Source organism: Punica granatum, chromosome 8, assembly GCF_007655135.1.
Source record: "Punica granatum isolate Tunisia-2019 chromosome 8, ASM765513v2, whole genome shotgun sequence".
In the NCBI taxonomy this organism is placed as follows: Eukaryota; Viridiplantae; Streptophyta; class Magnoliopsida; order Myrtales; family Lythraceae; genus Punica; species Punica granatum.
Window position 1 is genome coordinate 839,340 of NC_045134.1, and position 244,435 is coordinate 1,083,774.

At 38.7% G+C, this 244,435-nt stretch overlaps 36 protein-coding genes and 2 long non-coding RNA genes across 57 annotated transcripts; 19 read left to right on the top strand and 19 right to left on the bottom strand.

Annotated features, from left to right (window-relative positions):
• Window positions 1–3,051: 3,051 nt before the first annotated feature.
• On the bottom strand, window positions 3,052–6,908 carry LOC116189357 (pentatricopeptide repeat-containing protein At5g04780, mitochondrial). 3 transcript variants are annotated; one of them, XM_031518992.1, is made up of 4 exons: window positions 6,323–6,905; window positions 4,948–6,154; window positions 3,833–4,027; window positions 3,052–3,723 (listed from the first exon to the last, which is right to left on the bottom strand). In XM_031518992.1, the coding sequence occupies exons 1-2, from the start codon at window positions 6,840–6,842 to the stop codon at window positions 4,956–4,958; spliced, it is 1,719 nt and encodes a 572-aa protein (XP_031374852.1). In that variant the 5' UTR covers window positions 6,843–6,905; the 3' UTR covers window positions 3,052–3,723; window positions 3,833–4,027; window positions 4,948–4,955. The 3 variants fall into 3 exon arrangements, with proteins under 3 accessions (XP_031374852.1, XP_031374851.1, XP_031374850.1); XM_031518991.1 differs by having other exon boundaries at window positions 3,833–4,030; window positions 4,948–6,908; XM_031518990.1 differs by having other exon boundaries at window positions 4,948–6,905.
• Window positions 6,909–17,951: 11,043 nt separating this feature from the next.
• On the bottom strand, window positions 17,952–21,986 carry LOC116215831 (cationic amino acid transporter 7, chloroplastic-like). Its single transcript, XM_031551605.1, has 5 exons — window positions 21,511–21,986; window positions 21,209–21,428; window positions 20,693–21,041; window positions 20,282–20,525; window positions 17,952–18,897 (listed from the first exon to the last, which is right to left on the bottom strand). Exons 1-5 carry the CDS (start codon window positions 21,896–21,898, stop codon window positions 18,308–18,310), a joined length of 1,791 nt encoding a protein of 596 aa, XP_031407465.1. The 5' UTR covers window positions 21,899–21,986; the 3' UTR covers window positions 17,952–18,307.
• Window positions 21,987–34,077: 12,091 nt separating this feature from the next.
• On the top strand, window positions 34,078–35,792 carry LOC116188267 (transcription factor DIVARICATA-like). The gene is made up of 2 exons (XM_031517510.1): window positions 34,078–34,588; window positions 35,148–35,792. Exons 1-2 carry the CDS (start codon window positions 34,212–34,214, stop codon window positions 35,473–35,475), a joined length of 705 nt encoding a protein of 234 aa, XP_031373370.1. The 5' UTR covers window positions 34,078–34,211; the 3' UTR covers window positions 35,476–35,792.
• Window positions 35,793–36,881: 1,089 nt separating this feature from the next.
• On the top strand, window positions 36,882–39,284 carry LOC116188268 (multiple myeloma tumor-associated protein 2 homolog). Its single transcript, XM_031517511.1, has 4 exons — window positions 36,882–37,058; window positions 37,644–37,733; window positions 38,242–38,509; window positions 38,732–39,284. The coding sequence occupies exons 1-4, from the start codon at window positions 37,016–37,018 to the stop codon at window positions 38,994–38,996; spliced, it is 666 nt and encodes a 221-aa protein (XP_031373371.1). The 5' UTR covers window positions 36,882–37,015; the 3' UTR covers window positions 38,997–39,284.
• Window positions 39,285–40,390: 1,106 nt separating this feature from the next.
• Window positions 40,391–43,510, top strand: LOC116188421 (uncharacterized protein At2g38710). The gene is made up of 5 exons (XM_031517770.1): window positions 40,391–40,775; window positions 41,645–41,764; window positions 41,892–42,006; window positions 42,260–42,353; window positions 42,992–43,510. The coding sequence occupies exons 1-5, from the start codon at window positions 40,672–40,674 to the stop codon at window positions 43,195–43,197; spliced, it is 639 nt and encodes a 212-aa protein (XP_031373630.1). The 5' UTR covers window positions 40,391–40,671; the 3' UTR covers window positions 43,198–43,510.
• A 3,635-nt stretch (window positions 43,511–47,145) lies between these two features.
• Window positions 47,146–49,750, top strand: LOC116188350 (vesicle-associated membrane protein 727). Of its 2 annotated transcripts, none has more exons than XM_031517641.1 (6): window positions 47,146–47,305; window positions 47,993–48,236; window positions 48,321–48,525; window positions 48,612–48,732; window positions 49,231–49,293; window positions 49,372–49,750. In XM_031517641.1, the coding sequence occupies exons 2-6, from the start codon at window positions 48,047–48,049 to the stop codon at window positions 49,513–49,515; spliced, it is 723 nt and encodes a 240-aa protein (XP_031373501.1). In that variant the 5' UTR covers window positions 47,146–47,305; window positions 47,993–48,046; the 3' UTR covers window positions 49,516–49,750. The 2 variants fall into 2 exon arrangements, with proteins under 2 accessions (XP_031373501.1, XP_031373502.1); XM_031517642.1 differs by lacking the exon at window positions 47,146–47,305 and adding an exon at window positions 47,331–47,540 and having other exon boundaries at window positions 49,372–49,699.
• A 109-nt stretch (window positions 49,751–49,859) lies between these two features.
• Window positions 49,860–51,209, bottom strand: LOC116188349 (putative methyltransferase DDB_G0268948). Its single transcript, XM_031517640.1, has 2 exons — window positions 51,018–51,209; window positions 49,860–50,651 (listed from the first exon to the last, which is right to left on the bottom strand). The coding sequence occupies exons 1-2, from the start codon at window positions 51,162–51,164 to the stop codon at window positions 50,010–50,012; spliced, it is 789 nt and encodes a 262-aa protein (XP_031373500.1). The 5' UTR covers window positions 51,165–51,209; the 3' UTR covers window positions 49,860–50,009.
• Window positions 51,210–57,316: 6,107 nt separating this feature from the next.
• On the bottom strand, window positions 57,317–58,794 carry LOC116188494 (glycine-rich protein 2-like). Its single transcript, XM_031517895.1, has 2 exons — window positions 58,172–58,794; window positions 57,317–57,852 (listed from the first exon to the last, which is right to left on the bottom strand). The coding sequence occupies exons 1-2, from the start codon at window positions 58,263–58,265 to the stop codon at window positions 57,545–57,547; spliced, it is 402 nt and encodes a 133-aa protein (XP_031373755.1). The 5' UTR covers window positions 58,266–58,794; the 3' UTR covers window positions 57,317–57,544.
• Window positions 58,795–62,318: 3,524 nt separating this feature from the next.
• Window positions 62,319–64,042, bottom strand: LOC116188495. Its single transcript, XM_031517896.1, has 2 exons — window positions 63,727–64,042; window positions 62,319–62,922 (listed from the first exon to the last, which is right to left on the bottom strand). Exons 1-2 carry the CDS (start codon window positions 63,806–63,808, stop codon window positions 62,615–62,617), a joined length of 390 nt encoding a protein of 129 aa, XP_031373756.1. The 5' UTR covers window positions 63,809–64,042; the 3' UTR covers window positions 62,319–62,614.
• A 1,074-nt stretch (window positions 64,043–65,116) lies between these two features.
• Window positions 65,117–67,067, bottom strand: LOC116189219 (ferredoxin, root R-B1-like). Of its 2 annotated transcripts, none has more exons than XM_031518786.1 (2): window positions 66,902–67,067; window positions 65,117–65,790 (listed from the first exon to the last, which is right to left on the bottom strand). In XM_031518786.1, the coding sequence occupies exons 1-2, from the start codon at window positions 67,050–67,052 to the stop codon at window positions 65,327–65,329; spliced, it is 615 nt and encodes a 204-aa protein (XP_031374646.1). In that variant the 5' UTR covers window positions 67,053–67,067; the 3' UTR covers window positions 65,117–65,326. The 2 variants fall into 2 exon arrangements, with proteins under 2 accessions (XP_031374646.1, XP_031374647.1); XM_031518787.1 differs by lacking the exon at window positions 66,902–67,067 and adding an exon at window positions 66,772–66,890.
• Window positions 67,068–68,418: 1,351 nt separating this feature from the next.
• On the top strand, window positions 68,419–73,203 carry LOC116188438 (bifunctional 3-dehydroquinate dehydratase/shikimate dehydrogenase, chloroplastic-like). 4 transcript variants are annotated; one of them, XM_031517809.1, is made up of 11 exons: window positions 68,419–68,564; window positions 69,237–69,484; window positions 69,585–69,690; window positions 70,297–70,515; window positions 70,875–71,227; window positions 71,370–71,433; window positions 71,515–71,623; window positions 71,711–71,854; window positions 72,169–72,317; window positions 72,684–72,846; window positions 72,968–73,203. In XM_031517809.1, exons 2-11 carry the CDS (start codon window positions 69,270–69,272, stop codon window positions 73,006–73,008), a joined length of 1,563 nt encoding a protein of 520 aa, XP_031373669.1. In that variant the 5' UTR covers window positions 68,419–68,564; window positions 69,237–69,269; the 3' UTR covers window positions 73,009–73,203. The 4 variants fall into 4 exon arrangements, with proteins under 4 accessions (XP_031373669.1, XP_031373666.1, XP_031373667.1 ...); XM_031517806.1 differs by having other exon boundaries at window positions 68,553–68,600; XM_031517807.1 differs by having other exon boundaries at window positions 68,553–68,600; window positions 70,881–71,227.
• On the bottom strand, window positions 72,997–76,114 carry LOC116188437 (pentatricopeptide repeat-containing protein At4g02750). Its single transcript, XM_031517805.1, has 2 exons — window positions 74,440–76,114; window positions 72,997–74,332 (listed from the first exon to the last, which is right to left on the bottom strand). The coding sequence occupies exons 1-2, from the start codon at window positions 75,979–75,981 to the stop codon at window positions 73,526–73,528; spliced, it is 2,349 nt and encodes a 782-aa protein (XP_031373665.1). The 5' UTR covers window positions 75,982–76,114; the 3' UTR covers window positions 72,997–73,525.
• A 62-nt stretch (window positions 76,115–76,176) lies between these two features.
• On the top strand, window positions 76,177–77,921 carry LOC116188443 (iron-sulfur assembly protein IscA-like 1, mitochondrial). Its single transcript, XM_031517816.1, has 3 exons — window positions 76,177–76,524; window positions 76,974–77,091; window positions 77,539–77,921. Exons 1-3 carry the CDS (start codon window positions 76,326–76,328, stop codon window positions 77,642–77,644), a joined length of 423 nt encoding a protein of 140 aa, XP_031373676.1. The 5' UTR covers window positions 76,177–76,325; the 3' UTR covers window positions 77,645–77,921.
• A 427-nt stretch (window positions 77,922–78,348) lies between these two features.
• Window positions 78,349–79,233, bottom strand: LOC116188444. The gene is made up of 2 exons (XR_004152256.1): window positions 79,092–79,233; window positions 78,349–78,984 (listed from the first exon to the last, which is right to left on the bottom strand). It is a non-coding gene; the product is annotated as an uncharacterized LOC116188444 (long non-coding RNA).
• On the top strand, window positions 78,409–80,345 carry LOC116188441 (L-aminoadipate-semialdehyde dehydrogenase-phosphopantetheinyl transferase-like). 3 transcript variants are annotated; one of them, XM_031517813.1, is made up of 5 exons: window positions 78,409–78,716; window positions 78,805–78,937; window positions 79,114–79,358; window positions 79,455–79,626; window positions 79,912–80,345. In XM_031517813.1, exons 1-5 carry the CDS (start codon window positions 78,601–78,603, stop codon window positions 79,963–79,965), a joined length of 720 nt encoding a protein of 239 aa, XP_031373673.1. In that variant the 5' UTR covers window positions 78,409–78,600; the 3' UTR covers window positions 79,966–80,345. The 3 variants fall into 3 exon arrangements, with proteins under 3 accessions (XP_031373673.1, XP_031373674.1, XP_031373672.1); XM_031517814.1 differs by lacking the exon at window positions 79,912–80,345 and adding an exon at window positions 79,716–79,901; XM_031517812.1 differs by having other exon boundaries at window positions 78,414–78,716; window positions 79,908–80,345.
• Window positions 80,346–80,365: 20 nt separating this feature from the next.
• LOC116188442 (germin-like protein subfamily 3 member 2) lies at window positions 80,366–81,543 on the top strand. Its single transcript, XM_031517815.1, has one exon. The coding sequence runs from the start codon at window positions 80,630–80,632 to the stop codon at window positions 81,272–81,274; it is 645 nt and encodes a 214-aa protein (XP_031373675.1). The 5' UTR covers window positions 80,366–80,629; the 3' UTR covers window positions 81,275–81,543.
• A 350-nt stretch (window positions 81,544–81,893) lies between these two features.
• LOC116188440 (protein trichome birefringence-like 36) lies at window positions 81,894–83,879 on the bottom strand. Its single transcript, XM_031517810.1, has 5 exons — window positions 83,502–83,879; window positions 83,239–83,410; window positions 82,964–83,145; window positions 82,489–82,647; window positions 81,894–82,380 (listed from the first exon to the last, which is right to left on the bottom strand). Exons 1-5 carry the CDS (start codon window positions 83,852–83,854, stop codon window positions 82,077–82,079), a joined length of 1,170 nt encoding a protein of 389 aa, XP_031373670.1. The 5' UTR covers window positions 83,855–83,879; the 3' UTR covers window positions 81,894–82,076.
• Window positions 83,880–89,449: 5,570 nt separating this feature from the next.
• LOC116188253 lies at window positions 89,450–95,953 on the top strand. The gene is made up of 13 exons (XM_031517482.1): window positions 89,450–89,769; window positions 90,781–90,897; window positions 90,996–91,060; window positions 91,456–91,558; window positions 91,723–91,794; window positions 91,870–91,929; window positions 92,041–92,170; window positions 92,252–92,421; window positions 92,527–92,711; window positions 92,808–92,935; window positions 93,005–93,285; window positions 93,447–93,642; window positions 93,807–95,953. The coding sequence occupies exons 1-13, from the start codon at window positions 89,503–89,505 to the stop codon at window positions 94,538–94,540; spliced, it is 2,508 nt and encodes an 835-aa protein (XP_031373342.1). The 5' UTR covers window positions 89,450–89,502; the 3' UTR covers window positions 94,541–95,953.
• Window positions 95,954–101,060: 5,107 nt separating this feature from the next.
• Window positions 101,061–105,790, top strand: LOC116187798 (diphosphomevalonate decarboxylase MVD2, peroxisomal). The gene is made up of 10 exons (XM_031516737.1): window positions 101,061–101,480; window positions 102,253–102,451; window positions 102,760–102,823; window positions 103,253–103,316; window positions 103,410–103,490; window positions 103,805–103,891; window positions 104,235–104,392; window positions 104,519–104,567; window positions 104,752–104,876; window positions 105,380–105,790. The coding sequence occupies exons 1-10, from the start codon at window positions 101,274–101,276 to the stop codon at window positions 105,600–105,602; spliced, it is 1,257 nt and encodes a 418-aa protein (XP_031372597.1). The 5' UTR covers window positions 101,061–101,273; the 3' UTR covers window positions 105,603–105,790.
• A 116-nt stretch (window positions 105,791–105,906) lies between these two features.
• LOC116187797 (probable sodium/metabolite cotransporter BASS4, chloroplastic) lies at window positions 105,907–112,362 on the bottom strand. Its single transcript, XM_031516736.1, has 14 exons — window positions 112,109–112,362; window positions 110,854–110,962; window positions 110,319–110,426; window positions 110,171–110,238; window positions 109,516–109,594; window positions 109,259–109,317; window positions 109,106–109,174; window positions 108,327–108,440; window positions 107,682–107,703; window positions 107,445–107,512; window positions 107,010–107,095; window positions 106,752–106,881; window positions 106,413–106,514; window positions 105,907–106,330 (listed from the first exon to the last, which is right to left on the bottom strand). Exons 1-14 carry the CDS (start codon window positions 112,280–112,282, stop codon window positions 106,256–106,258), a joined length of 1,263 nt encoding a protein of 420 aa, XP_031372596.1. The 5' UTR covers window positions 112,283–112,362; the 3' UTR covers window positions 105,907–106,255.
• Window positions 112,363–113,057: 695 nt separating this feature from the next.
• On the top strand, window positions 113,058–116,264 carry LOC116187643 (probable aspartyl aminopeptidase). The gene is made up of 10 exons (XM_031516502.1): window positions 113,058–113,309; window positions 113,391–113,481; window positions 113,748–113,883; window positions 113,983–114,255; window positions 114,583–114,724; window positions 114,899–115,138; window positions 115,329–115,461; window positions 115,549–115,730; window positions 115,828–115,940; window positions 116,049–116,264. Exons 1-10 carry the CDS (start codon window positions 113,148–113,150, stop codon window positions 116,155–116,157), a joined length of 1,581 nt encoding a protein of 526 aa, XP_031372362.1. The 5' UTR covers window positions 113,058–113,147; the 3' UTR covers window positions 116,158–116,264.
• Window positions 116,248–120,420, bottom strand: LOC116187644 (R3H domain-containing protein 2-like). Of its 2 annotated transcripts, none has more exons than XM_031516503.1 (5): window positions 119,774–120,420; window positions 118,711–119,419; window positions 117,995–118,364; window positions 116,798–117,215; window positions 116,248–116,697 (listed from the first exon to the last, which is right to left on the bottom strand). In XM_031516503.1, exons 1-4 carry the CDS (start codon window positions 120,048–120,050, stop codon window positions 117,177–117,179), a joined length of 1,395 nt encoding a protein of 464 aa, XP_031372363.1. In that variant the 5' UTR covers window positions 120,051–120,420; the 3' UTR covers window positions 116,248–116,697; window positions 116,798–117,176. The 2 variants fall into 2 exon arrangements, with proteins under 2 accessions (XP_031372363.1, XP_031372364.1); XM_031516504.1 differs by having other exon boundaries at window positions 116,307–116,697; window positions 116,809–117,215.
• A 1,421-nt stretch (window positions 120,421–121,841) lies between these two features.
• On the top strand, window positions 121,842–125,747 carry LOC116188610 (hippocampus abundant transcript-like protein 1). 2 transcript variants are annotated; one of them, XR_004152268.1, is made up of 14 exons: window positions 121,842–122,157; window positions 122,305–122,416; window positions 122,636–122,748; window positions 122,835–122,957; window positions 123,043–123,215; window positions 123,405–123,480; window positions 123,720–123,806; window positions 124,085–124,165; window positions 124,254–124,286; window positions 124,423–124,507; window positions 124,589–124,630; window positions 124,867–124,945; window positions 125,063–125,133; window positions 125,256–125,283. XR_004152268.1 is itself a non-coding variant. In XM_031518072.1 (14 exons), the coding sequence occupies exons 1-14, from the start codon at window positions 121,969–121,971 to the stop codon at window positions 125,364–125,366; spliced, it is 1,344 nt and encodes a 447-aa protein (XP_031373932.1). In that variant the 5' UTR covers window positions 121,846–121,968; the 3' UTR covers window positions 125,367–125,747. The 2 variants fall into 2 exon arrangements, 1 of the variants encoding a protein (XP_031373932.1); XM_031518072.1 differs by having other exon boundaries at window positions 121,846–122,157; window positions 124,423–124,476; window positions 125,256–125,747.
• An 11,588-nt stretch (window positions 125,748–137,335) lies between these two features.
• LOC116187592 (copper transport protein ATX1-like) lies at window positions 137,336–139,018 on the top strand. The gene is made up of 3 exons (XM_031516398.1): window positions 137,336–137,524; window positions 138,403–138,478; window positions 138,614–139,018. The coding sequence occupies exons 1-3, from the start codon at window positions 137,516–137,518 to the stop codon at window positions 138,814–138,816; spliced, it is 288 nt and encodes a 95-aa protein (XP_031372258.1). The 5' UTR covers window positions 137,336–137,515; the 3' UTR covers window positions 138,817–139,018.
• Window positions 139,019–139,068: 50 nt separating this feature from the next.
• On the bottom strand, window positions 139,069–142,640 carry LOC116187590 (IQ domain-containing protein IQM3-like). 6 transcript variants are annotated; one of them, XM_031516393.1, is made up of 9 exons: window positions 141,022–141,827; window positions 140,787–140,901; window positions 140,623–140,688; window positions 140,433–140,521; window positions 140,305–140,341; window positions 140,014–140,160; window positions 139,849–139,941; window positions 139,656–139,757; window positions 139,069–139,578 (listed from the first exon to the last, which is right to left on the bottom strand). In XM_031516393.1, exons 1-9 carry the CDS (start codon window positions 141,198–141,200, stop codon window positions 139,171–139,173), a joined length of 1,236 nt encoding a protein of 411 aa, XP_031372253.1. In that variant the 5' UTR covers window positions 141,201–141,827; the 3' UTR covers window positions 139,069–139,170. The 6 variants fall into 6 exon arrangements, with proteins under 6 accessions (XP_031372253.1, XP_031372252.1, XP_031372251.1 ...); XM_031516392.1 differs by having other exon boundaries at window positions 140,254–140,341; window positions 141,022–141,817; XM_031516391.1 differs by having other exon boundaries at window positions 140,014–140,341; window positions 141,022–141,829.
• Window positions 142,641–143,058: 418 nt separating this feature from the next.
• On the bottom strand, window positions 143,059–146,615 carry LOC116187589 (serine/threonine-protein kinase D6PKL1-like). Its single transcript, XM_031516390.1, has 2 exons — window positions 145,937–146,615; window positions 143,059–143,979 (listed from the first exon to the last, which is right to left on the bottom strand). Exons 1-2 carry the CDS (start codon window positions 146,503–146,505, stop codon window positions 143,166–143,168), a joined length of 1,383 nt encoding a protein of 460 aa, XP_031372250.1. The 5' UTR covers window positions 146,506–146,615; the 3' UTR covers window positions 143,059–143,165.
• A 1,900-nt stretch (window positions 146,616–148,515) lies between these two features.
• Window positions 148,516–153,742, bottom strand: LOC116187794. Its single transcript, XM_031516734.1, has 3 exons — window positions 150,942–153,742; window positions 149,642–149,952; window positions 148,516–149,125 (listed from the first exon to the last, which is right to left on the bottom strand). Exons 1-3 carry the CDS (start codon window positions 153,080–153,082, stop codon window positions 148,755–148,757), a joined length of 2,823 nt encoding a protein of 940 aa, XP_031372594.1. The 5' UTR covers window positions 153,083–153,742; the 3' UTR covers window positions 148,516–148,754.
• A 2,196-nt stretch (window positions 153,743–155,938) lies between these two features.
• LOC116187735 lies at window positions 155,939–156,765 on the top strand. The gene is made up of 4 exons (XM_031516651.1): window positions 155,939–156,100; window positions 156,223–156,333; window positions 156,529–156,606; window positions 156,691–156,765. Exons 1-4 carry the CDS (start codon window positions 155,939–155,941, stop codon window positions 156,763–156,765), a joined length of 426 nt encoding a protein of 141 aa, XP_031372511.1.
• A 10-nt stretch (window positions 156,766–156,775) lies between these two features.
• On the bottom strand, window positions 156,776–158,684 carry LOC116187255 (UDP-glucosyltransferase 29-like). Its single transcript, XM_031515912.1, has one exon. The coding sequence runs from the start codon at window positions 158,573–158,575 to the stop codon at window positions 157,097–157,099; it is 1,479 nt and encodes a 492-aa protein (XP_031371772.1). The 5' UTR covers window positions 158,576–158,684; the 3' UTR covers window positions 156,776–157,096.
• A 4,865-nt stretch (window positions 158,685–163,549) lies between these two features.
• Window positions 163,550–166,019, bottom strand: LOC116187019 (UDP-glucosyltransferase 29-like). The gene is made up of 2 exons (XM_031515591.1): window positions 165,323–166,019; window positions 163,550–164,508 (listed from the first exon to the last, which is right to left on the bottom strand). The coding sequence occupies exons 1-2, from the start codon at window positions 165,889–165,891 to the stop codon at window positions 163,731–163,733; spliced, it is 1,347 nt and encodes a 448-aa protein (XP_031371451.1). The 5' UTR covers window positions 165,892–166,019; the 3' UTR covers window positions 163,550–163,730.
• A 6,593-nt stretch (window positions 166,020–172,612) lies between these two features.
• Window positions 172,613–173,392, top strand: LOC116187739. Its single transcript, XM_031516661.1, has one exon. It carries the CDS (start codon window positions 172,613–172,615, stop codon window positions 173,390–173,392), a length of 780 nt encoding a protein of 259 aa, XP_031372521.1.
• A 5,689-nt stretch (window positions 173,393–179,081) lies between these two features.
• On the bottom strand, window positions 179,082–181,425 carry LOC116188585 (cytochrome P450 77A3-like). The gene is made up of 3 exons (XM_031518034.1): window positions 180,428–181,425; window positions 179,728–180,260; window positions 179,082–179,599 (listed from the first exon to the last, which is right to left on the bottom strand). Exons 1-3 carry the CDS (start codon window positions 181,187–181,189, stop codon window positions 179,344–179,346), a joined length of 1,551 nt encoding a protein of 516 aa, XP_031373894.1. The 5' UTR covers window positions 181,190–181,425; the 3' UTR covers window positions 179,082–179,343.
• A 15,737-nt stretch (window positions 181,426–197,162) lies between these two features.
• LOC116186947 (trihelix transcription factor PTL-like) lies at window positions 197,163–200,316 on the bottom strand. Its single transcript, XM_031515504.1, has 2 exons — window positions 199,735–200,316; window positions 197,163–198,669 (listed from the first exon to the last, which is right to left on the bottom strand). Exons 1-2 carry the CDS (start codon window positions 200,190–200,192, stop codon window positions 197,688–197,690), a joined length of 1,440 nt encoding a protein of 479 aa, XP_031371364.1. The 5' UTR covers window positions 200,193–200,316; the 3' UTR covers window positions 197,163–197,687.
• Window positions 200,317–205,146: 4,830 nt separating this feature from the next.
• LOC116188576 lies at window positions 205,147–206,642 on the top strand. Its single transcript, XM_031518024.1, has one exon. The coding sequence runs from the start codon at window positions 205,230–205,232 to the stop codon at window positions 205,719–205,721; it is 492 nt and encodes a 163-aa protein (XP_031373884.1). The 5' UTR covers window positions 205,147–205,229; the 3' UTR covers window positions 205,722–206,642.
• A 997-nt stretch (window positions 206,643–207,639) lies between these two features.
• LOC116188575 (transcriptional activator DEMETER-like) lies at window positions 207,640–218,157 on the bottom strand. Of its 2 annotated transcripts, XM_031518023.1 has the most exons (19): window positions 216,515–218,155; window positions 214,323–216,017; window positions 213,718–214,050; window positions 213,453–213,543; window positions 212,009–213,224; window positions 211,694–211,773; window positions 211,460–211,544; window positions 211,280–211,371; window positions 211,140–211,208; window positions 211,014–211,050; window positions 210,836–210,918; window positions 210,077–210,520; window positions 209,799–209,835; window positions 209,624–209,681; window positions 209,292–209,431; window positions 209,133–209,198; window positions 208,891–209,005; window positions 208,740–208,778; window positions 207,640–208,217 (listed from the first exon to the last, which is right to left on the bottom strand). In XM_031518023.1, the coding sequence occupies exons 1-19, from the start codon at window positions 217,107–217,109 to the stop codon at window positions 208,093–208,095; spliced, it is 5,400 nt and encodes a 1,799-aa protein (XP_031373883.1). In that variant the 5' UTR covers window positions 217,110–218,155; the 3' UTR covers window positions 207,640–208,092. The 2 variants fall into 2 exon arrangements, with proteins under 2 accessions (XP_031373883.1, XP_031373882.1); XM_031518022.1 differs by having other exon boundaries at window positions 208,740–209,005; window positions 216,515–218,157.
• Window positions 218,158–220,422: 2,265 nt separating this feature from the next.
• LOC116187531 lies at window positions 220,423–224,006 on the top strand. The gene is made up of 2 exons (XR_004152086.1): window positions 220,423–220,661; window positions 222,493–224,006. It is a non-coding gene; the product is annotated as an uncharacterized LOC116187531 (long non-coding RNA).
• Window positions 224,007–230,544: 6,538 nt separating this feature from the next.
• On the top strand, window positions 230,545–235,754 carry LOC116187567 (OVARIAN TUMOR DOMAIN-containing deubiquitinating enzyme 4-like). Of its 3 annotated transcripts, none has more exons than XM_031516349.1 (6): window positions 230,545–231,334; window positions 231,879–232,000; window positions 232,125–232,165; window positions 232,253–232,351; window positions 232,758–232,947; window positions 235,155–235,754. In XM_031516349.1, the coding sequence occupies exons 1-5, from the start codon at window positions 230,809–230,811 to the stop codon at window positions 232,930–232,932; spliced, it is 963 nt and encodes a 320-aa protein (XP_031372209.1). In that variant the 5' UTR covers window positions 230,545–230,808; the 3' UTR covers window positions 232,933–232,947; window positions 235,155–235,754. The 3 variants fall into 3 exon arrangements, with proteins under 3 accessions (XP_031372209.1, XP_031372208.1, XP_031372207.1); XM_031516348.1 differs by lacking the exon at window positions 235,155–235,754 and adding an exon at window positions 233,216–233,623 and having other exon boundaries at window positions 230,546–231,334; XM_031516347.1 differs by lacking the exon at window positions 235,155–235,754 and having other exon boundaries at window positions 230,550–231,334; window positions 232,758–233,618.
• A 1,139-nt stretch (window positions 235,755–236,893) lies between these two features.
• Window positions 236,894–239,875, top strand: LOC116187566 (GABA transporter 1-like). Its single transcript, XM_031516346.1, has 7 exons — window positions 236,894–237,323; window positions 237,670–237,900; window positions 238,017–238,114; window positions 238,309–238,495; window positions 238,584–238,714; window positions 238,931–239,173; window positions 239,286–239,875. Exons 1-7 carry the CDS (start codon window positions 237,209–237,211, stop codon window positions 239,664–239,666), a joined length of 1,386 nt encoding a protein of 461 aa, XP_031372206.1. The 5' UTR covers window positions 236,894–237,208; the 3' UTR covers window positions 239,667–239,875.
• Window positions 239,876–244,435: the final 4,560 nt, after the last annotated feature.

Consider the following 244,435-nt stretch of genomic DNA (forward strand, 5'->3'; position numbering starts at 1 on the left):
ATCTTGGTTATCTGTCGTCCCATATCGTATGCATGCCTCTTGATGAGTCCCTTTGATCATATTATATCCTCAAATATGGCCTTGTCATTGACCTTGTTTTCATTTTTATAGTAAAATTGACAGCGACATGTAAATCTTAGTTATCTTCCGGCAAACAAATAATATATGTATATAAAATAAATACAATGTGTTGAAAAGGAGTTATTTGATCAAGAAAGACTTCGATATGTATGTCAATTAAATATGTATATAAGAAGAAGGAAAGGCAAAGGGGGGGGGGGGGGCAAATTTCATGTGAATTATTTATTGAGAGGAACCGTAGAATCACGAGCACACACTTGTCCCTTGCACATGCAATTAATATTTATGAAATAAAATGAAATTGAGACATACTGTGGACCCAATATTTATCTATTATAATTATTAATTTATTCATTATTATTATTATTTGTTAGGGTCAGTAAGGATTGATTACTTTTTTTAAAGGGAAATCGAATAAAAAGTAAAGTTTAGCAATTTTCTTCTTTTGGAGAACTCCTAACCAACGAACATTGTCCCTTCTTTTCTTTATTCTGGCCTTTGATAAAATTGTTATATCATCCATTATAAATAAAAATTTAAAAGGTCAATGGTTTCCCTTCATTAATCCTTCAACAAACACACATTTAATTTGCTGACATATATACACATTTGTTGAGCTTTTAAGCATTTTACCTAAGTATATAATATATATACACCTACAAATATTTAATAAAAAATAAAGAATTGAACTATATATATATATATATACACATGCATATCAGCAGAATTTCTAGTCTATGACAAAAACAAAAAAACAGAGGACTGCAAAAACAAGTGGAGCCAAAAAATTATGTGATGTTGGACACATCAAATTAAATTTTATACCAGATTTGGTGAATCAGAAACCTATGTCCTATGAATCTCCATAGGGCACATTTGCTTGGTCTTGACAAATAAATCCGGCCATGGATGCAGGCCAATCATCATAATTACCACATCTACCTAATTCAAAATATATATATATTTTTCCGGAAGTAATTTTAATATAATTACAAACAGAAAATTGAAGTAAATGTAAGAGGTCCAAAAATATATTTAAAAAATGGTTCCTCATAACTAAAACCGTACGGTGCATAGACTCCATACTCTTGTATGGAATAAATCACTTAGGCGTTGTATCATCATGTCTGTATTATATTATATGACAATCATTCAATTAAAAAATTAAATGCCCTTATCAAAACATAATAATAGTGATAATTAATAACATCACGATGATCAAGTGGCGTGCCGAGTTTTATCCCGAAAGGGACGAAATGAAGGGGCAGGCATAACATAGGTACCAACCCGATGTCCCCAACTAAATTTTTATCTTCTTCTTGTCTTTCATCTTCTGCAGAAATATACACATATAGCTACTCACAGAAACAATATATATGTGATAGGTTAACAGAGAGACTTCAAAGTTATATAACCTATTACCTATTCGCATATATATATATATATATATATATATATATCAGTAAAAAACTCAAAACATACATATTGTATATTTAAAAGAATTTGCAAAGTTCATCTATGCGAGTTCCGATTAGTGATCGTGAGATGTACATCTCTCGGTGCTTGCAAGTCATAGTTTATCTTACGAAAGGAGAGATAAACTGTAGTTGTTTTATATATCCCTATGTGATTGTGCAAGCTAAGCTAAGGGAGAGAGATACGAATGTCGGAATCATTTGTGTAATTGGTTTGAAGAGAAAAACTAATGCATGCGTGGAAGTGAACTGGTTTTGTCTCCTGCCCACCATTGTATTTATATATATTTGTTAATTATATGTATAGATGCATATTTGTATGTGAATAATTCAACGATAAAGGTGTGCGTTGAAGAAATTGCACATGTGCCTCCATTGACCCCTCCATGATTGCCTCGTTACCTTGGTTTTTAATTAGTCCTACTCTCCTAAATGAATCAATATTGTCGTAATTATTCCCCAAACAATTAGTTTATTAATGTCTCATGAAACTTAACCACCGTGCATCAATGGGTCCTAGCTAGAGCTCCATCTCAAGCGCAACACAGGGACATACACACCTAGAATTTGGAGTATGTTCCTCTCAGCTAGCTATAGCTCGGTTTTCGATCTATCTTAGCGACAAGGTTTTGCCTCGTAGTCTCAATCCACAACAAATTTGAGCGGATATTAATACGACCGGTGGTGTTTACAGGTTAAATACGTATTTTTAAGTGGAATTATACAACCAGGGTCGTACAAAGATCCAAATCATATGCATTCAGATCTTCGGTGTTTTTATTGTTTTCCACTTCCACAAAAATCATTAAGAAAATAGATCGATAAAGATGCCAGCAGACATTATGGCTAAGATAAGAAGCACAACAATTATTAGAGAATTGGATGAACAATAGTATATAATTAGGCAAAATTGAAGGCAGGGAAATGGAAAGAACGTGGAAGAATCAAGAGGGCTGTTTGGTGCAAATGCAAGAATCGGTTGTGGGATTATCTGTGTCTGTCGTTTTGATGATCGGGCCTTAATTAGCATCACTTTTAGGTCTTTATTCTTCATCAGAATCATTGATTAGTCTCTCAATTTCCAAGTTTCTTCTGATGAGCCTTTGTTTGATTAGTGAATTCAGATCATTCCTCTTACTTGCAAATTATAAGCCATTAATTAATATTTCCCCTTGTCATCGCCTGGCAGAATTTTCCATGTTTAGTACGACCAAATGAAATACAACCGCTACACAAAAATGTTGACTGTTTTATATCGTGATACCACTCCGCCGTGCCAAATATGCATAATAGATCAGGAACATTCAATTCGCCGACTGTTCATTAGCTATTCCATGTATAAAACAGAGCAAGAAACCAAGATGAAGATCCCAAGCAAATCATGATGAACTCATTGTTCAGATAATCAACACAAGTTCTGCCTGCAACGCAGACTCTTGCCTTTCCTTTCATGTTTCTTCTTCCCGCGATCCATGTAATACCAAAGAAGAAGATATACCAAAGCACAGATCAGTTGATAGAGATGACAAACATCACATTAATTTACTACACTAGATAGATAATTTTCACATATAACTAGCAATAGTTCTGCTGCAACGATCTATCAAAGATACGTTGCAACTCTCTTCTGTCTGAGGTACTCTAGCTATACGAGAAAGCTAAAATACATATGCGAAACTAACAAAGTAAAGCATAAGGCATGGGTGCTGATTACAACGATCTTCTGTTACAGAAGCACATGCTACACCATCTACGACTAGGCCAAGGGAAAACAAGGCAAATGGAGCTAATTTTTTCTCACTCTCTTAGTTGGGCCCTCAGAGAAGTCCCTGACTAACCCATAGCCACCGCAGTTTGGACATCTCAGGGTTATTTTGGTCACCATAGCAAACATATGGCAGCGGGGACACCCCTTCAAGACCATAGTTGGAATCTTGGGTATGCCGAGATCGGAAAGCTCTTCCCCATCAAGACCAAGAGATGCACAGAGATGTGAGGACAATGGAAACATCGACCTCCCAGAAATTAATAAGTCTTCTACCGGACTTGGTATGGGTGGCGATAGTCTAAGAGATAAGTCCAAGTTGGTGCACGAAGTATTCTGCCTTGGTCCAATTCCCGTTGAGCTTCTCTTTTTTGTATTTTTCACAGATAACCCACCTTGAAACTACACTCATTAGACAAAAGAAAAATCATGACCGTGAAAAACAATTTTGTAATGACAGCGAACAATAATATATATCATGTACGAGTGGAAAAGAAAACGAATAATTTACCTCGGTGATGAGCTTGTTTTCCCAAGAGAAGGGGATCTCAGATGGGTCACCCAGTCCACTCATGCTCGGATTCAACACTGGCTTGTTGAGATCAATCGACTGGTGAATTTCTCGACGACCAGTCCTCTCTTCACTGTTGAAACTATCCTTGAAGCCATGCATGAGACCCATTTGTTCAAAGGAGGAGAAAATCCTCTGCTAGTTCAACGAAAGCGAGAGTTCTCAAGAGGTTATTGGATTAACCCAAATTCAAATCACATATATAACTGTGGTGGAGGAAGAGGCTCATGAAAATAGAGCAGGGGAAAGAAACTAACTTCAAACAAGTGTCAAGAGGTGTCAGCATTTATGAACATCTTCGATAACGCCAAAATGGTTAAAGGTGGTAACTGCTTCTTATATGGAATAAGACAATATCTCATCAATTTTGATTTGTATAAACAAAAATCCCGTATTTACATCCGGATTCTCTGAGTAAATGCTAGTAGTATTTCAGATTTTTCTCATTAAGTAAGATGTAATCGAAAATGCAGTTCTTGAACCATCATAGTAATGCAGGCTGCTTAAGATCAAAGTTTGATCTTAAGACAGGTACTTGATGACTCAACACAGTATCAGACAGCATAGGTAAATTTCGAACTCAATAGTCCCTGGTTTTTATCATCTATTCTCTGTATTGTGTTTCACAGACATGTTTTAGGCGTGATGATATTTGTCGTGATGCTAGAAATGTCTCAACTGAAAGATGTATTAAACTCGTTTCTTGTTTTATCATGACTCACAAGGTGTGAAGGACAAGTTACCATTTAAGTCCAAACTAACAAAGAATTGATGAAGAGTCCTTAACCAGCTTGGTTTTTGTTTTCTTCTTTCTTTTATTTTTTCTTACTTGCTAAGCAAAACTCCACTACTCCTACATATCATTTCCAACCGATTCACGACACTGAAGCAACACATGCACAAAGAAAAGACACGTCCCAAGCATTTCCTTAACCAGTCAAAGATTTACTCAGAAAACGGAATTAAATAGAAAATAAACCCTAAAGCAGCAAATAGATTGTTGAAACCAGAAAAAAACGAAATTATTGTCTTAGAGCATAATAAGGCTAACTTACCAGCATTTTCACCAAAAATCTCCACAAGAACAGGATCCATCAGTAAAATGATGGAATCTATTTGTATCCCTGACAATAATTTCTCGTCCTGTGATGCTTGATGCTAACTTCATAAAAGAGTGGCAATCCACACAGATCCTGAGGTTTTTCATAATCCTTAGAGGTGCATTCGGGGATGAGCACATCAAGCCGAAAGCAAGAGCAAGTTTCTCACTGTGGTGCTTTAAGAGTTCCTGTTTTCTACCAGAGTCCACATCGTGAAGGTCATGTTCAGTTTCAGCCCTGTAACCCATTCTTTCCATCTCTTCCATCATTCTATCCAATTTGTCATAGATATCAGCTATTCTTGGATGGTTTCTCTCACCAACCATGAAGGAATGGACTTTATCCTTGATTTCAATCCAACTCCTGCCCTTCTCCTTCTTAGCCTCGCTATCTTTAAGAAACTTCCTCACTCTCGCAACTTCCGCCCATTTCTTATTCGCAGCATACACATTTGATAATAAGACATGATTTCCAGCATTCTCAGGCTCGATTTCAAACAATTTAGAAGCAGCCACCACAGCTAAATCCAGATTCCCATGATTCCTGCAGGAAGACAGGAGAGATCCCCACATGGAAGAGGTAGCATCAAAGGGCATTTGAGCTATCAAATCATATGCTTCATTAACTAGACCGGCCCGACCAAGAATATCGACCATACAGGCATAATGAAGAACATTGGGGGACAAGTTGTACTCCTTAATCATTAGATCAAAATATTTCCGTCCCTTTTGCACTGAACCAACATGACTACATGCATTTAAAACACAGACAAAGGTCACTTCATTCGGGTACATTCCCATTTGCTGCATTTTCTCATAAAGAACCATGGCTTCAGTAGGGCGGGCGTGTTTTGCGAAACCCGATATAATCGAATTCATCAGAACTGTATTTTTCTCTTCAACGCCCAAAAAGACAATGTAAGCCTCACGGATGCTCCCACATTTAGCATACATGTCTATAAGAGAAGAAGCAATGAAGATGTTGGAACCAAACCCAGCTTTCCATAAAATGGCATGAACTTGGTTTCCTTCAATAAGAGCCGCGAGACCCGCACAAGCACAGATGATGGCAGAAATGGAGAACTGGTTGTGCTCAAGTCCAATAACCTGACCTCTCTGAAAGAGCACTAAAGCTTCCTCGTACATCTCATTTCGAACATACCCTGCGATCATCGAACTCCAAGTGACCTCACTTCTATCCCGCATAGATTCAAAAATGGAATTAGCATCATTTATCAGACCACACTTGGCATAAAGATCAAGCAATGCAGTCGCCACAAACACATTCTCATCCATCATGGCCTTAACAGAAAAGGCATGGAGCTGCTTACACTCGAGCAGAGCACACTTAGCAGCACAGGCACAGAGGACACTGGAGAGAGTGAATTCGCTGAAGGGAGCATGAGCACCTTCTTTTCCCCGTCTTAGCATCTGAATGAACAGGGTAAGGGCCTCTTGGTCCTCTCCCACTCGGGCAAGGGTCCCAATCATGGTGTTCCACGAAACTAAGCTCCGGTGAGGCATTCCATCGAATACCTTGCGGGCGTAGTCAAGAAGACCGCATTTTGAGTACATGTTGACGAGGATGTTGGCAGTTAAGGTGTCGGAGTGCAGCCCCAGGTGGATGACCTGAGCGTGGCATGCTTTGCCTTCGATAGCGTCCCCGTTTCGTGCGCATGACTGCAAGATTTGATTAAGTTTCTGTACGTGGGCAGCAACCCCATCTTCTGGAACAGGGCTGTTCTTCAATGGCTGATCCAGTTCTTGAGCTGTGGGAACTGCTGATAGATATCTGGGGCAACATAGGCGAAAAGCACGAATCTTTCCTCTGTGTATACACGAGGAGATCATCTGCTGGGGTCAACGCACCACAACATCATCCAAGAATCTATCTATACATATAGTAAAATAAACTTGAAGCACAATAAATTTGAAAAATCATAAAAAAATAATATGATTAGAAAAATTTAAAATACTAACAAAAAAATACAATATCTTTTATCAAGAGTAAGCAAAAGTAAGCAAAAATGATTAATTAAATTTAATGACAATTTAATATTTTACCAAAAATATATAATATTAAGAAACTAAATCTATGAATAAAATTATATTGGACATTTTCAATTTTATAGTATATTTTGCATGTGTGTTGCACGTGCATTAAAAAATATATATATTTACAAATAGAAGCAATCTTTCCTTGCAATTGGAGAATTTTTTTTCGGTTATAAAAGAGGTCTATGAGCCTAGTATATAACTAGAATTTATTTGGGTGCATAATAAATGAGGTTGAATACATAATAAATGTTTTAAAGAAAATTAATAGAATATGAAAAAAGAAAATGAAAAAATAATTATAATAATTAATAATTTTTTAAAAAATGTAATTAATTATCTAAATCTCCTACTCGGTATATATAATATTTAAAAGAATTTAAAGAATATGGAAAAAAATAAAAACAAAGAATAATAATTAAAAATATTTAATAAATACAATTAATGTACATAAATCTCTTATTAAATACAACTAGTGTCCCATGTGTTGCACGGATTTGTGTTCATATATTTATATTTTTTTACAAATAATAATTATAACAGTATATGATATTAATTTACATATTATTATTATTATTATTATTATTAAAAATAAAAGTTCTCAATAAATTTTTAAAAATAATTTTCAATAGAGTTGCATGAATGCTTTCAATGATACATTTATAATTTTATAATCAACGTTCTTATGATATCTTGTGAATTAATTTAATTTCTTTCACAATGTTAGTTTGTGTTATATATGTTTTTTTATTTTATTTTATATATTTTTATTCTTTTATAATACTTTTCAAATTTATGGAATCTTCATTCTGGATAAAGATTTTTATTATTCTATACAATATCATATTTTCAATTTACATAACCTTCTTTCGTGCTTTTCAATATGCTTGTATGCATAAATGTTTAATTTTTATGGTAAATTATATATATACTTCATTAATTTTTGTTAAACTATCAAAATTTTAAAATCAATTTCTATAAGCTAGACTCAATTTTTATAATGTCGAGTTAAGTAACTGTTTATATACATTTATTTATCACTTGTATATATTAAAAAAATTACAACAAAAATTTTCTCTCAATTATATTTAGTATGATATTTATGTATATTTAATTGCATGTATTAAATACTTTTAATTATTATCTTTATTTTTTAAATTTTTTTCATATTCTTTTAATTTTCTTATAACTATTATATAGTAAGCTCGAGATTTAGATCCAAATAATTGCATTTACTAAAATTATTTAATTATTATCTTTGTTTTTAATTTTCTTCTTCAATATTTTAAAAATTTTACTTTTCAATATGCTAGTACATAGATATGTTTAGTTTTTATGATAAATTATAGGGGTTTTCATGCTAGATATCTCATGATTTCACTCGTTTTTCAAATATATTACATGATTTAAAACTTACCCAAAAAGACCTATGATTTACATCTGATTTCAAATCTATCATGGCGTTAATTTCTCTGTCAATATTTAATGGTGCTGCTGACGTGGAATGTAAGTGGAATCATTCTTGCCACTGGCCCTTTATCCGACATAGATTTGAGAGAAAAATAAAATCATAGGATAGATTTGAGAAAAAATTAAAATTTTGTGATAGGTTTAGGGCGCATTTACGTTTCATTGACAAAAAAATTGACGCCATAATATATTTGGAATAAAATGTAAACCATTGGCCCATGAGATAGATTTGAGAAAATGCTAAAACCATAAGATATGGCGTAAAAATCCATAAATTATATAAGTGCTTCATTAATTTTTGTAAGAATATGAAAGTTTTTATATCAATTTTTATAATGTCGCGTAGAGATTTATGTAGATTTGATTACACTTATTAAATACTTTTAATTATTATCTTTGTTTTTAATTTTTTTTAATATTCTTTAAATTTTATTTTAATTATTATATAATGAGCCGAGATTTAGATAAATTAATTGCATTTATTAAAAATATTTAATTGTTATCTTTGTTCATTAATTTTATTTTTCCATTTTTAAAAATTTTACTTTTCAATATACTTGTACATATATATATATATAGTTTTTATGATAAATTACATATATGTTTCATTAATTTTCATAAGAATATGAAAATTTTTATATTAATTGCTATAAGCTAGGCTCAATTTTTATAATTAAAACCCAAAAGACTTATGGTAATATGTTTTAGTATTTTTTTTGTTTTGAATTGGCTAATAAAGTAAATTTTGTTTCTTTTGTCTTTTTTTATTCATTCAAAAATTGAATAAATTTTTAAAATATAGTAAATAAAATTATTAAAAACAAAGTAAAATACATGTTACAAAATTTGCATCCTTTTTTCCATTTAATGAAGTTTGAATTGGAAAAAAAATAAGAAGATAAATTATTAAAAGTAAAGCAAAACAAATAAAATACTTGTAAATTGCCTAATAAACAAACTTGCTTTCTTCTTTTATTCAATAAAAATTATAATATAATAAAAATAATTATTAAAATAAAGCTAAATTAATACAAATTGAAAGAGTATGGAAGCAAATCAAACTCTCTTTATAAAGGTTCCAAACCCTACAACTTAATAGTATTTAGATTTAGATTTAGATTGATAGATGTGCATATAACATATATACATATTCTTTTTTATCAAAGAATTTATTCTTCCGACTCTCTAGACCAAACTTGAGAAATTATTATATCATCTCCAGTTTCACTAATATCACTAATATTCCTTCGTATGACTCCCCGAGGCACGAGTACGACGGGGCATTGTACAATAATTCATGAGTGTCATACTCTTGTCTTTTTCTTCATATGACGCCCCGAGGCACGTATACGACTGGGCACCGTACAACAATTCATTTGCATCGTGCTCTTGTCTTTTTCCTTCGTACGATGTCCCGAGGCATGAGTAGGACGGGCATCCTACAACAGTTCATTTCAGTCGTACTCTTATCTTTTTCCTTCGTATGACTCCCCGAGACACGAGTATGACTGGGCATCATACAATAGTTCATTTTCCGGTATACTCTTATCATTTTCCTTTGTACAATGCCTCGAGGCACGTGTATGACGGAGTCGGGGGCGGAGCCAAGATTTTTATCTAGGGGGACAAATATATACTTTTTGGACAAAATTTAAAAATTTCAAAATTCAAGAGGGCAAAGTACTAATTTTACATTAAAAGAATGCATATTTTTGAGATAAAATTTAAAAATTTTAAAGTTCGGGGGGGGGGCAATTGCCCCCCTGCTCCTTCATTGGCTCCGCCCCAAGACGGAGCATCGTATAATAGTTCATGACTCAATGGGAACAATCCAGTGGCAGATGGCCAAGCAGGTGGAGAAGCAGGCGGCACTGCTGCATGGCGCCTCTCGTACGAATCTTCGACCTGCGGAGTTGAAATCGGTGAAAGAATGAATGAATGAAGCAAGCACAAAATCAGAGAGCTAACACAAAAAATTAATAAGACGCGCCCAGGAAATCAAGCTCAGAATGATGCTAATCCATATGCCACTGATGAAGAAGATGAACGCATGATCGATCCTGCCTTTCTTCTCAAGCGTCCTGACAGTGTACTGCAGCACCCACATAAAATTTTCAGTGCAGAAAGATTGCGCGTGGTCCAACATGCCGTAGTCCCACCGACCAGTGGCAGAGAATGACGAAGCCAATCCAGAAGGACATGAGAAAAGCGGTGAGGACGCTCTTATAACCGGAGAAGGAGATTCCCAGTTAGTCGGCCACCAGGACACCATATTTCATCAGAAGTTTTGCGACCAACCCACGACAGGTCTCGGGATGCAGAACCTCTGCTTTTGGACCGAAATCATCGCCAGTGCAAGGTAACCAAGAGCTTAAAGAAAGAACGTAAGGATTGCGACAGGAAGGACGTAGGCTACCTCCATCCAATCGATAGCAGCATAGTGCAATACAGGGGTGAGTGCAAATACAAGAAGTGAAGATATAACAGAAAATCAAAATGTGCTGCGCGGGAATTTACTTTTTTATAGTTTTTGTAGTTATTTGTTTTATAAATAAAATCTTAGAAATAAATTGTAATGATGGTTTATTTTATATATATTATATATATGAAATTATATATTAATGAAATTTATTGTCGCCAGAAGGCGCGAATGTGGAACGAACTTTTATATTTATGTTTGTGTTGTATACCGTAATACACGAAAATGAAAAGATGGACAATCAGAAGATCATAAAAAATTTCTGAATTTATGTGGTAGATTTTCTTCACTCAATTGGAGGTCTGTACATTGCAAAACCCGCGAGAGCCTATTTAAAATAGCTACGGTAGAAACATAAAAAATGAATGAGATTATGCATTAATTTTTTTGGAGTAAATCGATATTTGAATTTGTTTGAATTACCGCAACATTTGATGTAAATATTCATATAAGAAACTCTAAGTATGATTGATCTTTTGTATGATTTTATAAAGTAATTGGTTTGAACTTTCACAAAATTTGGTGCGAATATTAAATAGGAAACTTGAATAGATGGGGGTTATCATCTATTAACCCGTCGGAGGACATTGTCGAAGTCTCTAAACCCGGCAGCTTACCACGTTGGAAATGCCACAACATAAACGTGCATATCTCTCGCCCAAACCTCACGCTCTCGGGCTTCAAATTGTGAAGCCGAACCTTCTTCAGTGCCACAATTTTAACCCATCGGGCAACTGAATTTTCATCCTCCCGAAAATAATATGACGAAGTTGATAAATGTTAACTGCTGCGAAATAAGACTATGATGTGGATCAATACCATGGATTGATTATGGGTTCATAAATGTACGTGCACGCATTACATTAAGATATATTACTAAACAATGTATTCCATCATGCAATTTATGAAGCATCCAATTGGGGTTGGGGAGTTAATAAGAAAGACGTGAATTTCAAAATTGGAGTAAATGTCTTGAAAAATCGATTAATATCTATTTTTTGAATGAGCATTCAGTATTTACCTTGGGATTATTTTCATAATTAATTAGAAGGGTGTAAGTGAAAGGTAGCTCAACGATCAGTTGGGAATTTGGGGGTTTCAACTTCCAAATTGTGAAGAAGAGGCACAAGAAAGGTGGCAGTGGCATTATGACATGAAGCATATAAATGCATCCACTTCTTCATTTTCCCGTTGCTTTGCAATGTTTGCATACACATAGAACCATTAGAGATGCCCGTGCAATGCAGGGTGAAACTAATAAATAAAATCATGCACAGTATAAATATGATGAAAAACATATATTATTTACTTCATAGCTAAATTATATTTCAATTTAATACAATCATTATAGAACATCTGAAAATTTTAATAAATCAATATCCTTATTAAAAATACATAATGTATTTTTCGACCGACCTTTATTATGTTATTATATTGATGCATCTTATTCATAATATTTCCATAAGTAACAATCTCTATTTAAATACTTTATGAATCGACCTATAAGATTGAATTAAGAACAATTATATTATATTATTTTATTTTATTTTATTATTAAAATTTATATTATTATTACGTACTTTATGGTTAAGTAATGTTTATATTTACATTAATTTATTCGCATTTTTTAAAAGATAAAATAGAAACTCGAGAATATGAAAAACGAACGTACTCTCCACGATAACTTTCAAAATGCTTCCGGTTTATATATATATATACATATATATATATATATATATATATATATATATATAGATTCGTTAGTAACTTGTACTGTGGGTAGTATATTTCAACAATATCAATTAAATTTAAGTGAAAAATGCATGACTAGGTCTAAGGGTGTCAAAATATGACCCGGCCTGGCCCGGCAATACCGGGCTTGACCTGAGCTATCGCGGCCCGAAGCTTATAGAACAGGGCTGGGCCGACCCGATTCATTTCAGGCCGTCCTGGCCCTATAGGCCATTTCTTTTTTTAAAAGACAAATAGTTAAATATTTTAAAAATGAATATGAAATTGGAACTAGCAAGACAACCCATTCTCTCATCAAGCTCTAATCGAACATGCCATAGTGAATCCTATGTGTTGATTTTGGAGTTTCGCTGCTTTATAAAAGGCGGATGAGTGGAGAGAACCTATCATCAGCCCAATGGACTTTTCTTTGACCTAGTTGAGGTCACATGGTCGAGCCCAACGTCAACGGACCTACCAAGTATATATACATACAAATATATTTTATATGTGGTAAATTGAATTTCCCTTGAATTGTTTGTCTCTCTTATAGCTTTGATTTGATGGGAAAATATATGATATTGATGTGTCAAATCAAGGTGAGGAAACAATGAAGTACAGAAAGTGAGAGCGACAAAATCTCCTACACAAAAATAAAATTAAAAATTATTGGAAGGATATGAGGCAAAACTATACATATACATTAGCTTTGTGTTGGGGCCAAGTTTATGGGACAATTCCGATGTAGATTCGTTTAAAGAGTTTAGTATTTGTTTCCTTTAAGTAGGTTTCATATCCGAAATTTATAAATGAATAAAATTTATGATCGAAAGAGTTTTACTCCTCAATAAATAAACTAAACATGAATTGAATTATTCAAGACTCATTAAATTTTAGAATATCAAAGCGCACATTAAAAAAAAAAAAGAGTACATGGGGGACAATGACCAAACCCTTTGCCATGCATTTCTTGATTATTATATTGACCGCGCTATTCTATTGACAATTTAAGCAGACACACTCACACAACACAAGTGGGCTTCTCTTTTGGATCCGTCCCAATGATCACTATGAGATGTGCAACTAATTAATCTGATTAAAGGTAGAAGCTTAGGGGAGTGATAAAGAGCCAAATATGAAATATCCTTTTCCTCTCTATAGCCTTCTCGTGGCTTATCATGTCCTTTCCCTTTCAAGATACACACCAATCGCCTTTTCCTACTTTATGTTTCTCTAAGATATCGAAATGATCGATAAAGACGAGAACAAACAAGTTTGTATTAAGGAAAAAAAAATCGGTTGACTCAATCAGTATAGTATACTATCATTGAATGGATTATTCCGTAACTTGTCTGGTGCAATGACCATATAGTAGATTAACAAGTCGATTGAGAAAACTTAACGGAAAGGGATATGCTTGTAACGAAGCAAGATTTTGTGCGAATTATTTTTGTCATAGGAAAAATTACGTCATATATCATATAGTTTAACATTTTTTTCAAATCTATCATATATTTTAAAAAGTATTAAATATATCACATAGTTTACATTTTTCTCAAAATCTTCCCGCCGTTATATCTTACATCAATGAAACGTTAGTATACTCCAAATCTATCACATGGTTTTAATTCTTTTCTCAAATCTATTCTATTATTTAATTTTTTTCTCAAATCTATTCTGAATAAAAAGGTCACAGTGGCAAAATCGTTAAACGTTGACGAAGATATAACGGTGGGATAGATTTGGAGAAAAATATAAATCATATGATAGATTTGACACTTTTTAAAGTATATAATAGATTTTAAAAAAATATATTAAATCATAGGATATATGAGGTAAAAATTTTATTATCATATCAAATCTTTATATTGTGGTGCTGATTTTATATATGCACAAAGCGATAGCATTATGTCTTCTCCAAATCTTACTCGAAAGACCCGCGACCATCTAAAGATAGCCGCATGTACATCCATATCAACTTGTGGCAGACAAATATGATATATCAAATAGACATAGGCACGCTGTGGCCCCTTTAATTGCCAATAGGGGTTGACCACAAGATGACTTGGGTAGGTCCTCTCTTTAATTTGTCATGAATCACATGGTTAGGTTACTTCGGGGCCTACCAGAAGATCCAAAGGAATATCAAAAAGCCAATAACGCCTCATTTGCTAAATTTGGGCAAGTATATATACGAATCGCTTACGTGCTCTCCAATAATATGTACGAGCTTGCCTACCCGAGATATCATGATACATCCCCCAATATACTGTAGAATAGGAACATCGTTTTATATATTCCTTGAAGGCAGTCGTTATAGTTTCCGTTAGACTAGACTAGAGTTGAAACCCATATAATGTATGTACACACACATAAAACTAGAGAAACATTTCATATAGCTGATAAGTGACCTATGTGAATCTCCCTTTGAAAACAGATGACTTTCGGTGCGTTTGTGCCATTCAAGTGCAGTACTTGAATGACGCAAACACACCGATTACAAGTACTGCACTTGAATGGCACAAACACACCGAAAGTCATCTATTTTTCAAAGATTCTTATCCGGCAAATGGCATTAAAAATGTTCTTACCCCTAAAAAAAAGAAAAAGGATCGTAAATAAATATATATATATATATAAAAGAGAAGATTGGTCAATTTGTTCATTTATTGTTTTTTTTTTCCTCGAAGTATCAGTGAGGTAATGTTCTTGATTTCTTATCCTGTAAGAATCTTCCTTCGCCTTCCTCGAGTGGGAATCTTTTAACGATATTAATTTTTAAGTTTTGAACCATTCGTATAATGTTCTTGTAAACGGAAAAAAGAAAAAGAATAAATCTTGTTATTACATAGCTTGACGTTTCGAATAATGTCCTATGTAACAAATTGAAGTATTCATTCTTTAAATAATAATCTCTACCTCTTTCGATTATGCGATAACCAATAACAAAGTTCAGTAAAATTCCAAAGAAAATTTTAAACAGCACGACTCACTAGGTCCGAGAATCCTAAAAGGAGAAGAAAGTCTCCAGATTTCCCATCACAGATTTCAACAGATAGTCAAGATTCCAATGGACTCGGGAAAATTTTTCAACTCCTGAAGGAAAATTTGTGTCGAATATATGTCCATTTTCGTTGTCATTTTTGTTCTTAGGGTATCTTGACCAATCCTCATTTAAGTAAAATGCCAGATGCGATAAGATGTTATTGGTGGAATTCTGTTTACATTACCGGAGGTCCCACCAATAATTGATTATTTAACTTAAAAAAAAAAGGCATCGCTTTAATAAAGAAGAAATTCCTTGTGTTCTATTTTCATCATAAAAATATGTAGCTAGGTCGGGAATTTATTAATTTTGACCAATTTTGTTTTCTTTAGGAAAATCTTCTATGGCTCCGGACTATCATCCTAATTCGAACTCAACATATGTCAGTAGATTTAGATCTTTTATTTATAAAGTAGTCATTTCGTGAAGCAAATTGTTTGGACGACGAACGAATATATTTTGTCACATTTTTTAATAAAACTTCATTGATAGTTCAATTTAGTAATTAAGATATATTATGCTGGTGTTTTAAAAATACATGTATGTAAAATGAAAATGATCTGCTAGCGATAGAAGCATAACTTATTTAATTAATTTATCTAAATTAGAAATAAGAACAACATAATATCATACAATGGATGTAGCATCTCCAATGAGGATGAGGAGAGTTTCAATTTTGGTAGGGCTTACTAAATAGGACAACCCAATTTTTGATCCCATTGGAGAGTTTGAGCAAATTGGAAACGGTTCCAATTTAGAGGGATTGGTTTCAATTTTTTTGTGTCAATAATAATTTGGCACTGGATCTAGGGAGACAAAGAGGAGGCCAATGAATCGACACGTGTCTGTCATGTGTGATCCCTTCTATTGGAGAGAAAAATCTTGATTTCGGAAGAATTCCTTTTTTTTTTTTCTTTTTTTTAATGACGCGTTGATTAGATGGGTACCTATGGGGTACAGAATAGGATCGAAATTGGGATCCAAAATGAGATTATCATTAGTGATGCTCGGGACGAGAAAGGTCGCATCTTTTTAGAAAGCTTTGTTTTTTTTTCTCCTTTTTAAACTTTTTTTCTTTTTATGCTGAAATAAGTGACAAGGATTTGGTTGAAGGCAAAACAGAAAACGACGGGCCATGGCGGCAGACAAAGAGGCTTTTCAGTAAGGATTATGAAATGAAAACATGGACCCAACAGCATTGGCCCGTAATCCCTTTGTCCCTATGCTTTATTTTGTCATCGAACATGACATTGCCATCTTTCAGCTGTATCATTGGGCACCTATATGTCTCATAATCTTCACTGCCCCTTTAATAAACTTCATATCTATCTATCTATCTATCTATCTATCTATCTATCTAATCTTTTAATTACAAATACTTCACTGAAATCCTTTCGAGTCTCTCAAACAAGGGCGAATATTTATCATATCATCTCCAGTTTCGCTAATATTTCTTTCATATTCTTGACCCGTGACGATATATAATAAGAGGACAGAAGTTCCTATGAATAAATAAATAATACTAGCTATGGAATTATTCCTTACAGAGAAGATAACAAAAGAATAAGGAAAATAAATGGACCGAAAGTAAAATTGGATGTTGAGATCTAGGAGAAGGCATTTTAGTTAATATGCCCCTTTCAAGAAAAAAGTAGCCAAAAAAAAAAAAAGAAGTTCTGCAGCTTTCCCTTTCATTTCTGATGGAAAGTAACACAGTCATCTCTGTCTGGAATTGGATAGGGATAAAGATAGATATTGGGGGTTTTTTTTTTGCCCTTTATTCATTTATTTATTTTTTAATAATACTTTGCGTTTACTAGTTTCCTTTCTTTGTCCAAATTTGACTGTAAATTGTTGCCTTTAGTCTTTCAAAATTGAATGTAATCTCAGTTCTTAAAAAAAATAGTTGTCAAATGCAATTAAAGACGAAGAAGTACCCATTAGAATATTCTTCGTTAGAGGAAGCGAAAACTGTATCATCTTTTAGTTAGTTAATTTGACATGTTATTCCCCTTAAATTTTCCTTAATGAATGTGATTATGTCATATTCCATGCTAAATAAGAATAACTTTCTTTTTATGCGTTGAGGGAATCTAGTAATCCCACCAAAAATACGAGTCAACTAACTGGAGGAAGAGGTAACTGTGAAAGCCGATACATTAACTATATCATAGAATCATATGCAAACCAATGCCCGAATTAGTAATTGGGTGAGAAAAACTTGTAATCCGACCAACATTAAGTATATGAGTGAAAAAAACTAACCAAGAAGAGAGGGAGAATAAAAACTAGGGAATTAACTAATTTACTTTCAGCATTGCATTGAGAGCTTGCACAAAATTATCCTTTGTGCCCTAAAAACATTTAAAGAAAAAGAAGAGGAGTATGCTAATCTTCTTTACTCTTCTTTCTTTCTTTCTTTCTTTCTTTCTTTCAGCCCTTTTGGAGAACCTCATTGATATAACAAAACAGACACAAAGGGCTCCTCCAAAGGGTCACTGAGCCAAAAAAGGGGCCTAAGCACAGACATTATCTCTACGCTTTGAGGCCAATTGGGTCACCACTTTCTTGATCACCATGAGATTCCGAGCTCTTGATGAAATCACTGCTCTTTTGACCGATCGACCCGTCACCCTCCGCATCAAAGCTAGCATGGACACTGTACAGAACATACACAACCACCAGGATGGCCGAGAAAATCCCGAACCTGGCATAGGATGGACCCTTGAGGGACCCAAGAAGGAAAACGTTGAGGAAGATGGATGCACATGGGACGTGGGGCATCAATGGTACGCCCCAAAACTCAGGCTTCCGGGTCTGGGGCACGGTAAAGTGGAACAGCTGCAGGATACCGATCGCCACAACCCCGCACACGCAAAGAATGAGGATCTTGGGCTTGCCCGGGGGGAACAACTGCCACACGAGGGCGAAGATAACTGAGGTGAGGGAAAAAGAAGCAAGGAAGGAGATGGTTGGCCAGGGGTTCACGGTCGCCGGGGTGAAGACGTAGCGCCGGTAGATGACGGCGTTTGCCACCATATAGAAGACGAAAAGGGTCCCGATCGATACGAGGTCCAGGAGGACATTCAGTTCGGTGAAAAGCGCTATAGCTGCGGTCAGAATTCCTGAAAAATAAGAGTAGCAAAAATATACAAATGTCAAACCTTCACCTCAACCGATCATTATATCAGACTAAGATTGAACAGTACGGTACGAATCCCCCTACCAATCCCTGCTTCAAGCTAGAAAATGAGCTAGAGAGTGCATCGAAAACGTGCACAAGCCATATAAGGGTGCACTACAAAGGTCGCCAAACCTTTCTGGCATTATTTATTATAAGTCCCTGTCGAAATTTTTTTTGGAGGATCATATGTATGGTGTCTTATTGATATTGGATGGACTGGGATAAGAATTGGTTCGACTCAAATGAACAGTGGGGAGTTGGGATGTGGGGGGATGATCCCAAAGATGTCCATTCAGTTCCTTTTTCATCTTATCGATGCTGTGAGGAACTTTCAATGGTAACCTTGTGAGGAGGGGTCACTTTCAACATCAATCTAACTCCAACGATATCCAAGCTATATGAAGGAATCATATATACATACCTACATATATATATATATATATATATTGCAAAAATGAGAAAAAGAAATGGAAAAGGGAAAAAGATACTAATAGTGAAAGATTTTGTTTGGGCAGCTATGGACCACTTGACTTGGACTCTCCCAATATGGTAGGGTTCAGTCGAGATTTTGACATGGGTGAATACATATCTGATATATCCACTTCATACATAAAGACATACAACAGACATACACGAAGTACAACACTACACACACACACCGAGATATATATAGACATATGGTATCTCTCTATGCCACAAACAACACGTGCTCTCCAATTCGTCATCCCACCATTTCCTTTTCCATAATTTATCTCCGACTTATCCTCAAAACAAAATGTTTTTGCTAAGTCCCTAATTAATGACTTCGTGCGCATATAGCACTTTATGTAGCAAACCTTAGTCGGAGTTGACTGCCCGCCTCATTATCAAATATAAGGACGATGATAATCTACCGCGCCATGTTGTCACCTCGGTATATCTTTATGATAATCTCAACCCTACTTTTTCACCAAGAGCATGATCATCCTAAGCCCAAGCAAACCGAAACGGTTTGAAAAGTGGGCCCATAACAACTGCCCAGAGTAAGGGACAGACACGAAACACCACAGCCCATCGAATCCACAAAACATTGACAAGAACAAGAAAACGATTTTAACATAATAAATTAAACAATTAAATAATTTGATAAATGACATAATAATATATAAAATATAATAAACAACTTTAATAAGTCCCACTCTCACGTATCGAGCCCCCATAGATTCCCATCCATCGATGTAAATATTCCCCCTTCATCTATTTTTAATTTTACTAAAATAATAAATAAATATATGAATAGATAAAATATGAGGGAAAATCTACAGGTTGCGGCGACAGTAACGTACCGAGAAAAGCAGAAACGTTGACGGGCGTTGATGTTGCGGGGTGGACCCGGGCGAACCAAGCGGGGACCACTCTGGACCGTCCGATGACGCACATGTAGCGTGACTGCCCCAGCATCGCCACCAACAGTGACGTCAGGATCCCGAAGCTGGCCCCAGCCCCTATTACGTTGGACACCCACCTCCACCGCCGCCCTCCCCCTCCTCCGCCGCTGAACGCCGCGGAGAATGGTGCGTCCTCATCTATCTGCAGCAGAGACCATTCCACGTGAAGATCACGTGCGTAAAGCCACGGCCAAAAAAATAAAAAAGGCGACATTCATCACACCATCATCACATAATAATAATAATTATTATTATTATATATAATATATAATATATAATGCTCACAACTGTACGCCGGTCAAAGCTTACCATATCATAAGGCATGAGCATGGACATAGATGCGGCCATCAAGCAGTAGAGGACCGTGACTAGAATAACTGAGCCCGACACCCCTACCGGGATATCCTTGATCGGGTTCTTGACCTCCTCGGCCATGGTTGAGACGGCATCGTAGCCAATGTAGCTCAGGTACACCATTGCCGCCCCATTGAAGACCCCCGACACGCCATAAGGGGAGAACCCGCCCGGGTGCTTGGGGTCGCCCGGCTCAGTGAAGTTCTTCCAATCCCCTTTAGAGAACCCGATTAGGATCACGAAGGCGATGAACAACAGGTGCAGCGTTGTCAGGACCATGTTCACCACCGAGCTCTTCCGCGTGCTGTCAAAATTCTGTTTTGTAAGAAGCAATGCAACATTCCATGGACATGACATGACCGACCTAACATGATAGTAGTATTTGACCCGAACCGGTAATAAAATGCATGTAATTTCAAGCAGAATTGAAGGCTGTAAAGAATTAAAGGTTTTTTTAAAAAAATTTTAAACCTGTAACAGATGATGAGAGTTACGATCAAGATAACGGCGACGGCGACCAAATCGATTTCATTGAAGCCTTTGGGAAGCCAACCGACTGTGAATCTCCAGTTGGCAGAGGAGACTCCGACGGCGGCGCCCATGTAACCCGTGAAGCTCCTCGCGACAGCGGCGTTAGAAGTCACGTACTCCATTATCAGGTTCCCCCCCGTCAAGAACGCCGCAAACTCGCCTGAAACAGAGGAGAGGGTGAGCTCCAAAAATCGAAACTTTAGAAACAGAGAAGAATGTCGACGGCGAGCACGACAGCTCACCGAAGGTGACGCGGAGGTAGCTGAAGGCACCGCCGGCGACGGGCATGTCAACGGCGAACTCGGTGTAGCAGAAGGCGGAGAGAAGGGCGCAGAGGCCGGCAATGGCGTAGGACACAACCACGGCGGGACCTGCGTAGAACCGTGCGGAGTGCCCTGTCGTCACGAAGACTCCCGCCCCGACCATCCCGCCGAGGCCGAACCCGACAAGGTCGGGCCACCGGAGAGTCTTGGCCATGTCCGAGCCGGAAAAGCACCGGACCCGGCTCATCTCCTCGTAGGAGGAGGAGACGGAGCAAGCCCGTCGGGCGAGCCGGGAAGGAGTCTGAGAGAGGGCGTGGAGGTAAGCTCTGAGACTGGAGAAGGAGGACCCATGTTGGAAGTTCGCCATGGAAAATGGGGGAAAAAAAATCGAAGCTCGGCTCCCACTCTCTCTCTCTCTCGATGGATGTTTGTTCACTGAGGGAGTAAGAGAGAGAAGGAGAGTTGGGGGATTTATAGAGAGAGGAGAGGAGGAAGAAGGAGAGGACTGGTTGGGCGCAAATTTGATTCAATTCGGGGGTTCCAATGCAAAATTTCCACTTTCCAGAGTAAAAAGATCAAGAAAATTATTTTTAGTTTAGTTTTGCCCTTCCAATTAAACAGTAATCTTTTTTTTCTTTTAAGCTCATGAATTACTCACAATCTCATAAAAATATGTATGTGTAATTCTAATGTTCAAATAGACCGATAAATGGTAAGCAATATATATTTCTTCTTCGGTGAAGGGTAAGTAATTATATTATATATATATATTGAAAGTCAAGTACTATTTTGGTGCAATAAATAGACCGTTATAGACAGAAAAGGAAAGCGATAATACAACCAATCAAACTTAAAAAAAGTTGAATCTCGCAATTATCTCATGACTTGTCTAACACATGATATGTATATATTTCCTAATAAAAGCAAATGATAATGTCTTATAAATGAATGGCTTTTCTAAAATGCAAGGACGCTTCTCTTTTTTATCAAATAAACAATAAAATTTGTTTCATTGTCAAATTGATAGACATTTTTATTATATAAGTACACTTTTCATTTCATTCTTTACCCTTTTTCTTTTTTTGGGAAATGGATTTTCATTTTGGTACAAGAGAAACAATGGGGGGTAAAATCCTGAAATCTGCAGATTTCTCTTTCTGTGAAACTATACGACTTCTCTTTCTTTTATAAATCTGACTGTCACCGGCAAGGCCAATGCTCGGTGGGCAGGAAGACAGCAGTAACTTTCTTGACACTCCATGGGGAAGGGGAAGAGATAACTATGGCAGGAGGAAGTGATTGGACAAAGGGTATGACAATGATGGAGAAAGAAAGCTGCAAAATATTTTCGATTGGTATGAATTTGTTAAGCCCGTAACAAAATGAATTCTACGGTGTAATTAATCAAATTGATTGCGTCATATAATTATAAAAATTACTAAAATTTTAAGTAAAAAATATATATAATTTATTAAAAATTAAGTAAAATTCTTTGAAATGTGTGTAAAATGACTTCAAAATATATGTAATTTATCTTAAAATTTATATAATTTACTTTATTTATTAGTAATTTACTAAAAAATTAAAGTAAATTACTATCAATTAAAGTAATTTATTTTGATTTTGAAGTAATTTATTTTAATTGTTCTATGCAACCATAGAACTCCCACATAACAAATCCTTTTCTTTGGCCTTAATAGTTAAATACATAGTCATTATTTGTTTTTATATAAATTATAAAAATGGGGAGAATTTGTTGATTACATATATTTAATAAATAAATAAAAAAGGGTGGACATTTTGAAAGACATTGGTTGGCTCCATTAGGTGGGTGATGCTATCATAATTGGTAACAAAAATAACTATCTCAATTTTTTTTTAGCCGTTAAATTGTCTTTCGTAAGATCCTGACTGTACACATATCTTAAATTTTTAACCTCAAAATTCACCCCTCATAGTTTAACTATCGATATTTTCAACCGCGCATCTTCTCGTGGATACTTAGTCTTACCCATGAATGAGCCAGATCCACTTCGATATTAAATCGAACCCAAATACACCAATTCAAACAAATATAAAATAATTTAATTACTTAAAAAAATGATACATAAACACTAAAAATCATCTTCTTGACACGTTTACTCCCAATTGAACATGAACCGAACCCCCAAATTGAAAGAAAAATCATCGAATCCTTACAAAATTCAATCGACGCTCGGTATTGCCCCGAGAACGCCAGCCCTTCCCCCGACTCTGCCTCTAGGCCCCTCTTAACCCTACTTTTCCCCTTTTCTTCCTTCCATCCCAGCCTTACAGTTAACAAAAATTACTTTGATATTAAGTTTTATATAATTAGAATATTAACTTAAAATATAGTTATTATCCGTGAAATCATCTGCAGTAATGTACGAGCCTTCTTTTTCTAGTTGAACAATATCATCAAATTGAACTTCTCAAGCATGCTATTAGAAACTAATTTCATTAGATATATGGAGGCCTATACACTTCAAATATCGTATAGATTTAGCGCGTTCCTCCACTATACTATTCTAGATTATCTCGGTTCCTTGACGGAGACATGTTTATTGGACAATTCATGCACATCCTAACTAGTAGGCTGCAATATTAGTTCATTTGTCATCCTAGAAGCTCTCTTTATACTCGCGAAGAACACATTGCCTCAATCAGGTAAAAGCTTCAAATTAGACTTTTCGTTGAGAACCATCAAACTTCAGTTTACAAATTTACAAAAGTTAATCGCGTGCGGATATTTTTCAAGTTTCCTTTTGTCTATGAAGAGTCAAATGGATTAAGCTTATGTATGAGTCATTGAAGGACGCAACACATGGCGAGTTTCTCTACATGGATTATTAAATAGTAACAAAATCTATAACCGGAACTTCTCTGACAGTACATAACATATATTCAGTAGAATTTATATTTCTTAATCTTTTCTCTATTTTCAAGGTGGATTCTCATAACTTAAATGTGGCATATGAAATCAGAATTCACAAACTATTACGAGAACATGCAATTATGCTTGCTTTCGTGAACTCGTTAGAATCGGGTAAAAAGATTTATGCTGCGTTTGTTTTATAAATAACATTTTAAAATCAAATTTTGATTTTGAAAAAGAATAGTATAAATTGTTATGTATAAGGCTCACCCTTTGACTTTTTATGAGTTATGTAATTTTGATTTCGAAAAAAAGTGATATAAATGGGACCCACTCTTTGAGTTTTTATGAGTTATTTTGTTTTGTTGTTGGTATAATTTTATTTTATTATGAGTATAATTAAGTTAAAGTAAGATTTTAAAATGAGGCTTTGAATCCAAACGGAGCATTACAATCCCCATAACAAAATCCTCTGTTTCGACCAAGCATGAGTCTTTGACCAATGGCCGGTAGGGAAGGAGGAGGGGTAGGAGTTGGGCTAGAGGCAGAGCCGAGGGAGGGCGGGCGGTCTTGGGGTGGTGCCGAGCGTCAACTGAATTTTTTAGGGATTTGACGATTTTTCTTTCAATTTGGGGGCTTGGTTCTTGTTTAATTTTGAGTAAATGTGACAGGAATATGATTTTTTGTGTTTGTTTATTATTATTTTTTTAATGCAATTAAATTGTTTTTTATTTGCTTGAACATGTGCATTTCAGTTTAGTTTAATATCGAAGCGGATCCGGCTCATTCATAGGCGAGATCGAGCATCGATGAGAAGATGAATGGTTGAAAATATCAATAGTCACACTATGAGGGGTGAATCTTAAGATAAAAAAATCGTGAACACATGTACAATTAAGATCTTACGTAAGAGAATCTAATGATTAGGATAAAAATAACCGTAATTATTATTTTTGCTTGCCAACCGCTATAGCCATTATTTGCATATAATAGTTTTGTTCATCTTATTTCTCTCATTGCATTTGAATTTTTTTAGCACTTTCTCGTAAAGTTGTTTGATTGAGGAGATTTTTATTTTACATTCCAAATCGATAATGAGAGAGAATCCGAAGAGACATGATTGGTTAGAGGTTTTCCCTGACTTTGTCCGTGTCAACAAACAATTCGAAATGCCTCAACTTTTTTAGAACAGGTCCGAGTCAAATAGCAATGATTCGAAGCACTTCTTTTATTTTTACACAATTTCGGAAACTCATGGACTCAATCGTATGGATTTGCAAAATACAAGATTTCCAATCCTAGCAGGAAAGGGAGGGAAACGGATACTCAATTTAAAGTGAGTAAACAGAATTCCATACTCGATCTCATGGATACATATAGAATTCTGTGGAAAGCTGTATTCGATGAAAGTCGTATGTACGATTTGGAGGGAGATCTTTCATTCATATCTTTCAAGATCCACCCTGCAATATGGGATCAAAAAGCTAAAATAAATTATTTTAGCCCTTATAAAAAGAAAATTAATTCTTGAATCCCTTTCACACTTATATCACATCGAGGTACTGCATAAAAAAAAACTGCAAAATCCGATCCAATTTATCGTAATCAATTAGTTAACATGATGGTTTTGTCAAAAGTCAACCCAGTAATATTGGTTTGCGAAAATTCTGGATCAATTAACCAAAAATATTTGAACCACTATGAGACCTTCTTTTTAATGGCAATGATATCAAGAGAGAGTCAAGTGGATCGATGGGTATTAATAGTTGCGTGATTTGTGTCTATAATAAAATTGCCTTGAGATATAATAAAAATCACCTAATAATAATAAATAATCAAAGTTTAAAATTTAGTAATAGGAAATAAAATTTTGTCACAAATGGATTACATAAATTATAAAATTGTGATTGTAAAAATAATTGAAGATATATTGCAATTAAATTTATCAACACATTTGACAGCTATTGAGATTTCAAAGATTACGTGAGAGTACATTGTTAATTTCATAATGATAATCAATATAGAAATTATAAATTGTAAATAAAATAACAAAAAGCAAGCACCTTAAGTAGACAAAATAAGAAAAGCATTAATAAACATAGAGTTTTTATCTTATGTGAATTATGTAAAAGGAAAGTGAAAGTTAAAATAAATGAGGAGTTGGTAAATTTATTGAAATAATTGATCGATCCAATTCAAATTTGAAATAGTGAGAACAAAACCTCTTTTTTCTTTTCAGTGACATAACAAAACTCTTATTATTAAGTTTTTATCTGCATAACTTAAAATTATAAAAAATTATAAATTTGAATAAATATATAAATTTATGATTTTGTATTTCATCTAATCTAATGCAACAAATAAAACTAAGAAAACGAATCTCTGATGACTGAAGGTGTGTGTCTATAGATATTAATAATTCTTTTAATTCTATCATATTAGCAATAAGGAAAAGAATTGATGAAAGTATAACTTTTGAAAAAAAATTATTAATAAAATTTTCGGGAAACAAAAAATTACCTAGAATGGTACACATATTAAAAAAATTCAATCTTATGTAAAAAAAAATCAAATTTATTCAATCAATCCATATTTGAATAGTTAAATTTAAAATTTAATCGTTTTCTTTAACAATTATAAAATACTAAGTATATTGTATAATATAAGAAAAGAAATTCATGCAGCACGCGTATTAAATCAATATTGAAAGTAATTCTATCACGAGTAGGCGCTTTTTAAATTTTCTTTGATGGTAATTATTACTCGGTGAGGATGATAAAACTCATCGAGGTGGCATCCTTTATGTTACGACTAGAGAAGACCGAACCCAAAGTAGTGTGTATTCATTGTTCGAGCATTAATTTGACAGTGCCCTGTTTAAGTAATATCGTAAAGATAGTAAAGGTCTGCGTTGTTTCTAGGTAACGACTCACATTTCTTGAAATTAGGTGATTGTTATTTTAATTTGGTTAAGTTGAGTCATTGCACAATTATGTGGTAATACAACACAGAATTAGAATCAAGACGTGACGCTCTAATTTTGTTGTTTCTTTATTCAAGCTTGGCCCTCTTTACTTACCGAAAAAAAAAACTGGAGTGACAAGGATCATTGAATTGAATTTATCGTGCACGTTAATGGTCACCTAATGTGATAATATCTTACTCCATTTTATGATTTAATTTGTTATGAATTTGTTATGGAGGTTGCAAAAATAGGCCTCTTTTTTCATGCTGAAGCCGACAAACTAAGAAACAAACTCCAATCGTACCCCAATGCCAATGGAAGTTTAATCTTAACGGGAGAGGATAGAGAACTTTGCCAAAAGCCCCACTTGACACGAGTTGCATTGCATGTAGTAGGACGCCATTTACTAATAGTAACCGAATTAGAAGAAGAAAATCATCCCGAAAAGTAGTTAGTTTTACGGTTTAGTTAACCGAACCGAATATATATATTGAATTTTATACTCTTTAGTCTTTACTTCACTTTTTTTTTTTATCTTTTATTGAATTAAAATTTTTAAATTATATATATATATAAAGTATATGGTAACGTTATAAATATATGCACTTGAAATGAAACAGTTAACCGCGATTTTCTAATTTTAAAAATCGTAATCGTTCCGTAACCGATTTTTGTTTTGAAATTCCAAACTGAATATTTTTCGTAACAAATTAATTTGGTTTTTTCGGTTCGGGGTGGAACGGTTTTGTAGAACAGTTTGGTTATCGGGATTTTCTACACGGACCTAATATTGCGGAGCAAAACGAGTTGAACCTGCTCAATCACGTATAAGAGATGGCACATGAATTCAGGTTATCTACTATATAACGATTTTCACTGTAAGCTTAGTGATGAAACCAAGTCCGGATTTACCAACTTTACCAAAAAAAAAAAACTTTATAGAAGTTTGAAGGGACAGAAACGCGAAAAGAACTCACAGTCACTGGTGACACGTATAGAAAGAAATGCGCCGGCTTTCCGGCATGCTCGCCGAACAGCAAATCTCCAAGTCCAACCAAAAGTTATTATTTATTAAATGGGAAGAAGAGCCACTTTCCGGTTTTTTTTACTCCTCAGGTCCCCTCCAAACAAAAATCCCGGCGACTTTTTGCACTCCCTCCGGCCATAATGGCCACCTAATGCGTTTTTAATTTTCTTATCCTCCATTTTCAACATCAATGGTAATTTTTCTGTAATTAAAAAAAAGCAATTATTATTTTTATTAAGACTCAAATAGTTGTTATCCCATGAGGCTCACTCTTTTGACTTTTGAAAGTTAAAATAATGGTGTAGAGAATGAATTATAATGAAATTGTATATAAATTAATATATGGGTCCACTGTTTTGACTTTTGAATATGTGGTTTACTCTTTTGACTTTTGAAAGTTGAAATAATGGTGTAGAAAATTAATTATAATGAAATTGTATGCAGGTTAATATATGTGGTCCACTCTTTTGACTTTTGAGAGTTGATTTTTGTTATATAATGAGTAGAGTTAAAGTTAGAATTAATATCTTAAAATTAGATTGCGAAATCAAACGGGATGTTATATTTTCTTTAGTTATCCGTCCAGACTGCAGTGTATTATTTTGGATAGGACGTGGCCGTCCCCCTCTTGCAGTCGGTTGGGTGAACTGGCTTAGTTCGTCGATCCTAGGAAATTTGTTTAGGCACTTGAACAGTGCCACTGTTCAACTGCGTTATGGACATTGGCTTCTTTCGTATTGATAGGTAAGATAGATAATATTGCCAATAAAATGGAGGTTCATCAATAAGATGAGATGGACATTGGCTTCTGTTCATCACAGAAATAGGAATTGGGACAAACTCTTCGTTGAGGTTCATTATTTGGCACTTCATCTGGAACACAGTGGGAGTCCCAGTCCTCTCAGTGAATGACTCAGAAACCAAACCACACTGTTCACCGTTCCTTTCTTTTTTTTTTTTTTTTTTTAAAAATCCATTTTTTGGTGGACCATTGCCCAAGTACTCCTCCTTTCATATGCCATTGCTTGTTCCATACATGTTTTATATACTGTTCAGAACATGCATTTTTTTTTTAATAACCGATAAAGAACATCATGTCGCATGTCATGCATCGTCGCGACCTTGGATTAATGACCCAATGAAATCTAACCTACACAAGTTGAAAGATATTCACGACAAGTCGGAAAACGTAATATATATTTTATTATAGCAAAGTGTTGATTAACCGGCGACTACTATATACTGGATTAAGACCTGATTGTGGAGCCTAACTCCTGATTTCTAAAATTCGTGTCGTGTCCCGTTTCCGAGCACGAGATCAAGCCACATATATCAGTTAATGGGAGAAAGAGTAATTAACAATTTCCATCTGAAGAAGAGATGGTCTCCCGGTCAAAGAACAGACAAGAAAATATTAATCGGTTTCTGCTCGGAAAGTGGAGAATTAATTATCCCTTCTTCTATATTAATTTATATGTAATTAGTTAATCAGATTAATTACATCCAGTGGAAGGTGAAGGAGGTATACATGGACATCATGTCAGGTAATTAGCTGGGAAATTATCTTACCAATTATTATGTTTAATATTTAATTAATAGCATCATAGACAACAAAGAGAGTAGGCAGTATTGGTCGGTCATCCCTCGCTTTGGGTCAAAGATTTCACATCCAGACAGGCAGACACACAAATATATGTTTCGTTGAAAAGTTTATGAACATTCCTGATTGATCGATTTCCATCGGATTAATTAATTAATTAAATTAAATTATTTCGTAAGTTTAATTCGGCTTCAAAGGACATCCCAATGCTAGCTAGCTAAAGTAGGTATATAAAATTTTCCTTACGGTGAGCCATTCCAATCAGATGTCAATGACTTAATTACTAGCCTGTGTACCGTCACAAATCAAGTAGAACGTGCTCCTCTAACGTCGGATTTAAGTTGCTAATCATGTGAAGTTTCATGCCGCAACGGAACACGGGATAGAATTATAGATAGATAGAATTAGGAACGAAGACAAATTGTTTAGAACAGAACATACAACACAGGGATGATGAATTGAAGAGCCACATCTCTTCTCTTGCGCGATTAAAGTTGACAGTGACCCAATCAATCCAAAGTCCAATTAATTCCCTAACGATTTCTAGGCTTCCTGGGCTAGAAATTCGGCCCAACAGCATTGTTTCCTGTCTTTCCGGCCATAAACAAGAGTTTCGGCCCAAAATCTCAGGCAGCCAGTGTTGGGCATTAATGTGCGATTATTTTTTCGAATTACTTGGCCCTTGGTTTTTCCAACAAATTAACCAACAAATTAACAAATCGTTTTGGGATTGCTTTTGCAGAGAAAGTGAAAATTGACAAAAGGGTGAAGTCGTACATTTTATTGCTTTACTTATACCTATGGAAATTATACACGTGAAACCGATGATTAACATAGAGATTTGATTTCATGACATAAAAGTCTAAGAATTTCGAGGGCGTAATTTTCAGATTACTCGTAACATTAGTCGAGAAATCTGGATGGATTTGTTATTTTGTTATGCGACAAATACGTTGACAATAATAGTTCATTTTGAGTCAACCTGAGAATGACGTGGCAAATCCATCTTATCCACAAAACTTTTGCGGTACCATGCGCAAAGTGCAAGACATGTGTCGACAGGTCTAGTTAGCCACGTAGAACCGTTGAGTCTACAAGTGTAGCGGAGGCTTGGTTTCCGACTGTGAGTCAATAAATAAACAAAATAAATATATTTCTTTTTTCACTTCCAATATTCAAATTTATTATCCATTTGGTACCCAAAGAGAAGAAAGCTTAGAAAAAGTGGGCCCTTTTTTTTCTATGTAATAAAATTAAATTTTTATTTGAGTAAAATGACAAATTAGTCCTCTGAATATGCACGTTAGATTAAATCTGATCTTAGTAAATTTTTTACATCAAATTAAACCTTAAAAGATTAAGTGCACATCAAATCCGACCTCAAGAAATTTTTTACATCAAATTGAACTTTAAAAAATTAAGTGTACATCAAATTAAACCTTAAGAAATTAAATGTCCATCAAATTCATTCTCAATAAATTTTTTACATCAAATTGAACATTAAAAGATTAAGTGTACTTCAAATCCGATATTCCTTTAGAATACCGTCAAAAAATGAATGAAAAAATCCGATCTGACATTCAACAGCTGGTGTGATATTATTTGATTGTTTTCTTTCATTTTTTTATTATTTTCCATTTATGTCCAACTTAAAAAGTATTTCATACAGTTCTCTCACTTTTCAGTCTGATGCGAAAAAAACTTCCTCCTCTCGACGCATCCTCCTCAATTACTGATGCTCTCGACATAGACTTATCAATCACTATCACTGTAATCTCTTCGTCACCCTTTCTCTCATTGCCTTTGCCTCTCTATGTTTTGTCATGCATGATTATATCGTGTGTCCCTACGAGCATAGAGGGTTAGAGGTGTGGCGGAAAAGCGCGAGTGCAAGACACGTGTCGACAAGTCGAGTTAGCCACGTAGAACTGCTGGGTCTATAAGTGTAGAGTAGGCTTGGTTTCTTCCTGTGAGTAAATAAATAAACAAAATAAATATATTTCTTTTTCACTTCAAATACTCAAATTTATCCATTCGGCACCCAAAGAGAAGAAAAGCAGAGAAAAAGTGGGGCCTTTTCTTTTCGATGTAATAAAATTAAATTTTTATTTCGATTGGTTATAGGAAAAGGCGGCAGTGTCTCTGGGTAAAGTGGGACAGCTGGGTGCAAGGAAAGGTCAGCTTCTGCGCGGGCGGCTGCCGACATCATTGCCGGCCCTTCCCCCCTGACTGAACTGCCTCGTTCGCTTACACTGTAATTCTCACTAAACGACAAATCTCCTGTCAGCCATCAGATTCATATAAAGGAAAGGGGGACGGATGTTCCATTTCACCTGTGATTATTATATACCATCAATAACAGTATCTAATCTAATATTGGTTCTTGCTTGGATATTTTCCAGAATTTGGTTTCCTACCTTTCCCATTAATACCTTTTTTCCCCATCCCCTCCCTTTCTATATATATATATATATATATATTTAATCCGGAGTGTTCAGGTTTCGTTCGATTAATTTTCGGGACTCCGTGAATCTCCGGCGACGCACGGAGTGGGTAATCACGCCAAAAACGCTCCAATAACTTCAAAAGATTTCGAATCCGAAATCGAATGGATACTAAAACTCCTTCTTAATCACTATACCTCTCTCTGTAATTGTCCTAATGGATAACTATGACTACTGTCGTAACTATTATTAGCGGATGAAGGTGGGTAGAAAAGGAAAAGTAGCAAACAGTAATTACACAAGAATTTACTCAAAAAGGTAATAATTGCATGAATTTATTTTTTATTTGGATAATTATTAGAAAATCGTTTTCCTGCCTAGTCGGTTATACATATATTTTATTTCAAGGAAATAAAATTTCGAAGAATAAAATCATATGCGGTTAATCAGATGGTATATTTTGGTTTGTGAATATTCTTTGTACCAGGGGTGAATTGGTATGTGAATATTTGATATACGTACATGTACATGTGCATGTGTCGCTCCTACTAATATATATTTGATAGGTGAATGTTTGAGGATATCCTCTCGTGGATTTACAATGTGCTTAAAATGACCAAATAACCTCTAGCTCGTCGAGAGGTTTTCGACTAACCACCCGTGAAAGAATATTAAAAGTTTCAAATGATTTTCAAGAATATTAAAATTCGTATAGTCAATTATCAGATTTATTATATTTTTCAACATCGTTTCATATAATAATATTCAAAATAATCAAATAAGTATGGGGTGTTCCAAAAGCTAACATCATTTTCTATGAGTAAGATTGATGCATGGCAATTGCTCTATCAAAATGAGATATAGGGCTTACCCGGCCTATATGGTAGTTTATGTTCACGGTCTTGGACTTGCATATTAGTAAGAGATTAAGGGAAGCAACTTACATATTCGTCATCATTATGTAGATAAATTAGATTAGTGCGGTTATAGGAGGATTCGATATACAGCGAGCACCAGCAACATGAATGGAGAAGTGGTAATATTGAATGGCTGAATTTACACAAAATCAGTACAAGCACGAGTTCCACGCGCATACCTCCCGCTATTCTGTTCTATATATTTCTTAAGAGATTAAAAATAGTTGAAGCTAATTGGAAAATTTTGGGCATTCACCATCGGGTTCGCCTGCCGGTGGACTGGCAATTGCTGAAAAGGATAAAATTTAAAAATATTAACAGAAAAAAATATATATATCATCATATACTATTGATTTAGTAAACTGATTGATGATTAATATTTATTTATATAATATAATAATGGGAAGAGGCGCCAATAAAAGCAAAAACGTGTTGGTTCAGAAGACCGAGTTGGTCCACCCAAAAACCCCAACTCACCACTTCACTACCTTCCAAATATTCACTCGTCCCTTCCTGAACTTGCGTGCACCGGGTTCACCACGAGACCTCGCCCTCTATGAATCGGGCTTTCATGATCCCGGCGCACGGAGAAGGATACGGGCGTACAGCTCTTCCTCTCTACTTTCTCTCTCTAGGCAGATTCATCGCCCCAGTTCCAGTTGGGTTGGGGCTATATACAGCCATGGCTTTTGCCATTATAGATAATACAGACAAAAAAAAAACCCTCCCAAAATCTTCCCACCAAACCTTCCCCACGAAATTTCCGAGGGAAACCCAAACACGACATCCATCCCAAATCCAAATCCAAATCCAAATCCAAATCCAATCCCGATGTACAAGGAAACGCCCCCGCCATCATGGCCCGAGTCGAACCGCCCCCGGACAGGCTGGTCCCGGTTTGAGGACAAGCTCTTTGAGCAAGCTCTGGTGGTCTTCCCCGAGGAGCTCCCCGACCGCTGGCGGAGGATCGCCGGAGAGCTTCCCGGTAGGTCGCCCGTGGAGGTGAGGGAGCACTATGAAGCCCTTGTCCATGATGTCTCCGAGATCGACTCCGGCCGGGTCGAGCTGCCCAGCTACGCCGACGAGTCGGCGGAAGGCGGCTTAGCAGAGGGCTGGGACCCCGCGGGTCAGATCTCCTTCGGTTCAAAGCCCAAGCATGGCGATGTTGAGCGGAAGAAGGGGACCCCGTGGACAGAGGAAGAACACAGGTACTTCGTCGTCCAAACATCTAACGTTTGCTCCCGTGATTCTGTTCTCGTTCCTGTTCTGGTTGTTTTGAAATAAGGGGCCATGAACGAAATTCGATACGGTTCGGTTGTTTCCTTTGGTTTGAGTGAATGCCCTGCTGATTTTGACTAAGCTGAAGAAACATAACATTTGAAAATTTACAAATCATAACTTGTAAGCTTTGAGCGCTCTGTATCCTTTCATATTCGAATGTTTGTCCAGGATTACGGCCTTTTCGCCTATTGTTCATTCGGATTCCAGCAGGCTTTTTCAAAAGTTGAAATCTTTCTGTGTTTTGAGCTACATCGGTGTCATTGGGTTAGAACCCTTTGCCTTGTTTCTTTCCTTATTAAAAGTTTGAGACTTTGCCATGTTGTGAGGTCCTTGATGATCACATTCGACATGTCCAATGATGTCTGTCTCTGAAAGGCTCTCTCTCGTGGATGAGAAGAAGGCTTCTGTCTTCAGCTTTGAATTTAGGAATCAGTCCATCATAGCTTTTTTCCAGCAATTGAGTAATCGCATAAACTGTCTTGACAGGTTATTCTTGGTTGGGCTCAAAAAGTACGGTAAGGGTGACTGGAGAAGCATTTCGAGGAATGTGGTTGTTACTAGAACCCCGACTCAGGTTGCTAGTCACGCCCAGAAATACTTCCTCCGGCAAACTTCTGGAAAGAAAGAGAGGAAGCGTTCGAGCATCCATGATATCACCACTGCTGATAGCAACCTAGTCTCTGCACCAGTGGATCAGAACTGGATTTCGGGCATGGGATCTCAAGGTCAGGAGCAGTTTCCCGCCCCGAACCAGCTGCCCGATCAAGGTCTGGGAGGGTCATTAGGGTACCAAAATTTTGGTCATTCCTTGTAAAGTTCAATTAAAAGCGCCATACCCGTTAAACCCGTTTCTTGTACATATAAAAGAAACGAATGGTTAGCTAGGACATGACTTAGAAACCTCATTCATGAATATCTGTCTCATCTATCTGTTCTAGGAAATTATAGTAGATGTTCAGAAAGATTAGGATTTTGGGGCCTGTGGAGTTAGAAATTGGTGTTATTGGTTGTTGTTATAGGAATCTCTTCTTACGGGTTCTAAATATAAGAACATAATTGCTCGGAAGTACAGTTTGGAAGATGTATTCGCGTAGGAACCATTCAATGAAATAGAATATTTATTCAAGTAAATCTGCATTCTTGCATATCGATTTCGACATTTGCTTTCATTTATCATCATATCAGTATGGAGAGGGAACTCGGAGAAACTGTGCGCTTTGCTGCATGTATTGTCGAAGTGCTTTTGCACTGGCAAAGAGCACAGAGGTTGCAGTGACCTTAATAATTCTGATCCAATGGATCTGTATACCTGTGCTTCTCCAGAATGCAAGACAAGTTTTCAATAACAAGTGAAAGCGTCGATCTGTTTGTAACTACATTCTAGTTTAATCTTCTATGAAAGACTGTCAGGAAATGAGAGTTTTTGTGCAATAGCTTGAGGGCAGGTAATGGAGTTTACAGGTGGATTTACTTAGTGGGGGCTCCGTCTGTCGTGAATTTTCCTCTTATTAGTTTCATAAAGTATTAAAAGTTGAAGTCTCATACCGAATGGAACGAGATTCTGATTCAAATTTGAGCGTTTGTACATGGTGTCTGACGTCGACGTCGATATGATGCAGCACCATCATCTGAGCTGTCTTGTTCTAATACAGAGACGATGACCAAACGCTCTATCTGCACGACGATGTTCAGAAATGACAAAGCAAGCACAATCCAAGACATTATTCCGTCGATGTTGGTATCTTCGTGTGTTCTCGAGAAGAAAAGGACCGCTAAGCATGGAAGTTTCTCATAGTTGCTGTAAACGAATTCTGAGCAAGGACTTGCAGGTGAAGACACGCCGACGAATCACATGCAACTCTGATAACAAAAACGCATCGGCCTAACTGCGAAGGGAGAATCAAAATAATTCTTTTAAGAAATCCAATGGGCCGTCATGAATGTTACATAATTTAGATACAAATAGAAAGCGCGCGTAAGAACTTTGGTTTATGACGAGGAGATCGATTCTGGGGCTTGTCGAATGGAATATCCCGAGACCACATCGAGGAAGGGAAGGATATTCATCGACACCGACGTGCGTGGTCGAGCTTTCTGGGCTTGATAGCCCAAGCCCAGTATGGACCCAAAGATACAGAGTTTTGGGCTGATGGGCTTCGTTATTGTTTTAGCACAGCCACGGAACATATAGATCAAATCAATCAGCTGGTAGGATTGGAAGTTGGAACATACATAACCGCGGAAGGGGGGAGAGAGAGAGAGGAGGAGCAGAGTCAGAGAGCATTGATACAATTGGAAGCCGAAGGAAAGCAGAGCTTCGTTTGGATTAGGGAGGAGCTTCCCAACTCTACACGATGTATCATCCGACCAGAGGCGGCGTGCGCGGTGGCCGCGATCGTAAGCTCGCTCTCTCTCTCTCTAGGCTAGAACTTCTTTCTCCATCCGTTGAGCTTAACGTTTTTATTATTCTCGAGGCGTTTTTGTTGGTTCCCAAATTGAGCTGCATCCTCCTCTGCTTCTTAGTTTGAATCTTGTGGTAGGAATTGGCTGCTAATCGTTTTCGTTGCTGAAATTGAAGATTATTATTATTATTATTATTATTATTATTATCTACACTTTCAAATTAGGGCTTCAATTTGTCATTTTGATTCTCTAAGTAATCTTGAGGAATCTGCTCTTTTTAAGTTGTTTTCAATAGAGAAATGTATTTTGGGCATCAGTTGCTTTGTTGAAACAGTGCTGTAAATAGAGAAACCCTAATCAGAGAAACCGAGTTGTCGTTGTTCCACCTGATTATGATGATGTCGATGATCAAGAATTCGCAAGAGGAAGACTTCATCCTTTTTTTCCCTGTTCTATTGAGTAAAAGAAGATACTCATCGTACTACGGCTTGGTATTACTTGAAATCATGCGAAGCATATGGTTATTATATGATTTGATGGCTTTTTTCATCTGACTCGTGATCTACTTTTGATGCTCAGAGTTCAGTTGGGAAGACGTGAAGGTTGACAAGCATAGGGAGAATTATCTCGGTCACAGTATCAGGGCCCCTGTTGGAAGATGGCAGAAAGGTAGGTCATGGAAATATATCATGTTCTCCGAGTCACAGTAATAGTGTCACTGCGATGGCCTTGTTCTTGTATCATCTGTAGGTTTTACAATGCCTGAACTATAAATTGCGCATGGTTATGGCTGAACTCTAAATTGAAGGAGTTAAAATGTATCTATAGTTTCTCGGACTGCCTGTTATATCTTTCTTTGTATTCATTCACAAGATAAAAATCTTTTTTTTTTCCCCAATGAAGCAGAAACATTTAAAGTTAATAAATAGAGATGACTGGACTGCAGTGATACCCCTGATGCATGATACTCTCTGGGGTAACTTGTGATCTATTTGGCTATGCCCCTATTAGAGCCAGTTACTGCTGAAATATCTGGAGTGGCTGTGAGAAGATAGTGCAGCTGTAATGTAACTGAAAACATGTGTTATTACTGTTTAGTCTTTAAAACAAAGACTGGTTCTTCTTGTGCTATCTGATATTGTCTGATGGGCGGTGTTGATCTTGTTAATATGAGCAGGAAAGGATTTGCACTGGTATGCCCGTGATAAAAGTGGTAATAGCTCAGATGCAGAGGCTGTAAAAGAAGAGATACGAAGAGTCAAGGAGCAAGAAGAGCAGGCTATGAGGGAGGCTCTCGGGTTAGCTCCTAAGCGTGCTCCCCGGCCTCAAGGCAATCGGCTGGATAAGCATGAGTTCAAGGAACTTGTGAAGCGAGGCTCAACTGCAGAGGATTTGGGTGGAGGACATGCTGAAGCAGCACATGTTCTTGGTCTTGGCCACTCGAGGTATCAATTACTCACAAATGACTAAATAAATAAATATTGAAAAGGCATGTGAGATTTTTATCTTGAGCAAAATTGTTTGCTTCATTCAACTTGTATGCAATTACCTGTTATGAGGTTCAAGAACATTTGTTTTGCTTTTTAACTGCTGAGTTTCTTGTCTTTTCCGACGTGTATGATTACTTTTAAATGGTGAGATGACATGAAATCCTTGCTTTGCTGCAGGCTCCCTCAACCTTGGGAAGAATCGAGTGCACTTGAATCCAGTGAGAAGGAAGCTTCATTTGACATGGCTAGCGTGGCAGCTCCTGAGGCATCAGGGAGAAAATCCGAGTCGGATGAGTCAGAGGATGAACGGGGCAGTAAGAAAAGGAGGCGAGAAGAGAAGAAAAGGGACAAGCATGAGAAGCGAGAAAAGAGGCATTCCCGAGATGCAGAAGACAAGAGGCAACGGAAACACAAAGAGAAGAGGAGACATGATTCAGACTGAAGACTTGTCCAATGCTACTGTGACGGTCACGTAGTATCGCAATTTCTTTGATGCAACGTTGTGATGCTGACTTTAGCTAAACTAGAAGGCTGCAAAGAGATGTCTTGAGCTTTCGTTTCATTCGATTTTATAAAATATGATCTGATGTGTATTCTAACTTCTTTATTGGTGGTGGTCGCTGCCGTGATCTATCATCAAAGAAGAATATTGCACTTTGATTGCGTACAAGTAATACCTCTCCTTATATATATATACTGCTCCCTAGATTGACTGTCCTTGAATTCTTAATGGAGCAGTGGGTGTTCTTCCATTATTGCGCGATCATATTCGTCTTTCTTGAAAGAATTTGGTGCGAACTGAACGAAGTTTCAATCAACCGAGGAAGAGCTAAACCCGAATGGGCTGGTTATGTCAGCCGGGAAATTCTGATTTAAAAAAAAAATCTAGGGGAAAATTGGAAATTTTTATCCTTCCTTTCATTTTGTTTTTCAGTTGTAAAGGAGATGCGGGATTTTTTTCCCTAAATAATAAGATGTATTGAAGTGAGAATCAAATTAATTTGAGTAAATTGATAAATTGGTCCTCAAAAAATACATGTTACATCAAATGTAATATTAAATTTTTTTTTACATTAAATTGAACCTTAAGAGATTCAGTATATATCAAATCCGACCTCAAGAAATTTTTTACATCAAATTGAACGTTGAGAGATTAAATGTACATTAAATCCGACATTCCTTCAGAATGTCGTTAAAAAATGGACGGAAAAATCTGATCTAGCATTCAACCGCTGATGTGGCATTGTTGATTGTTTTCATTCACTTTTTTTTATCATTCTCCACTTCTATATGACTTAAAAAAGTATTTCCTATAATTCCCTCACTTTTTAGTCGGAGGCGGGAAAAATTTCATCATCCCAGCGCGTCCTCCTCAATTGCTGGTGCTCTCGGAGAGAGTGGCGGAGAGATTATGGCGACTGCGATTGGCGAGTCTACGCTGATGGCACCATCGATTGAGAAGGACACGCCGAGAAGAAAAAGTTTTTTCCGCTTCCGACTGAAAAGTGAGGGAATTGTAGGAAATACTAAACCAGATAGAAATGAAAAAAAAAAAATCAAGTATTGCCACATAAGCTATTGAATATTGATCAGATTTTTCCATTCACTTTTAGACAATATTTTGATGGAAGGTCGGATTTAATAAACACGTAATTTCTCAATTTGATATAAAAAATTTAATATCCCAATGTCAGATTACATGCATTTTTAGAGGATCAATTTGTCAATTAATTTTCTGACCTCACCTCTGATAACGTAGGCTTTTGCTTGAACATGATGACAGAGGGAGGAGAAAGGCTTCTCTCTCTTTCTCTTGTCTTCCTAAGGAGGCTCCTCTCTCTCTCTCTTCCTTAGTAAACCCAACAAAAAAAAAGCAGTCTCAATTATTTCTGTCCCAAAGGAAAAAAAAAAGGGAAAGAAAAGAAAACACGACAGAAGGAAGAAGAATCCCTAGAAAAATCAGCCGATCATACTCCCGATCATCTCTGCGAGCGGCGGCCGCTGTTGAATTGGACGATCGGGTGTTGAAATCCGGAGCGGGTGTTCGCCTCCCATTCTCTCCGCTCGATTTGACTGGGTTGGAAGACAACGTCAGCTGAGCTTTAACTGTTGCGAGAATGGTGGCGGCAAATCGGGAGATGGTGGTCTACTGCTTCGACACTCTGGTCTCCCACTACAACAGCGAGGAAGCTCCGCCTCCCGCCTTCGATGCCGGCCAACAGTATCTCTCTCTCTCTCCACCCTCCCTGGGCCCTTCTCTATGTTTCCTGCATGCGAATGTGATGCTCTTGCTTCTGTAGTGTGTGTGGGTGCTGTAAAGTTTTGATTTTTCGAATGTGTTTAGATTGAGATGTGTCATCCCACGTGACCCAGATTTTATTTTGAAGCTAATTGCTTCAATTTGTGGAGCCGGACCCCGTGGTTCTTTGAGCTGGGTGGTGTTTGGTTTTTCAGCTTTGTGCCCTTTATTCTGTCAAATGGTACTACTTTCCGGGCTTAATTCAGTAGAATATTAATGCTTTGGAGCTATGAAAAGACTTTTCCAGTACGGTGTGTACACAATATGTTTCACTCGTTTCCACATGCGCTTTCTTGTAGAAGATTTCCTCATCGAATGTTGAGGGTCAGATGTTAGCAATAACCATGACATAAATTCTGGCATTGATTCGAATGAATTTCTTCCTTGAATTATGCTGACTTTACTGTTGGAAAGTTACTTTTTCATTTTCCCCATTTTCCGATATTCAACCAATCAAACTTCAATCGAACCACAGACAAGCATGTATGTTTCAAGGGATTATGGCGATCCCATTGTGTTCTGTCGATAGGGGGAAAGGGGGTAAAGAAAATGAAGTAATTGCAAGTTGGGAGCTTTTTTATTAAATGCTTGAAGTTGGATGTTGTTGAAAACCACTTGAGAGCGTTTTCATTGACTTTTCATGCTTCATAATTAATTGTCTGAATGTACCATACATTCCGCCAAGTTTCATGGGGAATTCTTGCATCTTTCTTCACACTAAGCTGGAAAGAGGTATCCCTGCCTTCAAGCATTTGTATTTTTATGGTGCTGAACCACAATGCATTCTTCAGCCCTCTGTTTGTGACTTGGAAGAAAGTGGTTAATGGTGGAGAGCCTCGCTTGCGTGGATGTATCGGAACTCTTGAAGCCCGCTGCTTAATAAATGGGTTCAGGGACTATGCTCTAACCAGGTAAACTTAAAGAAGGCTTCATGTTCTTTGAAATTATACCATTTTCCTGTACTCAATTTCTTTCACCGATCGATGGTTTTCTATGACCTTACATCTTGCACGTCATTGTGTGTTCCTGATCTTGCAGTGCTTTAAGGGACCGAAGATTTCCTCCCATACAGGCTAGGGAGCTGCCTACCCTAGAATGTACAGTATCCATTTTAACTGACTATGAAACTGCTAACAACTATCTCGATTGGGAGGTATGCTGCCACCTCTTTCCTTCTGTTGTGCTTATTAGAAATGGTGCTATGTAGTGCCGTTGTCATCCTCTGCAGTTATACTGTGGTCATATTATTTGTTGGTTTAAGGAACTTAAGAATGGAGAGTGCTTCATCACTTGATTTCCAATATGACATGGAATCATAGAATCAGTTCTGGAGCGTGTCCCTCATTCTTTGCGGTAGATTCTGTAAGTATATGTCCTCTTGATTTGTTTGAGTTTTCTTTCTTCAGGTAGGAAAGCACGGTATTATAATTGAGTTCACTGATCCTGACTATAGTACAAGGCGTAGTGCCACCTACTTACCTGAGGTGGCTGCTAATGAAGGTTCATCTCTGAATTATCCTCTACTGGCTTTAACCTATCTCACAGACAGAAAAATCTGCTTGAGCCTGTAATGAGGACATGATTAAATGAGGAGAATCATTTGTACGGTTTATATGCTCTGTCTACTCTGCCCAGGCACGTGCTCATAGTCTGTTGTGTGTGTGTTTTGGTTATGATTAATCACTTTTCCTGTGACTTGACTCAGGTGGTCAAATTGCCCACTCTTATGGTGGGCATCCAGTCACAGTCTCTTCCAGAGACCTTTTGTCATTTGAAGAGATGGATATCTTGATTGATAATATCTTTCCGTGCATTGCCCTCTATTATAAACTAACTTGTACATTGCTCATAGCTTTCACGTATCTCTCTCTTGCAATTTTTGTGAAAATAACCCATAGATAAGGAAGATCTTTCACATTATTGAAACCCTATTTACTGATCTTTTCCACCTCTCTCAGAAAAGAAATGAGCGTTGATTTTGATTCAAAGTTATTTAACTTACTGAAAATCCATTCAAAAGTCCGCTTAAATCTGCAGTGGGTAAGAATTGTACCAAAACAAAAGGGTTTGGCGTAGTTTTTCTTCTCAGTTCATCGAGCAGACTGATCACTCCTCATATGATTCGACTTTGTTTATAGGTTGGACTAAAGTGGAGGCTATTGACTCCCTGATGCGCAAAGCTGGCTATAATGGGACCATCACTGAGTTGCTCAGGAAGCGCATAAGACTGACCCGTTACCAGAGCACGATTTTCAGCATGCACTATAGTGAATACATCTCATATGTGAAGACCACCCGAGGCGCTGCCCCTTCTATTGCTGGGGCCAAGCCCGGGGCCCATTGATTTCGGCCCAAGCACCGCATGCATGCTAGCTCTGCGAAAAATCTGCAGCAGAGCTAAAGCTTGGTCCAAACCAAACATTTATTTAAACCAAGAAACAATTCATTTCGGCTGTTGTGACCTGTCCATATAATTCTTCAAATTCATCTGATTTTGAAGAAAATGAACCGCTCGAAACATTTCGTGTAGGCTGCAATTGGGCAATTGGAACATTGGTGGACAGTTGGGCCAGTGTTCTCTTTGAAGCTGTGCCACTGTATGACTCCTCTTCCATCACTCTTTAATTTTAAGTACTCGGTGGTGTGCTTGATTTACTTGGTGAATCGTCTCCCCTTCATTTCCTTAGTGACGTGGTTGGTTTTCAATCTCGAGCATCCTCAGGTTGCCACTCATGATTTTCGGGTGTATAACAATTTAGGGAGCTATGGAATCGTGTTAGTTTTCTTTCAGAATCATATGTTCTGTGGAAAATTAACTTTTCACATATCAAAAAGGAGGAAGAGCTTGCACATGAGATTATGATATGAGATTTTAAATGTAGTATAGATATGAAATTATGAGAATAATCGGGCATATATTTGAAGAATGTTCATTTAAATTTTTTTTTTGAATACGTAAGAATATAAATAATGAGAAACATTTAATTGTGGTTCATATAGTTTGGGAATGATGAGAAATATTTCTGGGTCTCGCAAGTTCCCTTTTCTAAAACAGCCCAGCGGTAGAAAACCACAGATGCCAATGGTGAATATCACGTGAACTTGACGAAAATGTGGCCCAAAAAAAGAAAAAGAAAAAAAAAAGACTTAGACGAATAATAGAGAGTTAATTATCCATATTTAAACTAATTATATTTTTTTAAGATCCAATTAATTACAAATAATAAAATATGCAAGTTTTTGTTGTGAATAATTACTTTGTGTAATGCGTGAGTGAAATGACTAGGGTAACGAGTTAATTCATCCGAGCCACAACTGCCTCATGTACAAGATACACTTATGTACTAATAGAGAGTCAAAATATGGACATTAACACTACTACTACCACTACCTGTCAATACTGTTAGATCACCTAACAAATTGTCTGAATGATGGATGTGACCATATTAGCGTGACCAACAACATTTGGCCAAAGAAAAGAAGGTCGGGTGTCGGGTTGAGTTATATCTTTGTGTTCCGAGCATGCAATGCGCTTTATCGTCACCCCCTTATTCCCTCGAATCACAGGGCAACTACCTGAGAAATAATTTAACATAACATGGCTTTAATTAGAATGCTCATAACTAACGATTAAGCCAGGTACTGGCCGGCGTAGATCAAGAGCAAGGTATGCACAGCTATTATTAGCTCACCATGCAGACTTTAGGGGTCAGGAGTAGCATCAGGCCTCATGCTCCAGAATACAAGTGCATCAACCCTTTCTCGGTTTGATTGATAGTCCTGGCTGATTCCCGCACTCGGATAATTCGTTCCAAGCTTGCCATGCAACTGAAGTTTCCCTTGGCCATAGGAAATATGGTCTCACCTCCTTCTTCGACATCCCATCTGCACAAGTGGCATGGCAGCTTAAATGATCATAAGGCTGAGGGGATATAAATGTGCCCAGTAGTTAATTTGGGATAAAAAGGTGTTTTGACAAGAGAGAAAGAGAGAGAGAGAAATCCATCGAATAATTTTTTTTCGAAAAATACGAGACATCTAAGTCATACAAGTAAAGAAATTTATTCATTGATAAGAAAAAGAAACAATTCCGACCTAGGATAATAAGCTCATGAGCTTGGTCTTACTTCACCGTCGAGAAAAGTCGATCCTCACAGAAGCATAATCATAGTTGCGACCCTCCGTCTACCGTTCATCGCATTGGAGACGTCGAGGAAGTAATCGTGATGAGATTCCTGCACCCCGTCTCCAGCTTCATATCGGACAACTTGGAGGCTTTCTCCATGTTCTGTAAATTGGCAAAATTGCTAATAATTAGGTAAACAGACATCCCAAGTATATGATCAAGCGGACATATATATATACACTCAGTGAAGGCATTTCTTTAACACGTATGATCAGCGTTGGTAGCACACCCATCCATGATATCCAGAATCACCCACACCACCGACCACTCAGAAACTCGAGCACCAAATTAAGAATTACTGTCTTAATTTATAGCATATGAACTAGCTGATTGACAAGCGATCGAGTTGCTTGACTTATGATGCCATTCAGCAGTACTTCAGCGGTTCTAGACGGCTGGTAGTGAAACGCCGCTAGCTAGGGAACGTGGCTTACCCACTGGAATGGAGGTAACTTTTGCAAAATTCTATTCTCGATCTCGCGGCTGATCATCATGATTTCCTTTGGTGTTTCGTTGGGGAGAGACCATATTATTTCTATGTAATGATATATATCTGAGTTTATTAAAAAATTAAAAGTTTTGTCGTAATTGAAAAAACTCCTCGATATATGCGGTCAAACTGTTCCAGTTCAATATACCCCATGCCTATAAATACAAGCCACAAAAACTTGGATGTCCACCGATGAAGTTGCTTTCTTTAACCATCGAGCCAAGCGATGAATGCCGAGATGAGGAACATCCGAAAGACAAGCCAAGGGATACCAGTTCCATATCAACCTATCGGACTCATATTACGAGATTATTGTTATTTGCATTTCTATGATTCTAGATTATATGTATTGTTTGCCCTTTGATTTCCATTATTAGGTGGTACTATTGATAAAATATGTAGTTTTTTAGCATACTTTTTTTTTCATATCTATATTTATTTGTATTCACATGTGTTAATTATCTATATTCGAACTGATAGAAACTGACGAAAAGCTATCACGCAACCCGCGGGTATCGAACAGTTATATTGATTGACAAGGCACGACAACTGAATGAATTGGTTTTTGGTTTAATTAATGTTTGGTTTGGCCCACTTAACCAAACAAATTCTTGGGCTGAAATCAATAAGCCCTGGGTTTGGGCTTGGGCTTGGGCTTGGGCTTGGGCTCCCTCCATTTCCTCTTGTCTCTGTGTGTGTGTGTCTGTGTTAGTTTTTCGAATTATTACTGGGAAATTTCTTTTTCCCGGTTCATGCGTAAATTTATTGTTGCTTGACTGGAAAGGTATGTATATGCCTTTGTGAAAATTGTCATCCTTTTGTCAACTTGATGATGAGTTGGATCAAAATTTTGTTACGTAAGATAAGATTTGCATGTTTTCATGGTGTTGAGATAAAAATGATATGCGTTGCCTATTTTGGATTTCTTTTAAACAGGAAAAAAATTAACTCCCTAAACTATAAATATTTTTTTTTTGTTGACAGGCAAAGCAGAAACATGAAAAGGCAAAATTCTAAAATATATATAAAAAAAAGAGAGATTATTTATGTGGTATTGACTATGATATACACATACTTGATAAATCCCGGCCTATATGAGTTGAGTTTATCCTTACTTTGCATATGTTCGCGATCCACAAAAAAAGCATATCGTATTTGTGAATAAATTGAACCTCGTGCTATAATAATTAATTTAAATTTTATTTTTACCAAAAAAATAAATTAATTTGATTAAAAGTATTCCGTGATCTCGTTAAAACTATTTTTATTATTCTACATAACATAACAAGCAAGAATATATTTATTATTTTACTCTCTTTTTTTCAATTTAACAACACAAGCATTACTTTTTTTCATAATTTTTTAAAGCTTAATTACTATTCATTTCAATTTTCAATATTAAATTTTATCAACTATTCATTACTTTTTTCACAATTTAACAATACAATATAATCATTATTTTTTTTATCTCTCCCAACACTATTATTATACCCCAAATTTATATATATATATATATAAATATATAATTTTTTACTAATATACTTATTTATTTTTTACTCATTTTTTCAATAAAAATGGAGTTAAATTTGGAAATTTATAAAGGGACAGTAAACCATCGGACTTCACGTTCTGCAACTCGTCGCAACCCAAACAGAGACGTTGATCGTCGAAACTTCCTCCATCGCTATAATCCCCCACTAGAAGCAAATCTCTCTCTCTCTCTCTCTCTCTCTCTCCGAATCCTCCGCCACCTTATCTCTCTCCGTGGAATTTCCGGTGAGTTTCCATATTCAATCTTCGAATTGAATTCACTTCCCTAGTGATCCTCTCTCATCGGACGGATCATGAAATTAGGTCATATTTGCTAATTTTTGCCCCCAAAATTTCGACACGCTGCACCATTGTGTAGATTCTGGCGATGACCATCGGATTTTCGGGGATCTCTTTATCTGATCCACCGTTCTGAGCTGTAGAATCTTAATTTTGATGAGATAAGCTTCTGGCTTGAATTGTGAGCTGACCTTTCTCTCAATTAGTTGCTACTGCTGTTATTGGATATGCAAAACTCGATGCCTTTGCTTGCGGGCTCGAGAAGAGCTTGTATAGCTTTCGAACTGTTTGCCGAAGCAGAAGCATTGCTCGGCATGTGTGATTAAGCTTTGGCGTTTTAAGTATTCGTAAATCGAAAAGTGAATTTACAGAGTTCAAAGCTTCTACATTACCAATTCCTGCAAGCTGCTATATCCACCCATATAGGATGTAAAACTTGTTTTCTTCTCTGGAATCTTCAGCTAAAGAAGAACTTAACTAATTCACATTTTTCTGTAACCTAGTTGCTTGTTGCCCGAGTAGTTTTTTTTTTTCTTTTTCCACAAGGAAGAATTTACTGTTTTTCCGCTCTTTGATTTCAAGTGAGGTCCGAATCGATCAATAACCTCAATCTTATTGGCTTATTGTAAACAGGCTACTGTTTGGAGTTTCTCGTAGGTTGTCAAACCTGCAGCTTCTACTAGATCAATGAGTCAGAAAGGTCTCATATATAGCTTTGCCGCCAAAGGGACTGTAGTGCTAGCGGAGCACACCTCATACTCGGGAAACTTCAGTACCATTGCAGTTCAATGCTTGCAGAAGCTGCCTTCTAACAGCGGCAAGTATACATACTCTTGCGATGGGCATACCTTCAACTTCCTCATCGACAGTGGATTTGGTATGGCTCCGTTCTACTAGTTACAAGCATCTCGGAATCTGATCGAGACAGTGACGTTGATTACTATCTGTTTGTGGTATGTAGTTTTTCTAGTCGTTGCTGATGAATCAGTTGGGAGGAGTGTACCGCTTGTCTTCCTTGAACGAGTGAAAGAAGATTTCAAAAAGCGGTATGGTGCTAGTATTGCCAATGCAGAGAAGGAGACAGATCCCCTCGCTGATGATGATGAGATTGATGATCTATTTGAAGATCGGTTTAGCATCGCGTACAAACTTGACAGAGAATTTGGGTAGCATTTAATGATTGTCCTTTCCTTCAGTTATATTCTCTGTGAATTATCTTGTCAGTATCTTAATATCTTCCATCATTTACCAGGCCAGTACTTAAGGAGCACATGCAATATTGCATGACCCATCCGGAAGAGATCAGTAAGCTATCCAAGTTGAAGGCTCAAATATCAGAGGTCAAGGGTGTTATGATCGACAATATTGAGAAGGTATGGGTTTCGATGTGGAAATTGATTTGAGTCATTAACATAATGTCATGCAAAGAGAGCATCACAACATAGAGAGGTAGGGTGAAGTGAGCACCTTTAATATCTCTGTTGCTTGGAGTACGTTTTCTGAAATGTTTAGAGTAATAATGGTGGCTGAGTCATGTTTGAACATTGTCTATTCATGTCCTCGATTGTTCTTAGTTTTGTTATGGGTTCAAAGGTGAACCAGTCACGACAAACAAGTGATGGGGCTTACTCTAAGGCCATCCCAAGCGACCTTAGAGGAGTCTTGAGTATATTCAAGGGATTTAAGTCTGTCATTGGACTGTAATTGTTAGTCTGATATTTGCAAGCATCAGCATCACTGATTTGTGCCCTGCCAGTGTCATTCAGTCCCTCTCACGTTTTACTGCATCGCCTAAAGATGCATATCTAGTTTACCTTTGTAAAGTTCTAAACAGGATCTTTACCATACATGCTGTCTACTTCCTTTTGTAGGTCTTGGACCGTGGAGAAAGGATTGAACTCCTAGTTGACAAAACCGAAAATTTACAATTCCAGGTATGTTTTTCAGTCTACAGGACTTTTAAGGGGCATAGTTACTATATATAACCATGGGAACATATCTTTTGCCCTCAGGCTGACATTTTCCAGAGGCAAGGGAGGCAACTGCGAAGAAAGATGTGGCTTCAGAATCTACAGATGAAGCTTATGGTGGGTGGAGCAATCCTGGTGGTAATTATATTGCTGTGGCTCTTCGTTTGTGGAGGTTTTAAATGTTGATGCAATCAGAAACCGTTATGCAGTATGGAGAAAGAGCTGGGATGTTTCTTTCTTTCTTACTAGGATTGTGTACAAAGAATGTCGCGTTTTGTGTACTCCTTGAATTTAAGGATCCTCTGCCTGTAAGACGATCTTCTTGTAGTTAGATGCATATCTGTTTACAGCCATGACTTCTTTGTAGTGCTTCCTGTCTGTTACTATTTCGAAATATATGGATTACCAGTTTTCTGTCCAATGAGTTAATGGCTTGCATGGATACCAACTATCTTTGTTTTTCATTTTGTTGAATAACTTGGGAAATGGAATAAAGACAGACAAAAATGAATTAAGTTTAGAACCGAATCGAATCAAAGTCTATGCTCTTAACATATCTTTCATCTTTCATCTTTCATCAAACATGGGGACGAGATGATACATGCCATTATTGAAGCGTGTAAAGATTGATGGCCAAATTACATTATGTCTACTAGAAGTTGCAGACTGAATCCAAACAATCATTCTTTCAGTTTCCCTGCAATCATAAACACATTGTAGGTAACAGCTCTGACCATATCGGGCGCTGGCGCACCCCAAGCTTTCTTGAACTCTTGGACAACTTCCTCGGTCAGTAAGTTCACGCCCTTCTCTTTAGCCGCACCAACTGCCGATGAACTCCTCATCACGTCCAGGAACCTTTCGAAATTCATCTCTCTTTTCATGCTCAGCTTCAGAGGCTGTCCCTCTTCGCCCAACCCGACACTCTTGAATGGGAAGGGAAGATTCCTATACTCCTCGAATATGTACTTCACTCCCGGCCTCCAGTATGGCATCGCGGACTCACGGTATCGGATCTGAAGGGCATCCAATTCCGGGTTTACTCCTATGATGTCGCTGTATCCCCATATGGCAATTAACCCTCCAGGCTTCCGCAGGACTCGGTTCACCACGGAGTAGAACTTTGGGATATCGAACCAGTGGATTGCTGTGGCCACGACCACCAGGTCGACTGAGTTCTCTCCACCAACCATGGCAACGAGTTCTTCTTCGGAGAGTGAGTCTGGTGTGTGAAGGTACCGGATCTGAGGGTGCGGGATCCCGTGCTCAAGTTGGCCCTCGCTGATGTCCGTTGCAATCACACTATCATAGTGCTCTGCGATCTGGAAGAGGGTAAAGATATTATTCCATAAGCATTTGATCATAAACCTGCGGGTATCCTCTCGGACCCAACAATGGCTTCGTACAAAAGAAATCTCCATCACAAAGGATCGCTGCCAGGGCCGATCGCGACACTACGAATAGAATGATACAATCCGCGATGGATATTCATATCAGCAATGCTTGTGCGGAGGATTCTGGTTCTATCGAGCTAAGCTTTAACCAGTCACTTTTTTAATACTTTCTCATTTATGAGGACCCATTTCAGTATGGCCCTCTCGGTGCTAATTTATTGTCTTAAAACTCCATGATAACGAGTCTGGGTCATGAATAAGACAGATTAGGGAGGGCAGAGAGAGTATAGTAACCCCAACGGCGGCTTGGCCATTTCCAGTGCCGACGTCCCAGGCCAAGGCTCGGCGAGGAGTCAAGGCGGATAGCATCGAGTACCACTCGCTTGGGTACTGCGGCCTGACGTCGAAGTAGATCTGCCCGTCATATGGACCACCAGCCATTGGTTCTCACTTCTCCTTTTCTGAACTCTTGTCTCTCTTTTCCGTCTGCTGCTGATTTTATAAAAAGAGCTAAGATGAAGCAAACTCTGACCCGCAAATGGCGATTGTGACGTTTCTCTTTACTGTGCAGCTTAACAGAGTAATGCATGACGTCAACTATCCATACCATTAACTCCAAGGAGTTTGGCTTAATGATAAGGAGGAGATTAGTATTCACCCAATCCCGAGTTCGAAAACCCTTGGAACCACCGGAGCACCTTTGGAGTGATTATCCGTTCCGTGCGCTGCCGAGGGTTCATGGAGCCTCGGGAATTAGTCAGGCGAAACCCAAACACCCCGGATTAGGAAAAAAAAAAACTATCCATACCATTAGACCAGTCAAGTGCCGCTTCACAGGACCTAATCTGAGTAATCACACAATACCCTTAGATTGTTGTGTTTGATTTTAGAGTTGAATAGAGTTGAGTTTTTATTTTAAGTGATTTGTAACGATTATACTATTGAATTATGAGAAAAAGTATGAAAAAATAATGAATAGTTGAGAGAAAGTAATGATTGTGTTGTTGAATTGTGAAAAAAATAATGAATAATTAGGAGAATTTAGTATTAAAAATTGAATTGAATGGTTAAAATAATTGAAAAAAAAGAGAAAAATAATAATTATATTGTTAAATTGAAGATAAGTAGAGTTAAAAAAGAATTGTAAAACTAAACCGGCTTACAGTCTCATGAGCTGTGTTTAAAGTTGTTTGAGTCAGTTGGGTCAAGTCCTATTTTCTAGGGATTTATTAGCTGTTACTGTTATCTTGTTTATCGGATAGAATCTGATCCGATTCTGTTGCTAGATTTTAGGTCAAGGCAATAAGCGGGGAACGTGCCTTAGTGGCAAAATGTGCTGAGTTTTTTTTAGCGTTTAGCGGTTGTGGAGTCTGTATATGTATCTGGTTGTTACGTTTGATTGAAATAGAACTTTCCTTCCCCATATTTTCAGTTTTCTTGCTACAATGTTTTCCTTCTTGTCCTTTGAACAACAACATTGATAGAAGAACATTGAACAACGGTCGTCTTAAAGCCGTATGTGAGTAGAATCAATTAACCATGTGAAAATAACATCTTATATTAGCTGAATATCGAACATCCTAGCAGCAAACCTACTCATCTTCGTCCTATGTTGTGTTCAAGTATCTAGACATTTATAACCAAGTGCCCTGACTCGGCCCCCTGACTGCCTCTGCTGCAGTGGGCACCTCGGGCATGACCACCTCCTGTGAAGAGGAAACATGAACTCTGCCTCGCTTGCCGTGTTTATCATTGAAGCTGTACTGAAGAACTCATGGAAAGATCAATCATTTCCATGCCCATTGTTTGTCCTTTTTCCTGTTCCCACCACGAATGCCTCCGAGTTGGGAAAACTTTCTGAACGTCTCATTGAATTCCTAGGAACTGTAGATTTTCATTCTTAATTTCACATCATTCCTTTTGGTTACAAAAGAAAACGGCGAAGAAGACTATACTGCTACCATACGAGGCAAGATATATTTGCCTTCAGTCTCTGTGAAGATTACAGAACCGAGAAAATCTAAATAGCCGTGACCAGGGGCCATGCTCCAACATGGTTTCGGACTCCATCATTGCGGCATTTCTGACCATTCCCATGGCTATGGGACTGTGTTGCCACAATGAAGGTGGGCGATACATGAGCTCCACCACGACCTCCACCAGCATGGGCTCCTCCAGCACAGGCTCTTGCATGGGCTCCGGCCGCCACCATGAGCTATACGAGTGACAGTGTACCCATGCTGACTCCCTCGCGGCTTCTAACATCACCACATCGAACCTTCTCATCATTGACGAGTTTGTCTGGTAAATTCTCGAGGGACACTGCAGACAATTCTCCTTAAAATTAGAAACTAAATATGTACCTGTCTACCTGTAAGAACTAAGTTTAGGCACAACATGGGTTAGCCATTTATCAACATATAGGCTACGGAAATTCACGTGGTGTCTTGATGAAGTAATAAAAGACTCACGAGCTGCTTCAGATGATCTCTTCTGAGGATTTAAGGACACGAACATGCAGAGGTAGAAGATCATCGGAAGCAATAATTGTTGGATGCAAATTGTCTCAGAGCTGCTGTCCTTTACGTTTTCCATGTGGTTGTGCTAGTCTGGTAGTTAGTTAACTGTTTCTTAGAAGACAAGACAGACAGTTGTTTATGTTGTTATGTTTCAATTTTTAAATTTCAGTGTAGGAGGTAGTTATTTCTCTTGCAGTTATCTGATGTATTTTGGTTATAAAGGGCAGTAACTGACCATTAGTATACATATGAAGATTGCCATCTTTCTCTCTCACTCTCTCTGTGTATTTGCTCTCTTGTACTGTCCAATACTGCAATTCTGCAGATCTCACGGCATAATGCTTGTGAGTGTTTGATCAGTTTGAGTGAGTGTGAGGAATAACAATAATTTCCTCGTTCTGCTTTTTCACTTTTAGTTTCCTTTGCTGCTCGTCGAGACCTTAGAGAAGGTATGATGGTTTATTCCTGACTTTGAATGAGTTGAATCTCTGCACGATTTATTCCTCCCCCGATATCAGTGAATATATATATATATATATATATGAGGTTGAAAAGGCTGCACAGTTAGGATTTCTGTTAAGAGATCCAACTCCAGCACCTCTTCAGTTGAGAAGCAACAAGAGTTTGTTCTTCTGATACGTAGGAAACTGCCTCGTCATTGGATGCCAGTCCATATTCCTATGTTAGTTTTGAAGTTCACCAGATCACGAATTAATTTCTGGCAATACACCTAATGTCAAATCACATGACGTGAATTCATTCTTGAGGTCGGTATTGATGGACTAAACATTCACAAATGAACCTGTAAAAGGGGAAAAATGGTTGTTTCACTTTCCTATTCTTAAACAAATGCGCACGAGGAGATATGAACGGCTGAGACCGCATTCCTGACTTGGCCACCAGTTGCTGCCAGCATGGTGGATGCCCCATTGCTGGCTCTGGCGTTTCCTCCCTTCAACCAACAGATTCCTCTGGGATCTCTTTGATGCCAGGGTTGTAATTGACCGATAATAAGTCTGTTAGTGGGGACAACGACATTGTTGGCAACTTTAGTACCTTATAAAACTTATGGGACGAATTTGCACACCAGATCCTTCATCGTCACCACCACCACCACCACCATGTTCTACAGCATCAACGTATCTGCCACCATATCGGCTCACACGAGCTGCTCTGCCACCTCCAAGGCATCCAACTAAAGCCATGACCATGCTGCTTTCATCGTCGACTTTACTCGGCGAGTGATATTTCTGAGAAGAGCCTGCAAAGTTTTTTACATTCTCTCAACCGTTTCATCAAGATCTGAAACCAGGCATAGAACAGAAAGCACGCAACATAATGCCAGGGAAAGCTCCGGTTTTTTTGTTTGGAGTCATTCCATATGGTTCGTACTGAACCATTGCAAGAAAAGTACACGATATTTTCGATGAAACGACATCCCAACTTTGGGATGACAATCAAACGACAGTACCTGAATGCTTTAGAAGACCAAATGCATCAAATTAAAATCAAGATTCTCACGAGAGAAGTGTTGTACTCATCGAAAGAAGATGCTGTTCCAAATACCTTCCACGGCATAAACCAAAGGAAAAAGAAACAGAATTACTTTCTGCTGAAAGTAATGCAAATTCATGGAGGTAGAAAGAAGAAGAACAGCTCCAAGTAACACAAATTCATGGAAGTTCCAAGTTTCCCGTCCTCTTACCCTGTGAACAGGTTGGTTTGCATGGTGTAGTCCAGTTCGTATTCTAAAACAAGTTCGTGGAAATATCATGTCAGGAATAACTAAACATAAACTCTTGATTCAGCCCGGTCAAAGTCCTCATTTCGCTCTTCTATTCACCATATGATACCAGGGGATGAACTTGCTCTGGTCCAGTTTCCAGAAAAGTCTCGAGAAAGTCGAACTAATTCGAGATACGGAGTAATTTTCCAGAACTATTTTTTTTGCTTTCTTTGTTATTTACTTTGGAGGGATTTAACTGCTCCATGGTTCCATCGCTACATATCAATTGCATCTTACCGCATCAAGAAAAAAAATAAAACCATGACAAAAGGTTCAGTTTGCAAAAGCAAATCCTAATGGCTGCAGCGAAAGTCCCAGCCTTGTCACAATCGGCATTCGGGGGCATTGCTGCTTAATCAGTAATCTACTGCGGGCTTCCTATAATGTATTCAGTGCTAACTTCGTCCAGCAACCTTAAATTCTCCAGAGAGCCGGCAGCACCAATTTAAACAACATATAACAAAGAGTCATGCAAGCTGACTCAGAGGAGGGGGAGATTGTTTCTCTCACGTTAATTTGTTTACTATGTCATTGATTCAGTAACAGAAGAGCTTCTGATAATGTCGATCTTCTATTCTCGAACTAATTTACAATTGAATCGAAAGGAAACCGACACTGAAACTCGTATCCTACTTGAAAATGTTGGCTAAACAGCACTATGGCTAAAGTCCTAGAAACCGAACACCCGAAGAGCACATCATGTCCTGCTGAATCATCTTCAGTTCAAGGCATTCATAGGAGCAAGCATGCATAGGGAGACTAGAACCGCTGCAGTCAGAGTCCCGACTCTGCCACTGATTCGGCCACAGCTGCTACTGTTGTGGTGGTGGTGAAGAATATCTCCACCTGAGCTGGGTGATGAGTGACTGCCACCACTACCACTACGTCCCCAACCACCGCCACCAAACCCTCCAGTGCCGCCACGTGCCCTGCCACTGACACTAGATCCTCCACCACCATGTGAGCCGCAGCCACCACTAAATCCGTTGACGCGGGCTCCACTGCCATCTCCAAGGCGGCGTCCAATGAAATCCACAACTGTGCTGTTTTCACTGTCGACTTTATCCGGAAAGTGAAACTTGCAAGAAGAGCCTGCAAGGTTTTTAAATACTATTTGATCGGTGACAATAAGTATGCACGAGTCTTTCAAGTATGTATCCAGAAAAGCATAAACTCTCGGTAAGAGAAAAATTTAGGATGGCCAATTTTTTTTCCCTCGATATGGCGACCAAGAACCAAGAAAATCATTCCATTATACAATTTCTTTTTCGGTAACAAGGAGGCCAAAGGCCTAGAGCGTACAACTCTCGGCAAGACTACCAAACGACAAGAAGTGCCGGAATGCAGCTCGGAGGGTGCTGTTAGAACCGTGAGTCCACCCATAGCTGCAAGGACCATGCCACTGTACAAATTCATAGCCTACCTATGTGATAGAACTGCTCGGACGGTGCTTCCTCACGCCATGTGATAACATAAAATCACCTAAGAATACCACAATACGGTCCCGTCAAAGTTCCTATTAATGATTAGAATGATGATTTTCCCGGACAAGTTTTTTTTTTTTTTTGGGTTATAAACTTTGGAGGAATTTAAGGAGCTCAACCACTCATCGGTTCCATCGCTATACATTGATTGCTTCCTACAGTTTGTGAAAAATACAGCATTAAGAAAAAAAAATTGAATAACATTACAAAAAGTTTAGTATGCACGAGCATATCCAAATGGCTATAACCAAAGTTGCCGCCTTCGTAGCAATTGGGCACGCGGCTGCTTAACCAGTAATCTGCTGCCACACGTCCTATAAAATATTTAGTGCCAACCCTAAAGCCAAATTCTCTAGAGAGCCTGCAACACCAATTTAAACGATGAGAAAACTGAGAGCCGAACTGCCACATTATTGAAGAGACGATCTTAAAAGTACAATGAAATTTTTACTTGATGCTGCTGCAAATGATCTCTGAGGATTTAAATAGCAGAAGACATGAAGGGAGAAAGAAGAAGACCATGAGAACTCCTGACTTTCTCATTTTGCTTCTTTCCATCAGTGTTTTCTTTTTCTGATGCAGAAAATGATTCAGAAGAGGTTCTGAGTGAGCCTCGAACTCTAAGCTCGGGACAATATTTGGTTTTTTTTTTTTTCCCGGGCAGTGTATATATATTTATTTGAAGTTCAGATATCTGAGGCTGTGAACGGGGTAGGCTGTTAGTCCCGTTATCAGTTGAGGAGCGACAACTAACAAATAGTTTGTTCTGTTATCTCAATTTGCGGACGGTTCGAAGTAGGAGGAGGAGGAGAATGTTTTTCGCATCTTTGTTTACTATATCACCAACCTTTTATTTACAAGTGAATTGAAAGGAAACCCTACAATAGGACCAAGTCACGTTTGTTGACACTGAAACTTTGTAACATACTCGTAAAAATATCCCCGAATCATTACTATGCTAAATTCCTAGACACCATGGACCTGAAAATATATTCTGCGACCCTACTGCATCACATTCACTCCTAGGCCTTATCACCAATTAAGCATCCACAGGGAGATCAGAACTGCTGCAATCAGAGTCCCGACTCCACCACCATTCCGAGCACAGCTGCCACTCTGTCCATTTCCACCAGAGCCAATTGGATAAGATCTGCCTGACTGGGTGGATGAGCGACTGCCTGTGCCTGCAGTGCTGCTGCCACCACCACGTGCCCCGCCGCCGCCACCACCGCCACGTCCACCACCACCTCCACCTCCAGAACCAAGGCGTCCAACAAACGCCACGACCTTGCTGTTTTCACTGTCAACGTTTTCCAGCAAGTAAAATTTCCGAGAAGAGCCTGCAAGGTTTTTAGTTTATCTGATCAACATCGTCACCAAGGTGAGAAACACAGAATAGAATTCGCAGTGAGCTTTTCTTGCTCATTATTCATTATACAGCAAGTATGAGCTAAAGAAAGAGCAGAACATATAATACCAGGGGATACCCCAGAATTGTGGCCCGGCGTCATTCCATCCAACAAGGTGATGGTTCGATCAGGACCACTAGAATCAAGACTAATTCTCCCAAGAGAACAGTTCTACTCATTGAAAGAAGAACCCGTTGCAATTGTAAAAACCTTCCATGACATTTCACAAAGGAAAAAGAAACAGAATCACCTTCTGCTGCTAGTACTGCAAATCCATGGAGATAGATGAAGAACAACAGCAGCAGCAGAGGAAGCAGCTTCCTCATAATTTCTCCTCTTCTCATGTTTTTGCCCTGTCCTTCCAGTTTCTTCCTTCACTTCACTTTGACTCAGGTAGACTTGCATTTATATAGAGAAGCTAAAACTTGCAGAGTCCTTCATTATTATTATCTGGAAGAGTAAAAAAAACTTCTTTATAGGAAATTCATAGTCCCAAGTTATATGGCTTTTATGGCCAAAGTCACCATCGTGATTTGAATATCGTGTGCAGATTGGCTCGCATGGTGTAGTCCAGTTCATATTCTAAAAAAAGTCTTAATTAATAAGGAACGATCATAAATTCTCGGTTTGTTGTTCTCTTTTCTTTTCTCGGTGAACAACTTCGCTCCCTTTTCTTTGTCCCAGTTCTGTTTTTGTAAGGGCCTCGAAAAGGCCATTATGGTCAGAATTTGAGATGGGAATAATTTCTTTTTGGTTACAAGAGAAGCTAATTGCCTAATACAATGAAATATAAATCTTAATAACTAATAAAGGGGCACAAGTAGTTCCGCAAGAAGTATCAAACCTCCTCATGGTTACCATGCGAAGGCATGAGCCATTGCACTATACCTTTTTTTATCGAGATAGGAATAATTTCCCCAGGAACACTTCTGTATTCCAGTTGTTGTTTTTAGAAACTTAGGAGGAATCCAAAGAGCTCAACAGATCAGCAGCTCCATCACTGTACAATAATTGCATCCCACAGCTTGTAAAAATTTCAAGAAAAAAGAGAATGAAAACGTTACAAAAAGTTCGGTATGCAGAAGCAAATCCAAATGGCTGTAACCAAAGTCCCGGTTTCGCCGTTTAACCAGTAATTTATCGCGTCATGCCCTACAATATATTTAGCACCAACCTTGTCCAGCAAATCTTAAATTCTCTAGAGGGCTTGCAGCACCTATTTAAACAATGCGTTATGACAAGCCGAACGTCAATAAGTCACAATCTTAATAGTAAAATGAAATTATACCTGCTGCTTCTGCAAATGCTTTCTGAGGATTTAAATACCAGAAGAAATGAAAGGAAGAAGAAGACCATGAGAACTCCCGACTATCTCATTTTGATTATTTCTCTGCGTTTCCTTTTCTGATTCGGAAGTGGTTTAAGAGTATGATTCGAATTCTAATCTCGGCAATGTATATAAATGTTTGAGATTCACATTTAGAGGCTGTAAACAATTGGTGTCAGTTGAGGAGTAACAGCTAACAAATAGTTTGTTTTGTTCTCTCAACGGCCCAGATTCATCTAAGTGCCCTAACGTACCAATTAGGGAAGAAAATATAATATCAGATTATCCATGGCAACGAAGCTACTATACCTATCAGGGAGAAGAATTTATTGAGCAATCTGCTCAAAACATACCGAAACTGCGTATCGGACTTGAATATGTATCTGAAAGAGAGCTATGCTGAAGTCATAGACACCAAAGCTGAAAGTATATTTTGTGTCCTACTGCATGCACAGGGAGACCAGAACCGCCACCATTCCAGGTGACATCACTCTGTCCATTACTGTTAGCTCCACCCTATCTGTAATGAGGGATGCGACGAGCGCCATTTGTGTAAGATCTGCCCAACAGGGGGGGATGAACGACCGCTTGTGCCTCCACTATGTGACCCAACAATGCCACCACCACGTGCGCCCCTGCCACCTCCAAGGTGTCCAACTAAAGCCACGGCCTAGCTATTTTCCCTGGCGACGTTTTCTGGCAAGTAAAATTTCTGAGAAGCGCCTGCAAGGGCAGCGGGCTTTTATTGCTCATTAATCTGCAATTTTGAGCTAAAGAAAGAATAGAAAGCACAGAGCGTAATACCGAGGGAAACCCAGAATTCTAGTTTGGAGCCATTCCATATGGCTCGACGTGGACCATTAGCAAGAAAGTACACGATATCATGTACTTTGCCATATATGCGATGCCCCAACTAATTTGCGATGGGAGTCACACGTCACTCGTCAGCACACAAATGATCAAATGTTTTGGATGATTCAGCACCTGAGCTTCTGATTAGGACCAAATCAAAGTTCGCTGACACCGGAACTGCATATGCTACATGAAAATATATCTGGAAGAGTGCTTATTCTGAAGTTATAGAGACACCAACGTTGAAATTACGTATATCCACCCGTGTCTCACTGCATCATATTTAGTCCAAGCCATTATGGACCAAAAGCATGCATAGAGAGAACAGAACCGCCACAATCAGAGTTCGGACTCAGCCACCACTATGGGCACAGCTGCCACTTCAGTGATAAGGTATGCGGCGAGCGCCATTTGAATGAGATCTGCCTGAGAGGGGGACTGAATGACTGCCGGTGCCTCCACCACTTGCCTCACCAACGCCGCTGCACCTCCAAAGCGTCCAACTAAAGCCACGACCTTGCTGTTTTGACATCACTGTTTTCCGGCTGGTGAGATTTCCGAGAAGAATCCGCAAGGTTTTTTGCTTCTCTCAACAGTGTCATCAAGGTCTAAAACAGGACATGTCACGCAGATTTTCAACAATGGGCGGTGAGTTTACTTGCTCATATTAATCGGAAACTTTGAGCCAAAGAAAGAACAGAAATCCCACTACATAATACCAGGGGAAACCTGGCCATTATGGCTTGGAGTCATTCCATAATGTTCGACTTGGACCATTAGCCAAAAAGTACATGATATCGTGTACTTTGCTATATAAGCTATGGCCGACTTTGCAATGAGAGTCACACAGGCAGCACCTGAAAGATCAAATGTTTAAGAGGATTCAGAGCTGTTTGTGATAGAGTATTACATCAAATTTAGAATCAAGATTCTCCCGAGATGACTGTTGCACTCATCGAAAGAAGAAGCCATTCTAGAGACATTCCATGAAATAAAGTAACGTAAAGAAAGAAAATGAACATATAGAATCACCTTCTGCTGCAAGTAAAGCAAACCCATGGTGGTAGAAGAAGACCAACAACAGCAGAAGCAGCAGTATCCTCATTCCTCATCTTTTCTCCACTTCTCATGATTCTGTCGTGTCCAGCTACCAGTTTCTTTTTCAACTTCCTCACCTTCCTTCACTTCACCTGAGTACCTTCCTTCACTTCACTTTGACTCAGGTGGACTTGCACACTCACACACATATAATATATACATACACATATATACGTATGAACAAGCTAAAGCACGTGGAGTCCTTTAGTATTTTTTCATCCGGAAGAAGGAAGAAATGTGTGGATCACAGATTCAGAGTGCCATGTTATTTGTCTTTTTTTTTTATGGTAACTGCGTGCAAGCTATACTAATTCCATATGTGATGCCAAAATTTGCCACTTTTGTGCATTGTTGGTGGGTTGGTTGTCCATGTGATATGCGGGATAAATTTGTCCGGCCAGTTCAGTTTTCAGAAAGGGCCTCGAAAAGTCCGAAATGATTAGAACTCGAGAGATATGGAAGGAATAATTCTTCCAGGAGGACTTCTGTTCTATTTTTGTGTTGTCTTTGTTATAAACAGCTCAGCGGCTCCGTCGTTAGACATTAGCAGCATACTATAGCTTGTAAAAACTACAGCAACAAAGAAAAAGAAAAAAAATTCCAAAACATTACAAGAAGTTCAGTATGCAGAACCATATCCAAATGGCTGCAACCAAAGTTCCGGCTTCGTCACAACTGGGGACACTACCACTTAACCAGTAATCTACTGTGACGCGTCCCATAACGTATTCAGTGCCAACTTCGTCCGACAACGTTAAATTTTACAGAGAGCCTGCAGCGCCAATTTAGACAATGTCTTAATAAGAGTCGAGTCGCTAAGAAAATCGTAAAAAGTAGATCTAGCTTACCCATGAGACAAAAAATGGCAACGTAATGAGAATTGACGTGAAATTTTACCTCCTGGTGCTGCTGCTGCAAATGCTCTCTGAGGACTTAAACACCAGAACACGTACAGGTAGAATAAGACCACGAGAACTCCTGACTTTCTCATTTTCATTTCTGATTCGGAAAAGAGTCGGATGTGGTTTCGAAGTACAATTGCTCTTGATGAATATTTCATTTTGTTTCTCGATCAGTGGACATAAATATTGAAGGTTCAGATATCAGAGGCTCTAAACAGTTTGGCCGTTGATCCCATTTTCAGTTGAGGAGTAACAGATAACAGAGAGTCTGTTCTGTTCTCTCAACGGCCCAGATTCATCTCAGGCTATGTACAGATGCCTAGGAAAATGCCACATCATCGAGAGTCAGTATATACAGCTTTGTACATTACATAGGGGGCAACAGAATTGTCGTGTTTTCGGGTAAAGCTCACACATTCGTAGCAAATCTGCAGAAATCCACGGCGAGGCTGGTATATGCACAGCTTTTACACAAATACGTATACCGAAAATAAGAAACCAGTCTACTGATATTCTAGATCTGTATTATGCAGAAGGAGATCAAAACGGTCGTGACCAGGATCCTGACTCCACTGCAGCTCCACCGGTCACAGCCGCCTCCACTGTGGTGGACTCCCCGGTGGTGGTTTCTGGCCCCGGCTGTGTATACGGGAATTAAGGCGCCACCACCTCGAGCTGTGCTGTGCAAGCTGTGAGATTTACTGCCGGTCGGGGCACGTCCACAGCTGGTCCCCTGGGAAATGTTGATAGTGTGTTTCAGGTCATAAGTTCTCCCATTGTCACCGTCAGTTTTCTCTAAAGAGTCTGGTTTCTCGGGAAAACCTGCATTGCAAGAACATATAGCTGAAACAGATAGAAGGAAGGCACATACATTCTAAATTGATCATAACCCTTGGTGGTAATCTTAACCTGTATAATGTGATAGCAAAATGTTCTCAGCTCGATATTTTGCAGAAAATGTGATTGTACTAACATGACGCTTTGTGCTTCCTATCCCTTCATTCACAATTTGACATAAACCAACCAAATTTCGCGTTAAGATATTCTGTTTTACGCCACCAAATACCGAAGATCTTGAGAAAATCTTCTACCACTATGGAAGATTCAAAGTTCCACCTAAGTTCCTCCAGTATTTGAAAGAATCAATGCCCCTTTTGATTGATCTTACAGCTTTTATCTGAGATCCTCCTTTCATATTGGAGACAAGAATGAGTTCCCTTCTGGTGGAAATAAGGTAAAACGAACTGGCCATGTAAAGATATTCCAACCTCATCTAAGGCAGAGCTAGGATTCAGACTGGGTGATGGCGAACCTCATACGGCCAAACTAGAGTGATGATTTTGCTAGGTTGCTGTGCTATATCCCCAGATGCAGACAACTGACAAAGACTGTAATAATTACCCTCAAAGTTTAAAGAGCTAAGATCCTTGAGGAGCAGAAACTTTCTGGACACAAACGTCGACCGTATTGACAAGAACAAAGAATTTCCGGATGATGAAGCCTTCGTAAAAATCGGGAGAGTCAGACAAAGCAGAAATGCCCTCAGAATCAGATTTTTTTTTTAAGGAAAAAGGTGGCTCGTGCAGAGGATACTAAGACATGAAATGGAGGAAATCAGTTATCTACCTGCTAGGACAGATCTCCCCTCGGGATGTCGAGACGCAGGCATATGTAGGTAGAGCACGAACATCAGAAGCAATTTCCTCATCGTGTTTGTCTAGCTGTGAAGGAGGATGAGCTTCTGCTAGTTTTCCTTCACCTCTAGCATGCAAGAGAATCTATATAATACCCACGCCTTTAGAAAGAAAAAGCAAAGAGAGTTCAAGCTCAACTCGAATTCTCATCCAAAAGATTAAAGAAAGACTTTGACGTATGGTTGTGATTTCATAGAACTGAAAATCACAGGTCAGGTCAGGTCAGGACATTCCCCTTTATCTTGTGGCTTTCTTTTTCTTTCTTTTCCCTCCCCTTTCATTGTAGGTATACTTATCAACAAAGCTAGTGGAATCATGCACTTAGTAGATTTATTTCTATGTTCCTTTTAGGTAGGAACGATCGGTTCCGAGTACTCTATATTTTTCATGATATTCGGACTTTACTATGTAAGGGACAGGTTTCAAGATTTTGAAACCGAACCCTATCATGTCGAATCCCAGAACCGGAACCTACCCGGAACCTGTATTATACTACAGGTTCCGGGTATCCTATTGGAACCTGTAAATTTTTTTTTTCTGACTAAATAAAATCGAAAATTTCACATACATAATCAGTAATTATGCCAAATAGAATATTAACAAAGATTTAGATTAATCCATAACAAAAAAAATATGTCTCATCAATTCATCGATAAAATTAAACATTCATAATACGATCCCACACAACGAAGTGCCTCTGTTCTGATTCATTAAAAAAGACAGTCACTTTACTCCTTCCTTTTTCTTTTAATAAATAACCGGTTTCGAATACCCTGTAGGTAGGAACCGGAACTGGAATCGATTTTCACCGATTCCTGATTTTAATAACCGGAACCTATCCTATTTTCAATACGAGCTATCCGAACCCTATCCTAACCGGTAGGTTTCGATCGGTTTTGGATATACCCGATACCTGTACACACCCCTACTTTTAGGTGTACTTATCAACAAAACAAAGCAAGGGGTATCATCCACTTAGAAGATTTCTATGGGCCACCAAATCAAGAGGCAGGGAAGCTCTCCCAGTGCCATTTGCTTTGTGTGAGAAACCGTCCGTCTTCACATAGAGAAGGTCCGATGAGAGACACAGCTACCAACAAGCATGTGTCGTAGTATCACAGCCAATCAATTATTGGATGGACTCAGATTGCCTCAGCTCTCACCTCTCATCAGATATTCTTCTCCTATGCGCCACAGGACGAGCCCCGTCATCTGCACATGAAGTGTTGCCAAGTTGCACGGGCATAGCGTAAGTCCGCAGAAAAAATAAGCCAAACATCTATCCTTGGAATAACCCATAGCAGGGTTCCAACATGTTCGTCTTGGGTCCAATTCGTGTCCTTCCATTTCAGCTCTAGATGACAAAGGAAAGACGAGAGCCGCCCAAATACAATTGTATGCAAAAACCGCCAATGTTAAATATATAGTTCCTAGATTGATAAGCAATCCGAACACAAACACAGCACACAAACAAAGAACACTTTTCCGATACTTCTAACAGTCCCTAATTCTGCAAAAGCATACTAGTGGCCCTAGTAGAGATCCTCTTCCTTGTGGGTGTGAATCACGCAATCGGCCTTCGGGTATGAGACACAGGTGAGGACATAGCCCTTCTCCATCTGCTTGTCGTCGAGGAATGAGCCGTCTGATTGGTCCACGCAACCTGACACCATCTGGCCTGCACAGGTCGAGCATGCTCCAGCACGGCATGAGTAGGGGAGCTCAACACCCGCATTCTCGGCCGAGTCAAGGATGTATTGATCCTCTGGGGCGTCAATCTCGTTCTCCTCCCCGTTAGGCCCGATCAGCTTCACCTTGTAGACTCCTGCCATTGCTGTGACTCTGAAGGAGGAGGATTTTAGCCTGAGTGCCTTGGGGGTGCTTCTCACAGAGCCTGAGGAGAGTGGGCGCCCCTTGATGAAGGCTCGGGATTTCTCTGCAAGAGCGTGCTGAGGCACGCAGGGTGCCAAGAATTTCACAGTCGACATGTCTACACCTGAAGAGTCACACGAGTTTTGAGAATAATATGGTAACAGATAATGTCTTATAGTACGAGAAATAAAATTTTAAGCATCGACAGCAAGCCTAGTCAATTTAGAGCACCCGAAGAAAAAGCTTACTAATGATAACAAGACAAAGCCCAGAAGCTGGATTTCCAATCATTCGATTACTGGTGAGGCATTAGCTTTATACTTTGTCATATCAAATGTGACGTTAACATTATAAATGGAGTCTCAGCCAACACTCATGTTCATGAAAAGAAAGCATCATCCCCAACCCAAATATACTAACACGAGGAAAAGAAAATTCATGTATAGTGATTAATTTCCAGGCATGAAGTACTTTGTTTGTCGAAATTTTCTTTTTTGCTAACCCGGGATGTCCAGGCTTCGCCCGAGTAATCTCCAATGCTCCGTGAATCCTTGGCGGAGCAAGAATGGGTAATCACGCCAAAGGCGATCCGGTGACTCCAAGGGGTTTCGAACCCGGGATCGGGTGAATGATTAAGCTCCTCCTTACCACTAGGCCAAACTCTTGGAGTGCTTTGTTTGTCGACATGTTAACACACAGATGAGTCATTATTCCTTATCACCGACTATGAGAAAATCGCAAGTTAAAGCGGCGGAAATCACAGACATTAAGCAGCAAATATTTGCTAATACTACGCAAGGGAACGCCTCGTGTGATGACACAATAACCCAAAAAGTGAAATTGCGATGTCATTTTCCGACGGCGATACTGAGTGGGAGATAAGCTTCGAAACATTTGGAGAAAATGGTCAAAATTGAATCTTCTTTGTCCTGCTAAGAAGCTCCGAGATCATCAGAAGTGGTTCAATCACGATCGACCAAATCAAGAACTAAGGAACATGTCACTCTCTAAGAAATAAGCCGGGCAATCGAATTGAACAAACCCGACATTAACATCGTAAAGAATCAAATGCATCAAATAAGAAAAGAACAAAACAGGAGATCACGTCGCATAGACACCTCGTCGGCAGGGCAGGAGCAGAACATGAATCAGCGTGATCGGGTAAATAGATCCCTCTTACAATTATAGGAGATGAAAGAAATGGGGGGATTGAGTGAGAAAGAAGCTGATCTTACGGAGGAAGGAAAAGCGAGGCGGAGAGTCCGAAGCGACAGCAGCAGCAGCAGCGAGAGAGTGGTAAATGGGAAACGTAGTCACACTAACAAACAGCAGCAGAGAGCGATTCCTCGTTTGTCGTCTGGAGGGAGTAGGATCCAGTTGTCGCATCGGGGTAATTAGTTTTTTGTAATTTCTTTTTCTTTTTTCCCTTTTGATTTGATTATTTTGTACTGATAAAATCTCTCTCCATTTGTTATAGGATGCTTATACAGTGGTTGAGTGAAAAAACAAATTATGATAGTTTTGAAATTTCAATAGACAAAATATGAATAGCATACGTGTCCATTTTGCGTCCTTTTTTTTTTAATGCGAAGAATTTTTGCTTATATTTTTTATATTTTCGATCACGCATCTTTTTTTTTTTTTACGGTGATAGAGAATAAATCGATTATCATTTCTAGATCGAACCAAAAGAAACCCCAACCTCAAAATCAAATCAAGACCAACATGAAGCAAATCAGTAGAAAACCCGATGCGCAAATCCTCAATTTGATCAATGGACCTATAAATTCCCCGCATCCCAAATCACGCACTCGACAAAGAAAGTTGTATTGGCACAAGAGGTGTAGATGCAATTTATTGGTCGTGTTTGTGTTTGATTTATATCAAGTGTTTACAGAAGGTGATTTTTCTCATTAGAAAAATCAGGGTTTAATCAAATCGACTCCCGTGATGCTACTAGTACTACTGTATATTTATTAAGGATTCAATTATATTTGTTTGGATATTTCAATGGGGGTGAATTTCCCTTAACTCGAATGGTTGGAAGTGCTTGTGCGTTTCACATCTTCACTCGAACTTTTTTATTTCTCTGATTAATCGTTTCGCGTTATCAAATTCTCATGGTCATGATAACAAAAATATCGACGTTTAACCCCGAAACAAATGTCATACTTGTTTGTGTATTCCTCTTGTTTGTCGATTGAATGTACATAGGAAATATAATGTCATGAAAGAGAAGATTAGTGTTTTGTTCGGTTTGTTAGTATGATTTTAAAATCACACTTTAATTTAATTCTATTCACAATAAAATAAAATAAAATAAAATAATTCATACAAATTCAAATGGTGGATATCATTTATATCATTTTTTTTCCACAACAAAACAAAACAATTCATACAAAGTCAAAAGGTGGACCACATATATAACCATTTATACAACTTTTTTTCAAAATCAAAATCTAATTTTAAAATGTTACGTACAAACCAAACATAGCATAGATTTTTCTCTCGAGGCAGAAACAAAAGAAATTGAAATAAAAATAGGTACAAGATTTGTCATGCCAGTTGGGCCCTTACGCCCACAACTACAATTAGCAATGAGAAGGAGAAAGTGGGCCGGGCCAGTCTACCCCCGCTTCTTGGGGCTCCGGGAAATTGGGACGCGGGGACCGAGGATAGGATGAGACAGCCCCGGTGGCTAACACGCGCCGCCGTCTGAGCGCGAACTCGGCCCATTTTTATTTTTTTTTTCTGGTTTGGTGCTCGCTTACTCGGCCCATAGCCGTTGTTCTTTCGTACATTATGAAGCTCTTCTTGTTCTATGGAGACTTTATATTCGTCGCGTAGCTCTTTCTCCCTTTCAACAGCTCAGTGCTCTATACAAGCAATAGCTTTCCGGTAATGTCTTCGACCAAACAACTTTCGCTCCTACGTGTACTGTCCTTCTCCTTCTTCCGCAGTTTGGTCTGTCGGATGATTGGATAGAAGAGTTACAGATGTTCATGGATCGTTTTCTATGTTTCTATGCTTCGCTTTTCAGCTTGATTTTGGATTACTTGTGTAAGTTGCAAAGCCAATTTCTGTCCTTACAACTATTAGAAGTTTGATCTTCAATGTTAGAACTGGTTGTTTTTCTGATTTCCCAGATGTTATTGGCAAGTCGACCTATATTCATCTTCGCGTCTTGTTTGTTGCCGGCCAAATGTGTTCGAAGTTGGCATTTGTAGCTGGGATCAACTGATAAATTTGTCTAGCCTAAGCTCATTTCATGTTTATATGACTGAATTGGCTTCAGCTTATGTGCTTTGTGGAGTTACTCGAGTGTGTGGATGAATTGGACAAGAACCTGAGCTGATTACCCTATATTATAAGAATCTCTGAGCTGTGTTTCTTTATCCGTATTTTCAGCAGAGTGACTGTAGTGAGAATTCACCAGAAAGATTGTCCCTACACATTATGATATATTATGTCTTGCGTGCAATCAGGTCGAAAACAATGTATGCGTACTTCTGTTGCTGTTACTTGTGCTTATTATTACATTCTTTTTTCCTTCTTGCTGATGTGATGTAGCCTAAGGTGACGTCCTCTTTCACTTGCTTAAATATGGAGGCTGCAGCAATGAGGCAGAATTCAACGTTAATCTGTGTTCCTATAATGGGGGACTCCATTGATAAGATGGCAATTGATATGGATAGAGCCAAAGCCAGTGGAGCTGATCTTGTGGAGATTAGGCTGGACTGTTTAAAGACATTCAGTCCAAATGAGGATCTCAAGACTATAATGAAGGCTTCTCCTCTGCCGACACTAATTACATACAGGTTCTTAATTCAGTTTCATTCTTGCTGTACTGCTGAATATGTATCTCAGTGGCTTGAATTGTTGATGTAACTGCCACCCCAAATTAATGTGTTTTCATAGACCAAAATGGGAAGGGGGACAGTATGAAGGTGATGAAAACAAGAGACTGGATGTTCTTCGGTTAGCTGTGGAGTTGGGTGCTGACTATGTTGATGTCGAGCTTCAGGTTGCCTTCTCTTCAATTAACACTTTAAACCATCGAAATAGGGGGAAATGAGCTTTAGTTCCTTCAAAATCCAATATTTCACAATTGTTAGCCCATTTTTTGTATCCTCTGTTATCTAAAGCATACACGTCACCGTGAGAAGTCTTATCTGTTTAACTCTTGGGAATTCAGTTCTTGGTGGAAGCAGATGCAATAGATTTCTGCAAGCAAGTCATTCTATGTGATACATAAGAGTTAAGTACTTGAGTTCATAATTTAGCGGTAATTGATGAATTAATATATCAGATGAATATTTTGACCAACGTCCCTTTTGCATTCCCCATACTAAAGAACTTTCAAGAAACCATCTTTGTCTTATCAATTTGATTAGAGTGATAACAGCTCGGAGTTCCGGTGAAAATGCAAGTTTTTCACCTCTTTATAGATGGGGTAAATTGAGCCTCTGTTTTTGTTACATTTAATCTGTTTGCATTCAACATATGGAACTGCATATACTCGTCAGAATTTGCTTCAAACTTCAGATCAGATTACAATGGGCATCAACAAGCTTCCAAATTTTCATTATCATGACTTCGCCCTCTAACCTTCTTTTATCTGTGTGCGAAGGTTGCTCGTGAGTTTAATGATTCCATAAGTGGCAAGAAACCTCAGAATTGCAAGGTCATAGTTTCTTCTCACAATTATGAGTCCACTCCATCTATTGAGGATCTTGGCAATCTTGTTGCAAGAATACAAGCTGCTGGCGCTGATATAGTGAAAATTGCAACTACTGCCTTAGATATTACTGATGTTGCACGAATCTTTCAAACAATTGTGCACTCCCAAGTAAGTAGCATATGTCCCTTTCAATATGCTTTATAGGATACACAGCGTCTCTCTCTTCTGGTTATGCTGTTCCAAGTTTAAATAACATTGCTATTACAATGTTATTGAACGATTGTAATGGATGCATCCATCTCGGTTGTCTTTCAAAATGCATTTCCAGTGCCAACCCTTATATTGAACGGTTCTTTACCTAGGAAAATATTGGCCAACATCCATTCTCCACACATTGATGCTAGTAGAAACTACCTGTTTTTATTTTCTTATCCTTGAATTTTAGTTTTGTTGATATCATATTCTTGCAATGAAGTTTAAGTGAAAACACATTGTGACGCATTGAAGCATCTTTTTAATTTTGCAAGTATCAGGTTCCAATTATAGGACTAGTGATGGGAGAAAGGGGTTTGATTTCACGAGTTCTTTGTGCCAAATATGGTGGGTATCTCACTTTTGGTACTCTTGACTCTGGAGTAGTCTCAGCTCCTGGCCAACCTACTGTCAAGGATTTGTTGGATTTATACAACTTCAGGAGCATAAGGCATGACACTAAAGTGTTTGGCATTATTGGGAAGCCAGTCGGGCACAGCAAGTCGCCTTTTTTATACAATGAAGCCTTCAAATCAGCTGGTTTTAATGGGGTCTACTTGCACTTGTTGGTGGATGGCGTAGCAAACTTTCTCCAGACTTACTCATCCACTGATTTTACTGGATTCAGGTACATTCTTTTGGATATCGAAGAATAGCCTTTTTATATTTCAAATCGGTTAACCTGGAGAAAAGATGCTTCTCTTGGGTAGCCATGATTTAGGGATTGCATACTGAATATTAAGTTAACGCGACTTCATGGTGAAAAATAGCTGTACCATTCCCCACAAGGAGGAAGCAGTTAAATGCTGTGATGAGGTTGATCCAGTTGCTAAGGTAACATGATGTACTTAAATTTTACCTTATAATGTCTAGCGGATTATGCCCAGTTCAGCTAATAACATAATATAATAACAGTCGATTGGAGCTGTTAATTGCATAATCAGGAGAGCAAGCGATGGGAAGTTACTTGGGTACAACACCGACTATGTTGGTGCAATTTCTGCTATTGAGGATGGATTGCAAGGTGTTTTCCTTCACTGAACTACAACTCATATAGGATTCAACTCTGGCAAAGTTCTGTTGTGCCAAAGACAGTATTCTATCTTTACAGGTTCTCACGGTGCTAGCAACTCCACTTCTTCACCTTTATATAACAAGCTATTTATTGTGATCGGTGCTGGTGGTGCTGGGAAGGCTCTTGCTTATGGTGCGAAGGAAAAAGGAGCAAGAGTGGTTATTGCAAATCGAACTTTTGGTAAGTTGCTTGGGAATTTTTTGTGCTCGGGCATCAGTGATGCTGGCACTGAATATTTCCATTAATTCCCCACTTTGATTTGTTTCACAATTTAGTAGTTCATTTTACTGAACTATCATGAAGACTTAATAGGGTCCTTTTATTAGTTGGTGGAGATATTGGACATTCATTGAGATAACTCTTATTTGATAATACAGAGAGAAATTATGGTTATACGTATATTATGGTACCTCGTTGAAGATTGATATCTATGTTCTATGTTAATGCAATATCCCTCATCGATGTTTGATGCATGTGTTCCATTTTACGTGAAGAGAGAGCAAAAGAACTTGCGGACACCATTGGAGGAGATGCACTATCTCTTGCTGATTTAGAGAATTTCCACCCTGAGGATGGCATGATTCTTGCAAATACAACATCTATCGGAATGCAACCGAAAGTTGATGAAACACCTGTCCCCAAGGTTTGTTTTGTATACATGTTATTTGCTACCTTCATCTGCATTTATCGTCACAAAAAAAAAAAAAAAAAAACCCAATCCATGTACTTGATTGAGGGTTAGTGATTATCTTTTTATGAACAAAATGGCAAGCTAGTGCTTGGCTTCTTTCCATCTGATTGTAATATCTGTTTATGTTCATACATAAATTGCCTCTAGCTTTTATGGGAATGATAGATCTTTGTTTTACATTGAAAGTTGAAGATGGTATGTCCTTGGAACTGATAATATATTGATACTCGGCTAAGATTCTAGTCACTTGCCTTAAATGCTTAATTATTGAAAATAGTGATCTATGTTTACCAATTTATATTTTCTCTTTCTTACCAGCAAGCTCTGAAGCACTATGCACTAGTCTTTGATGCTGTTTACACCCCAAAAATCACCCGACTTCTGAGGGAAGCTGAAGAATGTGGGGCCACAACTGTATCTGGGATCGAGATGTTCATTGGACAGGCTTATGGACAATACGAGAGGTATACTGGGTTGCCTGGTAAGAAATGACTGACAGTTCCAAAGTTAACAAAATCAAAGCAGCTTCAATATGATCTTTCATCTTTGTTTAGCTGCCTCTCACTTCAATCTTAACTTTGCTTTCCGTTTTCCAATTGCAGCACCAAAGGAACTCTTCAGGAAGCTTATGTCAACAAAATGAGGGATCCGCTTGCTTCATGTAATTGTGATATCTTTACATCTGTATGTTTGAACTTATCCTTTTCCCCTCGAGGGTCATGTAACTTGTTATTCGAGGAAATCACAACACTCATCTATATTGTTTTGAACTCAATACTTTCAAAGCAAGCAAGGAAAGATAAAAATCCTGATGGCTTGATCTTGAGTTTCCTTGCTACTCACTGCCAAATGACGTTCTGAATCTGTTAACTTTTGCCATGGAGAAGTGAGCTCCTTTCCTTGCAGTTTTGTCGAAATAGCCCAACTATTGGCCAGCCTCCATTTTAGAATTCGTTTTATGGGATTTTGGATGCATTTCTTCAAGCGAAAGATTGTATTAGAGGGAGGGAGGATGACTGTGTAGCTCCTTCTCCTCCAAATCCAAACATAGCAGCTCCTCTTCCATCATATTGACTGCATCAGAGAGAGGGAGGATGACTGTGAAACTCCTCCAAATCCAAATACAGCAGCTCCTCTTCCATCAAATTGCCCTCCGTCTGTCACCAATAATCGCCACAGGAACACGAACCCCCTTTAAAGTGGTGGAAGCGGTTATTGTCTCTCAAAATTATCAACCTATCAACGATTTTCGAAACAAATTTGATGGCATTGTGGCAATCTCCGCAGACCCGCAGATTCTTCATCACTCGGATAGGCCTTCCCGCAGGTATGAACAAAATCCCGAATGCGACAGCTAATCTCTCGCTGTGATACTTGAGCATCTGCTCCTTCTCTTCCTCTTCCACATCGTGCAGCACTAGTTTTGTCGACGAAATATAACCCTCTTCCTTCATCTTCAGCTCTAACTCATCCAGGAAAGCGTATATCCTGTCTTTCTCCGGGTGGAAAGGATCTCTGACAGAAAACTTGTGAATCTTGTTTTGAAACTCGATCCAACTGTATCCCGTTATTTTCTTCACGCCTTTATCCCTCATCTTGGATCTCATTCTCCCCACATCGGCCCATCTACCAGACGCAGCGTATAAGTTGGATAGAAGAACGTACATTCCCGAATTCTCAGGCTGCAGCTCAAAGATCATCTCCGCTGCCCTCTCGCCCAGTTCAGTGTTCCCGTGAATCCTGCTTGCGCCTAGTAAAGCACCCCATGTTGCTGGGTCAGGCTCGATTGGCATGTTCTTCATCAGATTCTCAGCTTCATTGAGCCGCCCAGATCGCCCAAGTAGATCGATTATGCAGGTGTAGTGCTTTACATTTGGTTTTATGCCGTAATCCCGCTCCATAGAGTAAAAATACTCCACCCCCCTGTCCACTAAACCATTATGGCTACAAGCAGAAAGCACACCAACCTGAAATATGGGGATAATCATTAATCAAAATTTTACTCTTACTAACGAAAGTATGTGTTATATCTAGATTATTGCTCATGAATGAGGAAGCAAATACTAGTACTCACCATGGTAACATCGTCAGGTCTGATATCCGATGCCTGCATGGACTCATAAACCACCAAAGCTTCTCTCCCAAATCCATGTCTTGCATACCCTACAATCATCGTATTCCACGAGACGACGTCCTTGTCATTTATTTCCTTAAACGAGTTGTAAGCTTCCTCAATGCTGCCACACTTGCAGTACATCGCGAGGAGCGCATTGCCCACAAAGCATCCTGACTCGAACCCTGCCTTCACTAGCCTCCCGTGCAACTGTTTTCCCATTTCCAGTGCCGCGAGATCAGCAGAAGCGCTCAAGGAACATGTAAAAGATGATCGGTTCAGTCTCTCTCCGCATCTCTCCATCTCCACAAACATTCGCAATGCCTCTTCCCAGTGACCTGTTTGGGCATATCCTGCAATGATGGAGGCCCATGAGATGCAATCTCTGCGAGGCATCTGGTCGAACAGATTCCTTGCTCTGGCAATATCTCCATTCTGGGCATAGCACGTGATCATCGTATTCCAAGATCCAATGTTCCCACAGGGCATTGCCTCGAACAACTGCGCTGCACTGTCTATGTCCTTAGACTGTACGTAGCCCGCAATCATAGCATTCCAAGAAACTGCATTCTTCTCAGGCATCTCATCAAAGATCCGCCTTGCCTCATCCAACATCCCGTTCTGAACATACCCAGAGACCATAGCCGTCCATGCGAAGACATCCCTTGTTGGGGCCAATTCGAACAGCCTCCTGGCCTCGTACATGTCTCCATTCTGGGCGTACCCAGTGATCATCGTGTTCCATGAGACCATGTCCCTCTCAGGCATCCTATTGAACAGCTCCCTTGCCTCAACCATCATCTTCTTCTTCACATATCCACCCATCAAGCAGTTCCAAGGTATGAGCTCCCAGTCGGTTTTCGAGTCAAACAGCCTCCTCGCCTCCTCAATCCTCCCATTCTGCACGTAAGCAGCGAGCAAACCATTCCAAGATACCGCGCTCTTGCTCGGCATCCTGTCAAACACCTCCCTAGCCTCGTTCACGTACCCGCTCTGGTAGTACCCCGAGAGCATCGCGTTCCAAGAGACTGTGTCCTTGACTGGCATCTGATCAAACAGGTCGCGGGCGGAGAAGAGATTCCTGTTCCTCACATAGCCTGTAATCATAATGTTCCAGGACTCCAAGTTCCTCTCGGGCATATTTTCGAACACCTCCCGTGCGAGGTCGAACTTGTCGTTCTGGATGTATCCGGAGATCATGGCGTTGTAGGTGACGGGGCTCCTGTAGGGCATGGAGTTGAAGGTCCGAAAGGCGGAGTCGGTGTCCCCTCGCCGCATGTGGGCGGTGATGGCCATGTTCCATTTGATCACGTCAGCTTCCCGGGGAGAGAGAGATTGTCTATGTGAACTCTGTTGGGGTCTGGCTTGACGAGTCTTCCATGGGCTCTCCGAGTAAGAAGAAGACGAAGAAGATGAGGAGGCGGAGGAAGGGACAGTTGAGGTCCGGAGAGATCGTTGAAAGCAGTGAACTTGGTGTCTTCTGTAACGGTAGCTCCCGCGCATTGCTGTGTGTCGGTCCGGCCCGGCGGTGGAGCGCCCGGCAGCAGCAGCTCACAAGAACGAACAGAGCGGACCTGAAAGCTACATTTCATCAAAATGCAGGAGCTTCCACGTAGGCATTTGTGGTCAGCCAATGATTTATTGACACATCACCATCACGGTCGGATTTACTACTCTTTTTTTTTTAAAAAAATTAATCCCTCTGATGTACGACGTAATCAATTCGCATAGCTCCGTCTCCGACGAGATTGGAATTTTGCCTTTCCCCTGTGTTCTCTGAGCTACGGATCGGCGACTTTGTTGTTATCGGTGATTCCTGATAAGGAACGATCCAGCCGAATAAGGATATGGCAGCTTCTTCGTCTTCCTTTCTAGCTGCAGCCGCCCAGAAGATGGGCTCTGCCGTGCGTCGCCAAGCCCTCACGCTCACAGACGCCGCCGCCTCCAGGATACACCACCTCCTGCAGCAGCGCCAGCGCTCTTTTCTCCGCCTCGGTGTCAAGGCTCGAGGCTGTAACGGCCTATCCTACACCCTCAATTACTCAGGTATCTTCCCGAGTTCTGGATCAATTCTGTGCCAGTTCAAGCACCAATCCGCCATTAGGGACATCCGTAGCTGTAGATTTCATATATTGTTATGTTCAATCAGAAATTTTGCGAAAGGGTATATCCTGTATGGTTAATTTCATTCGTTTTTCATGTCAAAAAATCCGAATTTTGTCCGGAATTGTGATGAACAACACGCTCATCCCACTGTGTTGATTTTGTTGTCCATAAGGTTTGGAAACAATATCTACAAGTAAAGTTGAAAAATTGGGTATTCTTAGGGGATCAAATTGGCCTCTTTGGCCGGTTTTTTCACTCTTGCAACAGATGCAAGTTGAACCAGTTTCTGAGCTGATCACGAGCTCTACAGTCATGGCCTACCCTTTCAAGATTAAGATTTTATCATCTATAACAGGTATTGGATTGTTCTTCTATGTTTTGATGTTTAGATGAGAAGGGGAAGTTTGATGAGTTGATCGAAGACAAAGGTGTGAAGATATTGATCGATCCAAAGGCTCTGATGCACGTGATTGGAACCAAGATGGATTTTGTCGATGACAAGCTCAGGTAATCCATTATTTTTCCTTGAATAAGAAGACTGAGTTGTCCGCATTGCATTTGTATGAATCAGAGTTTTCCTTGTTATGCACATGATTTGATTGCCCCCGTGCTTCACTGGTATATTTCCAGTGCTGGACACTCGAAGGTGATTGACATATGAGATGTCACTTGAGCTGACAGAAGGCAATAGTTAAGAACTATTTTTGGTATATGTCAGGATTATAGTGTTTTGGTTTTGCAAATAATCTATAATTAAAGATCGATCTTTGGTTCATGGATGTAGAAGTAACGTTTTTTTTTTCCGGAATTCATCTCATGCAAACCCTCCGACTACAATCTTCTGTTGCACTTCTCACATGCAAGTTCAGTTCTATGTGGCCATTGGCCACCATTTATTTTCCTTGAATCTTCGTCGTTTTCACCCGCTATGTGTGCTCTTGGCATTTTCTGCAGGTCCGAGTTCATCTTTATCAATCCAAATTCTAAAGGGCAATGTGGTTGTGGAGAGTCCTTTATGACAACAAATAGTTCGGGGGCAGCTAAGCGAGGTGGCAGTTGAGAATCGAGATAAATAGTTTGTACAAATATTTTTGATGTATACGCAATGAAGGAGAATTCTCATCCAAGAGAAATTAGAGAATGATCTCAGCTAATCAGTGCTTGTGATCCAAAAGTTGGTTTCTTATAACATGTACTCAATCTTTTGAATAATAAAAGAATTTTATTGGGATGCAACTCTTGTATATTCTGCAAGAATGTGTCATGAACCCACAGAGTTCCTGAATTCATTCGAATAAAACTGCCTTGAGCAACCGTTGGTTCTCTGTATTGTAATACATGGATCTCTGTATTGTAGTACTTAAGGTTTGGCTTAGCCTTGTAAGGCCTGTATCTGAGTTATGTATTATAAAAGAAAAGTTCCAAGACTTTTTTACATGTTCGTTGTGATTGTATAAAGCTTAACTGAATGCACCTACGACTCGGTATTTTGTTATGCCTGAGAGGCTGGAGATGGCACGTTGCTCGGGATCTCTGATAATGTTATCTTAAATTTATCTCCAGGAAACTTCTGGTGAAGATTTTGTTCCGAAATTCTGTTTTGCAAGCACACCTATGTACAATAATTACCTTAAGATGAAAGAGTTGTGAGAAGTTTGATTCAATCACGGTATGACTGTTATAGGCCCTGCTGACGAGAAGAATAACATTCAACTCTATTAAACTCGTGTTGTTAGCCAATGTTTATGACAAGGAGTATGAATATACGTTTGATGAAACCTCCGAGCAAACAACTCATATATAATAAGTCCTTCGACTCTATTCCCCTTCTCTTTCCATTCCACCGTAAGAATGAATGGTACGTAGGACGTATTTCCGTTGTTTTGGTGAATCCATACAAGGATATAGCATTAGCAAGCAGAAGAAGAACTAAGACAAAGTCAACGGTTATTAGCCGGCAGCAGTGGCTCATCATTTGTCGGCTCAGTTTTCTAGAGAGGAGAAGAGGAGTCGACGATGGAGAAGGGAGTTCAGAGATGGTTAGTCGACATCTCAAAGTGGGACCCTTCTCCCCGCGCTTTCTCCTCCGCCCTCTCCCTCCTCCCTCAGCACGACCAGCCCTCTGTCCTCAGGTCCCTCTTTTTGCTCGTTCAGAAGGGAGAGACAATAATGTCGACTCGACTCTTCTTGACCCTTTTCTCTTCTGCTTGCAATTGGCAGGTTCGTGAGGATAGAGGATAGGAAGAGGGCGCTGGTGAGCAGGTTGCTTCAGTATGCTTTAGTGCACGAGGTGCTGGGAATCCCCTTTGAGCAAATCACGATCAGACGCAGTCTTGAAGGAAAGCCATACTTGGTATGATCTCCTCGTCATTCTTGTTCATGTCCTCAGAATCAGAAGGCCTTATTAACGTCACAAAGATGGTTTTTTATTCGGTCCTGATCTGCCTATGCTTTCTGGGAAAGATATTGAACATAAATTACTGTATGATTGTCGTAATTATTCATACCCATGTTGATTTCTTGCCTCAGGAATATGATGGTGACTTCATGGAGTATCCCAACTTCAATTTCAATGCTTCCCACCATGGAGACTATGTGGGAGTAGCATCTGAACCGCTGTGCCTTGTGGGATTAGATATTGTCTCTTACACGCCTCCCCATAAAGAAACCATTCTTGAGTTCATTCAGAACTTCACTTCTTACTTCTCGAGCTTGGAATGGGGTAGAATATTGAGCGCTGGCTCTCCGGATGAAAGTTTAGTTGAATTCTACAGGTATAATATTATCAGTGAGCAGTAAGGATCCATTTTTCCCAGTTAATTTCCAACCTTATGAGAGTATGGGCATGTTTAATCGGCGACTTCTTGCAGATATTGGTCTTTGAAAGAAGCATTTGTCAAGGCAATAGGTAGTGGAGTGGCCTTTGGTTTGGACAGACTGGAGTTCCATCATACTAGCTGGACAAATATACATGTTAAGATTAATGGAAAAATATTGGAGGATTGGAAATTTTGGCTGCATGAATTGGGCGGAAGGCACTGTGTATGTTCTTCTCCATAAACTAGTTAATGAGTTTCATTTCATGAATTTTCTGAATTTCTGCCAACTCATCATGTTTGGGGCTCTTGAAGCTTGATGGTGCACCAGGGGAAAAGCCTTAGGTCCCATTTGATTCATTTGGCTAAAAAGTTCGTGAACCTTCCTGTTTTGGGGAATAAAAGGGAGGTTCACTTGACCTTGAGTTTCTTTCACTATATGCATTAAACAAGTGCTTCTCTACTTTTCTTTTTCCATTCATTTGTTACCCTTGTGTTATATCGCAGGCAGCAATCGCAAGGGGCCACCCAAGGTTGGCTACTGAGAGCTACAAGAAAACATTAAAACAGTTAGAGTTCAATGAAGAAGAATACCTTGCTACTCTCCATCTTCCAAATGAAAGTTTTGTCTTAAAGACCGCAGAAGAGCTTATCGCAATCCTAGAAGTCTCGAAAAGTGGCAGAACTGCCTGATGGAAGGCAGACATTATTAGAGCATGGATATTATAAGGAGCAGGAATTGGTTATTTGATAGAAAAAGTAAATTATTTATTCCATCCTGCGAGATGAAGGAATGTTCTTCTGGTCCGTTCTTGGGGTCCAATGCTCGGACCAAAGCAACTCTTAAATCACCTGTGTCGGCCAAAGTTGCTGGTCCACTGCAACACCATGTAAGGGGTCGTCATTTGACTCTTTTTGTTAATTATAGGAAGCAGTTGGAGACTACTCAGTGTCTTGATTGAAGTGGTTGATAGCATTCTTCAGTCTTAGAATATACTCCTTGGAGCAATGATAGCAGCAGAAGGAACAGCTCATCTCCACTATGAGAAGTATACAAAAGAAAGACACCTAAAAGTTGAAGCAGAGTTGGTGCCTTTTTCAAGCTGACTGATTCTCCTTGTCTTCATTCCAAAGAAAAGTATTTGCCCTATAAATATACTTATGGCGGTGTTCCATTTTGATATGACCCAACTCGTGTGATCCTGCGGTACGACCTGCAGAAAGCAACAATGTCCCAGAAAATTCTGATTATTCTCTTCATCTTCCTCCATTGCCAAGTCATATTAGCCTCTGATCCTGATCCGGTCCAAGACTTCTGCATAGCCCATGAAGCAGAGTCCGGGCTCAACCTCCAGTGCAAGAACTCATCACTTGCCACAGTAGAGGACTTCGTGTTTTCGGGCGTAAAATCCCCTGGAAAGTTCAGTGAGACTGGGCTATCAGCAACATCAGTGAACTCGAAGATCTTTCCAGGTTTGAACACTCTCGGGATGTCCTTTGTTCGAGCGGATCTTGAGCCTGGTGGGATTAATCCACCTCATTTTCACCCGAGGGCCACCGAGATTGTGTTTGTATTGGAGGGGAAGGTGTATTCAGGGTTTGTGGACACGCAGAACCGGGTCTTTTCGAGGGTAATCGAGAAGGGGGAGGTGATGGTCTTTCCTCGAGGTTTGCTTCACTTCCAAATGAATGTTGGTTATGAGCGGGCAACTATTCTGGGGAGCTTCGATAGCCAAAACCCGGGGTTGCAGAGGATTGCTAATGCAGTCTTCGGGTCTGGGATTGAAGAGGGGCTGTTGGAGAAGGCTTTCGGGTTGAGCCCTAAGGAGCTGGCGAAGTTGAGGAGGAAATTTGCTTCCGAGCATAAAGAATAGCCTTTTCTTCTAATTGGCTACGTAACATCCTGTAATGATAAGCAAATAATGTTGAAGGTCATTCTTTCGTTGGTTTCATGGTTTATCAGAGAAACCAATAGCTTTATCCATGGCATAGTTTTCAATCTTTCATCTTCAAGGAGACAGATTGAACTGTTATCATTGCTAGTTGCCACTGTTAAAATCAAGTTACATTCGATTTGTTTTTGTCCGATGTGAAGTTCTTGGGTGGATTCCAAATGTATAATCAAGTTACATTTACGAGAGAAGCGATTTGGAGTTGCCAAATTGGCACCAGTTACTTGAGTTGCTAGCAATACCTCTCTTGCATCAGTTGCAGAGGCATCTTGAAGGAAACTTTACCTGGTCAAGGTGTGTAATGCAAGAATTACAAAAAACCGTTAGATCACATTGAATCCCCTGTTCTGCGCTGTTCTGAAGATCAAATCCTTTATACGTGGACAGACATGATGAATATCCATGATCCTCAACCAGCATGCAGCTCTCTTCTTTTCCCATTCACCACATACGGCATGTCAACCATATCACCATGATGAGGGTCTGCCACTAACCATTCACTTTGCTTTTGTTGCCCTTAAAGTTTTGGTGCTTTCAGCCATGAGAAAAAGACAATGGTGCATAACTTGGTGCATAATGAGCTTCCATTCCATAAGTAGCATACAATGAACAACTCCTCTCAAACCTCCTTTACTGATTATCACATTGGTACTAAGATTGATCTCGTAGAACCCATCATTCTACGTACTCCTATTTTCAAGCACCACACTGTCCAATTCTATTCTCAAAGCAGGGCGCTTAACATCTCGTTCCAGGTATCTGGAACTCCTGGGAGGCACCAGTGGCTGCAGTCTGAGGAATGCCCAGTCGCTGTCGGGTTCTGCCGTTCTTCCTGGTTCATTGCCTTCTTGTAGACCGAGGGATGCCCGTCCCTTCTTAGAGCGGAGAGCGATGTGATGTCCTGTAAATGGACCGGAAACCTCATTTTCCTCAGCACTTCCTGCAGGATCATGAGCTGCTCTGGGATGTGCTGATGGCTGAAAAATAGCAGCGGCTTCTTCTGGTTGTAGCATTTCCATCCATTCTCCCTGCTCAAGAAATAGTGCATAACCATGCTTCTCAGTTCTCATGGCTGTGGAATCTCGGACCTGAAAACACCAATATGAAACTTAAGCTACCGTGTCACGTTGATTTACCTGTTGTGCCTAGGAGACATGCTTCGAAATATGACTCGGGTTCTTCGAGGGTCCAGGTTTAAGTCCACCCACTTGGCCCATGTCGCGAGCCCCTTTTCATAAGCCACCATTGGGTTCATGTTCCTAATCACAGAGTTCCCCTCCATGTAGTAGTCCCATCTGAAAAATCAGCCAATTCCAGATAAAGTCTGACCAATGTCAGTTCACATCTCACACAGTGCGAGAGCAATGAAACAAAGACGATGACATCTGATGATGCTATATTCCATCATAATTTTCATAATAAGATGGTCTAGGATACTCGAAAGTTGGAAGGACTACGACATGCGACATGTCACATTGACCGGTTGATGTGGTCCCTGACATGGCATTGCCATTTATTTGTTCCTGACTTTGATGGAATTAGCGAAAATGGAGACCGTTGCTGTGTCCTGGTAGTAATAGGTGAAAAGAACAGATGAAATAAATGTCTTACGAGCTCCATTTCTCAGAATGAGTCCACCAGTGAGCAGAATCAAACACGAGAACATCAACTCCCCTCCAGTACTTCGCATTCCCCTCAATCATGTCTAAGTGCAGTATCCTCTTGTTGTCGAGCCCTTTCTTCAGTTCCACCAACAATGGAGCCCAAGAAAACTCGATTGATGTCCCAAAATCCTGCAAACACCATTTGATTGTAGCTGATGATGCACATCGAAGCTTCAAATTAAATCTATCAGTGATGGAACCAAGAAAGCCTTCAATCCGTACCAGTGCATGAAAAGCCATGGAAGGACCGTTATAAGACACGGTTTTCCGACCTGTCGGGATGACTCCTTGGACTAAGCAGACGAGAGATTCCCACTGGTTCCTCATTATGGAATCACCCACCAGCATTATTCTTCTGTTCCTCATCTTCCCAAGGAACCTCAAAGCATCAAACCTGCACCATAAAATATGGATATTGGTACTACTTACAGACATCAGAGTAGCACGGAATAGAAGTAAAGGGCAATAATGAGCAACAAATGTACCTTGGAAGAGAGCAACTCTGGGGCATCCACCTCCACTTCTCATAGTTGGAGTCGGGCCGTCCGTTCCTCTGGCATGTGACAGCCGTGCTGAGGTATGGGCAGTTGGAGTCGTAGAGAGGATACGACTGATCGAAGACCCATTTCCCAGTGGACAGGTCACAGCTCTTCTGGGAGTCCCTCCTTGTTTGGACCACGGCAACTTCATCATCTTCGTCAGTGAGCCAGGAGAACTCGTCTCCGAGCTGACTAAGCTGCAGGGCCAGGGAGTAGTCAAGGAAGTGGTTGCAGAGGCAGAGGGCGGCCAGCAATAGAGAGAAGAGGCTTCCCGGTTTCGCCATTAAAGATTTCAACATGAAGCTTTGATCAGGAGCAAGTGAGAAAGATGATATATACTTCAAAAGCGGTTGACTGGAAAGTGTTCCATTGTCAAGGCATGACATGCGGCCCGGTTGGACCCCACCGGTGAGAAACTTTCACCTTTTAACATTTCCATCATCTTCTAATTTCATTCACCGAGAGAATCCAAGGAAGAAATCCCAACAGGCAATAAGGTCGTCTAGTCGTATAATAATCATCTCATCTTTGGGAGAAGCTGCAATGATGAAAAGAGACCGATTAAAGTCTTCGATGGAGGTTTTGTCGGCCTAATTCTCGGACTGGATGAATATCGTTATACCAGCTACCGGCTTTTATAACTTAGATGTCCATATCAGTACGTCCATGATGTTAGTGTTGGATCCCATGCATATGTAATTGCAGTTATTCTTTACCATCGAAGTGCCTGTGATGATTCTTTTTTCTCCTTGGAGATGTACTGGGGAGCATGTGCTAGGGAAAAGCTTCCACTGACAGTTGGTGGTTGAAACAGCTTTCCATGAAGGAAAAAAGAAGCAATTAGAGGAGATGAAACTCAACTTCCCTTTTTACCGTAATTTCCGGGGTTGTACGCCTATGCCCATTATTATGCACCCGATTTATTCATCGATCGCTGTCCTTTTAAGTTTAGAGTTAAAACGTAATACTGAAGTTTGGAACGATGGTCTTGAATCTTAATGTATTCTCGAGAAGTTGTCTACCACGGGTTCGATGTTCGGTTAAAACGATATAGGATCTCCACCTATTGACAATATTCCCTTTGCTAAGCAAGCCAGGGAGTTGGTAACTTGGTATGCGACATGAATCATATACATCTAATCAACTTGGGAAAATTTCAAGTGATTTACTTAGAATTGAAGTAAATTATGTAAAAAAGCAAGTACATTAAAAAATAGAAGTAATTTATGTATATGTGCCATGCATATTATTTCCACTCAATGTATTACAGACCAAGCCATCAATTTGGCTTCATTTTCAGCCAAAACCATTAGCTATTACAAGACATACAACTGATCACAAGCTATACGGGGGAATCTTCCATTTCATCCCACGTACTTTACATGGATAGTAGAATCGCAAGATTCTACCAACCGACGGTAGATGTAGGTAGTAGCACGATGTAGAAAAAGCCCCAAACAATAATTTGAAGCCCATATTTATATTTTGTCATGAAGCCCGTGTGTTGCACCGTGCACGGGATAAAAAAGTGATTTTTTTTCTCTTTGTAAATTGGATTATATATCATATATATGCTTATTTCAAATAATAAAATAAATAAAAATATATGATTATGTATACGGATCGTAATTTACAATCAATGAAAATATATTATATAAGATATATATGAATGTTGTTAACTAAATTTCACCAATAAAATAAGTAAAAATAAATAATTATGCATATATACAAATATATGCTTATTTTAATATTAATGCCGATTTGATTAGATATTAATTTTATCTTAAAAAGAAAATTCAGGATTCCAAATATTATGTAGACGATAAAATCTTCCAAAAAGTTTCAAAAATATTCTATCATATCAACTTCTAATAAAAATATTCTTTCAGTTTAAAAAAATAAAAAAATTAGCCTACATTAGAGATAGTCGCGCGACTATATATTAATACATTTTTATTATAAATAACCATATATTAATATATACTTATTTTGATACTTATATTTATATGATTAGATATTAAATTTTTATCTTAAAAACAAAACATTTATGATAATCAAATATATTATATAGATGATAAAATTTTCTAAAAAATTTCAAAGATATTCCGTTATACCGATATCTTATCAAAAAAATATTCATTTTATTTATTTTAAATTAATAAATCCTATTTTTTAAATTAAATAGTTTGTAATCAACAATAACTTATGTGAAAATTAGAAAAATATTCTATATACTCTGATTTTGTCAAAAATTATCTTTAAAATTTTTAAAAAATAGTTTTTGTATAAATTATTATAAAAATTTTAAAACTCAAAAAAGTAATATAGGATTTTGTCATACCATATCTTTCAAAGATTAAAACAAACAGATTTTATTAGAAAATTAGTATGAAAAAATAAAAAATCTGAAAAAATTATATTTAGAAACCGAGTAATTTTTAGGTCATATGGTCGGACCCGCTACAACTCCGTTGTAGCATCGTATATATCTATAATGAAAATGAAACATATATATATATAGAAACATATATAACATATATATATATATATGACTTCATATATACATATACATAAATACATATATGTTTAGGGAAGTATATATACGTGTGTGAACAAATAGACAGACAGACAACAACGATAATAATGATAATAATTGAATATTAATTGAATAACTCACATTCCGTATAGTGGTAGACGTACCTTTTGAGAACTCATGTCTAGTGATTGGTGTATTAATAATATATTTAATATATATATCTATAATATCTAAAATATCTTTATCTTGTAACAAAAAAAAAGTAAAGATATTTCAGAAGATATCTTATGTAAAGATATTTTAAATTTATGAATGATTTAATAATTAAAAAACTCAAAAATTTAAGAAAATCTCACTAAGAGACTGAGCATTCGGAGGCCATCTGGCCGAGCTCACATCGTCCTTTTATATATATATATATATATATATACATATACTAGTTGTGGAGCATGTGCGTTGCATGGAATAGTTCCACTAACCTAAATAAATATATACGTAATAAAAATTAAAAAAAATTCCTTCGAGAATGATAAGTGAAACATAAGAATAAAATAAACAAACAACATTCACGTTTAGTGGTAGACGAATTTACTCTCTAAGAGCTTGCGAATAAGGGGAGTAATACATTTTGAGAGATGAAACTCGCCTCACCAATCTTGAAAAAGAATATTAGGAAAAAAGTAAAAAATTACAGAAAAATAAAAAATGAAAACTCACAATACAAAAGAGAGAAAAATCATAGTGTAAATCTAATAAACTAACTTGTATTTAGGGATGAACATACATTTCGAGAACTCACATCTAGTTGTAGACGTACTTTGAAACCTGAATAGGCCCGTGTTCGTGTGTATTATATTCACTCTTTATAACTATCGTACAAAATCTGGAAAAAAAAAATGTAATCTGATCTATTTTCCTTTTTTCGCTGAAGAAATCTGATTTATTTTGAAAAGAAAATATAATTTATATATGTATAAAATATTATGTAATCTATTTAAAAAAAAAATCTACAAAAACATATAATTCATATATACTTTTTCTTTCTATATACTAAAGGTTTTACATGTAATCATATATTATTATAATTATATCATGTATGAATATATACTGATGAATACTTATTTTGTGTTAAAATTATGTATGAATATATACTAATGAATACTTATTTTGCTAATAATACATATGTGATGAAATATTAATTTTTATTTTAAAAACTCAATATTATTAAATAATATTTATACATAAATTCAAGATTATTAAATTCAATTGGAGATCGCCACAGTATCCAAAAATTTTTATGATACTTTTAGTTTTTTTAAATGAAATATTATAACCGAAAATAATTTCGGAAGTTTTTGTTGCTAATTTCATAATAAGAAAATAATTCCAAAATTCAAATACTCAAAAAACTGAGAAAATTCCATCCATCTATTAATATATTGATATTATGTAAGAATATAGGGTAAATTACAAAAAAAAACCCAAGTTTTGTAAAATATCTCAATTTTGTCCTAAATTTTATTTTGTAACAAAAAAAACCATAAGTTTTCTAAAATGTCTAAAAAATGACCTCCGTTATAACTTCCGTCAATTTTTCCTTTCAAAAAAAATATATTAATATTACTTATTAAATTTCATTCAGAAACCGAGCATTTTGAGGTCATATATTAATATATATTTATATTATGTATGAATATATATTGATACATACTTATTTAGATTTTATGATATTTTCGAATTTTTTAAATGAAATGTTATAACCGAAAATAATTTCGGAAGATTTTGTTCCTAATTTCACGATAAAAGATAATTTCATATTTCAAATACTCAAAAAACTGAGAAAATTTCATCCATCTATTAATATATTTATATTATGTATGAATATATACATATTTTGAAGTTAATAATTATGTGATGAAGTATTAGTTTTTATTTTAAAAAATCAAGATTATTAAATAATATCTATACATATTATAAATCCTCTCATTTGTTTCAAATACATTATGTTATATAAAATATAAAAAATAAGAAATCAAATTGTATGATGAGATATCTTTAAAAATATATATTTTATTAAAAGTAATTTCGAAAATAAAAATAATAAATAAGAACCTAGAAAATTTCTTTTAGAAAATATATACTAATATTACTTATTAGAATCCATTCAAAATCAGAGCATTCTGATGCCATATATTAATATATTTATATTATGTATGAATATATACTAATATATACTTATTTCTTATGCTAATATTTATGTGATGAAATATAAATTTTTAAATAATATCTATACATATAATAAAATCTTATCATTTGTTTCAATCACATTATATTGTTTAAATTATAAAAATTAAAGAAATCAAGAAATCGTATTTAATATGAGATATCTTTTAAAAAATATTTTTTTATTAAAATAATTCCGAAAATAGAAGATCAAAAACCTAGAAATTTCCATTCAGAAAATTCATATTCCCTTCAATTGGAGATTACCATTGTATCCAAAAGATTTTATGATATTTTCGGTATTTTTAAAATTGAATATTATAACCGAAAATAATTTCATAAGATTTTGTTTCTAATTTCATAATAAAAGATAATTTAAAATTTTAAAAACTAAAAAAAAGAGAAAATTTCATTCAAAAAATGGAGTGTTATAAGACCATTTGATCGGGCTAACCTCGTACCTTGCTTTCGTATATATATATATATATATATTTATTTACCAAGAAGAAGTCTATATTATTTATTTCTTATTTTCTCTACTATTATTATAATTTATAAGCACCAAGACGCGCTTTCATCTCACTTTCAGTTTCTAAAAAGTACTTCTAGTAAAATAAGTTCAACTAACAATAACCATTACATTAGATTATAATATAATTGCAATTTACTTAAAGAATTACCTACTTTAACACTATCTTCTCTCTTTCACTCCCCCATCCACTGCCCCAACCTTTTTCCCCTTTAATTCGTCTATAAATATTGATTTTCATTTTTAAAATTTTCTTTTGTTATACTCCAAATTTATTTTTCCTTGGTAAGTAGTCATCGTTCAAACTTAACTAAAAATTAGTGTTGCGCCACGATTTTTCGAGCTTGGCAAATTGATTTGGGATTTGACAAGGAATAAACTTTATTTTCTTAAACTATGCATATTTTGTTATTTTAATAATTTATAGTCCAATTATTTAGATTAATTACATCGCATTTAATCACGGACATGTGTCGAGTATATATGATTGGTATGGTAACTGAATTCGAAGCCCAATCGCTTTGGCAAAAAGAGAAAGCCCAATCGTCAGTCGTTGTGGCCCAAACCGAAGGCTTAAGAAGGTAAAACCTCCGTTAAACCCTGCTCAGGAGTCAGTACTTAGTGCTCGCTCTCTCTCTCTTCCCCACTCCCTGATTTCCATGGCGGCTTTCGATTGCGCCGGCGACATGTACGACGTCGCCCTAAAGCCGCGGCTGCTCCGGATGCTACTGAGGGATCACCTCCCCGACGAGAAGCGGCCGTTTCGGGACCCCGCGGTGCTATCGAGAATCATTTCGACGGTCAAAACGCACAAGCTTCTGTCTGAATCTTTCGGTGAATCGACGGACAAGAAGCTCGTCAAGGATTGGAGATCCGCAGTTGCTGCTTGGGTCGACAGGGTGTTAATGCTAGCTTCCAGCAATTCGGTAACCATCTAATGTTATTATTGGTCGGGGACTTCGTTAGTTACCCCCGGCTGAGTATCTGACAGTTACCCCTAATTAATTGTTATACTGATGTTGGATGAGCATGCTGTGTTTGTAATTTGCTAACAATGTTGGTGTCGGGCTGTTAGATTGATTGCTTTTGGATACAAGTAACTTCCCGGCTATGGTTATACTTGAAAAGTATACTGACCTACTCCTCTGGATTGAAAATTGCGAATATGGCGGTGCGGGATATATTGGTAATGCGGTCATCAGATTGAGGGGATTAAGCGAGACTTTGCTTGGATTAACTGAAAGTTATAGATTTTAGAATTAGTATTTGGCTCTGAGTCGTATGCTTCAATTAATGTGCACTCTTGCCCTACAACCTGGTGCACCCCAAGCATGTCTGATGCAGGTTTCATTAGAGTGCTGGGATTTTAGAGCATCCTGTAGTGGGTGATGAGTTGAGGGTCTAAGGACGTTTTGGGAACTTCAGCTGTGCTGGGTAATAGGTATCTTGGGTTCCCCGGAGGCGATAAGCTTTCTATGGATCCTAAGGCGGTCTAAGTTGTTCTTGGGTACTGGGAAGTCCAGATTTGTCTGAGGCTGTCAAAGCATTCATGGGATCCCTAGGGTTTGGTTGTAGGAGGTTCAAGACCAACCCGGGGGTCTCAGGATGTTCAGGCGTCTTGGGCAATTCTGGAGATCCTTGATGTGCTTGGGCATCTCAGGCATCCCCCTGGGGGTTGCATGGCATCAAGATGATAGTGTGTATGAGGGATCTCCCATTTAGACTTTACAAGGCTTCCCGTGAATTTCCAGGAGTTCTTATAGGCTAGGGTATCGAGGATATCTGGGATTTTGTGGGGTATCATTAGTTCCGGGGCGTGCATTTTAAGAGCAAATTATGCAATTTAAGAGCAAGGAGACATGTAAAAAGTTTGAATTTCTATACAGTTATTTCAAAACTTGAGTGTTATTTATTTGAGACACATGACTCTGTTCTAGCCAGCTAAATGCTGGGCAGGAGTCTCTTTGCTGGGGTTGACATGTCAAGAGTGCAATTCTGAGCGATTCCTGGAATCTTATCCAACGTGGATTGAAAAACTTCAAGCACACATTGAGGTATCAAATATATAGACGAAGCTTTCATTCTTTTCAGTAGCTTATGCCATTTAGTTGGGAAAAAAATGAAGGTTAATTTGATATCGTCTTTCAAACAGCCAGCAACAGATTCCCATATGGTGAAGGTGGCATCTTGTGCCTCTCTTTCTGACCTACTTCTGAGGTGCGATATTGTTTGTCCTTTGGTACTTCTTGATCATTGCACCATAAATTTTATGCCTCATGGATGCATCTCCAGGGGTTCATTTCAATGCAAGAATTCTTGTTTAGAAGTTCTTTTGCTCTTTCATCAGCATCACTCATTGGCTCAGCAGCGAAGTTATCATTCTTTCTTGCTTGTCTTCTTTCATGTAGCTAGACTGTGACACTTCTATCCAATGGAGCACTTTTTTAGTTTCACTTAATTTCAAATGTCTGATGCTGTAAACTGTGGCTCTAGTTACGCTTATGTCATATGCAACTTCTAATTGGTGCACATTGTATGGTAGTTAGATTTTTCTTAATACAGAGACTGCACTGGGATAGGTATATTAAAGATTCATCTGTTTGCTCTATCAGGTTAGGACAATACCCTTTGAGGCATGGTAAAGGTGGTTTTGCAGAAAAGCTGGTTCAGACATCTCTTAAGCTGTTAAATGAGGACAGTTCAGAGGCTATATGGGTTAGTAGAATACCATTTTTATATTTGCTTTTCCTTTGCCTGTGCTCAGCTGATTTATGCAAAGACTGAATTTGCCACTTTTCCCATATCATTTATCAATATGACTGCTGGGAAGTTTTGCTTGTTCTTTGACTTCATGATTGTAATTTATGTTGGTTTTACAGGATGAGGTGTTACATCTGATAGGTCTCATGGTCACTTTATTTCCATCTGCTATCCAACAGCATTATGACAGTGTAAGTTTCTTATTGTTAGAAAGCTGGGAGATTGAAGCAGTATAGCACCCTAATCCTTATAGAATGTGTGTGCAGGCTGAGGCTACTATTAGTTCAAAAATCTTTTCTGGGAAGTGTAGTAATTTCATGTTGGAGGTAACTATGCTTCCTTTACTAGTTGTTTCTCCTTTGTCCATACAGTAACTTTTGGGATGTAATTTATTTGAAAGTTCTTCTCCTATTGTATAATTGCTATTCAATACACAGAAACTTGCTTGCTGTTTAGCAATGCTCCCGAAATCCAAGGGAGATGAAGGGACATGGTGTTTACTGATGCAGAAGATTCTTTGGTTCATCAACGATTACCTAAAGGATGCCTTTGAAGGCCTAGAAGAAGGTAGAAAAGTTGTACGCTCTTCTTTCCCTGTGTTGCCTTCAAGGCCAGGGAATGAGTTGAAATTTGTACTCTATGTTGCAGAAACCAAGATTCGTGAAGCTAGTAGACTACTGGTCCCACCAGGGAAGAATCCCCCGCCTCCCTTAGCAGATTACAAATCAAAAGCCTCAACTAGGTCCAAGCAAACATCAATTGTGTTGGCAATGATGATTTGCTGTTCTGAGATGCTTAAGAATTCATATCCAGTTCAGGTGACTGAAGATACTATTGATCTGTTAATCGTTTTGACTATATTAGTTTATCATGCTGCTGTTATAAGTGCCCATATATATATGCATTTTTATTTTTCTCTGTAGGTTAGTGTACCCATGCAATCACTGCTACTGCTGATTGAGAGAGTGCTTACAGTGGATGGCTCTATTCCCCAAACCTCATCATTCTTCATAACCGCAATACAACAAGAATTGTTATGTTTAGAACTACCAGCCTTGCACTCTAGTGGTCTAGATCTGCTGATTGCCTTGACAAAGGGAGTGCGAAGGTAATCTCATTGCACGATATTGACATGGTAAAGAATGTTCAGTTTGTGATTTGCTTCTGATAAGGTTCTCTGTGTTGCCTTTCTACCTCTGAGCAGTCAAATATTGCCATGGGCTGCATATATTGTTCGAATCATGACAAGATACTTCAAGAAATGTGCAGTGCCTGAGTTGAGGGTGAAGGCCTACTTAGAGATAAAGACGTTGGTTATGTCCATGGGTGCTGGTAGGACTTACTTTATTAGCTTCTGATTGTTTTCATAGAGAATGGTTCTGATAATCAAGCTGTGGTCAGGAATGGCAAAGAACTTGGAGCATGAAATTCTGAAGAATGCCCTTGTAGATTTGAATCCTCATCACGAGAAGGACATATCCTCCTCCAACCCACAGTCAAATGCGATCAAAGCATCAGTAGAGCAGCCCAAACATAAGAAAAGGAAGCGGCCTTCTACAGCTGAACCTCCAGAACAGCAACACCATGGTGACTTAGAAGCATGTGCAATCAAAAGCCATCTGGTAGAGCATCCTGAGCTTAAGATAGCCGCATTAGAAACATTGGAAGCTCTTTTCACTGTGGTAAGTTTGTCCAGATTTTATGTTCTTCCTATTATATAACAAATTGTTGAGTAGAAAGATCAGGAACACCCCAATTGAAATTTTTTCTTGTCTATTGTGGGCGTTATAGATATATCTGTCTCCTCGTCTTTTAATTTGACCTTCCAATGTGGTGATCTCAGGGTGGTGCTCTGAAGTTTGGCAGATCCGAAGTTGATGATCTTTTGATATCTCTTGCAAAGAATTCATTCAATCGTCAAGGGGCATCTACAGAGGAACTGCAGCTTGCTGCATTACGGGTTCTTTTGGCGAGCATTCTTTCTCAAATACATCAGCGTCCTCCAAATTTAGCCAAAACTCTCGAGCTTTTTCGAAGAGGTAATTCTCGCCAGTAATCCACCAATTTCATTTATTTCCATTCTACTCACAATAATGTATGGTTTTTTTATATTATTTTTAAGCATATCTCTACATTGATTTGCTACATTTTATCATGCTTTCATCCTGATTATAATGTGGTTCTATTGCAATTAACTTTATAGGACGACAAGTAACCGGCAGCAAGGTTTGCGAGTTCTGTGCTCATTCTATACTGGCCCTGGAAGCACTTATTCATCCACGGGCCCTCCCTCTATCAGATTATTCGGCTCCTGCACCTGCTCGATCGCCTGCTGGATTCGACCACAATACCTCTCTACTCTTTCAGTCAAGTGCCCAAAAACTTTCAATTGTGGGATTTGATCTTCCTGATTCAGATGATGACATATCCGGAGCAGCATTAAGGGATGCAGTGAAGAGTACAGATCACGCCCAGGAATCTCCCCCTCCAGAGTTGTTAAAACAAAACCAAAAGAAGTGGCTTTCTAATGATTCTTCGTGTGATAATTCTCTGAGAAACGATGAGATGAGGTCGCCAGTAGTGGTAACTACTGATGAAATCATGCTTGACTCTGAGCAATCCAAACCTTCCACAAGCAAGTCTCGAGAACCATACTCACCTGGTCCCGTCATGATTTCTCACATGAGTGGAAACACTAAAGAAACCAAAGAGGACACAAAGGAAGATGGGGCCTCAGGATTCAATGGGAATGGAGTTATGGCTGAAGCGGATGATGCTCCTTTACCTGCAGGCGGGAGTACTAGTGCTGCAACTCTGGACTCGGACAAGGGCAAGGAGTTAATATGGGACCCAGACGACAGATTGACCGAAGATCTGTTTCCAGATATTATAGATGAAGACCCCGATTCCACTGATGATGATGATGATGAGTACTAACTAGTGGTATTCAACGGAACCAAAGATCGAACGAGGTCTTTCTCTTCCTGGATTAGTGAAAGAAGTTATCTTTGTTCTGTACCGGTGAGATTATAGATTAACATGTTTTTGGTCCTATTTGTTTTCTTCCAAGTAAATTTTCTCGTATTTGAGTTATATCAGTACAGAAGATTAGGAAATCCATTTGGTTCGGGTCAGTATTATATTATGTGATATGGGCTTAGGATAAGGGGCTCATAAAGCTCACGAGTAGTACATCGATAAACCGGGCTACATTAAAGACAATAAGTGAGCTCATAGAGACTAGTACTTGAAAAGGTGCAAACGGTTCTAAGAGAATTCAAATATCTTCCGAGCGATCACCACACAAGGATGAAAGGATGATACAACTTCAGGGATCGAAGGACAATCACAATTGCACACCCCATCTCTGAATCCAATTTCATTGGCGCCATCTGTGGTAACCGAGCAAAAGGCGGTGGCTCTGGCTTTGCCATCGTTGACGTTTTGGCACCACATTGACGAGTTTGGAGCAGAGAGTTCGTTCAAATCATGTTGCCGCATGTACCTATTGGCAAAATGGACGTAGAAAAAGAGAGGCTTCTTCATGTTGGAGACTAGATCGTGTTTTCCCAACGACAGGAACCATCTCCCCTATGTCAGGAAAAGGACAGCAAGAGAAGAAAAGCAGAGGATTCAACAATTTTGTGGCAGGATCTCCGCCACTGGTATAAGCTGATGGCATGCGGCCAAGGATGAACCCCTCAGAATACGATGTCTGATGTCAAGCAGCGGTGAGGAGCAAGGAAACGAATCGGCAACTTCACCTTTGATTGTCTGAAACTGCCCTGAATCCAGATAAGCAATTCCTCGTTTTCGTCCCTATCTATGAACCCTAATAATTACCAAATCATGATAATGATCAATAGTTGAAATCGATCGATTGTCATTAATTGAAATTCCACCTTAAGGAGTTAGTTTCCAGATCTGTTAATAAGAACCTACGATTTCGAGTAAACTTCATTGCCAAACCATGATATGCCGTCAAAAGTGATCATGTGTTGCAAATGGATTTCTCATCCAACCTTTGTTGCCTTCCTGCCCCGCCACTAATGATTCTCTCAAAATTTTCAAAAATTCTCAGACTTCGGCTTGTTTTGACTATATTGCAATATATCTCGTCTTTCTGGCTTGCTTTTTGGTTGGCCTCTTGACGGCGGTAATGATTTGAGTCATGCAACTCCAGAGGTTATTCGTGGCCATTTGATCAACAATAGAGTCCAATCCTGTGTTGATGGGATGTTGAGAATTTTCTGAAGTTTCGATAATATTTTTGCTTTTTTAATATGGAATTCCAGGATGCCTTTGTGGCATGTGAATAATAACATTTTTCTTCATGGTGGAGTTTTGTTTTACGAGATAAGATGAAAGTGAGAATATGCACCGTACAGGTTGTTGTCTCTCCATGCCTTCGACCTCAATGAGTTTTATGGACCTACTTGGGGGTGGCATGGTGGGGTGCCCACGAAAGTATCATATCCATATCTACGAGTCCCGACTGGATGGTAGAGGAGCACTAGTAGATATCGTCTGAAAAAATGTCAGCATGCGATGAAAGTAGATATCGTCTGAAAAACATCATCAAGCAGTCTTTTCAAACGATCAAATTACAGGATGTAATCAGGCCATACATTGAGAATGAATCAGTTATCATAAAAACCTTCCAAGCAAGCAGTTTCATGCATAGACAAGGGTCGAATGCTCAATTTTCAAGATATGCATTCAAAACAAACTTAAAGGAGATCATCTTCTAAATGTAATCCACAAGATGGATCACTTTCATCTTAAATGGTGTATCACTTTCATCCTGTAATTTGATCGTTTCATTAGAAATCATTGTTACCCGGTACGCTTTCTTCGGATGAGCATTTCCGGGACACAATTTCTATCCATCCCTTTTCCTCAAATACCGAGGATAGATTGACACATGTATGAATGGTGAAATTAATTTTTTTTTTTTTAAAAAAAAAACATAAATAGAACATCCCTGCGCCTCCCATGAAAATGGGAGTCAGGGAGCAATCGTGAGTGAGCGTTCTAACGCTAAGGCCTCGCAAAATGACAGTCGCCTAAGACATCGCAATAGAAGCCATCGTGAGTGAGCGGTCCGATGATAAGACTGCATGGAATGAAAATTCCGGATCTTGCGAAATGAAAATTACTTCCCCTCACTTTTGTTGCTACACTACAAGAAATCTATTTTCATAAGTTTGGAAAAAAGTACGAAGAGCGAAAGAGAAGAAATAAGAAAAAATAGCAGAGGAAGAAGAAATATAGAATTGAAAGGCATATTACACAAAATCCTTAGAAGGGGAAACCATTTGAAAAGAAATGAGTGACTTCCCAAGGAGCATAACTCATATGAAGGAAGGAACTGACGTGTGACTAACCAACAATGTAAACCTTAAAAAAAAAAAAGAAAAAAAAAAGTTACGAACCAATCCCGTGCTTTTCATGAAAACACAGGCTTGGGGGGCAAATGATATGGATTTATAGGATAAGGGGCTCATAATGCTCACCAGTATTGTATCAATAAATCGGGCCACATTAAAGACAATAAGAGACCGTTTGGATTCAAAGTTAAAATTTCTTTGATTTTGATTTTAATTTTAATTGTGAAAAAGGACAAATGAGATGTAATTATAAATTTGACTTGGGAAACGTGTGTTTTTGTTGTATAGTGTGTTGAGTTAAAGTTAAAGTTAAAATTTTTGAATTGGAAAATGTGTATTTTTATTGTGTAGTGTGTTGAGTTAAAGTTAAAGTTAAAATCAATTAATTCTGAATCCAAACGGGGCATAAGTGAGCCCACAGAGACTAGTACCTGAAATGGTGCGAACGATTATGAGAGAATTCAAACATTTTCCGAACGATCAACACACATGGATCAAAGGAGGATACAACTTCAGAAATCGAAGGATAATGACAATTATACAGCCCATCTCTGAATCCAATTTCATAGTGGCTAGTTATGTTACCTTACCTAAGCGGGCACGAACCTCTTTTTAGCGGTTACAGGCGGGAACCTCATTTTGCTGTCTAACCCGACAGTTCAGCTCGGGTCGCAAGGTACGGTACTGATCAGGTATCCCTCGGAGCTGATGTCATTCATTCATGGTCAACAGTAGACAAAGGTAGCCTATGTTGACTTGCTACCGTTGGGCTGCTGTAATTTGACCGATAGCAATGTGGGATATCGATTCGTTTTGACTTTGTGCAAATTCTGACTTGGTGGAGTATTATTTCTCTAGTCTGCCAAGTGAGACTTTAGAGTGTGAATTTGGTGAATATTTGCCTAACCTCTGTTTTCTATTCTCATGGTTCATAAAATAATTTAGGAAAAAAAAAAGAGAGGGAAAAATGTCGTAGAAATAATAGTGTCCTTGTCACTGATTCCGACTTTACAATACGAATAAATGGTTGGCCCCATGGAAAATCAATATCCGACATCTTGCTTTTCGGCTGTTTAAATCGGATGTGTAGGAGTACGGTCCGTTTTCATATGTCGAAAGTCTTGATCTTGGAAGAGGAAGGCGCCTGATCGAGTTATTTATGAGATCACAAAGATGGTTGAGTGGGGACTTAATGTGGGAATATCATCCACCGTTGAGCTTTTAATTCCTTCCTATGGTTACATATTTGTATTTCTTCCACCGAGTTTGGGGGATGCGATTGCTGTTCAAGATAGTTTACTTAGACGGACAATAAATTCTTTAAATTTACGTGCATATCGCAGCCTATTATCATATGAGATGTGAGCCTTGTCCTCTAAATTTACGTGCATATCGCAGCCTATTATCATATGGGATGCGAGCTCGAAGCGGAAAGAAACCTTATATAATAGAAATATAAGATAAGATGCCCCAAGTCGCGACTTCATGCTTAGTTCACAAGTTGATACAGTTTTCTTTTCCTCCACTTAACAAAGCAAAATATGGCATTTTCAATTGGCATTGCGTATGGGCATCAGCATCACATGTCTTAGTCATTACATTACTTACTGCTGAATCACATGGTTGAGTCTAACACGCACCTTCTCCTTGGTTTCACGTGCCCCTCAAAATTTCATTCCATCCTGCATTTATTTGGTAAATATCTATCGGTTAATTTTTACGACATATATAGAGTTTTAAGTGCAGCGTGAAACGGTTATTAATATTATCAGAAAAAATTGCTTACTCTATTGCAGGTGACAACTTTGAATGTATAATAAATTTTCCAATGTGCCTCCCATTTCACACTACTCGTGGCTTGGGAAGACAATAAGCATTCATCTTTTGTCACCTGAATCCAATTTCTTTTATTAGTATCTCTCCTGAATGATCCAAAGCACAGCATCATGATCTTATATAATGCTCCAAAATGGAGTATCCGTGTCTATGTCATTTGATTTAAAAAAAAAAAATTCACGTCTCTATCTCAATCATGTGATGCATACTAAATTATTAGTATATTTTAATCAAAAGAGTGTATAGCGTAATGACACACCCCTTCGCCTGATAATCAATATTCGTTGGGAATATTCGTGTCATTTTATTAGTTATATTATTAGAATTTATTTTTTATTGTATTAGACTCATGATCTCCTTATACGATAAAAAATATTTAGTGTTATTTTTCTTTTATTCATTTAATTATTTATTCATTATTCTCCCAATGATCTGTTCCGAATGTGCCTAGCGTTTTTTTAAAAAATTAATTTCCATTGATTTCATTAGTTTTATTGAAGGAAAAAATCAGAGGGGAAAAAGATCTTCTTCTTTTTTTTTTCAGTGAACAGACTTTTTAATTTTTGATATAAATATAAAAGATTCCCTTATCTTTTAGTTTATAAAAGAGAGGACAATCCGTCAAATCGCTTGTGTGATTTGAAAACAAATTTATAAGAAATTCATCTATTTGCTTGCTTTTGGTGTTTATCGACCTGTTTGATTTTAGGATTGATCTCTAATACACAATAAAAGTCAACAACAAATTATTATTTTTTTTCATTTTTTTCAATTTTTTTCACCATTCAATTCAATTTTTAATATTAAATTTTCTTATTTATTCATTACTTTTTCACATTTTTTTCTCATAATTCAATAACACAATCATTACAATCCAATTAAAATCAAAACTCAACTTTACTTAACTCTAAAATTAAACACATTATATATCATTTTTAAAGTTTAGTGCTCCTTTATTTTTATTGTTCTCTTGACATTAATTGCGTGCACGATTGATTGGGTAAGAGAAAAAGGAAGAGGGAGAAAGAGAAAAATGGAGGATTTGTTGTTTTTCTTGGCTTCAACCCCGTCTCTTGGAGCTCTAAAAAGCAGTAGACAGTTGCTCGATCTAGTATCGAGTCCGAATACAGGAGTCTCGCAAATGCCACTGTTGAGATCTTATGACTTCAGTCTCTCATTTTGGAACTCGGGATTTTGCAGCGTCACCCTTCGACACTTTGGTGTGACAATATATCTGCGATATATCTTACGGCGAATCCTATTTTTCATGCTCGAACCAAGCACATTGAGATTGACTATCACTTTGTGCGAGAGCGTTTCATGCGCAAACAATTATCAATTCGCTTCATTAACTCCGATGATCAACTAGTTGATGGATTCACAAAAGGATTACCTTCTTCACACTTTGCTGACATCTGCTCCAAGCTTCACGTGGAAAACTCCCCGTTCGGCTTGCGGGGGAGTAATAGAGAAGATTAGCACCAATATTTGTCATTATTGCTTACCATGTACAGTTAATGTATTTTAGTCATATAAACCGCTATTTATTCTAATGAATTTTACCTCACACAGTATGTGAGGATTCAGCCATTCTGTGCCAACTTAATATGGTATCAAAGTCTAGATTACGCGTATGCGTGCCTATGCGCGTGTGCGCACCCACACCACGCCAGACCCAATATGTCGAGTGCAGCCAATAGTGCGCCTCGTGTTAGTGTCCCCCCTCGCCCGAGAACGAAAGATGAGCTCGACTCGAGGTCAATTGTTGAGGGCGGGTATTTAAGGGCACGTGATAACGTGTAGACAGAAATAGACCACACGTTGCACGTGAGGGCAAGTGTTGAGAAGTAAAATTGGATAAATATCACATCGGAAAAGAGAAGGAAAATTTACGGGTTAATATATGGTTTGGGTACCGCCACTTATCAGCTTGAGCTTTTAAGTAAAAATAGACCCAAATCCGTATAAGTTCAATAAAAATTTTAATAGTTATATTTTTGAAATTACAATTATATTCTTCTATTTTTTTTTTTTGGGTAAGTTAAAATTCTTCTTTCTTATAATAGTACAGATACATATCAGAAAAGAAAAAACTACTTTAGCAACCTATTCAAAACCACGCGGGCCCCACATAGCCCACCCCACCTTCCCTCCCTCGCCTCCTCCGTCTCCTCTCTTTCGCTCTGCGTGCGTGTATATATATATATATATTCACAAGTCTCGGCCTACCAACCCATTCCCTCACTTCCATCTCTCTCTCTCTCTCTCTCTCTCTCTCCCTCTCTCTCTCTCTCTCTCTCCGTCCTTCCTGAGATCTGATTCCTCTCTCTCTCTCTCTCTCTCTCTCTCTCTCTCTCTCGCTTTCCCGCGAAAGCGATTCTGCGATCTCTCGCGATCGTGGTCGGAGCTTGATCTTAGTATAATTCGAGTCCGGTAAAGTAGAAATGGCGGGAGATTGGATCCGTACGGTGACCGCCCAAACGCCGACGAACATTGCGGTGATCAAGTACTGGGGAAAGCGTGACGAAAACCTAATTCTTCCGGTGAACGACAGCATCAGCGTGACCCTGGATCCGGCACACCTTTGCACCACCACCACCGTCGCCGTGAGCCCTGGCTTTGACCAGGATCGCATGTGGCTCAATGGAAAGGTGACGCTCATTTCTATTTACTTTCCAGCTTTGCTGAGAATTCACGGATAGTAAGTGGTGGTATCGGGGAGAACTGCCAGGGGAGGACTTCGTTGTCTTACTTCAGGGATATCAGCTAATGACATTACAAATTTCGATCGCAAACTTTGCCTGAAAATCATTATCTAGAGAAGCATTCAAAGATGATACGAGCTGCTAATTCAGTTTCATTTGATTTTGAGCCGATGAATTATTATTGCATGTACTGTTATGCTTTGGAGCTGATTCTGGCTGAAGGATCTGTTGCAGATATACAGGATCATGGTTTTCGCGAGAGTAAATGCTGTACTCTTCATGTCCATCTATCTGTTGTTAGAAAGAAACGCAGTATGAAATACGAAGTCAAGGACTTAGGAAGACCAAGTTTGTTATTCCACTGGACTAAAGTCACTGGTTGTCCTTGAAATAGTTGCCAAGGGTTCAGTTGGACCTGTAGGGAGTTTTAAGCAATGGGAATGAGATTACTGGGGAATGCTATTCATGATTTGGTGCTGAGGTTGGTGTCTGCTTGCCTTTAAAATGAAATTGTTGAGACGACCTCTTCGAGATGGGTTAAGCACTGAGTTGAGAATTGAGATGGCTTAAAGTAATTGGAGCTATTGATTGACGCTCAAAATAAACTTATCTTTCCATGAATGATGACTGCTACTCTGCGGAAGGATGCTTCATATACATTTCTGTGATTTTTGAGTTCTCTTTTTCTGACCAATGCCATTTCTCGCTTGTTATTCAGGAGATTTCCCTCTCCGGCGGTAGGTACCAAAACTGTTTGAGAGAAATTCGTGCTCGAGCTGCAGAGGTTGAGGACAAGGAAAGGGGCATCAAGATCGCAAAAGATGATTGGCAGAAGTTGCATGTTCATATTGCCTCATATAACAACTTCCCTACTGCGGCTGGATTGGCTTCTTCAGCTGCTGGTTTCGCTTGTTTGGGTAATTTTTGTTCTATTCATGTTTTTCTTCTCGTATCAATGATCCCTGTTATGCTTGATCAGCTGGTGATCACAAGCAAATATCCTGTTTGAACAATAAGGATCGGTGTTAAACTCTAGTATCTAAAGGCGCTGTCAATCTATAGTATAGTTACATTTACCTTGATATCAATCAGTTTTCCCCCATAACATAGGCTTTCTCCCATTTCCACATCATGTGTTGGATTATCATGATCATCCCGTTAGACTACTTTTATTTTGGGTCGGAACCCGTTATGTCAATATCATTTTATTCTGTCTTGTTTGCAGTTTTTGCTCTTGCAAAGTTGATGAATGCAAAAGAAGATCATAGCCAACTTTCTGCAATTGCAAGGTACCTAATCTTAAGAAATCTGCAATTTATTCAGCTCTGATACTCTATGGACATTGCTTTAGCAGGTTTAGGGATGTGGATACCACAGGTGTAGCATGCATTCCTAGAAGATTTTGCTTGATGTCATTTTTTTCTTATTGAACTAAACCAATGTATGAAGAGTCCTGAGTCCAGCAACTTTCTTTGTGAACAATTGATGAACATCAATTTGAAAATTGTGTTAACCTTTGAAATTTCTATTTTAGATTCTAAGAATGGAATTTTTTAGTCAACTGTTTCTGCCTAAAATTGATTTTTGGAATGTGGAAGTGCCTGATGTCATGCTTCGTTTCTTTTTCTATTGTTTTGTGCTTCTTAGATATTGATTATGCTATTTCTTTCTATTCTCTTGGTTAATGGTTGGACGTTGTTAACATTCCGCTTGTTCAGACAAGGTTCAGGTAGTGCTTGTCGCAGCTTATATGGTGGATTTGTGAAGTGGATCATGGGAAAAGTAAGGTCCTATTGATAGATTACATTCTGTATGATTTGATGCCCTATATGTCTCTGCAGTAGTTCTGATTTTCTTCCTTTTATAATTTTTAAGGAGGAGAATGGTAGTGATAGTCTTGCGGTTCAGCTGGTAGATGAAAAGCACTGGGATGATCTTGTCATCATTATTGCTGTGGTATGTATTACATATTGAAGCGGGTTCATCTTTATAAGTTGATTCTCTCATCATATCTCGTGGTATTCCATTTTATAATTTTTCCTCATTGAGTTTTCATCTTCCTTTAGTTATTATTTATCAAGAGGAGGAAAATAGATATCTTAGTTGAGTCATTTCATTCATACATACTGATACATGCATATGCGTTTTTATCTTTTGGAATTTGAAGCCGTGTCTTCAAAATGCGTCGATTTATACAAGCTTCTGTTGACAGAATGGTTTTTATAATGCCTACACTATTGTATTGACCTTGCTCTGTGTCAATTATACAGGTAAGTTCCCGTCAAAAGGAGACAAGTAGTACTACAGGAATGCGTGACACTGTTGAAACTAGTTTGCTTTTGCAGCATAGAGCAAAGGTACCATTCTAATCTTTTATATTTTGCAAAACTCCCAATTTCTCCATTAGCAAGACTATCGGAGTTAGGGATGCTTTCGCTGCTATTCTATAATGTAAAATTCAGGGCAACTAAGGTTATGAGAAGTTATTAGAGGAACTTACAAGATGTGCTTTCCTAGGACATTCAAGGATCAGTAATACCACTAAAACATGTGGTTCATTACTAATATTGCTTGGGGAATCTCACTGCATTTTCTCAATGAGAAAACAAGTTTCAATGCATTACTGTTTGGTGCTAGAAGGCTATGTGATTATCAATAAGACTCGAACTTTGTCGTCTTTAAACTGTCTCCAATGAACAGGAAGTCGTGCCTAAACGCGTAGTGAAAATGGAAGATGCCATCCAAAAGCATGATTTCGCATCATTTGCACAGTTGACCTGTGCAGATAGTAACCAGTTTCATGCCGTCTGCCTCGATACCTGCCCACCGATCTTCTATATGAACGATACATCCCATAGGCAAGTCAGACCCCTTTTTTCCCTATAAATTTCATTTGAGGGGTCATGAATGGCCACTCCATGGCTAAAACTGAAGGTGATTACTGTAGTTTACATTAAGATAATTAAATTGCATCCTTGTTGCAGGATAATTAGCTGTGTTGAAAAGTGGAATCGATCTGAAGAAACACCTCAGGTATTCTGCTGAATCTTTTTATAATTGATTTAATGGGTGTTGTCACTCTCTGGTTCCTTGCGCTGCTGGCGCCATCATGTTTCTTAAGTATTTTAAGTGATGGCAGAAACACTAAATTTTTGTCTAGTACTTCAGACAGCCTTTAAACGGTGAAAAGGTGAATATTAACAAAGGGAAATGGCAGGTCGCATACACTTTTGATGCTGGGCCAAATGCAGTTCTTATAGCACGAAACAGGAAAACAGCAGCTCTTTTGCTCCAGCGGCTGCTTTACTTCTTCCCACCAAGTTCAGATACTGACATGAGCAGGTAAACTTGTTGTAGCCTTTACTTATCTCAATCATCGTACTTTTTCAGAATTTAACCCCGTTTGGTTTTGCTTTTGCAATCAAGTTTTTAAAATTTTAATTCTAATTTTAATTCTACTCACTACACAACAAAAATTAACAATTCAATTATTACTTCTCTCTTTTTCTTCAATTTTTAATCATTTGATTCAATTTTTAATATTAAATTCTTTCAACTATCTATTACTTTTTTTTCACAATTTAACAACACAATTATTATTTTCCATCAACTATTCATTACTTTTTCACATTTTTTCTTATAATTCAACACAATCATTACAACTCAATTAAAATTAAAACTCAATTTTACTTAACTCTAAAATCAAACAATCTCTGAGATTGCATGCGAGGTTTAAACTTTCAGTTCATGGGATAAATATCGGCGTTTCTTTTGTTTTTTTTTTTCCTCAACATAAAGTTAATAGAATATTTTTCAGGGCTCACGCTATATACTTCCTTTTGCAGTTATGTTCTTGGGGACAAGTCCATACTGAAAGATGCTGGGATTCAGGGGATAAACGACGTAGAAGCCCTGCCACCGCCTCCTGAAATCAAAGACAATGTCCCACCTCCGAGGAATAGAGGTGAGGTCAGCTACTTCATCTGCACTAGACCAGGGAGAGGGCCTGTTTTGCTATCCGATGAATCCCTGGCTCTTCTGGACCCATCGACAGGGCTCCCCAAGTAAAAGAAGTCAAGAATGGGCGCTGTTGTAATATACTTGATCGGGTGTCTGTCATATCGTGCTAGCTGATTTTTCTTCATCCATTAATTTCTCTGTCACAACACAATGTCTGAGCGGCATAAGCAGCGTGGTCATTGTACCCATAAACTTCTTTCTTTACCGGTTAATTTAATAATTCCTATGTTCCAACCTTTCCTTCGTGAATGTATGTAAATCAAATTGCCACCAACCGGCCCGTATTGGGAGAACTGGACCAGGATCTAGACAATTGGGCCCAAACCTGTCCTCAAAGTTTCGGTCCATTACGTGACAAACTTGGGCCAATATGGCCAATTTTGAGCTCCATCACATCAGGCCTTTACTGGAACTACAGACATCTTGGGCCATATAAGGCCGAAGGGTGAGGTCAAGCTTTCAACAAGTTAGCCTCATGCCTAGCAAGTCGCAAAGAACGAACAGACAGAACGACAGAGCAGCTCAGGCAGACCCACCAGAAAATAATAATGAAATCATTACTCCCACTTTGTTCCTCGGACTAGTATCAGTGCTCTTCAAATGAAACGCGCTTCCACGTGCTCTCACCCCTGCCTGCCTGATACAATACAACACAACTTCCAAGGGAGACCAAAGAATGGACCCGACCCGAATTATGTTATTTATGCTACCTTTAAGCCATCCGCGGAGAGATCCTTCCGGAGCCAAAAGTTGACGAGAAAGGAGTCCATGATAATCTGCAGTTTAACAACATAGTTAAAATGGAATTTATGTAACAAAAAGCTGGAAGATGCTCGAAGATAATGCAAACATTTCTACCTGGATCAGATGTGCAGCAACACAAGGAAGAACCAGCAGGCCTGATTCACCAAAAGCACCACCTAACTGCTCAACCACCGCAACCATAACAGGCAATGTCTTCTGCAACACACAACCATTCATCTTCAATAGTGCTGGTTTATATTTGAAAAGAAGATCAGTGTCGAGGCACTGTGTGTATGAGCGTGCCAAATAATAAGCCCCATTAACTGGTGCATCTTTTTTCCTGTGAAGAGTTGCAAGTCCTCGTAGCAATTAAGGGGAAAAGGGAACAGATAATTCTAGTTCTGTATTCTTCATGAAAACAGACTTCAGATATAGGGTACTTTGATACATCACCTGACTTGCCACAAGGAGAGCAGCATCGGCATTGTCTTTCTTCGCAAAAACAGATTGATTACCACCCGAGACAGTAGAGAGGCATTTTATAGCAACAGCATTAAATGCTAGTAAAATGAGATGCAAAGCTCTGCAGTGGAAATTAACAAAATGTCTCATTACTAACTCATGTTCATGCTTTTTAAGTCTCTTCGCATATTCCTATCAAAGTAGAATTCAATAACAAAAACAGATAAGACACAAGAGTTAGCGACATACGTTCCCATTGCAATAGCCACCAGAAAAACTGTAGGCTTAACCATTAGGAGGAGTGTGCTGGACCGACTCACCTGTATCCATGGGACCTGCAAAGCAACATGAACACGGTATGAGACCACAAAAAGACACTCAGGTGAAGAAATCACTTTCAAATTACTGATTGAGGAAGGCGCAGAGATTACCAATGATTAGGACACAAGTGTTCCCTAATGAATTCCAAAATCTCAGAGAAATAATGACCAGATAGATTTAAAAAATGTGACAGCATTTACATCCAATGACAAATCAGAGCAGTTATCTAGTCTAGAATCCAAGGCACTCATGGATGCATAAGGCATGGAAAGGTAACTTCTATATAGCATTAATATATCAGTGAAAACCTTGGAATTATTGATAGATAGACACAAATAGAAATAAACTTAGGGGTTGTCTTACTAAACTGAGAAATATTGCACTGATCTTTGAAAAAAGCTTCTTCTTGGCGTCAACAAACTCTGCCAAACCTGTATGTTATATAAATACGCATATATAACTGCAGGAAGTCCTTTAATAATGCAAACAGTCTTCTCAATGTTTAATTAAAGCAACAACTAACTTGAGATCTGTCTACGTTTGAAATTTGCAAGAGACAATAAACCTATTTGAAAAGAATAAAGATCATCGGACTCTAACCTTTGATGGATTCTCTGAGCACCTGCAGATAAAAGGAAATGCACCATCATCCCCAAATATAAAAAGGAATACAATGAAAAAGAATGAAAAGCACGCTACTGTACTTTAGTGAATTGGTTCTACAAGGTAAAAATAATGCTCTTCACTGCTGAGAAAACTCTACCTATTTGATAGAAGTTGTTTAACCAATGCTTGAAACTTAGTAGAGGATTTGTTCAAAGTATGGAAGGAGAAAAAATGAATAGGAGACAGAGAAAAGATATAGGGGATACCAGTACTTTACAAGTGTTTCTGGTACTAATTAAGTAAACAAATCATTTAGTTCACTAAGTTCAGTTTGTTAAAAAGTATGAACTGATATGCACTTAATTTATCTTCTTCTTCTTTGTTTTTTTAATACAACTTAATTTATCAGTACACAAATGCAATCTGTGCATTAAAATAAGTTTTATATGTTTTTTTCAAAAGGAATTGTGAGTTCAAGGTCCTTTCAAAACAGATAATGGCTAGTGAACTGACTGATGGGTTCCCAAAATTCAATGACCTGCTAATCAGTAGTGTAAAGAACATGAATTACTTCATTAAAGACCAACTGAAATGAAAAGCCATTTTCCTCAATAATTTTTCCTGAGATATGATATGTACCTTCCCCAAGATCAAGGGGATTAGAAGTGTCAGAACAAGACTTCTGAGAAGTTGCTCTGTTGGAACTGTCACACCAACTCCATCAGCTATGAATTTGGAGATAGAGAACGGGACCTGCATAGAGATTCAAATATTGGCCATGCTGAGACAATACAAATGAGGCAACCACAGTGCACAAATATATGATCGAGCATATGGATGAAACAAGTGGAAGTCCTTTATTGTGGGTCAGATGGGAAGGGGAAGAGAGAGAGGAAAAGCCAATTTCTAGACATATATCCTCTCTTTGCCAAATTGTGAAAGTGGCATCGACTCTGGTATTGGTACTCAAATAGCACAATCTTTAGAGGGTAGCTTCAATGAGAATATGGTACAAAAACAGGCATCCAGAAATTTTTTTGGATTTTTTAGGATAACAGTAAAGAAAGTGTGCAGTAATAAGCTAACTTTGCCGTCAGAGAATAACTGTATTATTAATAAAAAAAGTTTCAGGGATTAGTTGGAAGCAATGAAATAGCATTTCCAAGACCAAAAAGGGGGGGAAAAAAGAGAAAAAAAATTATATTTAAAAATAAATTTATAACATTTGCAAGGCGTGGATCATTTCAGTCACTGAAAATACCCAAGCATCAACTAAACTACATCGGGATAGTATTGTTCCATCAAATTGATAATTACCGCACTACATCATCATTGACACTTGCAATTGCACGATTCAATGAAATATAAAAGTAATGAACTGTGGTGAAGAACAAAATGACTAATTATAGGGAACTTACAATCAAAATTCCTAAGAGATTGGATATCACGGTCATTGCAAGAGCAAGAGCAGAGTTCCCCCCCGCAAGCTGCTTTAGATGCAAATATTCAGTAAAGAACACTAATTATGTAATATCATCGTAGAAGATACTAAACAGAAGACATGGTTATGCCTGAGTAAGCGCTACACCACTGGATAATGTAGTTGGCATACAGCTAAAGATGGCGAGTCCTGCAAGAAAGGGAAATAATTAAAACTTGATTGCAGGCATTAGTAATAATAAAATGACTTTAAAATTTTCCACAGTATAAACATCCTTTAAAAGCCTTTACATTGAGAAATACAATGTTAGATCATGTTTCTGAGAAGAGTAGTAGCATGAGGTTTCACTAGAGTTAGGATTGAATGCTATAAGAAAAGCAGCCAAACCTGTAACAAATTCTTGAGGGTGGAGTTGAATCTGCAAAATTAGCTTTGAAAAATAGGGTGTCAATAGTAATATTGAGACCTGCAAAGAGAAGATGAATAATACTTCAATGAATAGAGAAATACTGAATATCCAAATCAACAGCATGTCCAGGGTAGCATTACTGCATGCATATTATGAGCTTACTGTGGATTTTAAAATATATAAACCTACCACGTTTCAGTAAATGTTTATATACTTGAAAGCTAAAATGCAGGAGAAGATTTAGACAGGCAATGTACTTCTAGGCTTCTGCACCCTAATCTACTTTGGGGGTGGGGTGGTGGGGAAATAGATATGCACCATGCAAGTGTAATGTGCAGGGTGTGGCAAATAGTATACTAATTAGATTGAATGTTACATCGAGATCCACCGATGTAATACAGTAAAGTATTTATTCGCATTTATTAAATTGAGCTCTATCATTGTCGATACAGTGAATTATCATGTGGCTTCATGAGAGTCGTTAAATAGAGTCCATCTGAACATTTTTTTTTTGTGGCCACAATCTTCTATGCATCGACTATCAAGAAAAGGCAAATACTATTTATACATACAGAAGAATTTTTCGGATGAACCTGCAATATGCACAAGCATTAAAGAAATTTGAAGTCATACAAGCCCAAAAATGCCAACAGGCCATGCTTCTGAAGCTGCGCCAATTTCTCCACTTCGCAATGTCAAACCTAAGCACGGAGAAAACTGTGGATCAATATGGCATCATTAGGAAGCACGATGAACCATAATATCATGGTCGAATTCTAACCTGATATAACGAATATACCAAAGGTGCTAAATTTTGATAAGAAATACTTATCAGCAAGACAGCCAAGGCCAGGATTTGCAAGTCCTAATGCAACTCCACCAATAAGAGCTGAGCATCAAATGAAATTGCATTATTATCAAGCATTACAATAACTAAGGAAGAGTGTCGCATTGTAATATCGATGAAAAAGCGAATTATGAGAGAAACACCACTATTGAGTGAAAGAGCTCATCAGAGCAGGACTTAGGACATACAATTTCCTTCAAATAGAAATTTGGCAAGCATGAAAATACCGAGAATGGAATTCAATCGAAATGGTTTTCCATTGTCATCAATCATATCAAGAAAAGAAGGCTTCAAATACCATCAAAGCTGAAATCATACTGCATCCATTCTATACATAAATTCAAATCACACAAATTTGCAATAGAGGAAATGAATAACATGATAAAAACTTATCCTAAAATAATAATAATAATAATTGTCATCAATTATTATTATAATTATTATTATCATATGATGCATACACAAGTACCTAGTGGTAGAAAATTATTTGATGCAAAACTCAACAGCGGTTTTGACCAAGTCAATGCCCTGGCTGAAGTAGGAGTCCTTGAAGCAGCTTGATATCCATCACCATCAACCTAAACGAGAATTTCAGATCTCTTAACAACAATATGGACCCAATATCTTAACAAAAAGAATATCTTATTATACCACTAAACAGTCAACCAACAGAAGATATTGATGCAATATGTAAGAAAACGTAATTCTGATTAGTTAGAAGATTTAGGTCTCAGTAAGAAGGAAGCACAGGCTATTCTAGGCTCTGTTACTGATATTCAGTTAAAAGATAGTCAAATGAATATGAAACTGTGATTTGCGGGAGCTCTAAATATTATGGAAAAATTGCACTAGAACTTTCAGACAACCCTGGACCTCTATAAAACCCCCGGAGTGAAATTGGATTAGTGGACGAGTATCTGAATCAAGCATGAAGCCCCAAATTCCCTCAGACACCTAGTAGAACGTCAAGGATTACTGAAGTGGAATTGGAGCTCCAAAGCTCTTCACCACAAGCTATGTCCATTGGAACCCTTAGAAGGAATCACTATTACGCCTTAGGTGACAGACAACTCCAGATCCACCAAACTGAGGTACCAAGGGATCTCAAAACCCAAAACATCTTTAATATGATGCTTGAAACTCCCTATACTTCTAGAACGCCCAAAACCAGCACACCTAAAGAAAATTCCTAAAGAACTGCAAAACAACAGGACATCTAAAGTAATCCAGATTCCTAAAGAAAATTGCAAAATCAAAAGCATCTTGTGGAGTTGTGGCCGTCCAGGTTTCCGAAGGGTGTCTCCCCAAGTTCCAGTACACTTCAGTCTCGTTTTTGGTCCTACCAGGGATTCTCAGGTGTTACTTATATCCTATAGGAGGTTGCAATTCTAAAGATTGGTCCACAGGACAGAGGCGCTACAGCAAAGCTGCAAGCGGCAATTCACTTCCATCATTACGAGTTCCATTTACACTAGCATTTAATTAATCGGCCGTCCGATAGCACCTTATTCTACTCCACTTCACAAAACCTGATGAATTGCACAAATGGAGAACAAACAACGTATCTCTATTAGACCTAACCTCGACCGACAACTTACTCATTCTCCTGATCCGTCAAACGAAATGGAAAATTCTCGTATCTGAACCGTCCAGCCACAGCTGCATGCATTTCAGCACTAGCAGAAGAAATCCGATCCGGAGAGGAAGCCGGAAATGAACCTAACCTGGTTGGAAGGTTGACACGCCCGAACTGGTCTTGAAGTCAAGCGACTCTGACCGACCGCAACGGAGCGGCCGGAGAGCACAGGTCGATGAGCTAGTTGCGAGCTCCGGCAACTGAATCGCCTCGTCTGGGAGGGGTTAATGCAGATAAGTAGGTTTTGGAGAGTTCCCGCCATTACAGAGAACGGGAAAAGCTCAAGCTCTCTCTCTCTCGTCAATGTTTGTAGTCAATCAGCTTAGAACTGAGAAGAGTGAATATATGAAGATTAACAAAATATCCTTTTCCGAAGTGTTGGGTTAGACTCCTGGCGAGTGTGATTTTAAAATTATAATTTTAACATAATTTTATCTATAATAAAATAAAATAGAGTGAATCTTATTTATAATATTTTTTTTACAATAAAATAAAATAATTCATACAAAATCAAATTATAAATTACATTTATATCACACTTTTTTAAAATTAAAATTTTATTTTGAAATCAAACGCAACATTAGACCTTCTAATAAGTATTTTCATAATTTGTAACCACCAGTACAGTGATTTAGTGCTTAAGTATCAAGCGTTCCACTTGAACATCACGAATTCGATCCTCGCTGAGAACGTAGAGCTCACCACTATGTGAGTGTATTATGGGATGGCGGTGACCGACTTATAATACTTGATTCAGTGAGTCTTAAACTTAATTTACTAATGTTAATGGGATTACGGTGACCAAGTTGAGCAAAGTCTAAGCGAATTATGACGAAAAAAACATTATGTGGCGGTTAGGTTCTCTCAGTTAGGATAGCTACAGCATACTAATAATCCAACCTAACCTTTTTATTGAGCAAATTTTTTTTCCATAATTTGTAGATTATTTATTTATTATATAATTAAAATTTAAAATAGAAATGTAAAGTAATTATTTCCAGATATATATATCTATATATACATATTGGCTCGGGATAGGAAAACGGCTTAAGTTCAGCGAGTCAGCCGAGCTGAAGAAGATCGCAAGAAGCAGAGTGAGTGCAAACGTTGGAACACAACGAACGGCAATGGCGGCAACCGCTCGCCTGCAACTCCTCCACACTCCCTCCATTATCAGACCTTCGGTTCTCTTCTCGAGGCCTTGCTTTAGCTCCGGTCTCCATTGCTCCCGCCTCCGCAAGATCTCCACCTCCCCTGTCCTTTGCTCCAATTCAGATCAAACACCGCAGGTCCTATCTCCCATTTGATTTCTTAATAATCCCCGTATATGCGTGTTTTATGTATGGCGTGATTGAATGGTGTAAATACAGGCAGCTTCTTCAGCGGGTGCGTCCAGCAAGTCCATAGTCGGGGATCTGCTCGACTATCTGAATGAATCCTGGACTCATTTCCACGCTACGGGTAATGAAAAGATTCTGCCTTTACTCCTCCGTTTCCCCGAGAAAGAGAATCAATAGTAATGAAAGCATGAGTGGAAGTACTACTACATACTTGAATCAAACTCGAAGATAATCGCCATTGAAACGAGTCTTTACTCTGGATATTGTACCTATGGAGATGAAAAAAAGGGGGGGGGGGGGGGGGGGGGGGGGGGGGGGTGGGTTGGGGGGGGGTGGAACAGTTGATTGCTGTCTCCATCCTCATAGGGTCTATCTTGTTCTCTGCAGCTGAAGCAAAAAGACAGTTAATTGCTGCTGGGTTTCATTTGCTAAATGAGAATGATGAATGGGACCTTAAGCCTGGCGGGCGCTACTTCTTCACGAGGAACATGTCTTGTCTGGTTGCTTTTGCTGTAGGAGAAAAGTGAGTGCAGAGCTTCTCTATATTCTCTTCCCTGCTTATTCATCAACTTAATGTTGTGGAATATTAGAAAGTTTCTTACAAGGAGTTATGTCTTTGCAGATATGACGTTGGCAATGGTTTTCACATTATTGCTGCTCATACAGATAGCCCGTGTCTAAAACTAAAACCAAAGTCTGCATCAGCGAAATCTAATTATCTCATGGTCAATGTTCAAACATATGGTGGTGGTCTGTGGCATACTTGGTTTGATCGAGATCTAAGTGTCGCTGGACGAGTCATTGTAAGAGATAGTGATGGCTCATATCTGCACAAGCTTGTGAAAGTGAAAAGGCCTCTGCTCCGAGTCCCCACTCTGGCCATACATCTTGATCGGTTTGTTTCTGGCCCTTTTAACCAATACATGCAGTTATCATTATATAGGTGAATAGACAAATTAATGTCTCCTTTTATGTTTTGGAGATGCCATTGACATTATGCTTTTGATGTTCGTCTTCTAGAAACTCTAAAGAGAACGTATCATAGCTTTTCCTTTTGCCGCTCGATCATATGTTAGATATTCAGGTAGTATTTAGTGGCAGGGTGTGAAACCTGCTTCTTCTGCTTCCTGTTATATATTTTCCATACCTATTGGTTTTTAACTGCCAAATCCGTATACTGCGCTCACAGGCCTTTTATATTTTCATCTTTCTGGGTATTTAGCACAGTGAACAAGGATGGATTTAAACCAAACCTGGAGACTCACCTCATTCCTCTTCTTGCCACAAAACCGGAAGAAACATCAGTTGATTCAAATGACAAAAAGGCAGTCTCAAAAGCTGTTCATCATCCACTGCTTATTCAGGTAGTCTACTGGTACATCAATAGCTGTACATTAAAGTTCTAATATACACCCATGTTTGTTCGATACCACGTTGCTCTCATCTGTGCACTGCAATGATGCCCAGAGGCCAGATACCATAACATTTAAGAACCAATAGCATGTACATCAAACACTTATATTCCTTTCTAATTTCAGGTTTTGTCTGATGAACTTGGTTGCTCTGCCTCTGACATAATGAACATTGAGTTGAATCTTTGTGATACACAACCTAGCTGCCTTGGAGGTGGAAACAACGAGTTTATATTTTCCGGAAGATTGGACAATCTTGCTTCAAGCTATTGTGCACTGAGAGCTCTTGTTGATTCTTGCGGGTCACCGAGTGATTTATCAACTGAGCATGCTGTCAGGATGGTGGCTTTATTTGATAATGAAGAGGTAAATTTTGCTGCATCTGTCCATTCCCCATTCCAGTGATTCGGTTTTTCCCTTTTACTCGTTTCTATAGGCAATTGTAGAAAGCTCTGCTGTTGGAGTTATTCAGAGTAAAAATATGTATAATTATATTTAGCATCATTGTTCTACTGTGCTTATACTTTAATGAAGTTGTTATAGCACTCTTGGTCAGGTAGGTTCAGATTCATATCAAGGAGCTGGAGCCCCGACAATGTTTCAGGCCATAAGGCGCGTCGTTGACTCCCTGTCTCATAAGTATATTGGAGAGAGTGCTTTTGACCGTGCAATTCGGAAATCATTTCTCGGTACGCTTTCTGCGTGGATCTTAACTTCCAAGATGTTCCTTCTTTGGTCTTGTATTATCATGCGTTATAGAGTTGCCTTATCTGCAGTTTCTGCTGACATGGCTCACGGGGTCCACCCAAATTTCATGGACAAACATGAAGACCACCATCGCCCAGAAATGCAGAAGGGCTTGGTGATTAAGCATAATGCTAATCAGCGTTATGCTACAAGCGGAGTGACGGCTTTTCTTTTCAAAGAAGTTGGCAAAGCTCACAATCTTCCTACCCAGGTAAATATCCTCCGCTATTTTCTCAACCTCTGTCAAGATGATTATTCTATAGTGCTGCCGATAGAGAATGTGAAGCTCTGAAAAATCTCTGTTGTAGGAATTCGTTGTTAGAAATGATATGGGATGCGGGTCCACAATCGGTCCCATTTTGGCATCGGGGGTAGGAATCCGAACCGTGGACTGCGGTATTGCTCAACTTTCCATGCACAGGTACCAAATTCGATCTCCTGTCTTGGATTTTCATCAACCCCATAGTTGTCCCTCTTCATTTGTTATATATACACTCCGAGCATTGAGTTATTATTATTTTAACTGCAGCGTGAGAGAGGTATGTGGGAAGGAAGACATAGACATTGCCTACAGACATTTCAAGGCATTCTACCAAAGCTTTTCAAGTATAGATAGCAAGCTCACTGTAGACTACTAGAGCACATTATTCAGGTCTTCTCGTTCAATTCAAATCGAATAAGATTAATTATTCATAACGAAACAGGCACATTCTCAATGAGATTCCTGGAACAAGATTTGTTGTCTCGTTCATCTGTACTTCTATCTAATATCAGCGAAAAGATAGCGTTGATGAAACACAAGATCGTTTTCTTTCATCACTTATAGGCCGGCTTTAGAACACTTTCTGTAAACTACTCCACCATGAACCTGTGAATGACAAAGCATAGGTTTACCATTGCCAGTGGTCATCATAACGGGCCATAAGTCATCTTTCCTAAAGTTGTATTAACAACAAAGACTGCTTAATACAGCAGTTCCTCAGCAAGCAACATTCCATGGAAGCAAGCAATCTGCCGTAGAGCAGAGCATTAGCAAATATCAGTGATTCATGATAAGAAGGCCATGGCCACCGCGTGTATATGCACCAAAAGCTGAATCAACGGCTCGAACAATTTCCACTATCGTTTTCACCAAAAGTTTCCTCCAGAGCTGCCAGCTTTGGCTTTGCCCCACAGCACTGTCAAAGAATAAAACAAGTATATTCAGTATTTGCTCCTGACAATGTATGATCCAATATGGTCAAATAGAGGAAGAGACCAAGAAACAAAAAGAATTACCTTCTTCTCACCAATTAAAGCGTATATCAGTTCTTAATTTCTCCTAGTACTGTTCATCGTCATCAGCAAAATCTTTCATCACCATCATCGGTGACAAAGGGCTCTCAGCAAGCTCCAAATCGAACTGGTAAAACTGCCAGAACTAATGAGCTTCCCATCCTTGAGAACGTAGGAAGCTCCATAAAACACCGAGGCTAGTAGAGCGGAGATACGTCTTGACGGCAACAGTGTAAATGCATCCAACTTCCGCTCTAATCCGCACCTCGGTTGATATGCCTGCACTCCCGCTGCCAGCTATTAAAACAAGCAAACTCTAAGAGCCCGCCACAGTTCAGGCTCAAGTTTTCCGCTGGCGGAGTGCAGGCATGGCCCAAGCCCCTCACCAGGGCCGGGCTAACTCAGAACTCGTGTCAGGTTGCTGTTATGGGGCGTTTCAGTCAGTTAGCAGTAATGATGCATAATTCATCGTTCAAAATTAGTGGCTATTCATACTGAGAAAGATACTATTTGCAAACAATAGTTCCTGTCAAAAAACTATGAATTATCATATGCATTGTTAAATACTTGAGGGAAGTCTCTGGAAGTAGAACATAAGAATGTCTACAACCTAATATCTGTACCTTATTGGAACATGTTATGATAAGATAGATTAACATAAGATTGCATGAAGTTGTCAGGCTAGAAATTGAAAATTTTCCAACCCAATCAGAGCAAATTAGGGGAAAAAGGAGGAAATAACCAATTTCTTAATCTAAAAATAAATGCTTAAAACGTAGATTAGTCCAAAAAATATAGCACCTTGAACAAAGAGAGCCTCATGCTTTTACTGAGACTCTTCTATTGCATTTCTATCCATAAAAGGAACAAAATAGCAACTCACAAAATTCCTAAAAAAATGGATGCTTTATCTGTAACATTAATGCAAAACAAACAATTGAGTCATGGCAAAAACAAAGAAGAAATTTAAGTTGAAAATTGATGCATTGTACAAATAAAATACATTGAAAAATATCAAAACTTCAACATTAAATTGTGAGGGGAAAAAAGCACCATTAAGGAAGAAAATCTCTGGAAGAGAATATCATCAAGTAACACACACAACAGCTGTCACAACATTTAGATCACAGAAGCAGCACCAACTACATAAAATTCACGTCACTTGTGGAAACAGCACAGAGGCATCTGAATTCACAATACCTGCGAAAAGATCGAATGGACATTATCATGCGGATAACTGTAAGCCATCCCCGGCCGCTGACCAGAATATTGAGATGATTGCAGATGAACACCAGATGCCGAGTGCGCACCAGCAGGAGCCGGACTATAAGGTGTCATCAAAGTCTCAGGATGACCATATCCAATTCCCGCAGTGCCCGAAGGAGCAGCCCATAACCCGGAAAGATGTTGATGAAGTGGCAGAGGTTGGTGCTCAGCAGAAAGCTGAGGCCTATGAGGAGATCGAAGCTGTGGAAATTCTGTGTTGTAGTTCATTGACGGGGTAAAACTAGGTTGAATGGCATATGGTCCTCCATTGAATCCAAATCCGGGATCAAATCTTCGAGTATACCTAGAGAAAAACCAGCTTCGTTCAAATTTGAGAACAGAAAATTCCAGCAAATAAAATAGATTTACTGTTTCAAAATTCAGACAAATCCGATATCAAGTCTGCAGCCTGAAGGACCTCCCAAGTCTGGACATAGCAAATACATACAAATGATGAACTTGGGCTTAAATACCCATTCCTACACTCTCTAAGTGGGCAAAGCACCCATGAAATTGAACCAAGTATCACCGCTTCCACAGGTCACTAAAATCAACCATATAAGAAGGCCAGACGAAGAGCATCGTGACACTACTTGAACAATATATAACCACCCAAACAAAAAATATAAAAGCAGGTATGGTCAATGCACCTGTCATAGCTCCTGTCATAATCAGGGTCATTGCGTTCTACCTCGCGATCCCGGAAGATAGCAATTCTACTGTTTGCTCTACTCCTGCTAATTGGTTCTTTCTCTACCCTACCTCTACCTGATCTACTGCTCCCTGGAGCTGAGTCAATTATGCCTCTTCTTGAATTTGCATCAGTAACTCCAGAGATGGGTTTCTCTTCCATCTTAGATAACCCAAAGGAACCATCTTGGGAGCCATCCTGCATCCTAGGTTCAGTTTCAGGCCTTCCGCCGGCTCCACCACTGGGATTATTCGAGTTAAATATTCGTGCCCGAGCACGATTATACTCCTCCTTTCTTTCCTCAACACTTTTGGCACCGCTTGACTTCAAAGATTTCGAATTCCCGCCACCAGCATGTAGTGACTGTTTTTGAGGTCTCTGCTTAATGAAGACTTTGACCGCGCTTTTTTCTTCCGATGGTAGATTAACAGGGATGTCTGCTAAGCGAATTGCAGGAAGCCTACACTCGGACGTCTTCCGGACAATAATCCGAGAGCCAGAGCCATCGAGGGAGTTGCTGTCCAGTAGAACCATGGACTGGAGTGAATAATGCTGGGCAACGCGGTGCGCAGCCAATCTCAGATAAGAAGTGGGCAGCTGCTGAAACTCGAACTGCTGTTGAGTGGGATCACGGATGAATTTCTCCATGTCTTGCTCCATTCGCAGGACTGAACAGGAAATCAATACCGTCAACAGCATTATCTAATATTCTCTTGTAAAACAGGGAAGAAGCAAGTTACATAAAAGGGCAGCTCGAGCAACCACCGCCTGTATACTATATCATGTTACAAGGTTCAGATTGTAGTCTGTGGGGTATAAACAAGCTGCAAGGTTAATCGGACATCAAGATAGTAGAGAAAGCAAAGGTCCCAAGGATTATTCTTAAGGGAAACCTCAAAGAAGCACGAGTATCCATCACTAGCAGCTCAGCACCACATCGTTAATCCTGGCAGGCTCCTAATGAACCCCCAGCAAACACACTCAGAAAGTAGAGAAAACTTGTGGGGGGTAAAAGTGCTTACTTGAGAGCCGCTCGCGAGGGTTCTGCAAAGCTTCGCGGAGGAACTGATCGACCTGGTCGATGGCATCCTCAGGTGAATTACCGGAAGCAGGAGCTGAGGGAGCATGGGACGGAGCGGAGAGAGCTGAAGCGGGCCCGTCCTCGAGCAGCTGCTCGTGAGCTTTGGAGTCTTTGTTCTTGTCCTTGTTGGAGGAGAGCGTCAATCTGCTCACGGACTCCTCCAAATCGGCAACCTCCCAGGACTCGGGGGCCCCGAAATCCTCCACAGAGCCCTCCATGGGAATCTATCTCAAGAAAAGGACCGCAGAGGAGGAACAGAAAGGGAGGTAAACTGGGTCAGGGAACGGTCATCGGAAGTTGCTGAGGACTCCGAATTGAAAGGAAACCCTAGGCGGAGCTTGCAGCTTGGAATTCATGTGAGATGGTACGGAGAATTCTAGGGTTTAGTTTGGTCTGGTTTGGTGGGGGGTGGGGCAGAGAGAGAGAGAGGGAAGAAGCAGAGTTTGACGAAGACGATGAAGATGATGCTTAGAGGAGAGGGAGGGGAAGAGGAAGAGGAGAGAAGCCGTGTAAGCGTCCGAGCGATAATTCTATTCTGCTGTCTGTCCGACCTGTCACGGCACCTTCGATGGCTTGCTTCATTAATATTCCCTCTGCTCTTCGGACATCGGCTTTTCTTAATGCCGCGGGATAGGAATAATAGGATCTTCTTCACGCGCCACTCGGTCTATTGGGCCGAGCACTATATGGGCCTGGAGGCCCTCAGGCCCATTAATGGGCGCACAACATTGCCCGAACTCTGGTCTGAAAATTCGCATGCGATATCTCGCTTTATTCAATTCAGTGGTGTTTTTTGAAATGCAAGGTTTTGGTTTAGTTGGCGTGGCGTGGTAGATCATATATCAGAGCATTGTTTGGTGAGTAGAGACGCTTTCCTCTCGTCTACGAAGAAGTGGGAGGCATGTTTCTTGAAGAAACTTTAACGTAGTAGGGGAACGTATAGCGTCGCTTAAGAGAACTGGCAATGATTGTGTAATTAATGATGGAACTTGATGACTAGTGATTGGGTTGGCAGTTGATTAAGATCAACCGATGATTATGAAGGAGGAATTGAGTTTCAATTTTTCTTCTGTTTTTGGTATAAAAAAAATTGAGTTTCAATTATTGAGAATGATTGAACATTGAGTAAACTAGCACTTTCCAATAATAATAAATAAGAAAAAAAAAAGGAGAGTAACATCGAGTATTTTATAATAATGTAGTGAGTGAGCTCATCATGTAGGACTACAATTCTACCATTGGAGGCGAAACAAATTAGACTTTGTTGGGAATTGAGTGGAGTTAGTTATAAATAATTATATTTATTTGGGGTTATATAATTGTATTGTTGAATTATGAGAAAAAGTGGAAAAAAAAAGAGTAATGAATAGTTGAAAAAAAATAATGATTGTATTGTTGAATAGTGGAAAAAGTAATAAATAGTTGAGAGAATTTGATTATAAAAATTAAATTAAATTGTTAAAAAATTGAAGAAAATGAAAAAAAAGTAACAATTATGTTATTGAATTAAAAATAAGCGAAGTTAAATAGACTAAATTTTAAAAAAAATCCAAAACCCAACATCCCCTAACTTACCTAATAGTCAAGTGTGAGTAGTTAAGGAAGAACATCGCGGCAGGGTGCAGGCGGCCCGAGCTGTCCCCACCACGCAAAAGCTATTGGCCGGCACGCACTAGCCACGCTCTCACCACTAGACGCCATGGTCCATGCAACACTCCGTCCAGTCCAGGCGTTGAATCATGCACCCGGCCGCATGCACCTCCCGCTCGATGCACTGGCGGCCTTTCGGGAAAGCAGATATTTAGGGGGGCAGGATTGGGACCCACCGTGCTGACTGGCAATATCAACGGAAGGAAGGTGCATACACCGGGAATACAGTGTCAACCCCCTTGACATCAACGTCAACGCACTGGCTCAACGACCAGCCACCAACCAGTCAAACTTACCTTCAGTCTCTATTCCCCCCCTCTGTTGATCGATCAATCAGTTTGATCGTCACTCTCCTCTGCTTCTCTTCTTGCTTTCCCATTTCCTTCCACCTCCTTCATCCATCCCATCCCCCCGCCATATAAAGTACCGCATTCCTTATCTACATGGGCAGAGAGAGGATGCCCAGCACCCTCAGCAGCTGCAGCAATGGCGGGAAAGTTATTCAGCGGGTTCAGGGAGCTGCGGCCGCTACTCCACCTCCTCGTGCCACTCTGCCTCCACTGGACAGCCGAGGAAATGACAGTCTCTGTCCTCGTCGACGTCGTCACCGATGCCCTCTGTCCCGGAGACACCACCTGCTCTCAAGTCATCTACATCAACGGCCTCCAACAGACGGTCTGTACTCTACTTATCTCCCCTCACCTCCGCCTTGTGCAAATTCTCCGACTGTTAGCAGGGAAAAACAAAATATCACTCTGCAAGCCGTGTCCTTTTTGTTTTGTTTTCTCAATGCATTGCCTTTTGTATCGAATATCGGTTCAGGTTGTTGGAGTTTTCAAGATGGTCGTGCTTCCAATACTGGGTCAGCTTGCCGATGAACACGGACGCAAACCGATGCTCCTTCTCACACTGTCAACATCGATATTCCCCTTTGGTAAGACGGGCAGTTATATAGTTCCTGTTCGTTTGCTCTTGCGACTTAACATCAGATGGAGTAAAACTCTTCGATAAAGGTCTGGCACCAGAGAAGTGAATGAAACTCCCGATGGTCTTATACTTAATATAAATCATCGGTCCAGCAAACTTAGAAATAAGACCGTGAAATTATCCTCAGGACAATGTTCTTAAACATTCTCCTATGGTCTTGTTTCAGCTGTACTTGCATGTGGCCAGTCCAAGGGGTTTGTCTATGCTTATTATGTGCTCCGTACAATTTCGTACATTCTAAGCCAAGGAAGTATATTCTGCATTTCTGTGGCATATGCGGTGAGCTTTCTTCTGCTATGCATGCACTAAACTGTGAGTGAATCGATGCTACATCTTAGCAATCACATGTTGCTTTCCCCTAGTAGGCAGATGTTGTGGAAGAAAGAAAGAGGATCGCGGCATTTAGTTGGATTACCGGTCTTTTTTCTACTTCTCACATCGTGGGAAATTTGCTGGCAAGATTTCTCCCCGAAAGTTGCATATTCTACGTAAGTCGATGCTCTGGCTTGAGCTCAACTCGGCTCATATTTACCCATTTTGCTTTCCATGTGCTGATAAATTTTCCTGCGGCAGGTTTCAATAGCCTTGTTGATCCTTGGGGTGGTCTATCTGCAACTTTTTTTGCGTGAGACGTTCAGAGCAGCTCCAACGAATGAACAAGAATCAGCGTTTGTCACTAGAGTATCTAAGGTTCTATACAATCGATACAAGTCCATGAAAGACGCTGCAACACTGGTTTTGAGCAGGTACTTGTCAGTCATAATGACTAAATGAGATGGTATCGATAATGTTAGTCCTTTGTTGATGTTACATAAAGTAGCCATATACAACGGGCAAAACCTCCTATTATAATGTACACATTTTATCCTCGTTTGCTTTGCCCCATTTTTAAGAAAGTATTCAAAGTCGAGCATATGTTACTCTCTGCCATGCAGTGCAACGCTCAGGGTGATTTCTCTGGTTCTGTTCTTCTATGAGCTGGGGATGTCTGGCATCAGTAACATCTTACTGGTGCGTTTATACAAAACCATATACGATCTTTATGTTGCCAATACTATGATTATAACCTGACGTATCATGATCCATCTTGTGTGTTTTTAGTTGTACTACAATATAATTGATGCTGCGTATTGGTAAATCGTACTTTCGTGGTACCATGGTTCAAATCATTTGACAGACAGTTCTATTCAGGCATTTGGATACAGTTCATTTGAACCATCAAATGCTAATAACCATAGTTCTATGTGCAGTACTATCTCAAAGCAATATTTGGCTTCGACAAGAATCAATTATCGGAAATTCTTATTGTTGTGGAAGCAGGTGCTGTAGTTTCCCAGGTTTGTTTTTTCTCCGGGAGCTTGCACATATATCTGTGCCTCTTAGGAATCTAACATAACACACCGAATAGTTATATGTTGTACTCATAGTCATTGTCTGCTAACCAAAATGACCATGAAATTTTCAGATTAACAATTGAACTGATGCCATATATCTGATATTTGCTGGGATAATGAGAGATACTATTCTGATTCTTCAATCTCCAGCAATTGTTCCAATTCTTCAGTCTCTAGCAATTGTTCTTAGCTGATCCATCTTTCCTTTTTCTGCTTTACAGATGCTGGTGCTCCCTCTTATTAATCCTTATGTCGGAGAGAAAATAATACTTTGTGCAGCCTTACTTGCATCAGTTGCTTATGTAAGCTCCCCGGGTTAGTGCATCATCAATCGGTTTCATGCCAGGAACTGCGATGGATCACTGATCTCTGTTGGTTCTTCCTGTGCAGGGATTGTTCTATGGCTTTGCGTGGGCATCATGGGTATGTAGATTTATGTTGTTCCCCAATTATCTTATGTAATTAGATGACATGGTCTACCGTATCATTAGTTACCTTTCTCGTTTATTTATGAGGCCTGCAACAATTACAAAATAATATGCATATTAATTATCTGCAGGTACCATACCTAAGCGCCTCCTTTGGAGTCATTTACATTCTTGTTAAGCCTTCGGTGGGTACTGTTTCATTCAGGACTTCAACCGGTATGTGGAGAGCGAATTGGCTCTCTCGTATCTTCGTTTGCTGTTATTGGTCTTTCTCACGATCAATGTCTCAATGTGCAGACTTATGCAATCATCTCAAAAGCATCTAGCTCCACCAACCAGGTAACAGAAGAGAAATTGCTTCGCACAGATGTTTGTTTATATGTCCTGCATAACTCCATCCCCGTCGGTCTTTGCCCTTTTTGGTTTCAACAGCTTTCCTAATTGTTTGGTTTCCTAGCTAGAACATGTAACTACAATTATAATGTGTATTAGTTCTGGAGAGAAGTTCGAAACTAATGGAAGGAATCCACCCTATAGTGAAAAGGATTGACAACCTCTTTGTGCTTTCGATGCAGGGCAAGGCACAAGGTTTTATTGCCGGTGTGGAATCAATAGCAAGTTTCCTATCGCCCCTCGCCATGAGTCCCCTGACTTGTGAGTCCTGAATCCCCAGTCTGTCTCCTTATTTTTTTGGACATAGAAAACAGCAGAGTCTTATGATCATCTTTGAGAATCCATCGGTTAAATTTGGATATCTGTTGTCCTTCCCAGCCTTGTTCTTATCCAGCAGTGCCCCTTTCAACTGCAAGGGATTTAGCATCATATGTGCCTCCGTTTGCATGGTGAGAGACTCTTCCCCAATACTAACAGATCCGACTACGTATGGAAGACGGCCTCTAATCTTTGTTGTTCCTGATCATAACTGATCGATCTTGTTATTATCATGTTTTATTCATCCTTTAAGGTCATATCTCTATGCTGTGCCTGCCTGCTAAAACCAGAGAGAAGCACGAGCTCCGACCCTGAGGACTTCGGAGAAGACTCAGAAGCTCCATTACTTGGCAGCAGCAGTTGATATACAGGCCATTGCTTGCAGCAGTATTTTACGTGCAGTAATCTAATTAAACCGTTAGTGAGGATCGATTCACCCTTCCAATTTCATGATGTGGACTAGACATTAGATGGTGATCAGCTGAGGTGTACTGTATGTGCAAAGAATAATAAAGAAGCAGCCAAATGTATGAGAGACCGGCCAGTCGTTAAGGCGGTAGGAAAAGTCGTTAAGGATTGTATAATAAATTAGTAATGTTAACTAGTGAGCATGATGCCACGGGAGGATACTATTGCGAATGTTATAATTTATTTTAAGTACGTTAAATTATATATATGTCATAAATCTATCAGTAAAAAAAATGTAATTAGATATCACGAAATAAAAATAGTCTTTTCAATACAATGTCATCTTTATATTTGATATGCATATATATATATATATATATATGTATGTAACATTTATTTGCTATACTATATCATAAACTGTCGCTATATCAAGAGTATGTAAAAGTTTTTATCGAAGCATTATACGTTCTTGAGTTCAATTCATACTTTTGCTTCTACTGTTTGAGATTTATTTTTTTTCCTTTTCTTAGATATGAAATGATATTGAGAAGATGAAGTGAATGAAAAATATTGTAACACCGTCAAATTAAAAATTAAAAATGCACAATGCACACTGAAAATATGAAAATAGACAATTATATGAGCATTCGTTTATCCATTAAAAAGGAAATATTGGAACTCATATATTAATAAAGTAAACCTTATATATCTTTCAGTTATTTGAATACCTAAATTTACATGTGTATCGTGAAAAAAAAAAGTATTTCCTTCCCTAATTAATATCATATGAGAAAAATGGGGCAAATAAAATTGGGCAATAGTTTGAGGGTTTCTTATAAAATTGACTAAACATAACAGCTTTGTGAATTTTTATTAAAAGTATTTCGCCATCTAAGATTTTTTTAATTGTTAAAAATAAAAAGTAAATTAGAAAAGAAAAGGGGGGCAATAATGTGAATAACACGTCTCGAACATAACACCATGAGGTAAATAAGAAGGCATTGTACCACCCAACTAATCTCCACTTCTGTCTCTTTGCTTTTTTATCTTAATACCTAAGATCACACTAATAAAGACATGATACGTGAGGCTTAAAATTATTTTGGCAGATATAAGAAGAAATCAAAAGAAGGGATGAAACCGAAAAACAATCGAAGTTTAGAGAAAAGTATCTAAATGGATATTTTAATCGAATTTTGCGATGTAACTTGTTTTAGTTGATTTTTTATTTTAATAAGATAAGATATGATATGATATGTTAATTTTGAGATTATGTTGGAGAATATGATTATTTTAAATTAATTTAAAGATAATAAATTTTATATATTATTAAGATAAGATAAGATATGATATGATATGTTAAGCTTGAAATTATTTTGGCAGATATGAGGAAAAATCAGAAGAAGGGATGAAACAAAAAAATAATCAAGGTTTTGAGAAAAATATTGAGAAAAAGGAAAGGAAAGGGTAGAAATGAAGAAAAGGAAAGAAGGGACATGTGTCAATTTCTCCTTCAATTAACCCATAAACAAGAAATTTAGTATTGTTATTATTACTAAGATAAGGGTCCGCACGATGCAACGAATCTCCAAAAAAGTTCTCAATCAATAATATTGTCTTATGATATAAGTGCGAAAAATGATTTTAGTAATAATGAAAAGCAAAAATATTAACATATTAATATCGCGTGACTTATTATAAAATTGATATAACACACTAAATTCAAAATTGTCTTAGTTTAATAAATATATAGACGTGGAAAAAAATGAGAAGCTTAATCAGATGATATGATAAGAAAAGTATAAAAAGGTAAAAGTTTAGTGAAATATTAAAGATAGTGATTAAATAACATCTCAATAAAAATTAAGAGGGAATTATGTATATGTTAGAGATATAATTAATTTTATAAAAATTACAATATTAATTCATATCTATTTGTAATATGTATTAGCATATAATTCTAGCTAATTCCTCTTCATTAAGTATCTCCTAATTTTTTAATATGTTACTATCATAACTTATCCTTACTGCAATATATATACTTTGCAGCAGATGCAATATATTTTTATTGATTTTGATACCGTTTTGATATATAATATCAAGTTGGGATGTACTCAAATATTATGATGATTCTTTTATTTAGTATAAAGGGCAAACAAATATATATGGGGTGCATTATAGTGTTGAAAAGATGCACCATATAATACACCAAATCTATAGATAAAAAAATATTATAATTATTGTAACTTTTACTAAGTATAAATTTAATTGAAAATTTCAATATTAATCTTATCTCGAAAAGCATACTTGAGTGCGGGAAAAAGAACAAAATCCATCTTAATAGTACATGGAATGAATATAAAAAAAAAGGCATAAATGCAGAAATAAATAAAAGTTTAGTTGAAAAAAATCTTAGTTTCAATCAGTTTAAAGTCATCATTGTGAACCCGTTAAAGTGGTATTCGAAATTCATTTAAAATATCTCGCAACTACGACCAGTCCAAGCCATGATTGTCAATAGACTGGAGTAACCTTGCATTTAATCGAAAAAAGAATTATGATGTTTCCAATGTCATGTTTAAAAATCATCGCGGAGAATGGTATTCGAAATTCATTTAAAGCATCTCGCAACCACAACCAACTCAAACTATGATTGTTAATAGGTTAGAGCAATCTTACATTTAACTAAAAAAAAAGAATTAGGATATTTCTAACGTCATGATAAAAACTATTTAAATTGCGATGGCTACTTGAAATAAAACTTTTTATATTTAGGTAAATAAATTATTAAAAATGATATATATATATATATAAAAGCCTTGCATGATATTATAAACTAATATCGAAAAATCAAAATAAAAAGCCAAAGTTTTGATAGTTTGACACAGGGTCATTGTAAACAAGAGATTTAGTATATTAAGATATAATGACACATTCTTTGGTCAATATAACGATATGATTTTTAACTTTCGATCTAACTTAATCAAATGTTGAACGGTTTATATATTAAATGATCCATAGGTAAGTCGTTGGCGTCGCATCAATGCAAATGAAACAAATGAAAAGGATATTTGCTAAGCCTTATTATTCAACGAGTTAGACATTTACCGAAACTAAATAAAATATTTTTAGGTAGGATAAGAGAGTTTCTGACAAGAAGTAGTTATGATTGTGACTTTCGATCTAACTTAATCAAATGTCGAACGGACTCTATCAAGTGATCCATAGATCAGCCGTTCGTTGCATCAATGCAAACGAAACAAATGAAAAAAGAATACGGGTATTTACCTAACATGATTCATGATTTGTCCGTTTTGTCAAATCTACCATATGCTTTTTTTTGTCAAATCTATCATATAGTTTACTTTTTGCATCAAATCTATCACGGCGTTATCTTTTCTGTCGACATCTAACGGTCGTGCTGACATAGCGCCTACGTGGCAAGTGTGGCCCACTATCTCTCCACGTGCCACGTCAGCACGACTGTTAGATGTTGACGAAAAAGATAATGTCGGGATAGATTTGATGCAAAAAGTAAATCATGAGATAGATTTAACAAAAAAAAGTATACGATAGATTTGACAAAACGAACAAATCATGAGTCATTTTAGGTAAAAAAACCGAAAAGAATACTATTGGTTGACTTATTATTCAACCAGTTAGACATCTATCGAAAAATAAATAAAATACTTCTAGACAGGATAAGAGAGTTTCTGAAAGGAAATTACGGTGAATCAACCAAATTTTGGTTGAGCGAGAGAAATATGATATATTTATTATCCAGAAAACGATATATTTGATTTAATTTATTTGCATTTGGGCTACGGCCCCAATTCCACCGAAAAATGTTATGTTTGACATTTGTAATGTATATAAACCATCTATCATCATAACTACAGGGATGAAATTTAACTATAAATTAATGCTCTGATTTTACAATCATATTTTTAAAATTGTAACTCTAATTTTAATTCCATTCACAATACAACAAAAATTAATAACATAATTATTTTTTTTCTTTTTCTTTAATTTTTTAACAATTCATTTCAATTTTTAATATTAAATTCTCTCGACTATTCATTACTTTTTTCACAATTCAACAATACAATCATTATTTTTTTCACACTTTTTCTCATAATTCAACAACACAATCATTACAATACAATTTAAATCAAAACTCAACTCTACTTAACTCTAAAACCAAACACACCATAAGCTTTTAGAATGTGTTTGAATTTAGAGTTGAGTTGAGTTGAATTTTGAATTTTAATTGATTTATAATGATTGTGATGTTGAATTATGAGAAAAAAGTATAAAAAAGTAATGAATAATTGTGATAAAGTAATAATTAAGTAATAATTGTGTTGTTGAATTATGAGAAAAAGTGTGAAAAAGCAATAATTAGTTGAGATAAAATAATGATTAAGTAATAATTATGTTATTGAATTAAAAATAAGTGGAGTGGAGTTGAGTTAAAAAATATTCAAAATCCAAACACACCCTCAGAGATCGGACTTTACGTGTGGTATAGAGATTTGAAATAAAAGCATCTCGTTTTTTTTTTTTGATAAATAAGATAAGAGCTGTATTAATTCATAAAAGGTACATCGATCTTTGGATAACCCTCAAACATACAAAAGGAAGGAAAATTTGACTTATTGCCAAGCTGGCCTAAGTCATGAGCTTGAGAGTTATCAGATCGTGGAATCCAAGTACATTTCCAATCCCAGAAAAGAGCTAATAATCTAACGATGTCGGAGACTAAAGGTTTGATTTCCCAAGGGGAGCGATGCGGAGAAATAATAGCTTCAATTAGCAGCAGGGCATCCGACCTAATCCAGATCTTCTGCCATCCTTGGTCAAGCGCCACGGAGATTGCGAGCAAGACTGCTCGGGCTTCAGCTTGCAGGGGGGAGGCTGTTTCTGCTTTTGAAATCCATGAGTGTGATGTGAGCCTGTTTGGTTGGCTTCTAGTTCCTGCAAGGGTGGCGTTTTCTGAGGTCCATGCGGCATCAGTATGTATGAAGCTCCACTCTGCGGAGAGACTGCTTGCTTCCTCTTCTTGCTGGTCAGATCCCGAAATGGGCTCGAAATGAGGCAGTGGAGCCCGACATGTGCTGTATTCTGTGAAAGCGCGCCCGATGCTGCGAAGGTATTCGGATAGGTCGGCGATTCGCCCTGCAAACAAAACATCATTTCTTAGAGACCAGAGACGGTATAAAATGATGGAGCCATAAAGAGAAAAGTGTAAGCTGTTAGTCAAATGGCGAGAAATGCAAACAGGAGGATTCGCAATGAAGTTGACAATATCAGCAGGCGTAGTGCATGGGATTGCTTCAGCGCATATATCCCATGGTGATTCCCTCCAAGCGACGCGATAAAAGATGCATTCTCGAAAGAGATGCGCAAAGTTATCGGAGCTGGTACGACAAAGCGGACAAGGAGTATCGCTTTGAGAGAACCAGGGGAGGCATTCACTAGCAACTCTCCATAAATGGATTTTCAGGCGGTCATGAATCTTTAAGCTCCAAAGCTTTTTCCAGTTTGTGGTCTGGGACGTGTTGAATCTGTGGTGCTGGTCTAAGAGATAGAAAGATTTGACACTGTGCGATCCTGAAGAGGACGGAGTCCATACAATTGAATCACCATAATCTTCTAGAGGGATATGGATTTTCAAGATATTTCTCACCGTGGCTTGATCGAAGAGATTCAGGAGCAGAGGGGTGTTCCATCTTTTGGGATGGAAGAGCATTAGGTCGCGAACCTTGGTGTCTGGTTCGGCTTGAATACCTATACTCGGGATAGGTTTAAAGGATGGATTACTTGGGATCCAAGGGTCATGCCATGCGGAGGTGGAATTGCCATTTCCAATGGAGAAACACGTACCTGCCTGAAGTGTATTTCTGCACCATAGAAGTCCTTTCCAAATGCTTGAAGTGGAAGCTGGAGTACGTTGGTTTGGGCCTAGGGGACTCCCATACTTTGCCTTCATTACTCGCGAGGCTAGGCTATTTGAATTAGAGGCGAGGGCCCAAGCCGTTTTGGAAAGCATGGCGCGATTGGAGTCTTCAGCCCTTCGAAAGCCCAAGCCTCCGGATGCTTTAGGCTGGCATAGAGCGGCCCAACTTTTTGGAGTGAAGGTATGTCCTATTTCTTTTGAGTTCCCCCACCAGAATCGGCTTGTAGCTCGATCAATTTCATTTAGAGTTGATCTGGGGAGCCGAAATAAGGACATTGTGTATATGGGGATTGAGGAGATAACTGAGTTCACTAATGTAGCTCTTCCCGCCCAAGATAGAGATCTTGCTTTCCAAGAGGATAACTTGTTTTTGATTTTATCAATAATGAATTGGAATGAATCTTTTCGTTTCTTCTTGATAAGGAAGGGGTTACCAAGGTAGCGGGAGTCTTCTTTGAGCTTTTTCATTCCCATTGCATTTTTGATATCTCTGCGAGAAGCGGCTGGAGTGTTCTTTGAGAAGTATACTCCTGATTTTGCGTTGTTGACCTCTTGTCCCGACCATGAGCAAAATTTATCAAGGATATTCTTGACATTATTTGTGTCGGCGGGGGTTGCTCTAGCTAGAATTAGCAGGTCATCGGCGAACATTAGGTGAGAGATTTTGGGCGCGCCTCTGCAGATTTGGATTCCTCTAATGGCACCTTGCTCTTCGGCCCTGTACATGAGACGGGATAATATCTCCATGGAAATGACGAAAAGATAGGGGGAGATTGGATCACCTTGTCTTAAGCCTCTTTTTGGGGAGAAATATCCGTGTGGTGACCCATTTATGAGGATGGACATTGCAGAGGTGGAGATGCACTGGTGTATCCAGGCGATGAATTTTTCATGAAAGCCAAATTGCCTGAGGACTGTAATTATGAAGCTCCACTCTAACTTGTCAAAGGCTTTCATTAGGTCGATCTTCATGGTGACCCAGCCTTTTCGCGCCCTTGATGTCTTCATTGTGTGGATAATTTCTTGCGCGAGAAGTCCATTTTCATTGATCCATCTGCCTTCAATGAAGGCAGTCTGATTTGGCGAGATTAGTTTATGAAGTAGGGGCTTTAGCCTTTCTGCGATGATTTTGGATATAACTTTGTAACAGACATTGCAGAGACTTATAGGCCGGAAGTCCTTAAAGGTGGAAGCCTTTTTGGACTTGGGGACAAGGGTGATGAAGGTGTTGTTCCATTCCTTGAGGATTTTACCGGAGAAGAAGAAGCTTTGGACTACCGATGTGAGTAGTGGCTTGATGATGTTGCCGTAGTGCTTGTAAACTAGTGAAGGGATGCCGTCTGGTCCAGGTGCCTTGAGATTTGGAATGGAATTTAGGGCATGTGTGATCTCTTCACGGGTTGGGATGGAGGTAAGGAGGATGTTCTCTTCATTTGTGATGATAGGTTCCACTAATCCTTCAAGGTCTTCCGGGAAGGTGGGAGAGGTAGAGGTGAATAGGTCCTTGAAGTTTTTAAGGAAATAATCTCCGATGCTCTCAGGGTCTTCTATCCATTGATTCCCTTCTCCCTTTACAGCGGCGATGTGATTTGTCCTCCGTCTGATGATGGTGGAGAGGTGGAAGAATTTGGAGTTTCTGTCACCATTTTTTAACCATAGTTCCCGGGATTTTTGTCGCCAGATTAAGTCCTTCCTTAGCAAAATCTCATCAAGCTCAGCAAGCAGTGAGTCCTCTCTTTGCTTAGTTTCAGGATTGGGAATATCGCACTGAATCTCATCAAGTTCTTCAATGATGCCTGCAATTTTAGTATCACAAAGGCCAAAACAATTTTTGTTCCAGTTTTTCAAGTCTTTTTTCATGATTTTAAGTTTGGAGGAAAATTGGTAAGCCTTTGAGCCATTTATTTCGTAATTCCAGGCATTTTGAATTACTTCATTACTGCTTGGATCGCGGGTCCAAGCTTCTTCAAAACGGAAAGGTTTAGGGCGTTTAGTAGAATCCATCCAAAGCTTGGCTAATATAGGGTTGTGATCGGATTTAATGCTAGGCAGATGCAAAACACCAGCTTTTGGGAACAAGAGACGCCATTCATCATTTGCAATAGCACGATCTAATCTTTGTTTGATGTGAGCAAGCCCGGATCGTTTATTTCTCCAGGTAAAAGGATTTCCACTGAAGCCTAGGTCAATGCAGCCCGAGAGGCTCATAAAATCATCAAGGTAGGGGCGGCTTGAGGAAACAAAGGGTTTTCCGCCCCTCTTATCATTTCTAGAGCAAATTTCATTGAAATCACCAATAAGCATCCAAGGGCGTTTAATATCAGTGGCAATGTTGGCTAGATCAGTCCAGAAATCATGTTTTAGGTGAACATATGGGGGGCCATATACACAAGTAAGACACCAAGAGGCAGGTAAAATAGCATGATCAATGATAGCATGGATATAATGAGGAGAGTGTTGGAGGATTTGTACCTTGAGTTCCGTGTTCCAAAGCAAGCATAGTCCCCCTACTGAATTTGTAGCATCCACCGAGAAAATACCGTCCATCTTGCATCGCCGAGCTAGCTTCTTGCATCGATCAGAATCAATTTTAGTCTCTGATAGGAATATTATGCTGGGCTGGTGCTTATTTTGGAGGAGCCTTAAAGCGCGAACTGTCGGGTCTCCTGCCATTCCCCGACAGTTCCAAGCGAGGATACTCATGGATAAGTTGGGGGCATGCTTGGGCCCGCCTCCTCGGCCATTTGGATGTCATTGGGGGTATCGCTATCTTCCATCTCCTCAACGTAGTAGTGCGGATTTGGCTGCTGCTGCCCCGGGGATATTGCCATTCTGTTGGGGGGGGCGAGTAAGGAGCAGCTCGCTTAACTGGCACTATAGTGGGAAATTCCAATTTTCTTTTCCTGGCGAATGGGTTATAGAAAACGGTGTTGGCTGAAGGACAGTTGAATTCGAGCGAGTAATGGACCGGGTAAATTGGGCCCGTTGGGGAGTCCATTGGGCTGCTAGTGATTCCCAAGTAAAGGGAGTCCATTGGGCTGCTCTGCTGGCCCGTAAAGTCCCAGACTTGGCCCAGCTGAGATGGGCTTCCTTGGGCCTCCTCTTCAGGCCCGTCTTGCTGGGCTTCTCCTTTCAGTCGCGAATTGGGGGGAAAATTGCTATGGTTCCTCTGCTCATCGTCGTACACAGAAGACAGAGGGGATTGAGAGGGGGTTTGAGCAACGGCTCCCTCCTCCGTGTCAGATTGGACGTCAAAGTCAGGGGCTAAAGCTGCAAGATTGTCAGGTATGTTGAAGATTATTTTGAATTTCGGTTTCTTGGGAGCAGTGTCGCCTCTGTGAGTTGGGGGTTTGGGGGAAAGGTAGGGGGTGTGCGGAGAGCCGTTGGGCTCGGTTCCGGTCGAGCCAGAAGGGGTGTTTGGAGGGGGAGAGTCAGGGACGGCAGCTACCTGGGGTGGTGGGAGGTCGTTTTTTGGATCGTATCTGAGCCATGGACCGTATTGGTCGGGGATAATCGGCTGGTCTGAGCTGCAATTTCCCTGTTCGTGGCCTAGGGTTCCACAGTCGTAACAGAAGGTTGCGAGTTTTTCGTACTTGAAGTAAACCCACGAGGCCGAATTGTTTCCTCTGGCAATTAGGTACCCCGGGCACAGAGGCTTAGCTGTGGGAACTTTCACCAGTGCGCGAGGGGTGACGAACCACTTGGGGACACTGCCTTTATTTTTCCAGTCAACTTGAACCACTGAGCCAGCTTGCTTAGCGAGTTGGGTTATGTTCTGGTGCGAGAGGAGCTCTGGAGGAATTCCCCTGAGTTGGATCCAGAAGGCAACAGAGTTGAACTTGATCTCCTCGAACGGGAGGGCTCGGTCCCACCTTTCCAGCATCATGTGGGCGCCTTGGACGTGGTAGGCACCTCCCTTTTCTATTGCAATGAGGTCTCTTTGGTCCCTGAAGAGGCAGACCAGTATTTCTTTATCTCTGTCATCAGGGATTATTGTGACACCCTTTTTCACAGCCCAAATCTGAATGAGGCGTGGGATGATAAGCTTCGGAGGAGGGATTCTGAAACCGAAAGGCTTGACTAGGAGTGTGAGCGGGGCGGGATCAGGTGCCTCTTCATCATTGGCAGGAAGATCGAGCACCTCAGCGGTTGGAGCCATGGACATATGGGCATTAAACATCTCTGCTAGGTTGATGTTGAGGTCAGTAGGGTCCATTGTGATCTTTCTGCTCGGTGGGGGAGTGTCTTGTGGGGTCAGAGGAGGAATGAGAGCAATCTGGGCAGTGAGAGATACTGAAGTCGCAGGAGGATATAGAGGGATAGGATCAGGTTTAGAGAGCTTCATAAATGCCATTTTTGTTCTGAAGTACACAGTTGGTGAGGAATGTTCAGAAAGAAGATCAGAATAGATCTTGGCTTTATGAGTATTGAAAGCTTTGCGTGGGAAAAGGGGGGTGGGTGGCGCCATTGAAGATCCAAGCATCAGTGCAGTAAAGAAGAAGAAGAAAGAAGAAGGGAGCTGAGCTTCCAACGGAGGGAAGAAAGGAGAGCTCTCAACAGAGGAGAGAGACGGCAAATAAAAGCATCTCGTGAAAAATGTAAAATTGACGCACAAATGAAATCAAATATAGACCGTTGGATGAGAATATTCATCGTCTCAAAAAAAAGGAGGAGGAGAGAGAAAAAGAAAATAATGGAAAAGCATATATCTATCCCATCACATATTAGAGTTGGAAATGAAAATGATAAGCAGGGAAAATTTAGGGGAAAAACTAGAGAAGTGTGGAAAACGTTGATACACGAACTGCCAACTATTGAGAAAATATTCTCTACGTATTACATAATCAATTAAAAAGTTTATAGGTGAAAGTTTATGGACTTACTTAGAGATTAATTTTTTACTTTTAAATATCTTAATTAGGTATTACGTAATCAAATGACTGAAGAACACTTGCCAAATATTTACTCATAATTATTTAATCCAACTAAAAAAAAGACCCCAAAGGGAATAAAAAAAAACTTTAGTTTCCCTTTTTTTTTTTGCCACGAAAATTTATCGTACTTTTGGCTGCTATCTCGGGGGTACTGCCAAGCGAATTTCTGTACTGCCCCGAGAGCTCGTACTGCCCCCTGCCCTTTTTCGTCATTTTATACACCACAGGACCACAAGTCATCTACTTCCTTGTCTATTTTAAAGCCGCAATAGTCTCCCATAATGCCGCGTCAACAACCACCAAAAAAAGAAGCGAAAAAAATGAGCGAGTAGACTAAAAAAAAAGGCAATACATCCACCAAAAAAAAAAATAAAAAAAATCAGCGAGTATATTTGCATTTGCGCGTTTGGCATCAGTAGATGAATTCCACGAAGCTATTGCTTGATTTTCGAATAAAAAGCTTTACTTTATCAAACTCAATTACATTTTTTTTTTAATTTAATACTACAATTATTATTATTTTATTCTTTTTCATTTAATAATAATTTATTGTTAACTCTTTTTTTAACTACTTTTATAATTAATTTTTTAATAATAAATTATTCATATACTTTCACATCTATACATATATACATACATATATATATTCTCACTCATTCATATATATATCAACACTTATAATTATCATACAAAATTAAATTGAGCGATTCAACTCAAAAACCAAACGCATCCTAATGTTGTCAGATTTCTGTTTTGCTCCTCGGTTGCAATTACAGGCATGTTTGCCGATTCGACTAATTTTATCAGAAAATTTTACCTATTGGAAATCAGAATGCGAAAGAAAGAAATAAAATAAAAAGGGCACGTTCAGCAAAAAGGAAACGAAATAAAAAAAGAAAAAGAAAAAGAAAAGGTACGAGGAGATGAAAATCATGGGAATGGTAATGCTGCTCGTGTACAATAACTGAATTTACAAGAATAGCCCTGAAACCGGGGGGACAGTCGATTACGCGGCCACGCTACGCGAACCAGCCCCAGCGGTTGACCAACCAGAGTTGGTTGATCCCATTCTTTATTCGACTTTTCCTTTTTGCTTAGTTTAAAAATCACCAGAACCTGAAGCCCATTCAAACCCAAAGCTCTCTTATCAATCTCTTCGCGGATTCATCATCTTCTGTTCTGCTGCCCTGCTATCGAACCGAGTTTTCAGCCATGTCTCAGGTACAATCTTCAATCCTGCGGTCTTTCTCCTCTTCTGGGCTGGTGCTTGATTTTGGTTTTGTCCATATAAGCCTTTGCCTTTTTCGGTAATTGAAAGGTCTTTGCTTTACCCACCTGCCTTTTGTTGCTTGAAATTATTAAATCCTTACTTGCCAATTTGATGATCGTTGCGAGAAATCGAAGAAGGAGAAGAGTTCTAAGTGGTTGATGGTGGATCTATTGCTAGCTCTGGAAATTTTGGAGATAAAGCCATTCTCGCAGTATCCATGCTTTTCTGTTACGATGTGATGGGCTATCCCGACCCCATTTTAGCTGGGCTCGTTATCGTATGAGTTCGACTATGCAAATCATCCTGCTCAGTGCTCACTTGTCCAGAATCAAGTTTAGATACATTGACATTGCTTCCAGCGTCATCGTTGTTTGCTCTAGATGGTCAAAGCTTTGAGAACTGTAACTGCGAGATCTAACTGAGGAGAGCTTTAAACATCAGAGCGGGAGATGTGTATCTTTCCCAAGCATCGGACTTAATACATACCGCTGTTGTTAGCTGCCACCAGCATGATGACGATGGGTTGGAATATTGTGTTCCTACTCAAAGAATGGCCTACCAAAAATTGCCTGCTGAGAATAGTTTTGGAATGTCTCACTTAGATATTGAACTTACTTGCATGATCATATGCAATTTTTTCAGTTGGTAGCATGATTGTGAATTATGTATAGGGCTCCAGCTTTTAAACTTGATCCCTGCACCGTTTATGTCTTAAGTTTTTAAAGGTCATTTCATCCGTCCCTTTTCATGGTTATTGTATTTTGACACCGATGATGAGAAGACTCGCTAATTGTAATTGATGTTTTTTGTTCCATTTGTTCTGTTTCAGACTGTTGTGCTCAAGGTTGGCATGTCGTGCGAAGGTTGTGCTGGAGCCGTGAGGCGGGTGTTGGGAAAGATGGAAGGTTCGTTATAATTTATAGTCCTGTGTCTCCATATGTTTACTCATGTTTGCTTCTCGAGAGGAAAGAAGTGTTGGACTATCAAAGACTGTTCTTTAATCCCTTATATGTTTGTCTTTGGAAATATATAAAACATAGGTGTAGAGTCATTCGATATCGATATGAAGGAACAGAAGGTGACAGTGAAGGGCAACGTGCAGCCCGATGCTGTGCTGCAGACTGTCTCTAAGACAGGAAAGAAGACTGCTCTCTGGGAAGCAGAAGCTGCTGCCCCCACCCCCCCTCCTGAACCCGAGGCAAAGCCCGCTGAATCAGAAACTTCTGTAGTCACAGCTGCTTAAATTTACCGAACTAGTTTGGCCTTTTATATGTAGGCCTGTTAATTGATTGGAGATCAGGAGGCCTATTTACTGAACAAATGGAATAACTGGTGAAATTGGTGTGCTTTACTTGAATGTATGCCGAGACAATCGTTGTACGATTGATTATATGATATCTGTACTGAATTATAGAAAATGTCTCCAATTATCTTTTCTGCAATCAGATATGAACTGGTAAGACAATGTATGTTAAAGGTTTTACAGTATGAAGCGAAAAAATGGAATCCGGAGAGCGGGCAATCCGTTATATGTGCCGGGTTACGTTATGAGGGGCTTTCACTGGGGATTTTATACATGATAGTCAATCTGTTCTGCTCACATGACGGTACAGAGTGCACTAGGTGAAGTAAAACCATCAGGAAAGGCATAATTATTTGCAGGACGAGAATGGTTGCTTGGAGAGAGATGAACGAGCTCCAAGGCAGCAACTCTCAGCTTCTGAGGGTAGTCAGCTACACACCCGATTCTCGGACCAGCCCCGGTCGACCATTCCAATGACAGTTGGTGCCCTAACTGATAGGAACTCGAATCCTTCTTGGACTTGATTCTCTCTACAATCTCTTTCTTCGGCAAGGTCTTCCCTTGCTTCTGAAGGTTGCCTGATAAAGCCCTCTTGTAGCTGTGTGCTCTTCTAGCTAGTGGAGATGTCGAGGTAGAAGATGACTTCAGTGTTTCTTTCTCCTCACGGTGATTCAAGGTATCATCATCCGTTTGGAAAAGAACCTGGCTTAAATACAGAGTGCCTTAGCGGCTCATCTCACTCAGTGGAGTTTTTTGACTCGGGCGTATGAGTTACATACCTGAATCTCATCGACGTTGACTTGATTCTCCTTGAGAAACGCTAAGAAGCTCCCGAGATTCTCATTGGTCGGTCGATAATGCCCGCTGTATGCTGATACTGACTGAAAAATAGCGACATCATAGGATCTGATGAAGATAATTCAGACTCAGTAACTTGATAGTGAATACCATTGTCTTAATAATTCTATGTACCTTGAGTTTTCCGTGTTCTGCCTCAAGCCTTCCAGCAGCTAAGGTGGCCCCTCCCGCAAGGAAGCTCGAATGATGGAATGATCCCTTCTTCTTCTGGAAGGTGAGACACCGACGAAATATCTTAGGCTGTTAAAGCGAGGTCTGAGCAGGAGTAGAAGTTTCTACCTCGCCGACATAGAGTTTCTTGGAGGCACTCATCACGAATATCCATTTCGAAGCTCCACGGTTTTGGGTTGTGTCGAGGAGATCTCCAGTAGTTTTGTGCACTACTGCTCCTTCACATATTATATATTCGTACTCCTTTCTCTCTTGCTTTGATAGTATAGGTTGCCCAAGAAAGAAGTAATTGAAAAGTGAGACTAGAGCTATTGAGAGTCCATAAATGTATGAGTTATAGACGCATACAGGCCCGAGATACTTGATACATTCCTCATGGAGCTTCAATCTCGGGCATACCTTCAAATCAATCTCTTTTCCGTCGCCAATATCCAACCTGCAAACTGGAACTGCCTATTAAAGATTTAAGAGATGAGCAGAGATAGAAAACCCGCGACAGATCAGGGCCAGAAGAACTGCCGCATTACCAGTAGAAAAATGGCTGGTCTGAATCCCCTCTGCACCATTCCTCATAGTACAGGTTCAAATTGTGACCATACCGGTGTCTCGGGTCTATCTATATCCAAGAACATGTCAATTATATCCTAGAAGTGTAACATGACTAGACTTGCAAAGAAAAAAAAATGTTCCCCCCTTTTGTGAATGTTAGCGTCTCACAGCTTCGATCCAATGTTGGAACGCTAATTTCCGTGCCTTTTCATCCTTGCAGAGACCTTTCCCGACCTGCCAAATTAATGATTTCATACGTATCTATGCATCCAAGCATTGGTTTATCTAATCCCTAGTGATGTATCTCGTCACAGATGCAGTCGATTGACAACCTTGGCAGCATTGAGGCGGATCCTGCTCCAACGAGAAGCGGCACTTTCGGGTTTCTTGAAATTGAAGAATGAAACTGTTGTGTGGTTCAGTCTTGCATAATCTATTGCTTGCCACCTCCATGCATTAAAAAGAACAAGATAAATTAAGAAAAAGAAGAGAAAAATAAAATATTCTTGACATGTTTATGTACGAAAGAGATGGATAAATAGGTAAGACTGAGAGGAATGTTTTGACCAAAGCTCTTCGGCAACAACAGCAGAGTCCGCCAATCGGCGGCGAGTTCGATAACTCCGGTAGACTTTCTGCAGTTTTACAGCAGCAGTCGACGAAGTTGATGCGGATGTGTTGCTTTCTTGAAGTAGATCCAGAGAATTGTCACAGGGCCTACCCTTACCCAGAGAAGGATCCGTCATAGTAAAGTATGATCAGATCATTTCATAACCCCGAAAATGAATGAAGTAGAGCCAGGACGCAGAATGGCCGAGCTGCCAATCTCGCCGCCTAGTGCCGGTGGAGTTCCAGCGCCCTGAGAGTTTGATAAAAATTGTACAGAAGTTTCTGCATGCATCATGGTGCAGAATGGAACTCAGTTGAGACGATGTAAACCTAACATCAAATCTGAGACAATCACTGAAATGGAATTGTCTGAAATTACAGTGGTCTCGAGAACTTATTGCATTCAATTGCAATATGTATGTATGTGTGCGTGTATGGAAGGTGTTAGAAGTGGGATTGGTTGCATCATTTAATGGAAGGTACCGATTGCTAATACCAGCAAACGACACTATATAGTTGGAGAAATTAATGAATCGATTGATGAGACAGAAGAGAGGCAGGACAGGAGGGAGAGTGGAGTCCCACTCCGTAAAACACATCGAGTCATGTCATCACCTCTCGCTCACTTCCACTTCTTCCTTCCACTAAAACTAAAAGTGCTCGGAAGACGTTCTTGAATCAACTTCATCCTTTGGACGATACATTTGACTTAATTCACCTCATCGATCCTCCGCTCTTAATTTGCACATACATCGGCGGTATACACTATACGTATACCGGGACCGGGACGTTGACGACGTTTATTCCCTTCCCTAATATTTGGATATGTGTATTGTCACTCATTTGATGAAACCTCATTTTGTTCGCTGAGGGAAATGGGTGGGCAAAGTGACAACAACAGTCGGGGAAATAGTGCATATGTTGCGGTTGCGGACTCTACCTGCAGTGTGAGGTTTCAAAACCCACCAGAAGTATTCCGTAACCATTGCCGTATCAGCACTGAGGCGGGAACTAGTCAGAGCCGAATAGAGAGACGGGGAAGCCTCTCTCTCAGTCCGTGGCCCATTACCGGACCTAAGAAAGCAATTTAGGCAAGAATTTCATGTTGGGCCTTCCCAATCAAAAGTGGCCTTGAAATTGAAGATATATGAGTTGGGAAGGGATTCATCAACCAGCCATTAGACCCAACGTGCCATGGAATAGTCACAGTTGTCATTCAAGTTCAAGGGCTTTGGCCCAACATAGGATTTGAAAATATCCTCAACTTCCTATCCTACCCCACACCATACTCAACTAGAGTGCTTAACTTTAAATGGGCCTTCTTTTAAAATTAAATTCGAAATGAAATGTCCCGAAAAAAGTGCGCATAAATCATTAGCGGATATTATTGCAGAATGATTAAAGGAGACATTGACACGCTCTCGTCATTCGTGGATCTATGCTCATCCACAATGTGCAATTTGACCAAGTACAATAATTCAATATGAGAATAGAAAGAGAAATCGATCTCTTTATCTTTTTTTTTTTGGATGAATTAAAAAAAGGACATGAATATATTCACAAAACTAAACTGCCTAAGATGCTATGAACGAGAGCTAACAATCACATGATCGCATCTATGTGAATGTAAAGCGTCCCAAAATCTAAGTGGTTCTGATGAGACCACCCCATCAAAAGGCCCACTTGGCCCAACAGCTTTTCTTTTTTTTTGGGGGGGGGGGGGGAGAGAGAGAGAGAGAGATTTTAATAAAAAAATTAAAAGAAAAAACAATTACGAAAAATATGACCCGCAAACGCAAGGTCCACGCTACATTACGCCGCTAATTATTGATTATGGCATCCAAAGCAAAATCTTTTCCTACCAAAAGGATTCGATGGAGAATTATGACCCATAGAAAGTGACTAGACCTATCCACCCCAATCAAAAGAATTCCGGTACCCACTCTTATAGAATTACGTTGCGTCGAAGATGATCTCGAGATAAAGATCAGAATATGCAAAAGATTTCAAGCGACGTCCATTTCTTATGAACCCGAATAATTGGAACTCTCCTTTTTTTTTTCTTTTTTTTTTTGAGGTCTTTCTCCGGTTTCCAATGTTTTCTAGTAAAACTCCACTGAGTTGTCGGCACTACTGTCTGCCCGGACCAAGTCCTTGTAATTGACCGGCCGAGGAGTATACGGAGGCTTCGTACACCTTAACAAAGCCCAGTTGACGCCGTCAAAGAAGGGATGGTGCTTCACTGCGGTCGCGCCCATCGTGGACCCCATCCTCTTGGAGGGGTCCTTTGTTAGGAGCCGTCCGATCAAGTCCTTCGCGGCCCCGGGAACCGCCGGATCCTTGGGGAACTCCAACGCCCGGGCCACGATGTTCGCCAGCGTGAGCTCGTTGTCGACCCCCTTGAACGGTGTCTTCCCGTAGAACATCTCGAACATGAATATCCCCAGGGTCCACCAGTCGACTGCGCTGCCATGGCCCTCACCAGAAACGATCTCGGGCGCGAGGTACTCGTGTGTCCCGACGAATGACATGGAACGGACGTCGACTGGCTCCGCAACAATCTCGAGTGAGGCTATCGACCGCCTGTGGCTGGGCTTCTTCCGGCGGCGGCGCTTCGGGCGGAAGCAGGGGACGGCAGGGACAATGCAGTTGGGGAGGATGCAGGAGGAGGTCCCAAAGGGCGGAGGATCAGCCGCTGTGGCATCGGTGGACTGGTCAGAGTTTGGGGGGGCTTGGTCTGAGACGATCTGAGCCATGGTCGAGGCAGGGTTGTCGCTCTTAAGGGATAAATCGAAGTCGGTGAGCATGATGTGACCGTCAGTTCGGACGAGGACGTTCTCCGGTTTCAGATCACGGTATATTACTCCCATCATGTGTAGGTATTCTAAAGCCACTATCACCTCCGATGCATAAAATCTATATTTATCAAAAAATAGAAAAGTCATCAGTCGCGAATGACTTTGCCGAAAATACATTCCTATAAGAAAATCCGAACATGACATTCGAAAAACTACATGGACAAGATGTCATAGTAGCACGACAAAATTACAGATAAAAGCTAATGTTTCTATTTTGGAAATAATGGTATGGAAACAATGACATTTTTCGAAAATGATTTTTTTTTCCAACTATATTAATTAATCGCATTTGTGAGAAGCGTGAAGCATGGCCATGGCAACTGTGAGGCCGAACATCATGACGTAGAAGCAGGCCCAGATTTGCTTTAATTAGCAGCGGGCCCAGTCTTTTTCCCTTTCCTTTTCTTTTTATTTTATTGCTCGTCACTTTCTTGGGAGAAAAGTAGTTTAAAAATAGAAATTGTTTTTTTTGGCCAAATAAAATAGAAATTAGTAATTATAAAAATCATGCGAGACCATAGGAAAAGTAGCAATCCGTGAATGCGACAAAAAAGAAATTTCCATTGGATATCCTGTATAATTATTAAAAATAAAATAGAATAAGCAACTCACTGTTAAGGTTAAACTGCTGTCTCGTCTAAATAACAAATAAATTTTAGTTAAGAGATTGAGAACACTTCGCAGTGTTACAAATAAGAAATAACAGTAGAAAAATCAGTTGATTGGATAGAAGATTGATAGATCAGCAGCAACGAGCCTGTGAATGAAATTGGCACCTCACTCTATATTTAGTTGAAGGTATTTCGCAAGCTGGTAACCATAGAAGGGGACAATAATCTTGCATTTCCTAACTCAATAATCACAAGATTTAACTATATTTGCTAACCCATTAAAGCAGGAAGGAAAGAATCACAAAGAAATCTGGTCATAATCAAACTAAATATTGGAGGGTTAATTATCATTAATTGTTGCTGGATTAAAGTTTGAGGACATATAGATATACAAATATAAATATTATTTGTGGAGATTCAACCGGAAGCTTAATTAGCTTCATGCCTCTAATGATTGCAATATATGGCAACCTGACTTCCTTTACTTCCCTACGAGAAATTATAGTATTCTCCTTTGCAGCCTTTAGAATTAAATATCATATCTTAAAATAAAATAGTGTGATCTTATTCTGTTCGTTACATATATATTATTGCCAAATAATCATTATTATTAAAAAAAAAACTCACTCGAAAAATATGGGGGGAGTGTCTATTAATTATTGCTGCTCTTGTTATTGATTATTATTAATTACTGTGGGCAACGGACAATGACACAAGAGAGAGGAGTAGATTGCATGCCTTTGCCTCGTCATAAGAAAAACTGTCCGCAGACATGTTTTCCCACATATGCACTCTTCACCCACTGAAACGCCTCTCCCCAGTAAAAATTAAAGGACGATCGATGTGTGGACCTCATAATCACCATCATCATCGTCACCGCCATCTATGTATGTATGCATGTATTTATAATCGTCATCATTCATATAGGTATCACCTACCCATATGTAACAACAGCATGGTAATCGCTCGCCAATGCATATGCCCATATAACTATACTTTTGGATCAATATATATATATATATATATATATATACACGCGCGCGCACACAAATAAATATATATATATATATATATATATATATATATGTTTCTGATTGTCGATAACAAATCCTACGACGAGTATTATCCCGATTTACCCGGTTATATCATTGTCGATAACGAATCCTACGATGAGTAATATTCCGATTTACCCGGTTATATCCCAAATACACACACACACATGACATTAGTTGGCCTATTTCCATCACGTCTGCAGACTATCGGGTAACATTAACCGCTAATTTATTGTACATGACTATTCTTGTATATATTTTTCTTTTGTTTCGGTGGACGTACATGACCATTCATTAGATAATTGATCATCCCTAACAATGTGCATATACGGATATGTATGGTTTTACGTACCGGACGGCCGTTTCATGGAACCGACGCTCGGGCTGTCGTTGCCGGAGGACATGGAGGTCCCCACCGGGACAAAACTCAGTCAACAAACAAAACCACCTGGGACATTCCAACGTAGCGTAGAGAGTGGGGAGAAACGGGTGATCAAGCATCTCCAGAATCCCCTTCTCAATCTTAGCCCTCCCCTCTTTGCTCCTCGCTGCCAGCTCCTTCTTGTCCATCACCTTGGCCGCGAAGTTGGCTCCGCCGAAGCCCTTCAGCTCCACCAAGTATACGCTCCCGATGTCCCCACTCCCGAGCCGGTAAATGAACCGGAGGTCCCCAAGCCCCAGCGTGGGTTTGTAGGACTTCGCCTGGCGGATCACCTCCCTCCGAGGGTCGGTGCACCGCACGCGGGGATTGGTTGACGAGGACACGCTAGTTCCTGAGGCGGCCGAGGCGGCAGTCCAGGTGGTGGTTTCCGACCCGGAGCTCGTGCTGCGGTTCACGGTGTCGACCGCTGTGGTGGTCGTGGAGGAGCTAGAGCTGGGGCTTCGGAGGTCCTCCGAGGGGTTGGTCGCAGTTTGTTGCATGGCACCGGAGGTCGGAAGAGGTGGCGCCCCCGGCGGGAAATGGCTGCAGGTAGGGGTGAGGAGAGCTGAGAGACGGACGTGGGGAGAGGCTTATGAAGCGTTGGTATGGGCCGGCAGAATTAAAATAGCCCTGTCGCCTGCTAAGGTACGGTCGGGGGGCCCACTTTGGGCCCAATTGCTCGTTACGGTTTCTGTCTTCATATATGCCAAAGATATTCATTTATAACTAAAACTCTCTTAATATTTGGCGAGCCAATACTGGAGGATCAAATAAAATTTTCCATCATTAAATCCAACATACGCATTCCATTCCGTTACGTCTAACAGGTAAGTCCGACGGTCAAATTTTCTAATGGAAGTCTACCGTGAGATCAAATGGAGTGTATCGCAGTAACATACACAAACTAAAAGATTTCAAATTCGATATTTATTATGAGACTATCAATATCCTTTTATTAATTATTCGAATTTTTATTTGATTGTATTAAATTCATAAATCGCCTTATAAATGAAAAAAATAAATCTATCGTGAACACCTTAGTACTGTCTCGCTAAATCTTCAAGGATGAAGGTGTTAGTTCACTCTTGTTTATGATATCCCGAATTAAATTATATATATATTATTTTGTTACTTTTTTTTTTTATTTATTCTACATACTTAGATTAGCTTTCCCGTGGAAGTTGGACAAGTGGGATGCTCGTGTATACATATATATATATATGTATATATATGGGGATTTAATTATACGGATATTGAGGTATCACTTTCACAGACGGTAGCATATTGTCTAAGATACCGCTGAGTATTTAATGGCTTTAACTGGGAAACATCCTCGTGGCCAGAAATAGAAAAAGAAAAACTATGAAACATCCTTAATCTCCTTCATGTTTGTTAGACACAATTAATTAAGAATTTGATTGCTGTCTGTCATTGATTAGATTCAAGATATAGTCCAGCCAATTCCAGTACATCATATGCATTGACCAACGACCGAGTTGTGTTTCGAAATATGGAGAGGGGCATGAGGAAAACCTAAAAAAAAAAAAAGAGAGATTATTCAACCTTCTACTTTATCAATTGGTTGTCATATCTTGGAGGCCATATAAATAATTTTCTTATACGAAGATAATAACATGGCAGAGAAAGAGGTGCAATCACGTCTTGTAAAAAACTATAAGATTCTAGATTTGATTTTTCACGAGAGGGATTTCGTATGTCCATGATTCATGTGTAATAGTAATAAGTAAATCTAGAATTAATAATAAAATGAACAGTGGTAATGAAGTGCATCAATTGCGATAGGTGAGGGGTCAACAAGAATTCCTGTTAATGTAATCATAAAGTGATTTTAAGATGCAATCATTATTTACATCTTCCACAGAGCGGTAAAGAAGAGAAGAATATGGCTCCCAGTTTAAATCACTTTTTACACCATTCCTGTCCTCCATGATTATTTCCTTTAATTGGACACCATTATTCACCATAGGCTCCACCTCCTCCTTGGCATCACATCAGTAAAAATGAATCTCTCTTTACCATCTCCGAAATCTTTTCGTTTCAGTGAAAGAAATGGAAAGCAGTTAACAAGAAAAATAAAAATAAAAATTGAAGACGACGCAAGAGCTGAGAGCATATCTCGGAGAGACAGAGACGCTAAGGGGAGAAAAACGCTTCGCTAATAAAGCCAACCATAAGCTTACAAATCTGAGCAAGAGTATGACCACAGGAGCAGGTTAACATCGAAGGAGCGTTTTCCCTTTTTGATTATTTAAATTTTTTTTCCTGACTTAAATGAATCACCGGTCTAAATCAAAGACAGATTTTCCAGAGAGATTTTCTGGAAGCATTTACACGGTTATATGAAGTCTGCCTGACAATTTCAACTGGGATTTGAAACACAGAACCAAACACAGAAGGCTCCAACAATCAGATCAATCACAACATCCCAAAAGCAAGGGAAGGACATGGCCATGGCCCCACAAAATGCCCTGCTCATGAACATATATCTATAATAGTCATATAAGCAGCTCCTTCATTCATGGTCTATATTCACAATAACTTAACAGTAAATCACAATGATGTGGATAAGTTTGTGGGGGGGGGGGGGGTTTCAGCTAAAAAGGGGAAGAAGGAAATTTTAAATTAAGCCCAAAAAAAAAAATTCTTTACAGTAAAGTAAGTTCCTGAATACACTAAACAAAATATTACAGTGACATTAGGTGTTGTAATAAAATGTCGGTCTTCAGTTTTAAACAGGATCATTTGCAAAATCCTGTATCTCTTTCTTGCTCTTTATCTCACATATCTTCTTGGTCTTGAAGTCGACGCTGTCCAGGTCCTCCGCTATCCCCATATACCCATACAGGATTAGCTCCGCCTCATCTTCTCCAGTCACTCCCGCTGATGATATTGATGCCCTGGTGCCCATTCCGGCTCCTCCTCCAGTAGAAGTTAACTTCTGATATTCAACCCTCCCATGGTTGTTCTCGGCGAAGAACTGGTGCAGCTTCAGGGCATTTCCGAATCCAGAGAACGTTCCCAAGAACTTCACCACCATAACACTTTGGTCCGCAGGCTTCCCAAGGCAGACCACCATTTTGCCCTCCGCATAACCTTTTCCTGCCATCACATCGACAAAAGTTGGGGGGAGAAAAAGAAACAAGTGGAACAGTTTAGAAGATATTGAACATTTTACCACCAGAACTAATGTGTTTGCTGGAAAACTGGGTTAATTTTCCATTTCAAATTTCTCGGGAAAGATTTTTAAATGATTTTTACATGATCTGAGCTTCGATCAAAGAATAAAATGATTTTCTGAAAAAAAGGGAAAAACAAAGACTCCATAAAATAATTGCATTAAAGCAAAACGGAATAGTGTTCTCTCCATATCACTGTCCAACTGGTTTATCCATAATAAATAGAATAACCTAATTGAATTTACAAAGAGATACAGGCCAGCATAACCCCTATAAGTTCTCATGCCTCAAACCTTTAACAAGTAAGCATTCAACATTTATATGAATCTAAGAAGATTAATATTATTTGATTACCCAATGTAGAATGATTTATCACTCCTAATATATATATATATATATAAGCTGTAAATTATGTCTCCAGTGAATGCATAAAACAAACCTCTAAGAAAGGCCTTCATGCTTTCGATGGGTATAACTTTCTGATCTTCAGGATGGTCAATTGACATGGAGATATTGTGGATAATAATAACTGGCGGCCAGAGGATTAAGTCTTCCTTCAGTGCCAAAGCTTCCTCCTCAGGCAACACTCTTGGAGATATCGTAGGCATGTCTTCTGGTATATGAGTGTCCCATCCCAGCAGAACACAGATTGCCCTCTGAAGACCCAAATGATTAGCTCTCAATTGCACCCTTCGAGCCATGAAGGCATGCTTTACCAAGTTCTCAGTGTTGCGGAATTCCTTGGAGAACCTATAGAGGCACAGATAAACATATGAAATAACTAGAGAATGTACCTGATCAAAACTAAAACCATGCAGATGGTTTGCAAGTACGAGCCTTATGATACAACATGCAGAGGGTGAAAAAAGACAATGCCATACTCAGAATAGATTTGTTTTTAAAGGAGAGCGATATTCTAAATGTAAATGATAAACAGTTGCAACATCTTTATAATTAACTATAACTATATTACATGAAAGACAAACAATACATACCCATGTATCTGTTTTTCATACAATCAAAGCTTCAAAAAAATTAAGCAGCAAGGTTGACGGACTCACAAACTTCTTATACGTCATTAACTTTGACATGCATTCTCAGATGTACACAAATTCCCACTATAATCTACAACATTTTCAACACTAACCAGGAAAAGAGAAAACCCCCTCTTCAACAGCATTACACAATGACCGCCAAAAATAAAAAAGTTATGACCAATTATTATTAGGACATAAATCCAAGTAAATCAACAACGAATAGTGTGTACTACTCTGTCGGACCTGCTTGGATCTACTTTACAAAAGACTTTTGAGGGGTGCAAAAGCAAATAACTGCTTGTCTCAACTAACTATAGAATTGAGTTAAGATAACCCACCTCATAACTTCATTAGACCCACAGTATTATGAACTTCAAGATGGAAGCATCACAAAAACTTCTACCTACACCGTGTCATTTCAAAATATCTCACAAACCAGCCTTGCATTGCGCTAGCTCTTAAAAATTATATGAGAAACCAAAATTATTTGAAATCTAATGCAACGCAAATTAGGTGAAACTGATTAGTTTCAAAAGAGAGTGCATAATTAATGGCAAACCATAGACAATCTAAAACAACAGAACAAACTTGCTTGAAGTGTGATGCAGCATGAATGCATCTGCAAGAGTGTCTAATTCTAAATTCTAACTTCAAAACATCATGCTCCAACTTAATAAATGAATTAGAGGATAGAGAACAAACCTTCTGCTACATACAATGCAGAACAAACTTCCAGCTTTTCCTTGTGCCCTGTATCGCCGTTGAACAGCTGAGTTAATATTGATCCTTTTTGAGTACTTCAAAAAGGCTTCATTTGCCAACTGCTTAAACTCATCTGACTCCTCCGATAGCTCAGGCTCTTCAGAAATATCCTGATCTTCTGAAGGTTCGTATTCACGTGTGAGACTATCCTCAAAATAATCATCATTCCTTTTCCCAAATTTCTGGTTTTTATAGAACCCAGGTTTTTGACCAATATGTTGATTGGGCTTGTACACTTTCATAGCACCAGACTTAGGATTCATGTTCATGCCTCTGCCTCTGTATTTGCCGTATCTGATTGGATGTTCCGGTAAATACTCCAATCTATTTTTAACAGATAAGCGATGATCTGAAGCAATACCTCTCTGACTTGCTTGTCTATGATATGCCATTTCGGCCATTTTGGTTTCATTACCATGTGAACCAGAACCGTATAAATCGTTCATATCCTCTTCATTGATCAAACCTTCACTGTCCTCTAAATCCTCATACTCCACTGTGTTCCATTTCCTTGTCATCATGTCTTTACGATTGTCTCCAAGAAAATCTTCATCGACTCCATACATACTGTTATGCATTTGTTCTGATGGCACATACATGCCATCCTCCTCCACTCTCTGCAATCTTGCAGCAATTCCAGTCCTGCCATATTTGGACATTTCTTCTCTGTGATAGCTCTCCTGTAAAATCCTTGAATCTGCATCTCTTCCAAAACCAAAATTCGGTCTTGAGCGTGAGATATAATCATTTCGAGAGCCAAATTGTTCTGCCTTTCGATTTTGTGGCTGTGTACGCTCATAGTTAGCATGGACACGTGAGGATTCCAAAAATTTACCATGCCGATGTGGGGCATCTGATTCTTCATAGCAGTTTGGAACAGTAGGCTTCCTTGAAGAAGTGTGTTTCCATGTAGTGCCATGACTCGAATTTCCATAATCCTCGATAACTGCTACACCATCAGTGGTTGCATGCCTGCAACATGGTGCAGAAACATCTTCGATGTGGTCTTCTATCTGACAACAATTATAATGTGGTTGAGCATGAGGATGCTTCATTTCATGCAAGTTCTTAGAAGGATATCCACGAAGACTTTCATGAACAAATTTTTGTTGTTTGACATAACGCAACTCCTCCTGATCATCCCCATGGGTGTAATAATCTCTCTGCCGGAAATGCGACTGATGGGGCAAGTGATCATGTGCCTTTCCATGGTTTCTTCCAGAATCAACAGGCAGCCCCTTTGGATATGCACTAGCATTCACAAGTTCTGAAGATCTTATCCCATATATATGTTCATCTGGAGAAGAATATATCTCACCGTCGCCATACGAGTCCAGAATCTTGCGCTTCAAGTTGTTGCCTGGAGGCCTTCTAGAACCATTATTATGAGGATAACCTGAAAATTCCCCAGCATGAGCTGTACGATGGGCTGCAAGAGATCCTTCTCTTGCATAGAATATCCCCTCCCTCTCCTTGTAGGGTGCTGCCAATGAGGATCTAGTCGGATGATCACTGAACCTAATTCTATCATCTTTGCCGTGGCTCATATCCATCCCATGGGATGGCGAGTGTCCATTTGCACAAATTTCACAGTAGGTTTCTGGTATTTCACCTTCTTCCATTGCCATCGATTTCCCTCTAAATGGCGTGACTTTTCCAGTACTTAAGTCTCTTTCGTTGTTCATGACACCGTAAGAGGCATGATCATAACCATGCACATGCTTTGGTCTGCTGCCACCATCAGCATCAGAAACCCTACTAGGCTCACAAAATTCAGCATCCCCGATGCTGGGATTGGCATCAGCAGTCTGAGGCCTCTTTCTTATATCCCCATGAGATACTGGCCCAGGGTGCCGTAGCTCCCCTCTCATGCTGCCTGAACTCCAATACCTCTCACTTCTTTCAGGAGAGCCTCGCCCCGTGTGCGGACTCGAATTCCTCGGGATATGCGGAGACCTATGCGTTGCCTCACGTTGAAATACAACACCCCGATCTCGATCAACTCCCATCTCGATTCTGCCGGGGGGACGTCTCTCTGAAGGCGACAATTTAGTATACTCCTGATGCCTTCTAGGTTGCATCTTCAGTTACTCACGAGATACAGTAACGGAAACAACAAAACAACAACAACGCAGAGCGGAAAAGTCAACGGACAGAGTTCATCACTGAATTCTGCTACAATCAGACAATCCAATCGAATTCAGCGGTGGCGCGAAGGAAACCCTAAAACCCAAGTGACAGAAACAAGTCGCGTAGGCCACCAGGAATCAAGATGAAATTTTGCAAATCGCCACAAAGTTCCGCCGGAACAGAGAACGCAATTAAAGCTAAGAAACGCGGATCTGAGCCAGAATCCAGACCTCGCAGGCTCAAAAAGCGGGAGGCCGATCTTCGATCGATTCGTCAGCGACTTGTCACCAGTTACCGGAAGCTGAGATCGGTTCCGCCGATCAAGGGTGTGCGACTTGTCAGTAACGATCGCTCTTAGGGTTGGAGGGATCAAGGAGCGAGCGAGGAGACCTTTTCGCACAGATCGAAGGAGAGTGCAAGGGATGAAGGGGAAGGGGTCGTCGTCGTCTTCGTCGTCTTCTTCTTCTTGTCTGTCGTCTTTCTCACGGTTGTGGTAGCGGCTTCATCATCATCGTGGAGTGCAGCTGTCCCTCGCTCGCCTATCTTTCAGTGCGCCCTCTTCTCTTCTCTGGCTCTTCTCTCGACCTCTATCTCTATAATAAAAAGGGGAAAGTATTGAGATTACTGTTGTGGTCAACGAGTCAAACCAACGAAGCGTTTCTATAAATTGGTTCGGGCGGGCCCCACGCTCCCGACGGCTTCCTAAGATTGGGGCTCTTGGGAGGCGTTTTGTCTCTCCAGTGAACATTTTTGCTCTAATATTCATTTTATTATTATTTAGGGAATTCAACGGTCATTTCTATTAAACCTGATTTCAACTACTAACATTTAATTTGTATCATTTTGCTCATAATTAATGTCCAAAAGTGTCAGTTTAACCGTGACCAGATCTGTCTAATATCATTATGAACATTTATATTTACTTTTATATCACGTTTGTAATTGATATTTTAAAATTTTGTCAATTTGATTCTTACCACTTGTAACTTCCAATTTACATTGAAATTATTTATAAGATAATCTAGAACTAACTTATTATGAAATAATATTTTTGAAAATTCATAAAACTGAAAAATTTTGAAAAATGAAAAGAAAATATAAAGAGAAATGCAAAGAGTGAGACAAGCTGTGGAAGCCCACGCCGGCAACCTCGCCTAAGCCAATGGTGGTGGTTCAATGCCCACTGCCACTAGGGTTTTCTTCATTTTATCATTTTTTTTCTTTTCACAAATGAAGAAAGAATGTGTTAATTAAGATCTGGCAATGTTGGTCTGGAGTCCTTCACCACCATCCTAATTGAGATTATCAATAACTTACTAAATTTCGTTTGGAATATGTGTAATAACTACAAATTCATCACTCAAAAATGTTAGCGGCTAATAAAATTATTGGAACTCGTATATAAATTTCATATCTATAATTGGTGAGAAACAACTTTCACACGCACACACACACACATATATATATATATGTTGGGTGAATAACTGTCATATATTTCTAATGGGTGACTTTATTTATCGACCAAATTCTTCCCTACTTCTTATATAAAAAAAAAGCATACTTTTATGCCGTGTTTGGTTTTAGAGTTAAGTAAAGTTGAGTTTTAATTTTAATTGGGTTGTAATAATTGTGTTATTGAAATATGAGAAAAAGTGTGAAAAAATAATGAATATTTGAGAAAAAATAATGATTGTATTGTTAAATTTTTAAAAAAGTAATGAATAGTTGAAAAAAAATAATGATTAGTTGAGATAAAGTAATGATTATATTGTTGAATTATAGAAAAAGTAATGAATAGTTGACAAAAATTAATGATTGTATTGTTGAATTGGAGTTAAAGTGAAGTAGAGTTAAATTAAAGTTAAAATTTGTTTGTAAAATCAAATGAACCGTTAAAAATTGCCTTATTTGAATTCGAAACAATCATGTTCTTCTTTTTTTTCCCTCTGTGTTGTTTTGGGTAAACCCCCTTTGTTTTTTTTTGGAAAAAACTTATATGTAACAACATATCACATGATAGTGTTATAAGCCAATAAGAGTTTTCCAATATTGATTAGTTTTTAGAAATATTACAAAAAAAATTATAGTTGATAAAAATGATTTTTTTGACATATCTATTGACACAACGTCAAGTGATATATTCATTATACATGATACATTTGATCCATAAATTGGAAACAAGGAAAGTTTTCTTTTTTATAAGGTTCAAATAAGGCGATTGCTTTTGAGGGGAATAGCCTCAAGAAAATAGAGGTGGGCTACCAACGTGGGTTAATTCAAATTGTACGATATTTGTTCTGCTTAAGTAAAATCAATGATTCAAGTAATTGTAAATGTATAAAATCCATGTCGAGAGAATGTTACCCTTTAGTATGCCATCTCAGCTCGATTGAAATAGTCGGACATAATTGGATTTCCGAATACCGAGATTTACACTGAAAAACAAAGGTCGAGCCTGCTTTTACTTGAAGCAAGTTTGTTACATGAGACTGCAAAGGTTGTTCTCTGATATGTTGGGGATCGACGAGTTGGTTTGCACTATTTTCTAATGGACGTGGAAAAGAACAAATAGTGAGAGACGGACCATTTCATGCTTGGTTTGCCCTATTTTCTAATGGAAGCAATAGCCAACTGTGTGTGTAACCACTTCAGAGAAAGAAGCAGAACATTGAAGCAACAGGAATCAGAAGATCTTCCTACCCGAAATATATAAGAAGAGGTCCGGTAACCCCAAGAGGACGTATGAGATTCAGAACAAGCAGCTCTCTGCAAAAAGCTAAATTAGAGGTGACCATTCACGACCGGAGATGAATATGGAGGATGATGGGGACATCTCGAGGGTGGCATTCTCGAAATTGCAGGCCAAGGAAGAAGAGATCGAGAGGAAGAAGATGGACGTTCGAGGGAAAGTCGAGCTCCAGCTCGGACAATCCAAGGAGCAGATTAGGCGCCTTGCGTACGTCTGGGAGGTAATTAGTTACATGTACAGGGTACTGTCTGCGTATATTGCTCGCACATAATAATAAGTACATCAAGATTTACGTAGGGATGTAATTTCAAAACGATACGGGTACAATATCTGATTTATTAGGAGTTGGAAGAGCTAGTAGACGCCCTCGGGAAGGAAGTCGCCACCGTGAGGAAGAAGATAGACATTACTACTCGAGAGCTAAAGCCACTCGGACTTTGCTGCCAAAAAATGGTCTGCATTATTTACGAATGTAACTAGCTACCTTTTTTTTTTTTTTTTTTCCCTTTCCTTTTTTCTCGACCAGTAATGATGATTTTATTATTACCACTGTGCAGTAACGAACCTTTCTCAGAGTCAGAGATCTTCCATGCATGTACGATCTATCTGTTTACCACACGTATAAGCTGATATATGAAAATGGATCAGGAGAAGTATAAAGAGGCCACGAAGGCCTTCAATGAGAAGAGCAAGGAGAAAGCTCAGCTATCAGCCACACTCATGGAGGTTCAATCCATTCAGTAATGAATTCTTGGTCAATTCCTACTTCTTGCATAAATATATTGACTTGTTTGATGATCTTATTGTTAGCTGCTGGCGAAGAGCGAGCGGCTGAGGATGCAGAAGCTCGCGGATCTGAGCAAATGCATGGAATCTGTACGTTAGCCAGTGACAATGAGCAAATGCATGGAATGCGTTCATTAGCTGGCGAAGCAAACCGAATAACTTCTGACATGCTTTTCTTTTTCTTCGTAATGAAATTCCACTATTATCCAAGTACTGCTATTCATGAAGATATTATCGGCTTATAATCTCTGCTAAAACCAAACTCTCTCTATGGTTTCTGGTCATAACCTTATATATGCTAGTAAGATATCTCGAGAATCAATCAAATGCTTAAAGAGAAGCAGAAATTCGAAGTTATATCTAAATTAAGAAAACTGTAAAGGAGAGCTCCTATACGTTGTTTCCAAGATACAATACAACCATGGAGCAACTAATTTGGCACTAGAAATCTATGATTGATCTCCTGATCTTTTACCAAGTTTGTCTTCCCACAGACATGCAAGAGCTCCTCCACAGCCCCATCGATCTCTTCATCCTCCTTACCTCTCTCCCTCCTCAGCTCCATCACATCCCTCAGCTCCATGGCTCTCTTCCTCACCCTTTCCCCAGCCCTCTCAACCATCACACTCCTCACCGCCCCGGCGACATCCTCCCGCCTGAACCTCCCCTCCTCGTCCCTCTTTACCTCCAACCCGACACCGACTCCCTCCCCCACCAGCCTCGCATTGATCGGCTGGTCCAAGTGCATTGGCATCGCGATGATCGGGACCCCGAACCTCATCGCCTCCATCACGGAGCTCCATCCGCAGTGGCTCAAGAATCTGCCGGTGCTCGGGTGCCTCAGGATCTCAGCCTGTGGAGCCCACCCTTCTATCACACATCCCCTGTCCCTGACCCTTCCTAGGAACCCCTCAGGGAGAGCATCTTGTAGTTGTAATGAGTCCATCAACGGCCCTGTCCTCTGCAGGTCTCCTTCTCTTCCTCCTCCATGGAACCTGATGACCCATATGAAATTCACCCTGCTTTGTTCCAAGCCGTGAGCTATTTCCGTTATCTCCCGTCGCGATAAGAAGTACTCACTACCGAACGAAACGAATACCGTTGAGTTTTTGCCCTTCGAGTCAAGCCACTCTGTCATCTCAACTCTCTTCCCGTCGTCCTCCTGATCATGTTGATGGTCTTCTTCCACTAGAGGGCCCACCGGCACGAACTTCTTTCCCATTTGGATAGTGAGATAGTCGATGTACTTGGTCTCGATCTCCTGGAAACTCTTGATCAAGACGACCCCGACTGACCTCCCAGTGCACCGTTTCCACCTATCCCCGTCCTTGATGCCATTGGCGGTCCTCTCAAACAGTTGCACAAAGCCCGGGAGCTCGTGATCCTGCAGGTGTAACTCCGGGAACGGGGACTCAACTCCAAGATTCATCAGGAACCAGATTGAGAAGGCGCTCATGGCCGCGCCTGTGCAGAAAAACTCGACCACTGGGATGCCTTGGGAAAGGGCGACTACGGGGGCCCAGGGCTGGAGGAAGTCGTATACAACGAGGTCGGGGTGGAGGAGGCCGAGGGTAATGGAGAAGCCCGGGGCAGAGAGGTCGAAGGCCGTCTTGAGGGTGGGCATGAGGCAGGGCGGGAGGTGCTTAGTGGTGTGGAGGTGGGGAGGGAGGTCCGGCAAGTGGGGGAGGTGAAGCTCGACGAGGTGGATCCTCGACGAGTACTTGGTTCTGGCGAGTCTCCGTTTGATGGGACTGAGGTTTACGGGAGTGGAACAGAAGTAGATGGTGATGTTCCTGTCGGAGAGCCTTTTGGATAGCTCAAGGAAGGGAGAGATGTGACCATGGGCTAGCCAGGGAAGCATCAGAATGCTCATCATCCCATTCCTACGTTTACCTGACCTTTCCTCCATCAATGTTGAATTTCTAATTGATCTCTCTTACTCTTATATCATGTATGTATGTATGTATGTATTTCCTTGATCTTAAATATACATGCAACGAGCAAATAAAAGCCGCACATATGATGGATATGGATAATATTTATGACCAACGTATGTGGGCATGCATTTGGGCAGAGGGACAGATAGAGAAGCCTGCTGTGCTCTATGTGTGCATGAGGATGCATGTGTGGAAGGAATTGGAGAAGGCAAGGTGTCGTCAAGGCTGTCTGTATGTCACTTGTTAATCCTCCTCCTCTGCCACTCGTCTTCCAGAGAAGAAGCGGAAAATTCTATTTCCAGCGTGCACCACCTCATCATATCCGGGACCAAACCAGCCTCTGTTCTGGAATGTAAATTATAATATTCGTGCGAATTAAAAAAAATCAACTATCAAAACTAAAAAGTAAGGAAATTAAGCAGGTAAATGTGGGCATGATGGTTCTCTTTGACCTTTTTTAATTATTAATTGGATGGATTGGGTTAAATTGGGTTGTCGCTTCTAGTAATTCAAAAGTCACCTTCTGGTAACCTCTAATTTCCTGCATTACTTGTTTTTGAACTTCCTTATGGGAATGGTCAGATTTGGTTTTGGTATGAACGATGTTGATTATATATAGAATCTTTCCTTCAATAAATACAGATTTTTTTTTTTCAGGTGAATGGAGGAGCCTAAGCTCAAACTCAAAATAAAATATAAAATACAAAAGCATAACATGGAAATCCCTATTATGATAATACTTAAAGACGTTGCATGCTGCGTAAAAATTAGATATATAATATTTTATACATGCTACACATACGATGATAATATATCTTCGAGTAGTATTTTAATTTTAGAAGTTAATTTTTTTTTATTTTTCAATTATATTAATTTAAGAGTATTTATCGAGTAGTATTTATTGCTATTCAAGTAAATTTTACTTATATATATATATATAGATAGATTATTAAGCAAATAATGAACGCTAATCACACACATAGAGGAACGACAGAACCGATAATAATTATTTTGTACCTACGATCTGCCACGGTTCGAGTTGATTTAATTGCCACATAAAAATAAACGAAGAACTAGTCATCGACTATATGTTACTTGACTTGGCTGTGTACATTTTGGCAAAATGAGCGCCCCCCCCTATTTCCCTTTTCTCCTCCCCTTTCTTCCCCCCTCTCTGCTAGAGCTTAGCTATTTCTCTCAAAGGCTAAGATCTCTCTGGAAGCCCGGTGGAGATATGTCCCGTGTTGATCTGGGCTATGGTTTTTTCTTAGTCACCTTCTCCTCCCGGGAAGACCTCGGTAGAGTTATTCGAGATGGAACATGGTTAGTGGGTAGGCAATTCCTGACTATGCGTTATGTGAGAGCCTCTCTTCAAGCCTTCTATATCTACTTTCCCTGCTGCGGCTCTATGGGTCCGGCTGCCAGAGCCACCAGTAGAGTTCTTCTCAGAGAAAATTCTCCAGAAGGTGGGCGGCCAGGTCGGGCTACTGCTTCGGATCGATAGCAGAACAGCCTTGGGAGCAAAGAGTACAGTTTGCTAGGTTGCGCATCCAAGTAGACCTCACAAAGCCCCCATCTTGGGTCATATGGATAGGAGATCATAGGCAATCATCCAATATGAAGGGATAAACCAAATTTGGTTTGACCGCGGAGTTATTGGGCACCCTCACACTAAGTATCCCGAAAAGCTACCGGTGCCTAGCGCGACCTCCGGGAACACCTCAGACACCCTTTCGTCTTCTGATAGCTCGGACAACGAAACCAATAACCCAAGGCCATGGATGCTCGTGTCCAATCGTCAGAGGTCTAAGCTACCCAACCGCCGCACTCAAAATATTTACTCTCCGAGAACACACTGGGTCAGCACGAGCTACAGCAGGTATTCATGAGCTGAACATCGACGACAAAAGGCGGAGCACTGCTGATCAGCACCGCAACCAAACCCAAGAGCAGAAACGAGCAACCAAGGATCTGGGGAAAAGGGATGATGTCAACCCATCACATACCAAATCCATTGGGAAAAAGGCCAACGTCACCGGGACACTTGTCGTCCACAATACCGCAGAGAGGGGGCCCGCTGGTACTATCACTGTGCACTCGAAATTTGCAACGACCACAAGTATGGAGGTGCAAAATACCGTCTGCCTGAAATAAAGGGCCCACCGGTTCCCCAAATGTACATCGAATTTCAACCATGGCCCATTGTACGGCAGCATCCCAATCATCAGAGCAGAACAAGCCACCAGTGAAAATTCTCCCTACGGATGAAATGAGAGGAAAGGAGAGAAACCAACGCTACTGCTGATACTACCGTCCTCCCATCCACCACTCCGCTCCCTACTCTCTCTCCTGTTTCTGATGGATCAAGGTCACCGGAAAGGGTATTGGGGAAGGCTACCGTGTCACAGGACTCGGGGATGGTTGACCATAAACCACAGGGAGTTGCTCGTCATAGAAGAGAGAATCATCGAGGTTCGTCTCGGATTCCCGAGAATCAATGGGTCTCATCATCACTCAGCAGAGGCGATTCTAGCCGTCCACCTGCTATCTCAGAAAGAAGCACTAGCCGGTCCGGGTCGCTCAGTCGCCGAATATCTACTGCAGGTAACTGCACCACTGGAAAAGCAGCTGAGAAATGCACATAAGTGTAAGGATCATCGAAATCCACCCAGGTCGAAGCTCGAGGTCCTCAAGGCTTTCTGTTCAAGCCCACAACCAAGCAACGGACAAGTACTTGATGCCCCGGATGGTTCGACTCCACCAGACTCCCTTCGTCATTTTGACAACCGGCATAGAGACCAAGCTGTTGATGCTGCTTCCGAGGATCCAAGTCTAGTGCCTCTACGTCACGTCCTGGCAGATGCGAGAGGGGGAGGTCGAAACTTACCTCAGCGTCAATCCCATGCCTAATCTCTTCAATACCCCACATGTTCCCATGAATAGCGGAATGAATAACGAAATAAATTGGACACTTGACCACGCAACGAATACGACAGACTCGGGCATCTTCCATATGAACATCTTAGTTTGGAACTGCCGGGGATCTGGTAGCAGAGAATTCTGTCGATCAATGATGGACCTTATACACCAACACGGCCCAGACATCATCATCATATTGACAGAGACTAGGCTCTCTGGAGATCGTGCTCAGCAAATTGCTGGTACATTTCCCTTCTATGGCTTCGCCTGTGCTCCTACCCGTGGACTGCTTGGAGGCATCTGGATGCTCTGGCGCACCGAAAGGGTTCAGGTGGATTTGCTTGAGTCAACAGAGCAGGAGATTCATGCAATAATCCAAGTCTCATCTTCCTCCTTCTCTTGGTTACTTTCGAGCATCTTTGCTAGTCCTAGATTAAAGGAAAGAAAGATTCTTTGGGCAAATTTGAGGAAGGTAGCTCGCGTTTGTCAGTTGCTTTGGGTTGTCTTAGGGAATTTCAATGATATTGCATCTAAAGATGAGAAGCTTTGAGGGTCTCACAGTAATCGTTACAGAATTTCTCTTTTTAACAGTATGATAGATGATTATGGCCTCAATGATCTAGGATTTGTGGGTCCACGTTTTACTTGGTCCAACCTAAAAAGACAATAACTCATTGATCCAAGAACGTCTCGATAGAATCTTGGCTAACCCCCAATGGAGAGCGAAATTCCCTAAAGTTCTTGTCAAAAACCTACCTCGCTCTCACTCCGCGTATATCACCCTTTTAGCGAACCAAAATCCAACTAGCAAATTGGATATGAAAATGCCCGACTATCCCAAAAATACAACATTTTCTCCGGTTAACTTTTAGAGAAAGAATTGCTTTAGCCAACCTCTTAACTGCTTGAGGGATTCCCATTAATCCCAACTGCCCCTGTTGCACAAATACGCTAGAATCAACTCTTCATATGCTTCGAGATTGCGACCTTGCCTCCTCTTTTTGTCAAGGCTTGTCCATACCGAGTGAGATCTCCTCCTCCTCTTCGGACACCGTACGAGTCTGGCTGCGTGTAAATTGTTCCTCTAAGCTACCAGCTCGTATGGGCATTCAATGGAGTACCTTGTTCTCATACGGCCTTTGGGTCTTTGGAAAAATCGAAATTCTCTTTTATTCTCCAGGAAATCACTTAGTAATAACTTAAGCTTTGTTTGGGAATTGAGTAATTTTTTTTACTCTACTCTACTTAATTATACTTATCTTCAATTCAACAACACAATTATTACTTTTTTCTTTTTTCTTCAATTTTTTTATCTTAACTACTATTCAATTCAATTTTTCATACTAAATTCTCTTAATTATTCATTACTTTTTTCACAATTCAACAACACAATCATTACTTTATCTCAACTATTCATTATTTTTCTCACTTTTTCTCATAATTCAACAATACAATTATTACAACCTCAAATAATTATAATTACAACCTCAAATAATTATAATTATTTATAGTTGGAGTGGGCATTCCCAAACAAAGCCTTAGTTTCTCTGTGTCTCCAACTTGCTGTGGAATTTCAGAGCTCCCGATGCTCTGTTACACATCTGCCTCATAAGTCGTAGGACTTGAAATGGGTCGCCCCTCCACCAGGTCACTACAAACTGAATACAGATGGCTCGAGCTTGGGCAACCCGGGAATTGCGGGGGGTGGTGGTCTGATACTGGACTCCCACGGAAATTGGGTCAAGGGATTTGCTATGCAACTAGGCCACACAACCAGTGTGATGGCTGAATTAAGTGCCCCGCGATAGGGCCTTATGTTAGCCTCGACTCTTGGCATTCGTTGAATAATTGTCGAGTTTGATGCTGCTATTATCTTGCAACTAATCTGGGATATGGACTGCTCTAACCCTATTCTCCGGCCTTTAATATATGACTGCAGGATGTTAACTGAATCCTTCAAGGAGCTTGAACCGAGTAAAGTATTCAGAGAAGCTAACAGCTGTGCGGACATCTTAGCACGGGCGGGAGGAAGACAATATGAGGATTTTATCTCTTTTGATGATGTTCCTTCTTTTCTTAGTCTAGCTCTATTTGGAGACAGAATGGGAACTTCGTTTCCCGGCCTTGTAAAGACTGTCGGATAATTTAATATATTGTTGTCGTTTTACCAAAAAAAAAAAAAAGACTATATACTGGCCTATAAATTAATCACTTCCCGCACAGATTGACCAATGCATCCACAACTCCATCAATCTCTTCATCTTTGCCCTTGTTCCTTATCATACTCTCACTCACCTCCTTCACCCTCTTCCTCACACCTTCACCTCCTCTCTCCTTCACAAGCCCTCTTATCACTCTCCCGATATCTTCACCCTCAAACCTCCCACTGCTAGGGTTTCTCTTTACTTCAATCCCCACCCCAACTCTCTCCACAACCTTGGCATTGAATGGCTGGTCCAGTTGCATTGGCACCGCAATGATCGGGACCCCGAACTTCATGCTCTCCATCACCGAGCTCCAACCGCAGTGGCTCACGAACCCGCCGATGCTCTCGTGCTCTAGTATCCTCACCTGCGGGGCCCATTTCTCCACCACCAACCCTCTCCCTGCAACCCTTTCCAGAAACCCTTTGGGCAGCGCGTCTTCGAGGTCCTGCCTCTCCCCTCCTGGGAACCTCATCACCCATATGAAGTTGACGTTGCTCCGCTCAAGCCCGTGGGCTATCTCCTCCCTCTCTTGGTCTGTGAGGAAGTACTCGGTTCCAAAGGAGACGAAGACTGTGGAAGATATGGGCTTCTTGTCCAGCCATTCGATGATGTGTGTGCCGGCCTGGTCGGCCTGAAGCAGAGGGTCATGTACTAGTGGGCCCACCGGAACCGCCCTCTTCCCCGTCAGATCAGACAGACAATCGATGTACTTTCCTTCAAGTTCTCGAAATGTTTTCATGAGAAGTATGTCCGATGAGCGTTCGATGCATTGCAAAACCCTTGATGAACCATATGGCAGACCGTTAGATTAAGAAGTTATATTATCAGAAGAGAAGACAAAAGCTGCGTATCTTAGGATAAGATCACTAATCACGTGATCCAAACTGAGGTGAATCAAAGTTTGTTTGTTTGTTTTTGTTTTTGTTTTTTTTGTTCTTTTTGGGGTAGAGTAGCTGGGCTATATATCGCCCGATAAAGGTAAAAACTAAAAAATACATAAGCACGGTATAGTAACCTCGACACAAGATCGCCCAACAAAGTGCCTAAATCGATAGGAATCAAAAACATTGAAAATGGATAAATTACCCGTTAGTCATGCCTAGCTTATATCCATAGCAATATTGCCATATATATATATATATATATTACTTACTCACGAAAAATTCTATATGGTGCAATCACACTTTCAACTGTTAGATGATCAATTATTTATTTTTTATCATTAGTATTAGCAAATCTTACGGTGCAAAAAAAGTGACTGATTGTAAAAAATTAAGGTGATTGTACCATATCATCTGGTTAGATATGAGTAGAATTTCTCATTCGGAATATTCATAATTGCCCTTCTAATTAAAGAATAGCGGATGACCATGCATGGGGCGGGGAACTATTGTGTTGGTGAGTCGTGCTTAGTTAATTACTTCATTTTGTCTTACATGTTCTTAATATCATGTTTGGATAGCTTTCGCAATCTGCCCCTCTACATGCACCAATAAAAATAGAAGACGACTCTTTATTTTCTTTTTCCTCCCTTCCAATGGAATTTAAGAAAGAACCAAAGAGACCAAAAGAAAGAACCCTACGGAATATTACCTGTCCTTGTCTGTGATCCCACTTGATGGGCTCTCCAAAATCTGGCAGAACATTTGACTGACATGATCATCCACAGAGAACAAGCCTTCAAACGGGAAATCAACACCAGGATTCTTGAGAAGGTGAAACACGAAAGACGCCATCCCTGCCCCCACGCTCAAGAAGGTGACAGCCCGGACGTTATGCGACCTCGCCAACTCGGGCGCCCACGGCATGAGGAAGTCGTAGATCAGCAAGTCGGGCTTCAGGTTTACCAGGATTTCAGCGAAGTTCGGGGCTGACATGTCGAACGCCCTCTTGAGAACGGGCATGAGATGCAGTGGGAGTCCGTTGGTGGTGTGACGCTGAGGAGGCAGCTCAGGAAGGGACGGGAGGTGTATCTCGAGGAGCCGAATGGACGAGGAGTACTTCTCAGGGATTCTCGACCTGATGGATTCGAGGTTCATGGGAGAAGAACATATGTGGATGCGCAAGTTTCGGTCCGCGAGCCTCTTGGCGAGCTCAAGGAATGGCGAGATGTGGCCATGGGCTAGCCATGGGAGCATCAGAATGCTTATAGTCTCTCGCATGTTTCTGTGTATGTATGGGTGGATATATGTTGATTAATATCACTCTTGCCCTATGTGTGGCGTGTGTATATATGTGTATGTATTTATGGAGGAAGAGGGATGTGAAATGTGCCGAGGTGGTGATGTATATATATATTGGAACACATGACACCACACAAGAAGTCCAAATATATACAAAACTACGTGTGGCGGCCAAGAGTTGGGGATGCCACCTATGTCCCTCCTTTATTTTTCCCCCTCACTGTGGACATGTAGACTTAATTTTATTTTATCAGTGAGATTGAACCATGTCCTAAATCTATTGACTGCAACTAATGCATCTTGACGCGTCGTTGTGATCCTATCCACGAAATGATTTAATTTTAGTGAATATTCAACTCCGATGTATACCGCGAAGATAAGATCCGTCCACGTGCATAAAGTATTTAATTATACGCTATATATCTTTAATATTTAGAAGTTGAATGATTAATAACTAATCCATGCATATTCCAGTCCGTTCAATTAACTTGGTTCGATCAATTCATCCACTAGTTAATTGAAAGCGGTGCTTGAGGTAATGTAATAGACAGGTAATGTAGTTAGGATAGATCGGCGGACAGTAAAGTATTTGAAGTCATGGAGTTGTTGTATATGTAACTATTGTGGTCCAATATCCAACAAGAAGCAAGAATCGTCAAATTAAGTTGGCAGCGGTACAAGTTCGGGTCGTGTGGCTAGTTGGGCATAAGGGGTGATGCAATTATATATCAACGCATCATCGATGATCTCATCGACGGTAGACTAAAGAGCAAAGCATTAAGTGGTGCCTATAAGTAAATAATGAAATCCCAAGGCTTTACGGAATGTGCATGGAATGACAAATACGGTTTGTTTGGCTTCTTGTGTTTGGGATGTAATTTGAAAATTCTCGAAGGGGACAGATGTGAGCCGACCATCTTGCAAAGCTGACGCCAATAGTAAAAGAGGAATGTTCAAATGTTAATCTCGGTCATCCCATGCTTTTCTATCGGCCGGCCGGAAGCATATAAAATTAGAAACTATTTCTACTCATGAGTCTAATACAAAAAATGAAAAATTGAAAACTAAATATTGGAGCAGAGGTGATCTAACGGCAATAATCGAATATGAAATATCTTGATTATTTGCGTGCGTCATTATATTATCCTTAATTAGAAACTATATTCATTTAATTTTAATCCAAACACAAGCTTAATTTCATAATTCGATTCGACCTGTGCCATTTACTTGAAATGAAAATGTACATGATATACCAATATGTGTTGGTTCAAGTGATTCGTGACTTATTCGGTCGTTCCCTTTAATCAAAGTCTCGGATTCAAATCTTGTGAACGTATAAAATTTATGATTGAGATAGTTTTACCTTTTATTGAATCGACCTAGTTCGAATCGAATTAGCCTAGATCCAAAGTGTATACCGAAAAGACGTGGTCGATGCTATTTTGTAGCTAAATAATATATCATTATCATTAATTATCTCAATAAAGGACACTGCAGAAATATTTTCCTAGTCTCATAAGATAATAATTTTTTTTTATCTCTCTCATTTTCTATATATGTACTTTCAAGTTTTTACCTTTCAATAGAAAAATTATATATATAAATAGATATCATTTGCTGTATATAGTTATTAATCTATACTATAAGTTTATGAAGATATTCAGTTAATTCAAGGCTTCGTGATGATTATATATAATAATTATATTATCAGGTAATTTTACATGCATTTTTTTCATAATAAAATATAATATTACTTTCAAAAATTTGTGTCATCGTGTAGAATAATAGAAATAAAATTGACGAAAGAATTATAGTTCCTAAAAATTCTAAACATGTAAGCAACCTGCTAATCCTGATGATACCACCTGACTATCAGAAAAAAAAAATCCGATCTGTGCGCGTGGACCACCATAATTACAGACAAAGATGAACCTGAACAAAGTTAATCACTATACGAGGAAGGGAATTTGGGGTAATGACACAAGTTGTCACCTAGAACCATGAAATCTCGGGTTCGGTTCTTATCAGTGAGACTTCCATGCCCCTTTATTTAGCTTTGCTATTTCTAATATTGTATTAAGTCATAAGTTCCCTTATAACCGGAAAAAAAAAAAGTTTCTCATTAAGTAAAGATGAAAGCCCAATACTTATTAGGTTGAGTCCAAGTCTACGCATGAGCCTTGCTATAATATGACATGTTATTAGCCCCTCCTTGGGCTTGGGTACAGAAGCCTCTGCAAGCTGGCTAAGACGATTATAGTAATAAACATTTTCCTTTCTGCGCCATGAATGTGTGGCCAATCCTGATGCTTACCAACTCGTCCAGCTAGTTTACATCCAAGACTTGGGGATATTTATATATACATATAATAAGCCGATTCTATTTAGCATTTATGTTTCACTGAGGCTACAAAGTAATCCAATCATCGATTATGATCTGACATGATAACATGATCAGAGCCGAAGGAAAAAAAAAAAGAGAGGTTATGACTGGCCTCGACCATTTTGGGTTGGCCTGGGCCCAATGTCCATTGATAACGTTCGATTTTCACGCCCAAAGGCCCAGCCCAAGCTGCTTGAATTGTATTGTACGGCATATTTAATAAAAACTCATAAAAAAAGGCATGCCCAAGCACATAATTGAGACAGCCGGTCTCTTCGGAGGGGAGACGTCCAATAAATAGCTGAGATAGGCGGATATAATAATAATACATATATAAGATATTTCGTATAATAAGGGATCTAATTTACTAAAAATTATACCCATGTAAGAAAACAAGGAGAAGAAATTCAAAAAAAAAAGGCAAGAATATCCATACTAATTTTTTTGATGGGTAGAAATTCATACTACTTATTGAGGGATATGTTATGACAGAATGAGGAGGAAGAAGAAAGCAGATTACTTAAAAGAGAGAAAAAGTGGAGAGATCCAAACTTACAATGTCGGAATGTCGGACCAAACAAAAGTCGCCATAATCTTCTTCTCCAAGGAAAAATAACCAACTTGCTTACCAAAAAAAAAACAAAGAATCTTACCCAAAAAAAAAATCAATTTGGACAAGTTTTGCAATTTACACATTAAAGGAAAATGGATACGGCATTGAAAGATGCCATTTGCATTGTTTTACAATCATTGATTAGATTCTTCTTCCTCTTCTTATTAATTCGTTATTATCATCACCACCATTTATTATCAGTCTCCAATATACGGTCGATCATCACCAGACTCTCTCTGGAATTATTACATGTTGAAATAAACATATCACGTGTCCAGATAAGCAACCCGGCCTTAGTCACCAACACGTTATTGCCTTAATTATATTGAACAAGTCAAGGCTTCAATATTTAAAAAATTCTTTCTAAGTTTCTGAATTATTAACGCTATGTTGATTGACCCACAAGTAATCCATATCTATTATATATGTTTGTGCACATAGTATATATATATGTATATACGATAGATTATATATGTATATATAATCAACCCTTGCCACTTAATTGTGTACAGAATTTCTCTTCATTCACATAAATATTCTCATTCGTATTTTTAATTCCGCGATCACCTCCTCAAATTCTCTCCAGAAACCTTCGTGCTTTCGATCTAATAAGAGTATGGCAATTTATACACATGATGGTTATCATGGGCAGGAGTCGGGGAAGCCAGGGATCGACCCACGCTTGCTGGAATTCTTCAAGGAGCTCCAAACTCGGAATAAGGAATTGTTCAAGAAGCTGTTCCCCAAGTTTCACAGGGAAGATTTCGCGGAATTCGCCGATCATTTCCAGGCCATCTGTTCGGAGGCGAAGAAACGGGGCGCTGGTCAAGCTAGGAGATCAGATGACACGGTGCTGCAGAGGAGCCTGAGCGTAAATTCACCGAGGATAGCGTCTCGGGGGATCGGTGGAGACGAAGAGCCACTGAAGCTCGAGAGGTTTAAGGTTCGGATGGTGGATATTGATGGTGACGCGGGTGGTTCTAATCCGCCCGGCAGTGGCGGTGGTGCGGGTGGCAGCGGCCAGAGCGGTCCAAAGCCCGGCGGTTCCAAATCTAAATGATGGTCAACACTGCGGCCTCGACAGAGAAAGAGATTGTAAATACACAAGGCAGACTCAGTCACATGCGGATAGGAAAATTTACTAATTTTGATTTTTCTTTTCCCTTTTTGACATTCTCATGGAATATTATTTGTATTTTTTTCTAATTTTCTTTGAAAATTTCATTTGCTTCTATAAATGCCGGAAAAAGACAGACTTATATATATATATACATACATATATATTGTACCTTGTAATTTAGTGGATTAATAACCCCGGCATGAAATAGTAGGAAACTTGCAATTTGCACTGGTGAAGTTTGGGATGAGGAGACATATCCAAGGAAAGGAGAGGAGAGGAGAGGAGACCTGTATATTGGGATTCTGTTAAACTAGTCCTCAATTCCGCGCATTATGTGCGTACTTACGGTAATTCGAATTTTTAACTAGAAAAGAGATAGAAATGAGACTCATGGATTTGTGTACATAATAATATTTTAAATTTATTTGTAAAAAAAAATCAATATCTTAAATTTATTTGTAAAGAAAGCAACGCAACATTCAGGATAATAATAAATAATTAATACATATGACAATATACAAATGAATACAATTAGAACAATGATGCTAATATTATATATTATATCGAATGTACATAAATATTGTGAATGAGAGTCAAAACGATAAGAAATCATGATAATGGGAAGTATAACAGTTTTCTTATTTCATACGCATTTCATCAAGGCGCTTATATCCACGGAACGATCCCTCATGATCATCGCATCATGGTATATATTGCTTCTAATTTCTGTGATTTGTTCTTCCACCTCCTCCAGTATTTGGTCCACAATAAGCTGAAGTTCCCCCTGACTAATAATGGTTACACCAAACCCATTTTATTTGGCTTCTCAAAAACTATCCTGAAAAGGACAATCATTAGTCATATTATTATGGAGCGAAAAAGGAAACAAATACCTGAGTTCTCAATATGCACGGAAACAACAATCGCCAGCTTTGACTGAATCATTTGGCTCAATTTTTTTCTCTATTGAACTCCAAGATGTAATACACTGTACAAAGAGACATCTTGCTTCGCAAGCATTCACATATAAGTGGTCTTCCAAGATAATGAATTAAAAAACCATACCATAATTATTGCTTTTTCGCACTCCTCCATTATCCATCTATCTTTCTCTCAAATATGCGATGGAAAAGATAAATACTTTAGGGCGAGCAACTACAGAAGCATGGCCATTTCCCAGCATCTCCGTGCGAGCTTGAATTATGTAACAGAGGTTTTTGTACTCATCTGGATCTCTGAAAGCAATGACATGATATGGCTATGGTTCCAGCTCAAAATCTGCAGCCATTTTCAAAGAATAGAACCTGACCCTTTGCTCCCCATCTTGCATCATGCATCAATGCACAGTAAAAAGAAAGAGCAACCATCTTTTCATACTTTCAGCAAATTGAATTGCCTCTTCGTTTTTGTCATCCTTTTAGATTTTCTAAGCACTCTCCCGTTTAACCTATCAGAATGTCGTCCAATAGGGAAATGGAGGAGACTCCTCTTCAGGAGCAACGGATCTTCAAACGGATTCATTTTAAGATTGATAATATTCAATTAAGAGTTGAGGATTTTCAAGCGGAGCATATATGTTCCGCGCTACAGCTTTTATATATTATATATTTTTATACATTATATATTGATGTGCGTTGACTTGGTCGCCTACAAATCACAAAAATCATCTCGTGCTGCGGAGCCAATGGATAAGATTTAACAGTTGTTTTCTTACCTCGTTTTCTGTGCGTGGGATATATAGAAACAGAGAGATAACGCAGTAATAAATTTCTATCACATAGCGTAGCAATTGGAATTGAATTCTAGTGAAAAATGAAGTCAGCCATCAATTGACTTGCCAAATTAATAACCCCTCATCGTCTAACAACTCTACTTAATTTCTAGCAAGAATGAACAAGCTGACAGCTTCTTTTATTTTTTATTTTTAATGATCTTCGTAGCAATATAGTTACCTAAAAGGAGACTTCATAATATCCCTTTCTCGTACTTTCTTATTTTTCTCGCGAGATATTTCTCATACGTATGAGGAACTTAGGAAGTACGTTGAAAATATGGAACGCTATAACTTTTGCTCCCAAAAGAAAGAACACATTGAAATTGGATCCACTCCTAATAAAAAGTAATAGATGTAGCTTTCTAGTGTCGTAATTAAGAGCCTCTGTCTACACTTCCTCTACTATTTTGGGTAATAAAGACATTAAATGTATTCACCGGTAGAAGAAAAGAAAGATTTAATTTTAATGTTGGTCCCCGATGGTTATAGTGACGAGGCGAGGAATAAAATAATAGAATTAATGTTTGATTATATAAATTTTTGGTCCACTAATTATTATTACGATTCTTGACTATCAAACAAGAATATTCTGAGTATCGTCCGAGATTATGTACATATTCATATTTTAGGCTAGTTATCTATAATTTCCTAATTAATAGCTGGCACTTGGCCTATATGTACATGTTCTTATCAGTAATACAATTTGACAAACAATTGTCCATTAATCTTGTCTTTTACAAAGTTTTCATGGTATCAGAGCAGTTGGCCTAAGGGCAAGCTCATCACGTATCAAATTATCTTCTCTACATCATGTCTGGTAATCAGACACTTGCACCTCTTGCAGGAATCGGAGGGAATCAGCCACAACTGGCTGCACTACTTTCTCCCTATACCGTCACTGCGTCTGATGGCACCGGGGTTCAGTTGATCAATTGTAAGCTGAACGGGGACAATTACCTCACATGGTCCCGATTGATGCGGATATCGCTTCGCGCGAAAAACAAAATAGGATTCATTGATGGAACCCTCCCTGAACCAGCAGAAGGAGAGCCGAACAGGGCTCTATTGGTGATAGCAAACTCCACGGTCGTTGCATGGATTGCAAATACGTTGGAGAAAGATCTTCAACCTAGCATCGCTTGTATCGAGAACGCAAAAATTCTCTGGGACGACCTGAAACAACGGTTTTCCCAAGGTAATGAAACCCGAATTTATCAACTAAAATGCGAAATTTACCAGTTGAAGCAGGAAGGCAGACCCGTCTCAGAGTATTACTCACTACTCAAGGGTCTCTGGGATGAACTCGATCAATTGCTCGAAGAAACTGGCTGCACTTGTGCGTGCATCTGTGGGATTGGAGCAACCCGAACTGCACAAAGAGAGAAGGAGAAAGCTCATCAATTCCTAATGGGTTTGAACCCTAATTTTAACACAGTCCGGTCAAATATACTCAATCTCGAGATTTTTCCTTCTCTCAGTCGAGTATTTCAAATGGTGATTCATGATGAGCGGCAAAGGATGGTGATCCGTGCTCAAGAGATAGGACCGGAGGCTGCTGCATACATGGCGAGAGGAGGCAAAGAGATTTAGCAGGTGACCGATCAGAGAAGCAAGCGCCCTCACTGCGATTTTTGCAATAGAATCGGGCATACGAGGAGTACCTGCTGGAAGCTTCACGGAAGACCGGCATCTGGAAAGGTTCAGCACGCCTCTGCTCGTAAATATCCAGCGGCGGAGAACCCTAATTCCTGGGAGTCGCGAAACAGAAGCAGGGAGCAGGGGCAAACCAGAAATTGGGAGAACCGGACGAATTAGGAGAACCGAACGAATTGGGAGAACCGGATGAATAGGCCCAAGACAGGAAAGAAGACCGGGAGATTTGCTGGGCCGGGCCGTGCGAATCAGACCCACGTTGTTCAAACTGCAACAAACAGCAACTTAGGAGGAACACAAGCCCAGTCTACGTTCCCATTTTCGGAGGCCCAAATTCAGCAAATTCATCGGTTATTAGCAATGAACAACGGTGATGATGAAGCTGAAATACAGACTGGTAACTTATTTAATGATTTTGTTATTTGCAACAATGAATGAATTATAGATACTGGAGCCTCTAGACATATGACGGGCTGCTCGGATTATTTAATTGAGGCATCTCCAATTATTGGAAGTTCGCCCGTTTTCATCCCAAATGGAAAGACAACCCAAGTTGTTAGAGTTGGCAGAGTGCATCTTGGAGGAGCTATTAATCTGTCTGGAGTATTATGGATTCCAGATTTCACTTGCAATTTGATCTCTGTGTCTCAACTATCGGATGAGATGGGATGTCTAATAAAATTCAATTCTGAATTGAGTCTCATACAGGACCGTGCGAGGAGGATGATTGGAATCGGTGAGCACCGAGGGGGGGTCTATTATATGAAATGTGTGGCATCCAAGATTAACGTTAATCTAGTAGCAGCAGTCAAGACGAATGATGTGTGGCATAGAAGGCTCGGACATCCGTCTCGTCATGCTCCGTTTCGAGGTCTACCAGTTGATGATTTTTTGAATAAAGAATGTGAGGTCTGTCACAAGGCTAAGCAAACTCGGTCTTATTTTCCAAACAGTATGAATAAAGCTAGTTTTTTATTCCAACTAGTGCATGTGGATATATGGGGGCCGTATAAAGCACAGTCTCATTCCGGGGCTTATTATTTCTTGACGATTGTTGATGATTTCAGCCGAGGATTGTGGGTTTACCTATTGCGAGAGAAATCAGAAGCTAAGCGCTATTTAATTAATTTCTGCAATCTCATTAAAAATCAATTTAATCGGGTCGTGAAGATTATTCGTAGTGACAACGGTGCGGAGTTTTTATCTCGAGAATTGCAGGATTTCTTCTCGCAACACGGTATTATACATCAGACTTCTTGCACCGATACGCCTCAACAAAATGGGCGTGTAGAAAGGAAGCATCGCCATATACTCAATGTGGCACGGGCTCTATTGATCCAAGCATCACTACCGGTTCATTTTTGGGGAGAGTGCATCCTAACGGCAGCCTATCTTATTAATATCACCCCGACACAGCTCCTTGATGGAAAGAGTCCATATGAAGTAATTTTTGGAAAGGTTCCGACCTACTCACACTTACGAGTTTTTGGGTCCCTGTGTTATGCACAAATCAGACCGATGCCCAAAGATAAATTCAAGGCACGAGCAAGGAAGTGTGTCTTTATTGGCTATCCTTATGGAAAGAAAGGATGGCGAGTTTATGATCTGGAGTCAAGAAGAATTTTTGCATCAAGAGATGTCAAGTTCTATGAGGACATTTTTCCTTTTGCTGATCAGTACAACAGTGATCAGGATATAAGAATTCGGGATACACCGTTCTTCATTGATTCGTCCTCGTTAAATCTCCAACCGGCTATTGGACAGGGGGAGTCGCCCAGCCCAGTTGCACCAAGACAGATGCCCACTGGGCTGACACACGGCCCAATCAATGGCCCAAATATGGCCCAGCATCAGGAATCCATTGACATAAGGCGCGACCCGGGTTTCACGGCTCCGACCCGCGAACTCGCGCGCGACCCGATACCCACAGACCTGTCACGCGACCCGATCTCCATTCCGCCTGGGCCTCAATCCGTGGATTCCTCCCAACTTGGGCCTGCTTTGGCTCCAGAAAACTTCATTCCGCCTGGGCCTCACTCTACAGCCGAGCCCGTTATCACCAGTTCTTCTGATCCTTCACACGTGCGACGGTCAGATCGCATTCGACGACCACCGGCTCATCTTAAAAATTTTATATGCCACACTGTCACACATTACCCCCCTCGACTCTTGGACCCACCTGTTCCATCATACTCCACAGGTACGTCCTATCCAATCAAGCAATATTTGTCTTATTCAGGTGCTACCGATAAGTATGTTTCTTTTCTGGCGGCTATAGACTCTGATACAGAGCCTCAGACATATCAAGATGCCGTCAGAGATCCTCGATGGCAGGCGGCAATGAACGAGGAACTATGAGCACTCGAGTTAAATGGGACATGGACTCTTTCTTCATTACCTCAGGGCAAGAAACCCATCAGTTGTAAATGGGTCTATAAGATTAAGCGGCGAGCTGACGGATCTATTGAGCGTTACAAAGCTCGCCTTGTAGCGAAAGGGTTCACATAGGTTGAAGGGATCGATTTTCACGAAACTTTTGCTCCAGTCGCCAAACTCGTGACAGTCCGCTGTTTTCTTGCTGTAGCAGTCGCCAAGCAATGGGAGATCCACCAAATGGATGTCCATAACGCCTTTCTTCATGGTGATCTATGCGAAGAAGTATACATGTCTCCTCCACCTGGTCTCGGTACTGTTCAACCAGGACAAGTTTGTCGACTTCATAAGTCTCTATATGGACTTCGCCAGGCATCAAGAAACTGGTTTTATAAACTTACCGATGCCCTATATGCTTTCGGCTTCAAACAATCTGGAGCAGATCACTCACTTTTCACCTTTTCTAGAGGTACGGTGTTTCTTTCGGTACTTGTTTATGTGGATGATCTCATCATTGCTGGGAACTCGTCTAGATATTGTACCTTATTCAAGGAATATCTCAAGTCATGCTTCCGCATCAAAGACTTAGGTTTTTTGCGATACTTCCTTGGTATTGAGGTCTCTCGCATGAATTCGGGATTATTTCTCTGCCAGCGCAAGTATGCCATAGATATTTTATCTGAATGCGGGATGTTAGGATCACGGCCCTCTGATTTCCCTATGGAGCAGAATCATCATCTCACGTCCGATTCAGGGGCCGTTTTCTCTGATCCGGGTCGTTAACGCCGCCTAGTTGGACGGCTTCTCTATCTCACAATAACAAGGCCGGAGCTTAGTTATTCTGTTCAAATTTTAACTCAGTTCATGCAAGACCCTCGACAGGATCATTGGGATGCAGCTCTTAGAATACTACGCTACATCAAGCAGTCGCCTGGACAAGGCATTTTTCTCCGGCCGAATTCTTTTGAGCTCTCTACCTTCTGCGACTCTGATTGGGCTAGTTGCCCCATGACACGACGGTCTCTGACTGGCTATTTCATCACTATTGGAGGGAGTCCTATATCCTGGAAGACAAAGAAACAAACCACTGTTTCTCGTTCTTCTGCTGAAGCCGAATACAGGGCAATGGCTGCTACAGTCAGTGAAGTAATTTGGTTACGCAGTCTGCTGTCTTCCCTCGGTGTTCATTCATCTCGGCCTACGAAACTCTTTTGCGACAATCAAGCAGCTTTGCATATTGCTGCCAATCCGGTATTCCATGAACGGACCAAGCACATTGAAATTTATTGTCATTTCATTCGAGATCATATTCGCTCAAACATCATCACTACCACTCATGTCTCCACGAAGCATCAACCAGCGGACATTTTCACTAAGGCCTTAGGTCGAGATAGATTCCGCTTTCTCCTCAGCAAGTTGGGCGTTCGGAATCCTCACGCTCCAACTTGAGGGGGAGTATTACGATTCTTGACTATCAAGCAAGAATATTCTGAGTATCGTCCGAGATTATGTACATATTCATATTTTAGGCTAGTTATCTATAGTTTCCTAGTTAATAGCTGGCACTTGGCCTATATGTACATGTTCTTATCAGTAATACAATTTGACAAACAATTGTCCATTAATCTTGTCTTTTACAAAGTTTTCAATTATGGGTCTGTAAATTCATTTATCAATTTATTGTAATTTAATTAGTACTTTTTTACGTTACATGTAATGTATGTAAAATAATTCAAAATTTTCCTTTTTTTTAGATGCTTACTTAATATATAATTTATGCACTAGAATTTTTTTTCATTATCAATTTTCTTTTTTTATCATTACATGATAGTTTCATCCCACCTATCTAACCACCCTTCATTTATTAGTAGCTTTAGCAACCTTACACATATGGGTCTAATTTCCCGGCTTTTGAGCCATATAATATAACATTTATAATAATAAGCTTCTCTTTCTTCCACTAAAAAAAAAAAAGCTTTCTCTTTCTAATAATAAGTTGTAAGTTTGTTAGTATTTTGCGATAAATATACATAGGATAAATGGGTGGCTGAGGTAAGAAAGCAGTTATTCCTCTTGAAATTTTGATAGTTTAAAGAAATTATTTATAAATTTTCATAATTTTTTTATATTCATCCCTTTTTTTATTACAAATAAGGCCAACTACTTTAATTATACAATGAATTCATATTCTAATAGCTTATAAATAGTATAAATAGTTCCATAGTATTAAATTTGAAACATTCTGGCTTGATTGCTAAGCGAAATCATGCGTTATTGCGTTACAACCTCTTCGATTATATTCATCCATTTTAATTTGGACAATTGAACTTTTCGATTTGTCCATTAATGATGACTTCGGCCCCAATCCAAATCTTGGGCCCGACCAAGAGCTCTCGTAATTTTCGTTTAATAAATGTATATCAATTGGCCACATCAACGACACAGTTCGTTGTCTTCTTCGTATTGTATTTTTCTTTTGCTAACCCTTGCTTTGTCTTTTTTTTTTTTAAGATGTGTATTGTGATATCTGAAAGTTTAAAGGGTCCCGATTAATCTAGTTTGTGCTGAGTCAAGCCACTAAGGAGATAAAATTCTCACAATATGATTTTTTTCTATTTATAATACTCGAACTCGGGACCTTATTTAAAGAAAATAAGAGTGGGACTGCTTGAACAAACCAATATTGGTGTTTGGTGGGCTCAAACCGGGTAGATGGAGTGCTTTTATTGCGGCTAATTGACTGCGGTCTCTCATCATATACGGTGATATGTTTGGTCATGTCCGCTTAATATAAATCACACGTCCAGAAAGACAATATTAATTATTCCGGTATTTAAATTGGAAGGATTAGAGGAAAATAGAGATTAGAGGAACCAGTGCTGATAACAAAAAAGTGAATCGATAGGCATCTAAATTGGAAGGATTATTAAGAGGTTTTAGCATTATGTAAATAATGTTGTCCGAGTTAATCCATAAAAAAAAAAAAAACAGTCGTCTGAGTTGTACTTTGAACTCTAAATAGATTTTGATCAGTTTTTCATTTGTTGGTAGATTCAAATAGCTAGCTAAGGTTCCTAGATTGGGATCTATTCGCTGGCTAGCTTGCTTAAAATCCATACGTATTCGACATGGTTATGAATCTCGATCCAGTTGGCTGTTATTATGTTACGAGTTCACTGAGCCACTCGAACGAGGGTGACGTTTGAAAAGGTATATAGAGAGAGGAGAAAGTATAAAAACATGTATGTCCCTGTGACTATCGAAAATATACTTGTCTTTTGTCTAATCGAACTATGAACAATTCACTAACAATCAACTCCATCAACTTCAAACACGAGTTGTAATTAATCATTATTAAAAATAAGAAGAAAAATTAAAACAATATGATCATCTTTAACTAGTAAGCCATTTCTCGCTTAATCTTGCAAACCGAAATACACAACAAAATATTGGAATACCTCACATACCTTTCCCGGCCCCTTCTAATTCCTTTCTCTCTTCTTCAACATTCCTTTTCAAACCCTAGGCTTGATGAGTGCCTTAAGAGGGTTCTTCATTACTACCGTAAACTCTAACTTCCCAGTAAAATCGATCTTGCTATTCGGCGGATAAGCACTCCACTCGAACTCCTGAACCATCCGTGCTAGCATCAGATGAACATGAACCGTAGCCATCCCCAATCCAGGGCAGATTCTCCTTCCAACCCCGAAAGGCAGCATCTTCACTCCCGTTACTCCGGTAATATCAGCGTCCTCATTGCCCGTAATGTATCTGTATGTAGCCCCAAAAATATTATATGTAAGTAAATAAATATCGAGCTAAGGCTAATTAAATATATATATATATATATATATATATATCGTGTTATATATACACAGTATACCAATGTTGGTATATACCTATCAGGGTCGAACTTTTCCGGGTTGGTCCACAGTTTCGGGTCCTCTCCAATCCCCGGGAGATATATCTCGACATTCACATCTGTCGGGATATCATAGCCTGCCAGCTTGGTTGGCTCAGTGACAGCATGCGTCAGTGAGAAGTAGGTCGGCGGGTGTTTCCGCAGCAGCTCCTTGACGGTGGCGTGCAAGTAGGGCATGTTCTCAACGTCCTTCTCATCAACCCGCTTATCTCCGACAGTGGACTTGATCTCCTCATAGAGCTTTGATTGGACATGAGGGTTCGCGATCAGCTGCGCAATGCCCCATTCGATTGCCGTCCCCGTTGTGTCTGTCCCACCATTGAGGAACTCCGAGCAGAGGGTCACGAGCTCCGGTTCCGTGGGGCCTGACTTCCGGCCCTCGACCTTGAGATTGAATAACGTGTCAAGGTATGAAAATGACGTGGCTGAGCTATCGGATCCAGGGTTCTCGATTGCCCGCTTCCGCTTCCTGATGAAAGGGACAATGAAGTCGATTTGCTCCTTCCTTACCTGAATATTAAAAGCAAACGTGTTTTATTATGTAGCTAATACAAATACTTTGGACTAAGTTAACGCCTGAATAATGATTAATTAGTCATAGCTAATAGGGCGAAGACTGCTTGTGGTCTCACAGAAAAAATAGTTCAAATGCTAAGTAGATTGCTCAAAAATTTAACCTCGAGTGCTCTCTTGCGATCTTTGGAGAAGAATGGGCTAAGAATAGGGAGATAGTCATCAATCCTCGGATCCAATGTGATGAGGACAGTCTTCATCATTTGATCCATCCTCTCGATGGTCTCCTCATTCATCTCAAGGCCAAAACACATCGCGAGTAATATACAGAACACGGCGAATCGCGCGTTCTTGAGAACACTGACGACCCCATCATTGCCCTTTGCCTCGGCCCTGAGCCGATCGATGAACCTGTCCATGGCCGCATCCCGGATGGCCCTGAACTCCTTCAGCCGGCCGGAGCTGAGCATGTTCTGGACCATATTCCTCCTCAACGACCTCCACAAGGGCCCATAGATCGCCGCATTGACAGTGAACTTGTTGCAGCTGAAGATGGCCCGGGTCGGATTCTCCCTAGGCCGGCTGGCGAAGAGCTGTCCCCTCTCAATAAGGGCCTCGTGAACGAGCTTCGCGTCGCTCAGGATTATCATCGTCCTTGTCCCCATCCTCAGGGTGAAGATAGGGCCGTACTTGGCCCGCAGTTCGTCGACATACACGAAGAAGGGCTTCTTCGAGCGAGCGAACTGGAAGAGGTTTCCGACCACGGGCCATCCAGGCGGGCCAGGAGGTAGGTTCACCCGCTTGGATTTCCTCTTTTGCGAGACCAACAGGATCAACCCCGAGATAGCGAGGGCCAGGATAGTGAAGAAAGGGTGGTAGAAAGAAAAGAGGGAAGACGAGGTCGTAGCATTGAGTCGATGATCCATTCTTATTAGTGAATGATCGAGGAAAAGGGATCGATCAATGCGGTGAGTTGATCAAGAAATCAGATGTGAAAATGGGTATAAGAATGAAGAGAGCATGAAATTGCAGGTAGGGTTTTAATTAATGAAGAGCTCTTGCTATTTGCCAGTGGGACTTTACTATAAGAGGTTGTTGGTATGAAAGCGTATGAATTATTAGACACGTAAATGTAATATATGAATAGAGGATGTGAAGTGGGCGGCCGACGGATATAGAGGGAGGGGATCTAAATGGATTGATATGAAGAATGTGATGGGCAGATGGGGTGTAGTTAATGCTATGCAGTGGAGCTAAAATGGTTAGGTGAAATATTTCAGACAAAGACCAGAAAGAAAGGAAAAGCAAACTGTGGGAAATCGGTGGACTTTCAAGGCAGTGGGCTCACAGTTTTAAAAGAGATATCGATGTTATCAAACAAATGTGATACAATTGATAAATTACATCACACGTCAATATAATTAATTCTTTTTATATTATAGGAATTCAAAATATGTTGAAAATACATCGTGATCAATATCCGAGTTAGCATTGGTATTAGTTAATAGACTAAACACGCTAGTTCATCTCACTTTAAATTAAAAGCAAAAAGGGGAGATGGATAATACTGAATTTGATGATGGAGAGTGAGACAGAGAGAGAGAGGTGGGGAATTGGGAAATTCATCAATGCATGTGTGGTTAGTTTCTAGTTGCTCGATTGTGAACTGTAAATGCACTCATCCACACTGTCCATGGATCGACCTGTCACATGACATGCGCCATGAACCCTGTCTGCTATGTACATGTCTTTTCTGTTTTTACGTAGGGTCGTTCTGGAGCAAGCCGATCAATTCTTACAATATATAAAATATTATTTTCAATACGTGAATGGCGATCATATATTATAAATCTCATATCCCTTGTGAGTAATGTGAACGGAACAGTGACGCGTTTAATGATCTCTAGACAGCTGGGTAGTACACGTTAAGGATCCCCAAATGAATACAAAGCATAGTTAACTTCTATATGCAGGCGCAGTCGCAAAATTTTATATATGTCACTTCAGTAACAAACATCAGTTGCACGTCGTGCAATTAAGGATGCACATATAGGAAAAAAGGACATATATCGAGGATGGTTAATTACTCTAATTTACTGGGCTGTCTGTCTCCAATAAATTAGCAATAACCCAGCCTGATTGAAAAGGTTCATACCCGCAAGACTTTTCGAGAGCAGCAGTACACGATACCGTAAATTAACATGGTTGGAGAAAATAAAGCGTATGATAAAGCAAGAATAGGTTAAACAAAGAGGTGTCTAGTCTATGTTGTAGTGTTGTCGACATTGCATAAGCCAACGGGTAAAACATTATTCTTGTAGGAAGCAGAAATTATGGAAGTTAGGAATTAATTGACTCAAAACACAAGTCAGTCGTACGACATCAAGAAGTGAAGATCACACAACTAGTTGTTTTGAGCAAGCACTATAAGTGCAAGGTAGATATCAATTATATGTCCTTTACCTTTTCCTTGCCCTTGTTCAACGATGCCGTGTGAGTTATGCGTTTCCTCCGGGGTCAAAAGATTTGATTGATGTTGCAGTGTTCAGTTAGAGTCCATGAACCCCCAACATGATCTCGACTGGTGCACCAATTCAAGCAATTTAATTTCTTTCGGTTCTATACGCTTTTTTCTAATCCTTAACTTCGACAAACCAGCATGATTTGGTCACATATAGTTATGCTTGTCAATTACTGGGGCCTAATGTCATCAACCAACAAAACAAATCAACACAAACATAGTGATATACGTATATAAGTATTATGTTTTTAATTTTGCCATGAAATATATTGAATCAAATGAAATTTTTGAGACGCTAGTCGATTTTTGGGATCCACGCGACTAGCTTATAAGGTAGGTTAGAAGATCTCTTTGCCGTTCACCAGCACAACACACAAACGTCTAATTTGAATTTCCGGAAATAACCATGCAATGATCGGGGGCAGAATTAAAACTAACTTACTTGGAAGAAAGAAATTTGCCACAATTGAGACAAATAAATGGTGTGATAACGATATGTGGTAGGGATGACTCATGAATTGTTTGTCAGAAGGTGCTGTGTAAGGGAACTATAGAAATGTCTGAGAATCTCACTCACCACACCGATCATTTACAAAGTCTACCACTCATGACATGGTTTCATGTCCCCGTACGTTGTACCTATTTTTGTGACTATTTAGGATTGGGGCACTTACCTTACCTTCTCCGGTTCCACAAATTACTGCCCTATAATTGGAAAGTGATAGAAACTAGGGGTGTGCACGGGTACCGGGTATACCTGAAATCGGTCGGAACCTATCCGTTAGGATAGGATCTGGGTAATTCGTATTGAAAATAGGATAAGTTACGGGTATTAAAATCATGAACCGGTGAAAATCGATTCCGGTTTCGATTCCTTCCTACAGGGTACTCGGAATCGATTATTTATTAAAAAAAAAGGGAAAGAATAAAGTTACTGTTTTTTCTAATGAATCAAAACATAGGCACTTTGTTGTGTGAGATCGTATTATGGATGTTTAATTTTGTCGATGGATTAATGATAGATGATTTTTTTTTGTGGATTAATCTAAATTTTTGTTGATATTATATTTAGCGTAATTATTGATTATGTATGTGATATTTTCGATTTTATTTAACCAGAGAAAAAAAAGTTTACAGGTTCCAATAGGATACCCAGAACCTGTAATATAATACAGGTTTCGGTTCTATGATTCAACAGGGTATGGTCCGATTCCAAAATCTTGGAACATGTCCCTTATAAGGTAGGGTTCGGGCATCGTGAAAAATATGGGGTACTTGAAACCGATCACCCATAATAGAAACCTTCACTTCCCCTTTCCTTCTCGTCTCCATATATGCACGTCAATGGGAAAGGTAAAGGTGATTAGAAAGTGATTACTCATCATCATTTTCCGCATAGGCTAATTTAGATTAATTATCAGGAGGATTATAATCTATATATCTATATCTATCTATATAAACATATATATATATATATATATATAGTAAAACTTACTTGAATGCAATTAATATAGTTAGTAAACAAAAACCTACTCTAAACATAATTAATATTAGACACAAAAGTCAAAAAGGATGTAGCATACGTAGTGGCGCACGTCCTCACCAAGAAGTTACAGATTTCGATACTCAGTGAGACTATTCATCATTGTTATCAGAATCGACCAGACCGATCAGATCGGAAATAGGACCTATGCTCGGTCCGGTTCGCTTAAAAACCGAAAATGCATAAAAAAAATCGATGAACCCAAAAAATCGGCCGTTTTTAGATGAACCCATCGAACCCATTAGAACCGGCCGGTTCATGGGTTCAAAAATTTTAAACGGAATCCGAACCGAAATCCTCCACTCCCGACCCGAGCGAAAATTGCTGAATGCAGAGTTGAATTGAATCTGGAAAAAATCGAAAATCCTACCCTAGTCGTCTTTTTCCTAAGCTCCTCTTCGACTCTTCCTTCTGCTATTCTTCTTCATCAACTCATCTTTAGATCAGAGTTCTTCTTTCAGCTCATCTTCAGATTTCTGAATCCGTCAGTGACCGGTCGCTTCTCTGATTCTTCTTCTCTTTCTCCTTCGAAACCCCCTCGACCCGAGCGAAAATTGCAGAGTTGAATCGCGAAAACCCTAGTCATCTTCTTCCTTCTGTTCTTCATTAGTTCATCTTCGAGATTCTTCCTGCTGTTCTTCATCAATTCTTCGCTCCTCTGATTCTTCTCTTTCGAGCAGCAGAGGCGACCCTTACTGGAGAATCAAGCGGCAGAGTCAACCCATTTTGGTTCGAGCTTCCTCTCCCTCTTCTCCTTTGCTTGTGGTTGCGGTGAAAAATTTTAGCATTGGTTGGTTGATGCTGCTAATAATATGCGGTCTCGTATAGCTAGTTTTGTGTATATATTCCACAACATATGAAACTTAGCTGATTTTGCCGATAATATGGTGTGGAACGTTAGTCACGGTTGGCATATAAACGAAATTGTTGGCATTATAGTGTTTTATGGACTTTCGATTATGATTCAGTGAACTGAAGTTAACTTGATTATATATGTTTGACTTTGATTTCATGCTTCTTGCTAGGTGAATTCCGCATGTTATCCTGTTAGCTAGTTTTGATGTACCATGGTTGATGCAGTGGGTGTGAGGGGATATGTTGATGGAGCAATGCCTAGGCAGATGAAGAGGAATCTTACTATTGGTGAAGGGGTTCATGGTGCTGGAAGAGAGATAGGGTACAGTTAATTCAGTATTGGTTGGACTATTTCCTGCTTTGAACTTTTGTATATGGTCAGATAAGAGAGGTTGGCAGATAATGGAGATTCCTTAGTTACTTTTTCTGTATTTTTTTTGGGTCTTTTTGGCTAGCAAATGAGGAAAAAATTGAGGGACAATGTTGGAGATTCACTTTTCCCTAGAGACTTTCATTTATGGAATTGATATTCCGTTATCTGTTCTGGTCACATTTAAATAGAGTTCATGGAGATTATACTATTGAACTGTGATCTTGGTGCTTGATCAATACAAGATTGAGAAAGCATCGATTTTGTTTATTAATGTGCCGTAGAAATCCTTTTTATGCTTCGTGCTTTTATGGTTCGTGAATTTTATGAGATTATCCTCCAACCTATATTGGCGGTTGCCTATTCATCATGGAACTTGGGATAGTTAGCTTTTGTTGAAATATGAGAAAGCTTGCCGCTGGTTATCCCTTTCTTTTTGTGGATAAGTAATTGCTCTGATTATCAGTTGCAGTTTGTTAAAGATTGTCAAGCCTGTGAACTTTATTGGATCCCTTTAATGTGGCCAATTATTTATGCTCTTTTAGGATGTCTTTGCGTTGCTTTAGTTTTGCTTTCTATTTTCTATTGAAGTTTTTTTTTTGAAGCAATCAGTGTTGTTAAATGTGACGGCTTTCATTTGATTAATTATTTTACGTTATGACACTGGCTTGTTGGTGTTGCAGAAGTTCAGTATTTGGTGTTGACAACCAAATTCTGTAGCTTTCATAAACCTCCATCCTTGTTGGTTGCTAAGGTCTCCATATAGAATAGCAAAGCTTCTTGTTTTGTTGTTTTTTGCCAAATCTGAAGTTGATTCCAAATTTGGAGCTGCTTTCAAGCTCGTTGTTTTGCCAAATCTAGAGCTGCTTCCATTGCTACGGCATCTAAAATTTTATTACTATTTTATTTTATTGTATTTTATATTATTTTCTTAAAATAATATTTATTTATTTATTTTATAATTAAATAAGCGGTTCGACCCATCGAACCCCCGGTTGAACCCATGCCTCGGCCGGTTCGCTGTCCAGTCCGGTTCTGATAACACTGCTATTCGTATCCCTTTATTAGTTATTAGGATTTCTATTTCGTTATACTAAATCCATGACCTCCCTTGTAATTGAAAAAATAGTAATACAAATACAAAATTTTAATGGAAGTGAGTTTAGTATGCATTAAATACTTGAAATAAATGATTTTGGAATTAGATAGATTTTTCCACGGAAAAAGACTAATCAATTTTATTTTTATTATTTGGAAATATTTCATACAAGAAGAACTTGAAACTTTTCAATCTATAATACATAATATAAAGTAGAATAGTGCATTATACACTAAATATATTAATATAAATAATTAATTCCATGTTATGTAAAAAGTTAGCTAAATTTTTTTTTATTCTCTTGAAATGATTCATAACAAAAGAATCTTGAAATTTGTATTCATCTAATAAATATAAATTTTTATTATAGAAGTTGATGCTCTGAATATTTTAAAGAGATGTTGTATTTTTTTTCATCGATATTGTGGCAATTTAAGTATATATATACAAGACACAGACCCGTACTACGCAAAGGCTTTCATAATTTCTTTTGGTTAAAAATTTGACATGTGCTACTCATGTTTTTATTTTAATTATATTAATTTTTAAAATATAATTATTTTCATAATTTTTCAATAGAAATATATTGGTTAAAAAAGATTTTTATTACTATTAATATTAAATAAAAAAATTTGAGGAGAGAGAGAAAAAGATGGAGTGAATGGTAAGAAGAAAAGGAGAAAAGAGAGAGGAGAGAGGAGAGAGGGAAAATAGGAAAAAAGGAGAAAGTGGGAAGTTATTTTTGGTGGTAAGAAACACATAAATTTACTACATTATCCTCTTAATTTTCAATAATTTTGGTGGTTACTAAATTGATACTATTATATTGTGAGGGGTATTTTTGAGAATATGAATGTTACCTCAACCACCACCATTTATTTTAATTTGTAATATAGATATATATATATATATATATAATTTTTACATTAACAGAGAAATAATCAAGAAATTCGTATATATTATAATTTATTTAATTCTCTTAAATTCATAGAAAATTTATAACATTAATTAATAATTTTAGTAGCCCATTTTCATATGGAAGCTTATTTGAATGTCAACTATAATTTTCCCTATAGTTTTCTATAGGTATCTCTAAATTTTAGTTACATTTACGTTTCATTTTAATGTTAACATTGTTTGCAAGAGATTAATTAAAACAAAATTATTATGGATATTTATTTATATATTATGATATTTTAAAAAAATTAATTAAATGATTATAATTGATTTAGTTGTGCAAACATGTTTGATTTCCAATCGGAAATATTGTGTCTTCATTTAAAACATTAATTGGTAAACGAATTACAAGCAATTTTTTTAATGTATTTGTGTTTTCCATACATTAACTTATGGCCTTAAATTATGCTAACAAATTTGAATAGAATAAATATATCAAAAACCCATTCATCGCACGATTGTATAATGCAAGTGGTGCTCATATATATTAAAACCTTTTGCTTTAATTTATTTTTATTCCAAAGAATAAATTAAAATAAATATACATGCTAAAAGTAGCTTTTTCTTGCTTTATATTTGTAGCAATTTAAGTAGATATCTATATATTTGATGTTGATAAATATACTAGTAAATAAATAATTGTGTTATAATTTTATTTAACTTATCTTTTATAATAAATCATTTAACATAGTCATTCTTGCAAATTCGCATATTAAGCTTCAGTCGTATATTACTATATCTTTCATTTTAATCTCACTATATATCAATATAATCTCTTCAAATTAGATATCTAGTATTGATTATTATTACAATGAAAATATTTATTCAAAAAATTTTATGGTAGATGAGTCAACTGTGTAAGTTTATCTGTATGCTTAATAATAATAATAATAATAATTATTATTATTATTATTATTATTATTATTATTATTATTATTATTATTATCATCATTATTATTATTATTATTATTGTTATTATTATTATTATTATTATTATTATTATTATTATTATTATTATATTTTTGCAATAAATTTAACAATTATACTTATTTTTTACCTAAAACAATAAATGATCAAATAAACAAGTTTGAAACTAGATATTAGAATAATTAAAACTCGCAATAATAGTTAAGCATATATATAAATTTATCATAACACACCAACTATATAAATTTACAATCTTCTTGAGGAATAAAATCTAGTATATGAAAGTAAGAATTTTGAGTAGTACTAATTTTAAAAATATGCAAAAACAAAATTATATATTTAAATGAAATATTTTTAATATTTTTTGTGTTGTATTGACAGTTATATAAATACACAATGTGTATTAAGTAAAATAATGAATAGCTACATACAAGATTAAAAAAACACCACATTAATTTAACAAATTAGGATCATATAAAAAGTCAAATTTCAAGAAGCAAAAGTAAGGACACAAATAGCAAAATATTATTTTCAAAAATAAATTTACAATATCATGTTTGTGTACTTGCATGTAATATTAGTGATGAATCTACTAATATTAACAAATTAAATAAAGATACAATACACTTTAAATAAGAAAAGGAGTCTACTAACACTTTGGTCCTCCAATTTTTCAATTGCCAACACCTGACTACATGAATTTTCAAAATCGAGAATTTGGTCCTTGAATTTTCAAAAACCATAACAAAATGGTCCTTTTAAGGACTAAACTATTGGCAAAAAAAAGGCTAAAGGACCATTTTGTCATGATTTTTGAAAATTAAGGGACCAAATTCTCAATTTTGAAAATTCGTGGAGTGAAGTGCTAACAATTGAAAAATTAGAGGATCAAAGTGTTAGTGAATTCTAAGAAAATTAATAGCAAAATTGTCGCTATCAATTTAAAATTAGTCTGATATATTTGAATTACTATTTGAAATACTTAATTATTGTTGAAAATATAAATTAATTTTTAAAATTCTCAAATTATTACTATTGAAACCAAACCCGTGCAACGTTACATTAATACCGGATCAATGTGTTATAGTTATTGTTGTAGGACAGTAATACACGTTGTAATATTTTTGTTTCTCAATAGTTTCCTTCTTTTTTTTTTTTGGTGGAACAATATCTTTGTTAAGGTTTATAATTAACTTTCTTAATCTACACCCAATCTCAATTTTTTAAGTCGCCAACTTTCAACTTGCGTGCACAATCAAAAGAAGAAAATTATATATTCATTCATTACCATACAAAATGCGTACATAAATATAGATATACATGCATCATTCTTACATTCAAAGGTTTTCTCGAATTTTGTGAGTAGGTGATCCAACACTGAAGAAAAGAAAAAAAGGAGCAAAAAATGAGAGGTAATTAGTGTATGAGAGGTAATTAAAATATTAATTTGTCCTAGGCAACGAGGTATCGGGCCTTTCGCATATGGAATTCCTGGCTTATCCATCGTGATGTAGGTTTTGCCTGAATATGTTTTGACTATAGCAAAAATATAGTCTAAATGCGGAAACAAATGAAAGCCATGGAAACAAATGACTAATTAGAAGAAGTTGAGCGAGTAAGAAATGTTGTTTATACCTTGTTAACTGTAGATGGAAAATTATACATTCATTTCATTACCATACAAAATGCATACATAAATATAGATTATTTTTTCTTTTTTTTCCCGGTAGGAACATAAATATAGATTTACATGCATTAGACTTACATTCAAACGCTTTTGTCGAGTTCATACAAAATAACTAAATTGCAGTAAGGTATACTGAAACAAATTTAACTAACCTGAAGGAGATATATGAGCCTAGAGTTTCGGAGAGGAACATGCTTCTCTTTCTTCGAGTAAAATAACTTACTTAACCCAATTCAACTCTATTATTCACAAATTCAACAATACGATCATTACTTTATTATTTTTTCTCTAATTTAATAATAAATTCTTTCGCGTACTTTTTTCTAACAATTTTTATAATCACATTTTTAATAATACATTTATCATCTACTTTCACATATACATACATATCAAATTGTTAATAATAAATTTCTCATATACTTTCACATCTATTTATATATACATATATATATATATATATTCACACACATTAATATATTTATCGACACTTACAATCATTATACAAAATCAAGTTAAGTTGGATCATTATCCAACTCGAAAACCAAACGCAAGCTCAAAGACGACAAACTCTTGTTGATGCCTTGATTTTATTCATGGGAAGGAAATGATCAGCCTTAAAAAGTTGGAACGTTGAGGGGAATAATAACTCAAAATATATAAGGTGTTTGGTAACGGAGTAGAATATAATTCTACTTAACTTCACGAGGATAAAGATAATAGTAGTTGGAAGAATTTATTGTTAAAAAATTAGTTGTAATAATGGTTAAGAAAAATTATGTGAGAAAATTCATTATTAAATTAAAGAAGAAGGTAAAAGAAAAATAATGATTGTATCGCTAAATTATGAAAAATAATGAATAGTTTGAAAAATTTAGTATTAAAAAGTTAATTATAATAGTAGTTAATAAAAAGTACGTAAATTGAAGAAAAATATAAAAAAATAATGATTGTATTGTTGAATCGAGAAAAAAATAAAGTGAAGTTAAATGAAGTAGAATATGACTATAAACAAACAAAGCAATGTAAGAGAAATGATTGACAAGACAATATGCTTAGTTGTGAAGAGAGAGAGTTGAGAAAGAGAGAGGGGGTTTGTTTTTAACATTCAAAAAATAATTTATTTTATTATTATTATTTATATACTTTGTTGTTTTTTTTGAAATTTTATTGGATTTCTATATTTTTTATTATTTTGTTAATGATGTGACGATTTATGCATGTAACAAACGTGACTGGTGGACCTGTCGCATAAAAAAAGTTACCGGTGTCAACTAAAAATTGACGATTTGTTCAACATTGAAACAAAATGAAAGCGCTTTGTGCAAAATCGTTATAAATTTTTAACCAAAGAATTACTTTTCCAATGGATTTGGTATCAATTATAGCAATTTTCTCAATTTGGATATTCAATGGGCTAATTTCAGAAGCCTGTGAGTTGGATCAATGGACCAGCCCATCTCTGAAATCCGACCTCGGCCCGGTACATGAACATAAGCTTGTCACTTCTGAGTTGGGCATTTAGTTTGAGATAATCATATTGGGCCGAAAGTGGACTCATTAGACATTTAATGGGCTCATTTCAGAAGCCTGTGATTTGGATAAATTGGTAGGCCCACATTTCGGGTAAGAGAGCCAGGTTCTGTCTTTTTTTCAATATATATATATATATATATATATATATATATATATATATAATTAATTCCTTTATAAGTTTTTTGAATTAGTTATAAATTAAAATAAGATAAAAAGTTAATATTTTTACTTTTCATATAAATATAATCATATGGGCATATATTATTATTGTATTATTTATGAGCACTAGTAATTGGATACTATATATTTATTCATATTAAAATTTAGATTTAAAAATTTGATCTTAAAGTTTTATTTTTCAATTTTCACTTCAATTATTTTATTCACCTAAAGAGATTGTATGATGATGGCATTATTACAAAACTACATCTTTATCCCATCGATCTATTTTTCATACCAAACGATATGTAATATTACATTACCAAATACTTTTGTCTGAAAGACCATGTACTTAACAAGTACGATAATATAGCATTTCTAAGAATCTAACATTCTGGGGCTTATTATCCCAACAATATAATATTTCTTGTAGTCTAACAATCCGCAAATCAAGCGCGACCTCATCGATTGGTAGGTATGAGAACAACAACTAACTTTTGGAGTTCCAAACGATAGTGTCAAGTAAATGAGATAATAATATAGATCATAGATTTATGCATCAGGGTTTTATATGTGCCGCTATCTACGTGGCTACATCGTCGACCACCCTTTTCCCTCATGATCAGTGTAAGCACCTCATTTTGTACGCGACATATCGATAATTGGTATATTACTATGGATTAGTTGAAAAATAACTAACATGTGCTCGAGTTGGAGCTCGGCTCTGATTGAACCATTGTAGTAAGGCATAAGGTATGAATGTCTGCTCTCGGTGAATGTGAAACCGAAAATAATCTCAATTCCTATCATAATCTAATAATTCATATCGATTGAATGATCTCGAAGTACCCTGCTTTTTTTGTTCGCATCTTTCATTACAACTCTTTGTCTTCAATATTCAGCTTAATTATTCTCTTAGATTGTTTTATTTATTTTTTGTCTTTATTTTATCCACTTTCTTGCTTCGGGTGGGTCGATATGCAAAGAGCACTGTCCATCAAGCTATAGGGGTGAAGCTGCCATAATCACATGTCTTTCTATTTTTCCTCTTTCCCACCCGAAAGGAATCGTATGTAATTTGTTTAAGCTAATTGCTATTTTTTAAAAGTTCGATTATTGAAATGTAACACTTTAGCATAAAAACTAAATATCATAATAATCGAGTGCAAAAAGTTTTTAAATTGTAACAATGTTATACAATCCATTAATCTTGCGTTAACGGCATTAACTCTTGTTTGCGCGGCTTCTGTGCGACACAAAAATAAAATAAAAAATATTTTTAAAATATAATTAAAATGAAAATGTTAAAAGAAAGTAATAATTCAATTGAATTAGAAGAATGACCAAAAAAATTGAATTAGAAAAATCTCTCCTCTCTCTCTTCTCAGATCATCTCTCTTCTAGATCTCTCTCCTCTCTATGTTAGTCATCAGCTCAACGAACGATCCCGAACGCCAAAATATATATATATATATCTCTAAACTTAAATTGAAGCAAACAAACAACGGGACAAACACCGCCATAATCCCTCGAGGAGCCATCAGAGTGTTACGATTTAAAAACTTTTTAAAGTTTTTCAATTTGATCGTAACAGTGTTTCTTTCCGTGACACTCGCCATGATTCCCAATTCGATTGTTGTTTCAGGATGCTATGGGGCTTTCTTTCCCTCGTACTGTGAGCGCGCAGCGCATGAACTCGCGGAGTCGTGGGTCACTTCTTCTTTTCTTCCATTGAATTGTCATACAGAGCTCGCTGATGATCATATCAGCGAGTGCGCGTCTATGATTTTCCTAACATGAAGCTAAACGATCTTGCTCGCGAATCTACTAGCTGAGCACGAATCAAACCCAAATTTAAAATGGAATTAAAAATAAAAAAATAAAAAATCTTCCACACAGTCGAGGGTTAGGGCACTCCCGTCAGTGACTCCAACCCCCGACCGTGCAGACCCCCGGACGAGCTCGATCGGGGGGTGGGGTCGCCGACAGGGGTGCCCCCACCCCCGACTCGGAGATGTGTGCCGGCGGGAAAAAAATTTCAGAAACAGAAGTAGAAGGAGGAGGAGAGAGAGGGCACCGGACGACCACGAACTCTCCATAATCGATGGATTTCCGGAAACCAATGAGCTGCCAGAGACGACTCGACGAGATGAGGCAAAGGAGAAAAGGAGACGAGAGGATTTTCTAAGTATATTTTATTTTAATTTTGTTAATATTTTATTATTATTTAATTTAATTTAATTTTTAATTAAAAGGTAAATTATTCTAGGAGTACAAAAAAGTTTTTGCAATGTAACAGTTTGTTACAAAAAGAAAAAAATATTACTATTTTGTACACAACGTTTAAAAATGTTGAAATCGAGTGCATTCCTTCAGTTTTTGACTAACGGCGTTAGGAAATGCTGACGTGGTTGCAGTCATTTAAAAGGACATCGGACATGGCCAAACATTAAAATAAAAAATTCAATTTTTATAATATTAATTAAAATAAAATAATAGAGAAAAATATAAAAAAATTAAAAAAAAAATGGTTTTCGAGAGGTCTCCCTCTTCGACTAACTTGGGGTTGGGGCGCCACCCCCAGACTGAGGTCGCGGGCAGGGGAGCTCTCACCCCAATTTGGAACCCTTTAATTTTTTTTTCTCTGTTAAAACATAAATAGGAGAAGGGGGTGGGAGAGTCCCCGCTGGCTACCCACCTCCCATGGTAGGTCCACTCCCCGCCCTCTTCCCTGATCTTGCTTCCATTTAAAATAATAAAAAGATTCTACATCAACATTAGAAGCAAACTTCTGACCTGATATTTCTTTTTTTTTTTTGTTATCTATGTTTGATTGAAAATCACATGTTGGTTCTTACCTGCTGCTTGATGGGTCTGTGATGAATCATTCTTTAGGGGTCTCTATTTGCTCTATTGGTTTGTGTGTGGAAATGAAGAAACAAAGAGGGAGAAGACTCAACAAGATGGAGAAATAGAGAGATTCGTGGAGACGCAGACTCATACTGATTCGTAGCAAAATTTTTCTTTTTATATCTAAGTGTTACAATTCAAAAACTTTTTGTACTCCCGGAGTAATTTACCCTAATTTAAAATATGACATCTATCACCATGTGTCACGAAACTTGACATGTTAGATACTCAAGTAGGAATTGCGTCAGTATAAATTAACGGCGTTAACTCAAAATTGACCGATTGCATAATATTGTTACAATTTAAATACTTTTTGTACACGATTGCTACGATTTTTAGTTTTTGTACCAAAGTGTTACATAGGTAAAATGTTTTGTACTAATGGTGCAATTTACCCTAAAAATCTATGATATCGTGCAGTGTTCGAGTTTTGCTCAACTAATCCTTGACTCCGTACGCAGACTTGCTAGTGCATAGGACAAGATAAACCCAGAGGTGCAAACTAGCTCCAAAGAATTGTAAACCTAGGATAGAGCGGATACTTATATTTCTCATTACCATCAAACCAAATCGCTTGGGGTTTAAGCAGAGAATAACTTGGTACAATTGTTTGATTATTTCGAGTCTTGATCGACTTTTTATACATATTTCTTCTCTTTTGTTTTTGGGTAATCATTTCTTCTCTTTTATTTAGTATATACTAGTCTACTACCCCGTGGATGCATTGATTTTTGATATATTTATTATATTTGAAATTCGTAATAAAGTATTTTAAAAAATAATGACAATTAAAATGTTACTTTTTGATAAATTCGTATTCGATAGCCTTAAAAATAATTTTTTTTATGCATAATATTTCACGTCATGAATTGACGTACATAAAACACAATTGTGGAAAAATTACTTTTAATTCTTTTACCAAGTAATTTTGTTAATGGTTTTCGATTGTAAATCAGGCATGTTTACATAATTATATCAATTATCATATAACTTGTTCAATTTAATTGTTGAATTATATCAGTTATCATATCAATTGTTCAATTCAATTCTTAAACTTAATATCATAATAAACAAATATATACATAATACACCTCTCTGAAATTAATCTCATCTTATTAATGTTTACATTACAATAATATTTACAGATATGTAATTTTTATAAACTTAAAGATATTTATAAAAAATTATCATGAAATACAATGGATATATAAATAATCTTTCATGTGTAAATTTTCCAGTAAAATTTTGTTAATGTTTTAAATTTTCTACAATGAAAATAAAAGCAAAATTAAATAAATTATACTACGTGTATAAATTTCTTCATTATTACGTTATCAATGTAAATTCTATATAATATATATATATACATACTTAACTTCTTGTATTATGAATAAGAACAAAAAACTATATACAACATCTCTTTAAAATAGATTAAAATGTCAAATTCTATATTAAAATTTAAATTTAGTCATCGAATTGAAATTTCAAAGTTCTTTTATCAATTATTCCATAGATAATAAAAGCAAAATTAATTAACTTTCTATAGAAAATAATTATTTTCTAGTAACAAAAAGTTTATACTTCATTAGTGGATAAAGATTCTTTTATTGTAAATAATTTCGTAGATAATAGAATTAAAATTGATATTTTTTTATTAAAAAAATTAAGTATTTAGTATAATAAATGTTCAAATTATCCTTTATATTACGTATAATAGATGTTGGCCGCAAGATATCCAAGGATGAGAGATTGACCATGTGCGCGGAAGTATTTTTCATTTCCTAATTCTTTTTTTTGATGGTAACCTCGTTCAACTAATTTAAATTATTGAGCTTGCACTATATATGTATGTGTATGTGTAATTCGGTTATTATAGAGGGTAATTCCGATTAAGATAAAAGAATCCTTGAGCAAGAATAGTATTTTTTTAAACTAAGAAAATTTTCAGAGCATATATAATTTTGTATTTATTCTCAGCTATATTCATGAAAAGTATTTTTTGTTTAACTAACTTTCCTTTTCTTATTTTCCTGTTGATTATCAACTAACTTTTTGATAAGACATTATGTAAAAAGGTTCTATGATATGCAACGAATGCATATTGATATATAGAATATATTGCTGGCAATAAAAAATATAGAATATATTTTAACTATATATTTTTGTCACTATGAATATATATAAACATGATCAGTAAATAATTATGGATAAGAGTAAGACAACTTAATATCGATCATAGCCATTAGCATACTTTTTCTTTAATAAAAATTTTCATGAACTTCATCTAAAGCTTACACAAAACATGCACGCAGAATCATTTTAAAAAAAAGAAAAGAAAAAAGAAACACTTCTGTAGGAAATTAATTAAATGACTGTCCTGCAATCCTGAGACCAGCTTATGAACTGAGAAGCCATTTAATACTCTCACCTACAGGAAGAAAACCTAACTTGTGAACAAAGAAATAATTAATAAAAACCCTTAAAAAACCCCGGGCCCAAGATAATAAAATCTTGATCAGTTCCTGCCATAGACACACTGTCCCATCCTTGCGATCTCCTCTTATGGTCTCACGCTTCTTGAGAACTTCGTAATCGTATTGAACAAAGATTGAATAAACTGTCAACTAGCTGCTACATACATCGATGATCAGATGCTCAATATATAGTTATTCCTTTCTCACTAAGCCAATGAGTCAACTATATGAGAAGCTACTCAATCAGTCCAAACGCCTCCAATTCACTAGCCAACAGATAGGTATGAATTGAGAAACGGATATGAGCTCAAGAACACGACATTTATATAGATATTATAATTATTAGAAGCCAAACTGGAAAGTCACGCACTGTGGATATAAGTATGAAGCTAATCCGCCTTTTTGTTACCATCGGCTATCTTGCTAAAAGAAGCTTTGATGTTCTCCCACTTCTCCTTGCACTCGGCTGCACTGAGATTGTGTCCTAGACACGTCATTTTAGCGGCTATCACCTCCCAAAGCCCATCACTCGAGTATCCACACTCTTGAAAGCTCGGGTCTAAGCTCGTCCTCAGCTGTATGAGGCTCCATGTCTCGGACTCGTTCATGTTACTTTCAACCTGATTCTGATCCCTCCCAGGTAGTAGCTGTGCCTTGGAAAGCGAAAGGTTCACGCTGATCAGTTGCTCATTCCCAGCAGTGAATTTCTTCAAGGCCTCCATCAGAGCGGCATCTCTGGCCTCGATCCATGCCCTCTCCTTTGCCCAAAGTTCGTGTTCCCGATCGAACCGGGCTGTCTCTTGCTTCCGCCACTCTATCTCTCTCCACGCCCTCTCTTGCTCCCTTTGTTCGATGGTCTTCAACATGTTGTCCATCCAAGCCTCTTGTCTCTCCATTAGCTTCCTCATCTGTGAATCTATGAAGGCCTTCACTTTCTCCTTCCACCCTAACCTTCTACCGCTCTCATTAGCTTGGCCCTCTTCATCAATGTGGAGTAATTTCTTCTTCTCCTTGTCCATCGATTGACTCATTGCAAAGGCCATGGCCGATAAGTCATGATACTCCTCATTGTTCTCTGAAGACGAGGTCTCTAAGTCGTGGGAGGAGTTGGAGATTGAGAAACTAAGGCTCTCAGAAAGCTTATTTTGGTCTTGCCAATTATAGTTATTATTAGCTTCTCGTAATCGGTTACTAGCAGATGACGCTGATTCTCCGTATATGGCTTCAAGTTGACGAAAGAACCGATAATTCTTGCCATCTTGCCTCCCAGTTTTTCCCTCCTTCGTTTTCTTGTAATACTTGTACAAGTTTTCGAACTTCTCCCTGCATTTCTTCCCGCTTCTGTGGTACCCATGTTCCTCTGACATTATCCTGCGTATAGAAAAAATTGGCTTCCTAGATACCCCAAAAAAAAAAAAGAAAGATAATATATATAATAGGCAAATTATCAACGTATACGGTTATCATCTATAACTCAGTCAGTGACAATGTGTATACCATATCAGCTGGTACGAATTAATTTAAAACCAAATGAACCATACGTACTGGCAGCATGAGTTTCGTAATAAACCAGAAGCGAATATATGAGAAGAAGTTGATTCTAAAGAGTCATAGCCCTAGTTCGGCTACCATTATCCATATTTGCCTGCTTGTCCAACTGATGATGGCTGATATATGTATAGTAAAACTAAAACAAGTCAACACATAGATAAATATAGATGTCCCGGGTCTTGTTTGGCGGCATTTTTTAATTATTAAGTCGATGTAGAACATTCTTCCAAACATCTGAAAAAACAAGTCATAAGATTAAAATAAAGAAATGGTTAACTCCTTTCTAACTTATTAAGTTGACAGGCATTTGCCCACTCATACGGGCAACTATGAAGAGGTTTAATTTCACTAAAAAATGAACATAGAAAGAAAAGGTTCATAAAAACTGCTACACATGTATGAGACTAAGACATTATTATCCTAGCTGTTTGTATGTGTAATAATATATACCCATTGCAAAAGTTCCATGAGAGATCTAAATTGCTTGGATAGAGACAGTTGGGCGAAGAAAACAAAGAGCACTGGTGTGTTTTTTTTTTTCCCCCGGTGTACAAACAGTGGATGTTTTGTCAGATTAAAGTTGTCATTTTCAAACATCAGTTCATTTGAACCTAATTAAGGAATGTGCCACACGATCGACTGCGCATGAGCTATTGTTCAGTATTCAGATGGGTCAATTGTCCAGAAATTAACCATCATCCAAAGAGTACTAGCTAGTACATATATATTGGAAACTCCCGGTATATAAGGTGGACGGAAGAACCACAATTAATTTTATGAATTGATAATTCATTCTCGATAGACAGGCTTGGGAAAACAAAAAATTTACACTGAAACACACATACATATGATACGTAACGATGGTAATTATATGCGCGCACGTACCTAGAGACTTCGTCCCACAAGGGACCTTTGTGATTAGCTTCTTTGAACTTGGAATCAAGACTGGATCTGATCTCCAGAAGGGTTAAGGTCTCCTGCCTCGGCCACCTGCTACTGCTACTTCCACTGTCCATCAACCTTTCCCCACACTCCGGTTCCATTCCACACAACGGTGACATGGCGGCACCGGAATTCATGGGAGCTGAGCTGGGCGATGGATCGGTGCCTGTAGCAAAACTGATGCCTTGTGGGGGGTTATACTGAGTGTTGATGTTGGGGACGACATGATGATGATGAATTGATGGGCCGAAGTGGGATGAGGGCGGCGGCGGGAGAGCGGTCCCTAGATGAAGGTTCCGGTGAAGGGAGAAGGGCTCGAGGGGGTGGGAGATAGCCGGGAAATGGGTGCCAGGAGGCATGAGTCGCCGGAGATCCGGCAGGCCATACTGGTCATCGTCCATAATGATTAGCAAGCAGAGGTTTGAATGAAGTGAGTGAGTGAGGGTTTTTTGAGTACTGAGAGAGAGAGAGAGAGAGAGAGACAGGGTCAAAACGATGGTGTTGGGTTGGGGGATGCTATGAAATTGAAAAGGGAATATATAGAATACAATTATATGTGTAGACTGTAGGAGAAAATATTATATGTAATAGAGTTTAGGTGACAAAATCATAACTTCTAGAGTATTTTAATTTATTTTGATTTTTAGAAATATTATAAAAATAAATTTTTTTATATGTCTTGTAATATTATTACATGAACTCCGTTACATATAATCTTTACGCACCAAACTTACTCATACTGTCGAGGGAGGGAAGGGGCAAAAGCAAATTTTGTTGAGCTTTTTTCTTAAGCGACAGGATCCGAGTCTGCCGCTACCTTTTCATCATCATCAGTTCACCAATCTTCTCACACAGCACATATATGATAGACATATATATATATATATATATATATCATATACAACTCCAATTATTAAAAAAAAAAACGAGGAACATATGTGTAACTTTCACACAGCTCAAAAATAGAATAAGTGAGAAATGGCTAAAGGTTAGCTGATCGATCCATTGCGGCTTGCGCGAGGCAAGTCCGAGATGCGCGACATATGTGCGATACAGCGCATTGGATTCGGATAATAATTGCATATTTGTGGAAATTTAATTATAATAACAGATGCTCTATCTAACATTTGGTCATTGCATTACTTTCTTATGCTTTTTTTTTCCCGGTGAAATTCGAAAGACTGTTTACTTTTGATTGCAGCTATCATTTTGGTCTTATGAAAGTTAACCAGAGATGAGTTATAATATAACATGCACGTTTGACTCACAGTTTCTTTTTAATGGTAAGACATCTCATTAAGCAACGCCTTTTGTGCAACTTCCTTTTAATTAACAGTTACATATAGCCCATGTGTAAACATAACCCAATATATGCCACCAAAAAAAAATAACCTAATAAATATATAGCAGTGTATTCCCTGCATGATTAATGGAATTGGGTTTCTATCAGTTTATTAGACCTCACTAGTCAGTATCTGTTTTCTTCATTGATTATGGTTATATGTATGTATAGATGGAATTTTTCTTTTTGGCCCAATGAAGATGAAATATTTATTAAGACTCTTCTTAGGATAATAAAAGAAAAGAAAAAGAACAGGATATTCTGGATGATATAAAAAATTCAGAGATCGAATATATCCCACCAAAAATTAGTCGTCCCTCTCTTTTCATATATGTTGGACAGAAGGAAATGAGGTTATTAATTAAAAATGTGAATTCTTCCTACATAATTAACTTTTAAGAAAATAATAAAACCATTTTTTTTTGCACTTTTCACTTTATGCATTAATCTTTCAGTGGAATTATTTTACCTTTTTTTTCGGTGTGAACTCTAGTATTCGAAAACTCAATTGGGCCATGACTAATTCAGTCGAGTCGAGTCGGCCTCCTAAGTGATAAAGTTCTCACAGCACATATTTTCTGCATTCACAAAACTTCAAATTCAAGATATTGTTTTAGTAGAATAAGTACAGACCACTTGAACAAATCCATGCTTGTTTTTTATGCATTTTAATAGCAGACTTTATATACACAGTTAACTAAAGAAAATTAAATATATCTTAAAAACTAAGAGCCATAAGCGTATCGAGCTTATATATATATATATATATATATATATATATATAATACACAACGCTTCCGTGGTACTTTTATGCATTCTAATTGAGAATTATATTGTTATAATAACTTTCATATTTTCGAGAAGATAATTAATTAGTACAACACTAATTATACCAGAGAAGGAAATACGGCCCTGATGGAAGATCGTACATGCAGTAGACAAAAGACTAGGCGTTGAGAGGTTCGGCTCCGACTCGTACAAGGGCAAAAAAAAAAGAAAAAAGACTAGGCGTTGAAACTCGTATAACCATACATTACATGCATTATGTGTATATATGTAGACATCTACGTACTTACGTATGCGTACGTAGATGCATGTATAGATACCCACAAGAGACAAGACAAGCAATGCACGACAATCAATAAATGGATTTCCGAGGGGAAGCTTGAGCTACTATGGGAGTGGTGAAGGGAGGGTTTCACCGGGGAGCCATCCCCACGACGTAAACATGTAAAAAGGCAAGAATCTCAGTTTCCCTCTGTAGAGAGTGAACTGAGTGAGACCAAGAAAAAGGATTGTCAGTTCTGATTACTTCTCCCAGAAGTTGCTGACACCACTCACAGTTGCAAGCTCCCACTCCCACTCCCAGTCATCACTGTGCTGCCAGTGCCAAAAACTTCACTATTACACCTTTACAATTACTCCAAACAAAGTCCTTCCCTCCTCCTCCTTCTTCACTTCGAATCGATCCAGTTTCTTCCTAGGGTTTCGTGATAAATTTACTCCATCCAATTAGAAGCCATCTGAACCGGCCGGTCCGATGAACGCGCAACCACGACACAGGGTCTCCCTTATCCGTAGAAAACTGTAGCCTGTAGGTATGCATGCCATGCGGGGACACTATCAGAAGCTAGCTAGCTTATACCCAGGAGCGTGTTCATCTCAAAGTACAATGTTGCTGCTGATCTGTGATATTACAACTTTTTTAAATAAAAAAAAGTACATGTTACGTGTACATATATATGCGTGTCTATCTATTATGTGTGCTCCATAATTGAGGTATTATATATACTATCTTCGCTAATTACATTTCCACTGGTAAACTCACTTTACAAGCAATACGGCAACGGGTAAAACTTGCCGGCTGGATACATCTTATGCTATATGAGTTACAAAATTATAACTGCAATACAACTGTCTTACATTAATTTACTTTTGCGAAGGCTTTTTCGTCTCTATAATATGTTGATTGGGACCGTGTGTTCATTTTCTTGCAAATTATCATTATGAGTGTGCACAAACTGCAAGCATGGGAACAACAATTGCCTCTTCATTAATTTATAACTTGTTTCTTTAGATATAGAAGAGGTTAAATATTTTTGATGAGTAGAGTGATTTCGCAAACGGGGCGGGTGGAGTGATGAGATCCCCAGCCTAAATATATTTATCCATGAAGGGAAGGAGGGGCTTGTCTTTGCCTAAAAGGGAAGGAGGGGTCCTCCATCGTCCATCCCCTTCCCTTACAGCTGTATCTCATAATCATCTCCTTTGTGCAAAACACCTTCATTACCGAGTAGGCCCAATTCAAATATATACAGAAGGGCCCCGCTTATAGAAGAAGAATCTTAACATCGATGTCTCGACTCCAAAGACCAAAACAATAACTTGGTCTCGATCGAATCCAACGCGAGATTCTTAACAATTCGCTAGGAGAGTGCAAAATTTAGTATATACAAGATGCTTGATATATATTTTCGATTGATCGATTTTGTCATGTCATGCTGTATGACAACATACATACATATAAAAGCAGCTGGAGGTACTACTGATTTATCTCTGGTACATAATCCAGTAGATATAGATATATATATATATATATATATATTAAGGATCAGGATCCTGTGTAATTCTAAGAAGGAATTAAAAGGGATGGAGAGCTAATACCTAGCTAGGGCAAATGATGATGGTGATGATGGAGATGAAGAAGAGATAGGAAGAGAGAGGGAGGGAGATCAAATCAAAAGAGAGAGCACTTTCTTGAGCCATCATTACATAATCTTTGTGTACGCAAAAAAGGGATCGAAAGGGAAAATGCCCTTTTGTCACATCCTGAAATTTGAACCCTAATATTGTCTCTCCATCGTAAGATTTCCTCCTTATTCCGAATCCCAAACCCCCCTCATAGCCTCCCTCAATTTGTGTCCCCTTTCATTTGTGGTCGTTCTCCCCTCATTATGTCACTCACTACCTCTCTATCTTTCTCTTTTTTGCCGACAGGACACACTTCTTTTTTCTTCTTTTTTTTTTTTTTAAGTAAGACCACATGAATTCTCCGACCTTGTTCAAACATCGGCTTGATCTTAATAATGAAGAGTATTCAGTGAATTTTTCGAATCCTAACACAACGAGAAATACTTCGATGATCCTATCCCGTCGTGTTGCGCGTGGAAATACCAATCAATTATTCTAGCAAAAGAATAAGTGTTAAATTAATTCATCAAATAATTACTGTAATTATTCTTAATCGTTGCAATTTTTTTGGCTATCATTAATCATTGCAATTTAATTTGTTTTTATCACCACATCATTATAATGGAATCATCTAAAATTTTTCTCTTGCACGCCATATATTACAGATGAGATGCCTTTTGCAATTAATAACGCAACAAATAATAGAGATTAATGTGTGTACTACGAGAAAAGTTAAAGGATATTGGAAAATTGATGTGCGATACAGTGGAGTGCGCCCCTTACTTAGTAACCAAGAGGTTTCACGTTTGATTATTGTAATGTTTAAATTGCGAGGTCTCAATTTATATCACAAGAATTCAAATGAATTATGTTGTTTGGAATGCAAATGTCACATTGCATTTCAAATCGGACTAAAATCAATGAGATTTAGCAAGAATTCAATTCATTCGGAATTATCAACCTTAATTTAATGTTTTACTTTATTTAAAAATACATTCCAAATGAGATTATTCAATTTGTTTCAGTTAAATTCCTTATTTTTCCAAATAGCATAATTCATTTACAATTCGATTGAATTGAGTCGAGTTGAACTGAAACGAACTGAATTGAAGTAATTTCTTCCGAGATTTGATTCCAAACGAGGTATACCGTCGATATGTAATTACAGTTGGGTTATACTCATGGGCCCCCATGTGAGCTCAATACGAAGTCTCTCTGGGATAAGCCCACTGGCAAGGCCCAGATCCTCTGTCCTGCCCAAGTTCATCGCGTTTTCATCCTTTTTTTTTTTATATAAATTATTATTACATTAATTTTGTGATTTTCTGTTGGAATTTCTCCTTCCTCAAGTCCAGGAAGGACACATAAAAGAAAAAAAGAAAAAGCAGTAGATGAGCAGAGAAGGATGTTGGGGATTAATTCCTCAATATCATCGTTCCGCCCACAAATCCCATCTTTCTTCTTCGTCTTCCGAATCTCAAAACCCAATCTCCCTCTTCTTCAGCCTCGCACTAATCTCCATCCCGTTCGAACCCTGAATTTCAGAATCAGAAGGAACCCCAGACCGACGTTTCTTGGCTTTGCTGGAAATGCCAACAACAATGGCGGCGGGGAAGAGAACCTGAGGAAGGACCCCAAAGGCAATACTGGGTCCAATGGAGCTGGCGATGGGGATTCGAAGAACGGTCGTCGGCCCATATTCAATCTGAAACTCGGGGATCTACTGGACCCGGACCCCGACAACGTTGTCGCCGTGGGGTTGACGTGCGTGCTGACGTGGGCCAGCGTTCAGGTCCTGTCGCAGCTCTTCTTGATCTCTGCGGCCATCCTCGTGGCCGCCCTCAAGTATTCCTTCATTGCTGCTCTCTTGCTTTTCATCCTCATTGCCCTTCTCTGAGCTGAACTGAGCTGCCTATCAATTTTGTATATTGAATGCCAGACAGTTTTAGACTGTACCATTGGAAATTGGAATGATATTGAATGGCAATTTACATTGGAATTGTGATGTGATGTTACTGCACCCAATATCTGCCATCTCCTTCAGCCGTTTTCAGATCGTCCCCACTGTTTCCACGCCTCAAAAAATGACCCCTTCGCGTTGGAACCGGACGACTTCCGATCGAATTCTAGAGTTAATTAGGATGTTGAACTCAGCTTTTAAATGTAGCCTGTTGGCAGAGTGCCAAACTGAACAGACAACATGAGCCTCGCCCACTCTGACGACTCAAAGAAACAAGGAGCAGCATCCGGCCTAGCGGATTCTTTCCAGTCCACGGCTCCAGTACCAAGCCTCCAACCTCTGCTGGAATGAGTGAAATAGGTCGTGGATGATAGTAACACTGAAGTAAACGACTCGTTCCTGAAGCGCAGGCTTGCAGTTGCAGATGTTAATGAAGAAGCAGCAGACCGTGAGCTGCAGCAGCTCGAGTTTGTCTGCCTATTTTCGGAGGGAAAGAGCTGACGAGAGAGAGACCCTGACTGATCGACGTGCTGTGAGGAGAGCATTTTCCATGGGGTGGATGGCCCCTGCCTCGGAAAGGTATTGCCGAATTGTTCACAGTCCAGATCCCAGCTCCGAACACGAGAATCTGATCGGTTCACATCAGCCGAGTAAGAAGCGGGCTAGCAGTTTCTTTGAAACTTGCCGTAGTGTCTTCAGATTCTCCTCATAATAATCTGTCCCAAGGTTCTGCAGATCGATCGCTTGAACTGACGTGTGTGTGTGTGTATCCACATATCTTTGTAATTGTTTATATGTACTGGACCATTGTTTCATCCAATCGGAATAAGATGCTCGGAAACGTTGAGATTTTAGCCATAGATCCAGTCGGTCTCGTCGACATGATAAGCTGTATTTCATATTAGTGGAATTGCATGGTCATTATTAGCTTCCCGGCACATCTGGTATTCGGATATGGATTTGAAAATATGATATGAGCTGCTGGCAACCAAACCGAAATTGAGGAAATGGGCATGTGGCCCATTATTAGGGGCCGTTATTATGGGCCCAGATCCATGGCCCAATAGATGGCGACAAATCGTTCAAATCGACACAATTAGATATGTACTCGGCGCCTTATGGAGGGAACGGAAAGAATCACCTCACGAGAAGAGAGCTACCCGGGAAGGGGAGGGGAAGGGAGAGGAGAAGGCGGGGATGGCGTCGCGCTGAGCGGAGAAGACGACAGAACGGAACCTTCTCGCTTCCCCTGACAGTAATGGCTTCTCCCTTACTCTGCAGAAACTTTTGCGTTGCATTCATTATCAGTGACGATCGTTTGGTTTCACGGGAAAAATGTTGGTTCCTGTTCATCTTGCTTTTTGTTTATAGATGTCGTCACCTTAGTTGTCTCATATAAGCTCGATCAATGGTTTGGAGCATGTCAGAATGTCTTGTACCTGCTGCTTGTTCAACATTTGAGCTAATGTTCGTGAAATTCATCCTGCTTAGATTGTTCTGTATAATTTCGGATGTTTCCTGGCGATAGTTTCGTGATTGATGATGAGTTTTAGGGATCCGTGATAGTGGGAGCAACGAGTAGAAAGAAAGAAACAAGAGAACTCGCTTCAGGACTGCTCCGTCGCAAGAAAAAGGACCTGATCATGGAATGCAGGAAATGTGTTCGTCCTGAGAACTCCAGCCAAAGGGCCTGAGCGAGAGAGGTGAGGGCTTGGGACTTCAATTCACTTTGTGATCTATTTCGTTTGAAGAAGTAGAATAACCTCTAAAATTTCAAGCTTAAGGTTAGACTTCTATAACTGTAGGATGAGATGTCTGATTGGATTTATTGGGTCTCCTAGCACATAATTGAACTGTAGAGCAGCAATTGCAACCTTATCATTTTTTTTTTCTCATGCTAAAATACATGCATGTTGCATCCACAAATTGACAGCTTCTTGAAGAAGAATGGGCTCATCTTTCTTTTCTTTCTGAGCATGAATGAATAAATAACAACAATTTCAGGTTCTGTACATGCTAGACTGCCTCTGCACTTTTGTTATTTGACCTCATCTGTATACCCTGAAAATTTCGATTTCTACCCTGCCACGCAAAGACTTATGGAATTGCTGTCTCCATGTTTGAGGAGGAACCTGAATTCAAACTCGAAAACTTCTGTCTGTCTTGTGGCCCTGTGTTAGAGGAAGAACAATGGAAAACCTGTTAGTCATTTATCTGTTTGCTTGGCTGCATCAGTCAGCAATATCTCTTTTCCCTCTCATTTGGCTCACACATCTGGTTAAACTTGGCCCGGTCGAAGTTCGTTCCGTCATCCCTTTCCATCATTGTTTTCACCTTTTGTCTTGGCCAACTTGCTCGCTGGAAAGTGCAACCTGGCTACCAGCGGTCGAGGAGCCCTTGTTCCCCGTTCAAATCCTCTCACGCAGACAAATCCTGCATATAATTTTCATAGGTTTAGAAGTTGTGATATGCTATTGACTGCATAGTTGTTTAACAAAAATATACACTTTGAACAGAAGAGGTAGAACAAGAAAAAGGAGAGAGTGCATTGGAACCATATTAGTATTTTCGGACTTGAAAAATTCTAGACTAGAAAATTTTGGTGATTATCATGCAAAGGAATCATAGCCTGAAACAAGTTGAATAATATCAATGGGAGAAGAAAAACCAGTCTGTGAGCCAGCAGTAAACCTAATTTTTTAAGTTTACTTTATGCATAGGAAACACCAGAAGTATTTTGGTTCTTCAAGAAGCAGAAGCATGCATACAAAGGCATATTGGCTAATGGATATTACTCATGTGCAGTTTTGCAAAAACAAGGCAAACTATCATAATGTACAATATTTGTCACCTACTACTAGTTATTTTTATCCGTTATTGCCTTCCTCTCAGTCTATATTACTCTTTGAAGGAGAAGCAGGTAATACATTTCAACATCAGGGAGACATTCCATACCTTTCCAAAAGCAGAACTGAATTTCTTCCGTCGTCAAGCCTAGTAAGGAGAAGAAGAAAGTTTCCATACTCCCATGAGTAATCTCCTTTGCTAGACTTGCAGAGATACTTATAACATGTCCATAAGTAGAGACAGCATGATTCTTTTTTACCTCTAAATATTGATGTCACTGATGTTCCAAAGTAGACGGTCCTTCTCCGCAAATTCCATATTGTACTTCTTGGCACGTCAATTGGGTTGACACTGGTATCATGATCCGCAAACATCTGCATCGCAAATTAATTGTTCAGTGGTTCAATATCAGCAAGTTATGCATCTCTTAGACATAATTTTTTCAGGTATATTGTTCAGCTGAAGTGAATGTGAGAAATATACGCTTGCTAGGGTATTTACCTCATTAACCTGGAAGTATGTTCCATTTAGTGGAAAGCTTCCTTTCATAGCTGTTCTGCAAGGTATCTGTATAAAGACAATAAGATTATCAGGGAAGGTGCGTCAGAGGTGAAGGTTTTTCAGTTTGTGTTGAATATCATTAGAATTGTATTTTCTTACCAGCAGTGTCCCTCTGACCGTTTGTGAGTTGGCTTCTCTAATGCTGTTGCATGAGAAGCATGTTTTCTCATTACACAGTTTTCCTGTATCTTGGAATGGGCATCTTTGTTCAGGCGGGTGAACTGAATTGGCTGTTTCACCTGGTGGTTTTTTCATGAAATGTAAAGTTGTTAGGAAGTTTGACAAGTTATACATTTATCTGTTGAAAGAAAAATGATATCCTTTGTCTATGTAGATTTTCATCTCGATATGCAATGTAAGTGAAGGGAAGAGTTGTTGAGTGTTAACTAGTTTGGTCTTACATAACAGGGGCTAACTATATTTACGCTTACCTGGTGTCCATATAGCAAGAAGATAAGGGCTTGGATCGTCTGGTTCCCGCTTTTGCATCTGTGAATTTATAAGTGAACAGTTTATTTCAACTGAGCGTTTGCATTTATGAACCTATAATTGTTTAAGAAGCGGTGTCGCAGCAAAAATATCTTGAATTTAGAGAAGAGTACCCACCCCTTCTAGAAGAGGATGATCATCGGGAAGTTCATACCTGCAAGACAGAAATTGACAATGGATCTTAGAGAAAATTTCAAGAAATTGATGGTTGCAACTGCCCCTTTAGAACCCTCCAGTTGAATTCTTAATTGGGACTGTTGAAATTGTTTATTTCTCTGTACGCAAATACATATATGTTTTTATAATCTTTTGGGTGAAGTGCTGCAGATCTATGAGTTTGTTAACATAAATACCCTCTTTGTTGTATGAAACTTAGCCCCAGAATAGCAACTTACACTTGGTGTTCTGTCCGTAGGCGGCTCACATTCTTCAGTTTGCGTGTTGGGATTGAAGCAACTCCAGGATTCAGAGCAACTAGAGCCTTGGACATATCACCCTCCTGCAGTTCCATGTTATTGTCCTGTATAAAATTCTGCAGATTTTCTGTGAACTCTTCCATGTTGAGTTTGATTGTGGGGATCTCATCGTCATCGTCGTCGTCCTCATACCATCCATCCTCAATATCACTTTCTTGGACAGCACGTTCTTGTTCTGGAGAGGCGGGCTCTTCAATGATAGGCTGAGAGTTAGCACCTTCTGATTTCCCTTCTTTGGCTGAGTAGTTTTCTAGTGGATGCAGCGGCACTGGATTAATGCACGCTGAATTGCTGCTCTCAGCCACAGGAACAGTTGAGCTGACAATACTCTTATCCTCTGGGCCTGGAAGGGCAAGTCTTGCACTAAAGCAAACAGGTTTGACATCAGTATTGCGAACTATGCTTATTTGCTTGAATTAAGCATTTTCTCTTTACGCCCTTGCAGTCTATGTTTTCTTACAAATTGCTTGAGATTGAGATGATTGGTTAAATTCTTTTTAGGTAGAATTATTGAGCTACCTATAAATATGCAAACTCTAGCTTTAGTACTCGACCATTTCTCTTCAATTCATTGCACTTTCTTTCTCTTGAAGAAACGTTGATATCACATGTTTACACACTATTGTCTTGCGAATGATTTTCGCTATAAGCTTATATCAGCCTGAGAAGATTATTAACCTTGCAAAAGCACTTGCAAAGTGTCTGCACTCGCCTCTCATAGGACAGGCATTGCAATTTGGTTTACTCTTAGTGCAGAAAACCTGCAGAGATATCAACCACAAAACAAATTATTCCTCCCTGCTTGTATCTATTTGATAAATGCAAGAACAGAAGCTATAATCAACACCGCAATTACCTTTCCAAATGTAATCAGCTGGTAATGGAGTTCATACCTGTTAGCCAGTAAACCGGATCAGCAAGACATTAGGATTAGTAGGCGACGAAGAATTATTTATCTACTTTGGAAGTGAGAATGACTTACAATGTCCTTTGGTCAAGCTTGCACAATCTTGGCCATAGATATTTCTGAATTGACTCCAGAACCGGGTACCTATATCCAGAAATCAATGATTTTATATGCTACATTAAGACTTCATACCTTTCATAGGGCATTGAACTTACAGTTCAAGGAGGTGCAATTGGAGAGACTCAGGCAGTGGTTGGAGAGGGACCCATCCGAGCCGAACTGCTATGCGTCCGACATTTGTATCAACCTATAAACATGGAAACGTGTAGTACTGTAATACTGCATCTCTCCACAAGGAAGTTTTAGCTACGAAGTAGTTTCTGTGAAAATCTTACTGGAAAGGCAAGATGATGTAGTGTTAAAAGCCTCACGCACTCCACGCTTTTCAGCCCCAACCCTCGTATGCTAAGCAGATAGTCTCTGTGGCATTGATATTTCTAATTTCAGAAGAAGAATACAGCAAGTTTTTATGTTCTTTTCCATGCTTATGAGCAGAGATTCTTTTAAAGAGCAATAGTGTTTTATTTTGTTTTTGGGCAAATCCAAGATTAATATTTCACATAGCTTACTTTGCTTTATCAGGGGGGACATCTCTTAACCACTCAAGATCGATGCTTTCGTGTTCTTCAACGAGTCGATTGAGGAAGTCCTGCAGGGTGGAAAAACCATTAGCCCATTGCCTTGGACAGCATGTTTGGGAGAATTGAGGCAAATTAAGGGGAGGTGGGAATATGCGAGTGAAATATCAAGAAAGCATCGGACTATCATAAAGCCATGCTTTCAGTCTCTTCCTTTAAGTTTTGCATGGACTCCTTAGGTACTCATTGGCAGTTGTGGAGTATCAGAACCTGAGAGCATTGAGGTCTGAATTTAGTGAACACTACCTTAATTCGTTCTGCCAGCATGTTGTTCATCCCTCGTTCTTTGATTGTTTCTGAGATCTCCTTAATGCTTGCTTGCCTCATGGCCTCATAGTCCAAAGAGTCCATCGCATCTCCGCTTCTTTCTCTCCTTGCACCCTTAGCTTGCGCATCTTTCCTTAAGTGATCCCAGTCAATCTTTTTCTCAACCTGAGGCTTTGCTCCCTTCGGTTTTGCCTGTTTGGCATTGGTCTCCTCCTTATACATCTTCGTTGATGAAGAAAACAGATCGTTGGAATTTGGCTCAACCGTTGTATTTTCCAAGATGCTCTGCAAAGTGACACCAGACTGAGATCCTGTTTGTGAACAGCACCGTTGATACAATTGATTCTTGTCGCCTGCAGTGTAGCGGCCCATCATTTGTGTCTGTTCAGAGGTCAGCACCCCTTTCTCATGGACTGTGCTCCTACTTGTACTTTCTGGTGGGTGTTTGCTCTGTTTGGCAGTACCATTTGCTTCTCTATCCCCGCTGAATGTAGATGCTTTTGAGAGCGACCTAGTGCTTTCCTCGCCAAATACATCGTAATTCCTTACTCGGAGTTCTGCAGCCATTTGCAAGTGACAGGGACTGGTTGGAAGGTGGCCCAGATATGTGTTTCGACTGTCAAAAGTGAAAGGGGGAGTATTTGCTGAAGACCCATTTGCATATCTTTTATTGTTTGGTTCCTCGTATCCGCTCTCTGATCCATGATTCTGTGAAGTGCTTCCATTTGCTTGATTATTGAGGTCCTGGAACATGAACCTCTCTCCTGGTAAGGAAGTTCTTGAAGCAGACCGGTGAACTCCTTCGGACTTGTGACTTACACCCAGATCTTCAGATTCGGAGTTCGAACCCGAGTAAGATCTAATTCCACCAGAGCCATCAACTGTTGAGCAGTCGAAAGATCCCTGTGATGATATAACTTCTTCTTCTAAACACTGGGTTTGCAGCTCGAACACGTTTGCACGTTCTGTCCCCGAAATCTCGCCATCCCTCCAACTTTCTCTTGTTGAATGGATTGCCACTGGGCTCCGATTGCATACTAATTGTAAATTTGTGCCCAAGTCAAAGGCACCACTTGTATTCATTGTGAACTCTTCTGGTTCCTCCACTAATATCTTATTTTTTCCCCTGTCGCAAGGTGTGTTCATGCATGTTGACTTAAGAGGGAAACGTGCTGCTAGAGATATGAACGCAGAGCTGCAAAATCGGAATAAGGTCAGAGATTTGTTATTTGTGCTGAGTGGGAAAACTGCTGCTTCATTTTGGATGGTTGGGGTAAAGAAACACAATTTTTTCCTAGGTCGAAGGGTTGAGTAGAGAGCTATTACTTGTTTCCAGGAAAATAAAATAAGAAAGTTGGGAAACTTTTCAATAACCAAATGAGCTCTTAGGTTCAGTGCTGTCTTAAGGGAATATGTGATTTACCTGGAGAGATGGTCTGACACATTCTGAGTCAGGAAAACTCCAATCACCGAGTCAACAACAGATCCTTTCCATCGGGAGAAACGTCTGTCTCCTGAAGATGGTATCATTTCTTGATTATTAGAAGCTCAAAAAAACGGATACTTCACTTAGAAGCTTCTGAAAGTACCATCAGCTTTTTGTTTCTCTTTTACAGGAGATAACTAGACATAAGGATATTTGCCTTCACACCTCTTCAAAAGCAAATGAGATAATGTGTGCAATTTACCTTGAACAAGATGCATTCTTGCAATAAATGAATTAGCTCGTCCCCGGAACACTTCTCGCTCATTCTCCCACCATTTCTCCTTTTCCTGATTATTTTCTTCCAGCCCTTGACTTTTTTCCTTGCCCATTAAAAGATTCCATATCCTGTTTGTTTCTGGGTCAAGGTCCACTTTGGGCCTTGGTTTGCGTTTCTTCCCTTCAAAAGGAACGATAGTGCCATCTCCTCTATATGGGACAATTGCACCCTCTTCTCCTCCAAGATGAAGATTACTTAGTCGGTGGATGATCTCGTCAATCGTAGTGAGGCCTGTCTCTTTCATTGCAGTCGTGGATCCTGAAAATTGAAGAAAGGTTGCAGCTTTCATAAAAAAGAAAGGCACTTCTCAATATTAACAGAAAGAGACGCACACGTCTTCTACAGGAGTTTTCACTTCCCAAAAGAATTGGCACCTCTGATTGACTTTTTTCTTTTCCGGTCCCAAAAAACCATGAATGTTCCACAACAAGGAGTTATTGCAAAATTTCCTTTTCACATAATATGATTGCTTTAAAATGATAGACTACTAAGATTTTTATGTTAGAAATTTATTGATAGCATCACATTACCTCTTCTTTCAGCAGGAGATCGTGGTGCATTCCTTTTGGATTTAATTGTTTTCAATTTAGTTTGTACTGGACTCATCATTGCTGAAATACTTGTGTTGTTCTGCTTGTTTCCAGGTATATCTGGCGCTGATCGTATTAGTTGTCGATGAGGATGATTCTCGACTACTATCGAGCCTCCTCGATTCATCTGACTCAGGATGCCACTTTCTTCCCTCCTTATTGAATGAACCTGCTGCTCAAACAAAGCTTGTTGCTGGCGCAAAGCCACAGACTGAAGATAACCATTTCTCAAAAGTTGGTTAAACTCATCAGCAGCATAAGATCTCGAAATCTCATGATTCCTTTGTGCTGTCAATGTTGTGCTCGTAATGTCACTGTGCGGGCCTCTCATGTGGTTCTGTCTCGAATCTTCAACTATTGGCGACACACGAGATATTCTCTCGGCATTCGTCTTCCTTTGGGCCTCAGAAAGGGTTGAAACAATGTGCTGCCACATGGCTACCGTACTGATGGACTGAGGTGTTTGCCCATTTAGAAGACCCCGGTCCCTTGTCACATTCGAGGCTGCTTGAGAGAACCTGTTTAGGAAAACTTGCCTCGAGTTTGTGAGGTTCTGGATATTGGATTTTGGGTGAAACATAGACTGTCTTACTCCTGTTTTATTGATATGCTGCTGTGTCGGTGAGATCTGCTCGAGGAAACTATTGGAGCAACCTACACCTACTCCAAGGGCCCTTTCCGAATGTGCCGAGGCGAATGTTACATCTCCTCCAAGTTGTCTGTGATTTGTTGCAGTTCGTTGTTGAATAGCTGCCTGCAGTTGAGGGAAAGGGAAAGATGGAGCAGAGCTGCGGCCAGTGGAGGCGGAAGCAATACCGTGCATGCTTCCTTGTCGATATTGTGTGGGCAACCTATTCTGTTGAGCAACCTCTAGAACTGATGTTCCAGTCGTACCAAGCAAAAAGTTGGCCCTTGTGGACGGTTCTGTTGTTTGAGTTCTCAAAACTAAGTTGACTGCCTCTGCTGTATCAGCTTGCTTCGTCCTCTGTTCTCGCCCAGCCACTGTTCTTGCCTCTGCTACTGCCTCCTCCAAGTCGAAGTTCAAAGCCCTTCTCGCTGATTTCATGAAATTGCCTTGTTTAGCTGGTCCTGTTTCCCTCGCATCTTCTGCCTGTGGAGCCACCGGTGTTCCGTTCAAGCCCTTCTTCCGGACGTACTTCCTCTTCCCTGACGGGTTCCCGGACGCGCTATTAGGCTTCTCAGGAGTCTGAGAAGTTTTGGCCCTCTTGGCCTTCCCTTCTCTGATGACCTTTGGCCTGTGCTTCTTCCTCTTGGGTGTTCTCTGCTGTGGCGTCCTGTTCAAATCAATCCCTTCGTCGGTTCCATTCTGGGTCCCCTCCTTTTGCTTGAAAGAGTCAACAATGTTCTGTAACAACTCATCACTATTGGGGTTGGCAGCTTCGATCCCTGTGAAAGACACCGACTTCTCTATTCCATTTCTCTTTTCCTGATTAACGCTCTCGTCCGCCAAGAAATTAAGTACGGGAAGCTGGGGGTTTCCTGAGCGAGCCTGATCTGGTGTTATTGGTGCAAGTTGAATTGGGTTTGCAATCCCTGATGCATGATTGCTTTCAACTTCTCTTCTTGGCGTCGAGTTGAGATCGTACATCGCTTGAGAAGATGTGGGGGTCGCATCTGCAGGAAGAGAACGAATGATTCCGACAGTCATCAGCAGGTCACTGAGCAGGAGGACATTGAACCCGGAGACTCAGAAATACAAAGCAAACAAATTACTTTCCCAAGAGGTATGTTGGAAAACTGGTTCTCCCAACAAAAAGTAACATTTCTGAGAAATTTTTTGGTTGATTGGAAGGACAATCTGTCAGAAGGAAGACAGCAAAGTCTTCAGAGGTACCCCTCTGATTGAGATTGACGGAGTTATAGGAAACTGACTGAGGAAAGTGTCAGGTTTGATATATCCAGTTCATTGTGATAAGCAGACTTCATAAAATCGATATGATCTTCATCTCAAATGTACGACTTATATCATATAAGTTGCGAGTCTATATAGAATTGTCTATCAGGTTTACTACAATCCACTGTCTCAGTAGCAGAGCTCAAAATGGAAATGCATATATGATATTAAGTTGTGGTACTTTGGAAGTGAATGGGGTGAAATTTTGAACACTTACATTGGCAATCTGTGGTCAGTTGATCCTTGCTGAATGTATTCTCGGTGGCAGGCAGTATGCTCCCCGCGTTGAGGTTGCTCCAGCCACTGGGGACTGCCGGGAAATTGAGGTCTAAAGCTTCATTTTCCACCCCAAAGCTTCTGGTCAGGCTCTCTTCCACTGATGGAATAAAAGCCGCGTCCCCAGAAGCCAAGATATCTGATAATGAACCAGAGCCAAAAGCTGGACTACCGATGCTCAGAGCTTGGGTATAGGGCCCAACAGTTTGATTGGTCGTCTGGTTTCTCTCAACGTAATCGAAATCGAGCCCAAAGAATTCTTCAGTCTGGGGTGGTTTCTGGCACTGGTTAGAGACCTGCACTGGATTGGTGCTGCAATTTGGAATCTCATGGAGGTAACCATTGGAAGGGAGAGCAAACTCCGGCCAATTTGGCTTGCCCAGCGGGCTTTCGGTCTGATGGATGGGGGTGGCATGAGATCTCGGCGGGGCAGGCTTGGCAGGAGTCACAGGCAACCAATAGGCACCTCCGATATGGACTTCAGTCGAATCTTGTGGAATTGAGAACCCATCTTCGAAGTCCCACAGAGAATTCATACACACACTCCTAAAAGTCTAATCCTTCCCCACTCGCTACTAGTTACGACCCCGGTGAGTTCTGATCGGGGTCAAATAGGGGGGCGGGGAGCCCCAGGAAGCCCGGCGGGATCTCGGAAAAGAACCCTATTCAATGCCGGAAACCCTCTTGTCGGAATTCACCCCCATTTGCCAAAAACCTCTCAAAAATCCCAAATTTCACACCTCTCCGAGCCTTAACAGCCAACAGAAATAAGCATTGGAATCCAAAGTTGTAAAATTCACACAACCCAGGTGGGAAAGACAGCATCAGAAAGCCCTCTCTCTCTCAGCCCTTCCAGTCCCACTACCAAATAAATGCATACAAATTATCACCTGTACCAGATATCTGCCAACAACTGAGAATCCAGCTAGAGGAAAAATAATTTAAAGTCGGGGAGATTGGGGGAAATTATTTGAGCTATTGTTTCCAAAACTATGAGCAGCAAATTGGGGAAGCACAATTAAAACATGTGGGGGAAGGGAGATAAGATTCCACAAATCAGGTGAAATTAATTCACTGTAAATGGGACAAAGATTATATGGAGAGGAAGGGAGGTAAGAAAGCAAGAACAAATCTCCCAAAGGGAATCAAATCTCCCAGGGGGAGTTAAGAGGATGGATTAAATTCTGGGGTTGAGGGAAGGAATGCAAGCAAACAAGGAATTAACAACTTCTCTCTCTTCTCTCAGGGCTGGTTTTTCTTTCTGGTCAAAATATGGAGTGAATTAAGGAGCAAAATGGGAAGAATTAGGTGAAGTCAAGTAATTGTGTGAAGCTTAGCTCACCGATCTGGCAGCTCAGGCAATTGAATCAATGCCGGAGAAACCCACCCCACCAAAAGAACAAAAAAAAAAAAAAAGGCACCCAGTCACCCTCCTTCCCAGCTTCTCTTCCCTTGCTTGCCTTCCTTCACAGCCAGAACAGGACACAACACAACACAACACAAACACGCAGAGAGCAAGAGAGAGAGAGAGAGAGAGAGAGAAACAAGAGAGAGAAAGAAACAGAAAACAAAGGAAAGAGAGAAAAGGAAGAAAGAGAAGAAGCAAAAAAACCAAATAGATGCATTTCTTTAATTCTCATTTTCATTTTTCATTTTTCTTATTTTTATGTATATGGAATGGAAGACCCTGTTTGGGCACTCACAATTTCGTTTTTGGGCCCTTTCCTTGTTATTTTTAATTTTACTGGAAGCTATACCTATACACCTACTAGTTCTTCACTTGCAAACCAAAAACCCCAGGAAAAAGAAAACATTTTTCCTCTTTTCCTTTTTTATTTTTATTTTAAAATTTTTAACCTTCTGTCTGTGGTTGTTGCTGCTTATTTGCCACAGCTATAGGAGAGGTGAGATTTGCCCCCGGCGGCCTAAAATTACCACATCAACCTTCCCCATTCTTTTTCCTTCCTCAATTCCTACGCGATAGGAAAACTTGGAAACAATTGGACTGCGTTTTTTAGCAGAAAAAAGGGTTTATGATAAACAAGTTCTTTGCATGATATGTAAAATGCTAAAATCAACCGGTCTTATCATGGGCAATGGGTGGAAACATAATAATACTTAAAAATACAAACCTATAAAATTGCAATATTTGAATTATTATGATAGAATTCCGTGCTTATGATATTATTTTTTTGCATTTCAAATTTACCCGCGAATTGTGTGTTTAAGATGTCGAATACATCTCTCGTCTGAACATGGATTTTTTCTTCTTCTTTTTTTTTCCTCTGAGATGGTGACACATGGGAAAGATATTAGTTGGCTATTATTTAGCTTCAAATAAGGTGGGGGCATGAAGGTAATTTGACAGCGAATTGGTACAACCTCTACTTCAATGAGGTGCTTTAATAGCTTGAGATGTATGGAAGATGTTATTATTGTACATAAGAAGTAACATCTCATGCCCTCCTCTGTCTTTTAAAGCAAACGGAGATTAGCCCTCTCTTCTTTCAATTGGTATAAAAACTCGAACCCAAATAAAATTTATTTCAAAAAAAAAAAAGAAAATTAAAACGTACAATGTACAACAACTGGGAGTTTTGTTTTGTTCTATTTTATTTTCAATTCCTGAATTTAAAAAATAACGAGAGTAGCAGGGGCGGAACAGTAATTTCGGCCGTGTGAAGAACGAGGTACTCATGAAACGCGTGATCTGGTCGTCGTCTTTGCTCTGTCCTAAGCGCACCCGATTCGGCCAAACGGAACTCAACCCACTTTCTTTATTACCTTCGAATAAAGCCTACAGCTAAAGGAGAAGAGAGTGCTACAAGATTTATCAAATTTATTTATAATAAAACTAAAATAAATAGAATATTATATATAAGAAAAAGATAAAAGGAAAAAAGTTAAGAGAAGTGGGGACGGATGCCTGTGATGGAAGCTTTTCATGATTTTCATGCAAAGAATTTTACGTATCATTTGCATGAATTCCGCATGAATTCTATCTTCTTCATAAACTGATATACTACTATTACTTCTTCTTACTATGTCACGTTTTTACTTATAATCAAGTAAGATGCGCGAGGCTAGTCTCTCTTTTAATGATAATAATTTTTTCCATTTGTTTGATGGAAAGATTTACTAGTTCTGCGAAGATATTATGTCGTATTTACTGATTAGTCTCTTTGACTAAGCAAAGTCAATATTTGGTTGACTAGTAAGGATTTATGAACATATTTATACAGAGGAGATTGTAATATGACACTGTAACTCTTTTAAAATTAAAGAATACTTACCCATTCTATGATTGGTAACAATATATATTCATCGGGTGAACTCTTATGAATTATGTAGTAGAGTTACGTGCTAGCGCAGCACTACCTATCACGGGTTGATCCTGACTAACTTCATAATAGCGTGCCGGATACAATATAACCATTAATGTTGATTACGTTTCTGCAACCGTCTGGAGAAGATGAGTAACTCTTGCATGGTCGAAGTGCTGGATCTCGTGATCGTCCACCGGTTACATTGTAACTTATGCCAACTAATTTGTAAAATGTTAAAGGAGGGATTGACGCAATGCTTAATTTCATGCCATGCAACGGTTACTATGAATAATTGATGCCAACAACTCATAACGTGTTAAGGAAAGAGTGATTTTTGCATGCATGCACGGCTTAATTTCGTGCATAGGTTAACGGAAAGAGTGATCTTCAACGTGTTAAAGGAAAGCCGACTGACGTTTGCATACATCCGATGCTTAATTTCACACCATACATACTACATTTATTCTGAAGCTGATTTGTTACATATGTTAGAGAAAAAACTAACGTTTGCATGCATGCAATGCGTCATTTCCCTCCCCTCCCCTGTTTTCTCCCTTTTCCCTCCTATCCAAAAAAGCTCTATCGGTCTATATATTCTCATTGTATCTTATAGAGAAAGTGCGTGAGAGTATTTCACTAATAGTTATGGAGCTCCTCTTGTGCTCCACAACATCGAACTTGCTCAACAAAAAAAGAACCGGCAGAGCTTCATTTATCCGTGGAAAACGACTAGCATAAAGCTAACTCGAACCACGTATATGAGTGAGCAAACTTCTCTCTTTCCTATTTGTCGTTTTAATCTTTTTGGTAGAGTTTTTGAGATTCTGATCCCTATTGATCGTAACAATGAGCATACTACAAAATTTTTCATAAATTCTCACATTTTTTTTCCTGTTATATAAGAGTTATGAGTTTAGTATAATGAAATTGAAAGTTAAATAATCGGGTACAAATAATCTTATTTACGTGAATCGAATCGGGAACTATAATTACTAGGCAAAAAAGGCCTACCGCGGTACATTCACTTTTTCTAAATGCCCACAAATTACCATGTAACCACTAACCATTGCTCCATGTTCTAGTTATATAAGGAGAGGGAGAAGAGTAATATCTCTAAGAGGGCGATTAACTTCATATGACCTACAAGCATTATAAAGCGACCGACTATTATCAAATGATATAATTACCAAATTTCACTGTTGTTGACGCAATACAACTATACATTTAGTACTAAATGTTATGGCAATATTTTAACATTAGCTGTTAGTCTGTTTCTCTAACACATATATAATAAGAGAAAATTTTAAATGATCCCTTCTCAGCGCAACATCATAATAATAATAATAATAATAATATAAAAAAATTTCAACTAAGCTAATTCGTGGGGCAAAATCAACATGGTTAGCGGGCCACATACCATTTCATAAATTCATAGTGCTTTAAGGGGAAAGAACCAGAGTGACCACATATCAACCTAATTAACTTTGTTGAATTCCCACTGATTTCATACAAGAAATTTAGCAAAAACTCATCTTCTCGATCTCATCTAAACCCATTATTAGTGGTCGTCGTCGTTGCCGAATTTCTACAAATTAGAACCTTAAGGGAAATTAGTCAAAATGGAAAAAGTACACATTATGTTCTTGTTTTTCATGTGAAAAGTATACTATATATATATATACATATAAATATATATGCGGTTTCTCGCGAAAATCTCTGGCTAAATTCACGGCAAACTGTTCGTACATGTGTCGATGACCAGCTTTTTGACGCAATTCTCATACGGCAGGGAACAAAGAAAAAGAAAAAAGAAATAGTCGTAATCCGATAGAAAGAAACAACATGCGCATGCCAATTTGTTCCATCATAGATCAATTTGCGATGACCATACTCCAATCCCATCATTATGACTAACATTATACCGCGCAAACCCTACCCCGCAAGACAATCCAAATTAGAAGCCTAATTAATTACAATTTGCCCCTTTAACTGATGAATTTAAGGGAATATATACCAACTAATTGTGTGGGAGATGTAAGCCCATCTATAAGTTTAATTTTCATTATTTATCGTTCAAGAAACACTGAAACAGTTGTGATTTTGGATTAGCACTTACATATTAATAAGGTCATCCGACCCATCCAATGGTTCCTGAACTAATTATGGGGTCATATAGCACTTAATTGTCCGATCAATGCAAATATAAACGTCAATAAGCCGTGAAAGGTCTAACAATTTTGGAACGCTGGGTTTCTGCAACTATATTTTCATCTGATCAACATAAGTAATAATCAGATTAATTAATTCAGGACACGTCCCTGTGGAAAAAATCGGGGACCATCTTTCGACCCAGGTTTGGTGAAATTGGACCAATTAAATCAGTGTACTATATTCTGGCCCCACGAAGAAAGAGATGAATAATCTATTAACTGTACCAGAATACCCTCTATAGCTTGTATATATACATACATATATATACACATTTACATATGTATATGTGTCGGTATTACTTTGCTTTAACTTGTCAGAAAATTTTTTGAATTAATTTTGGTAAATAGAACGCTTATAAAGTGAGAAATGACTAATCTTGCAGGCACTGATAATTTTCCGTGAAAGAGCGATTGGTAAAATAGAGTTATATATGTGCCCTTTGAATTGAGTTTCATGATTTGTAATGGTACATACGTACCCAACATGCAACAATGATTCGTCCCTGTCAATTGATTAATCATGCAAGTAAAAAGACTGAATTTATGTATCTTATATCTATCCTTCAAGCTGCAAATTGACCGTGGACAAGCCACGTAAGCAATATTCGTCTGACAGTGCAAGTATCTTTAGTGTGTGTGTATATATATATATATATATGAAAAGGTGTCTCACGTGAACTTGAGGATCTTATTCTTATCTGATAAGTTTTTGTAGGTCAATAAGCAGCAATGTTGCTAATTTATTTGTATTTTGAATTAAAATAGTAACGTTGCCAATTCGTGCAAATCAGTTTGCTTTCTTGAAAATCGGAGAGTCGATATCACAAGAGATGTTTTGAGACATCGCATAGTCCGCAACATATAAACTCCTATGAATAATCTTTTCCAAGATACGAGTCATTAGTTTCAATTAAAATGGACTAATTTTCACTATATATATAAATATTTTGAGAACGTACGGATATGATATATTATCTGTGTACAAAAATATCTTAGATGGACGTTAATCGTAATGATGTGATTGGAAAGGTCAACTATAATACTTTTTTTATTATACACCATTTATTGCCTACTACTTATGTCCTAATTATAAGTTTAATTCATTTAGGAATAATTATTAAATAAAACCAAAACGATTGATATATTTTCTTTTTAAGGTCAAAAAATATTTATTTTTGTGAAAATAAGACCGTAACATTTGTTAAAATTTTCGGATAAGGTGTTATTGAAGAATTTCCTTTCTAACTTGCATGTAGTTAGCTAACAAATACAAGTGTATGGAATGCAATTACTACTGTACCGGAAATAATTAAAAAACACAAAAAGCTTCTTTATCTATATTATATTTAATTAACTTTATCAAGTGTTTGGGTGATTCACTTGCTTTAGCAAAAGCAATAATCCTAGGAAACATGACGCACATATTTATTTTTAAAAAATAATACACACTGCTTCGTGGTAATAAAAAAAAGTAAGATCCCACTTTTTAGTAATCAGTTAAGTATTTCTGATACGTACACTTGTTGGAAAATAATATTTCACATACCAAAATCCAAAATCCAAAATTCTTTTTTTTTTTTGTCAACTTGCAATGAAAACTGAAAAGGCTACAAAAGGTGGGGCCTAGGGTACTCTCAATTTCATCGCCCTAGGTGCCCTAATTAAGATGCGAGGTGGATTTTCCCATTAAAAAAAAATTATCCCAAACTTCAATTAAATATATAATTATTTTTCTCTGTCAGATAATTTTAAAAATTAAAATTAACGGACAACGGTATCGAATGAGCTATTTTGAATTTCTTGTACTAGACAATATATAGATCGTACTAAGTTGCTTACGTACATATACAAATACATATACATTCTAAAATGATCTTTTGATGCAAAAAAAAAAAAATGTCGCATGCATATGGAATTAATAAGGTTAATTCTGTCTAATTAATTGATTGGGTAAGAAAATTATTCTTGTGAAAAGTATTGATTGGACATATTGAATTTTTCTTCCCCTCGTATTATAAAAGTCAAATCTTCGACGGCATGTGAGTTTGCACATAAGACTGGTCAGTATGGGCGGAAATTTCCAGCAAAAGGGACGACTCCCTTCGGCTGCTAATAATGAGTCAAAGTCAATAAGGAGAAGTTTCGTCTTCCTCTGTTTTACCTTTTACCTCTATGATACGTAATTTAATTTTTCTCCTTTTCAGTTATTTTCACATTTTTTGCTAATTATTAATTATTCTCCTGGATTAGGATTATTGAAAATAAATCCTTGCAACATGGCCAGGAAAAGTAATTACCAACATTCAACTTTAATGTTATGAATCCATGTGACATCATAAGAGTGATTTAGGTCTTGCTATATGGTCTATAAATATTTTTCCACTTCTATACCGTTTTCTTTCGGGATGATATCAATTTTGGCAAAGATGGATTTCATGAGTCAGTGACTCACTGGAGTGTAACTTTAGATGTTGAAATCTATAAACGATAGTCTCAAATCAAAGAGCAATTAAGTATGTGGATTTATAATTAATCAAGATATATGGGGTTGATTCAAATGATTCAGTACTTATTCCCGTTAAACAAGGTCTTTGATTCGAGTATTGTGAATGAAGAAAATCCATGATGGGGAGTTTTACCCCTTAGTGGCCGACCCGGCTCAAATTGAAATAATCGAGATCCAATTGCTTCCGAATATCAAGGTACACACTAAAAAAAAAAAGATATATGAACCACTAACAATGATGCATTTGATTTATCTAGCTCAGGCTATGGGCAAGGTTGTCCAGCTCTAGCTCAAGAATCACGTTAAATGAACCAAGCAGTCGATATACTTCTTTCTTGTCGAAATTCTACGAATGTACTGTTTCAATAGCCATAAATAGTTTATTCAATGATGAGTGGTGTACTCATAATCTTTTAAAAGAGAGCAGCCAATCAATCTTGTTCTTATTATTGTCATTCTATAGTTGCTTGAAAAATATACGATTACGTACTTTATCGCTTATATAAAAGTGGAATTAAGTACAGTAAATTTTGTCCAAGTTAAATTGGCTAGAATTTCTTAATTTATTGAAATTTGAACGTGAGATAAATTTGCTAGAATTTCTCGCTTTTAATGAAATTAGAATGCGAGATCCTTTTTTATGTGGCGTCTTTTCTGATGTTGATTGTATAGTTCAATTTCCGAATATTCATACTCAAATAAGAAAAGCAGCCTTACTACTTTCAAACTTAGTCCCTTTCCATGACTCTCTAATCGACAAAGTATCTCTCAGTATAATATCCCAAAACTATATTTCGAAATTTAAAAAGAAATCCAAAAGAGACAAATAATAACGTTTTTAATTATTAGGTTGATCGAGTTCGTTTTGATCAGAAATTTCGACATTCAAAGCGATGGACCCACGAACCTACCTTTCTTAGCACCATCACTTTCCCACCATGGCAGAGGGGATAATGGCATTACTCCTAATTCACCTCTCATAAAAGGACAAATTATAACTTTACGTATAATAAAAAATTATTAGATGAATTCAGATCAATGAAATGAAATTGATGATGGAAAAGTGAACATATCGTTCCCAATTATTATCGTACTATGATTGGCCGAATCTATACAGAACTGAAACCGTTAATGACAAGATAGGTTCCAAACTCCGATACAAGGGGCTGCTGCTGACATCACCGGCTCTAAGTGATTGACATCTCAGCCACTCTTCCAGAAGCAACGTGACGTAGCAGTGGAGCCCACAGAAACAATCTTTCTTGAAGTTGTCGCTCTTAATTTCACTGCATTAGCAATTTCCCACACCCTCCAAGTCCATACCATACACATATACAACTCAGAAAATGTGTTTCTGGAGAAAAAAAAACTCATAAAGAAAATACAATTCAGAAAAATTATTTCCATTAAATGGTCACCCCAATATGGCTCGTGCTTGACAAATAAGCAAAAAGATGTTATAATAACAAATTCATAAAACTACCAATTAGCCAGACTTTCCTTGATTCGAATTCACCGAACACACGCTGCCAATATAGGTTTTCTCTGGCAATATCTAACAAAGTGGTAATGAAATGAAATCAGATTCTCATTGAAGGGGCATTGTTTTTCTATTAAGAAAAAAATTTATTTGCTAGTTGTGTTTGGTCATAATTCGTTTCTCTTTTTGATATCCGAAAAGATTTCGGTTTGTCTTGGAGCCACCTAAACATTAACTGCAAATATACATAATGTACATTCTCTCTTTGAAATTATATATCAAGATTGATATAATCTTCACACATAAAAGAAGTTAAATCAAATAGAATCTCTCTAAAAAGGAATTTCATTAATTTGTTGTAGCATGAGAGCCAATTCAAATTGCACAATATGAAAACTTAGGTACATTAATGTCGGTGTTTATACTTAATCGATCTTGATACAACCGATAATCTAATCTCTGTTTTTTTTTCCTGGGAAACAATGTCATTCTCATCTTTTTGGATTTTGCCGGCCGGCTACGCACTAAGTAGATCGTGAGATTAAGGAGAGGACAGAAAATTACGGCAAAATATTAACGATGACAATCAATAATAGTTATAACACATCCATTGAATAAATGTGAATAATATATATTAACTTGATAAATATGGAGAAGTGACTAGTACCAATTTCAATTTCTTCATACTAAACAAACCTAGATAAACATAGGGGAGAAAAAAACCCATTACAATGACGAGGAAATTTTATAATAATTTCGTGAAACTGTAAGAACATTTAAAGTGATTCGAGGGTTACTATTAGAATAAGTTATACAACATAATCAGAAAATTAATTTTAAAGATAAAAGTCGGAATACATATATATACCCATAAAATGTGAAGCGATCAAGACAACATAATTTATTTATTTACTTTCTTCATTTTGAGAATAGGATTTGATAACAATATCTAACCGTCCAAGCATGTGCCTAGCAACTAACAGTTATGGTACGAAGAAATTGGGGCAAAACGTTGAAGAACACAGCACAAGCCATACTCAGTATATCTATTAACATATATACTACTCTGATTATATGTCGAAATCATGTTGAATTTGCTTGGTCTAGATTAGCATATGCATCTCTCCGTGTTGCATTCGAGTCTTGTCACAACAGAAATTATTGATATTCCAAGACATTGCTTCGATTACATATATATGTGTCTGTGTGTGCGTGCGAGCACAAAAAGTGATTGTGTCAAGTTGATCAGTCGAGAACATATAGATTGGAATAACATAAGAAAAACAAAATCAATATGAGGCTTGGCAACAGAATTCTAACCTCCTAAACATTTACCCTCACAGCGCCGCACGATATTGGTGAAGAAGGCGAACCCTATTCTTATACTACGATGGTGATCGATGTATTTTAATGTACTTCTGGAGCGAATATGAATATACTATCACGAGCAAATATCGAATCCTATGAAATTCGGCGACCTACGCACATAGCGAAACGCGTGTTCGGCAACTCTCAAAACTGTATTTAATCTAACCAAAAGAACGCAACATTTTCGAACTATAGAATATTAAAATGGATATTTGAGTTATTTATAATGTGACCTCAAAAAAAATGAAATGAATCAATAAATCAAATAGTATATATATTTGCATCTTTATAAAAAGAATAGTATATATATTTTGCATGACCCGGGCCGTGTCAAGTACGCACTAAAGACTTAAAAGAGAGTCGTCTCATGAAAATTGACCAGACTTCATATTTGGTCCCCTTTTTGGGTCCAAACCCTTTCGTCCCTTTCCTTAGTAGTCGATGACGCCGACACAAAAATCTTTATTATGATAATATTTTTAAAAAAATAAAAAAATGTAACTTATTGTGGAATTTGGGTTTTCTTGGGCAAATTCTTTCTGGGCCTGACAAACTTTCCTCGGCCCGCATGAATTCCATCCTCAGGCAGCCTGCCCACACGGTCGAATTGTTGCGAAGAATCTCGTCGCATCGACACGAATAACAGTATCCCGAGAGAGGGATTTAGAGATGCAGAAGGTTAACCCAATGTTTTAATTTTCAATCATCATCATACAACGACTGCAGCATTAGTCTTCAATTCAGCAAAAAAATAATTATTACTACAGTCAATAGGTCAAGAACACTGAGGAGATTCCATTTCATCAAAGAATAACAGTACTTTCCCCTTCACTGCCAAGGAAGAGGAAATAAGAGAGAGAGAGTGAGGGCAAAGGAGGACATTCACAGTCTCGTGTTGTCCGCCATCGACGGGGTCCACAGCGACTGGTTAGAAACAAAGTCGTGGACGAAACAAATGAAAACAATTTTCGGCAAAAAGAAAATAATAATAATAATAATAATAATAAGTACAACAAATTAGTATCGGGGGGAGGGGCCCAGTTCCGCTTACAAAGAAAGCCCAACGTGTCATCGGCAGCTCACGGGCCACTGTCTACGTCTGTTTTGGCCTTTTTTATTTTTATTTTTATTTTTATTATTATATTAAGAGAGAGAGAGAGAGAGAGAGATTCCCTCACTTTTTTACCTTCTATAACAGGCCTCCACGTACGCTGCTTTTCCATGAATGAGATGCTGCCACGTATTCCATTTCCCGGCACCACAAACTTCGCCTCATTATTGTTGCACTACTTCGTGAATTTCTTTCATTAAGAAGATCCCGCTTATTCACGGCGCTGAATTATCGTGTTAGTATTTTGTATTCGACCGATTAAGGTCGGATATGAATCATTTACGGTGAGAATCTTGTTGTGTTGGCTTGGTCGTGCTTCATGGTTTTGCTGGATTAATAAAGAAACTTAAGTTGTCGTGTTGTGAACGTTGCGTGTGATCGAGATGCTGCCAAGGATTGATGATCATCCATCCTACCTTATATGCTAGCATGTGGAGAAGGCGAGTTTTAAGTTTCTTTCAAAGAGTGATATATATATTTATATATATATATATAACTACATACATATAATATGTATATATGTAGATGGTTGTTCAATTAATTAATTTAATTTAATAAATGGCACCTGGTCGGGGTAGGTATCGAGTAAGACTTTTCTCTTTTAGGTTATCGAGATACGTGCGTCCTCCAACCATCACATGTACGCTGGCTTTACCATTCTATTTTTCTTCTTCATTTTCATGATAAATCATTGGTCCATTCTAGGCCGGTCCTGGGCCACCACAATAGGCCCATCTATCTAGATATAATAATACAATAAGAGAAGAAAAACAAAGACCTTTTCTTTTAACTTTCTTTCTCTGTTTTTTTTTTTTTCAAAAATGCATTGATTAATTTTTATATGCTCATCTTATCGGTTGCAAATAACTCACAGTTCCCAGTATTATATTCACCTTGGCCACCAAGTGTTTCTAGTCGATTTCGATGCATGTAGTTCGTTAAGGTGCAATTTGCCAATCGCGATAGCCTTGTTATTAATTCAATTTAATTGAAAAGGCGAAATTAGAACGATGTTAGACCAATCATGTACATAGGGATCCTTGACTTTTTTTTATTTTTTTGTATTTATGATGTGAAATTACTTTTTGCATTTAATAAAGGTAAGAAAGTCCGCGTAAAATGGATCAAAAGATGGAAATTTAAAATAATGTATGGTATAAAATTTCATATAGTGCATTGTAAATATCTTTCTTCACTATACTATTCGGTGCATTTTTTATTTTCTTTTTGGGACTAGAATGGAAGGAGATGGATTAAACTCATTGCATATTATTTATGATTATTATTATTATTATTATTCAGGTTCCACCAATCAATGGTTGTCACCACATCACGAATTTCACGCGTAAAATAGTTTAATGCAAATGAAAAAATGAATTTAAAAAATCGAAGCAATTAGTTTATTTCCACATAAAAGAAGAATAAAAGGTAAGAGCGTAGGGAGGAAATGGAACAATCTGGAATCTTTTTAGCAGCAGATTAATCACGATTACATCAAATCGGGCCCCACCGCCCTCCTCTCCTCTCTGCTCTCTCACTTCCCATTCCCAAAGTTGGTCCGCCGCCGCCACAACCTCCTTTCTTCTTCGGTGAAGGGTTACACATTCACTTTATATGAATACGAATCAATCAAAAGGGAGAATCTATGTATTCATTGTAAAATATTATTTTTATTATGCGTTACGTATTTAAGTGAATAAATAATACTCACTTAATATTTACTCCATTCGTAGTCCTTAGCTCGCTAGTTTTTGCTCTACCATACCAACACATCCCCAAAAACACCAAAAGACAAAAAAAAGTGGAAAAATAAATATTTTCCATTTCAATATAAATAAGTAAAACCTTTTGCTCGTCAGTTTGTCGATGAAACGCCAATCCATCAAGCACTCCTATGTAATCCGGTGACATCACGATCGATCATATATGAGGCGTTTACGATGGATTATCGAATGAAATATAAATCACGGAATACAAAAGTAAACAACTAACGTGCGTGGGTACGGAAAAAGGCATGAAACGTGATTAGATTTCATTGGGAAGAGACGAGACGCAGCGAGACTCTCGTTTGCATTTATTTTCATTTTCATTTAATTATTTTTTCCCATTTTGTTTTTAAAAATAGTTAATTTAATTATATATAAATTGGAATAAATCTGCAAGGTTGGGGTAGTTCGTGGTCAGAGGGCGGCGAAGGAAAGCTAGCCATTAGCCTCCGCCTCCCGCAGCCACTGATGCTCGGTGTACTGTGCGCACGCCCCAAGCCTTGGATCCTCTCCTCAGCTTTCTTCCTCCACGGCTCGGCGGCCCACCACCACTGCCGCCTTGCCTCCCCCCACCTCCTCCCCTCCCAGCTCTCCACATCCTCCGACGACGCCCACCACCGCCGCCGCCATCATTCCAGCACCTGCCGCCTCGGCGCCGCCTGCTCCCCCTCTGCCGGGGGCGCCGCGTCCATTTGGCACGCGATCCTCCCCTCCGGTGGAGACATCGGCTTCCTTCGCAGCCGACGGAGGATCGACCTCGCCCAGCCGGTCTTCCGCGGTGAAGGGTCATGGAACGTGGCCTGGGATGCTCGGCCCGCGCGGTGGTTGCATCGTCCCGACTCTGCTTGGCTGCTGTTCGGTGTATGCGCTTGCCTCGCGCCCGTAAATTGGAATGACGTCGTCATTGACGCCGAGGCGGCTGTTGCAGAGGAGAAGCTCGACAAATGCGATTCGAACGATGCCGAACAGAACCGCGATGATTACAGAGTAACAGGTCAGTGAATAAGAGCCTGCTCATTGCATGCGTGCCTGAATCATTCATGGACTCCTATTCGCATTCATCTTTGTGTCTGTATATGCATGAGATGAAGTTTGATTTTTACTCTCAGCAATTATGTATGCAAGCGAGAGGAAATGATTGTTCTGAAATTTTAATCATCGCGTGGCTGTATTTTGATTAATTCCGCGATGTCATAATCGGAATGCTCTTCTCTATTTCGGTGTTCGACGATTGCCGTTTTCCTTGAGGTTGTATTGGTATTGGCAGTGAGGCGCATGATGAAACAGTTAACAGTCAAAAAGTGGGCACATGTGTCGCGCATTTGAGCATTACGTTACATGATTGTACCTGAAACAACCCCGGAAGAGCTCTTCATTATTTTCAAATTTTATCCTCTCAGAGCTGTGCATTAATATCACTTGGATCTGTGTCTCTGGGCATATTAGAGAAGAGTCGGCGTAAAATTTGCTTGTTGATTTGAACTATGTTTTTCCATTTTGGTTTTCACTTATTGGAAATTTGATCGAGGACGATACAGGGGTGCTAGCTGATGGTCGATGCTTGTTTAGAGCAATAGCTCACAGTGCCTGCTTGCGCAAGGGAGAGGAGGCTCCTGATGATAATCGGCAGAGAGAACTTGCTGATGAATTAAGAGCTCAAGTAAGCCACCCCCAGTATGCTGGGTCGCAGTTATATTGATGTTTCCTGATAATGGAATCCATATAAATTGTTCTGAACTCTTCTCTTTGTTTCCCCTGGCTGGCGATTTTGTCTTGTACTGTAGGTTGTCGATGAGCTCCTAAGGAGGCGAGAAGAATCGGAATGGTCAGTGCAGCAGTAATTTGTTTTATCGGTGTGAATTGTTTATGTCAAACATTTGACATCTGATTTGGTATTACCCTCCCTGTTTAGGTTCATTGAAGGAGATTTCGATGCGTATGTTAACAGGATTCAGCAGCCCTACGTCTGGGGTGGAGAACCCGAGTTGCTAATGGCCTCCCATGTCCTGAAGTGAGTAACTATGCTATAATCTTAATGTTCAGATATGCATACGGTTTATCTGGGATTAGTATTCACCATATACAATAGATGAAATGGTACTCTCCCTATGCCTTTTCGAATGATAATGATATTTCTCATTTGCTCTATTTGGGTAAACTTTTTGTTTGGAATTCTTGTGAAGTTGCAGAAAACGGTAAAAACACATCGTGGCATTTCCTTCTAGATTTTCGAATTTAGCAGAAGCATTTTTCGTCTGAAGATAAACCAATCTTCTTCTCATTTTGGGAGCCCATTTTCTCGAGGCTGTCTTGGGCGAAACTTGATATGGAATTGGGCTTTGCTTGTCATTATATATAAATTGAAGACACGCATTGGTACTGACAAATTCTTTCTTGGGCTTCATGGCATCATTCAGGACGCCTATATCAGTATACATGATAGACAGAAGCACGGGAGGTTTGGTCAACATAGCAAAGTACGGAGAAGAGTATCAGAAGGATGGAGAAAGCCCCATAAACGTCCTGTTTCACGGATATGGGCACTACGACATACTGGAGTCCTTTCCAGATCCAAGCTATCAGAAATATTGAAGATGTAGAGGGCCGGTAACACATTTTTTATTTTACAAATCTCGATACTCAGATGAGTGAAAAACTTGAATAGCATTCAGCTCCCCCTTTCCTCCTCTAGATAGGGATATCATCATTTTGCGGCTATTTCACGATCCTCTTCGAGTCTGCAGCCCAAATAATAATTCAAGCTCCAAGCTTGTTGCTTTTTGAAGATTAGAGACGAACATTTGTAGTCGAAGTTAGTCTGTTATTTCATGGACTGGTGGTTCCATTTCGGTATTAGCTCAATTTTTTTTTGCAGTAGTGGGCAGGTGACGGACACAAGCAGGGCTTTTGCATACAATGATCGAGTTACAAAGGGCTTATGGTGATCATTTCTGGTGGGAGAGTATAATATGTTATGTGTACATAATGTATAGGAGAGAAGAAAACGCTAGTAAATTGAGTGGTACCTGGCCGAGTGTAAACTGGTGTTTATAATCGATTTCAACAATTTAGACATGGGGATAGATCTTTTTTCTTTTTTTTTTTTAGTGTACCCTCAGGCCAAGTCAGTTCACAGGATATATACTAGTAAGGGTCCGAGTTGAGCTTGTGTTCTACTTCCGGGGGGATAAATGCCCAGTAAGACTTAAAGATAATTCCCACAATTACATTGGTCCATAAATGGAACGCGCGATATAAAATGAATGATGTCATCTTGATCTCTTATGGTTTCGGTTCACTTGACATTGCATTGCCAGTAGGAGGATTTTGTTGTCAGGAGAGGTATTAGGCTCATAAGACTAAATAGTAAATATACGATTACGACTGAAGTGCGAAAATCTGATTCTATTATGCTCTCAGAATTGTATCTGAGCCTCCAACTTGACTTTTCTAAAGATGATTTCATTGAAACCGATGAAGCCATAATTATGCTCTATTATAGCAATATTCTCATTCCAAGTTATTAGAGGATTATTGGATGCTTGTTATATCTATTATTACTATATATATACATATGTGTGTGCGCGCGCACAAGGATAAATTTTTTTTATCTGACTTTCATCTTTCGATTTTACCCTTATTGTATATGTTTCAATTTATAATAACTATTGGATGAAAGATAAAATGGTAAAATGCCAAAGATAACTACCTACTATCTTTTTCTTTTTTTTCACCTATCTCAACTCCCATATTTTTTTCTCTACTCTCACCCCTCTCTCTCTTACTATTTTTATTATTTATTATTTATTTTAATTATATTGTAAAAAGGTTTTAACATTTTCGGCCAAAAAAAAATTATGCATATATTTTTTTTATCAATGGTAATTGAATTCGACTGAAAAATAAATTAATAGTTAAATTTATAGAATTCATATATTAGATCAATAAATTAATAAAAGTATCATTTATTAAAAAACTCTTTCAAGTAGTGCGGGTGTACGTCTCGTATATGTATATATATATATACACATATGTTGTGTGTGTGTGTATGTATTCATGGAATTGCGTTTGCTTTTGAATGTTTCCTTGCACGCAGTCTTTGGTGAGGTAACTTATTAAAGAAACGACGACTTTTTTCTTGTGAGTTTATTTTATGTGTTTAAATAATTGACTACTTAATTCAATATGAGAAATAGAAAATATCAAATTTTCACCCCATTAAAACAAAAGAATATCGAACCGGCTGGACCGCTGCTGAGCCCAGGCTTAGTAAGTTTTAACAGGACCTAATGGGCCCTGAGCTCTATGCTGAGAAAGTTAAGGTAATAGTGATCTACGATGGTAAAATAATGAATACTAATAAGGAACACGCTAATTTTTGGAATTATAGCATACCAGATGTTGTATCCACACGAAATCACATACACTTATTTTTTAAAAAATTAGCGCAATGGCGTACACTTTTGTCTGTTGACCTAAAAGTAAGCTCAATACCTAATGTGACTACATGTATCTTCTTATTAATTATTTATGATTTGTCTTTCATTGTACTAGGCCTTAGTCCTCTTTTGTTACAAAAAAAAAAATTTACATTATAAAAATAATTATAGTAAGGAGTTATAAGATAATGAAAAAAAAAATCGTAACTAAATAATTGCATTGTGTAGCAATACTCTATACGGTATACAGGTTATTATTAATTCGAGTGAAATACCGATTTTCCTTTTATATTTTGTGTGTGCAATTTGCTAATGTCTGCCAAAACAATCAACTTACCATGATTCATGTGATTTTTCTTTACAAAATATATTCAGGCGCCTTCCAACGAAGAGCAATTACACCCGAGCAATATGGAGAATAGAGAAGGCAGTACTTGGTCACTGATCTTTGATGCAGTGAAGGAAAGGGAGGGAGCGAAATTGGAGAAGGACCTCTTGCCAATGATCCTTGCTGGTGCCAAGGACAGTGACTTGAGTAGTGATGACACGGAGACCATTTCATATAATTGATGACTACGAAAATGGTGTGTGATACGGGAAAAAGGTCCGGGTCGGAATCCACTCCCCATCACGAAGAATCTCGGGTCATCCTTTCAGGTCGACCGCTGCATTGTAATCTGCAAGAGGGGCTTTCAGACTGGTGCCCGAGATCCCACTCCGACGCTCAAGTTAGGGGCGTATTTTTATCTAGAGTAAGACAGAGTTTTAGATTTACCTTCCGGTTTTCTTTTATTGAGGAATGGAGATAATGAGTGTCAAATGGGCCGAGTGGGCCTCGATCGTGGGCTTACAAGCCTTCTTGGGCCCTTTATTTGTCCAGCCGAGGTTCCCATAAATTACGGGCCAAATGCCACGTGGGTCGGAGTTCACCTCCACGTCAGTGTGCACTGAGGCCTCGACGCCTTCTCTTTGCTATTCTTCCTCGTAGTCTCAAGAATGCACAGTCCGAGCAAACCAATATGTTCCAGTACAAACACATATCGTAGTAGTTGAGTATCGCGGTAGTAAGTGATTTTTTTTCAATTTGATGATATCCCTGGATCATCGAATATCCATGCTCTTCCTGGACAAAAGAATATTGATATGATTTTGACGAGATTAAGGTAAAGTTTTCTTCAATAAGTAAAACAAATAATGATAATTTATGGAGGAACTAGCAGCTAATGATGGTGATAAACGAGTCATTTGCGGCTGTACCCGCCGACGGTATTAAGTTTGGGAGAACGTGCTCCTGCCCGGGGGCATCTCTGCATGGGTACCTATCGCAACCCCCCATAATACTGACCCTGAGATAAATCTGGGGGTGGGACGCGACCCTCTCCGTCCCAACTGCTTCTCCGACTATGTCTTTGCCTCCTTCCGCCTCCCCATCTTGCACATGATGCCCTCCAGGGCAGGACCCCGCATCTGCCACGGGCTGCGCTGCACTGTTAGCCATGGCGGAACGTAAAGAAAGGTTGTCCTCTCCCGCCATGATCCTTTCCAACTTCTCATTCTCCCTGTTCCCAAGATATATATACTGGCACAGCCCCGCCATTAGGCATGTCGTAGAGCCACAGAGCATAAATTTAAGAAACTCCAACTTCAACGATCGATCGTAACATGAAGGGAAGTGTATGCTGCCAGGCTGTGATTCATTATGTGGTAAGTATCATGGTAATAAACGAAAACTGAAAGTTATGTCGTTGTCAACAATTCTTCTCCCTTTTTTTTTTTGAATAAATTATATGCATGCATGCATGCATGCACGGGTGTATGTACTGATGCAGGTAAGTACGTGCTATGTATGTATAGAGATCTTTTTTTACTTCACTCATTCTATATCTTCACATATGCCCTTCTTTCTTATAAGCATGCATACATGTATAAGTATATACCAGAGAGTAGCTAAGCTCAGCGTCTTCAAATGTAATTTGAAATCGTCAAATTCGTCTCTATTGCGTGAAAGAATGGACACACAATTATCGCAGAGTATCACTATCTCATTATATATATATATATATATATTACTACTGCAGGATGGGCCAGAAGAGAGAACTCTAAGGCATGCAGTAGCGAACGGGGGACCAATTAACTTTATTGACTTGAAGAAGCTGAGCCTGCAAATTTGTCAGGGCCTTTATGTCCGAGTGTGAGCGGTCACCACCGACTGACCCCTATGTTGCTTATTGTTTTGTTTGGTATTACATTAATTAATTCTCCTTCGTTGGAAATTCTGGACACTTTTTGTCCTGTGCTTGGATTTTTCAAAGATGAGATGATCTGAGATGATACCTTTGTTTTCTGGGTTTCGGCGCTTTTATCTGTCTATTAATATTGAGGTTGGGAATTGAGAGCGAAGGTAAGAGAATCTAAAGGTTTGGGTCTCCATGGAAGTTGCTGCTGGCGCTGGTACTGGTCCAAGTGGCAAATTAGAGAATGGGAAAATGGACAACTACCCGAAGGAGCTCGATGCCGGAGCTCTCTTCGTCCTTAAATCTCGAGGTAAGCCGTTTGTCTGTATCACCCTGTCTATCTTTTATTCTGATTGCGGATGATATTCTTGTGATCGCCGTCCTCTCTTTTACCTATCTACTTGATCTTCAGGGCAGATTATTCATCTTTTGAACAGGTACTGTTAATTATTAGGGACTCTTCATATCGGGGCAAATCACCATGATCTTCTTTTCACATCTTTATCATCTCCTGTTTGTTTCAATCTTTGTGTTAATCATCGGGTTCATATCTCACTCAGCAGTGTTCACATGAAGCTTCAACTGCTGGTGCTATACGACTGTATATGTATGTATGTTGATGGACAGACATAATCATACGTGTATTCTTGTGCCAGGGACATGGCTGCACTGTGGATATCACTTGGCTACATCCATTGTGTGTCCATCGCTGCTGAGCCTTCCGTTTGCCCTGAGTTTGTTGGGCTGGGCCGCTGGGACGACATGGCTAGTACTGGCTGGCATGGTCACCTTCTACTCGTTCAATCTCCTCTCTCTTGTTCTTGAACAACAGGCGAACCTTGGGCATCGCCAGCTCCGCTTCCGAGACATGGGCACAGATATCCTCGGTACAAGATTCTGAACAGTTTTTCTATTCTTTGGTACCAAGCCCTTATTCAGTTTGTAGTATTAGGAGGAACACATATTCCCAGTTTAGTGATAGTGATGAAATCTTTGGGGGCAGGGCCACGGTGGGGTAAATATTATGTCGGCCCGCTTCAGTTCTTGATCTGCTACTGCTCTGTCGTGGCCACTGCTGTTCTGGGAGGGCAGACCCTCAAGGTCAGTGACTTACACTGATAAAACCTCTTTAAAATTTTTATTATAATAGTACAGGCCGTAGCAGAAATGCTTGAGATTTCCTAGCACTTCATCGCTGAATATTTTGTTGAAAATGCATGACTGCGAGTAGTTGAATCGAGAAAACTTTCCACTACTAAAATGGAATTATGTCCACCTGACCTCTTTTATTGCAGACAATCTACTTGCTTGCTAGACCAGATGGGACGATGCAGCTTTATCAATTCATCATCATCTTCGGACTTGTAATACTGTTCTTGGCTCAAATCCCATCCTTCCACTCCCTCAGGCACATAAACCTCGTGTCCTTGGTCCTCTGCCTGGTTTACTGTGTCTGCACGACAGTTGGTTCCATATACATAGGTACAAAGTTAAATATGAAGGCCGATGACTTTGCTCATTTGACCTCTTCAACTTGGATGTTAATTCTGTAGTGGGAGTTTCGTTTCAGGAAGGTCCAAGAATGCACCGATAAAGGATTACTCGTTGCAAGGAACCAGAGAAGATCGCATACTCAGTGCTTTCAATGGTATTTCAATCATCGCTACAATCTATGGAAGTGGCATTATTCCTGAGATACAGGTTGGATCACCTTGTACTTCCCGTCCGCTTGATATAGCCAGAAGGAGTCGTCACATCCCGTTTTGGTTCATGGACGAAAATATAATATCTGCTTTGGCATTCAAATTTGGCCGTTTTGTCACTTAAATCGAAACCATTCTGAGGCAATTTGGGTCAAAAACAGTTCTTCAAATCAAATGAACCGACTTGACTCGATGATCTTCCTATATTTTTCAGGCAACTATAGCCCCTCCGATAAAGGGCAAGATGTTCAAAGGCCTCATTGTTTGCTACCTGGTGATCATCACGACTTACTTCAGCGTTGCGATATCGGGGTACTGGGCATTTGGTAATCAAGCCAAATCAGTAATTCTCAGCAATTTCATCGGCAAAGATAGTAATGGCCGAGATCTGCTTCCCACTTGGTTCCTTCTATTGACCAATGCCTCAACTATCGCTCAAATTATTGCAATTACTCTGGTAGAGTCATCAACCTTATCGTGGTTCCAAGCTTAAAATTTACTTCATGTTTCGGTTCTGAAATCTATCAGAATTTCCGTGTATATGCTGGAATTTGATGAAACTCTGGCAGGTATATCTTCAACCAACCAATGAGCTGTTTGAGAAGAAGTTAGGTGATGCAAAGTCGGATCAGTACTCCATGCGCAATGTTGTGCCAAGGCTGATCTCTCGGTCCTTGTCGGTCATCACTGCAACGCTTTTCGGGGCGATGCTGCCATTCTTCGGGGACATCATGGCGCTTTTTGGGGCATTTGGGTTTATTCCTTTGGATTTCATCCTTCCAGCTGTATTCTATAACGTAGCCTTCAAGCCATCCAAGAGAGGTGCGATATTCTGGGTGAACACGACCATTGCTGTTATCTCTTCAATGCTAGCAGGGATTGGGGCGGTGGCATCAGTTCGACAAATGATTCGTGATGCCAAGACTTACAACTTGTTCGCTAATATGTAATCAGCTGTGTATCTGATTTACCAGGAGAATAATTAACGACGAATAAACTTCATTTACTTGCATATATATTTCTCAGGTTATGACAATATTCCCCAGGATATCATATGGTAAACATATGTACATCTAGCATACGGTAAACATATGCACATTTGTAAATTTATATGTATTTAATCATTATATAAGTGTAAATGATTTGACCGTAGTTGTTATTCTTGGAGCAAATTTGACCAAACCTTGATGTCAAGGTAGACGACATACATCGCATAGAAAACGTATGTCAATGCAGCAGTCCATGATTGACCAAAAGCCAATTAAGGGATATCTGAATTGTGGACTATTATTCTTATCCTTATAATTCGAACACCAACGGGAATCGAAACGCAAGATTCAACCTTTAAGCTTTGGATAAGTCTACGGTCTGAATTTATTTTTCGTAATGAGCTGTTACGTCCACGGTGTACGGACCCGAATGTGGACTCTCGTCGAAGCGCGCAATATCGTTGTTTGGAATGGTGAGCCAAAATGGGGTGCTGACACACGGCAATATTGGAAAAAACGAAAAAGCGCCCTTCAGCCCGTGTTGTATAAGCTATTGACCTTATCTGGACTAAAAAATAAACGAGAATAAATCAAATGCTGCTTTCATTGTTATTAGGTAGTCTTTCAATTTAGCCGTGCAAGCATGAGGCTCTTTGTTTTCTGTGAATATGGCCAATTCTGCAGTCAAGCACAAAGTCACCGGTGGCGTGCACAAGGAAGCCGAAAGTTATGCGCCTCCCTTGTATTGCAGATTTTTTTTTATGAATAAAAGGGTAGATGGAATTATTAGGCAATTGTGGCTGTCTCAAATAAGAGAACCTAACAGCAACTACGGGAACTTAACTGCCACGAAACGTTCATTTCGCCATAACTTGCTGAGACTTTAGCCTAAGTTGGTCACCGCAGTCCCATCAACACACTAATGAATTAAGTCCAAGGCCTACTGGATCAAGCATTATGAGCCGGCCACCGTCATCCCATAATATACCCACATAATGGCGAGATCTACGTCCTCAGTGAGATTCGAACTCGTGATATTCAAGTGTAGCGTTTAATGCTTAACCATTAGATCACCGTGCTGGTGGTACCTTGTATTGCAGGTATGTTTTCCCTTTTTAAATAAATAAACTAAATTGTAGATTATATTATACTTTTTTTTTCTCTCTGTTTTTGCATAGAAGGTCGGCACTATTAACTAAAACTAAACTAGTTATTTTATTAGACATATAAAATAAGATTCGTGACCAATAATATTAAAACATGCATATAAGTATCATCAACTTATGTCGGTTATTATAAAGTTTGTTCATGAGAAACTTAGTTTAAGTTTTTCTTATTTGCGACTACATATATATATAATATATAAATAGTTAAAATTTATTTCTTATTAATCATATTTTGATTAACTTTTCTTTACTTTTGTATTGGAATCGACAGTGTCTACTAGAAAGCGAATTGGACATCCGTTTTTGTCCTTTCACAACAATTCGAACAGTTAGTTCATAAGGTCGAAGAGTTTTTATTTTGTTATTATAAAAACATTAAAGCATGTAGTCACGAATTTTGAGAATTTTTTTTAAAGATTTCTCGACTTATATAATTGAATAATTTTTGGAGTTTCATGCATGAGTGATATAATACGATGATAACACCGTTCATTTATCACATTATAATTTGTGAGAACTCAAAAAGTCACTCAATTATGGATTATTTACGTCTTGTGTGGCATCTTTTATGTTGCTTTACTGTTTTTATATGACCGTATGTATAGATATTAAATGGATAAATGTGACGACTGACTCACGATTAAATAATTTGTAATAATGCAAAATTTGGCGACTTTCTAGCAGCTGAACATGTGAATAATTGTACTCCCGAGTCAAAAGAGAGCTGCTTCCATGGTATCATTAACAAGAGCCCATCAAATGGACAGTATCCTAATTGTGATCATTTAAACAATTGATTATATTGTGTTCAAAAAGTATCTTTTACCGATCATTTCGTTTCACATTATGAAAGGGCCACTAAGGAAAAAGATAATCACAAATTCACTCTCCCTCTCCCATATCGGTCGTCTTTGATTTTGATATATCCATTACCTTCCAACTCTACACATCATCATCAATCATTAGAATCATGGGCTTGTGCTCTCCCAATTAAGACTAAAAGTTAATTTTCCCATACAAGCCCTTTAGGGTTAATTACTTCGGGAGTACGAAAAGTTTTAAATGTTAACATTTTGGTACAAAAATAAAAATTCTAATAATTGAGTACACAAGTTTTTGAAACTATTGCAATCAAATGCATTCCGCCATCTCCTCTTTGACTTTGTTTGCCCGAGGCTTACTGGCTTGTGACGTGTCAAAACTAATCCAACGTGGCACATATATAAACTTATGTGTTGGGAGGGGGAAAAAGTGCCACCGTGGATCAAAAATTAAAAAAAGAAAAACAAAGTAAAAAACAAAAACTTGAAAATTCCCCAAATTACGCGAGATCAACATTTATGGCCCGTTTGTTTTCAGGGTTAAAATCACAAAAATTGTAACTTTAACTTTAACTTAACCCACTACACAACAAAAATACACATTTCCCAAGTAAAAAATTTTAACTTTTAACTTTAACTCAACACATTACACAACATTTGTCATTTTCCATAATCAAAATCAAAGTTATTTTAACTCTGAAACCAAACGCACCATTAGGTTTTCATGGATTCTCCCGAATTGCTCCCAATCTGCAAGTGTGAACATGTTGCTACTATGAGAACATCATGGACGGAGGCAAACCTAGGCCGGCGATGGAGTTGGACGCTAAGGTCGAGGGTGGTTATAATGGTCGGGATAAACCCTTGATGTGGAGGAAGAATGCTGCTCTGTAATGGAATGAGAAGTAGAACAATAATGTTGCTCTGTAATGGAATGAGAAGTAGAAGAAGAATGTTCCTCGGTAATTGAATGAGAATCTTTGTACTTATTTGATCTTCAAATCAAATTGAAATTGAGGTTTTTGAGGTAGAACCAGTTGTATGATCAGATGTTATTCTTCTTACTGCTTTTAGGGTACTGGAAGTACAAAAATGAGGAGAAGAAGACGGTAAGAGTGGTTCAAACAAAGTAACATAATGATACAAAACGTTTTTAATAGTATAACAGTTTGGTACAATTTTTTTTTTAATATTGTAACAGTTTGGTATAAAATATTTTGGATGATATCACAAGATGGTATAAAACACAGAGCATGGAAATCTGCAAAAGCAAAAGCATTTACCATCCAACAACAATAACAAGGACAAATATACAAATATTTGCCTCTGCCTCTGCCCCTCCCTCTTCCTCTAAGAAAACTCAGAACTCATTCTTCCTCCCACGCCTCTCACCTTTCTCACGAATGTTGAAGCAGACCTTTCAAGTGGGATTGTTGGTGGCTGGTGGGATGTCCTGATGAACTCGGAATGTGCAAAAGCAGTTGGAGTAGACGTGGTAGAAGTTTCAGGAGATACCTCAACATCCAAGAGTATTAGCAATTGATCCACATCATCATCAATTTCAGTACATGTATTTGTATTTGACGAGGGAGATGGTTCGTCTTATACTCCGACATCTCTCTGTTCTCTCTATCTTCTTTTTCAAGCTATTATTTTCTATTTTCAGTTTTCTTTTTTAAATTTTCGATCCACAATGGGTATTGTAAAATACTGAGATTTCTGTGAGTAATTGTGTTAAATTTCATTGATGTGGAGTCTCTGTACATATAGCCATACAACTTGAGGAATACAAGGAAAGTAGGCTAAATATTACAAGTAATTAATTCTGAATATTACAATCCCATAATACACTGCTATATACAAGGAAGCAAATGTAAGTCATGGGAGAATAGGAATATATCGAGAATAGGAATATATCCCGTAATAGGTATTTTTTTTCACGCCTCCCGACACATAAGTGTATATTTATGCCACATTCGATTAGTTCTGACACGTCACAAGTCACGTAAGCCTCGGGCTAACAGTATCAAAAGGGAGATGATAGAATGCATTTGATTGCAACAGTTTCGAAAAACTTGTGTACCCAGTTGTTACAATTTTAACATTTTGTACCAAAGTGTTACATATTTAAAACTTGTTTGTAATTTTGAGTAATTAACCCATCCCTTTACATAATACAAAGGGAAAATTTCTCTGTACATTCAGGTTCAATAGATAATGCTTATCTATTAGTTTAAAAAAAAAAAAACCAAACACCCTAAAACCCTAGAAGAATTTTATATATTTATTTATTTATTTTCAACTTAAATGACTATCGGATCCCTGCACTATAAGTACGTTATAACATGGTTATTCGGCCATACAAACTTCATTTCGTTTCCCAAGAAGGATGGGTATTATGGTGGGAGCCAAAGAGGAGTTTGAGAAACAATGAATTGACCGTAGTCTTCCTTCTCCATCATTAGTGCTCTCTAAGGGAACTTCGGTGTGCATCAGGATAGGAACAGTGACTAAGGTCATGAATTATGATATGTGGACCATTCCCCGTTTGACTCACTCGATTTGGTCTTAGTAGATCCCGACATTTATCCGGGCCATTCCAAAAAGAATGAGAATGCGAAAGAAGGAACTCATAAGGAGCAAATAATAATAGTAGTCAAGATTCGGCATTATGTTTTACCTTTCGAGGGGAATATGACCCTTTGATCCAACTTGCAAGCACTTATAATTAGTTGTTGGATTT

Coding starts and splice junctions, on each gene's coding strand:
- LOC116188437 (XM_031517805.1), bottom strand. CDS start 75,981: ATGCGCGGGAGCTACCGTTACAGAAGACACCAAGTTCACTGCTTTCAA. Junction 74,333..74,439: donor GACCTGACGATGTTACCATG/GTGAGTACTAGT, acceptor CCCATATTTCAG/GTTGGTGTGCTTTCTGCTTG.
- LOC116189219 (XM_031518786.1), bottom strand. CDS start 67,052: ATGCGACAACTGGATCCTACTCCCTCCAGACGACAAACGAGGAATCGC. Junction 65,791..66,901: donor GCCTCGCTTTTCCTTCCTCC/GTAAGATCAGCT, acceptor GTGACTCTTCAG/GTGTAGACATGTCGACTGTG.
- LOC116188576 (XM_031518024.1), top strand. CDS start 205,230: ATGTTGGGGATTAATTCCTCAATATCATCGTTCCGCCCACAAATCCCA.
- LOC116188495 (XM_031517896.1), bottom strand. CDS start 63,808: ATGAGGAAATTGCTTCTGATGTTCGTGCTCTACCTACATATGCCTGCG. Junction 62,923..63,726: donor GGGGAGATCTGTCCTAGCAG/GTAGATAACTGA, acceptor CTTGCAATGCAG/GTTTTCCCGAGAAACCAGAC.
- LOC116187643 (XM_031516502.1), top strand. CDS start 113,148: ATGGCGGCAACCGCTCGCCTGCAACTCCTCCACACTCCCTCCATTATC. Junction 114,725..114,898: donor ATCATCCACTGCTTATTCAG/GTAGTCTACTGG, acceptor TTCTAATTTCAG/GTTTTGTCTGATGAACTTGG. Junction 115,731..115,827: donor CTCACAATCTTCCTACCCAG/GTAAATATCCTC, acceptor TCTCTGTTGTAG/GAATTCGTTGTTAGAAATGA.
- LOC116189357 (XM_031518991.1), bottom strand. CDS start 6,842: ATGATCTCCTCGTGTATACACAGAGGAAAGATTCGTGCTTTTCGCCTA.
- LOC116188442 (XM_031517815.1), top strand. CDS start 80,630: ATGTCCCAGAAAATTCTGATTATTCTCTTCATCTTCCTCCATTGCCAA.
- LOC116188440 (XM_031517810.1), bottom strand. CDS start 83,854: ATGTTGAAATCTTTAATGGCGAAACCGGGAAGCCTCTTCTCTCTATTG. Junction 83,146..83,238: donor CCATGGCTTTTCATGCACTG/GTACGGATTGAA, acceptor TGGTGTTTGCAG/GATTTTGGGACATCAATCGA. Junction 82,648..82,963: donor CATTCTGAGAAATGGAGCTC/GTAAGACATTTA, acceptor CTGATTTTTCAG/ATGGGACTACTACATGGAGG.
- LOC116187019 (XM_031515591.1), bottom strand. CDS start 165,891: ATGCGAGAGACTATAAGCATTCTGATGCTCCCATGGCTAGCCCATGGC. Junction 164,509..165,322: donor GGGATCACAGACAAGGACAG/GTAATATTCCGT, acceptor TGGTTCATCAAG/GGTTTTGCAATGCATCGAAC.
- LOC116188421 (XM_031517770.1), top strand. CDS start 40,672: ATGGTGGCGGCAAATCGGGAGATGGTGGTCTACTGCTTCGACACTCTG. Junction 40,776..41,644: donor GCCTTCGATGCCGGCCAACA/GTATCTCTCTCT, acceptor TGCATTCTTCAG/CCCTCTGTTTGTGACTTGGA. Junction 41,765..41,891: donor AGGGACTATGCTCTAACCAG/GTAAACTTAAAG, acceptor CTGATCTTGCAG/TGCTTTAAGGGACCGAAGAT.
- LOC116187644 (XM_031516503.1), bottom strand. CDS start 120,050: ATGGAGGGCTCTGTGGAGGATTTCGGGGCCCCCGAGTCCTGGGAGGTT. Junction 119,420..119,773: donor CCCTCGCGAGCGGCTCTCAA/GTAAGCACTTTT, acceptor TTTCCTGTTCAG/TCCTGCGAATGGAGCAAGAC. Junction 118,365..118,710: donor TATGACAGGAGCTATGACAG/GTGCATTGACCA, acceptor GTTTTTCTCTAG/GTATACTCGAAGATTTGATC.
- LOC116188267 (XM_031517510.1), top strand. CDS start 34,212: ATGTACAAGGAAACGCCCCCGCCATCATGGCCCGAGTCGAACCGCCCC. Junction 34,589..35,147: donor TGGACAGAGGAAGAACACAG/GTACTTCGTCGT, acceptor CTGTCTTGACAG/GTTATTCTTGGTTGGGCTCA.
- LOC116188268 (XM_031517511.1), top strand. CDS start 37,016: ATGTATCATCCGACCAGAGGCGGCGTGCGCGGTGGCCGCGATC. Junction 37,059..37,643: donor CGTGCGCGGTGGCCGCGATC/GTAAGCTCGCTC, acceptor TTTGATGCTCAG/AGTTCAGTTGGGAAGACGTG. Junction 37,734..38,241: donor TGTTGGAAGATGGCAGAAAG/GTAGGTCATGGA, acceptor TAATATGAGCAG/GAAAGGATTTGCACTGGTAT.
- LOC116187739 (XM_031516661.1), top strand. CDS start 172,613: ATGTCTGGTAATCAGACACTTGCACCTCTTGCAGGAATCGGAGGGAAT.
- LOC116187735 (XM_031516651.1), top strand. CDS start 155,939: ATGAATATGGAGGATGATGGGGACATCTCGAGGGTGGCATTCTCGAAA. Junction 156,101..156,222: donor GCCTTGCGTACGTCTGGGAG/GTAATTAGTTAC, acceptor CTGATTTATTAG/GAGTTGGAAGAGCTAGTAGA. Junction 156,607..156,690: donor TATCAGCCACACTCATGGAG/GTTCAATCCATT, acceptor TCTTATTGTTAG/CTGCTGGCGAAGAGCGAGCG.
- LOC116188443 (XM_031517816.1), top strand. CDS start 76,326: ATGGCAGCTTCTTCGTCTTCCTTTCTAGCTGCAGCCGCCCAGAAGATG. Junction 76,525..76,973: donor CTACACCCTCAATTACTCAG/GTATCTTCCCGA, acceptor TTTGATGTTTAG/ATGAGAAGGGGAAGTTTGAT. Junction 77,092..77,538: donor TTTGTCGATGACAAGCTCAG/GTAATCCATTAT, acceptor CATTTTCTGCAG/GTCCGAGTTCATCTTTATCA.
- LOC116188349 (XM_031517640.1), bottom strand. CDS start 51,164: ATGGCTGGTGGTCCATATGACGGGCAGATCTACTTCGACGTCAGGCCG. Junction 50,652..51,017: donor ATGGCCAAGCCGCCGTTGGG/GTTACTATACTC, acceptor ACCCTCTTCCAG/ATCGCAGAGCACTATGATAG.
- LOC116188253 (XM_031517482.1), top strand. CDS start 89,503: ATGGCGGCTTTCGATTGCGCCGGCGACATGTACGACGTCGCCCTAAAG. Junction 90,898..90,995: donor AACTTCAAGCACACATTGAG/GTATCAAATATA, acceptor TCTTTCAAACAG/CCAGCAACAGATTCCCATAT. Junction 91,795..91,869: donor TCCAACAGCATTATGACAGT/GTAAGTTTCTTA, acceptor ATGTGTGTGCAG/GCTGAGGCTACTATTAGTTC.
- LOC116187590 (XM_031516391.1), bottom strand. CDS start 141,200: ATGACGGATCCTTCTCTGGGTAAGGGTAGGCCCTGTGACAATTCTCTG. Junction 140,689..140,786: donor TCCGCCTCAATGCTGCCAAG/GTTGTCAATCGA, acceptor TTAATTTGGCAG/GTCGGGAAAGGTCTCTGCAA. Junction 139,758..139,848: donor CAGAACACGGAAAACTCAAG/GTACATAGAATT, acceptor GCTATTTTTCAG/TCAGTATCAGCATACAGCGG.
- LOC116215831 (XM_031551605.1), bottom strand. CDS start 21,898: ATGGCGAACTTCCAACATGGGTCCTCCTTCTCCAGTCTCAGAGCTTAC. Junction 20,526..20,692: donor TGCTCATGCCTTATGATATG/GTAAGCTTTGAC, acceptor TCTCTGCTGCAG/ATAGATGAGGACGCACCATT. Junction 18,898..20,281: donor CAACGTTTCTGCTTTTCTCG/GTACGTTACTGT, acceptor CTTATTTTTCAG/GAATTCTGACCGCAGCTATA.
- LOC116188350 (XM_031517641.1), top strand. CDS start 48,047: ATGAGTCAGAAAGGTCTCATATATAGCTTTGCCGCCAAAGGGACTGTA. Junction 48,526..48,611: donor AAACTTGACAGAGAATTTGG/GTAGCATTTAAT, acceptor ATCATTTACCAG/GCCAGTACTTAAGGAGCACA. Junction 49,294..49,371: donor CCGAAAATTTACAATTCCAG/GTATGTTTTTCA, acceptor TTTTGCCCTCAG/GCTGACATTTTCCAGAGGCA.
- LOC116187798 (XM_031516737.1), top strand. CDS start 101,274: ATGGCGGGAGATTGGATCCGTACGGTGACCGCCCAAACGCCGACGAAC. Junction 101,481..102,252: donor GCATGTGGCTCAATGGAAAG/GTGACGCTCATT, acceptor CTTGTTATTCAG/GAGATTTCCCTCTCCGGCGG. Junction 104,568..104,751: donor GATCTGAAGAAACACCTCAG/GTATTCTGCTGA, acceptor GGGAAATGGCAG/GTCGCATACACTTTTGATGC.
- LOC116188585 (XM_031518034.1), bottom strand. CDS start 181,189: ATGGATCATCGACTCAATGCTACGACCTCGTCTTCCCTCTTTTCTTTC. Junction 180,261..180,427: donor ATCGCAAGAGAGCACTCGAG/GTTAAATTTTTG, acceptor TTTAATATTCAG/GTAAGGAAGGAGCAAATCGA. Junction 179,600..179,727: donor GAAAAGTTCGACCCTGATAG/GTATATACCAAC, acceptor GGCTACATACAG/ATACATTACGGGCAATGAGG.
- LOC116187589 (XM_031516390.1), bottom strand. CDS start 146,505: ATGCAACAAACTGCGACCAACCCCTCGGAGGACCTCCGAAGCCCCAGC. Junction 143,980..145,936: donor TTCCATGAAACGGCCGTCCG/GTACGTAAAACC, acceptor TGATAAATATAG/ATTTTATGCATCGGAGGTGA.
- LOC116187255 (XM_031515912.1), bottom strand. CDS start 158,575: ATGGAGGAAAGGTCAGGTAAACGTAGGAATGGGATGATGAGCATTCTG.
- LOC116188494 (XM_031517895.1), bottom strand. CDS start 58,265: ATGAGAAGAGGAGAAATTATGAGGAAGCTGCTTCCTCTGCTGCTGCTG. Junction 57,853..58,171: donor TGCAGTACTAGCAGCAGAAG/GTGATTCTGTTT, acceptor AAAACCTTGCAG/GCTCTTCTCGGAAATTTTAC.
- LOC116188575 (XM_031518022.1), bottom strand. CDS start 217,109: ATGAATTCTCTGTGGGACTTCGAAGATGGGTTCTCAATTCCACAAGAT. Junction 214,051..214,322: donor ATCTCCTGCTGAAAGAAGAG/GTAATGTGATGC, acceptor TTCAATTTTCAG/GATCCACGACTGCAATGAAA. Junction 211,774..212,008: donor TGCTGGCAGAACGAATTAAG/GTAGTGTTCACT, acceptor TCCACCCTGCAG/GACTTCCTCAATCGACTCGT.
- LOC116187566 (XM_031516346.1), top strand. CDS start 237,209: ATGGAAGTTGCTGCTGGCGCTGGTACTGGTCCAAGTGGCAAATTAGAG. Junction 238,496..238,583: donor AGTTGGTTCCATATACATAG/GTACAAAGTTAA, acceptor GTTTCGTTTCAG/GAAGGTCCAAGAATGCACCG. Junction 238,715..238,930: donor GCATTATTCCTGAGATACAG/GTTGGATCACCT, acceptor TATATTTTTCAG/GCAACTATAGCCCCTCCGAT.
- LOC116187592 (XM_031516398.1), top strand. Junction 138,479..138,613: donor GGTGTTGGGAAAGATGGAAG/GTTCGTTATAAT, acceptor TATAAAACATAG/GTGTAGAGTCATTCGATATC.
- LOC116186947 (XM_031515504.1), bottom strand. CDS start 200,192: ATGGACGATGACCAGTATGGCCTGCCGGATCTCCGGCGACTCATGCCT. Junction 198,670..199,734: donor TTGTGGGACGAAGTCTCTAG/GTACGTGCGCGC, acceptor TTCTATACGCAG/GATAATGTCAGAGGAACATG.
- LOC116187794 (XM_031516734.1), bottom strand. CDS start 153,082: ATGCAACCTAGAAGGCATCAGGAGTATACTAAATTGTCGCCTTCAGAG. Junction 149,953..150,941: donor TGCATTGTATGTAGCAGAAG/GTTTGTTCTCTA, acceptor GTGCCTCTATAG/GTTCTCCAAGGAATTCCGCA. Junction 149,126..149,641: donor CATGAAGGCCTTTCTTAGAG/GTTTGTTTTATG, acceptor ATGTGATGGCAG/GAAAAGGTTATGCGGAGGGC.
- LOC116188441 (XM_031517812.1), top strand. CDS start 78,601: ATGGAGAAGGGAGTTCAGAGATGGTTAGTCGACATCTCAAAGTGGGAC. Junction 78,938..79,113: donor TTGAAGGAAAGCCATACTTG/GTATGATCTCCT, acceptor TTCTTGCCTCAG/GAATATGATGGTGACTTCAT. Junction 79,359..79,454: donor AGTTTAGTTGAATTCTACAG/GTATAATATTAT, acceptor GACTTCTTGCAG/ATATTGGTCTTTGAAAGAAG.
- LOC116188438 (XM_031517806.1), top strand. CDS start 68,568: ATGTCTTCGACCAAACAACTTTCGCTCCTACGT. Junction 71,228..71,369: donor ACTGATTTTACTGGATTCAG/GTACATTCTTTT, acceptor GGTGAAAAATAG/CTGTACCATTCCCCACAAGG. Junction 71,434..71,514: donor AGGTTGATCCAGTTGCTAAG/GTAACATGATGT, acceptor ATATAATAACAG/TCGATTGGAGCTGTTAATTG.
- LOC116187567 (XM_031516349.1), top strand. CDS start 230,809: ATGCTCGGTGTACTGTGCGCACGCCCCAAGCCTTGGATCCTCTCCTCA. Junction 232,001..232,124: donor CTGATGAATTAAGAGCTCAA/GTAAGCCACCCC, acceptor CTTGTACTGTAG/GTTGTCGATGAGCTCCTAAG. Junction 232,352..232,757: donor ATGGCCTCCCATGTCCTGAA/GTGAGTAACTAT, acceptor GGCATCATTCAG/GACGCCTATATCAGTATACA.
- LOC116188610 (XM_031518072.1), top strand. CDS start 121,969: ATGGCGGGAAAGTTATTCAGCGGGTTCAGGGAGCTGCGGCCGCTACTC. Junction 123,216..123,404: donor GCAACACTGGTTTTGAGCAG/GTACTTGTCAGT, acceptor TCTGCCATGCAG/TGCAACGCTCAGGGTGATTT. Junction 124,946..125,062: donor CGCCATGAGTCCCCTGACTT/GTGAGTCCTGAA, acceptor TGTCCTTCCCAG/CCTTGTTCTTATCCAGCAGT.
- LOC116187797 (XM_031516736.1), bottom strand. CDS start 112,282: ATGGCGGGAACTCTCCAAAACCTACTTATCTGCATTAACCCCTCCCAG. Junction 110,963..112,108: donor CGTGTCAACCTTCCAACCAG/GTTAGGTTCATT, acceptor ATTCTCGTTTAG/GTTGATGGTGATGGATATCA. Junction 108,441..109,105: donor ATCTCTTAGGAATTTTGATT/GTAAGTTCCCTA, acceptor ATCTCTATGCAG/GTCCCGTTCTCTATCTCCAA.